Source organism: Canis lupus, chromosome 20, assembly GCF_048164855.1.
Source record: "Canis lupus baileyi chromosome 20, mCanLup2.hap1, whole genome shotgun sequence".
In the NCBI taxonomy this organism is placed as follows: domain Eukaryota; kingdom Metazoa; phylum Chordata; class Mammalia; order Carnivora; family Canidae; genus Canis; species Canis lupus.
In genome coordinates, this window is record NC_132857.1 from 40208381 (window position 1) to 40496738 (window position 288358).

At 37.9% G+C, this 288358-nt stretch overlaps 3 protein-coding genes and 4 long non-coding RNA genes across 20 annotated transcripts; 4 read left to right on the top strand and 3 right to left on the bottom strand.

Annotated features, from left to right (window-relative positions):
* Positions 1-2124: 2124 nt before the first annotated feature.
* LOC140611894 (uncharacterized) lies at positions 2125-9755 on the top strand. The gene is made up of 5 exons (XR_012013214.1): positions 2125-2711; positions 5562-5738; positions 7123-7201; positions 8979-9081; positions 9373-9755. It is a non-coding gene; the product is annotated as an uncharacterized lncRNA (long non-coding RNA).
* A 16924-nt stretch (positions 9756-26679) lies between these two features.
* On the bottom strand, positions 26680-84634 carry ACTR3 (actin related protein 3). Its single transcript, XM_072788973.1, has 12 exons — positions 84262-84634; positions 61988-62043; positions 58153-58277; positions 53380-53490; positions 49884-49979; positions 48105-48212; positions 44780-44923; positions 42679-42852; positions 32878-32970; positions 32555-32680; positions 29186-29269; positions 26680-27914 (listed from the first exon to the last, which is right to left on the bottom strand). The coding sequence occupies exons 1-12, from the start codon at positions 84303-84305 to the stop codon at positions 27819-27821; spliced, it is 1257 nt and encodes a 418-aa protein (XP_072645074.1). The 5' UTR covers positions 84306-84634; the 3' UTR covers positions 26680-27818.
* Positions 84635-84670: 36 nt separating this feature from the next.
* On the bottom strand, positions 84671-87266 carry LOC140611896 (uncharacterized). 2 transcript variants are annotated; one of them, XR_012013218.1, is made up of 3 exons: positions 86716-87266; positions 85444-86623; positions 84671-85080 (listed from the first exon to the last, which is right to left on the bottom strand). It is a non-coding gene; the product is annotated as an uncharacterized lncRNA (long non-coding RNA). The 2 variants fall into 2 exon arrangements; XR_012013217.1 differs by having other exon boundaries at positions 85444-86626.
* Positions 87267-98415: 11149 nt separating this feature from the next.
* LOC140611893 (uncharacterized) lies at positions 98416-194258 on the bottom strand. 6 transcript variants are annotated; one of them, XR_012013212.1, is made up of 8 exons: positions 194150-194226; positions 189203-189395; positions 177513-177658; positions 176026-176146; positions 153378-153506; positions 110947-110990; positions 102317-102398; positions 98416-98683 (listed from the first exon to the last, which is right to left on the bottom strand). It is a non-coding gene; the product is annotated as an uncharacterized lncRNA (long non-coding RNA). The 6 variants fall into 6 exon arrangements; XR_012013211.1 differs by lacking the exons at positions 177513-177658; positions 189203-189395 and adding an exon at positions 100333-100468 and having other exon boundaries at positions 194150-194258; XR_012013213.1 differs by lacking the exon at positions 189203-189395 and having other exon boundaries at positions 194150-194224.
* Positions 194259-194370: 112 nt separating this feature from the next.
* SLC35F5 (solute carrier family 35 member F5) lies at positions 194371-233147 on the top strand. 7 transcript variants are annotated; one of them, XM_072788970.1, is made up of 16 exons: positions 194371-194568; positions 195401-195491; positions 195848-195989; positions 199606-199749; positions 202491-202553; positions 204665-204746; positions 205523-205713; positions 210332-210413; positions 211048-211135; positions 213401-213465; positions 216078-216182; positions 219357-219516; positions 224260-224350; positions 229322-229476; positions 230011-230104; positions 232306-233147. In XM_072788970.1, exons 1-15 carry the CDS (start codon positions 194562-194564, stop codon positions 230084-230086), a joined length of 1542 nt encoding a protein of 513 aa, XP_072645071.1. In that variant the 5' UTR covers positions 194371-194561; the 3' UTR covers positions 230087-230104; positions 232306-233147. The 7 variants fall into 7 exon arrangements, 5 of the variants coding, with proteins under 5 accessions (XP_072645071.1, XP_072645070.1, XP_072645073.1 ...); XM_072788969.1 differs by having other exon boundaries at positions 194411-194683; XM_072788968.1 differs by lacking the exon at positions 194371-194568 and adding an exon at positions 195179-195276 and having other exon boundaries at positions 195378-195491.
* Positions 233148-235888: 2741 nt separating this feature from the next.
* Positions 235889-239249, top strand: LOC140611891 (large ribosomal subunit protein eL31). The gene has a single exon (XM_072788974.1). The coding sequence runs from the start codon at positions 238823-238825 to the stop codon at positions 239198-239200; it is 378 nt and encodes a 125-aa protein (XP_072645075.1). The 5' UTR covers positions 235889-238822; the 3' UTR covers positions 239201-239249.
* Positions 239250-264752: 25503 nt separating this feature from the next.
* LOC140612107 (uncharacterized) lies at positions 264753-273686 on the top strand. 2 transcript variants are annotated; one of them, XR_012013416.1, is made up of 3 exons: positions 264753-264856; positions 269859-269946; positions 273172-273686. It is a non-coding gene; the product is annotated as an uncharacterized lncRNA (long non-coding RNA). The 2 variants fall into 2 exon arrangements; XR_012013417.1 differs by having other exon boundaries at positions 269862-269946.
* Positions 273687-288358: the final 14672 nt, after the last annotated feature.

Consider the following 288358-nt stretch of genomic DNA (forward strand, 5'->3'; position numbering starts at 1 on the left):
GGCAACACATCTAACGTCAAACACCACATGATTCTGAAACACGGTATGGAAGGAAGACTTGGAATGCTTGGATTCTGGTGTTCCTCTTAGGATCTTTGTCTCCTCATCTATAAAATTCTTTTATGGTCCTATGGTCAATAATTCTAGCTAAAAAGTAGAATAGGTTTTTAAACAATTGGAGAGATAAGGTTGATTAAAAAAAAAGAAGTCTTTTTGTGAGGGAGGTCATTTGAATAGTCAGATGAGAAATAAGAGATAGCGATGCCTTCCTGAAGGCTTCTTGGTGATTTCAGAAAAAGCCATAACCAGCCCCTAGTTCTTCAAACAGCTTCAACTACCACAATCTGAAGCAGTTTTCACCTTGAATTCTGGATGAAAATTAATTGGTGTGATCTTCTCAGATATACATATTTTTTAGAATCATCAACATCCCAATATGTCATCTGGTCATCTCAGAGCACAAAGGGCTGCACAAAGGCAAATCACAATGCTGTGGAATAAAGAGGAAAGAGTTGTCAGGGATTCATATTAAAGAATTCACCTTTTGCTGCCTGACAACAGGAGAGCCAGCACAGAAGTGCCACAGGAGAAAATTACAGGCTTGCATGGTAATGATGGGTCTGGATCAAGATTCAGGCATTTAGTTCAAAAAATCCTGTTCATGCTTCACCATGGCATTAAAAACAGGTCCCAAGTGCATGAAAATATCCCATCTTACAAGCAGTAGTTCAAGTTTGGGTCATTAGCCATAATACAAATACTTACATGCTACCGTGATATTGTGAGTTTGGATGATAAATGATTGAAATTCACTTTGTGGGGACAAAGTGCTTCATAAATACTTAAACTCCAGAGAGACTTCAACTTAGAGTTACTCACTTCATCTGGACTTATCCAAATCACACAGGGTCCCTGTTCTGTCTGTAAAGATTTCATGTTCTGCATGAGCCTCTTCACAGTTCCCACTGTGGCTGATGGGTACTGGTTTGGATCTTGCCATTCCAGCAGACCAAGAGATCCAGGACAAGCTAGGAATGGTCTTTTGAGTAATTTCTGATTCATGAACAGCCCCGCTGACATATTACTTTTCAGTTTTTCCATACTCTGAAACAAAAATGGAACTATCTCTGGGACTCATCCCAGATGACACGGATGGATAGTTTTATGGGAAGATGCTTTCTTCAGAGAAAAGCTCATACTACCAATCCAATGCTTTAAGCCCACAAACTGTTCATTGGCCAAGTTACAGCCCGCACTTCTCAGGAGTTAAACAGGAGGATAAACAAAGGCTCGCATTCTCTGGGAACATATATGAAAAGGCAGTGCTGACATCATCTCCTCTATCTCCTTCCCTAAAGACACTCACTCAACATGGCTTTGGCCTATACTCTAGAGAGCCTTTAGGACCAGGATGGAACTGTACTGGCCAGAGAATTCATGGTTAGTGGCAAAACACATCAGCAATACTACTCCCTCTTCCTAGTCCTCAATCTTCTCATTTATAAAATGAAGGTTTGCACCTGTCTTATAAAGCTTTAACTTCCATGGTAGCCTGTTTGGTGGATAAGCCTGCTGGGTATTCAAAACTCATCTCTGGCACTTACAGTTTCTCCAGCCTGATCTCAATTTACTTGCTTATGTAATAAAATAATGCTACTTCACAGGTTAACTGTAAAAAACAAAATTAAGCATGTGAGCATTAAACCACAGTGAGCTGTTTTACCTTATGTAGCAAGACCTCTTATATTACCACCCAGTATAGTTCCCTACCCATGGAGGTGCTCACTAAATGCTAGACTTATTACTTGTTGGACTTAAGCTGAGAACAAAATTGAGCCCTTGGGGTAACCCAAACTCTGTTTGAATGAAGAGTTTATCTGAACCATCTCTGTTGAAGGTGGTAATCTCAGGCTAATCACACCTCCCAACTCCTGAAATCTGGTTAGAGCACCCAGGCATGCAACATGAGGGATCCATGTTAAGAGAAAAGGAAAAACAGGCACCTAGGAGTGCATAGTAAGTATATATATATATATATATATATATATATCTGTTCCATTATTTTCATGTCTTAACACCATTTTATTATATCTCATGATTTTGTGGGCCTGGAATTCAGGCCAAGTTTAGCTGGAGGACATTTCAGTTCCACATGGCATTAACTGCGTCATTTTAGATTTAGTGGTATTTAGATGGTGAGCTGGCTGGACTGAAGGGGTCAAGACAGTTTCACTCATATTTTAGGAGCCTTGGCAGGAATGGCTGGTCGTCTGGAAGGTTGGATGGCATTGAAAAACAATCCAATAGCTTGATTGTCAACTGGAGCACCTGAATGCAACTATGCCAACATAGTAGTCTCAGGGTAGCCAAACTTCTTACACAGTAGCTGGAGTCTTGAGGCAGTATTATAAGAGACCAAGACGGGAATTACAAGGCTTCTCCTGACCCAGCTTTGGAAGGCAGGCACTGTTGCTTCAGTCACATTCTATTGGTCTACTGGTTCTATTGAATGACTGAGGCTGATCCAGATTTTAGGGGACAAGTATCTTTAATTTACCTCAACTGCTGAGCCTCAGTTCTGCTGCATAGAACCAGCTATGGGTACCATCCATTTCATCTTCTCAACCTTCCCATTGTCACGACCAGTGTCTTCATCATGTAATGAGAATGCCAAGACTGAGATGTCACCAGGGCAACAGAAACCTCAGCAGGTAAGGACCGAAGGACCCTCTGGTTTGCCACAATCTTGAAATTTGGGCTGTGTCCAGCCAGCTTTCATTACCCAAGACCTTCCCACAATCTCTGGTTCACAGAGACAAATACTGTCAACAGGAGGTTCAATGGAGGCTGGCACTTCCTGGGTTGCTCCCTATCACCTACTGTTGATGTCAGGCATGCTGAAATGAGAAGGGAATCAATCTTCCTCAGAGAGGACAGTAAAATTGGGCAGTCAAAAGGCTGTGTCTGGGGATCCCTGGGTGGCTCAGTGGCTTGGTGCCTGCCTTCAGCCCAGGGCATGATCCTGGAGTCCCAGGATCAAGTACCGCATCGGACTCCCTACATAGAACTTGTTTCCCCTCTGCCTGTGTCTCTGCCTCTCTCTCTCTCTCATGAGTAAGTAAATAAAATATTAGAAAAAAAAAAAAAAAAAAGGCTGTGTCCTTCTGCAGTTGGTAGCCATCATGCAAGAGGGACCCAAGGCTGCTCAGAGTTGTCAGGGTGCCCATGCCCTCTTCATTCATATTAGCACTCAGGGTCTCACAACACAGAAGTTTAATTTTTCATATAATTCATTCGTAGTTAGTTGGCTATGGCTTTGTTCTGCATCATCTTTATTCCAGGACCAAGGCTGGGAAAACAGCTTCTATCCGGAACATTGTCAGTTGTCATAGCAGAGGGAAAGGTGAACACTGTGGTTCTTAATCCTTCTGTTCAGAAGTAGCTCCTGTCACTTCTGACACTCACATGTCATTAGAGTAAATCAAATGGTCACCTGAATACCAAAGGACCAGGATGTAGAGCCCTCCCACCACAGAAAGAGGCCCTGCAGAGAAGGGTGCCACAATATTTGGTGAATATTAACATAATCCACCACAGTCTGCACTCTGTACCCCAGACATGCAGTTCCCTTCCCTGTGCATGTAAGAGGACACTTACTCCCTGTAAGGGAGACAACCTCAAATTCCTCTCCAGGTACTGTTCTGAGCTCAAAGTCCAGGATCCATGAATAAGACATAAGCACCTCTATAGCAGGTTTAGATATGCCTCCTTTAAATGGTGACACTTCAAAAATTAAGTCACTTGCTCCCACAGACAAACTCAATATGCAATTAGGGACAAGGACACAATAAACACTCCCATTTGGAAGTGGAAGCATGGGAGTCTTTTACCAGTCACTGAACCACAGTGAGTCTACAGTCCCTCCAAATAGACATTACAAGCAGCCCCTTGTCCTAAAGGTGGGTCACATTCCTTGATGAGCTCCCATTGATTCTTTTCCACCCAGATAAATTCCCCAGTCCTTGTTTTCCATGGTCCTTGGCTCTACCCACTGAGAGTTCCTTCCTTTTTCACTATTCTCCTCTGCTATATCCAAAAAGGAATATGGTTTCTTTGGGGGTTAAGCAGAGCCCTCAGGCTGCTCTCTACCCCTAAAATGTCAGGGGAAGGGTCAGAGTTTGTTTTAAGTATCAAATGGGTGCAGTCTCTTTTACTCTGAGCTGGTGGCTTCTTTTTTGCCCATACCATTCTCTTAAAATGTTAGTTGGTTTCTTATATGTTTGATTCTATTCAACCCCAAGGATCTGGAAAGATAACAATAAAATTACTACTTTTGCCTTAAGTTCCTCAGTTTGGGGTTGGTTTGTTACATAGCTATAGATAAATGGAACAAAACTGCTAAAAAGTATAGATACTCAGGCCCAGGCAAGGCCAACTGAATCAGAATCCCTGGTGTAGAAGTCTGTACCTCACTGATTCATCTCTCCAGGTGATGCTGTTGATGCTGAGGGTTGAAACACTGCTGATCTTCTGTGGGATTACAGGGAAGAAAAACAAAGGGTTACACCAAAAGTCACCTTTGGCTTATCCATATAAGGAACTACCTTTTGTTGTTTTGTTTTGTTTTCCCATCACATTCACTTAAGAGTCAGATATAACCAAGTAGATAAAGAGTGGGAAGGTAAAGAGTTGGAAACTACATCATAGGAAGAAGTACTAGGGGCCTGGGAAGGTATTTAATGCAGAGAAGAAAAGTTGAAAGGGAGCGTTTAGTTGTCTCCATGTATTTAAATGGGTCAGGAAAGCTTTCTTTGCTTACAAGAAATCAATAGTAAGCCATTAGATAGAAATCGCAAGGATAAAGATTACACTTGATATAATTTATTGTAATAAGATGGAGAAAGTAGTATTTTCTTAGCAGCTGTCACCAGAATTTCTAACTAGGGTAAGGATTTGGGCTTTTCACAAATAGCCTGGTGCTCTCTCATTCTGAGCACATGGCAGAATCGCATTTCCTCACCCCTTTGAGGTTAGGAATGACCAAATGATTCATTTTGACCAAAAAAAAAAAAAAAAAATGTGATTGGAAATGCTCTACTTCCAGAAGAAAACTTCAGGCATCAGTGTGCAAATGGTCACATCCCCTTTCTTTCTGTGATGTTTAGATAGTAGAGGCACCATTAGCTTGGGTCCAGAATGGGGATGTGAAGTTGGGCCCCCAAATAGGGTTGTGGGGTAAATTATAGAATTTTCAGCTAAATTTGAAGTTCACAAAATTATAATAATTGTTAGTATGGATTTTGGGGGACATACTTATTCCCCAAAAAATTACTGATTATTTGACGGTGTCCCATATTTTTCCTTGCTATTTCCTGGCAACTCTACCCCCCAAATAATGCACACAGGCCACACAGCATTTAGAAGAGATAAACCTTTGTTATTTTAAGCTGTAGCGACTTGGGAATTGTTTGTCACAGCCAAATAACTTAGCCTAAACTGACTTAATGATTTCTCATGTTTAATACGAGAATATCTTTTTTTTTTAATTTTATTTATGATAGTCACAGAGAGAGAGAGAGAGAGGCAGAGACACAGGCAGAGGGAGAAGCAGGCTCCATGCACCGGGAGCCCGACGTGGGATTCGATCCCAGGTCTCCAGGATCGCGCCCTGGGACAAAGGCAGGCGCTAAACCGCTGTGCCACCCAGGGATCCCGATACGAGAATATCTTGATGAAGCGTAAGTGTGGCCCTAATATGTGAAAGTTGGTGGGAAGCTTCTCTGTATAATAAGGGAGAAAACTGAGAGCTCCAAGACATACTTTGAGAAGGGGAGATGGATATAAAAATGTTAAAACAGAGCCTCAACCATCAGAGAATTTCTTATCTACTTGAAAAATAAGAGGACATGATGGTAGAGAGTAGTCTTGAGGTTATAGAGGTCATCATGGGTTTGGAATAGGCACTGAAGGACTTCATGGAAAAAGTAGGCTTGCCTGCCCCCTGAGCCCTGACTTCAGGGCAGGGCTGGAGATAAAGCTCTAGGTGGCAACTTGGACTCAATCACAGATCTGCTGTGACGCTGAGAGACTGGCCGCATTCCATGATGCAGACACCAGCCCCCGCCCCCCCCCCCCCCCCCCCCGGGCCCCTGGCAGCCGGGGAGGATGGTGATGGGGAGCTGACATTGCAATGCCCAAACCCAAATATTTTTGCTAACTTTTGTTTGAAACATCAGTGTTACAGGAAAGCTTTTGAGAGCAAGGGCCTGGGTCTCTCATTTCTATGTGTCCTCACCCCACAGCCCCCCCCCCCCTTAGCACATGTGGGTGTGAAATAAACATACAAGTCATTGATGGGGGGTCCTAAGTAGATTTTGAGACCCTTTAGCCGCCACAGCAACTCCTTTTGGCCACCAGGGGGCAGCATAATGTCATGAACTATAAACTGCGGTGGGACCTTCAGAATCAGGGTGGACGTGATTCCCATAAATCATCGATTGGTACTGGGACGCCAGGCTCTGCCAACATTATCCTGGACCCACTGAAAAGGGAGATAGACAGTCATTTTTTCTTTCCCTATAAAGCTATATTCATCCCATTTAGAAGGACTACCCTTTATTCTGAGATTTTTTTCTTTCCCCATTTTTTTTTTACCATGAAAGCATCCTTTCTTTCATGTGATAGGGTTTTTATTAATTTTTTTTTACATTCTTATTTAACAATATAAGTAATGGCAACCTTCCAGTGTTTCAGATTGCTCTCAATAAATGATTTTTTTTGGTCTATGAAATCAACAGTCAGGAGATCTCTTAGTGTTGAATGTCAGAATCAGGCAGGGCCCGTAACAGGAAAAGGGGAATAGATGAACTTCAACCTTGGGTCCCCGGGGCCCTCGGTCCTGCCACCCATTGCTCCTTCCTTTGTGCTCACAACCCCGGCCCCTGCCCTAGCCAATGAGCCAGCACAGGAGCCTCCTGCTCTCTCCCTGCCCAACCTCCTCCTCTGACCTGAAATCTCTTCGGGAAAGAATCTGCTATCAGCAGCTCAGACCTCAGTGAGAATTTAAATCGCTCCTTTTCCCTCCCAGAAAATTTTCCTCCCATGTCTTATCTCTGATTCCAGAATGCAGGTGTGTGTGGCCAGTTCAAGGGACCTCAGGCTTCTGCAGAGGAAGATATGAAAGTGAAAGGCAGTCAGTGAGGTAATAAAAACCACGCCACCCAAGGGACTTGCAGATCCCACCCTGCTTTATTAGGGAAGCTACAAGAGCCCCCACCCCCACCCCAAAGCATGTGGACCATTTCCTCAGACAGAGTGGCCCCAAATGTTTATTCTTCCTTCACCTTTTTGGAAAATCCTAAGTCACATCTGTAAGTGCTTATAGTATTTCAGTCCTGATGACAGAGTCCATTGGAACAGGTGCGGCGCAGCCAAGAGGCAATGTCCCAACACATAAAGGGTCTGCTTCGGGCACAAACAAGACACGCTGTCCATAGTGCATTGTGGAGAACTGTAGCATTTTCAGTAATGATTATACCAAACAAATCAACAAGCCTGCGCTGAGACCTGCCATCATGGGGGCAGCCATGCTCGTGTTACGAGGGAGACAAAGAAGTGTGAGACACAGTGAGGGCTGCCATCAAAAATACTCCAAAACAATTGCCAGAGTTGAAAAGGAGATAACAGTATGTTTGGGAGACTTGGAAAGCTTTCCTTTGCTAGTAGGATTTTGATAGGAAACCGCGAAGGTCCAGCCTGATGTAAGGACTCCAGTAGGAAGGACAGGGTTGCGCTCAGAGCACAGGGCCCAGTCCCTTTGGCCATGATGTCAGGCATGTAGCAGGGAAAACTGGAAACGATAATGAAGGACAGGAGGGCTTGGCAAGCAGGCAGAGGAGCGCCTGAATCCCACTGCCACAGCAACCACTCAGTGGCCGTGGCCGACTCCCTGTTTGACACCCTAAGCCTCAGCTCCTTAAGCAGCAAATTTTAGCCCACAAACCCAAGCAGTAAGAAAAGTTTAATGGTCATCATTACTTTTCTTACTCATTTTCTGTCTTAGACCCCCTTCCTCTTGATGTCTGAAATGTCACTGCCCATAGTCCGAGCTCCCACTCTAGGTGTTCCGTGCCACGGTGGGCCCATCCAGTGCTCAGGCCTGCTCTGTGTGCTGGCATCTACAGAGACCTCTCCACCTCCCTGCTCGTCAAGTGTGACCATGCTAAGTGCCTCTCCATCATCCTTGTTCCTGTCAGGACAGCTGTCAAAACCAAGCCCTACAACCTGGGTGGCTTAAAATAAGAGACAATTATCTTCCCACAGGCATGGAGGCTGGGAGTCTGAAATCAAGGTGTCAGAAGGGCCAGGCTCCTTCCCAAGGCTCTGGGACAGAATCTTTCCTCATCTCTGTCACCCCTGGTGGTGGCTGGCAGTTCTGGACGTTCCTTGGTTCTGCCTCCATCTTCACAGGGCACCTTCCCTCTGCGTGTGCAGCTCTGTGTCCAAATTCCCTTTTCTTAAAGGGACACCTAAAGCATCGGATTAGAGGCCACCTTAAATCCAGTATGACCATATTTTAATAGATTATATCTGCAAAGACCCTGTTTCCAAATCCGGCCACATGGCAAAGCCCCAGGTAGACACGAGTCTGGAAGGGCACTGTGCTGCAGTACACTCTCTGAGAGGTGCCTGCAAGCCCACAGATCTCCCCTGCTGGCTCTCTGGCCCTCTGCTCTGGGGTGAGAATACAACCCTCTCCTCTCTGAGGTCTTCGCCCCCTTCCTGTGCTTTCATCAAGGGGGCTCAAGGCCCTCATCCTGAGAGCTCGCAAAACCATCCTTGCTGGGGGAGTTGCAGAAGGCAGGAAAGAGTAAATGTGTCTCCCTGCTCAGAGGCCCAATCTCTCATCACCCCAGCTACTCTCTCCTCTTTCCCCATCCTGAGAACATTGTATTTACCTACATCTTCTATCCGCTCAGGCCTGAACTTCTGAAACTCAAAAACCAAGAGAAGACTTCTTTTCCCCAGAACTTTGCCTTTCCTGACATGTGTCTCACTGGCTAAAGGGGACAAGGGAATCTGGTAAGAAAACAACAGCAACAAAATGATTCGTAATTTGAAAATATTATCGCACTGCCCCAAATCACCTAGCTCACGGTGTGTGTGTGTGTGTGTGTGTGTGTGTGTGTGTGAGAGAGAGAGAGAGAGAGAGAGAGAGAGAGAAGGGCTAGCTTTGTCCCTGGTGTGTACATTCCAGTCAGCCAGGATGACTGGGTGTGAAAGAAACGTGCAAGTCATTGATGGGAGGGGGTCCTTAGTATATTTTGAGACCCCTTCAGCTGCTACAGCAACTCCTTTGCATTTTACATTCAGAGCCAAGACCAGGAAAAGTTTTGAATAAACCAGGACCCAGGGGCCACCCAACAGTAAAGACCAGTGACCCTCCCATTCCAAGGACACTACGCAACCCGGGGAGACTGCTGCTTGGGCCTTTGAACCCAAACTGCTGAACAATGAGTGAGTCTCTCCAACAAAGACTTTCCTTTATGGGACAGCTGGTTACATTTCAGAGCACTCAGCAGTGCCGAGCAGACTCCAGAGGAATAGCACAAGGGTGGCACTGAGGGCTTTTATGACAGCCTCTTGGGAGCTAAACTCACAACAGTCCTTCCCTCCCTGGGAGACTTCTCTAGGACTCTATTCCACACGTAGCTCTCCCCATCACAAAAAAAAAAAAAAAAAAAAAAAAGGACACTTTGACTTCAGTCTCCTATTCTTGAAAATAAAAACACTGGAGCCGCCCTCACGCCACTCTGCAGCGCTCCCACCTGAGACTGGTTCTTACCAAGCTCCCTTTCCTTCCACAGTAGCCAGAGCAGGCATCTGATTCTGTAGCTGGTCTGTGGAGTGGAAAAAACAATGTGGATTTCCACAACTGAAACCTAATTTCTGGTAGGAAGGTACCATCTGGTGGATATTTGGGAAACTGCTCACGTCCTGCATGTGAAAATGAGCGTCTGAGGGCAGCTTGTGTAGCAGCATGCCAATGGAAATGTGACTTCAAGGCAGAAGGAGAGTTCTGCATTCGAGTATAAATACATGACCCCACCTACGGACAGACAGTTATCCTTAGAACCAATCAGAAGTATCCAGAAGAGTCTTCTCTGTTTTCTGGCTTCATCTGTCCAGTTTCCCATGAATTCGAGCAGCTATTCATGGTCTGTTCTCTTCCTCTCAAAGTATAGTTCTCGCTTCTCTTTATCAGAGAAATTTCCCTATGAGGGCTTTATGTTGAGAAGTCCAGTCACACCTCATTCTGTGAACACATTCACACAGTCAGTGACCCTTTGTGGGGTCCCCTCCCCAGCTTTCCATGGCCCCTTCTGCTGAGACTGTCCTGGCCTTTATGCCCTTTCATCAGCCAGTCACTGCATGGGTCACCTGGAAGGGGCCAGGACTTTGAATAAAGAGGTTCTTCTCCACAGCTGAAGGCTGTCCTCTGGCCACCAGGGGTAAGAGTGGAGTGGTGAGATGGGTCTTTCCCCAAGGCAGACCCCAGTCTGGGAAAACACACCGGGTTCTTCATGTACTTTACCCACTTGTTAAGGTCTCATTCCCACTAAGAGGTGGCATCTTTCTTTTTCTCCTTGTTTTGTTTGCTTGTTTTGGTTCTCTTCCTCCTTTACCTCAATGAGCAATGGACATTTTTACCTACAGTAGATTAAACCATCCCCAAGAGATCAGGACCTCTGTGAAGAATACTGCAAAGTCATCAATATCTGTCCCATTTCTACTCTTGTTCCTTTGCCTCGGAATTCCCTTTGCTGTACACTGTCCGTTCCTTCCTTCTACGGTCAGGCTTCTGTTCTCAAGAAGGATAAGCCAACAGGATAGGCTGATTCATACTACGGAGTGAATGACTGCTAACCAACCATACCTGTCCAATAAAATCTTCTCTATCCCTGCTGTGGTCCAAACATTCATCGCAACTGTATTTAGACATTCTACTACCCCTCTCCCTTCTCCATTTCTTCTCTCATCTACCCTAACAACTGAAGCCATACCCGTAACTTTAAATACTCACTTTTGTCATGTCACTCCCGCATTCAGTCACCTCACCTCACGACATCCCCAGTCCAAGGACAAGGAGCACTGGACCAGGAGTCTAAGGCCTAAGAGGCCATAAGGAACTGAGAAATTAGCACAAACTTTGGCGCTCCACTGCAGGGTGTTGAGTCTCAGTTCCACCACTTACTGGCTGGACTTTGAGCAAGGTACTTATACTCTTCTGCCTTAGTTTCCCCATGTGTGAAAATACCATTTCAGAGGTGAAAATAACATAACTTTCTATATTAGATAATATACTTGAAGCACTTAGGATAGTAGCTGACACATAGTAAGTGTTCTATAATCTTAGCTACTAATAGCACTGTTGGTACTATTATTAGTACTATTATTAGTTGTATCATTGATACTACTAGTAGTAGTACTATTAATCACTGAGTTCCAAACAACCGAGTGACTTTGACCTTGAACAAACCACTTACTCTTGTGGAGAAGGGTCTTCAGTTCCCTCATCTTTAAATTGAAGGGATTGTCCAGTGTCCCTTCTAGCCCCATAATTTTGTTTCTCCCACCCTCTACATACCATCAAGGACATAGCCATCAACATGCATTATCGTACTATTGTGTGGTGGCTATAATTTTCAGCTCATCCTTACATAGCCTTTGTTCAGACTTCTACCAGCCTAGAATTGTCCATGCACCTTTTTGTGTGCTGTTTTCCTAAACATAGGACAAAATGTTGGTCTCTCTGATCTTTGTGTGTGCCTGTGGAATCTGGAAAAGCTTCTTCTATCTAGGTGTTCAGGAAGTGTTTATTGATCAAATTGATGTCAAGCACCAAATGGTTCTGGCCACTTTCCAGCAATTTGTCTTCCCTGCCTCTCCCCCTCTGGAATCGCTTCTCTAACAGAGGTCCTGGAAATGCTCTGGCTTTTTCAATTGCCAGTTTAATTTGCCGCCATCTGTCATAGAGTGTGTGTTCCCAGAGGCCTGGAGCACATCTTCCAGGGCTTAGTGCTATGCCGCATCCAACTCCAGGCAGAAAGAGTTTACATGTAAAGAAGCCCAGGATGGTGGTGGAAGAGGAGAAGGAAGGTGGGAGCAGGAAGGAAACACACTGTTATGGCCTCCACTTTCTGAACTACTCTCACTTGTTTCACACTGATAGAATTTAGGAATTGATTTCTAAACCTTTAAAAAAATCAGTGCCCTTGAATACAGGAATCTTCCAGAGAGATAGCCCCCTACACACATTGTTTATTCTTTTGTATGTTGAGACCTATAGCACCACCTGTAAGTAGTTCGAGGTTAGGGCACTGTAAGAGAAGGAACTGACAAAAAGTCTTAAGAACCACAGTAAGAGAAGGGAGGTGGGAGGTGCCCTTTTTCCTAGAGGGATCAGCAATAAATCTGTGATGTCAGATAAAGAAGCCACCACAACATGAGTGCAGCAGCCTTGGAGCAGTGTCCTCCATCTAGAAGGTCCACAGATATATTTGCATATGTTTCATCCCTGTGTGTATTTGAGCTTTTACAGTAGCCATACTGAGAACACCTGCTAGGGGTTTCAAAAAATAGAACATCCTTTTTAAGAGGTAGCCAGGATTCTAGCAATGTCAACCCTCCAAACCAGGATACTGGCAATCAAGTAAAAATACACAGCATCATTGTCTTGCTCTGCCACCAACTGGTGTGCACTCAAGGAATATACAGAATCATCCTAGCCTGAGCAAACCATACACTCACAAGCATCATATTCATTGTGAAGCCCATCCAATCTTCTGGGAGCCCCGTTTGTGCTGATCTAATTCTGAAAATGAATGCAAATAAGCAGTGCTTCTGAATTCAAAGTCGAGTATGTCCCAGGTTCGCCTTGCCAGAGCCCCAGCCAATGCTAATCTCAACTCTTTATGCTTGGTTGTTCTGTCTCTGATTAATCTGATCAAAGGACATGTGGTTAGTGCCTCTTGCTAACACATCATAGTTGGGTTCCTAACCTAGGGCTTGCTGCCATCTGCCACAATACAATAGGCACTACAGATTGTGTCCTGGGAGAGTGAGCTCTACCATCTAGCTTTGAGCGGTTGGAGAAGACCTCCTCTAGATGCACTGCTTTGAAATCCAACCTCCTGAACCTTAAAGAGGCCATTTTATAAACTTCATGTATCCAGAGTAAATAGAACAGAAAATTTCTTAAGGAGCGTGTCATGCTGAGAACAAGTGACTGCAGCTGGAATGCTCCATCTTCACTTAGGAAGGTCTCACCCGTCTTCTCCTCTACTGCGTTAGAAGAATGACTCTTCTCTACAATTCACTCACCCCCTGGCACTTTCCTCCCCACTGTCTCTTACCTCTTATGGAAAACCGAGTCAGAAACTCTCTCTGCCTCCTTTGCCCAGGTCACGGGAATGCTCAACACTTTCCAAGGAAACAAATCTCGTAACTTGTCCTCCAACATTTTCTCTCATCCTCCTGCCACCCCTGTGCCCTTTTTCACTCCTCTAAGTGCACATTTCTTGAAAAAAGCTATTTAAAGTTATTGGCTCTGTCTCAGCACTCTTACTCCACAGCTTCTTGCAACCTGCTTCAACTCCTATTTCTCTTCTGTAGTTGATCCCTCAAAAACCAGCGGTGAGCTTCCAGGTGGAAAATTTAATGACCTGTCATTCCATCTTCATCTTGGTCAGCTCTGCAGCATTGGCATTTCTGCCAGCTACTTTCCTATCCTTTGCTCTCCTAGTTCCTTCCCAAGACACTCCATTTCCTGCTATTTTAATCCTAACACTGTCACCATGCTCCCTTCCCCCTTTGAGTCCTCTTCCTTGAGCCCTCTGTATGGCATTCTTCAAAGCTCTGTCCTTGCCTATTTTATCTCCTTTAACTTTCCTTTTTCAGGATTTCAACATTCACCTCGTGTATAACTCTTGACCTCACCCTCAGTTCTGAAGATGCTACTGAGCTGGAGATCTCTACTTTCACCTACCCCCTGGGCATCTCCAGTGTTACCTTCCATACTCCCCTCAAAATCAACAAGTACCAAACTAATTCATCATTTTCCATCCTAGACCATTCTTTCTGCTGTTGGCACCAATACTCATTCCAACTGCCAACCTGGTCATGTTGGTTACCACCCATGCTAAGCTACTCAGCCTTGTCCTTCCAGGCCTGATGAGGTACCAAACTCCATGGGTGCTGCCCCGGCACCAGCTTTCTCTGCCCTGTTTCCATGTTCCACTCTAACTCAGGCCCTCATTGCCTTTTTCCTGGGATGACTGTGTGGCAAGCTAATTTGTTGAGATATTAACTTGTGTGTTTTCATGTTGCCTTTCCCTCCTCCATCCCATGAAGATACTGAATACTTTCTGTACCCTTGCCTCTAGTAAAAGCCTTCCTGGCTTTAATTGAAGGAAACATACTTAATACCCTTGAGAGCAACAAGGCGAAGGAGAAGATGCTTTTAAGGAAAGACTTTAAGAAAAGAGGAAGAGAGACAGGAAAAGACTTAAAAAAGAAAAAAAAAAAGAAATGAAATACTATTCCACAACAATAAAAATGCTAGGCAACAAAAAAGGAATGAATATTGTCATACACAATAATATGGATGAGTCTCACAGATAAAATGTTGAGTCAAAGAAGCTTGAGTAGGATTCTACTTACACAAAATTCTAGAACAAGAGCACTAAGTGGGGATAGAACTCAGAAGAGTAGCTACCTCAGGGTAACAAGGGGTTGGAAGGGAGCATGAGGGAACTTTCTGGAGAGAAATGTCCTGTATCTTCAATGGGATGTGGTTATATAGGTGTTCCATTTATTCAAATGCACCCAACTCTACATAGGTGATCTATAAATTTCACTGAACTCAAAAGTTTAGAAAGAGGTCAGAGATTGGGGGATGGTGGTAGGAGCAATACTGATGGCACCACCCTGAAAAGGAAATCCCACTCAGAGGAGATTGTTGTCTGGTGTCTTTAGGGAACCTGGACCTTGGGCCTACAAGGGTCTGGGACTTAACAAAGCTTCACACATCTAAGCCATAAGAGGTCACCAGCCTTCACAGATATCAGTGTGACCATCAAGGAATTAAAGTCAAGGGTCCCTTCCAGGCCTACCAGGCATGTAGTTAATCTTTCCAGATTCCAGAGCATTCTTGGGAAGGCAGGAGTGTCAAAAGAGGGTTAATACTGAATTTCCTATCAGCCTAGCAGAATGAAACTGAAAACTCAACCTGAAGAAAATAAAGAAATGGGCATTTCTGGCATACTTGGTGGACTGAGTCAGGCCTCCTGCAAGTATAAAAACCTCTACTATGTCTCTCAATTCTTATGTACTCTGAAAGACTGTGCTCTTCCTAAATCACAGTCAGGGTCATGTCTTTCTCTGGTTAAAATTTTCAATGACCCTATATTCCTTGAGGGGAAAAAAAAAAGAAGTCTGTATCCCTTAGCCTTAAATTCAAGGGCCTCCTTAAATTTATCTTCCCAAACTCAGTAGCCAGCACTTCTTAGTAAGGAGAGAGCAAGAGAGACACTACAAACCACTAACATAAGTCAGAACTGTTTTAAATGCTGCTGTACTGTTGTGGGGAGCAGGAGTGTCACACTCAAGACTACAGTTGTTCCATATCACTTGGCTAATGTTCAGAGAATATGAACACATTTTAATACTTATTTAACCCAAATGTAAGTGCAAATCTATCAAAAATTAGGATTTGCTCCAGTTATGTTTTTTGTAAGAGCCACACATAGGAAATCCTTATACAAACATGAGTTTGGGGAATAAGTGAGACAAACCCAGGCTTTGGGATGAGACAGACTGGGTCTGAAACCCTGCTCTGCTCTGAATGTAGCAGACAGACATGGCTGGATGTGAATCCAACAACCCAACACGTGCACACACACACACCCCTTCCAAACAGCCAGACTTGTTTCAGCAAGTCACATTCCTCCACTCAGTCTCCCACTAATCAAGTCATTGAAATCCATCCTACTTAGGATAGACATACGTGGCAATTTTGATCACTGAGACATAAGGAAAACTCTTCTGAGAAGCTTGCAGGAAATTTTCCTCTCTTAAAAATGACTGCCCAGGAAGAGATCTCTCTTCTGCTGCTAGATTTATGTCTGGATATGAAGCCTGAAACAGCAATATTATCTTGTCAACAAAAAGAGGAGATACCCTGGGGACAGAGCCTCTCCAGTGAGAAGGGCACAGCAGAAAGATGGGGGAAAATGCTACGGTATTGGTATAGGTATCGGTAGATCAATGGCACAGACCCCTTTCCAGCCACTGAGCGGCAGATTTCCGTTTCTCCACCAATCCTCTACATAAACAGCGAGGCCCACAGTGAAGGCACTTTAGTAAATTGAGACTGCTCTTTCAATGTTGCTATTTTCAGATCTATTGTTTTCAGTGGTTTTACTAGGCTATTTTTAATTGATGGTTTAATTCGCTCTTCTTCAACTTAAGTGGTGGATGAACATAAGTAAATAGGCAAAGGCTTGAAAAACAACTCAGACTGAGGTGAGGAATTGTGCATTTACTTCTACACATTTTCAACTGCAAATGACATTGTTATTTTCTTAAGAGTGGAATCTGACAGCTTATCACCTCTTTGAGTTCCTGTGCATCTATTTTATCTCTAATGATACTGCTAACAGGGGGCTTATTTGCACTTACCGCACATTATGACAAACACATCTATCCATTGACATTTAGGTGACTGCAGACAAATGGAGCTATAAAAAGCTTCAATTGCTCAACGCCTCATTGCCTAAGGGCAATTTGTACTTTATAAGGTAGAGGTGGAATTGTGATGAAGAAGATACCACAATCTGCTGGTTTCAAAGTTAGGGCAAGTATCAAAGAAATAAATAGCTAAGACACAAAGCTTCCATGATTCAATGTTGAAAGTATTTATTGAACATCTACTGTATGCACAACACCAGCCAAGACACTGAAAAAAACTCCAATGGAATCTTAAGCAGCCAGACTCCACCCTCCAAGAAGAGATACTACTTTTGTGGAAGGAAAGTATCTACATACAAAACCACAAAAGATAAAAAATGGGACAGAGGAATATATGTAATGTACATATTACATAGATATATTACACATACACATGTTTAATGCTAGCTTGAGAATTGTCAAAATGGAAAAAAATTAAAAAATGGAATTGTCAAAAAGAAAGTTTACATGGTCTCGCATCTGTAATACCAAATAAACTGTTAAAAAGTGACACCTAATAAATCATTAATGCAACTGCCTTCTGGAAGTGTTCCTGAACACTCATTTATAATCCATTTCTGGATTCTATTGTGCTTTCTACTTTGAATGCCCTTCTGTCCTAGCCCAATCAGCCTAAGACCTCAGGAACAAATCAATAGTCTGACAAAGTCAAGTTTATTAACCCATTACTATGAAGGACACTGCACATGGAAGAAAAGTGGAAAGTAGAGGTTTGAGGTAGGACTTTTCAACAAAATTTAAATAAATTAGCATGGCAATAGGCTCAGAGCAAAGCAAGGCTATTATGTAAAGGGCTGGACATCAGGTCTGGACTGCAAAGTGGACCCAGGGCCCTGTATCCTTGGAAACTAAAGTTTAGATGTGGAATGCTGTGTCCCAAAACCCCTTATCTGAAGCTCTGCACCTTGTTTGGAAACTAAGTTCTCTGAGTCAAAGTAAATTATGTAAAAAGGGGGATGTTTCTTTCATACTGATGTCATTTCAAATAGCAAAATTTCTGATAGTCTGATTTCAGAGAATAAAGTTCCTTTGAGTGAGAAAGCAGTAGACACTGGAAGGCAGTTGTTATGACATGTTACAGCTGCAGCATGTCCTTGGGAAAAATATTTTTTCCTGTTAGTTACAGCTGGCTTTATCTGTGTCTGATGCAAGGAAAGGCAGATTTATACTTTTGTCTGAGCTAATTTTCACTTTCTCACCTCCAGGACAACTCAAAACACACACTGCCTTGCACTTTGGTTAGTAATGTTCAGAGTGGTCTCCAAGCTAGACTGTAAGTACAAAGTGCTGTATCCCCACCAAGATCTAGCAGCATGACCAATGTCCCATGTGCTCAAAACTATTTTCTAGATTTGATTATCAATTGCAATATTTCAACTACATCAATAAGGGCACAATCAGGCCCAAGCAAAACTAAGACCACGCAGGCCATTTTTCCTCAGCTGGTAGAAACACTTAACAGGATTTCAACAGGAATCCATTCAGGAAAGTTGCACCTGCCAAGGGAACTTGCCTAAGCAGCTGGGCACATGGGTTGGCCTTCTGCTACATAAACAATATACTTTCAAATCTGCATCATTCAGATTTTGCTCTTTTTATCAATGCTGACAGTATCAGCCTTTTCTATCTTATCCCATTCTAGGCATACATAATTGCTTAAAAAGGCACAGCCTGTCAAGTTTTTATTTGCTCAAGTAATGCCTGTTCAATCATCTCAATTCAAATACGTCATCATTAAACAATCACACCCATTATAGAGAATATAATGAGACCATTTGGAGTGGAAAACTGTTCTTAACCCCGAAGTACCCCTTAAGTAAAGGGCTTTTGTGTCATAGGAACACTTTCCACTTCCTCTCATCATGAAATGTTAACACACTTCAAGTTGTTTGTAATTGGCCTTGTGGGTGAAAACCAGAGAGCAACCAGTACAAAAAGCTGTTGTTCACAAGACCTAAAGAAATGACACTAGAATTTTTCTATGCACTTAATAATTATAGGGTAAACTTAAGAGGATTTGGTGAACCCAGAATTCCCATCTCAGAAAGCAGTTCTGTTTTGCACTAAACTGCAAGAGTTCATGTCAACATTGAAATTACTAAATGAAAACCATTCTTAAAGAACATTCCTTACCGAGCATTCTTCTCCGTCCTGATGATCAGCCACATCTGGGAGAACAGGCACTCATCTCAGGGCACATAAGACACACGTTCAGAGGCAGCAGTGATGACAAATGTCAGTAATGCCTCTTCCTAAAAAAGACTGCTGTTTTCATTCAATGTGTGGAGCCCCTTTGGAGATAAGGAGCAACATGACAATTACTACAGCTGTGTCTTTGGAGCCAGGGCTCTTCTAATCTGAAAGCTCCCTCACTGCAAAGTAACTCAAGGCCACCTCAAATACTTATGCACTGTCAAAACAATACATGGGACATTTATTCCATTTTCCAAAACATTTGTATCTAACTTCAAGGAGTTTTGATCTCAATCTGAACCATCATCCCCCAAACTCAAAATAGCCATGGGACAGGGGTGGGAGGAGATTCTTTAAGAGTAGCTTTGGTTTGTGCTGAGTCCATTTTGAGGTTTATGAGGATGCTCTAGGAGAACATACTGCACATAGAGAAGAGAAAAATGCTTGTTTGATAAAGTATGACTCTAGTTATTTCTTTTTGACTTAGGCCTAAATGCCCCACACATCCACTTACTTAATCACTTCCTTCTACTACTGTCATGTTGCTCATTTTTGAGACCATAATGGGCCCAAGCATAAAAGCTTCCTAGTAATGGGCCACTATCTAGCCAAGAACAAAGCAACCCAATTACTGGGTCTCAGAACATGATAAATTCTCAGTTTTTTGTTAATTGTTAAGACATTCATCAGTTAGAAAAAAAGAAGTTACTGAGATTTTCTATGGGAAATCACTAACCAATGCATTAGTAGTATATAGAACAGAGGAGAGAATATCCTGAGTTAATATATTCTGGAATTTAAAACCAAAACCAAAATCCTCTCCCATGCCACAGTTCAAGTATCTTAGGCCCAGGCTGCCTAAAGTTAGTTCTATGCTAAAATAGAAAGAGCAACTGGCTCAACCAATCCGTGCTATCACCAAAGGTACAGTTTGTTTGATAACATGTAAAACATACCGCTCATGGAGTTCTACATTACACGCTGCAAAATGTTAACTGTTTTTGAAGATTTTTTTTCCAGAAAAAAACCTCCATTTACACTACGTATATGAATAGGAAAATGTGGGACATTTAAGTTGATGGTTGCCTGAAATTTGCATGATGAATTAACGGCCATTATCATGTCCATGTACCTTAAGTAGGGGAAGGAAATCTGTCTCACATTACTTTGTTGACTCTGCAGTCAAACTTTGCGTCTTTTCAATGATCTGTATCACTAAAGAGAAATTGTACAAAGTCTAACCATAAACATGGAGAACACTAGGAGGTACTATTAAAAACTGAATTTTTAAGCATGAAAAAAAGCTTAAAATGTTACCCAACCCCTTACCTTCTCTGGCTTTCCTTCACACAAGAATATCAATGTTGGTGGTTCACATATTGAAATTTTAATATATTTTGCTATAGCTGGAACAGTCTCTTAAAGATCCAGGAGGCAAGAACATGTCTGTTTTGCTTTACTATTTTATCCCCACACACCTGGAACAGTGTTTAGCATATAAAAAGTTCCAAATTGATACTGCTGAGTAAATAAATTCCAGTTAATTACTGTCACAGCCTAAGGAACATCTTTGTTTCTACTGAAGTCATGGTATGTTGATGAAAATGGCATACTTTAAATGGGAACATGAAATGTGTTATTTGCATAACTCAGATCCAACTTGCCTTTGACAGCAGCAGATTTAACTGAAATATATTCATTTTCAGATAAGGGAGAAAAGAGAGACATCTAGTGGATGGATTGAAAGATTCAAAACTCAAAAGCCACATGTGCCTCTCCTTCCATACATATAACTCTTGCTTAATGTCTCTGAAAAAATCATTTGTCTCCTTTGTGAAAGATGTCAAAGACAAGTAGTTACTTCAATTTCAAGACTACTACTAGAATGCTAATGCATGAATGAAGTCTTCTACTTGGAAGTTTGAGAAGTCACTTCCTTCTCCTTGGGGGGAAAAAAGTTACTTAAAACCATTTCATTTATGCTTCAAGTGTCCTAAAGAATTATGACCATAAAGGTGCAACTTTCTGTTTTATGAAGATGAAGAAAAAGAAATAGGTAGAAAAATTTAGTACCGCTCAGATCAAATAACCCTACTTCTTTTGAGATATATTAGAGGCAAGTGAATCCATAGACATACAATTCAAATGTAATCTGAATGTGAGCTCACTAGCAGATCCTTGATCTTGAGTTTATTAAAACATACATTCATATAAGGGTTGAACCATTTTTTTCAATGGACCATCTTAAAAGGGATGAACTTTTTAAAAAACAGCTATAAATGAATATGGAAATAGAATTGTAATTTGTGACAAATTTTTTTAAGAGAGGGAGAGAGAATCCCAAGCTGTCTCCTCTGCCCAATGTGGAGCCCAATATGGGGCTTGACCCTACAACCCCAAGATCATAACCCAAGCCAAGGTCAAGAGTTGGACTCTCAACCAACTAAGCGATGAAGTTATCATCCTGCCTGTACCATAAATATTCATTAACAGATCAAAACAGTGATAGGATCAGAAACACCATTTTCATAAGTGTTTTTTAGTCCAGAACTTTATTTAACAAATACTTGAGCATTTTCCACATGCCAAGAATTATTTCATAACATTATCAAAAAGTTCACTTTTACTTATAGCCAAAAAATGTTTTCCTGGCCTTTAAAACTATTTTGGGTACTTCCTAATTCGTAAAAAAAAAACATCTGCTATTCAGTACAAATAAAACATAAAAAGAATCATTATCAACCAGTCCTATTCTACCACTATTTATGCAGCCTTTGCTAAGTCACTTACAGTATCACAGTGTGTTCTCTATCTGTAAATGTGATTTGGACTACATCAAACTGAAAATTTCATTATAACTGATGTCAGTTGTTCGCATGTATGATCTCAACCTTAACTGCATCCATTTTTAAATTTTTCAGCCCATGTATGAGCATAGCAGACATCCCCAATGCTATGCTATCCCCACTATTTCCAACATGCTTACAGTCACAACACACTCACCCTTGCCCACAATCACTAACTGGTACTCAGGCTGCTTCTTCCATACCTAAAATATCTTCCCTACCTACTCTCTCCATCTATCAAAATCTTACTGTTCAAGGTCTTAGTAAAGAGACATCAGTCTATTCTAACAAAATTGCCCTGTAAAGTACTTTGGTCACCTCAAAAAGGTACAAGACATCCCAACTAAGTATTATTGCACCAAAATAAGTCTCGTATTTTCTTATTGCACAACCCTCTGATCAGTGGATTCTTAATTTCTTTGCAAAAGATACTATGTACTTCCAATAAGAGAAAGGATATACTATCAATTCCAATATTAAATTTCTAATAAGCCTTCAAGAAAGAGAAATAACCTGATGTACCAATGATTCTTATTCATTAAAACTGGAGGAAATTTGAGGGCACTCAGGTGGCTCAGTTGCTTAAGCATCTGCCTTCAGTTCAGATCATGATCTCAGGGTCCTGGGATCATGCCCCGTATGGGGTCCTCTGCTCAGTGGGGATTCTGTTTGTCTCTCTTCCCTTGCCCCTTTCTCTGTTTCTCTCTCTCAAGAAACAAAGAAAAGAAATTGCAGAGAGTTTTAAGTCATCATTTCTAAATTATCTCAAAATGGGATCTGGATAAGAGAATCAAAACTGCGGGCTTCTGGTGCATGGAGCCTGCTTCTCCCTCTGCCTATGTCTCTGCCTCTCTCTCTGTGTGTGACTATCATAAATAAATAAATAAAATCTTAAAAAAAAAAAAAGGGGATCCCTGCGTGGCGCAGCGGTTTGGCGCCTGCCTTTGGCCCAGGGCACGATCCTGGAGACCCGGGATCGAATCCCACGTCGGGCTTCCGGTGCACGGAGCCTGCTTCTCCTTCTGCCTATGTCTCTGCCTCTCTCTCTCTGTGTGACTATCATAAATAAATAAATAAAATCTTAAAAAAAAAAAAAAAGAATCAAAACTGATCAACAAAAGCAAAGTTAGAAATTAGTAGGGTTTCTACTGTTGATGTTGAATGGTACCAAACATTTAAAAGCATTTCAGTTAGCATTGTACAATGCTCAGATTTAGAGTGCACAATCATTTATACTATGAAGATTTTCAAATTACCAAAACCTAAAGAACTACAGAAGACCCACTTCAGAAAATTTATGAACACTTAATAATCCTCCACTGCTGTATACAGAATATCACGGTTTTAAGATAAAAACTAGAGGAACAGAAAAACAGAGTAATTCAGTTTTACTTTTCTTGACAAATAGTTTTTTTTTTAAAAGGATGAAAAGTTGTATACACAAGTAATTGAGTTTCAATTTCAAAATGAAAGATGATTTTATTCACTCATCCATAAACACTACTATGCGCCAGGTAATATGTAAGGCACTACATATACCAAATAAATTGAGATGGATCCTACTGTGTAATTATTTTCTTCAACTATTGCTGGATGTAACATTTATCACTGTTTTAAATAAGAATGTCAGGAACATATAAAAGACCAATTTTAAACCACAGCCACATATTGTAACTTCTACTGTACTTAGATGAGTTTTTTTTCCCTCAAAACAACCATCACAACCATCACTGTTATGAAGAAAAATCCTAAGCCTATTAAGACATCTCTGAAATCTCACTCCTCTGTGTGTTTACCACTACACTATCCTCTGAGCTCAGGAGAGAAAGTTTTATTCATCATCAGAGTGCCTAAAACACAGTACGTAGTCAAGAAATGCCTCCAAGATTGGAGGCCCAAAACTTGATGTATGTAGTACATGGGTAGTATAAATGAGTTATAGTGTTTGAATAAATGTGAAACCATTTTGATTCAGCACCTTAGTTTTAAAATATTGTGTAAAAGTCACCAAAAGTGATGAAAATGCTAAAAAACAGTAAATATCGATCAGTTGTTAAATCAAAATAACAAAACAATGTATTTTTTAATTTTTTAATTTTTCTTTCATATATTTTTCAGTTGCCATTTTTGCTAAATCGTTCACTTCTATTTTTGTACCTTTTTTATTGCTGCTGCATTCACTGAAGCAAGATTAATACAATTCTGAAATCAAATAATATGATTTAATTCCACTCCCAAGTTCCAAATGCATCATTTAAACTGGATTAGGGCATAGAGAGTACCAGAGACCATCACACATTTTAATTTATTTTTGTTAAGATTCTATCAAGACCAAGTATATTATGATGAAAGTTCTGGTATGCTGAAAAACAAATTATGGAAGAAGAAAGAAAAGTATTGAGGAGACATCAACAAACAGTGGCAGAAATTCCTTTTCACTCATCTCCAGACCCTCCAGCAGACCTAAAAATTCTTAAGGTCAGCCTAGGTGTGATATGGACCTAATTATGAAAACAAAGTACTTAGTTTTAGGATTTGCTATGAAAGTTCTCCACAACTTCTTGCTGACAACTCTGTCCACAGGTGTATAAGCTATGTGCTTATAAATATGTTTAAATATGTTCTAAGGCACAGAGTAGAAGGTTTCACTCTGAGAGTCTGTACATACGTTGGTTTGTGTGTCCTTTAGGGTAATATATTTAGTGATATTAACCTAAGTTGGGATTCGAGGTGTTAACAGCTACAGAAACTGCAGAAGACTACTGGCTATCAAGTATGGTGATATAAACAAGATCAGGTAATAGAGGGTCACAGGAGTCAAAGCTAAGCTGGTAAGAAAAGTAGAAATACACTGGACTTTATTACTGACTGATTAGTCCAGTATTTAGCGGAACAGCAACATGCTTTAAAATAGCACAAATACCCTTTGACACGAGAAATAATTTTCATCACCAATATTACAAAGTATTCTGGTACCACCTTTATAGTTATCTGAATGAAGGAAGTTTCTACTTATGTAGATATATTCTCTAGGGCGTCTCTGTAGAAATTAAATAAAGAATAGCCTAATACCCCTAACCTTCATATTTTTATTTCTGAAGATATTTCTACAAATAACTGCAAAAGCAGTTACTTTGACTTGTTCAAGTAGCTTGAAAGCAAACCAAACATTATATTGGTGGACCTGAATAGATAACTGCTTTTATCTCTTATCATAAAGGCAGGCAGACCAGAAGAAGGTGATAAACTGCAGTGCATGCCATTTACTAGTAGGTAAAGATCAGTTGTGAAAACCAGCATACTGAAGAGTATGCAAGTTAGATAACCATCATCTACTTTATTTCTGTCCATTAATATTTCCCAATTGATCAAAGCCCTATTAAAAATGGAGACATCAAAGAACTTTATCACAAATGAATCAATTCTCACAAATCATAAAAACTGCAGTTAATCCAGATACTACCACCTTCTAAGTAAATTTAATTAAGATCCAAAAAGTTCAAAGACTTTGTCTACGATTATACAAATATATCTTTCACATTTTAACAGTAACAACAAAAAATTTAAGTTGAAGGAGTTGTATCATTTGTAGAACCAGAATAAAACTTTCAATCACTGGTCTCATTTTGTTGTTTTTCCAATGCACCATGCTTATGTAATCTGACATCGAATCAATGTTACAAATCTAAATTCATCCTGGCCAGCGTCTACACATATACAACCAAAGGTGCTGTAAGTTGAAAAATCATGTACAGTAATGGGAAAGACAAAGAAATAAGAGCACTGTTTCTATCATATTATATATAGCTCAGTCCTATAAAAGCAGAGCAAAAGGGCTAGCAAGAAACATACAGGAAAGGTTTGAGTCTTGTTTCCCTAAACACATGTCAGTTTAAAGGAAAATTTTTGACTTTCACATTTTTCTATCAAACAGTTAACATCTTTACGTAAGTATGCAGGAGACTGTAATCTATGGCTCTGTAAACATATCTTTGAGCTTATTCATTAATATTTATTTAAAAATACTAGGTGGAAATTTTAAGGCAATGCTAATATACTTTATTGGACCAGGAGGATGAAATCTTTAACGTTTATCGATTTAGTTCTGTATCAAAAGATCTTTGAAAAAGCACAATGAAGAACAGAGTATGTAGCAAATTCCAATTTGCGTTAAAATAAGGGAGCCATACTTCTTTCTATATACACAGAAAACTACAAGGACACAAAGACATTTCTAATTTTAATGAGAAAATAAGACAAGCTAGAGTGAAAAAGAAACCTATTTTCACTACCTACTCTTTGGTACTGTTTGAATAGTTTTATTGTTTTCTTTTTTACATGTTCATGAACTACTTTTTCAAGTGGGAAAAAAAAAATCTTTGATACCAGCACTACCAGAGGACATATACTTTGTTCTTTAGTTCCACACTCAAAGTTTCACAGAAATGATTAATATAATTTTAAGTATCCTGTTTCATTCTAAATAAAATCTAAAGTTTACTTCCCAATTCTATCTTTATATTAAATACAACAAAGACACTTTGTTCTTTAACATTTAGATAGAAGTATACTAATCCTATGTGTATTTTCATGGATAATGAAGTTTGAGTGTTCAATGGTATTAATGCTCAAGTTCTAAAAAGCCTATAAAACATCTTCTATTTTATTCTTCTATAAATAACTGGTAAAATTTCAAGTTCATAAGATATTTTCTACCATACACATTATAGAGATTTCAATGAATCCGACAGAAATAGAAATCATATAAAATACATAAACACAAAGTAGAATGACACTGCTTCTAAAAAGAAAAAAAAAAAAAAACATTAGGAAAGGTAATTCAGTTTTAATTTATTTTCATCACTTTTTCTTCATGATCCAGATATTTTAAAATGCAAAGAAAATTAACTTTCCATGATATGTCAGGGACTGGCACTAAAAAAATTTTCAGGCTGCAAATGAGTTATACAAATGAAAATATCAAATGGAGATCCAGTTATCAAAATGAAAGCAGTCAACATATTAAAAGTTCACAATTATTTGTTTAGAGCACATAAAAAAGTCAGCTTGCTAACCAACTGTTGTGATTTTAAAGAACTATTGCAGAGGTTTGAAGAAAATAGATTAGTTAACTTATAAAGAGATTGAAGAGCTTGAAACAAGTATTAAAAAGAAATTTGTGCCTTTATTAGAATGGTGTTAGGCTTTAAATATACCAATTTTGGTAATCAAATTATTTATTTTTAATAAGAAATGACACTACAGAACTGCAGTATTGGTCCAACAGTCTTGTCTTTACTTTTCCTTTAAAGCAAGAAACAGGATTCGAGTAATCAGAAGCACTAGCGGGCATCAGTTAATCCAGGATACTAGCTTCTTAGTTCCAAAAGCACTTGCAAAGAAAACCATTGGGGGTACAGGGGGGTGGAAGCCATTTGTAATAACTGGAATCCCATGAGTGTGTGTGTACGCCAAGCCTCATGAGGCTGTTTTTTTTTTTTTTTTAATTTATCCTTTACTTGGTCACTTGTTTTTCCTCAAATACTAGTTTTTCTTTGACTTTTTCCTCAAAGTATAAAAAGTATGAAATATAAACAAGCTCTTGCATTGCACACTTGGAAGTGTACAACTCAAGCATTATAGAGCTATCTACATACCGATAAATCCCATCAAATCTTGGATAATTCAATAATATACAAAATATTAGGGCACAGAAAGAACTAAAACCCACTTCTTTTTGTTACACATAAGTTTCAAATATTCAGTCTAAAGAAAAACACTTAAATCATTTTGGCTCTCCTCTACATTCACATGTTGATATACTTATTAAAATATTCCTGTATAATTATGTTTGGTCTTCTTATTTCAAGTCAGGTTTAAAACCTCAAAACCAGCCATCCAGACAAAACAGGTAATCAGAAAGATTATTTCTTCCCCACCTCCCTAACCCCAATAATTATGAAATCAATTTTACGACATGACTCCAAACACTGGATTGTGACGACAAATGCTAGGTCCAATTTCTTCATAATCCTTTTTGGTGTGGCACACTTGGTAGAACTCAGGCTGAAAATAAAAACATGTATTTTTATAAAGGTCAAAAACATGCCACCTCTTGATATGCTTTAAAAAATAGATTTGCTAAATCTAAAATGTATATTATTAGCCCACCTCAGTATTTGAACAAAGCTTAAAAATTCTAGCAACCACGACTTAAATCAGCTGTAAATCTTTATCAGAAATTAAAAATAGCATTTAACACATGTCCTAACACACATCACCCTACTTCAGCATGATTCTGAGGATTGAAAACTGATTCTCAGCACCTCAGACTATTCTGCTGAGGTTTTCCCAACCACACTGTATAATAAATCAATACTTCAAAAAAGTAGCAGTAATCTAAAATATAGATAAGGGGCACCTGAGTGGTGGAGTCACTTAAGTGTCCAATTCTTTAGGCTCAGGTCAATGATTTCAGGGTCATGGGATCAAGCCCATGTCAGACACTCTGCTGAGTGCTGAGAAGTCTGCTTCAGAGTCTCTCTCCTTTTACCTCTGCTCCCTCACTCCCTCCCCATGTGCACTCTCTAATAAATAAAATTCTTAAAATAAAATATAAACTCCTCTTAGTCATATACAAAAACTTCTAAATTAACTTGCCTTCCTCACTCAAGGTATAGACATAGGCTTGCTCTCTCTGTTAACTTCTCTCTCAAGAAGCAAATTTACAAACTCATTAGGTTATTTGGCACAAATGGAAGATGAAAACTAAGGAAGAAAATAGCTTTTACCTCCTATTTTTCAATGGTTTTAAAAATATAAGTTTGTACAATTTTCAACAATTCAGATAAAAGCTCCTTCATCTTATTTCCAGGATAAAGCACTGATATTTAATAGGTTTAATACTCTTTTTAAAGGGTTTTAAGATGTTCTGGTTTGGGGAGAGGGCTCTTAGAACAATTCACTTTACTAAACTTTGAACATCAAACTCCCTATGCAATGATCTTAATGTTTTTAAATATTTGCACAGAAAAAACTATGACTTTCTGATATCTGTATCATCACAAGATTGAAAGAATTTTCCCTACAGATAAATTTTAAAACTCTAAATGCTCACTCTAAACTGTCCAGCAATCAAAAAATAAATAAAATTGAAATAACTTCTACTTTTTAAAATACTATGCACATATATACGTATCCAATTTTAAAACTTTCTCATGGTAAATACAGATACAATTTAAAGAAATTTCCCTTGTTCTTCTAAATGGTAGAAGTACTGGTGAATTATTTTATCTGGGAAGAAAAAAATCAAATTTTAAATGTAAGCTTTATCTCACCGTGGAAGCCAGCATCGATCCTCCAAACCAAACTGCATATCGCTGCATGTGATGTGTAATGACTTGTACATCAATAGGTTTTGGCTAAAAATAACATAGTAAGAGCATTTCAACAGTAAATTCAAATAACAATTTCTGTATCATTTAACTTAAATGTATATACTTGAAAATGGAATGTTTCACATATTCAAAAAAAAAAGTAAATTAGAACTTTAAAAGAGGCAGGATGCACATAAAGAAAACAAGAGAAACAAATTAAGCTAATTTTATTTAAAAAAAAAAAAAAAAAGGAACCACCACACTGAGGTGGGAAAAAGGACTAACCCAAGTAACTTGTAAACACAGTACTTACTAGACTATACCCCCGGTCTTAAGATAAAAGCTAAGTAGGGGCATGTAGGTGGTGCAGTGGGTTAAGCCTCTGACTCTTGATTTCTGCTCAGGTCATGGTATCTAGCCACACCTCAGCCTCCGTGCTCATTGTAGAGTCCATTTAGGACTCTCTCTCGCTCTCCCCCTGCCCCACCCCAACTTCTCTATCTGCCTCTAAAATAAATAACTATTTTTTAATTTTTTTTAAAAGATAAAAATTAAGTAAATATTGAACTCCAGTTAGTATATTTCTCACAGTGGTATGGATTAACAATTCAGAAAGTACTATATACATATTCCAGTTCAAGAAAAACAGAAATATACTGTAGATAATGGAAGTCAAATTTCTGTCACAGAATAGCATTACAAATATGGAAAAGTGGAAGGCTACAATGAACTGGTATTCTGGAACCAGTAGTATCACTATTAAGAGTCTTTAATTTATGTATATACAAAACTAGATATAGAGGAGTGTGTCTATGCATGCATACAAAAACATCCTAGTTCTGACTCTCAAGAAGGCCTGAGGCGGTAAGCCTCAGTAATAATGAACATACCTAGTGCCCAAAATTTTGTTCCTTAATAGCATTTTCCACTAAAAGGAACAAGGGTGCCTCAGGGGGAAAAAAAATAGCTGATTCTAATATTGGAGAATGGAAAGTACAAGATGAATCTGAATTATTTTGCCATGTCAAAGAGTAGCAAAGAGCCTAAAGATTCCTAGGGCCACATCAAAAGGACAAAAAGTCACTTTTAATGGCTCTCAGGAGACAAATCTGAGAAATTCTAAGCATCAAAATTGAATATATTAATAGTATTAATGATTATGTTGACACAATATCACAAAGATATTAATGAATCTAAAGAATTAATGAGCCTAAAGAATAATATGAGAAATCAGGTTTTTACAGAGGTATTACTGAATGAATAAGAAAGGAAAACTCTTCCTTAAAGTAAAATAACACTAAAGAAATAGAAGGAATAAACAGCATTTGCAAAATACCAGTTGGCAACTATCACATAATGGTAACTATTTTAGGAAAAAAAAAGTGCCTGTTAAAAACAGTGGTTGAACCATTTGCTTCAACGTGGATGGAACTGGAGGGTATTATGCTGAGTGAAATAAGTCAATCGGAGAAGGACAAACATTATATGGTCTCATTCATTTGGGGAATATAAATAATAGTGAAAGGGAATAGAAGGGAAGGGAGAAGAAGTGGGTGGGAAATATCAGAAAGGGAGACAGAACATAAAGACTCCTAACTCTGGGATCAAACTGGGGGTGGTGGAAGGGGAGGAGGGCGGGGGGTGGGGGTGAGTGGGTGGCAGGCACTTAGGGGGGCACTTGACGGGATGAGCACTGGGTGTTGTTCTGTATGGGCAAATTGAACACCAATAAAAAATAAATTTATTATTAAAAGAACAGTGGTTGAAAGTTTGATAAGAAACAAGATAGATGCATAGTTTGAAAGTTATCTTCCCATAGAATTCTTATTACACATAAAGATCTTTTTCTCTTATCATTAATGTCAGTATGGTGCTGACATCACTGAGCAAAAAAAAAATTTTATTTCTTATTTTGAAATGTACAAGAATCCTAAAAATGTTAAATTTTTACTTTACTAAAATACTACATTCAAAAACAGTGTGTTTCATTTCATGTATCTATAAATGAGTCCACTACAAACTAAGCAACTACTTAAACATACTTTTTTACTGCACTCCAAGGGATAAGTTTAAGATAATCAAAATTTAGAAGCTGAAAACAGTCAGCTGTCATGCAATTTCTAAACAAGCAGCAAACTCTAGAGGATGTATTTTACTTTTAAGTAATTTTGAATGACTAACAGTCTCAGATGAAACCCTCATTCTTGATAATTTTCCAAGTTGAATAAAATGTGTTTTTATTTAGCAACGTATCCTCTAAATCAATGTTTTGCTTCAACATTCTGCATTGAATAAGGATGAAACATAACATTTACTTAAAATCTGTCTCATAAATATAGACAGCAGACATTTAAGAATTTAAAATTAATTTTTATTTTGACAGCATATCTGAATTCCAGGACATGTAAAAGAAAAGTTATTTCTGCTAAACCACCAATCTGATTTCACACTATGAGGCTGTTGTGGGGGAGGCTAGAGTGAGTCTATGCAAGCAGGCTTGACCCCACAAGATCAGCTTCTCTCTCAACTCGATTTTGTTGTACTACTATAGGAGTATTTAAAATTGTGTGGATGTCTAATACTATTCCTGAAGAAATATTAGGAATAATACAGATATATAATATATAATAATAATAATAGGAATTCTTCTCTATATATTGTATCTGTGAAAGAGGTATGAAAAACTGTCATTCACACAGACTAAGAATATTTTCCAGAAATACTGGTAAGATCCTAAAGGAATCAGATGACCAAGAATATCATAGATAGGGATCCCTGGGTGGCGCAGCGGTTTGGCGCCTGCCTTTGGCCCAGGGCGCGATCCTGGAGACCCAGGATCGAATCCCACGTTGGGCTCCTGGTGCATGGAGCCTGCTTCTCCCTCTGCCTGTGTCTCTGCCTCTCTCTCTCTGTGTGTGACTATCATAAATAAATAAAAATTTAAAAAAAAAAAAAAAGAATATCATAGATATTCTTAAATGATTACATATATGTAAGTCCTTTAAAACTATATGTGTTTGTGAATACATGCACAGTTAAAAAACATGAACCGGATGTACATTAAATTTATGACAGCAACTACCCTCAGGAGGAAAAAGAAAGGATGGAAACCAAACAGAGAAAGGAAATGGTCTGAGGAAGATAAGGTACTATTTTTGTAATATTTCATTTCTTAAAATAAGATCTTAATAATCAATTACTTTCCTTTAGAAAGCCTGATAGAAGTCCTCTTACTTTCCTAAATAAAAGAGCAAAAGTTGGCACACATTTCCCACCCCCATTACAATAATCAAAGCACCCTCAACCTTCCACCAATAACAGAAAACCAACCTTCAATCTGCCACCACTCAATTCCTCACTTAATTTCAGTCTGGCATCTACGGTTCTTTTCAAATCTCGTTGTAAGCGACGTCCAAAGTCCCTGAACATGGTTGAACCTCCAGAGAGGACAATATTCTACATTGGTGGAGAAAAATAAGTAAGTATGACTTTTATTTTTAAAGAAAGAGAAAATTTTCAAAGACATAAGAAACAGTACTAAAATCCTATCATAACCTTTTGAAGAGAGCATTTTTAAATTTAATACTCAACAATGGACAGAAAAAAGAAGTTTTTTAGAGATGACCTTCAACAATGTTGATGTAAATACTGACCTTGTAGAGAGGACGTCTGACATCAATAGGACAATTCTGAATTACTTCATCTACAACTTCTGAGATAGGTTGAGTAAAGTCTGGATTAGCAAACTGAAAGGTAAGTAAAGGTGGATATATGATAGAGATTAGGTCACTACTAACGTAATATCACAATAAAAAACTAAAAAAGTTTTCAATTTAAAAACAAAAACAAATTCTGGTCTCTAACTCAGAATTAAAGACTAAATTCAGAGATTTCAGAAGAAATCAAATTACAGTAATGATGATATATAACATTTCATAAACATCAGATAGCAAAGGTAAAACCACACATATACTATAAGATGGTAAAAATCTGTAGGCATGCACATAAGCAAAGCTCTGAAAATCTGAGTGGATCAACACATTCGTAGTTGAGGTCAAATAAGGAAATGTTCATTCTTCTCATTTCAGCTTTTATACTCTATTCTTCTCATGATCTGTTTAGTGCCACAGTTTCCATATTTTTGACGGTGACTCTGCTATTTAAATGGTCCTTAACCATAGTAGTCCCAAAGTGCTATTTATGATTCCTAAGCTTAAGGCTGTGATATAGGGCATGGAGAAAATATAGTTTTGGATAAGCTTCATTCAGGCATGAGTTACAGTGCTGCTATTGGCCTTGGGATCAATGCTAATGAATAAACAATATATATTAAATAGTGTATTTTTAGACAGAAACACAAAACGGTTCTTTGATAAGAAACTTTTGTATGTTGACAGAAGTGCTATAATGTAAGACTCACAGAACCTAACCTTGCATTTCCCCCTATCAACAATGGTTCAACATTCACTAATTCAGCATTCACAGCAACTTCATAGAACATCTACACTGTGAATATTGAGAATAAATTGTATATTTTCATGATGATATGTCATAAATTATTTCTAAATAGCTGACACTCAAAAGCAAAATTCATTTTTTAAAAAGGAACTTCAAAAAAACTTGAATGACCCCAAGTATGTAAATCCTTTAAAAATATGTTTTTGTGAATACATGCACAGTTAAAAACACGAGCTGGGTATACACTAAATTTATGACAGCAACTACCTTCAGAAGGGAAAAAAAACGGATGGAAACCAAGAGAAAGGAAAAGGTCTGAGGAAGGTTAAGGTACTCTTTTTGTAATATTTTATTCCTCAAAATAAGATTTCAATATGATAAATATTAAATTATTAGTATGTATTTGTCTGCAATGGAAGGTACATGTGATTACACAAAACTTTTCAGAATTTTTTACAGATTGGATAGGTAGGTTTGAGATGGAAAGCAGTTTAGCAATTTATTACGGAAAAAGAATGAGTTTAATAAATTTTTAGAAACTTAATTTTTATATACAACAGACAAAGGAGAAATATACAAGGAGATATAATATTGAGGAAGGTTTACTTTCTTCCCCATCATTTATTTTTATATGCATGCCCGTGGCCCCCCAAAATCATACTGTATATTTCCTGAGAGGAACTATAAAATACAAACAGTTTTTAAATACTAGATCTCATTAAACTTGTATTCTGAAACAAAGGTCTGATTTTCAAAAGTGGCCATGTATTACTCTTTAAAATTGGAAAGGAAATGGTAGGTGGTATTTTTCCTAGCTAAAAATAAAAGGTCAAAATTTAGCTCTAATTTGTCAAAATAAACAAGTCTAATTTTATTGAAATGTATAAAATTTAAAGTAACTGTCTAGAAAATGAGTTGCCAACCATGTCTCCTGGCCTCCCATATTCACCATTAGATTGTTTAATGGGAGAGACAACATTCCTTTCTTGGTTAAACTGATTCTATAACTTGACTGATAACTATTAGGCAAGTGTTAATTTTTTCCAGTTTTTAAAATTAGTTTGAAGTTATTTAGAGTCTGGGCGTACAATGAAAAGAGATTTAAAGTTACTTAAATGATGAAACATAATGACAGAATATTTTAATTCAGATAAGGTAAAATATCCATAACAAAGATTCTACTCACTTCTATGATCATAGTAAGAGAAAAAAAATGGCAGTCAACATCTATCTTTTTGAAACATGCTGATGAGTATACATACATAAGAAACCTTCACAGGGTTACAGAATCCCTAGGAACAATGAATACCTAAGAGTGAGTATAGAAATGTGGTTCATACTGAACCTTGAGAACCCAACCTATAGACTATTTGTTCTACCCATCAGAGATATTCCATATGTTGTATTTCTGTGGAAAAATGGGAGAGTATATCTCAATTTGGCTGGCTCTGTATGCCATTTATAGACAAACTTAGTTTACAGGCAGGGATAGCTCAGTCTACAATTAACTAAAATGAGCAACAGAATTGGAATACTGAAAATTTTGTGATCTGTAGAAACTCTCTAGGTTTTAGACTATGAAATTTCTTTTTTTTTTTTTAAAGACTTTTATTTATTTATTCACGAGAGACAGCAAGAGAGAGAGGCAGAGTCAGGCTGAGGGAGAAACAGGCTCCCTAAAGGAGCCTGTTGTGGGATCTGGGATCACGCCGTGGGACAAAGGCAGATGCTCAACAACCGCTGAGCCACCCAGGTGTCCCTCGACTATGAAATTTCTAAGGAAACTTAAGTTCTCAAAACTTGCTTCTATGATCCTATAATGATACTTCAACCTGAGACCCTGTCATGAGATCTAATCCCCAAAATACAGACGGAGAACACTAACAATTTGATAGAAAGTATGTTCTATAATATCTTAATATCTTACCAACTTATTAATACAGAACTTACAAATTCTCTACATTGTCCTTATAAACCTTCAGTATTTACCTGAACAATAAACACACAGACAGAGGAGTGGGTATGCTCAAGAGAGTAACCCTCCCGTAATTCTTTCTCTAAACTTTAAAAGCAGTTTATCACTATAACAAGAGCAAGTAAAAGGCAGGAATATGGTCATTCATTCAATCTTGTGCCATGCCCTTCTCACAGCAATTTTTAATCAAGAACATACAAAAGAAAGAATTTATACAACTTTAAATATTCACATCACATTATCTGGATCTACCCACAGATATACTAGTTTAGAAACAAACGAAGTCGCATTTGAATACATCTTTACAAAAAGCTCAGGGACTATTGTGCTATATAGAATCCCAGGTGAGATAAGTAAATAATATGTAGTGAAGAAGCAAATAATGGATATTTAGTAACAAACAAATGAAAGAAATGAGTAAAAATTGTTGTAGGTTATTTAATATTTGACTATGCTTAACTTAGGGTCCCACTAAAAATATTTTGGGGCCTTTTGTTTTCATTTTCAGCAAAAGGATTAATCCTGCCTCAACTGTTCTCTGATCATGTCTTAATACTACCACAAGTGGCTATCAAGGGAGGAGGATCTTTTCTCTTCCAAAAAATGTATAGAGACTACACTACACCTAAGTAAACAAAGCAGTTCAAATAGCTTTGTCAAAAAATTTTTAATTTCCTTAAAAAAAAAAATTTCAAAGTGCCAAGCTCATTCCTAAAAATTTCTTTCAAGCATTTGTGATAAATTTAGCAATTCAAAAAATAAATATCCTTGCTCTTTCATACAATTTATCTTCAGTGTCCAAGTTTAGATACCTACGCTTTCATCAAGCCAAAACAAAAGAATGCATCTTTTCAAATGACAGAGGAACTCTGACATAGAAATATCTAGAACTACAGAAAAGAGAATCTTAAGATTCACTTGGGAAGTGACACAGTTCATATGATACAAAAAAAAAAGCTATTCTGGAAAAACATAGTGAACTGAGCACACATAACTCATCTCGTTCTCTCTACTAAAAGCACCAATGAAGAGAATTTTTTAAAAAGGCATAATCCCAAATGTATGGAGAGAACAGAACAAGAAGAAACAGCACCAAAATTTGGCAAACCAGAATCTGAAAAGCAGATGGACAAGACCATGCACTCCCTCCAAAACACTTAGTAAGTCATCACTAGGGAAAGCCAAGAATAAGGCTATTTTCTATCACCAGCAAATCGTGCCCCCCACCCCCACCTCACAAAGAACTGGCTGTACCTATTAGCACTCAAAGTGAGGCAGAAGAAGGACAGGAAAGAACACTGGTTGAAAGACTGTGAAAAAAGCTCTCAGAGTCACAGATCCCAACTAAAGAAGTCTATAGCAGATGTAAGGGAAACCCATGAAAATTAGATACATTACCAGAAATGAATTCATTAGAAGGTTCAGAAGGTAAAACTGAAGAAATCACCTAGAGAGTAGAACCAAAGGACCAAGTGCAACTAGAAGAGAAAATAGCGTATCATAATGTTGAGGGAACAAAGGGACAATCTATCAATATCTGGAAAGAAAAAAAGTAGGTCCTATATAAAATTTAGAAATCAGAACAGTTTTTACTTCAAGTGATAGAGGGAAGCAACTGAGCTAAGGCTTCAAAATGCTGACAAAAAATTATTTACAATCTAGAATTCTATACCCAAATTATCAGACAAGTATGAAGATAAAATGAATACATTTTCAGGCATGCAAGATCTTGAAATTTTCATCCTTTATTGCCCTTTTTATAAGGAACCCCAATGGGAAATGATCTCCACCAAAATAAAGAAAGAGAAGATATGGGATAGAGGAAAGAGGGTGTTAAGTGAGAGACAATAGGAATCCTCACAATGATGGTGAAGGAATATGACAACTCTGTACCAAGTGCAGAAGGAAACAGGTTCAGATTGGGATGTAATACATGCTCTGGAAAAGTAAATTGATGATAAAGCCCTTTGCATCTGAATATCCTTGAGAAGGCAGTTCAAAACTGGTGGGTAGAGTTCAGAGGTGAATTAAGGATCATTATTTTAAAACTAAACAAACAAGTTATTGTTTTCCATGGAAAACAAAATATAGGATAGGAAAATATTTCACAGTAAACTGCATGACTTAGATCTGTTTAAAATTTGTGTTCACAAAAATTAAGAACTGAAATGTTTACCTAACTGAATTTATAATGTAACTATTGGGACAAAAAGGTATGGAAGGGTACTATTTGTCATGGCAAAAAAGGAAAAGAAGAAAAAGCAATCCTCTTCTTCTATTGCTGGAAATTGATAGAAAATGCCTAAAATTGAAAAAACTTGAAATTGTAATGCAACCAAAGCAATTTGTAGCTATGGAGGCAATCACCAAAAGAATAAACTTAAAAAAGGTTGAAGTGCTTACCTCTGGGGAAAAAAGAGAGAGAGAGAGAGAGAGAGAGAGGGAGGGAGGGAGGGAGGGAGGGAGGGAGAGGGGTATGCAGGACACTTCTAGTTTTTGTTAGAATTTCAATAACGAGGACTTTTACAATGTGCATATGCATAACTGATTTTAAAAAACAACTCTGAAGAAGAGAAAAACATGGATTTCTCACAGAAAAAATCATTTACAAAGAAAAGATGCTACAGAGAGTAAAAGACGTTCCAAAGTTTTAAAAAATGAAGAAAACTTGGTGTATCAAATAATAAAGATTACTTAAGAGAAAAAAATTGTATATGAAATATTAGCAACAAGGTAAACTGACATTCAGACAACTATCCCTTTCCTAAGCAACACGACACAACCAAAACACCCCAGTCTACGCATCTAATGTGTCAAGGTTTGAAGACTGTCACATCAGCTGAGGATTTCTGTAAAGAGTACTCCACTCAAATGCTCTCTTTAAAAATCAAGATTATCTCTTATCTCTCATGCTATTACCTATCTTGTAGTAATGATCCTATTCATCTAAGACTCTGGTTCTGGATCTTCTGCAATTCTCTAATTCCAATCTTCCACTTGGAGGTTTAATATCTCTCTCCAGTATTTTAACTTCAATTGATGTTCCTTAACCAGTGACCTTTAATTCATTCTACTTCAGCAGCTCACATAAACATGGCCCCAGAGGAAAATGTGACCTGACTTCCAGCTACCTGGTTACCTTTCTATCTTCTTAAATCACTACTGAAAAGACAAAGGAAAATTACAAGGAAGGATAAATGTCCAAGGATAAAAAGAGGAGATGAGTAAACAATGAATAAAATACTTCAATCTTGTTTAGAAAACAAACAAACAAACAAAAGGAATGTTACATCCTAAGTGTTTCCAGAGGGGTATATTAGTAAGAAGTCAATCTGTTCACCCTCTAGAACCTTCAAAAGTCCCAAATGTGAAAGTATAAGAAACCACCCAAGGAACAGTAAAACAAGGGTTTTTTAAAAATTGTTACATTTATCTATACAGAAATAGTGAGACTCCAAGATCCCTTCCAGATCTTGTAAAAAAAAAAAATAGACTGTTAATTACAACCTTAATGAATTACTAAAATAAATGAACATAGAGAAAATGACACAAATGAAGAAATAAGGCGGAAATTTAGGAAAAGCTCAATTTTAAAAGAAAAAATAATACTGCCTCAAAAACAAAAAATATTAACAGGTATAACATCATATACCTGTTATACACACATATACTGTAAAACTAATGATTAAGTTAATAGCTGTAACATAACACACAGGCTGAGGGAAGAGAGCCTAAGAAAAATATCAACTAAACTAAAAACAAGTTAGTAGATAAATTACTTACATTGATAGGTCAAGAAATAGGACAAATATTTGGAAATGTGGAGGTAATTACCAAGAGTGCTAAGTAAGAGCTAATGAATGCTCTGCAGAACACAAAAGGAGTGGGAAAGTAGGGGTGGGGGTTGAGGAGCTACTGTTTTGTTTTAAGCCTATTAGTGTTATCTGACTTTTAAAACTATGTGCCTATATCCTTTTTATTAATTTCTATTTTAAAAACTGCAAAGAATGTGCTGTCTAAAGTATTAAAACGCTCATATACCTGTTTGACCACAATGCCTTATCTTTCAGGTGCTCACTCCTTTGCTCCCAATTTACAACTAACTATATGCAATTCATTACGACCTCCAATCCCTGCCCCTATTCCTCACTATCCCCTAAGTAGATCATGCCTTTCAGATTCCGATTCTTCTCTATGCTCCAACACTAACCTCTGCCTGGTTAAAATGCTTTGCTCCTTTCCCACAACTGTCTGAGAGGAAACACAGTTAGAGGACTGAAAGTTCTGGGTCTCTAACTTCTATAGTGTCCACACATTAATACAGTCACCCTCTCAATTCTCCTCAGTACTGCTAATAGAAGTTACGGTTTTCTCCCAGCCCTCAAGTTTATATTCAACTCATTCTCCCAACACAGCAACTTAATTCTCCTTCATGAAAAATAAAATTATGCACTATGACAACAAACTCCTGAAATACCTGCTTGCTCCTCTACCCTTTCCCAACTCCACATCTTCCTGTACCCATACTTAACTCTTTACCACTGGAGTAACACCTCTTAAAGACAAAACTTCTGCCTTATTCTTGCAATTGACTTCTTAACAGTTCTGAGTAGCCATGCTGCTTTTCTTTCAGAGTCACCTCCCAGGATGTCCACACTGTCAATTCTCAAATGCAACAAACTGCCAATAATCTGGATGCTAAAAACCCATGAGTACTTCTAAGTTTCCCCTATTACCTCAATGTGGCAACTCCCACCATTTAACCTCCCTCCTTAAGCATTCACTTCTCTCAGTGTGAGCACGCTCCCTTGGCTTGGCTTCTCCCCTTCTGTATCCTTCAATCATCTTTGTGGGTTCCTCCTCCTCTATCCACAGTGTTGGTGTTCAACAGGACTCAATTCTTCCTCTTCTCATCCCACATCTTCTCCCTGGCCAATCTCTTCCTTTAGCCTATATATGGTGATGACTTCACATCTATGCTCACTCCAGTACGCACAATCCAATACAAAACCCTTAGAAGCTAAGTGTTCATTTTTGAACTTTTTAATTTTTATTTATTTCTTTTTTTAAGGTGGGGGGCAAGAAGAAGAGAGAGAATCTTAAACAAGTTCCAAACACAGTGTGGAGACCAATACAGTGCTCGATCTTACCACCTGAGATCATAACCTGAGCCGAACTCAAGAGGTGGGATGCTTAACTGACTGAGCCACCCAGGTGCTCCTATTTTTTGAACTTTTTAAAAGATGCATAATAAACTCATCTATTTCTATCTCCCTCATTCTTCCCCTTCAGAATTCCTAATTTCAGTGGACAGCACAACATCCAGTTGTTCAAGTTACACATATGGTAATCATCACAGATGCTTCATATTCTTTCTTTATCTCTCACATCTAACTAATCAGGAAGTCATGTTGATTCCACTGCTTTTCTCTTACCTCTTTCTCATTCTAATTGACCTGCTGACATTACTTATCCTTCATCTGGAAACTGCAATAAACTCACCTGTTTATTTTTTTTTTTAAGATTTTATTTATTTATTCATGAGAGAGAGAGAGAGAGGCAGAGACACAGGCAGAGGGAGAAGCAGGCTCCACACAGGGAGCGCAACGTGGGACTCAATCCCGAGACTCCAGGATCACGCCCTGGGCCGAAGGCAGGCACTAAACCACTGAGCCACCCAGGGATCCCCAACTCACCTGTTTCCAACATAATTCATACCTGTTTCAAACCATCCAAGCCAGTAAAGTGAGAGTGACCTTTTTAATACTGTACATAATTGTCATTTACAATAAAGATTTCTGCACAACTACAGAATCCAGTAAACTCCTTTCTCTAGCATAGTAGTCCCTCATGAATACCTATCTGACCCATTTCCCATCGCTCCCTTCCTTTACAATTTTATTACTTAGCTCTCTCCTATTCCAGATTTCTACCCAGCCTATCTGCTCTGCCAGAAATATACTCCCCTAACATACCTGACAAATACCTATTCACCCTTGAAGTCTCTGGTCAACTGTCACCTTCTCTAAGAAATATTCCTAGTTCTCCCAAGCAGATTTAGATGCTCTTTGTTCCTATGCCCTTCGCAAACCCATGCATTTATTAAAGCAACTATACTTGTTTAGAAACTCATCTCCCTTATTCTCTGAGCTCAGTAAGAGCAATATAAAATAGTTTTTCATCTTTAAATATTCCACGCTTAAACTCAGACCATGAAAATTGTATTCACTTACTATTTGCTAAATGATTTTTTTTTTTAATTCTTATTTATTTATGATAGTCACAGAGAGAGAGAGAGAGAGAGAGAGGCAGAGACATAGGCAGAGGGAGAAGCAGGCTCCATGCACTGGGAGCCCGACGTGGGATTCGATCCCGGGTCTCCAGGATCGCGCCCTGGGCCAAAGACAGGCGCTAAACCGCTGCGCCACCCAGGGATCCCTATTTGCTAAATGATTAAATAATACTGTAAAATAACTATTTTTAATGCCAAAGAATCAAATAGGCATTTAGTAATTCTATTAATAAATTTCTTATACTAAGTTATTGGAAGAATTTTTCATTATTAAAAGTACATATTTGTTATATAATAAAACCTGTATGTTACTAACATTTCAAAGAGACAGAAAACTATTTTACTAGTAAATATTTTGTTATGATAGTCAACTAATGGTTCTTGGTTTAATGGTCATTTTATATGGGGGCACTGGTAGTTCTAAAACTTTTCCCAAAATATTTTATTTTAATGGTCATAAGTTTTAAAGGTTCTCCTCTTTCCAAGACACACATAAGCCACAAATATTAAAAATACAAGTTTTAGTTTTCTAAATGTATTAAAAACAGTAACTTGTTTAGCCTATTTCAACATAGGCAAAATTTCCTCTTAAAAATGATAACTCACTACAGCATTTTAGTATACAAAAGAAAGGCCCTAAATTAACTCTTTACTAAATTTCTTCTAGATGACTGATAATTTCTGCTGAATATTTCAAAAGAATTCCATCTTTAAAAAAAAATATTTTACCTCTGGATGAAAAAAGATTTCGGGTCCCAAGAATCTCTCATAACCAACATCAATAGAAAATTCTTTCTTTGAGATAGCATTGATTCCAGTATATTGCTTAATCCACTTTGATCCATCTGTGTCATATTTGTTAAATTCTTTTACTAAATCTGGGCAGACATAACTATAGCGCTCCTAGGAAAACAAAGAAATGAGTTATTATTTCCTCATTTTATGAACAGTAAAAAAGAATGATACATTTTCTTTCAAAAGAATCAAAAGAACAAATATCTTTGTAAAGAAATTAAGTTCAAGAAAATTTTTTGTTAGGATATTAGCATATGGTTAGTACAACTCAACAACTCATCTCCTACACTTAATTCCTGGCTTCATATATAAATTAAGACTTGACCAACTAAAGAGACAATCTATATCTCAAGGTTATTTCATGAAAACATTCATTAACATCATTCAGCATTTTATACTGTTTAAGTAATGGAGTTTGCATTCTAGAGAGGAGAAAATATAACATACATACAGGATTGGAGAATAAATAATAGTCAATATAACCTACAAATTAATATAGATCTTTATTCCTTAAAACTTTTCTAGAACAAAACTGAATATGGTCTATGTAAATTAGAAAAAAAAAAAGACTGAAAATAAAAACTTGTTCTTTACTGTATCACCTACAATGCTAAATTGTTGCATATCTGGTTATAAGTCCTAAATAAAAGTTTTCATCAAAATTCAATTCAAAAATGTCACGGGTTATAACATTCTATTTGCAACTTATGAACTCCTGAATCCAAGTCTCATTTTTTTTAAAAGAAAAACACACATTTCACAGATTTTTGTATATCAAGAATTCTAATCCAAATAGATGCAAATATTACTTATAATCAAAAGACATAAAAGAAAAAAATGTGGAAAACAAAGGACAATTTGTATGTTATTGTAGGTCCTTTTTCTCCAAACCTTGGAAGTAGGAATTCATGGAAATAATTCTTAAAAGACATTCAGCCTGAGTATCAGTATTCTCTAAAACAGATTCGAAACCTTGGTGCTTTTGTTTTTTAAACTCCACAGGCTTCCCAAAGATGTTGAAACAGTAACGTTCATGTTAATTTTTTACAGATTTAATTTTGATGCCACCCCTTGGGTGGGTTTTGGCAGCCATTTTGTAATCCCTTTACTATTAGGAAGTTGTGAGTTCCTTTTCATTCCTAATCTTTAAGAGGGAAAGAAACTCTATAATCAGGCAAAGATAGACAAATAAATAAAGTTATTTTTGCTGGGGCAGTTTTGCTTTCACATACTGAAAACATATTGAGAAACCCACTGAAATTTTTTTAGGTATGTTGGTAAATGATAAATTTAAAAAGTAATGCTAAGTATTTTGACAGCTTACATGAAGCGCTGATCTAACAGAGACTTTTATACAAATTATTAAATTATCTTAAATAGCTTTCACATTTTTCTTCTATTTACCATATCACTTGAGCCAAACACAGCACTTCTATTCTACAGTGAAATGAAATAATTATATATATTAAGAAATTTTAACAGATTTTTTTTTTAAGATTTTATTTATTTATTCATGAGAGACACAGAGAGAGAGATAGGCAGAGACACAGGAGGAGGGAGAAACAGACTCCAGGCAGGGAGCCCAACGTGGGATTCAATCCTGGGTCTCCAGGATCATACCCTGGGCTGAAGGCGGCGCTGAACCGCTGAGCCACCCAGGCTGCCCAATTGTTACAGATTTAAAAACGTTAGGATTACTATAAAGAATCCAATGAAGAAATCGAGATACAAGGACTCTGAAGTGAACTAATTATTTGTACTATAGGGAAAAAAAATCACAAAAATATAAGTTAAACTCAGTTGGTATCATTTCTTGATTCAAATGTGAAATGTGGAGATAACAGACACAGGGTTGATAATCCTGGAAAACTTCCTTATAAGAAATACAGAGAAAACATATATATAACTAAGAGTAATAATCTATAACTGGCTAAACAAAGGGTTTAAGTACTATTGTTAACCTGAGAGTTTTTCATGTTAATGTTGTAAATTTGATTTTAATTTCTAACTGAGTTACTCTCTCATTACTTTTTACCTTTACAGCCTTAGCAGTTTCCAAGGATTGTTCTGGAGGGATTCCTACTTCTCGGTCTCTCAGCAACTGCTGAATAAAATATGTTATATCTCGTCCTGCAATCGGAATGTGCTTAATACAGCTGCCAATCACATACCCTTCAGCCTAGATAAAAAAAAAAAAGAAAATTGGTAAATTAACTTTCAAGGATTTCAAAATTAACCTAAATAGCTATTAATTTCTCATTAGTGTGTTTATGTTTCCAAGTATTGCTTTATCCCAGGAAAATTCTTCTAGTCTTTATTCCTCAAAATACTGTATTGTAGAATTTGTAATACTGTACAGATATTATGAACAAGAATGGCCAGCAACTTATTCTTTTACTGGTAAGAGTTTCTAAGTAAGCCTGAAATGACTGAACATGGAAATAATGAGTTTCAGAAGTTTTAAATGTTTTGACAGCAGACCAGATAGGAAATTATTTTAAAATCTTTTATTACTTCAGTAAACAATTTAGGTAGCATTGGAGGAAATTTGACCATTAATCCACCAACTCATTTTTCCTAATGAAGTAGGCAGCAATTTCACAAGAATGAAGCATTCTATGCAGTACCATAATGTCAAATAATTAAATTCTATACAATGAATTCATAAAAGTACTGACAGGAGTCAGAAGTACAAAATACAATGTAACAAAATTAAATTTCATTAACGAAGAATATTAAGAATGTCCTCATCCATCCATGACAGAGTATTAGGGATTGGATATATATCCTCTCACCTTAAATTTAAAAACAGGACAAAGTAAATGAAATAGTTTTCAGACTCTAAACAGGCAGACAGACTAGGGCAAAGTTCCCAATGAGAAGGGAAAACAAATAAGATGAGTGCTATAAACATCCCATCTCATTTGCCTAGGAAGAGTTCCCAGACAGTGATAACAGGAGAGTGAGCCCAAGAAGAGTCAAATAGTTTCATTAAGTTGAGGGTACAGAATTTAGATTTCAGGGAAGTCAAAATGGCTGAAAGAGCTGCAGTTGACACAGAGCTCTGAGATGTACAAAGTAACACCTTAGCTGACTAGTAATCATACATTCATGTTAGGAAACCATCAAGGCCAGAGGAAGAACCTCTGGAAAGGTAGGAACAAAAATAATCCCCAAGCTTACACACAGCTGGGAATAGTTTACGTTCTCATTTAGCCAGAGTTTAAAGACCTCAAACACATGGCACTGAGTAAAATCCCCAGAAGAGTATTTCCTCAAGAGTGGATACAAAGTAGAACCAAACAGAAGATTGTTCTGGATTTGTTCAATAACAGTTAAAAGGAGCCCCTGAAAGGATCAAATGGACTCCTAATAACTATGTCCCGGGGGGGGGCGGGGGGGACCCTCAGAAAAGATTTTTAAAAGTCCCCACATCTAGGACATAACAATGTGAACATATAGTACCCAATGAAAAATTATAAGCAAGCAAAGAAACTAGAAAATAACCCTTGACTGGGGGGAAAAATCAAGAGAAAGAAACAGAAATATCAAAGATAATAGCATTAGTAGACAAGGACATTAAAACAACTACTATATGTTCCACATGATGAAGATCAATGGAAATGTGAGCCAGAGAGAAAGGAAGACATAAAAAAGACCCAAAGAAAACTTCTCTAGAGAAAAATAAAATATCTGAAATAAAAAATACCGTAAATGTCATTATAGAATAAAGAAAAAAGTGAACTTGAAGACAAAGAACTATTCAAAATGATACAGAAAAAGAAAAGATCAGGAAAAAAATGAACAGAGCATTAGTAAAACTGTAAGACAACTTCATGCAGCTTAAGAGACATGTAACTGGAGTACCTAAGGATAAGGAGGAAAAGAAGGGAAAAAAATGTTTAGAAATAATACAGGAAAAACTTTTCAGGTATGATAAAAACTACAAAGCTATAAATTCAAGAAGCTCAACAAATCCAAGAAGAAATGGAAGGGGGAAGGAAAGAACACATTTAGGTACATCACAATCTTGAAAACAGCTAGACAAGAAATAGCACAAAGAAACAAGCATAGCACTGGCAACAGACTTATTTTCAGAAACAATGTAGGCCAAAAGACAGTAGAAGTCCATCTTTAAAATACTAACAGGAAAAAACTATCAACATATAAAATTCTACACCAAGTAAAAATACCTTTCAAAAATGAACGTAAAATACCTTTTCAAAGAATGAAAATAAGATCCAAGAGTTCACAATCAGTAGACCAGTACACTAATATATGCTAAAGGCCAGGGGCACCTGGGTGGCTCAGGATTTCAGCTCAGGTCATGGTCTCAGGGTTGCAGGACTGGTCCCATACGGATGGCTCCAGGCTCAGTGGGAGTCTGCTTGGCCATCTCTCTCCCTCCCCCTCAACCCCCACATGCTCTCTAAAATTAATTAATTAATTAATTAATTAATTGAATCCACCACTCCCCCCCCCTTTTTTAAGGCAGTGCTCAAGGCCATCATTCTGGCAGAAAGAAAATGATGCTAGATGGAAATCTGGACCTTCCAAAGGAAATAAGCACTGGAAATGTTAAGTGTATATATACAAAAAAATTTATCTTTTTCAAAATCTCTTTAAATGATGATGATTTGGTCTCAGTTGACAAGTCCTACCTCTCCCAAAATTCTTATGTTGAAGTGCTATCCCCCAATACTTCACAATGTGATTGTATTTGGAGACAGAAACTTTAAAGAGGTAAGTTAAAATGAGATGATTAGAGTGGGTCCTAATCTGATATGACTTATGTTCTTAAAAGAAAAGATTGGGACACAGACACACAAGACGACTATGTGCAGACAAATGGAAAAAATTAGACCATCTAGATAATCAACCCTGCCAACACCTTCATCTCAGATTTTATTGCCTCCATCTGTGAAAAAATTAATTTTCTATTGTTTGAGCCACTCAGTCTGCAGTATTTTGTTATACCAGCCCTAAGAGAACTAAAACCACTTAAAATGAAACAAATTAATAACATACTATAAAGTTTATAACATGTAGAAGTAAAATAGTGACAACTACAGTGCAGAAGTACGTTGTACAATTCCTATTCATAAAATAGAACATTATTTGTGATTAGATAAGTTAGAGATGTTTATTATATAGACCCTAAAGCAACCACCAAAAAATAAGCAAATGACAGTAACAAAGAAGTAGAACATAGCTAATAAGTCTACTAAAGTAGAATTGTAAAAAAATACTCCATTAATTTAAAAGAAAGTAGAGAAGGAAAAGAAAACAAAACATAGGAATATCCAATTCACCGATTTGTTATATGTTAGGATTGTGTGGTAATTTTAAAATATCCTTACCACAGGAATGACATGAGTGACACCATCTCCACTGTCTATTACTGTACCGGTCAATGTCCGTTCTCCTACTTGTCTTGAGGTCCAAGATGCAGCTAAGGCAAGAACAGCCTTAGACAAAAAGAAATATGACAGGCAAGAAAATAAAAACAAGCACAAAAAGTTAATAGAAAAAAATTTCAATGGAGTATTTAAATTTTAACACCAACAGGGTTAGGGGCACTGATCCCTCCAACACAAGCAATTAAAAATCCAAGTATAACTTCTAACTCCCCAAAACTGTAGTGTACTGTTGACCAGAAGCCATACCAATAAACAAATGACACAGATTTTTTTTTAGGTTGCATCATATACTGTATTCTTACAATAAAATAAGTTAGAGAAAAAAAAATGTTAAGAAAATGGTAAGGAAGATAAACACTTACAGTACTGTATTTATTTTCAAAACTCCACATATAAGAGGACCTAAGCAGTTCAAACCTGTGTTGTTCAAGGGTCAACTACAGTAATCTTTGGCAAGAGAATACACAATTATTTTACATTATGCAATAAAATTATTCACATCGTTTTAAGACAAACTTACAAGCTTGTATTTACTTTTAGGGGAATATTTGTATATTTTCCATGTTTTTACGAGGGCAAGAATGGGGAAGACTAATATGAAGTATGACAATACTAAGAATGCCAGGACTCTATGCTAATATGGGCTAGGCTGTATACAAACCACAAAATAAAGTGTAAGTAAGGTAAAGAAATACAAACACCCAATCACCAGTTACTCTATAGACAGATAGCTATAAACAAGTATCTCTATCATGAGATTAGTTCCAAATTTTCTCAATGCGACATGCATTCAGGAATATATAACAAGTTATTTAACCACCAAAAAAGCCATTATACACTTCTAAATATTACTATTTAGTTGGGAAACGAAGTTGGTGAAATTATATTTTTCTATGAAAAATATTGGCATGGGCAATAAAGTATAATTCTTTTAAATTTACAACTTAACACAGCTAGCCCATTTTTTAAAAACTGAATTTCATACAATCCAAGCATCAAACAAGATACATAGCCAATAATTAAAAACAGAGCTAAACTGGCTTTATTTTACCTACTTGCAATATAATAGCTGAAAGGGACCTAGAAAGTTATCTAGGCCATCCTCCTTTTTTTAACACAGAATCACACACCATAATCATTGTTACCTAAGAGAACTATACAATAGTTTACAAACATATTAAGCATTTGTGAGATGCTAGGCATCACATTCCCTACAGGTTGAAAAAATAAGAGCTGAGTTGTGATCCTGGGAAGTGGCAGAGAAGCCAGTCCATGAAGATACATTTACAAAGTAAATGTTCGAAAAACAGTACAGGGAATTATGATATACAGAATACAGAGAGGCACAAAGGAGAAGGTGGTCAAATATACCTAGTAGTAAGTCAATCAAAACAAACTATGAAATAAGGACACAACGAATGTTTCAAGGATAAATGAATATGTATATAAAATTCTTGACCTAGAAGAAACACTCGATAAATCTTACTTTCCTATTTCTGTCCCATGAGAAGCCTTGAATTATCTAAAGATCATTAATTTACTTCCTTCAACATTTCTCTTTTGCTGACTAACTCTATTTCTTATGATTTCTAAATTATTGATTCAGGAGAGAGCTATGATATGCCACAAGGTTATAAAAAATATATGTATTTTTAAGAGTGAATTAAACCAGATAAAAATTCAAGAGTCAAGCTTATCTTGACTTATGAACTTGCTTACCTGCACAGCAATGTACAAGCCTGGAACATTGAAGGACTCAAACATTATTTCAGCAGTATATTCCCTGTTTTCTGGAGTATTCAGTGGAGGTTCAGTCTATTAAATTGAATATAGACAAGACCAGATTATTTTGACAATTTTATAGGCAATTTTTAAATAAGATAATTTATGTCAAATATTTTATTTAAAAATCTTAAACTTAGAGGTACAAAAATAGACATATAGACCAAAGAGAAACTATATAAAGAATTCAAACAGATGTATTGCATATATGGAAACAATATAGTTATTCACACAAAAAAAGAAATGGAATCCCTATGTTACCCCATTAAACACTGATAAAAGGAATAAAAGACTTGGTCAAATCATCTTATAAAAGGGTAATGACAGATCCCCAGGGAGAAATACCAATGGTGTTTGCTAGTGGCAGAGTTCTCATCTATGAAAGGTTTTTTAGCAGGATGTACCTAGTCTGTTTACAACTAAAGTAAATAAGCTAAGATTCTACAAATTTATGCCATGGCTTTTTGGAAAATGTTATTTAAGTTATATAACTGTTAAGAGTATTAACATGGAGATATTTACACAGTTCTCTTCAGTTCACATACATCATTTAGAAACCTGCAGATTAAGTCTGGGCCAGAATACATTCTAATGAGGCAAGAGAACACTGAGCTGAAACAGTACTTACAATCCCACACTTCATGTTTCACCTATGCCTCATGATTAGTTAAACCATTTAAATTATTAAACCATGAAACAGGGCAAGACTTCTGATTCTTATGAATCAGATTTGACAATCTTTTTTGTTATCTCAAATATTTAAACTGAAAGGCAAACCTTTTAAACTTTAGAAAATATAAAAGAATAATGTTTTTGACCTTGAGGTAAGAATGATTCCTTAAATTTTAAGGGCACAAATTACAGAAAGAAACATGGATAACACTTGAATATATTGCCAATTAAAACATTTTTTGTTAATTTAAAAAATACTATAAAGTTTTAAAGACAATGGTCAACTTAGAGTAGACTCTGTATGTACGTAAAACCTTTTTAAAAAAAAAAGATTTTATTTATTCACTCATGAGAGACACAGAGAGAGAGGGGGAGAAGGAAAAGCAGGCTACACGCAGGGAGCCTGATGTGGGACTCAATCCCGGGACCGTGGGATCATGCCCTAAGCCAAAAGCAGATGCTCAACCGCTGAGCCACCTAGGCATCTCCATAAAACCTTTTAATAGCTAAACTACCTGATGTGTTTAAACTTATTTGAAAGAGTTTTGGAACTATGTTCAAAGCTTTGGAGATAACTTAGTGATAGGTACATATAAGATAAAAGCAAACTGAAAAAGCCAAGCCAGTTAAATTATAAACTCCAAGAAAAACAGAAGCTCTATATAAAATAAAATATAATCAGAAACCCTCCCAATAAAGAAAAAGAAACCCTCCCAATGAAAATATACAAAAAGCTAATAAGCACATGAAAAAGTGCTCAACATCATTAGTCATCAGGAAAATGCAAATTAAAACCAAAATGAAAAATCTTACACACCCACCAGAATGGCTAAAATTAAAAAGACTGACACACCAATGTTGGATAGAACATAGAGCAACCAGATTGCTAACACATTGTTGGTGGGTGTGCAAAAAGGTACAACCCCTTGGAAAAAGTTCTGAATGTTACCTATAAAACCAACCACACACCTATCCTATAATAGAGTAATTTGATATCCAGGTACTTATACAAGACAAATCAAAGTATGTCCACAAAAAGATTTAAGAATGTTTGTAGTAACCAAAATATTCTTAATAGTCAAAAACTGGAAACAGTCCAGGTAATCACCAACAAGAAAATGGATAGTGAGGCATATTCATACCATAGAATTTGACCCAGCAAATTACTGGTATATGAAACAATGTGGATGAGTCTCAAAGATTACGCTGAATGAAGTCTTACCAAAGAGCACATCTTGTATAATTTCATTTATATAAATTTCAAATATAAGCAAAACCAATCTACGCTGGAAAAAATCAGAACAGTGGTTGCCTCTAGCACATAGGAGCAGGAATTAATCAGGAAAGGACATCAGAAAACTTTCTAGGCTGATAGTAATGTTCTCTATCTTTTTTTTTTTTTTAGATATTTTTGTTTATTTTTTTAATTTATTTTTTATTGGTGTTACTGTTCTCTATCTTGACAAGAGTTTTGTTTACACAAATGTATGCATCTGTTAAAATCAGGAGATGGCAAACAACATCATGCATCCTGTAAGACAAATCCATCTCATCACTTGTTTTTGTAGATACAATTTTATTGGAACACACTGAAGTACTGTCTAAGGCAGCTTTTCCTGTTACAATAGCAGAGCTCAATAGCTGCAACAGAGACCATATGGCATTCAAAGCCAAAAATATTTGCTATCTGGTCCTTCAGAGAAAGTTTGCCAATGCCTGCTCAATACTCATAGAATGCTAGCGTTAAGATTTGTACATTTTATAGCATGTGAATTTGTGAACTTTATATACATAAAAGAACTATAAATAATGAACTCTAGTTGGTGATATGCATGCTAGTGTACTTAGGGGTGAAATTACCCCATCTGCAACTCATTCTGAAGTAATTAAAAATATAAAATGGAGTGATGGATGGATAACCTGCTAGACGTCATAAAGTAATTATAATAAAATTAATATTTGCATCTAGGTTATGTATATGTGGGTATCTACCATAAAGTTCTTTCAACTTTATGTTTATGGTCTATAAACAATATTCACGAATTACAGTAAAATAAAATCAATGGAATATTGATTCCATGTCTATTCTATAGGGAGGGGGGAAGATAGGGATTCTATGTTGAGAAGGAGGATAAAAGGAACAAAATATCCTCACCTTTCCTACTAGAAAGCATTAGTGTCTAATATTTAAATAAATAAGAAATAGAAAACATGTTTAAATTTATGAGATAATGATCATAAAAAGCTCTTTAAAAATTTAAAGTGTTAAAAAAAAAAAAAAAAAAAAAAAATTTAAAGTGTTTGTCTCTAGAGACTATGAATCAAAGGCTGGGAAAGGTGAGAAAGCAGAGTGCTATTTTTTTGTTTTAAATCTTACAGCATTGGATTTTTGTAAACTATATATTGTATTTCTGTTGCCAAGAATTACCAATAAAATAAATAATCAGATGAGTTATTTAAAAAAGCAAAGAGCCATATTCCCAAATATTTTTTGAACCTTACTGTTCCTATCATAAAGATTACATATTAATTATGAAAAGAACTTTCTAAGTGCCTAAACCTTGGTGCTTCAATGTATCGTAACTATTGGAACCCAGAAGTGGATGATCTTAAAGACAATACAGCATTATAATGAAGTCTTTTAGACACAGAACAATTTAATAAACAACAAAGTATGCCCTAGTGAGTATAAATGTGATGAAAACATTCTCATTATGTTTTTTTCAAAAACGTCCTTGGTGAAATTATAATTTGTACTTACCAAAAGAAAATAATGATCTTCTGGTTCTGCCCTTAAATATTTAAAGATCACTTGTTCCATAAACCTTTCCATCAAGTCCCAATCTTCAACTATACCATGGCGAATTGGCCACTATCAAAACAAAACACAAATGAGATCTTAATATCAAAAGTAAATAAAACTACCAAAAAAGGAGAATATTAAACCAGGACAGCATTTTTCATGTGTGATTTAATGATGTAGATTATCCTTAGGAGACGCATACTTTACTATTTAGAGATCAATTAAATTATTCCAACAACATTTTCAGATGATTCAATTAAAATACATAATGTAAATGTTAAGAGAATCATCAGAGCAATCCTGTGATAGACAATCAAGAAGGATGAAGATTATCATATATGCAATTGCATTTAACAAAGAGCTTAATCTGTATTAAAATAATCTGACTAAATAAAACGTTACTGGCGGGGGGGATTGAAGATTTTATTTATTTGATAAGAGAGGGACAGAGAGCACAGGGGTGAGCAGGGGGAGAGGGAGAGGGAGAAAAGAATCTCAAGCCAACTGAACCCAACCTCAGGACCCTGAAATCATGAGCTGATCAAAAATCAAAAGCAGATGCTTAACCCACTGAGCCATCCTGGTGCCCCAAGAAGTATGGTTTTAAAAGAAAGAGGAAAACAATAGCTAAGAGACTGAGGAAAAGATTAGGAATAAAGATTGAAAGAAGCTTTATTGTTCTGGTTTGTTTGCAGCATTTAAGTCTTCCAAAGACTTAAAAATGTGTTTAAAAGAACAGATTCACTGCAGAAAAACTCTGGCCTCTTAGCTTACTGACTTCATCATCTTTAAAGATGTCTTTTTCATTCTGGCCGCAGTTTATATCTTAGTATCACTATCACATCTCTAAATTCCTGAAATCCAAATATACCCCTCTTGGATCACAACCTCCTCTTCTAGCATATTCTAGCAGCCCACAATACTCTTGATCATAATTAAACTTGCAGTTCACTGGTTCTTGTAAAATTATTCCCTAGCCATCAAACCTGAAAACACAGACACACACACATGCACACGTACACAGTTTAGATTTTATGCTCCATCACTTCATCTATACATATTTCCTTTTCTCATTCCACCTATCAAAACCCAACCTAGCATGACCCTACGTTAAATTTGCCTATATCCAGAATGTGATTACACTGAAGTCACATACATTACATAACGAGGTGGATAAAACTAAATTGCTATTCTCAAGTGAACCTAACTTTGCCTGACAACCGTTTCCCTTACTCTGTTCATCTTCACTCTTTACAATGATAATTTTAAATGTTCTCCCTATTACTTGTATTTTACCTCCTAACCCGACAACCTGGGCAGCAGAGATTATGTCACCTGTATTTCACAGAGAAAGCAGAGGCCAAAAGTCAGGAATCTAACATCCCTTCACCAAATCTATAAAACTGATTCCATACTTAATGGTTTCACTTTTTTAAAATGTAAGAGACCCTCCATATATCAATTAAATCTTTTATGCTCTGGATCCCATCCCTCTAGCTTTCTTAGGACCTGGATTGGACTCCATCTTTTTCTTGTTACTTAAATCTAATGGCTCTTTCACATTAGCATTTAAACATCTCTTCCATCTTAACTGCACAACTTGTCTATTCAACAATCTTTGCTTCCCAATCACAGCCAAAAGCTTCACTGAATATTACTGTCATTTTTTCCTAGCCTAACATTTCCAACCTACCTCTACCCAGCCTCAATGGTTCTCACTCTTCTAAAATTATTATTAAGGTCACAAATGACATCCTTGTAACTAAAGACAGTAAATAATATATGGGCGCTAGCTTATTTGATAGCTTAGCACCATTCTACAGTTTACATTCCTTCTTGTTTAGCCCAGTCTCTCTAACCCCAGCTTCTCAGTCTCCTTTCTAGGTTTTTCCCTTCTATCCAATTCTATCCAAACCTAAATGGTATGTTGAACAGGCTCCATCCTGGGCCTCTTTCCAAATACATTTCCCTAAATAATCTCATCCTTTCTAGAGGTTAATTGACACCTTCCAAATATTTGTCTCCAGCTGTCTTGTTTCTGAGCTCCAAAGCCAAATATTGCCTAGCAATGTAAAAGACAACTCTCAGGTATCTCAAACATAACACATTCCAAACTAAACTTATCATAACTTTTCTCCCTAAACCACCCCAGTCAAAAGTGTTTCTTCTCAAATGTTCTCAATCCCAACAAATAAGAGGCAAGATGACTATCAAGGAGCTGGAAACTGTCCTCAAGTACTATTTACCACCAATATCTTGTTAGCCATTCCCTGTTACTCTTTAAATATCCATTTTTTCATTCGTGGCAAAAAGTAAGATTTAAAAAAAAAATTTTAAGCCATAACTCATATACATCTAATCAGTCTTCTAGATTTAATACCATTCTACAGCAAAGAAGTAAATATAGAAAGTAGAGGATCACGTTAAAGGACAAAAGAATGCAATCATCAGAATCCAGAAAATGGGACAATTAACAAGACAAATAATAATTTTTTCCATAAGTAACAGAAAAAAGAAACACACACACAGGGTAAAGAACCTTTAGAGAGACCTAAGTAAGCAACTTGTCAATCAAATCCAAGGAGTACACTTCAATGAAATCTTGATTCAAACAAATTAACCAATATAAGAAATAATCAGAGAAATGTATTGACTGAATTGCAGATATTAAGAAAGCACACACCGTATTTAAGTGTTGTATTTATATTTTTAAGTCTTTAGCTTTTTTTTTTAAGATTTTATTTATTATTTGACAGTGAGAGAGAGCACAAGCAGAGAGGGAATGGCAGAGGGAGAGGGAGAGACAAACTCCTCGCTGAGCTAAAGCCAGATGTGGGGCTCAATCCCAGGACCTTGGGATCATGACCTAAGCCAAAGGCAGACATTCAACCAGCTGAATGTTCAGACACCCAGATGCCCCTAAAGCTCTTTATCTTTAAGAGATAAAATATTTGTAGATGAAATATATGTTGGATTCACCTTAAAATATTCAGGGAAAGGGGGGCAGTTACAGATAAAAAACAAAGGTTCGCCACAGGTTGATAACTGCCAAAGCTATACAGTTGCTATATTACACTCCTTTCTGTACTTTTATATATACGAAGTTGTCCATGATAAAAGTTAAGTGTGTGTGTGTGAGATATACAAACACCTAATTTCTGTTTCTAAGTATCCTCACTGCCATCACTATTATCCAAGTCACTAATATTCTTTGCCTCAGCTATAATATGGTCTCCCTGGAATCATACTGTGTTCCCAAAAAATAAAAACAGCTAACACATATTGCTCATTCATTAGGAACAAAGCACCATTAACAACTGCTTTATATGCATTACTTTATTCAAACCTCCCAACAATCCTGAAATACTAGAAATATCTCCATTTTACAGATAAAGTAAATGAATGAAACTCAGAAAGGTCAAGTTGCTGAATAATATCACAAAGCTAGAAGGTAACACAGTCAGCTTTCCAGCCCAAGTACAGAGACTCTGACTTTGATATTTGTGCTTTTAGTCACTAACATTATTCCTCTAGTGAAAACCATTAATGTTGCCCATAGAGCAGAGTTCAAATCCTTTCACATGGCCTAACAGTACTTCCAACCACCTTGTCCTGCCCTACATACCCAACCTCCTCACTTCTTTCCACCTCATTCTCTACACTTCAAGCACGTCAGTTGTTTATTTCCAGTTTCCCTTACACTTTGAAGGCTTCTTGAATATTAGAGTCTCTGCCTAAAACAACCTTGCCTACAGAATTCATTCAGCTAACTCCTGTCTTATTCAAGCCTCAGCTTAAAAGATATTCCTCAAAGACTCACCTGAATTCACAAACTAAGTTAGCCACTCCTGATATATATTCCCAGAACATCCTACATTTTCCTTTCCCTAATCCCATAATTCCTGTAATTATTTCTTCGATGTTTTCCTTTCCACCTCATTATACTAGCCTTGAAGTCAGTGAAGCCATTTTTCTTATTTGCCACTGTATTCTCAGCACTTAGTGATGTTGTTCTACACACAGTAGTTGTTCATTAATTAATAAATTATGAGAAGGGAATAAAAGAGGTACAAAGGAGAAAACGTACAAATCAGGCAAACTCAATATCTAAAAATAAGATGATGAAGGTCACAATGGGGTTTGCCTTTTAGAGTGGCTAGGGGTGCTAATGCTGGGAGTAGGCATAAAGAGAACTTCAGGGTTACAAGATATGCTCTAGATGCCGAGCTTTTATGATTAAGATCACAAACATTTTTAAACTACAAAATGGAAGACTTATGTACTTTTACTATATAGCAATTATACCTCAATAAAAAGGGAAAGAGAGGAAAGGGTCAGGAACAAGAAAAGGGAAAAAAAAGAGAGGAAGAGAGGCATTTCCAGGTGACATAAGCTTCAAAAGAGAGAAACTGTATAAGCCTGAATAGAAATGGGAGAGACATGTCTCTAGATGTGGCAATGTGGAGATCAAAGAAAGCGACTCACATTGATGGCTCTGAGATCTAATGACTAAGGAAAAGTAAATAATGCTCGTTTGAATGGGTGAAAATTTTTCTCTAGAGGAAAAAAACAGAGTTAAAGCAAGGTTGGGAGAAACCATGGAGGGAAAAAATTTCTATTGTGAAGAGATTAAGGGTATTAGGCCTGTAACTGAGAAAAATTCCAGATGGCACAACCATTGAACAAGCTGATTTTTAAAAGAAAATATTTATACAAATCATAAAAACATACCTTTGTTGCATACGTAGGTTTTTCTATTGCTTCATCACCAATAAAGAAGTCTAGGTCATCAACACCTTTCATCACCCGCCTTTGAGCTTGATCACCCACTTTTGCGGACTCCTTAATAGCAATACCTTGAAAGTAAGTTATTTATACATATCAAAGTTTGCTTTTTTTAAATGAGATAAAAATTTTAACTTAGATTTCTTCCATTGAAAAGTACTATTAAAACATGATCTAACATACTTAAATTGTTAAAGTAAATCACAGAAGTAATTTACGAAATTGATGACAAAACTTGCTTTAACACAATGAAATCTCAACTTCCATTCAGAGACAAAGGCTTCAAGTGTAAAAAGCCAAAAAAAGAAATACTGCTGTGGGAATGTTTCAATTATATTTTTTAAAACTATGTAAGATCTATTTTGATTTGAGTAAAATTACAATCCACCAAGTCAATATATGCTTGATGGACGATCAGAAAGAAAAAACTGAAAACACTAACAAATGAAAATAGGAAAACTGGAAGAAGAATTTTTTTTTTTAAAAGCTTTCTTCCTATTTGCACTATTATGGACTGGCAATTTAAAAATAACACTGGCATACGGTTCTGTTAAACTTTAATCACACATACAAAGGCAAATTTCAAATCATTTAGATAAAACCCACAATAATCCCCTTAATTAATTTTAGAAACCCAACACAGTTTTTTTTTAATTGATTATTTATTCATTCATTCATTCATTCATTCATGAGAGAGACACACAGAGGGAGAAGCATGCTCCCTGCAGGGAGCCCAATGTGAGTCTCAATCCCAGGACCCTGAGCCCAATGTGAGTCTCAATCCCAGGACTCTGGGATCACGTCTTAAACCAAGGCAGACACTCAATCACTGAGCCACCCAGGCAACCCGAACCAGCACAGTTCTCAACCTAAAACTTGCTATATATTTTTTAAGTTATAAATTTCTGAATGTGTTGAGTTAAGCAGTCATTCATTCAAAATAATTACCTGCATGCACTTAAGTTGATCTAGCATTCAACTGTTACACTTTCACTTAATTATATCCTAAATAAGATGGTTAGAAAATACTGAAGGAATGACATTCTAAATCCAATCTACTCCTTCAAAATGTTAGAAAGCTTTTCTGGTAATTTATTTGTAATGTACATATACACCCAGATGGCTCACTATACCTTTCCTGAAAAATAAAGATGTATGCAAATAACCTTGAACCACATAAACAAGCTTTTCAAATCAAGTATCTGTGCTTATCAGTGGCAATCAACTGTATCTGCTGATTCTAAGCACCGGACTTGCAGCATTAAGATTGGTTGAAAAACTCCAAAATCAAAACTCTTCTTTCAGTAGACAAATGTATTTTTTAACACGATGCAACTTCTCCTAAGACAATGATAACTAAAATTGCATATTTTGGCAAAGAGATGAAAATAGAGACTAGATACAAGGGTGATGTGCTCCTAAGCTTCAAAAGATCAAGATTTTATGGGTCTCCAACAAAGACAACACAGCCACTTAAGAACATAAAACATCAGTAATCTCATGAAATACATGTTTAATCACAACATAACACTTTATAATAGATTATAAATCATGAAAGAACAAAAGCAGCATTTTATGGGTTGAATTTTCTCCCCCAAAGGTATGATGGAAGTCCTAACCCCAGTACCTCAGAATGTGACCTTATCTGGAAATAGGGTCTTTGAATTAAAATGAGATTATTAGGGTGGGCCCTCATCCATGATGACTGTTGTCCTTATAAAAAAACGAAATCTTGACTCAGCCACATAGAGAAGCCAATGTAAAGACAGAGAAAAGATAGCCACGTGACTGGGACGATGCATACACAAGTACAGTAACACCAAGCATTGTCGGCAAGCATCAGAAGCTAGGAGAGGAAGGAGGGTTTTTCCTCTAGAGCTGTGAGCAAGATCATGGCTCTGCTGACACCTGATTTTGAACTTCTAGCCACCAGAACTTTAAGTTTCTAATGTTTTAAGACACCTAGTTTTTGGCTTTTATTATGATGGCCTTAGGAAACTAACATATACATTAGGGTCTAACACTAAACTCAAATGTAACCAAAGTCAACTATAGGTCCACAAGAGTACTTCCATATTAGTCAGCAAAAAAGCCAGTATTTGTCACCAAATTCTTAAAATAAACATCAATATATTCATACATAAATGTGGGAGAAAAGTAAAACAAAACAAAACAGCAAACCTGTCCTTCAGAATGGAAAACAAAACATGCATAAATAAAACATAAGGAAAGGACAAAAGTACCATCAAACTAAGACCACTATCATCACGTGAATGAGCTATTTCATCAGTATCACCTAAAATCTATTCTATGAATTAGATTTAGGTAGTAGCTTAAATTCTTTTTTCCTCTTCTTTTTAAATTGAAGTATAATGGACATAAAATGTTATATTAGTTTCATATATATAATGTACTCATTCGACAATTCTACACATTATTCAACATTCACCATGGTAAGTGTAGTCACCTGATCTGTCACTGTACAATGCTTTCACAGGATTACTGACTATATTCCCTATGCTGTACTTTTCATCTCCATGACTTACTTATTTTATAACTGAAAGTTTGTACCACGTGGTAGTAGCCTAAGTTCTACATCAATTCATAATTAAGTATACCAAAAGCGTATCAGAAGTATAAAGTCCAACAGGCTACTAGAGAGTTAAATTTTTTAAAAAATACATACACATATGTGTATATGTGTGTGTATATAAACAAAAGTTCCCCTTTTAAATACAATTTTGACCGTGTATTTCTATTTCATGTTTAATTTTGTTCTTGCTGTATTGATACAAAATCACTGGCCTACTTATGTCCAACGAGTGTCCATTTGAGACTAAAGATCTGCAGTTTTGGACAAGCTTAATAATTTCTAACTGGTTCTCAACTTCACTGACTTGAAACCTAAGCTGTTCTCACTACTTTGCATGTTTATTTTTCCACTTTCTTATTTTCATTAAGAAGAATACAATACACAAAAATACTCAGTTGCATAACTACTGTGTAAAAATGGTGACACTAAGAATTAGCATCACTGAGCAATGGCTCCAAAAGTTTTTCATCCACTATGTTCAAGTCTTCACACAGCAGTAGGACAAGCAGATCAGAAGTTTTGCCATATAACATACAAAAGGTAAACCACTTGAAAGTTGAAAGTACAGAAGTATGTCCATCAAGAACCAGACGCATAATCCATGCTAACAAATGAGAACACTAACAAACCAAGTGTGAGAATATTTTTTAAAAACTACTAACTACTGAAAGTCAATGGTCAGCCTAAAGGGTAGTCAACCACAATAGGACAAAACAAAAACAGTGAAAGTCTAAGTTACAAGACATTAAAAAACAGCTGAAGTCAACCTCTCCAAAATGAGATGGCATCCTTATTTTGAAACATGGACTCTCATCAGGGTTGTCAATAAGCTCAGGCCTGGCAAATGGTAATCATGTCCACACATTAAAGAATAGTCTTAATAGGTGTGGGATGGAGAATGCACTACTTAATATTTATATCCGCACAGTGTTTGTTAACAGCAGTATCCTCAGCAGAAAACTGTTTAATTATCAGCTCATTTATTTTTGTCTTTAAAAAGAGACGATTGGTAAATTTGATAAAACAGCTAAAATGAATGTTGACAGGTGTGGAAATGAGGTCACACTCATCAAACTATGTTTTTAAAACATAAAGTCTCATACAGTGTCAGAAACAATTATCTTTTTACTTTATTACAAAAATGATATTTAAATCAACTTATTTGTGACTTAAAAAAAGAATACTTACAGGAAGGGATGATAAACTGTGGTTCTGTGTTTCCAGCATATCCTAGTTTTGTATATCTACAAAACAAAAAGGAAAATTTTAAGGATTTCCCTATAAAAAAAATAAAATAAAAAAAAAGGATTTCCCTAGTATCTTAGCAATTATGAATTTATTTCTCACATTTCCATTTGCTATGAAGATTCCTCTGTGAGTAAATATACAAAATCCCATAGCTTCAATGCATTTAAACTTCCCTACTTTCCAAAGTCATACCAAAAGTATACCCAAAGCTTTTTTTTTTTTTAAGATTTATTTATTTACTCATGAAAGACACACAGAGAGAGAAGCAGAGACACAGGCAGAAGGAGAAGTAGACCCCCTGCAAGGAGCCCAATGCAGGACTCCAGTCCCAAATCCTGGGATCACACCCTGAGCCAAAGGCATAGGCTCAAGTGCTGAGCCACCAAGCAGTCCCTACCCACAGCTTTTAATAAGAAATTCCACTTCTAGAAACTGATCCTGAGGGAAAATTCACTCATATGTGAAATAACATAACAAAACTATTTGCTACAATCTTACTTATAACAGCAAGAGACTTAAAGTAACTTAATAAAAATGAAATGAGAAACCAAATATGCTAAATTTATACTGTTGTATGATGTAGCTATTAAAAAGATTGAAAAAACTCTTTATGGACTAATGCAGAACTATCTCCAAAGTGTGTTAACTGAACAAAGTAAGGAACAGAACAATGTTTCAAGTATGCTATATTTGTACAAAAGTAAGGGAGAGGGATAAGGACATATAAAATATATTTGACTGTACAGAGCATCTCTGGAAGAATATAAAGCTATCAGTAATTCTGCTGGTCTCCAAGGAGGGAACTAGGTAGGTGACAGGAAGGGGTAACACGGAGTTTTTTTATTGCTTATTTTTTCATACCATTTGAATGAATTACTACTATTCAAATTAAGTAATTTTTAAAGGTTTTGCCACAGTGGATTCAGCCTATATTCTTACAATAACAAAATAATGGCAACAATGATGATCAGGAACTATAAAAGCTAATAAGCTTTTTAGTAAGTTCCATGTTGTGGGCTGTATAGAAGATAGGTGGACTTTTTCTATGGCTATGCATGAAAACCTATTAAATATGAGCAGGCTTTAAAGAGAAAGTAACAACATTTTATATTATTCCATATTCAAACTCACTGCTAAACAGCAGGCAGGTGAACTGCTGTGAAATTCTTAGATTCTAATAATATCTGCAAATTTTTTACTAATTAAAAAAAAAAAGCTCTCTTTAGGAGATATTTTAGTCCCAAAACTAAGTTCAAAAACTAAGAATGCCAAATATGCTAAATTGTTAAAAATAAGGAGAAAACATAAACGGATCCAAATGTGATATGCTCTGACTAAACCTCTTCCAAGATTCCCCACTGCCCACATTTAAAAAATAAACAAACAAAACTTTGCAAGGCATACAAAAGAGCTCCTTTAATATTTGGCTTCTGACCACCCTTCCCAGAAGCCTTGACACACTACAGGAGTCTCCCTAACCATAGAACTGCTCACAGTTTCTGGACAGACCAACTCATTTCATGCCAGGAGCCAATATTAACACTGTTAATATTACCACTGTTCCAACTACAGAAGATGTTCTCCTCCCAATGCTGAATGCATTACCCACCCTGAAAAATTCAAGTATCAATGTCTCTATATGAAAACCTTTTTTAACCTTCCAACAGTATACTTTGGAACTGACATATCTTATTACAACAAAGACTTAAAAAGCAAGACAATCTAAAACTGAGCCACATCACCCTAAAAGTCTACTCTAACACTTACTGGAAGGATGAATACCTAATTATTTCATCTAATCCCTCCACTTTTTTTTTGTTTGTTTACCATTAGTCACCATAGCAGTTCAAGTCATTATACACAATACCTAACAGAATGCCTTATTCTATGACCCCTACAAATAGAATAATCTCTCGAAAAATTACTGCCTAACTCAGAAATCTTGAAATGAAGCTGTACTGCCTACAAGATTAAGTACAAACTTGTTCCCGTTTCTATAAAATGATTCGTTGTAATTCCTAAAGTCCCTTTCAGATAAAAAAAAAAAAACATATATATATATATATATATTATTCTGATGCCTTCAGCTGAATATTAAGGTTACTTCACAATAAGCCCCAATTAAAGTTTTTAAGTGTCTTCCATCACTTGCTTCCATGAACTCAGCTCAAAGCACTTTTATTACTCACTTTCCTCTAAATGACTTGCATTTTCCCCATCACATGTTATCTGTGCTTACATTGCACCCTCTCAAAAAGCTCTCACCACAACTTAGAGGACTCCTCCATGAAGTCCTTCCTGATCTTTTTAACTATTTGCCATTCAATAAACTCTATTTCAATAACCACTCTATACAAGCCTGTGGTTATTTTCATGCACATACACACCATCTCCCAAATATGGCAGTCAGATATTTGAAGTAGAAACCGTATTACAGTAGAAATTCCCTCAATGAAACTTCCATTTATCAAGTTCACCAGATTAATCAATACTCCATTCCTGATCAAAATCAAATTTCATAGGTAGAGTATATTCAGCAAACACTTCCAGAACAAACACCAAAATTAGAATCTAATGAATACAGAACAGTCATATATCAAAACAAATGAAAAAAACAAAAAAACAAAAAACAAATGTGCTTTCCCCAAAACACAAAAATAACTACCTAGAGTATATTGATTACATGGATATACCACAACATTTCATCATTTCTACTATAAATATAGTAGAAATAGCCAAACAATTTTCTAATTTTGGGAGGGAAACAGCCAAATATATTTACCAATGTTCTACTGCCCTGGATTTAAAATTTAATTAAGATTTGGAGCATTTAGGTGGCTCAGTCAGTTGAGCAGCTGCCTTCAGGTCGGGTCATGATCCCAAGGTACTGGGATTAAGTCCCACATGGGTGTGGGGGGTGTCCCTGCTTCGCAGGGAGCCAGCTTATCCCAATATCTATCTATCTATCTATCTATCTATCTATATATATATATATCTGTCAAATACATAAAATCTTTAAAATTAAAAAGTTTTTTAAAAATAAAATTTAAATAAGATCTCAAAGAAACAAAATCATCTGGATACACTGGATACAAACTGCTAAACTGTAGTATTTGATGATTTTCCAATTTTAAGAACTATGAAGGGAAATGTCCCACTTTATTGACCCTTAAAAATGGTGGTTAGCCTCTAAAAATTAACTTGGCTCCTAGCTTGAACAGAAATGCTTGTGGTATAGAATACAATCTTAAAAAAAGAGAACGTCGTATCCTAAAATCTAGAAATGATTTCTTGAGTTGGATTGAACTAAAAAAAAGTCACATTTTCTCTAGTGGAGTGAGAACCAAATGATAATAAAGGATATGACTCTTCAAAATCATTCTCTTGGGGTGCCTGGGTGGCTCAGTCAGTTAAGGGCCCGACTCTTGGTTTCATCTCAGGTCATGATATTATGGTCAAGGGATCAAGTCCCACGCTGGGCTCTGTGTTCAGCAGGGAGTCTGCTTGAAGATTCTCTCTCCCTCTCTGCCCCCACCCTCACGTGTACATGCTCTCTCTCTAAAAATAAATAAATCTTTAAAACCACTCTCTTATACTATTAGCAAACTTTAAAAACTGTTTTTGAAAACTGAGCTTTGAAAATACTCAAAAAAATTAACAAAATCAAAGTTCAGAAAGTATATAGAAAAAAGTAACAAAAATTTTAGAAAATAAGGACTACAGAACTCTGAAACTTAAAAAAGATATTGTAATATTCATATAAAAAACATTTTAATGTTTCTATGTGAGTAGAGAAGTATTTAGATAGGGAAAGGAGAGATGAGAGATATAGAGTCTAGGAAGACCTAAAGAAACTATTGAGCTGAGTTATAGGAAGAGCTAAAACAGTACATTAAACGTACACAAAAAATGGTAATTCTGAAGAACATGTAAGAATAAACAGGGAAAGATTTGGGTATAGCTATAAGAAATTTGCTTTTATTAAACTTCACTTAAACTTTCTTTATATAAGAAAAACGACAAATGATTAAAGATACTAAGTACCAAATTTGTTTAAAACTTTCAAATTAAAGTTTTTCAAATATAAAGTAGCTTCCATTAACCTAATTCTGTCAGATTTTACACCTGAAATGGCTAATTTGATTAATACATTTTTATACTGCAGTCTCAAAATTCTTGATAGTTATCACAGAGAAGAAGCTGTACAAGTATATGAGAGAAGAGTTTCTCTCACTTTTTCTGACTTAACTCCTTTTTCTCAATTAGTTGGCATTTGATACCTTGAACTCTCTATAACTTAAGGATGTGTTCACTGTATTTAAACTAAAAGTTCTTTGTTTTCATTGACACACACAAATTCAGATTTTATAATAATGCAAATACATTTCAAATCAATCTAACTTTTTCATACTAAGACTTTCTTAAACTATACATACAAAACAAAACAAACAAACAAAAAAAAACATACATACAAGTTCCATTTCAGGAACTGAAATGAAAAAGTTCTTAAGATGGAGGTGACAGTTGTAATACAACGTGAATATAATTATGCCATTAAGCTGTATACCTAACAATGTTCTTATGTTGTGTATATTTTATCACAATTTTTTAAAAAACTAAACTGTAGCTACCTGGAAAAAATTCAACTGGGTATATATCATATATGGTAAAGTAATATAAATCTAAATGCATCAAAGATTAAAAAGGAAGAAATGTTAAACATAAACTTTAAAAGAAAATATAGGGTAATTTATTTATAACCCTGGAGTAGAAGAGGCTTTCTAATTATAATTTAAAATCCAGACATTAAACACTGAAGATATTTCAACTATGTAAAAATTAAAAACTTCTTCACAAAAGCATACCAAAGTAGCCAAAAGAAAAACAAACTGTCTTGTTCTCAAAGATAAAGAATTAGTCCCCCTATATATATATATATATATATATATATATATATATATATGATACTCAAATGGCGATGATAAGGAGAAGAGGGAAATAAAGAGGAAAAGGAAGGAAGAAAAGGAAAAGACAAAAGACAGTAGCCATTTGAAGAAAGAAATAAAAATGGCTATAAATGAAAAGGTGCTTAACTTCTTGGGGTTACAAAAAATACAGATTAAAAGTACATGGAGGTAATATTCATAACGTTCACAGTTGGAATGCAAAATGATAGTTATTTTGGAAAACGCTCAAACATTAACTTACCATATGACCCAGCAATTCTACTTCTAGGTACATATCCAAAAATAAAAAAAATAGAAACATATGTCTACATAAAGATGTGTGCACATTTGTTCAAAACAGCATTATTCATAATGGCCCAAAACTGTGAGCAAAACATGTTCATCAACAAGAAAATAGATAAACAAGGGTGATATATTCACATAAACCAAAATTATTCCACACATGAAAAAATTTAAAATGTAAACCATTCTCCAAGGAAAAGTATTCAATAGAAGACAAAATGACCCAAATATTATAATTATCATAGAATGGAAAGCAGCTCTATCACAATGAAATAAAGAAAAGTGCACTTGTAATGACTAATAACATAATAAACATCACCAGAAACTCTAAAACTATATAAAGAACAAATGGAATTCTAAAACCAAACAATGGGGATCCCTGGGTGGCGCAGTGGTTTGGCGCCTGCCTTTGGCCCAGGGCGCGATTCTGGAGACCCAGGATCGAATCCCACATCGGGCTCCCGGTGCATGGAGCCTGCTTCTCCCTCTGCCTGTGTCTCTGCCTCTCTCTCTCTCTCTCTGTGACTATCATAAATAAATAAATAATTAAAAATAAATAAATAAATAAAACCAAACAATGCAATATTAGATATAAAAAAAATAAATGGATGAACTAAACAACATTACACAGGTAACAGCAGAAATACTCAGTGAACCTGAAGACAGATCAGCAGAAATTATCTAATCTGAAAAAAGAGGGAAAACAAAACCAAGAGACATGAAGAAAAACTTTATGTCAATCGTAAACAAATTTACATTTATATGTAAAATAAAAATAAAAATTATACATCAAGAACAATTCTATTGCACAATGCTAGAACATGAATACATTTTTTTCTTCTGGAAAGTGACAAAAGAAACAATAAATTGTGACTGTCTCCAGATAGCAAAATGAAGAAAAGGGAAAATTTTGTTTTCTAAATTTACACTATTTTGTCTTAAATGATCTAACCATACATGTTACTTTAGGTAAAAGAATTTTTGAATAACATTTGCCCATTATTAAAATTTTAATAAATAACACGGAAAAAATACTAATATAAACTTCCCAGCATGCCTATATCCCCTAGCCACCTAGTTGCCATCCCAAGAGTAAATCACTTACATATACCAGAGATAATTCATGCATCAACATACATATGTATTAGTCTGATTTAAAACATGTCACTGAGTTATCTGAGTAGTCGAATTATGAATCTACTTAACTTTATACTTCCCTATATTTAAAAAGAAAGTATCATTTTCTAAATAGTTTTTAGAAAGCCATCATAAAATGAAAAAGGCAAAGCTATCCTACCTAAGGTTTATGAAACTCATAAGCACAATACAGTATTTTGGAAAACTAAAGCAAAATTTTCCTTTGTGACCCAAGGCACCACTATACAGTACTAAACAGGGAGGAAAACCTTCCCTGCACAATGCAGCAATGAAAAAACTCTCCAATGCTGATTTTGGCCAGCAAGGATAGAAAGGGAATCAGAAATGGCATAGAGAAGGGAATATAGAAGAGAATTCAAAAAGCACTTTTGAAGTTATCAAAGACTTGGTGACTAAGAAGAATAGTAGTGGAAATATAATAAAGTTACAAGACAGTAATCACCTGCACTGGGAGAAATGAATGGCAAAAAACAAATGAGATTTATGTAAGAAATGGTTGGTCTATCATGGTCCTAACTGCCTCTAGGGTAGGCGAAAGCAGATTTAGGAATAGTTATCAGTAACACACTCTCACTCTTAAAAAGTAATGAAACAAATATGATAAAATGTTAGCAGGCAATAATTCTGATAAATTAGGACTATCTATTCTATGATTCATTTTACTTTTCTAAAAGGAAAGAATTCTTTTAAGGAAAGAATGTTTTCAAGTAGTAAAACCAGTTACGCTAGTTAAAAACATTAGCATCCCTTATGTTGAATATTATTTTTAACTCTGCTGGGTATTTTTTTAATTCTGCGAATTCAAGTTTTACTTATTAAAAGCATGTAGTTGGGCAGCCCCGGTGGCTCAGTGGTTTAGCGCCACCTGCAGCCGAGGGCCTGGTCCTGGAGTCCTGGGATCGAGTCCCATGTCAGGCTCTCTGCATGGAGCCTGCTTCTCCCTCTGCCTGTGTCTCTGCCTCTCTCTCTCTCTCTGTCTATTATGAATAAATAAAATAAAATTTAAAAAAATAAAAAATAAATGCATGTAGTTGATGGAGTACTTTTACTTAATATAATGGTTCATATTTCTTTTTCTTTTGAGGAACATCTCATAGCAAAAAGTTACTTGAGTATTCCCATACATTGATACTGAAACACTAAATAGGAACAAAATCTTAAAAAAAAAAATACAGTTCATAATGAACTGGAATAAAAAGCTACAAAAAAATCATTCTAGAAAAGAACAAACATATATTGAAGTTATTACAGTAAATACGGTTAATAACCCTACAGCCTATGTAAGGGATAAACAGCACTAGAATTTTAACTTTCCATATTTCTACAATCTTAAACTATGGTTTAATGAACATATAAGACCCTCAAACTTTAGGATGGAAAGAACCTTAATAATCTAGTCCAATCCATTTTTGAAAATTTCTTGGCATTCACAACTGCTAAAGCTTAAAGAATTCTACCTCAATATGACCAACTTCCACCTTTACTGTATCATCAAAGTATAGATTAAGCCTAATTATCAAATTTTAAATGGAAATGGAATTTGTAAACTTCCACTAGTTTACAAATGAATCCCACTGTTTAATAACTTCTACAACACCCCAATTTTCAGCTTAGGTAGTACAGTTTTCTTTGTACTTCTAGTGTTAGAAACTTTTAGAATAATACCGTGGCGAATTCACAGAGAATATTGGCTATAAAGATAATTAGCAATTATTTGAAGAGCATTTCCAATGCTCTTCTCGTTAAAGTCAGTGTTTAAAGTGACACAAAAAAATACTAAAACTGTTGTGTGGAAGAAACTGGACTCCTTTGTGTCAATAGAAATGACATTCTACCAGTCCTTTTAGGTCTAAATCTTAAAAGCTAACTCCTTTTCACTAATGGGGAAGAAAGAATATGGACCTTTAGGATCAAAAAGTCATGAGTGAAATATTTGTTCCACCATTTACTAAAAATGATCAGAGACTTCATTCCTAATTCATAAGGAATAAAACTGACTTCACAAGACTGTTACGAGGATTAAGAAAAGATAACAGTAGATGACACTAAGTATTCAGTAAACCCCTTCACCTGCAGGCCATTTGCCTTTATCCAGGAGCCAGCCTCCTTTTACTCCTCTACCCATCCCTATAATTATTCTTTCAAAGACTCAGGTTTTCCCGACCTCTTTGCTAGTACAGAAGTCTTACTATCCATCACCTGAAGATGTAGATTTCCATTTATATGAAATGACCACAACAGCCAAATCCATAAAGACAGGAAGTCAATTAGTAGCTCTCAGGGCTGAAGGCAGGGAGAATGGAGCACTGTTAGTGGGTATGAGATTCTTTTGGGGTTGATGAAAATATTCTACAGTTGCATGAACTTGCAAATTATACACTTTAAAAACGAAATTTTACCGTATGTGAATCATCTCAATAGACAGAATAAAACACGAAACTCAGACTTATACTGCCTAAGTTTAATTTTTATGAATCTCCTACTTAACGATCTACACAACGTACTGCTAATCAAATCAATTCTAAATGAGTGTTTCCCATCTAAAATCCTTCCAAAATAACGCAAGATATAAATAAATAAAATTAACTACCTGCTGTCCCACAGCTCCAATAGGGTCAATTCCAAGTAGGGCAATCTCCTAACTGGTAGCCTTCCTCAAATATTTTGAAATTCCTGCCTGACTTCCCTTCACCAATAAAATATTTATTGAGCATTATTAAATACTATGCATAAGGCCATAACTTGGAGAGAGAGTGAACAAAAAAGACATCTTGCCATCATAAAGCTTCCAATTTAGCTTCCGTTAACAAAGTTTCCCTTCTCTGCCATCTATCATATCCTACTTATGCTTTTCCAAGAGTCTGAACAAGTTCAGCTCCTTCATAAATCATCCTCCAAATACAACAGCCTTTATTTATCTCCCAAATTAAATACTAATATGCCATCTTTAGTTACTTCACATAGTTTCATCTCTGGAACTAAATTGTGAGCCTAAACAATAAAATATGCCATAGCTTTCTGTATATGCCATAGGATTCAGCATAGAACTGAGAATTCAAACAGTGAACTAAGTAGTTAATTACTTGCAGTACCTTTTTATAGTCATTTTAACTATAGCTGCCATTGTTACTGTATGTCAATTATTTTGCTATGTGCTTTATATTATCCCTAATTAACAAAACCATGCAAAACAGATGTTTACATTTTAGAAAACAGCACCTCACAGAAGAAACCACTGCAAAGAAATACTGAAGCTAGATATAAACTCAAGTTAATCTATCAGCTTGCAAAGTCAAGGTCTTTTGTACTTTACCGTCTCCTTTAAAAATAAGTAGGGTTTTTTTGTTTGTTTCTGTTTTTTTTTTTTTTTTTTTTTTACAAAACAAGGTTTATTTAGAAGCAGGAGTGCTGTCCAGTATACAGTACAAACTCCGGGGATCAACAAGCCTGGGAACCGCGGTCCCCCCCAGGGAGGGTCTCCTTCGGGGTCAGAGCTGCCCTGGGAGAGCGGCGAGACCTGAGGTCGTCCCGGGGCGGCCCACCAGGGGGCAGACACGCTCCACCGCCTCGGAGGCCGGGGGCAGGGCCTGGGCAGGGGCAGGGCCTGGGCAGGGGCAGGGGCAGGGCCCGGGGCAGCCGGACATCAGACTCCAAGGGAATCCTGGTTTCTGGGAAGCTCTTTCTCTTCATGGTACTGGCTGGACTCGCCTACCATCCAGGTGCTCAGATCCAAGTCCAGCCCCGAGTCCAGTGGAATTTTCAACAAGGGATCCAAGTACCCGGGACCCGGCTGGCTTGTCCAGGAGCACCCCACCACCCCACCCCACCCCCGTTCCTTCCAGAATTCGGTCAAGGCCGCACAAGTCCATCCGTCTATACGTGTTCTCCAGGGCTCCGGGTGCGTGTCTGGGGGAAGCGGGCTGACCCTTTAACGGGAAACTACTACTTATTCCAAAACAAACCAGAGAAAAAACTAACAGTATAGTTTATCATGCTAGTTATGTGATCTGTGGCAAGTAATTTACACTGTGTCAGTTTCATTTATAAGAGACAATAACCTTACCCACCTCACACAATTTAGGTATCGAATGAACACATGTAAAGCAATTAGAACAGTGCCTGGCACACAGTATGCACTAGATAACTGTTGGTTATTATTTTTATCTCATAAATTACCATAATGAGGTCACCAAATATACTTCCTACTCTCAAAAACTTGGTTTATGATAGATTATGGCTTCATACTACCTACAACATAAATACCAAAGTAGTACAGAATTCAAGGACTTTCAGACCTCCATAATCCAGCTCCAACATATCTTTTTAATTCAACTCAAGAAGGATTTACTGAGCACCTATCATACATCAGACACTTTCACTACTTTTTTATACCATATCAAACATTTGACTACTTTTCTATACCATATTAAACATTACTATTTCCTTGTTCCATAAAAACCTAACATATCCAAATTTAACCTATACTTTTCCAACTCATTTTGTTTCCTCCCACTGTTCTCTGACCTGGTATACTAGTCTTATTTCTGCCTATTAATCCTTGAGTCATCCTTAAAGACCTAATTCAGTTATTATCTCTACCAGGAAGCCTTTTTTCATCATCCCAGGTGAAATTAAGTTTTCCTTCACCTATTGTTCCAAAAAGTTTCATTTATACCTGCCAGAGCATTTACCATATTGTTATTATTATGTACATGTGATCTTCCTAAAGGCAAGCAGCATTTCCTAATCACCCTTATGTTCCCCACAACAAAAGTATGCATTCCCACAGATACCTACTAGAGTTACTGAAAACCAATTTTTCCAACTACCAACAAAAGAGATGCAAAAGCTACTCCTTGCCTACTACCTTTTGGTTAATAACTAAATATAGACAGTCCATCACCTTCTGAAAAAGAGGGAAAAAATGAGTGCAGCTCAAATTCTGGTTTACTGTGAGAAAAAAAAAAGCTTAAAGAAATAGCCTATCGTATCACTGCATTTATCAAGTAGGTCCTACTTTCCAAATATTACATAATCCCAATATTACTAGACTGTTAATGCCTCTGTTCAAATGAAAAATCCCATACTATTCACACCATCATTAATTACTCCTTTAAAAAAATGTTCTTAATTCACACATTTAGATTGAACATTATGTGGAACTCACAGGGTTTTTGCACTTTTGGAAAAGAATGTGTTAATTCAAACAACTAGCTATTAAAGAAAGATCAAGCAGTTATCAAAACAAATTAAGGAATTAAAGGTGACATAAAGAAAAATGGGCAACATACTCGCCCACCTTCGTCCTTCTTCTGACAGTGGACATTCACTTTTTTTGCCAGATCAAATTCCCACTCCCACTCTGATGAAAATCTACCAAGGATTAAGTCTTTGCAGGACACAAAAACCTTACATCCCTTTATAGAAGGAGGGACCGGATACTGACACATTCTACTCCTGCCAACTCCTACATATGACATGATTTATATCTAACCAATCTGAGCTCAGGTCAGATTTTTGAATCCTGACTAACTACAAGACGAAGATATATTTTAGAACTCATATTGCTACCATCTAGTTGCAGCATCCTGCAGACTTCCTGCAACATGACTTTGAAAGCAGACTGTTGCTGCCTGGTCTCTCCTTTTCTCCGCTTTTCTGGTTTCTGGTTTCTCTGCTTTTTTCTGGAGCCTGGTTCTCCAGCCTTCCCATCAATTTTGTGATCACACCATATTCTTTTTTTTTTAAGATTTTATTTATTTATTCATGAGAGAGACAGAGAGAGAGAGGCAGAGACACAGGCAGAGGGAGAAGCAGGCTCCATGCAGGGAGCCTGACGTGGGACTCGATCCCAGGTCTCCAGGATCACACCCTGGGCTGCAGGCGGCGCTAAACCGCTGCACCACCCGGGCTGCCCCACACCATATTCTTTCAATGGTTCATATTAGTTATTTCTGTTGTTTGCATCCAAAATTTCTCACTTATATAACCACAAGATACATTTCTCTGGTTTCTACTTCTAATAGAATCTTCCTATCAATTTAAAATTGTTTCACTATGAAACAAAGTTTTGTTTTGCTTTTAAAATAACTTTCCTGACAAGGCAACCTGAAACAGGTAAAGCAGGCCCCTTTGAAATGCATTTTGGAAGCACTAAAATTCTCAACTAGTCTATTATCTGAATAACAATTTAATCAAGAAAAGAAAAAAAAAGGTCTCTTTGCTTTGCGACTTCCACCCTTTTTGATTAGTATGAAGCAAAATTTTAAATACTCTGAAACAGAAAACATGAGCTTCTAAAACTGTGTACTTTTTAGATAAAATGCATCAAAATTCATCCTATACTCTAGAGATAACAATCTGTTTAATACTATTTTAGAAAAAAAAAACTACTTTCTGGTAACCCATGTGTTTGGGTTCTCTTAACTATTTTCTGACTCAAATACCAAATATTAAGTACTCAGCCTTAATAAAAATTTTTTTATATTCCATTTTCTAAGTTCAAATATTTCATTTCTGTGTCTTATGCAGGCATTAATGACAAGTAACTTTCATAATGCATCAATTATTCATCTTTAAACTGGAGCTTCAGAAATATGTATTATCTTTATTCTGAAGCTATTTGTAATTAAACATCATGTCCTTAATTAAGCTATCTTGAATTAGCCAGCAACTGACAGCTTTATCACGTTTGCTATAATGCCTATCCTTGCAATATTCAGTTAATAAATATTCTATAAAATAAATAATTCTATGTCGATTAACTTGCTTATGTTTGGAGTTAATCAAATCAATGAGTTGCTCACTAAGACCTCCCTATATATCTCATATTTGTAATAAAACTTAACATTTCTAATAAGATTTTTTTTAATGTTTAAATTTGAATACACTTCAAAAATTCAGTTAACCATTTAACCACTGATAGAGAATATCTCAACTGAGGGCAGTGTCACAGTGGTCTCTGGGATCAAACTGCCTAAGGGCTCAGATGCTAGCTCTACTACTTAACTGTAGCCACTATACTTGAGCAAGTTACTTAAGTTCTCTATACCTCAATCTTCTCGCCTTTATTTTCTTTTTGTAATTTTTTAATTGGAGTTCGATCTGCCAACATATAGTGTAACACTCAGTGCTCATCCCATCTTTAAAACAGTTATTGTATCACAGTACCTACACTTCATAGGGTTTCTGAAAGGGTTATAATTAATCATCTCAAAAACATACCTCCTTAAAGGGCTTTGAAAGGCTGATTTGTACACATTCCACATAATGTCTTTAACTGAAATTTTTTAAAAAAAGTATTTTTCTAAGATTTAAGTGCCTGAAACAATAAAAAAGCATATTTCCTTTAAAAAAAAAAAAAGCATTCATTTTGGGGCATCTGAGTGGCTCAGTGGTTGAACATCTGCCTTTGGCTCAGGACATGATTTAGGGATCATGAGATCAAGTTCAGCATCAGGCTCCCTACAGGGAGCCTGTTTCTCCCTCTGCCTGTGTCTCCACTTCTCTCCCTGTCTCTCATATAGAAAATAAAATAAAAAGTATTCATTTTATGGAAATAGTTTCTGAACCTGTGTTAAAATGTTACGATGGGAAACAAAATTAGTTTTGCATCTGTGCCATCTAGCATACACTTTTATTACAACAAAAACTCTAAAAAAAAAAAACAAAAAAAAAAACACACTAAAGATTTCTGAAACATGTATTGCACCAGGCCTCAAACTACAAAAAATATGCTGTTATTTCAACTGGTAAGAAGAAACTTCAACTACTGTAAGTCATAAATGTGAACTCTTAAGAAAATGTAAGAGAATTCAACAATGCTATCAATTGATAACTAGGAACCTTGAAAAACATTTCTCAACTCTGGACCAGTCTCATTTATGAAGCATGAGTGAAGTTATTTCTCAAAGTGTTTTTCATCTCCATAAGTCTATGTGAGTTATTAGGCATTTCCCTTAATTCACTTAAGTTTCATATATATAGAGAGATATATAAATATACACACATATATATACACACACACACTTATGAATAGCATATATATATATATACACACACACACACATATATGCACTATTTTGGTGGTCTTGAAGTAACTAAACTTAAAAATGCTTAAAGAAAAACACACCATACTTAAATATACTAAGCTCTATGACTTTAAGTAAGCAAACAATTGAGTTTTATCATAGACCAATACTAAAAACATAGTTTATAATTTTATACAGTTTCAAAACCAACCCTAAACTATAAGGCATTTTGCACCCTAATTCCCTATTTGAGACTTTCATTGTCCTTGTAGCAACCCCTCATTCACACTAAGTACTGTAACTGAAAAAGTCTTAAAGATATCCTTCTCAAGGCAATTGCAGTTTCACAATGGGCAAGGCTTAAAGGAGAGAATATTTAAAGATGTAATGTTCAGCATCAGAACACAGATGAAGAAAATACTCTTGTGAGGTACGTTAGGGGTAGAAAAGAGTTAGGAAAATATGCCAGCCCACACAAATTCAAAGTTGTTCCTTTCCTGATTATAAGGAGTATGTAAGAGTGACTCGAGTTTAAAAGTCAATAGTTTGGAAAGGTTTTGAAAAAAATCTTGAAAGAAAAATTAGTAAAATTCCATGAAATGGTCCTTTGGAAAAAGGACATAATTTGTCTTTTTTTCTGGTATTAATCAATTATTGAGATATCTTTTATACATTGTATGATATAAAGGTCTACATAAAGATATAAAACCACCATCACACAAAGTAGTATTAGTCACTATCCTATTTTGGAGAACCAAATTTAAAACATCAATCCAATAACATCACCTTATCTTGTACTGTTACTTAATAATAAATGAATTTATAAGTGCCTGGTAAACTAAAAAGCATATTAATGTAGTGTTATTATTACTGAACTGCTTTGCTCTTGCCTCTTCTTTATGCCAGCGGCTATTATAGATGAGTCATGTCATTAAAGAGCCTACAAATGCCAACAGAATTACAGATAAATATCCAAATGCCTTTATTACAGGGGAATTTTGTTTCAGAAAACAAACTGCTAGAAGGTACATTTTAACCAATCCACAGTCCTGCTCCTACTCCCATTCAGCTGTTTCACTTGTTGAAGGTGGGGGAGCACAATGTATAAGGGAGACCACTGGAGGGAAATTTAGCCCTATGTTGAGCTGAAGTCTCCTCCTAAGGATTCTACCTCTTAAAAAGTGGGATGAAACAGAAGCCTGGCTGTCAGCACAGCTGATCATTCATCATTTCAAGCCTGCGCGCCCACTCATTCTTCTCATTATGATGCTCAAGAAGCTAGATTATATATTTAAGACTTGTAAAAGAAACATTAATATTCAATCTTTTTTTTCTTTTTATTTTATTAGTTTCAATTTGTAAACTGTAATGATGACTGCCACATCTCCACCTTCATTTCTGAAGTTCCTGTATCTTTAACTTCCTCTAGAATATTTCCAATTATGATCATCATCCAAATTCAATAACAAATTCAAATAATTATTTTACTTAGCTTCTTAAAACCAAACTCAAAATCTTAAAATCTTCACTGATGACTACAATCCACCCCAATCAATTGTCAAGCCCTAGCTATACCTCCATCTCTCAAATAAGCAAAAACATTTGGACTGTGCAAAGAACTGCATTAAGCCAAGCACTGAATAAGCATAAGACACCGTGTTCCTTTCCTTAAAAAATTTCAATTCAATAAAAGAGAGCTAACTGATAATGGTAATTATAACTATGATGTATCAAGTTCTTACTATGTGTCAACCACTGTGACTAACCATTTTCATGCATTATCTCAAAAACCAAACAAACAAACAAAAAAAATCCCACCCATAAGGTAGATACTATGATCCCAAATTACACATGGGAAAAATGTGACCTGCAGAGTTTGAAGTGTACAAAGTCATACAGCTAGAAAAGCCTGAACACAAAAACAGCTATAACCACAAATAAAACAATACTACTGCAGAAGTACAAACAAAAAAGAGGCAACCTTTCCCAAATATATCTCTTCTGCTCTATTCCTACTGCCAATATCCTACTTCAGAATTTCTGCAAAGCTGATGCTGAGACGGCTGTTTAAAAATCATCTAGGAAGACCATTTAAATGAATATTCCTAGGCCCAATCCTTCAGATTCTGAGTCACTGGGTATGGGGTGTTTCCCAGGCAGTTTTTTTAAGCCATACCCCTAACTCTTGTTCCATCTTCATTTGCCAGCTCATTCAACAAAGACGTGAGTTCATATCATGTGTCAAGCCCCATAACTTCATCCCAAATACCTTCTCTACATCTGATCCAACTGCATTCCATTCTGCAAATATTCTAAAAGCCCTGACAACATTTAACTCCTCTTGCAAAGGATTTTTATTTCTTATCAAGTAAAATATTTTGAATCAAAGCTCTGCCGACACACAATGAATACCTGATACAGAAAGTGCACAATAAATGTTAGTTCCCCTTCACATTACATAATCAAGATTTGCATTATGTTATTATGTGGTCCTCAATTCAAAGGGAAGGAAGTGGTGCAACATATGCTAATAGGGCTAAACACAAGAAACAGCTACTCTCCCCTTTCTGCTGTATATGCTTTCCTTCCCCTGTATATCCAAATCCTTAAAAGGAGAGCACATATCCTACCTTCACTACAACTTCCTTGACTCTTCCTGACCACATTAATCTTACTATCTACAGAACAACTATTACTACCACAAAAGTAAATATTTTGGGGTGCCTGAGTGGCTCAGTCAGGCATCTGCCTTAGGCTCCCTCAGCAGGTAAACTCCTTCTCCCTCTCCTGATCCCCCTGCTTGTGTGCTCTCTCCCTCTCAGTCAAATAAACAAATAAAATCTTAAAAAAAAAAAAGTATCTTAAGATTTAAGTGCAGAATCTTACCATCCTAATTTTTAAAAATAATTTTTAGCTCTTATCTCATTAAGAGATAAGATTCTCGAGAGCATATTGTATTACATATTTTCATTATAATTCTGAGCGCGTCTAACCTGCTAAGTATATAGTTAGCTTTAAGCTGACTTGGCAAGTAATCAGCAAGTAATACCTACTTTTCTACCTTTGCAAGTAATCGTTAAGTAATATTCACTAATACTGCATTCTCCCTTTACAACATAAATGAACTATCTCTCAAAAAAAAAAATCTAAATGATTCAAAACTGTCAAAGGCTCATCCTCTGTGTAAGGAGATTATTTTATAGAGGAGGGTCTCTAACACATTTATTTGCTACAATATCTTGGGCAAGTAGTTTAATTTCTCTAAACCCTAAACTTTTCTGTTCATAAAAGAGGTAATTCTCAGGCTGATGTGAAAAGTAAATGAGATAATATAAAGCATATAGCACTGGGCCTGAACGTAATTCTTAATAAATATTAGCTTTTAGCATTTCCTGATAAACAAAACATAGAGAGTAAATTTTTTCTAGAAGTTCAATTTAAGCAAATTGACAAGGAAATAAGCTAGGAATTCACATATCCACTAAATACACACACACACACACGCACGCACACACACGGACACATACATATATACTTGATATATATAGATACATATCACGTAAAAAAGATATGCACAGGAATCATTTCTCTAATTCATTAAATCAAATGCTTAAGACTAGGATTTATAATATTTTAAGAAGAGAATTAACTTTGCTAATAAAAAGCAACATGCATAGTTCTGATAAGGGGCTCAGGAGTTTCCACAGTGTATTATAAAGAACACAGGGCTTCGACACAGAAAAGCTTAAGTCCAAATAGCAACTCTTATCACCATTAAAAAAAGTGTTTCTCTAATCCTGTTTCCTCACTTGTAAAATAAGGTAAAAATGACTGTCACAAAACTAAGTAACATACATAAAATCCTGGTCAGCAGGCCCTCCACTAGTGGAGCTTTCCATTCTGTGCTTAAAAATAAATTTCTGAACTGTGTTTTACAATTAGGCTGAAAGTTCATTAGATACTATATATACACACACACACACACACACACAACCCAAAGTCAGTATTTCAACACAAGATGTGCATGCAGGGAAAGAGACCAGTGGGAGAGGAGAGGAGGAAGATTGTATTTAAGTAAGAAACTGACTTCTCAACAGAAGACTGTTATACTTACTTCACACAGCATGTAAAACATGACCCATGAAGGAATAAGAATTTCAGTGTTTTTTGGTAATAACAAGATACTGTGAATGTTTCTGCTCTTGAAGATGGCTTGGAGAAATAGTGTTATTATCAAATATCATGTACAGAATTCATATAGGAAATATGAACTTCCCACTTATTTCCCCCCCACACACACTCAGTTCTTCCTCATTGGTTCTCAGGGAAGATTGGTTCCCAAATTATCTGCACTAATTGCTAGAATGTGGCCACAGTATGAATTATATAAACTCCTCATCCACTGACTCCAACAAAATACTTATGCTTACATTTTAAAATTACGCTAAGAAACTTGAGTCAGTTACGGAAATTCACTCTAAATCTGAGTATATCTAGACACCAACACACAGCTCTACAATAAGGTCATATTAACTTCTGCTATCATAATGGAAATAATTTACCAAAGCAGAACGGATCAGGTAGAAAAGACATAAAGGGGAAAAGGAAATGTCACAATGTAAAGTTCTGTAATCAAGCTGAGGCATTAAAAAAAAAAAAAAAAAGTGTGTAAGGAGTTAGTTCCTTCATTTGAACGTTGAAGAAATGAGTGAAAATATGCGAAAAATAATTTAGGATCTTCTAAAACTTTCCAAGTGTTACAATGTTATAAGAATGCTTTAAAAAAAAAAAAAAAAGTTTCCCTCACCAAGGTAGCAGATTGGAGGTCTGTAATTTAGTTCTTAAGCAACCAGCTAGCTCTACAATGAGAATCTCTACCCAAATTTTTTTCTACAGTACTGTTCCAATGCAGACAAAAAGTGTGTAGATATGATATCAATGCGAAAAAAAAAAACAGTTATTTCTAAATTCTTATCAAAAGGAGTTATTTTCTTATACGATCTGAGCTTAGGTGATTATCTTATGTTGAGATAAAGGATCTTTGCTGCAGGATTTCTAACTTTAAGCCTGGGGATTAAGCTTCATGTTTCCTAAGGCTTACAGCTTTTCTTGTGGGAGAACACCAAGTTTCATAGCCGGCCACTTTTTCCTGTCATCTTTTTCCTAACTTATATAATGAAATGGAATGATCATCCAGATTCAGGTTATAACTCTTCATTTATATTAAGTGGGTAATTGTAATTACAGACCAAATAGATGAATGCATTCTCTAAAGCACAAAGGAACACACAAATTATAGGTGAACAATTTGCATCTGGGGACCACAGTACTCTGAAACATAAAACTCCCATGAAGGCCTTACTTAAATATGCTTATCGCAGGCCCAAGCTCAATGAGCCATCCTCTATGTGCTAATAAAGCTGCAGGTATAACTTTCCAGGAGTTGCATTAGATAGCCACCACAAAGGACCATGAAACCTTTAGAAGACCAAAATAAATGGAGCTCTGACAGATGGTAAAAAAGGTGGGAGACAATGGGGACTCCTAATCAGTTCCATTTAAACCATGAGTGCCCATTAAACCACCTCACCTTGTGAAGTAAAACTAATGCAATAAGGTAAAATATAGTAACGTAATAATTGAAATACTAAAACAAAAATAATCCTAAATGTAGACTGAAGCCCTTGGGGACCTCCCGGACACTCAGCCTGTCTTAAATTCAGGGTTGCCCTAGCAGGAGGAGGTCAGCTAAGGACAGTCAACCTCAATGATTAATACCCAAATACTAACTCAAAAATAACCAGAATTTATTTCAAAAGGGGAAAAATGGGGGAAAAGTAACATTCTAGTTACCATTAGCACTACAATTATCCACACTAATTTTATTAACCCAATAATTTCTAAAGCATAAAATATTAATTATATAACAGTATTTCTCACTTTAACAAAACACACTTGAGGGACACCTGGGTGGCTCAGTGGTTGAGCGCCTGCCTTCAGCGCAGGGCGTGATCCTGGGGTCCCAGATAGAGTCCCACGTCGGGCTCCCTGCATGGAGCATGCTTCTCCCTCTGCCTGTGTCTCTGCCTCTCTGTGTATCTCTTATGAATAAATAAATAAAATCTAAAAAAACAAAACAAAACACCCCACACTTGAAAATTCCTTCTCACTCAGGACAAATCTAATTTTAAAACTGACCCTAAGCATGAAACTACTCCTCAACTGGATCGGGGGGGGGGGGGGGGGGGGGGGGACCTGAGTCAAGAAAATTAGGATTAAAAAAAACAATAAAAAAAATATATATATACAAAAAATAAAAATAAAAAAACAATAACTTTAATAAGCTGTCCATCAAAACAATACATTTAGAAGTTCCAAGGCTAAAAGTAGGCTGGTATTTTCCAAAGGAGAATAGGAGAATGTTAATAAATCGGCTGTTTCCACATGCATGGCTGGGATTTTTGAAACTGTTACACTAACAAAGTCGTGAGTATGAAGATTAGAGCTTTAAAAAAAAAAAATAGAGCCGTTTTACGGGAAGTAAATGGAAAGAGGGGCATACACAATCCTTGATGCAACGAAGGTCTGCTGGATGATAGAAGGCAGGGAGCAAGGGCTGACACTCTACCTCTCATAACCGACTCCCCCTCGGTGTATTATTTTGCGAATTAGGAATGAAACAATGTATCAGCACAGGACGGACACACACACCCTCCCAGCGCTGCAAGGGAAACAAGTCGTTCCACGTTAAAGTACAGACTATTTCCTATGAAAACAACAGTGTGCCAAAATCCCAAAACGCCTATTCATACACTTCAACGCCGTTCTACACGTCTACACGCGGCCCTGCGCACTGGAACCCCCCGAAAAGCAAGCGCACCCCGCGGCCCCACAGCCTCCGAGGGCCCCCCACCCCCCCACCCCCCCCCCCGGCGAGCGCGCGGCCTCAAGGACTTTCCTGGGGCTTCCCTTCTCCCCCCCTTCCCGGAAAACACTCGCACGTCTGTGTTCAAGTCCCTACAAACTGATGTCGAGGGCCCGTAATTCAATCCATTTCAAATATGCTCAATCCTAAAAGTTCTAATACGAGGTGTTCAGGTTGGAAATGAAAAACTACCTTATAAGGGTATAAAGGGCTGAAAGCAGGAAGCGGCTTTGAGAAAACTAAGGAAGTTGCGGCGCGCTTGCTCACTAGGGGACTTTTTTTTTTTCCTTTTTTTTTTTTTTTTTTTTCTGTCCGAGGCAAGACGAGTTAACACATGACATCCTTCTCTCTCAAATTAAAATGTGCCCGTGGCTCACCGGTGCGAGCGCAGGAGGCGGGGAAGCCCGGGGGTCGGACGAGGGGCGCGCGGCCCGCCCGGTGGAAGCCGCGGCCCCGGCTCGCAGGTTCGGCGCCCGGGCGCCCCCTTCCCCGCCCTCGGCCCGAGCCGCGCGGGGTCCCCGCGACCCGGAGCACCCGCCCGGCGTCCCCCGCCCGTCCGCTCGGCCCCGGCGCGCCGGCAGCAGGAGGAGCCGAGGGGCCGGAGGCTGAGCGCCGGGCCCCGCAGCGCCCACCCGCCCGCGGCTCCGGGGGCACCTCCGGGGGGACCCCGCCGGGACCCCCGCCCCCGCCCCCGCCCCCGCGGGTGACGCCCGGCCGCACCGCGGCCCCGGCCCCGCGCCCCACCCCCGGCAGCCCGACGCCCGGCGGCCGCACCCCGCCGCGGCGCATCCCCGCGCCCGCACCCTCGCCGCCATCTTCCCAGCTCCGCCTCAGTTTCCCCACCCTCCTTACCCCGTGCCACAGTCCACCACACAGGCCGGCAGCCGTCCCGCCATCTTCCTCCTCGCCTGCCGCCGCCGCCGCCGCCGTCTGCTCCGTGCGGATTGGGGCCGGAGCTATCTGACCATCCACAGCCGGGCCGGCCTCTCCGTCCGGGGGGAGCCGGGAAGCCGAGGCAGCAGCGAGCAAGCAGCAGGCTCGGCCAGCGGCTACCACTTCCGCAACCCGGGCGGGCAGGCAGTCCCCGCCCTGCCCCGCCGCGGCCTCCTCCCCCTCTCTCTCCCCTCCTCCTCCCTCCGGCCCCCACCCTACAACTTCTTCCCCCCGCGCCGCCTGGCCCCGGGAAGCCAAGATGGCCGCCGGCGCCGCCGCCCCGGCCAGGCCAGGCCCAGGCCGCCCGCGCTCCCCCTTCCGGCTCCGAGCGGGAGGGGCGAGGGAGCATGCGCAGTGACGTGGCCCCGCCGGCCGCGGCGCCCGTCCCGACGTGAGCGGAGTCCGCTCCGGGCTTTCCCGGACGGGAGGGGCGGGGCGGGGCGGGGCGAGCGCCCGGGGCTCCTGGAGCTGCGGGAGCGCCGCGGCGTCCGTGCCTCCTGCGCTCGCCGCCCGGCACCTGCCCCCGCAGCCCCCCGCGTCTTCTCCGGGGCCCCGGGGAAGACTGGCCCAGTAGAAAACGTCCTGAGCGGCACGACACATTCTCGTCGCTTGGAGACGCTGCTTTTCTGGGTGGAGGAGCGCGCGGGCAGACGGAGGGCGAGCGGTCGGGAGGGTTGGGGCGAACAAAGGCTTGCAGCCGGCTGCTCCGCCTTCCTGCCGGTTTCTAGGCTTTTGCACCTGTGCGTGGGGACATTGTCTGGGTCGCAGACGCCCGGGGGCAGGCCTGTCCCCGCGAGGAACACACCCCCCCCGGGAGCACCTTCCACATCACGCACTCTGCGCGGATAGTCGGTTATTCGCCGCTTTCGAATGATGACAAAGATGCCCTCGGCAGTTTAAGATTCTGCTGTTTTACCGGCAGGATTATGCCGATGATCAAGGACCGAAAATAATGATAATAATAAGGGGGAAAAAGGTCACATACTGGACAGCCTAGAACAATGGTTTTCAAATTTAAGTGTGCATCAGAATTACCGAGAATGCTCGTTAAAACCTTGATTGCTAAAAACAAAACAAAACAAAACACACACACACAAAAACCTTGATTGCTGGGCCGCATCCGCAGAGTTTTTGTGTAGGAGAAGGGCCTGGTAACTTGCATTTCCAAGACGTTCTCAGGTGATGGTCTGGGACCCCACCTGGGGAACCTAGAAGTTTAACAGCTTTCCACCAGGCTTGTCTTCTGATAAATCTTCCATTTGCTTATATGGCTGAAATAAAAATATTTTCCCTAAGAAAGGATGTCTTATTCACAACGGTAAGTTGTTAGACTGGGCAGTGGGATGGAAAGTGGGTTTTTCATTCATTTGACATGTTAAGTATCGCTCACATACTCCATTATGGCAGGGATCCTGCTGCCTCTGAATAGTCTTTGGGCACAAAATACAGAAGGTCCCTGCTCTCAAGAGTTCACAGTTTAATGGGAACATATAAATTGTGTTAAAAGCATTAGAAGAGAGCAACAGGCTACAAGATACAGAGATGAGGGTGGGAGAATGTGAGGGAAGTAGAATATAGGGAAGGCTTCTCGACAAAGTGACATTTTAAAGGTGAAGTAGAAGATAGGGGAAAGGGTGAGGAGGAAGGGGAGCCGTCCAGAAGGGGGAACAGCAAGGGTCAAGGGCCTGAGGTGGCAAAGAGCTTGGCCTCTTTCACAAATTCAAAGACCTAAACGGTCCAAGTGAAGTGAGCTAAGGAAAATGCAATGGGAGGTGGAGGCCGGGAGTTAAGGAAGAATCACACCACAAGGATTTGCAGACTTCTCCACCAATCTTAAAGTTTAGCCTAAAAGCAGCCTGGAAGGCATCAAAGAGATTTAAGCAAGGAAACGTGGCTGCTTTGTAGGGAATGGACCCCACAAAGTAAAGAGTGAAGTGAAAGGTCTGATAATACATTGTGTGCTATAACTCAGGGATAGAATTATGTGAGCAGTAACACCCAGATGGGATCAGACATGTGCAGAAGAGACAACGTAGGGGAATCATCATGACCAACTAGTGCCCAGCAATCCACAGCTACTCCTAGAAAATAGATCAATAATCCTCCAGGGAAGCTTTTCTCAGCAATTGTCTTCCAAGGAGTCCAGCAGAAATGGTTCTCTGTTCAGATGCATAGTTGTCTTTTCTTCCCCCCATTTTAGAAGATCCTAAATGGGGATTCTTTGCTGCCTTTTCCAACATCAGATATTTAAGGTCATTTGGGAGAATAGATGCCTGAAGATCTGCTGTGACAGAACAGAGACATGTGGGTCAGTTGGGGTAAACAGTTTTTTTCAGCATTAACGGTAGTAAGTCAGGAGTGAAAGGTTCTTACCAAAGGGGTCCCAAGAACAGAGGTCGCTCAGGGAAACCCACACTGGTGGATCCTCAAGATGGGTGCTCACACACAGGCCTTGTGTGGGTTGTCACAGAAACAGTTACATCAAGGCTCGAAAACTGGAGCATTCACACGATCCAAGCAGGTGCCATTATGACTGAAGAGGACCATGACGAGGTGTGACAATAGGGAGACTCCACATCCACACCAAAGGCAGTAGAAAACTTACTATGCAGAGATGTAGACTCAGTATTGCCAGAGCGTCCCTTTGTTCCAGAAAAAATGGAAAATCTGGATTTTTATCTGTTGGTAACTAATTCTCTGCAGGCTCTTTCTGACCTGTGGGAAGCCAGTTTTCAACTTTTGATTTGGGAAGCTGGTTAACATTTATATGTATGTTGCATTCAAATATGCAGCTCATGTCAGCGCTAGATACTGTATCTCATCCACATGAGGAGACCTTCTACAGTGGTCTCTTTCAAGTAGTCAAGTCGGCCTTTTATAAAGGAGGTGACCCTTAGAAATCTTTGGAAGCTTCTAACTCTCGTTGGAAGCATTATTTGCACTGGTGCCTCATAATTTGTCCACCCAAACACTTTGCTTGCTTAACACCCCTCCTACTTCCTACTTGCTAGTGCCAAAATTGGTCAAACTCTAGCGCTGCTGCGGTTCAGCCTTCCTCAGCGGCACCCAGCCCTCAGATGCAAGTCCAGCCAGAGCATGTCTGACCACTTTGCATAGGCACCCTTCCTCCTCCAAATACAGAGAAGCAGAGGAGGTCAGAGCTCAAAGAGCTCACAGAAATGATCTTGTTAGACATGAAAAAGGAAAGCAGTGGTGCGTGGGTGGAGTTTTCCCCATACCCATTCTCACCTAATAGCACCCTGATTTCCTTTTAGTTCAGATCAACCGGTGCGAGTCACTTTCTAAGCCTGGTCCCCAACATTTCAAGCATTTGTGAGTCTTGTAATATCCTTCCATGAAAGCCCCTTTTTGGTTAAATTGGTGGTAATTAGCTTTCATTACTTACATCAAATTTAAGAATACTAAGTAATAAACAAGCCCAGAGAATGTAAGTGACTTTCCTAGTATCTTAGAGAAAATAGGAAACAGGACCCAGACCAAAGCCCAGCTCTTTTCTGGGCTCATTAGTTGTAACGCCACAGCATTGTTTAATTTTGACTGATATACTAGCTACCAGCTACTATGAGGTTTCCTAGAATATTTGTGCTTTAAGGCCAATGTAGCAAATGTCTCTAGACCTTAAATGTCCAAAAAATTCACATATCACTCAATCTCCAATATTTTAAAATGGGAAATGTTATTATTATTTTTAAATCAACATAAGTACTTGCTGCAATGACTATTTGCAAATTAGCGGACCAATCAAATCAAATCCACAGAGAGTATTAAGGACAAATAATAGATAAATAGTCAAGATATCCATGCAGCCCAGTGGTCAGAGGCCCTACTCCAGGCAGCAAGTTAACTAAGTTAGTTAACTTAGTCAACTAACTTAGTGTGTAGAGTGAGACCTGAACTTAGAATCAAGAGACTTGAGGGGGGGTGGGGAACACCTGGGTAGCTCAGTTGGTTAAACATCTGACTCTTGATTTTGGCTCAGGTCATGATCTCAGGGTCATGAGTTTAAGCCCCACATCAGGCTCAGCGCTCAACACTGCTTGAGATTCTCTCTCCCTCTCACTCTGCCCCTCTTGCTTATGCACTTGAGCGTGTACGCACTCTCTCTCTCTCAAATATATAAATAAAATCTTTTTTTAAAAAAGAGACTTGAGTGTGAATTCCTTAATCTATTTTAATCTAAATTTGCAGAAATAACTAACCTATGGGGTTGTTGTAAAGCTTGAATTTTAAGAAAACATATTATAAATTATAGAATGATCTTATGGACAGATCAAGATGACTGTGGTTTAATTATAAAGTAATGACTCTTTTACTTATTAAATAAACATACAGATTTAAATATCCAAAACTGTGTCCTCCTTATCACAGAAGTCTTGGGGCTTAATGCTACCACTGTGCAGAATATTTTTAGAAGATCTCCTATAGACTTGCCTTCAGAACCCATGGCACGTTCTTTTAAATATCTCCATTGGTAGCAAATCTTGGCCTTTTGTGAGTAGATTGATTTTTGGAATTGGTCAAAAGTCATTTTTTTCAGCACCAAGTCCAAAGAATAAGATGGCTGAACAACTAGAGCTATGGTTTTTAGTGAACAGCTTTGTGTGACTATAAAATAATAATACTGGTTTTCATAAGTGATTTATCAACTGCTGCTGCCCATGAACTTCTAAAAAGAAGTTCTGGAAAGATTTTACTCATTGGCCACATCCCTAGGATAAAAATAAATGTTATAGTTATTATATGTTTAATTTCAAATGAAAATATATTTCATATGGTAATAATATCTGTACAGTGTTTGAAATGAGGTGAGATTCTGTGGGATTTTTCACTATCCTGTCTCCCTCACTACTGCAAAAAGTGAATAATTTATTTAAAATATAAATTAATTTGAAAGAAGATGTGGGTTAGAATCCCTTGGCCACCCCCTACACACACATACCGTATTACACACAAACCAAGTTCCAAATGGACTATAAATCTTTAATATAGAGTAAAATCCATATTCCTCACTGGGGTTTGCTAAGCCCATTGTATTCTGGTGCCTGCCTCTCTTTCCAATTTCTCCTGTCCCTCATGAGTTAGCCACTTCAGCCTTCTTGGACTTCTTCATACACACCAAGGCCATTTCTACCTGCATCTTCTCCCTGGACTTCCCCTCTAATCATTAGTTATTTCAGAATCAATTTAAATCTCACTTGCTCAGGACAGCCTTTCCTGACCACCTATTCCAAGGGAGCCTGGCCCATTCCCCCATGTTACCATGTTTTAATTTCCTAGTGAAATGCCTTGTTTATATATTGGTTTATTTGCTTATTATCTATCTCTCCAATGGGAAAAACATGCCCACTAGAATTTGAAAAGGACTCAGCTCATAATAAGTGCACAACAAATATAAATGGAATTAATGAGTTGAATAACAAAAAAAAGACAGAATATATTAGAATAAAATTCAGGAAAATATTTGTATAATCTTAAAGTGGGGGAGAACTCCTTAAGTAGAGATCCATAACCATTAATTGAAATATTTGGTTACATAAACAATTGGATTTTCATTGGCTAAAGGTTTGTCTAGAAATTATAGATTAGAAGAAAATATTTACATTACATATAACAAAGGTTAATATTCTAAGAGTTAAAGACAATTTTAAAAAGTGCAAATAAAAAATTTTTTTAAAAAGTGCAAATAATCCAACAGAAACATTGGGAAAGGCTATTAACACAAGGTCCCTACAGAGGAGTAGGACAATTAAAATGGACACATGGCACAGAAAAAGAGGCTCTTCATTGCTGATAGTAAGGGAAATACAAATTAAACAATGATACCATTTTTAACCCATCATTCACAACATCTAAAATGAGAAGAAAGGGGCTCCTGGGTGGTTCAGTCAGTTAAGTAGCTGCCTTCAGCTCAGGTCATGATCTCAGAGTCTGGGAATCAAGGCAGGCTCCTTGCTTAGTGGAAGTCCGCTTCTCCCTCTGCCCCTCATCATACATGCACTCAGGCATGTGCATTCTCTCTCCCTCAAATAAATAAATAAATAAAATCTTCTTTAAAAATGAGAAAAGAATATCCAGTGCTGATAAATGTATAGAAAAACGTACATCCATTATACACTATTCCTGAGAATGTGAATTGCCACACCTCCTATGAAGTTAGCCATCAATATCACTTTATTTATTTCTATGTATTTGTACACATTAGTCTTAGGAATCGCATTTTGGTGAATCCTAAAAAAAAAAAAAAAATACTGTAAGAGGAGGGAGAGAAGATTATGATCATGAAGAATTCTTTTAAAAGACCTAGAAATACATTCTTCAAGTGCCTCTGTGATCAGGTATATCTGAGGTTTCTTTTATTTTTTTTTTAAGATTTTATTTATTTATTCATGAGAGACACAGAGAGAGAGGCAGAGGGAGAAGCAGGCTGTATGCAGGACTCGATCCCGGGTCTCCAGGATCATACCTTGGGCTGAAGGCGGTGCAAAAACCACTGAGCCGCCCAGGCTGCCCTCAGGTTTCTTTTAACTCAGTAGAAGGGGAACTTGGGTCTTGAGAGGAACTCACAATCTCTCCCATATGTCAGTAATAACCTACAGGGAAATGTACCTGAGATTGATATTTATGTTTTCTCCTTAGTAACAACACCCGGATTTTACTCAGGTGCCTATGTGCCTCCCTCCCCCAAAAAGACTACATTCTCAATCTCATTTGCAGCTGGTTGTGGCAGTGCTATTAAGTTATGCCAGTGAGATATAAGTAGAAGTAGTTAAGTGGAGTTTCTAGAAAATATCTTTAAAAAAGGCTTACTCAGAATACCAATCTTTTTCCCTCCACTTTTCTTCTGGGATAAAATACAACATGAATAAAGTACCTTAAGCTTTAGGAGCTCTTCAGCCACTATGAATGATTCACTGATGTTGATACTAGAAGCCATGTCCTAAGGAAAATGGAGCAGAAAAAAATGGAAGGAACTCAGGTCCCATATGACCCTGAAGTGCCATATTAGCCCTTGACCACCCACCTTCAGACTTATTTTTCATAAAAGAAAAATAAGCCCTTAGTGGTTAAGCCACCGTAATTTGGTATTTTTAGTTGTATCCAGCTGCATCTAATTCTGATTGATAATGCCATGTAATAATGTTAAATACAAAACGCAAGTTGCTACTAAGAAACTGGTAGTAATATCAGAAGGATATAAACTCAAATGCTTATGGGTGATTAGTGGGTGATACAGAAAAGCAGACTAGTGAAAGTATACATAATAGGGAATGGAGAGGACCATGTTAAATTGGAAAGTATCAGTAATATTTTTGCCACGTAGGCATGTAGAGCCAGATCTTTCAGTTTTTCATATTAAATTTTCCCCAATGTTCTGCAAACAAAATATTTTCTTTGCTGTATCTAGACTGTAGGCCACCAGTTTGTGACCTTTGATTTGTAGTGTGATCTAATATTTGGAAAAATACAAAAAAAAAAAAAAAGGAGCGAATAAGAGAGGAGGAAGGCCCTATGGTTAACACAAAATGAGCAAACCTTTTGGAATCTCTAAAAGTAAGAAAGAGAGCTTAATTCAAGCCCAAGTTAGGATAGCTGCCCAGGAAACACGATCTTCACAGGGAAGACAGTGCCTGGGAGAATGAACAATTTTTAACAGAGTTAAATACTTTTCACATCTTGTAAAAGCTCAACAGATTATAGATTCGCGTATAGGTAAGAATCACAAATTTTATCATAAAGGAATGCACCTAGTGGGAGCACTGATGGATATCTCAAGGACAAGATGGTTTTCTGTTAGGCTACTCATTCACAAAGCAGATATACAATGGATGCATGGTGGCCATAAATCAGGCTTTGGGTTTGAATGAAGTTTATGTATTATCACGCTGAGTTAGAAAGTTAAAATGGCTTCCCCTATATATTATTAGGACTCATCACTATATATTTCTTACTCCCCCCCTTTTCTGTGGTTTTGCTTTCTGTAGTTTCAGTTACCCAGGGACAGCCATAGTCTGCAAGCAGATGAAGCTCCTAAGGTAGTTTCAAAGGTCAGTGGTAGCCTAACACTACATCAGAACACCTGTGTCATTCACCCACTTCATCTCATCGTGTAGGCATTTTTATCACACCACATCATCACAAGACAATAAGATATCTTGAGAGAGAGACATTACATAACTTTTATTACAGTGTATTGTTATAATTGTTCTATTTTATTGTTAGTCATTGTTGACCTCTGACTGTGCCTAATTTATAAATTAACTTTATCATAGGCATGAATAGGACAAACATATAGAAGGATCAGTACTACCCACAGTTTTGGGAATCCACCAGGAGTCTTTGAATTTATCGCCCAAAGATGGGGGCGGGAAACCTGATCTCTATGGTATAAGCATAGAGATGTTACAGAAGATTGCACCTGAAACAATAGAAACCTAAGAGGGATGAGATTGAAGAGGAAGCTTATTAACTTTTTCCTTTAACTCTGTATTTTCTGTCTTGTTATAATGGATACATATTAATTTTGTAATTTAAAAAGTCTAATAAAAAAGAAGGAAAATTGCTGAAGTTAGACTGAAATTCCAATGCAAATGCCACAACATACTCCTAGAAAGCTTTCAGGATAATCCAGTCAGAGAAAGTTCAATTTGTCTTAGAAACAAGTAATTGATTTAAGTATATCTCAACTAGAAAACTAGAAAATACAGATTTGAGAGGGAAAACACACATGTTGTAGGTTACAGTGATTTTTGTTAGGTGTAGATGAACTGGACGTCACATATAAACATATACACTTGATAACTGGAGAAAAAAATGTTCCAGGAAATTATTTTCTTGATTATCTTGAATTATTTTGATTACTTTCTAAATGAAAGATAAAAAGAAGTACCTTCTTAGTTCTTTAAAATTACATCATGGCCCAATGTGTACATTGCATTTAGTTTAAGACATTATGCTATTTTATTAAAGCTAGTTCTAGTTTTTGAGCAATTCAAATTCCTAAATATTTGTTGCTTTTTTTTTCTGCTTGTCTATCAGGCATTACAATGCTCTTGAAAACACATATTTAAAAATGTTAGGGCTTCTTATTCAAATCTAAAACTTCATTTGGTTCCAGTTTGATGAGAAGAAACCAAATTGTGAATACATTTTTTTCAGACACATTTATTTTCATCCTTTGGTAAATCTGACAACCTGTGACAGTTCTCACATTTCTGGAACAAGTTTACCAATTACGGAAGAACCTAATAATGGCAATATGGTAAGTTATAAATCATTTAATTTGGGGGGGTTTATCCAAAATGAAGTTATCAAACTTTCTCCTTGAGTTTTCTTCCCCTGACCCCAAACCACCCTGACGTATACCATGTACCATTGCAGCATTTATGCCTAGGGAATTATGATTCTTAAATAGTAGTCAACTGCTCTAATGTCAAGTCAGTGTTTTATTCATAGAATAATAATTTTACCTGAGAGATTTGGTATACATCCCCAGTTTGGCAAATGAGGAAACTGGAGCACAGAATTAAGGGATTTACTTAAAATCTCACAACAAACTGGTACTGAGTACCTCCACTTAAATATATCTCTAGAGATTCATAGTGATGAAAGCTACACTGAAAATCCAAACAATTATAGTGTAATATAACAAATTCAATGATGCTATAAAATCTTGGTATACAGACTGTGGAAGGAGCCTAAGTGTCCATCGGAAGATGAATGGATAAAGAAGCTGTGGTCTATGGATACAATGGAATATTACTCAGCCATTAGAAACGACAAATACCCACCATTTGCTTCGACGTGGATGGAACTGGAGGGTATTACGCTGAGTGAAATAAGTCAATTGGAGAAGGACAAACATTATATGGTCTCATTCATTTAGGGAATATAAAAAATAGTGAAAGGGAATAAAGGGGAAAGGAGAAAAAAATGAGTGGGAAATATCAGAGAGGGAGACAGAACATGAGAAACTCCTAACTCTGGGAAACGAAAAAGGGGTGGTGGAAAGGGAGGTGGGCAGGGGGTGGGGGTGACTGGGTGATGGGCACTGAGGGGGGCACTTGATGGGATGAGCACTGGGTGTTATGCTATATGTTGACAAATACTCTAATAAAAAATATGCATATTAAAAAAAATCTTGGCATAATTTCCAGTGGGTCAAGACATTTATGGTGGTACAGAAGAGAAGCCAAACTCAAATCAGCTCAAAAATAAAAATGAATTTTTTCTTTAGAATGAGCATGTTTCAAATAAGTGTGAATACCAAGAGGTAAATGGATTCAGGTATAGCTGGATGCAAAGCTAAAAAATATCAGAATTAACCTCTTTTTTCTTTTGGCTTTACCTGCCACTGTGTTGGCTTCATTCTCAGGCAGCTTTAGCTACACGGTGGCAAAAAATGGCTTATGTTCTAATAGTTCATCAACAGCAGGGCAGAGAGTATGCCTTTCTCAATGGCCCCAACAAAGGAACTGGGAGTGATTCTCATTGGCTGGTTTGGATCAGGTGTCCTTCTTGGTCACTTCACTGTGACTAGTTGGCTAAGCCTGGGTCACATACTCTACCCTTTCCCTACCAATCCCACCAAAAGAAGCACGTAGATAGAAAGTGGAAGAGGCGTAGTCACACAGGGGAAAAAGTATTTATTACCCAAAGAGAAGTAATGAACATAAGGCAAGCAAAACCAAAGTCCATTAAATTTACATTGAATTGTAAACTGATAAATGAAGCACTAACTTCTTGCTTAGTGGTTGGGGGTTTGTGGCATTTCATTTAAAAAAATACTACCAACCATCTAGAATAAGAAACTATAAAACCAGAAAGAAAAAAAAAAAACAGAAATACTGAAAAATACTGTTGAGTTTGAAAAAAAAAAAAAGATGCATGGCATGTATATTGTCAGTCTGTAAATGAACACAAAGCCAATTGAAAACTTAAAATGTTGGACATCTTCTAAGCATTACATTAATTTAGATGCTTAATTATTCCCTCAATCCTGCACTGGGAAAGCAATCATTATGTTTTCACAGTAGCATTTGTTTATTTTGGTTTCCATTTCACCTCTAATGCTCATGAGCTTCTGCTAACTTCACTTAATAGTATTCCATTGGAAGGCATATAATTATTCAGTTTATAAAGAGTAATGGCCTCATACACAGCTAATTTTTATCATAGTGTAACTAGAACTCTGCTCACTCATTTATCCATTCGTTCATTTGCTCATGTGCCAGTTATGAACCAGGAACAAGGCTGGACACTAAGATTAAAGAGATGACTAATTTGCAGCCTCACCCCTTGATGAAGTCAAAGTGCAGTAAGGGAAACAGCTATATAAAAGCTAAAGTACACCATGAGAAAAGGATTTGCATAGGACTTTAGAGGAGGACCCACAACTAACACAGCTGAGAGATCAGGCAAGGCTTCAAAGAAGAAGACAGAGGGCATTCTTTCCAGAGTAAAGCAGAGGCAGGTGACAACAGTTTTGTACAGAATGACACATGCAGTGACACAAGAGCTTAAAAGAACTGTGGGAGTTTCCGAAATGGGATATAATTGTGGCTACGGTATAGGCTGTGTACAGAGTAAGAGTCAATGTGAATGGCTTTGTACATTAAGTTTGGACTTTATCTTGCAGTTCCAAAACCTTGGTACCCACACTACGATCCAGCTGACAGTAAAGAGCCATCTGGAGAGCTTGTTTAAAAAAAAAATACAGATTGCTCAGGCACTACTTCTGGAAATTTGGGTCCGGGAAGAATCTGTGTTTTAAAGAAAGTTTTCTGTATGATTCTGGAACACATCCAAGTTTGAAGACCACTGTGTATAGACAATGGGGATCCTTCAGGGGAAACTGGGGAGAATAACATGTTTTGGAAAGATAGCTCCTTGCCAGTGGAAAGTTGCAGTAAAGCAGGTCAAAACAAGAGATGGAGAGACCTGATAGGAGACCATTGTAACAGAACAAATTAAGAAATGGCTAGCACCCACACTGTAGCAGAGGCAGAGGGAGTGCAGAGGAGGTACAAGCTCAGAGATATTTCTGAGAAATGTAACCCACAGGACTAAATGATCTGTTTGATGTGGGAAGTGGTGTGCGTGGGGGTGGGTTGGGGGTGGAATCTAGTTTGTGAGGGGTGCCCTTGAGAACAGGGAGTTTAAGCAGGAGGCGTGGCTGTGTGTACAGCAGTGTGATGTTGGCTCGAGGTGGGAGACCAGGCTGGAGCTTGCTGTGGGCAGGAGGACAAGGCTTGGGACTGGGCCATCCAAGATCCAGAGGCTCAGATCAAAGTTTGAAAATTTGTTGACGATCTTCACCCAGGGATACCTCCCTTCTTTGTGTCATATGGTGTCTCTGCTAGTAGTTGTCCCTCACAGGCCCCATAGTAGCTACTTAGGCTTTCTCTCTGGTTTATAAACTCTCTGAAACCAGGGATTATGTGACTATATGTTCTCAGAGCCTAGCCCACTGCTCGCACATACTTGATGCTTATGTTTCTAGGTAAATGAATTTTATTATTTATTATTACATAATTACAGCTACTGCAGCCTCATTATATCAGTATAGGCTTAGGGTCTTGTGTGTGTGTGGGGGGGGGTATATAAACCTATATTTCTATAATTCTACATGCTTCCTTTATTGCTTTCCAAAATGCACATTTTTATGATGAATAAGAGTATGCCAAATACAGTGCTTTCTTCCAAGCATTAATTATTGCAAGATGCGTGTGTAATTACTGAACCAGGCATCTGCTGCAGATATTTAAATTCCACCAAAAAGAGCTTGATTAATAAAAAATTACTTTTTAAAAATTTGAAGCTAATTAATTAAAGACAAGGAGTAATTTTCAATTATCATGATAAGTGCATATGTATCTACAGAGATTATTTTTAAGTAGAATGGTCTGATCACTTTAAAGTATCAATCTTTTTTTCATATGGTGCTACAGAGAATAAATAAGAGAGACTCAAGCCCCAAAGAGTCACTGGCATGCAAAATAAATAATAGGATAGGAAATATAAGGCTAACTGGAAAGCATATGCTTTCATTCTGTTCATTGATTAAATCATTCCTTTTTTGTTTGTTCCCCATTATTTTTGCCTTCCTTATTGCGGATAAGTGCCTTCTGGGTACTGAAGAGGAACATCCTACTTACAGGGTTTCAAATTGACTGAAAACTCAAATAGTTACAACTTTTCTTTATAATCTGCTCTCATGAGAAAAAGCAATGACAAGTAAGCAAGTTAATATCAGCAATTCCCAAGCAGATGTGGGAATTAAAACTTCAGATAATCAAAAACTGTAAAATGGCAAAGATATCAGCGAAAATTGAGGGAAGTATTTTTCTAGATTCTAATGTCTACATTTCAAACTGGTTATTTGTACTAAATTTTTACATAGAGGTATGGAGTTGTACCTCTCTAAGCCTATTTAACCCTTTGTTACTTTCCAGTGTGTGTAAATGTTCTTGATATAGCCTAATAGTCATGAAAATCTGTAAGTTCCTATTTCCCCTGATCTCCAAGAAGATGTTTTGTGCTTTTCAACTTAGAACTTACCATATGGATGTGCTAGGTCCTTGCCCTTCTCTTGCTCTGTCTGCACTGAAGGAAGTTGGTTCCTACCAACTCCATTTGCTAGATTCAGTTGCCTATGCCCCCAAAGAAATTTGGACGATGAAAGGTAAAAAGACAAAGTAGGAGAACAGGCAGAGGAAGAGGAAAAACCAAGGTATTTTTCCTCCTTTGATTCAGGGAGTTTCTCCCACAGCAGCTGCGCTCTAAAATTCCCATTCCAGGCCCAGCCAGGATCAATAGCTCCAGGGCTCTGTTAACCCTAGGGATGGAAACGAGAGGCTTTCCTGCTATGACTGTTTGCTGGAGTGCCTATCCTTCCCCAAGTTGGCTTTCCAGTCCTTCCAATGCCTTTGTAACTAATTCCTGGTGTTAAATTCCCTCAACTGAACTACCTCCCTTGGACTCTGATTTCTAGTTGGGCCCCATCTCATACACTGAGGTCACAATACCTAGAAAGTGGTTGAGCAAAGAACAAAATGTTCATCATCACAGAAGAATTTATGTAGGTACCACAATGTTCACATCCCAAAATGTCCAGCAGAGATATAAAAAAAAAACTAATGAATGTGGTTGAAAATATATAATACAATGGAAAGTTATTTCATTTTTTTTTAAAGTCACTTTCATTTAGTTCTCTTCGTTCATTAGTAATCTCCCGTCAATAGTGAAACCGTAGGGAATGGAGCAGGGTGAACAAAAAGAATCATGCCCACGCCGAGCCCAAAATAATTCCAAGTAGATTTGCCTGCACAAAAGAAAGAAAGGGGTAATCAGCACCTAGGGTAGGTAACAAGAGGCATTTAGCACTGTTACTGCTAAATAACAATGAAGACCTCTCTGAAATCCCCAGCAGCTTTCTCCCCAGACACTCTTTTCTCTCTCTGCATTAATTTGACCTTCCCACGACACAAAAGCAGTCAAGCTTAATTGGATGGGAGATTCTAAGATAGTTGTCAGTGGCCTAAAAGGCCTGGGGGTTGAGCCACCCTTTGAAATAGGTTTTGAAATCAGATTTTGTGCTCTTTGCAAGGTTGAGGCTGTGGTTTCACCATCTTGGGCAGGATTCAGTTCATAATATCAAGCTTCCAAGCAAATCCGTTTCTGGTTTTGTTGAGATGAAGCCCAGCTGGAAGCCACATAAGGGACTAGTTTTATTCTCCAAGGAGCGATGGGCCATGTGTTATTTTCCTGGGACTGCTGTAGCCAAGTACACAAACCAGGGGGGAGGAAGGGAGCTTAAACAACAGAAATTTACTGTCTCACAGCTCTGGAGGCTGCAAGACCAAGACCAAGCTGTGGGCAGGGTGGCTCCCTTCTGAGGGCCACGGGGGAGAATGTGTTCTGTGCCTCTCTCCTCACTTTTGGTGGCTTGCTGGCGATCTTCTGTGTCCCTTGGTTTGCAGAAATATCATCCTTGTCCCTTCCTAGCATTCTCCTCGTGTGTGCAGGTCCATCTCTACCCAAATTTCCCTCTAATAGGGACATAAGTCACTTTGGATTAGTGCTTACTCTGATGATCTCATTTTAACTTGATTACCTCTGCACACGACCGTATCTGTAAATAAAGTCATATTCTAAGGTACTAGGTGTTAAGATGTCAGCAAATCTTGTTGAGAGGAATCCAATTCAACCCCTAACTCATCACGTACACAGATTAGATCATTGTCTCTTGCTGAACTTTTCTTCCCACACCCACCTACCCATTTCTTTCCACCACAGCCTTCTGGCAGAAGTTAGTGGTCAGGAGCCCATTTGGTAAACTCATTCACACTGAAGCATAATTCATTAGAATTGCTTTTATCTACTCATATAGTGTAACAGTCCAAAAGGATATGAAGCAGCAATAAGAAACCAATAAAGTTCAATATATTGTCCCTCCTGGAAATATGTACCTTTTATCAAATCACAAGGAATCATACCCATTTTTCACTGTAATGTGAATGGTAGCAACACTTGGGATTATAAGTAAAAACTTGGCTAAGCAGCTCTTGGTCTTCATTGGAATTAACATAAAAATGGCATTTTCTATTGATGGCAAAATAAGGTTATATACCATGTTGTGGATACAATGATATGGACTTGTAATTTCTTACTGAAGATTACTATAAACTTCTTCTTTAACACTAACAAAAAACATACACACTGCTGAAGGAACTGTAAACTTGGTAGATATTGCCACATTATTTACTTCATAAGTGGTACAAAATCTACAAAATTGGGAAGATATTTGAACCCCTGAAACCAGAATGGCTTTCTTTTAAGTCTGTGCGCTCCTATTATGCCTCTACCCATGCAAAAGCCACGTTTGCACTCAATGAAAGATTTGATTTTTTAAACCGAAAAATGTGGGATATGATGGCACAGCTATCACATTTAAGAAAAACTTAAACTGACACTAAGAACTAAAAGGTAAGGTAGGAAAACTTCATGTGTTGTGCTCTGAAAGAAGCTGATTCTTAATTTTCACATGCAGGATCGATCTTCTATAGTCTCTGCCAACATGGAATTAGCAAATATGGAGCCATCGTTCCTAAGGGAAACACAGGGTAAGGTACCTGTGAGGCTCAGGTCACATTTTTGTCAACCCAATACAAAACTTTGTTTTATATGTGTTTCTATCTAAAGGCACATTCCTTAATATACATTGTTGATTAGTGAATATCGAGCTCATGGCCAACAACACTATAACTCCTTCCTGAATGAAGCTTATCTGTTTTTTTCTCCTTCAGGGACATTACAGCCTTCTTGCACTTAGGAACAGTAAGCAGCATTTCAGCACTCTGCTTGGGGCCATTTTAAATGGCAAAGTTAACAACGAAAACACAAAAATGTGAAAAATTAGCACTAGATAAACCACAAAAGGGATATTTATTTTCAGTATCAGATCCAAAATAAGAAGGCAAAGTATCCCCATGCTGGACCTTAGCTGGGAACATGCACTATCAGCAACTCAAATATTTTGTCGCTCTGTTCATACCTAGGAATGACCATGAGAGTGTCTTGAGTATTGATTTTGGGGGTTATAAAAATTTTTTTTAGCGAGTAGGAGAATCCCCAAACATGGGAGTCATGGACAGTGAGGTCCTTTAATCTGGCTTGCATTACCCATAAATTAAAAAAAAAAAAAAAATGACTCTATTTATCTAATAAAATAGCTATTTAAATTTGAGGTTCATATTTGTAATGTGAGACTTTGTAATGTGGTGGATAAGTATAATTAATATTCAAGCCCTATTACTGATTCTCTAAGTGACCTTGGGCAAAAAGGCTGGATTTCTGTGGACCCTGTGGGCCTAGGCGTCTTATTCCTTAGCTGATAGGCTGCGACTAGAGTTAAAAACATGTGTATGTATACACATGCATACATTCATATGGAAATAAATACAGATACTTTTTAAAGCTGTCTTAAAATTCTAATACACACAGCAATGCTCATCTTTAAACGTGTTTACCATCAGGAAAACATATAAGAAATAGTACCCTGTATTAGTATAGATGGAGAACAGTAATGTGATGGGAGATGTTTCGCTGTATTTCTTATGGTGTTTGAACCGTGAAAACCTATTAACTATTTAAAAAATTAAACTGTATAAAGAAGAAAGAGAAGAAGAATTAGACTTTAAAAAGAAGGAAGGGAAAAAAGAAAAAGAAGAAGAGAAGGAGGAGGAGGAGAAAACGGAGGAGGAAATAGTGAAGTCGTTATTACGTTGAATTACACAAAATTGCTGATTTTTAAAGATTCTGACCTACCAAAATGTCTGTTGCTTACATTCAATCTAATATTAACATCCTCATTTTAATGATAAGGAACTCAAGGTTTCCAAAAGCCGAGTAACTGCCCAGTGGCGCACACAGCTTCAGGAGACTCTTGTCCTGAACAGAGACCTGTTCCCACTGAGCAGTGTGTACGAATTTCAGGCCATAAAAATAAATGTACAAGGACTGTTTAACTCTCTTTTTTCTATATGTGACCTTAAATGCCACCAAGTGATAGTGATATGATATCAGTTGAATCAGGATTTTCTCCTCTCACCACTTCCCACTCACTCCCTAGGATTGTGCTAGCACCAGACTCAGGGGCTCTGGTACTCTCCCAGTCATTCCTTCTGCTTTCTGCTCCTTATTGGCGGGGGAAGAGATCTCTGGGATCCCACTGCCTGTACGTTGGCCTGGGGGGCACATGGCCCCTCTGCTCTCAGGAAGTATACTCACAGACCACTCCTTCTGAAACCACCACTGGCTTTCTTACTGGCTCTGCTGGATCCAAACCCTTACTAGGCTTAAGAAACAGAAAAGTCTAGCTCTGACCCATTGTACACAACCCAAGCCCTGAGTCCTTCAAGTCATTGGCTTTGAAATTTCAAAAGCTTTATCTTACCTTCAACAGACTCTTCCCTTTTTTTTTTTCAGACTTCTCTTAAATTCTTTCTTACTTGTAGTTTCAAAGTCTATTTTTCTAACTAAAAACAAACAAAAAAAAAATCAAGAGTTTGTGTTTTCTTTCATTCTTTTCTCGAGGCAATAAAGGCAAAAGAATTAGGAGCCTAAAGGGTGAGTGTCAGGGAAGGGATAGGTAATAAGAAAGAATGAATGGGAAAAGAGGAAAACATAATTTTCAAAATACCATCCTGCCACATCTATGTGTTATTCTTCTTTCAACACAACTTCTCAGGTAGTTCTCAAACACGAAAAAGTGGCACCTGAGTGGCTTAGTTGGTTAAGCATTCGACTCTTTTTCAGTTCAGGTCATGATTTCAGGGTCATGAGATCAAGCCCCGCATAGAGCTCTGTGCTGGGTATGGAGCCTGCTTAAGATTCTCTCTGTCCCTTGCCCTCTGCCCCTACCCCTGCTCTCTAAATAAATAAGTCCAAGAATTGTCTAAGAAAGTTACACAGACCCTGCTTTATTTGAAGAATACTAGTCTGGACCCATGGAAATGAGTTAACCCATATTGTTACAGTAATTTTCATTTGTGACCATGTCCATATTAAAACAAGAACTTGCCAACTTTACTAAACAGAAGGGAATTTTTTAGGCAAATAAAACCCAAATTTACTTTCCAACCGAGGGTTGAATAGCAACCTGGCACTGATTAAATAGGAAAACCCATTGTGGCTGCAGCTCTGTGGCCCTTTTGCTTTGCCTGTGAAGTAGTTCTTTTAGACACAGATGGGGTGCTGGGCCATTATCTAAGCAAGAATTTGCATAAAATGAAATCCATCAACATGATACGACAAATCAGAGAGGAGAGTCAAGCAAATGCAATTTAGACGTTATGCTGCATCTAAATCACAGAAGAGAAGAATGAGGCAAACAGTGCAATCAGAGGCATTAAGCTCTCTTGTAGAAGGAACAGCAAAATATACTATATATTTCAAGTTGTAGTGGGAACTTGGAGTTTTAAAGAGATAAGGATAGGAAAAAAGGAAGAAAGAGAAGCGTAGAATAGAAGAAGGCACAATATGCACTCAGAATCACAGGAAAAGTATTTAACCAGACACTTCGAAGAAGCAAAGAAGGAACAGCAAAAAAAAAAAAAAAAAAAAAAAACCCACATTTCTCTGACAGTGAGAGATGTAAAGTTGGAGAGGAAAAGAATGAGAGGTAGCAGGGAGGATTTGACAGGGCACTAAGAAATTTAATGGAAGAAGAGTGAATATTTACAAGGGATAAAATAAAAATTGATTTTTTAAGTAAAAATATTTCACAGTACAAAGTCCCTAGGCATGCCATTAATGTTTAATTGAGATCATACAACTTTATCGCACTCACTATGTATTTTTCTAAAAATAGTTTAAAAGGCGCTACCCAATCTTGGCCACAGTTCAGAATACAGTTATGGAGTATCATATAGTCCCAGAGAGTTTCTTCTCCTGAAGGCTAATTCTGTTCTCTACCTGCCAAACTGAGAAAAGAAACACGCCAAGGAGCAACTGTTAAATCTGCTCTCGTTCCTAAAGGAGAGGCAAACATAACGTTTCAAGTTTCTCTTAGAAAGATTTCTCCTTGAGGCGTCTGGGTGGCTTAGTAGTTGAACATCTGCTTTCAGCTCCCTGGGTCCTGGGATCGAGTCCCACATCAGGCTCCTTGCATGGAGCCTGCTTCTCCCTCTGCCTGTGTCTCTGCCTCTCTATGCGTCTCTCATGAATAAATAAATAAAATCATAAAAAAAGAGAAAAGTTTCTCCTTGCACAAACTACCTCTAATAATTGTGGGGTGCTTTATGCTTTTAGAACACTTTCGGAGGACCTCATTTGAATTTCAGTGAATTCTATCATAAAAGGCATTTCCTATATCACGTGTTTTTACATACTGCTTTTCCACTATCAAAACCAATAAAACATTAGACCTGGTTAATTCATTAGTTTCTTATACTCTAAATACTCTCAACCTTTCACTGTTTTCACTCAATTTTTCCTTTTTCTTTCCTTCTGACTACAGTTATTTTTATGCCTCTGGTCAGTTCTGTTGATGCCTCAAATTTCTAGTCTTTCACTTAGCAAAGTAACACACAAAACCTACAAGGCTTTAGAAAAAGTTCACAAATATCATAGCCAACTGTTCGGCCATTTATTAGTGCTCTGAGAGCCACTGTGGCCTTTTGAGGTAGTGGAAGGGCATCAGGGACTATCTATTAAAGTTTTAAAGCCAGGCTAGACCTGACTTTGAACCCTGGATTTACGGCTCAATAGCTAAGTGACATCCTACATAAAGTGGTGATATCCCCTTGATATCATTTATAAGGTTTCTAAGTGCACCACAATTCCTGCCATATAGTAGACATTGAATGAATATTCCTTCCTCTCCCTTACCTCCTAGAAGGACTGTTGAATTGCTGAGTCACACACAGTTTACGTGACAATGGCTGGGGTTTGATCTTCCTGACAGAAGTAGAGGTGTGACTCAAACCTCAGTGTAACCGTGTGTGCTGCTGAACTCTGACCAGCCAGTTATTTTTGTGAAACCAGGGCATCTGCTGACACTCAAGGGGATGACATAATCTCCTTCGGGCAGGTCATGAGGCACCTGCATACCATAATTCTGAAATAGCCCAAATGCATCACATAATTCCAAAGAAAACCATGCTAATTAGCCCCATAACTACATAGCAAATGCAGATACCACCGGCCAAACAACATCACTCAGACCTTCTAACTTGTTAATATGGGCCAGATACTGTTTAAGTTTTGGGGTCTAGAAGACCTACCCCCTTTCTCCTTTCCTTTTTTTTTTTTTTTAAGATTTCATTTATTTATTCATAAGAGACACACAGAGAGAGAGTCAGAGACATAAGCAGAGGGAAAAGCAGGCTCCCGGCTGGGGAGCCCCATAAGGGAGTCCCCAGCCCAGGATAGTGGGATCACTCTTTGAGCCTAAGGCAGACGCTCAACCACTGAGCCGCCCAGGCGTTCCCCTTTCTCCTTCCCTAAATCTCATCTGTGAGGGGCTCCTACACCTCTGCCTCAGTCTGGACAGAATTCCCTTCTTTCCCACTACAGCACTTAATCTTAGGTCTCTCAGTCTTATTTTTTCTTAGCACATAAGAAAAATTAGTGTTCACCTTTGTGGAAAAAATTTGGCCTTTTTTCCCCTATAGAAGAAAGTAGAAGAAAGCCCCTGTGAACATAACACAACAGGTGTTGATTCTCTGCATAAACAGGAGAACAAAGCTGGGAGAACTGAACTAAAAGGTAGGAAGAAGTTGCTTTGACAGTGCAACTGACCTCTGAGACAGTGGCTCAGTTTCCCAGAGGATGCAGTGTGCATATATTGGCCAAATACTGCACAAGCTACCAGAAATAAGAAGATAAATAGAACACGGTCCTTGTCCTAAGGACTTCAAAGCTTAGTGGGGAAGGACAGATGAAGCACACAGTAACACATCATGATTGCGACAGAAACTAGAAAAGACTCAAAGTGAAAGTATTCTAGGGTCATAGACAGGGGTAGTCAACTGTGATGGGGGGGGGCACAGAGGGGAAGAGGGGACAAGAGATTTCATACAAAGGGTAATACTGATACTAATTAGGATCACCGTGTTGGTTCTAGCCAGCAGTTATTTTTGTGAAAATGAAAACATTACAGTTTATTGATATTTCTGGTCTGTCCTAATTCTTGTATTTTTTCTTAAGGAGTTTTTCACTTTATTCATAAATTTATATTTTAGAAATATATATATTTCTGTCTATGTGTTGTGTGTGCTTTATATATTGTATGGATATGCATATATGTGTTTGTACATACGTGTATTAAAAATATTGTGCTTTCTTTTATGACTCTTGCTTGCTCCAATTTCTCTAACATATGTTAAAAGTATTTACATATGCTCGAACCGATGCTTCTCCATTGTAAATATTAATGGTGATTTCTTCTAAATAAGTTGAAATTGGAGTCAGTATGCATATATATGTATGTGTACCCCTATTCACATTAATCCCCCCAAAACCTTCCTTCTTTTCTTTTTAAAACTTGCATCTTTGTTTTCTGTTCTGTATTTTCTTCACCATGTTTGTTGTCAGTATCATCCAGCCTGTAACTCAGCAACATGCCTCAGGATTCCTTACAAGAAACACCTGGAGAGGCTCAGTATTGTGATCTGAGCATGCAGCCTCTGTTCCTGCTTTCACACCTGCATGGATGCTGCAACTTCCAAATAGGTGTGCACTTTGCAAAGTGTCACTGTCTTTAGTGTGAGGAGATGCCCTACATCCCTCATTGTTCTCTTGATAGCTCTCAAGAGTTTTCCTGTTGATAGTATATTTGCTGGAGCTTTCAGTTTCGACCTGTCGAAAGCTGTTTCCCTTGATCTCTCTCTGAGTCACACTGACCTAAGGAGAAGGGATTTATCATGTTCACATTTTAATAGAGAGAGAGCTTGAAGTAGTATAACCTGATAAGTATTCCTTAAGTGGACCAAAGACTACTTTCTCTACAGCTGAGTAAGCCCTCCCTTGCTGCTGTTACTTCATTCCATACCCACCCCTGGGGAGTGGGGCAGCCTGAGTTGAAGCTTGCCTCACAGCTCCCTATTCTATAGGCCATAAAAGCACTTTGCAAACTCTAATACATTATGCAAACATACTCTATTATGGTGATTACATTAGAAACAGCAGCCCATTAAAGACTGTCTTTTATTGTAGATCACACCCACCCCTCATTTCTTTATCACCATTTACATGAACTGCTTTGGAACTAAGTTGTCTTATTTTTCCTTGGAGTCATTAAGAGGATACCCAGGTGACTGCAGAGGACCCAAAGAAGACTTCAACTTTTCAGGAATATTTCTTTATGAAAACATATGATGAACATTAATTCTGGATACATTATATTTTCATATCACCTGCATTTTTTCTGCATTTATACTTGTCTTCAAAATAAAAAAATTAAAGTACCCTTGACCAGAACTGCATATGTACTCAAACACACACAACTAATGTCCAAGATCAGGGACCCAATTCTGCTAAATCAACTGGCTTCTAACTCTGCCACATTTACCTTTCTCCTTCTAAAAATACTCATTTCCTAATTTTTCTTAGTATCCCCTCCCCTATTTATGGTGAGAATACCAGCTGTGCTTATAGGAGCATATTTAAAATAGGCAGCTGGAAATAAGGTGCTAGATGCAGACATTAAGAAGACTAAATTGGGGTTCCTAGCTGGCTTTAGTCATTGGAGCACGTGACTCTTGATCTTGGGGTTGTGAGCTCAAGCCCCACACTGGGCCTAGAGCCTACTTTAAAAAATAAAATAAAACAAAATAAAATAAATAATTAAATAAACAGATGTTAAAAAAAACCAAGAAGGGTAGATCTAATAACAAACTGTGTTAATGCAAACATGAGATTTTAATACTGGCATATCGAATTGTATATTATATTAGGATTAAAACCAGGTAAATACTGCATACATACTGTGTGTGTGTGTGCGTGTGTGTGTGTAGAGGAAGTTGGATAAAATTATGAAGGAATCTGAAGAATCAAAGCATTACTGTACAGTAATATGGGAGTATAGGTGGCTTAAAAAAATCCCTTGTAGGGATGCCTGGATGGCTTAGTTGGTTAAGGGTCTGACTCTTGATTTTGGCTCAGGTCATGATCTCAGAGTCCTAAAATGGAGCCCTACATGGAGCGTCCCCCTCCACCATAGAACCCCCCACCATGGAACCCTGCATTGAGCCTCTTGGGTGGGTTCTTTGCCAGCAGGCCGGAAGTCTGCTTAAGATTCTTTCTTCCTCTCCCTCTGCCCCTCCTCCCCTAAAATAAATAAATAAATCTTTTAAAAAATCCTTTTAACAATTTTAAATTTGTTTAGTAATAAAGAAACATGAATGTCCTTATATTTATACCTTTATGGCATTGAGTTTTCCTTTCTCTCCCCTTCTTTTAACTTTGTACCTTGTTCTGTGACAGTTGCTTCTGCTTTTCTGGCATGTGCTCAAGTGTTCAAATGCTAGATGGTATGCTTCTTCTGTTATACATTCTAGCTATAATGGATGATTTCTTCTGCAGAAGCTGAAAATGGGGTCAGTACACAGATCCCTGGCCCTTCCTTAAATTTCGTGTCTCTGAAGTGTGATCTGTACTGTTAAGCACCATAAAGATAAGTTTTGCCTCATGTTCCCTGGCACTCCCTTGCTACCTACTCAGTGTGTGCAGTGAGAAAACTCTGCTAGGAAATGTCCTCTCCAATGTCAGCTCTTCGTTTAATTCATGGATCGCCCAAACTTATGTCTGCATTGGTGCAAAATTAAAAATCAGTTTCCCAATTTTCTCCTTTGGTATATCCCATAACCCCTCTTAAGTCACCAAACTATTCCTTTTTACTCTTTTTACTCTTTTGTGGTATACTTTGTCCCTTGTGAGTCATGCTCTGGGAAATTTCTCCTTGCTTAGCAATAAAATATGACCAAAAATCTGAGAATTTAGAATTACTGGTGCTTCCCAATTCCCAGCAGTTTCCATGTTACTTTTGCAAATGTCCCTGTTAATATAAAATGTGTATATGTGTATACAATATATATGAATGCCAAAGTTTGTGTCAAAAATATAAAATCGTGTTAGAATGACAAACACTGAGTTAATGAGACAGATTTTGAAGCAATGATAAGCACTGAGGTAGAAGAGAAATAGGGGCAGTATTAGTATAGGGGCCCTCAATGAGTTGGTAATGTTTTCTCTTTTAAAAAAGGGGAAGAGGGCAGCCCCGGTGGCGCAGCGGTTTAGCGCCGCCTGCAGCCCAGGGGGTGATTCTGGAGACCCTGGATCGAGTCCCGCATTGGGCTCTCTGCATGGGGCCTGCTTCTCCCTCTGCCTGTGTCTCTGCTACTCTCTCTCTGCATCTCTATGAATGAATGAATAAATAAATAAAATCTTAAAAAAAGGGGGGGGGGGGAAGAAACTATGTTACAATGTTAAGATCTGATAAAGCTGAAAGGTGAATCTGTTTTCTCTGTATCTATGCTTGTGTTCCCAAATTAGTCTCTATTTTGCCTATGTGCATGAACTATTTCAGAATTTTAAGAATGTCATTAAAAATTTTTATTACATTGTGCTGGTCATTTAATCTTCTTTACTGACATGTTACAGAAAACATCAGTAAGAGAATTTTGGAAGGGGAGGGGACTCATACAAAATAAAGAGTTGAGAGATGTAGGTTATAGTTACTAGAACAGGAAACAAGGGTACGTATGTTGAGAAAGGTACAGAGAGGAAGTAAAGTAAGGGCATTACCTATAATTACACAAGAGGAATTAAAAATAGTGAGACATTCATATTGTGGGGGACGGTGTAAGTGAACTCTGCACTCATTTATCAGAAGGAAGTCCACAGATAGAGTCAGTCTGATAAATGAAGAAGTGGCAATTTAACTATATTACTGAGAGATAACAGAAGTAATCATGCAGAGGAATTAAGAATGCTCTTAAAAAGTTAAACTTGGTTGCTTCTCAAGTGTGGGTCCAGTGTCTGGGTGGAAAGCAAAGAGGGCGTAGGGCTGGGATGTAGCAGCAAAGTGTTCTGACCTTTTGCAATAAGCTCTTCAGCACCATTGACTTTTTTTTTTTTATAAATGTGCCCACGTACTGCTTTGCTTTAACAAATAGCACAATGTTAAGACCATAGAACCCAAGAAAATGTTCCTCACTTCAGTCATCTGATCGAGTTAGTATTTACTTAAGTTATGTTGCCTGCAAGCTAATGAATTATTTACATCTTCATCCTTCAATTGGTATCCTAGAATGATGCTTTGGTTTTTTTTTCTGTTTCTTTTCTTTCTTTTAATCTGTACTCTGCAAACGTTTTAGAAATGGTTTCTCTATACAAAAACTTAAAAACTATTTATCCATTTATAGAAAGCTTGTTTCTGATAGACTATTAAGTGAAACAAGGAAGCCTCCTCCAATTCAACTGGCTTAAAACATGCCTATGACAACAAGTGGTGATGGTTGCATGTCTTTGTGAATATACTAAAAGGACTGAATTGCACACTTTACAGGAGTTAATTTTATGGTATGTGAAATATAGCTCAAAAAATATGCCTATGAAAAAATACTACCAGGGAATAAACTGAAATGATAGCCATTGTGTTATATGTAGGGGGTGTTTTTGCTTTTACTTCCCTTAAGCTTTAGTAATGCAATATAACTTCCATCATTTCAGAAATATTTTAAAGTAGCATCATTAATATTAGTGTGTGGCATCATCTCTATGTGTAACTTTTCCTCTTAATTCCATAACACTTTTTATTTTCTTGTGCACTCTTAAGTGCATAATCATTTGCATTTTAGTCTATTTTCTTTATAGCTTGGGACTTGGTGTTACTCTCATTTTTGTTTGATTTTTTTCTTTTCGTCACCTTGATGCTGCCAAATCTTTACTTGTCATTTGCTTTTTCTGCTCTGTTTTCTTTACTCACTGTAACACTTTGCTGCTTTTCTTGAGAACTCTCCCTGAAATACATATAAATGCTTTAACCAAACTGTGACTTCATGAAAGAAGAACTGGACTTGCCTGCCTTGAATCTTTCTTCAGTCCAATCAAAGCTTGCAGGCAATCTGAAGGAGGGGGTAAGAAGAACAAGGAGAGTAAGAGGAGGAAAAACATATTTACTGAACCCCTTCCATGTACCAGGCTTGGAACATTCATTTCCTTGATACTCCCCCTCAAGCCGGGGCGGGGGAAGGGGGGCACTGTTTTTCTCTTCTTTTATTATTATTTTTTAAAGTTAAATTCAATTTGCTAACATATAGTATAACACACAGTGCTCATCTCATCATGTCCCCTCCTTAATGTCCAGGGCCCAATTACTCCATCCTCCCACCCACCTCCCCTTCCACAACCCTTTGTTTCTCAGAGTTGGGAGTCTCCCATGGTTTGTCTTCCTCTCTAATTTTTTCCCACTCAGTTTCTCTCCTTTCCCTTATGATCCCTTTCACTATTTCTTATATTCCACATATGAATCATACTGTCTTCTTTTAAGTTCAGACTCTGTGACTCTGATCACCTAAGCAACTTGCTCAAGGTCATACAGCCGGTAAATAGCAGAAGCAAGTGTCAGACCTGATTCTGGCCTAACTTCAAAACCAGCACTCCCTTGCCCTACACCTTCACGTTTAGTTAGGTCAATTCTGTCGAGACATATTGCCAAGATGGCCTCCAAAGGTTGTGCCAACTTAGACTAATGATTAGTGAATTTTCATGTTTATTGGCCACATATATAGTTGCCATTAGTAGATTTTCTGATGTATATCAGCCATTTATACAATTCCTTCTCTGAATTTCCTCCTTATTCCCTTTTCCTGTTCTCCTACCATGTTATACATTATTTATAATTCTTATTGATTTGTTGCACTTGATCTGTATCATGGCTAAGGATTTTTTATTTTCTGTATACCTGTGATTCCTAGATTGTCATTCACCTCCTGACTTTGTTTATAGCACTTTCAAATATAAATTATAAAATACATAATTGTTCACATCTTACCTTGTTCCCTGTATAATTATGTGTCTAATGTTACTCCCAAAATGATTTTACCACCCCTAGGTTATAAAAACATTTCTGTAAATTTTGGTTTTAGTAATTTTATAATTTTCTTTTCATTAAACAGTGTTCGGGTCCTTAATCTATCAGGAATTTAGCAGATGATATGAAAGGAAATGAACATTATTCTCTTTGTCTTAAACAACAATCAGATATCCCAAATCAATTCATTTCACTTTATATTCTGAATCTGTATGCCCCCTTTGTGATTTCTAAATATATACACACAGCATACATAGACTAAATTGAGATACACACAGACACACGCACACACACACACACGTCTGTCTTTAAATTTTCTAGTCCATTCTGTTGACTTACTGCCTATTCTTAAACCAGTAGCATGCTGTTAATTTTGAAATTCAGTAGAACAAATTCTATCTTCTTATAGTATCGATTTTATTTATTTACTCATGAGAGACAGAATCTTAATTATTATTTCAGCATTATATTAAAGAGTCTTGCACTTCATATTTCATAGCCTCTTTTTCTTGCATATAAAATTTTCAAACTTTACAGTTTCATTTCTCTTTTTTAATGCAAAATAGTATCTCTTCTATATCCAAGTTTAGTTTTTAAAAACCTCTTTAAAGAGAATTCATTGTTAAGGAGCTTAAGGCTTTGTGAGGAAAACAAGGTTTAGGGAAATCAGGTCATAATTCAACTAGAAAATATATATATATATAGTTTTCTTAAATGTTTATTAAAATAAAATAATACATCCATTCTGAATTAATTACTAAATTCATCTTTTTTTTTTTTTTTTTTTGCTTTAGGGGGACTTTCCAAGACTTCTCTTTTATGAAATTTCAGCAAGATGCATGACTATTTTATCACACATGATATTCATGAGTCTTTTCCTATTAGTTTTGATCACTACATTTCCAATTTTATCACTTGGAGTAGTGGACTCCCACTCGCTAGTCTAAAATGACCCTAAAGAAAGTCATTTGATAGGAGTTAAATATAACTATATATTTGGGATCTGAAGTTGTACAGGTCTAGAATCAGAATCAGCTTTGCCTCAGAATCTCTATGTGACTTTGGGCAAGTGAGGTAACCTCTCTACATTAGGTTTCTCCATCTATAAATGGGTGAGAAATAATAATAGTGCTTCATAGATTGTTGAGAAAAGTAAACTGGAATATGTAAAGTTAACAGCCAGTACTTTCCATGTGATATGTGTTAAATAAATGTTAGCAATATTTTTATTGAGATGGTTGTCAGTATCCTTACACTACAAAAAACAATGGTTCATTTGGGTGATAGAAGCAGGGATATTGTGAGGATATTCATGGAAACAGGGCTTTCAGAACCTCCCTGGAATTCAGAGAGAAGCTATGGGGTTAGGCAGGATTGTGGATATTGGCATTCATTCAGACACCAGAGGCATCCTAGGAAGAGTCACTGACCTGAGTCATTTTGGCGAGTTCAGGGATCCCATAACTGCCCTGACTCAGCAGCCCTCCATCTGCACTGCTTCATCTCTGTTCCTACTCACCAATTTCTCATCTCCCCTGTGAATACCTTTTGATTTCAGCTTACTGTAGTTTCTGCTTGTTCATAACTACTTGCTCACCTTTCCTAATAATGCAAAGCTTCAACTTATTCACAATTTGTCAGCCCCATGTCAGATTTCCAGGAGATAGAGTCTGCTTGACCTGATGATGCCCCTGTTTGGATACACTTTCTATGCCAAACCATTTCATAGGCCTCAGACACATCTAAAAATCGTTTGGGGGCTAACGCTGAGGTGGGAGAACTGGGGGTTAGGGATTAGGCAGGGGTAGGAGTGGTCATGTGGTATGGAAGATGCCCTACCCCCTCAGTAGGAGCACAGGCCTTGTGGTTCCCCCATGGGGCTATGTGGTGACCAGTTTGTTCATAGCAATACCTTGAATAAATTACATCTAATCTATTCAACATAGCCCAAAAGGAATCTATCACTCCCCTTCCTTCCATCCATAGGATTATTATTATTTAGGTTGGTTTCCAACTTGGTGTAAAATGGGGAAATTTTTGGCTCAGAGGATCTAGCAAGAATTAAAACGTAGATGCCCAACCTAGCCTTTCTTCCTGTATTACTTTGTTCTTGTTTTAAAATTATTCCCTGGGGAAAAAAATAAAATAATTCCCTAGGGGAAGCTGGGTGGCTCAGTCGGTTAAGCCTCTGAATCTTAATTTCAGCTCATGTCATGATCTCGGGGTCCTGGGATCGAGCCCCATATCAGGCTCTGTGCTAAGCTCAGAATCTGCTTGGGATTCTCTCTCTCCCTCTCTCTCTCTCTGTTCCCCCCTTTTGGTACTCAAACATAAATAAATAAATCTTTAAAAAAATAAATAAAATTAGTTCCTGTCTCTTTCCTTTCTGACCTCCATAAACTATAACTCTAAATTTGAGGGATCTAATACTACCAGAATGACCTGCTTCTGGTTTATATAACACTTGGCCCTTATGTGTATGGTTTATTTTTAGCTCTTCCAGGCTTCCTTTGAACTCCTTTTCCTTCCTTTGATTCTTAATTTTTTACTACCTTTAATCTCAGAGCTTGTGTTACTTCCCCTTCCTCTATTCTTCTGTCTTTTATAGCTTAGGCACCCTCCACAGTGCCTCTCATCTCCTTTGGGCTTCACCTCAATGGATTTCCCTGGGACCACTTTCTTCCCACTTCTTCCTGCCTCTTGTCATTGAGCTCATGAAGTTTTCTCCTCTATTGACTGAAAACAAAGGAATCTCTAGTGGTCTTGCTACTCTTCCTCAGCAAAGGTTCATCTTGGCAATCACTGTCCACTTTTTCTTATTCATTTAGTTTTATTTCCAGCATTTCCTGAAATTTATCTTCTTGTTTTTATCCAGCCCTCTTCTATTGCCCCTATATATCCTTTTTCTCTTATGAAATCAGTTAATTCCCCTGCATTCAAGGGCAAGTGAAACCAGACATTGCCTGTATTAATTTTCTAGGGCTGTTATAATAAAGTATTATGACCCACAGTTCTGGTGGTTGAAAGTCCAACAACAACATTGGTTTCTTCTGAGACATCTCCTTGGCTTGCTGTTGGCCTCCTCCCTGTGTCCTCACATGGTCTTCACTCTGTGTGTCTATGTCCTAATTTTCTTTTCTTATAGGGACAGCAGTTACATTGGATTATGGCCCATCTGAATGACCTCATTTAAAAATTACCTTTTTAAAGATCCTATCTTCAAATACTATGATATTCTGAGGTACAGGAGGGTGAGCACTTCAACATATGAATTTGGGGAACAGGGACATGATTCAGCCCTTGATATTGCCTATTCTTTAAAATACAGATCTACATTTTTCTCCTCCTCCATGTTTTCTGATCCCAAAAGTCCATAGTGACACTGTCCTTATAGAACTTGTGTGGAAGTCATTATCCCTACCATCCATCTGGTAATCAGTCGTGAGCTGTCTTGTACCATCTCTTGTTTTGCTATATTATTATGTACGATTTGTGTTGTTAATTTCTTATGTTTTATTTCCCCAAATGGGCTAAATGAAGCTGAACCATACCTCTCACTCTTTGAATCAACTGTGATATCAGGTCCAGTACTTTACATGTCATTTGTTTTCAGTAAGCAAGTGTGATAATTTTCGTCAATGTTCTCCTAAATTCAAACCACCTTAAAGCTTGTCATTAATTAATTGTTATCAGTCAACTCCAAAAAATATGTTGTCAGGATGCCTGGGTGGCTCAGCGGTTGAGCATCTGCCTTTGACTCAGGGCGTGATCCCGGAGTCCTGGGATGAAGTTCCACATTGGGCTTCTTGCATGGGGCCTGATTCTCACTCTGCCTATGTCTCTGCCTCTCTCTCTGGGTCTCTCATGTATAAAAATAAAAAAAAAAAAAAAGTTTTCTTTGAAAAAGGGCCCTGTTTGCCCAAATTAGTCAGAACTCAGTCAAGTAGGACCAGGGCAGTGATGAGACATGTTTGAGACTGATTTTATAAGGGTCAAAACCAACTGAGATTACTGGTAAGGTTTGGATAGGGTCAGTTTGGAGCAAGGTCCTTTTTTTTTTTTTTTTTTTTTTTGCAAGGTCCTTTTTAAAGAAAATATATTTTATTTTAAATTCAATTTGTCAATATATAGTATAACACCCAGTGCTCATCTCATTGCGGGCAATGTCCTTAATAAGACTGTGGTCAGGGAGGGCTGGGTGGCTCAGTGGTTGAGCATCTGCCTTTAGCTCTGGTCATGATCCCGAGGCCCTGGGATTGAGTCCCACATCATGCTCCCCACAGGGAGCCGGCTTCTCCCTTTTCCTATGTCTCTGCCTCTCTCTCTGTGTCTCTCATGAATAAATAAATAAAATCTTAAAAAAAAAAAAAGACTGTGGTCAGAGGGTGGGTGATGGGGTTCCATTTGATTGGCAAGGTGAGTATGGAACAAAGGACATGCCTAAGTTGCAAGTCAGGCTTTTATTGGTGAAGCAGGGAGAAATCATCACTAAGGGAACAGCACCCAAGGTGAGTTTGAGAGAGAAATTCTGTCTCAATGCTCAACTAGTCAAGAATTCCTTCACTAACAGGGTGCATGGTTGGAATAATGACCCATGTATAAGATTTCATCTCTCTAGATGGCCCAGTGAGTGTAGCCTTCCAGAGACCCTTAGCTTCTATCTTACTGGAGTCTTATTCTACTGGTGCCTCACTTTCCCTCCCACCAGGCCTTGACACATCATCTCTCTGATATTTCCAAATGGCCACCAAAGACCAGAGGGCTTGATGCCTTCTCCCATCTTGCCACATCTTCATCACAAATCCTCTCCAAGCAACATGTAACTTCTTTCTCAACAGAACCCTCCCCTCTAAGTAACCCTGGGCTTACTTTCTCAAATCTGGTCATCCAAAATCATTTCTAATGCTTTTAAGTTTATTAAGCATTTACTAAATGGTAAGCACTATGGTAAATACTTTAGAAGCATCTTTTCATTACAACCCTCTGAGATAGCATATTGGTTTTCTATTGCTGATATTCTACAACAAATCATCACAAACTTATGGCTTAAAACAGCACTAATTTATTTTCTCACATTTTCTGTGGGTCAGGAGTCTGGGTACAGGTTAACTGGATCCTCTGTTCAGGGTCTTAGAGGCTAAAACAATGTGTCTGCTGGGGCTGTGATCTCATCTGGGGATCTGGTCCTTTTCCAAATTTACTGATTTTTGGAGGAGTTCATTCCTTGCAGCATGATGACGAAGGTCCCGATTTTTCTGCTATCTTCCAGCAGGGGACTATTTTCAGCTCCAATTGGTCACCCTCAGATTCTTGCCATATAGCTTCTCTACTCATGGGTTGTTAGATTTCTTCTATGTCAGTAGGAGAGTCTGTCTGAGGCCTTATCTTCTTCTAAAAGCTTATCTGATTAGGTCAGGCTCACCCAGGATTATCTCTCTTTGATTAATTCCAAGGCAACAAATTAATAACCTACTCACAGGAGTGATATTTCATGAGATTCACTGGTGCCACCCAATATTCAAGGGGGATGGGCATGCACACCATGGGGCAGAAATCTTGAGGCCATATTTAGAATGCTGCTCATCACATGGAGGTACCACTGTGACGCCCCATATTACAGATGCAAAGAACAGTCACACAGCTTATAAGTGGCACAACTGTAGTGGAATTCCAGGCATTTGGATTCCCAAAACACTGTTCTAAATGAGTGTATAAGACCACTTTTATTAGCTCAACTTCTGCCTGCAACACTGTCCTTATCCCTATTTCTCCCTGTAAAATTACATTTGTTCTGTCAATGTTCAACTGAATTCTCATGTCCCTGATAAAGTCTTTTTGATTTACCAAGCTTGATGCTGACCACAGTTTACTATCACATCTCTCATATGTTTTCAAAATAATCTGCCAATTAAGTATTTACAGGGCACACTAAGTATCAAGAACTAATGCTCCGTGTTTATGCTAGAAACCTATTGACTGCTTTCTATAACTGACCGTGGTTATCAAACTTACCGTAAAGAACACTTTATCCCTAGGCATACTTAGAAATAAAAAAATAATAAAAGATTTATTTGTTTCCACCCCCTCAAAAATACAATAAATGTTATGCCCTTAGGCTAAGAGATAAACTATATTGGAAAGAGTAAAATGTCTTTTTGAGAATTGGACCAACATGTTGTAGTATCAATGCAACTAAAAATTCAATTCCAGCTAAGTGTGTCCAGGAAAGTGGGTCCAAGAGTTTTGTTTTTTTAATGCAGCAGTTCTCAAACTTGAGTATATCAGAATCACCTGAAAGCTCATTAAAATGTAGATTGCTGAGCCCCCTTCCCAGAAGTTTTGTTTAGCAGGTCAGTAGCAGGGCCTGAGGATTTGTGTTCCTAGCAAGTTACCAGTGGGGTCTGGGGACCACACTGAGAAACACTATTCTGGAGGGAAAAACAAATAGGCAAAAACTAGAGAATAGCTAATTTTAGCTAAAGATTTAGAAGAATCTTTTCTTTTAAGCGTTGTTACTCTCCCCCAAAGGGCACTCTTTAACAAAGAAGGGAATTTTCCTTGAGTAGAAATAGGCAGACATTGGATGATTGCTCAGAGGGGAAATTGTAAGACTGACTGCTGCAGTAAGAAACGGTGTCCTGGGTCCGATCCATGAGGCCAGGACTGATCTGGGGGCATTGGTAGGGCAGAGGGAGAGGGGTATGGGATTTTTGCCAGGACACAGCTAGCAGGAAGAGAAGCCTAGGGGCTGAATCAAATGACTTTGGCACTACCTGGAAGAGAGTTTTAATTCACCAACAAGAATGGGAAATTAAAACAATGTAACTAGGAAGCAAATATTAGACTGAGCAAGGAATATCAGACCCGCACCAATCTAGAAAGGATTATGTGGCTCATAACTGAAGGGTGGGTAGAAATGAAAAAGGTATTTCAGGATGGTAATCCACAAATGCTGGGCATCCCACACAGTGATCCTATTGCACAGGTCTGGTCAAATATTTTGAGATTGAGACAACAGGTGGAAGACTGGGAGGTGGAGAGCAATCACTGCACAGAGCAGAGTTGCTCTGGAGTTTCTCCTCAGACTCACCTGATCGTCAGTCACCAAGGGGAACTTTTAACAATGCCAGACCTCAGAGTCCCAGTGGGTGTAGGGTCGGCAATGGAGGGTCACATGTGGTGGGAGAGAGACAGGAACCTGCCATTCCCAGACATCTTCAGGTTTGTAATTCATTAGCCCTGATGATCTCTATCAACATTAGTGTTTGGTAGTCGTCCTGGAAGCTCTTTCACAACAGGAGACTTGGCTCTGTGAGTTATTAATCCTTAAGCAATTCCATCCAGTTCTCTTGCTAAGAACACACTTATTTTTACAAGCAGGACACTGAAGGAAATCATAGTGCTTCTAGTTTTACCTTTTTTTTTTTTTTTGCATTGAGCTGTGATGTGATAATTCTATTTTCATTAAAAAAAGGCTTCTGCTTTTAATAAAGTGAACGGTTTGGAAACAACTGGGTAATAGTGGAGGAGGGAATGTCAAACTTTGAAGACACACAGATCAGGTTTGAATCCCAGCATTGTCACCTTGAGGGAATTGCTTAATCTCTCGGAGTTTTGCTTTTCTTATCAGTACACGGAGAAAAATAGGCCAAGTCGGTGGTGGTTCCGAACTCTGAGGTCACTGTTGTATTTCTAGTTCTTGGCATGTACGAGTTGTTCACAAAAACATTTGCTGAATGAGCTAATAATAATTTATATGTAGGCAGTCTAGCACAGCACCTACTTACTAAAAGGGAGTTAGTGTTATTATTGCAAGCTACCCCAACGCCCCCTCCTTTTTTCAGACTCATGCTCAAATACTACAAGTGCTTACACTTCACATTTCAGAAAAATATCATTTAAGGAGGTGTTGAGATTTGGATGTGGTACAGTTGAGATGTGGCCAAAAGAGACTTTATTTTGACCCATAATTTTTGTAATTTTGGAAAAAATATATCCGTGTATTATTTGTTCAATTAGAGAAAACATGGAAACATTTCAAAAGTAAAACTAAGAATCTCCTTCACATTACTCCGTATATGGTCTGCCAGCCAGCTTAGGGGATCTTGGATATTTTTACTTACTGCCCACGTGTGCACGTGCACGTTCGCGCACACACACACACACACACACACAAATGTGCACACATGTGCACAAACACAACCACACACAACCTCAACTTTCCATCTAATCAACATATTTTCCTTTTCATTGAACAAATTGCTTTGAACGTGTCTTCTACTGGAGAGACTTGTATATCTCTTCCTATTCAATAGTTTCCTCACCCTCTGCCATCTGAAGTTCCTTATCATGCTCAGAACAATTCTGATCAATTTATTTAAGTCTTTTATCTTAAGAAGGACTCTAGTTAACTAGTCTCTCTCTCAGTGCTGTACGCTATTGTATGCAACCTGGGCTGAGAGTGGTCTCTTAATCCTTTGTTGTCTGCCCCCAAATTCTCCATTTGACAGCCATCGGTCCTGGCAGGGCCATCCAGGTTGGGTCTCACTTGACCTACTGGTCTCTTTCTGTCATGCATTGACTCCTCAACTTCTCCAGCAGATGATGAATTCCTTGGGAGAAGAGCCTAAGCCTGTAACCTGCTTATATCTCTTTTGCCCAACAGTGCTTTAGTCACGTAGGAAGTGCTCTGTTGGATGGCAACTGGGGTTTTGTTCTTGTATTTTTTTTTTTTTTAAATAATTGATTTAGTCACTACTTTTTTTTTTTTTTTTTTTTTTAGTCACTACTTTTAATCTACAATAAATAGAAGTTGTGCCCAAGGAGCAACTTTCCATTTTTATAACAAGTAACTTCTGTCCACTGTTTTTCAAGATCATTTCTGATCAAATTTTTAAAATGTGAACATTGTAACTTCTATTGGCCATGTACTTAAACCTGTCCTGGGTTTTATTTGAAGACTCTTTTTTGTTTTTCTCTCCCTCTATTAATTTGGTTAAAGACTATCCTTAACTTCTGATTTGTTCTTGCAGAATATGCTGATTTTGTAGCTTATTTTTCATGACAACTAAGTCATTGGATGACTTGGAAAAGTATGTATATTGGAGAAATTTCAACATCTTCTCATCCACAGTGTTTTTTGTTTGCTTGCTTGGTTTTTGGTTTTTCTTAGTAAAGAAAGAAAGAAGGGAGACTTCTTTAAGAAGAAAGACTTCTTCTTTCTAAAGAAAGAAAGACTTTGGGAAGTCCCGGGTTTGAATTCTAGGTCTGCCATTTAGTAGTTGTGTGGCTGTGGACTACTTATTTCACTTTTCTAAGTCTTAATTCCTTGTTTGTAATAGTAAAAGAAAAAAAAACACTGCCTATTTTTAATTATTGTGAGGATTAAATGAGAAAATGACATTAAAGACTTAGCTCAGTGGCCAGTCCACAGATAATGCTTAATAAATAGCACCTATGATTATTAACCAGTTGGATATTGTGGACTTTACTCACTCATTTATTCATCCATTAATCCATTATTATAGTGTACCTGTTATAACAAAGCCATTTCCCTAGGTATTCAGAGAAAGAATTTTTCTTTCTCAATCAAGACATTCTTCCTGGTATTACTAAATGAACATACATTTGTGTGTGTATATATGTAATGTCTTTTACTACGTCCACATATTTATGCAAACAATGGTGATATAAGTACTGGCAGTAAACATGCTTTTTTAAAAATTTAAGTATAATTAACATACAATGTTATATTAGTATTAGTTTCAGGTATATTCATGCAACAAGTCTCTATACTCAATACTCAATACTCTGAGGAACTCAGAGGTGCTACATATATAGCATTTCTTATAAGACATTTCTATGAGCCTGTAGAGATAAATATAACAAAGAAGGACTGCATATAATTAGGATATCAAGACACAAAATTGCAGATTAGTGGCTCTCAGCCTGCTCTTAGCCAGGACACATCCGAGGGATTGTGATTCACACTCTCCAGTTAATCATGGTTGTGCCAACATCTGCTCTGTCCCCTATTACTCTTGCTCAACAGGATTGAATGAGTAAGTGCAGTGCAGAGATACGCATAGTTCTGAACTAAATCTTTGGAGCTAACCGGTACAAATTATTTTGCTTAGGTTGAGAAACAGTCAGAAAAGGACCATAAACTGAAATGGCTGCAGTAAGTGGAATGAGCTGAATGTGAGAACCCACAGAAAGCTGTTGGGAAAACCATGGTGCATAGGATTACATGCCTTCTAAACAGGACTGTGCTCATGTGGCTCTATGAATCACAGGACTGATACAGACAGCAACTCTGGTGTCTCAAAAAACTCAGACATCTGGAATCCTAGGTGAAGTTTTTGGACCTGAATGTTGTTTGTTGTTTCAAACAATTTTAAAACACTGTGAGACAAATAAAATATGTCAGTTTGTGGCCAAATTTACAGACCAAATTCTATTGATTTTATACCCTCAGTAAAAAAAAAAAAAAAAAAGAATATGCAATTCAGAATGTAATTTATAAATTATTTACATGTACTCAAAAATCTACAAATTCAATGTGAATAATGCCTCCTTTCTTTTAGGAAAAAAGTAAATCTAAATAAATGTTCTCACATTTCCCTTTTGCACCAAGGTACTTGTATACCTTGGTAAGTGGTCCTGAGGAGACCACTGCCTGAACCCTGGCTGCTGGAGGAGTTTGAAGGTTGTGAGACATAGGGAAGTGAAAAGTAAGTCTCTCTTGCTCTCTCACGCCTGACACCCAAGTTCCCAATTTCCTTCCCCAAAGCAGCTACTATAAATAGTTGGGGTTTTTTTTTGTGTGTGTATTTTTCTTCATTTATTAATTTATTCAAAAGAGATGTATTAATAGCTGTCATGTACTAGATCCTTCTTTAGGAGCTTGGGGATAAGTGCAATAAATAAAACAGACAAATATAGCTTCTGTCATGGGATTGTAGTGTAGCGTTCCTCATGAGACACTTATTACATTCTGTTGGGGGAGACAGCTAATAAACAACTAAATATTAAGTATATAATTAAATGTCAAGTGGTGCTAAGTGCTATGAAGAAAAATAGAGGAGGGTGGGGTGATAGCTAATGATAGGTAGGTGGTGTGTAGGGAGGGAGGGTCCAGAGACAGGAACTAAGAAAGTTTCCTCTGGAGAGATGAGATTTGAGCACAGATCTGAGTGAGTAGCCAGCCTCATAGTATCTGGGAAAAGCACTCTAGGCAAAGTGGAAATGAGTTGCAAAGACCCTGAGGTGAGAATGAACTAGAACAAGAAAAGCATGAGGTCAGAACCAGATCACATGATGCTAGGAGCTCCGGTGAGGAGTCCAGTTTTATTTGGTGGATTGAAAAAATGCTTTAAGGATTTTGAATAGGGGGAGAGTATGATTTAATTTCTCTTTTAATTGGATTCCTTGGGCTGCTGTGTGGAGACTAGACCAAAGGATGGAAGCAGGGAGGCCAGTCAAACAATGAGAGGCTGCTAACCTAGTGTAGGTATTGGATGATGGCTTTCTGAAGGATAAGCACAATGCAGGGGAGAGATATGGCTGGAATTGGGGTTTATTTTGAAGGTAGACTCAACAGAGATTTTGATGAATTATTCTAGGCATATAAAAACATATTTATATTTGCCACACTCTCCATTTCTAAAACACAGATAATTCTTTAGTATACAAGCTTTCTCTACTGTTGATTGTGAAATACAGCAGGTCCTCTTCCCCTCACTTACCATTTCTTCCTTCCCAGAGGCAGCAGCTTCATATTCAACCCAAGCTTGGATTCTCTCAGTGACTTCCAGAGAAAAGGTATATGAGAAATAATTTTTTAAGATCTTGCATGCCCTTTAAGTCAGCTTGTGAGCCAGCACAGAGGCCTCTCCCTCAGAATACTGACATAACTCCAGCATATTCCAAGTCCATTGATTAAATAAAGCTCCAAAATATCAGGTTCTGGCTTAATTTCACAAACAAATAAAAGCATTCCTACTTAAGGGAACAAACTTTCCCACTATCAGCAAGGAGGAACTCTGTAGAGGAAGGACCAATGGGAAAGAGCAGATAAAACACAACAGCAAACTGTATGCAGCATATACCAGAATCACTCCCTAAAGATGTTGTTGTTGTTATTATTATTGCTGTTTTGCTGGGGGGGGGGGGGTTCCTTTTTTTTTTTTTTTTCTTTCTCATTCTTTCCCCCTTCCTTTTCTGGACCAAATGACTAGAAGGGGTAATTCATATCAAAAGAAAGAACCAGGGATCCCTGGGTGGCGCAGCAGTTTGACGCCTGCCTTTGACCCAGGGCGCGATCCTGGAGACCCTGGATCGAATCCCACGTCGGGCTCCCGGTGCATGGAGCCTGCTTCTCCCTCTGCCTGTGTCTCTGCCTCTCTCTCTCTGTGTCTATCATGAATAAATAAATAAAATCTTAAAAAAAAAAAAAAAAGAACCAGAGATAATACTCTCTGCCATAGATTTAATCAATATGGATATAAATAAAATGTCAGAAATGGAATTCAAAACAATGATTAGAAACATACTAGTGGGTGGAAAAGCATAAAAGACACTAGAGAATCCCTTAGTTCAGAAATAAAAGAATTAAGATCTAATCAGACCAAAATAAAAAAATGCTATTATTGAGATGCCATCAAAATTGGAGTTTTTGGGATCCCTGGGTGGCGCAGCGGTTTAGCGCCTGCCTTTGGCCCAGGGCGCGATCCTGGGGAACCAGGATCGAATCTCACGTCGGGCTTCCGGTGCAGGGAGCCTGCTTCTCCCTCTGCCTGTGTCTCTGCCTCTCTCTCTCTCTCTCTGTGTGACTATCATAAATAAATAATAAATAAATAAAAAAAGTTAAAAAAAAAAAAAGAAGTTTCTTTAAAAAAAAAAAAATTGGAGTCTTTAACTGCTAGGGTAAACGAGGCAGAAGAGAGAGTCCATGGGGCCCTGTCCAGTAAGATGGCGCTGCCCACATTGTTGCACCTGTTCTCCAAGCTCCTGTCTCCTACCATTCTCCCAGGTGGCTCTTCAGCGAGATCAAAGTTCTATGTTCAGGAGCTGCCACAGGACAGACTTGACTGGCTGAAAGTTGGACTGACCTTGGGCACCTCTGTATTCTTGTGGATCTACCTCATCAAACAACATAATGAAGATGTTTTAGAGTATAAAAGAAGAAATGGGTTGGAATAAACTATTGAAATACTAATACAAGATGATCCATGTTGTAATTATACCAGTTCCTTTGGATTCACCAACCTGTTGAGTTGTAAATGTGAGAGAAAAAGTTATATGTGAATATGTGAATGTATGTCAAATGAACATTTGTGTTTTGCATCTTTAAATGAAAAAATAAAAATACTTCTGTATTCTTCAAAAAGAGTGAGAGAATCCATGATGTAGAAGACAAAATGATAGAAAGTAAGGAAGCTGAGAAAAACAGAGAAAAACAACAACTGGATCATGAGGAGAGGCTTTGAAAAATCGGTGATACCATAATACTTGAATAACAGGTGTTCTGTAATATGAGAAAAGAGAGAGAGAGAGAGAGAGAGAGAGAGAGGCAGAAAATTTATTTGAACATATTATAACTGAGAACTTCCCTAATCTGGGGAAGGAAACAAGCATTTAAGTCCAGGAATCACAGAGAACCTCTGTAAAATCAATAAAATAGATCAACACTCCAACATATAATAGTGAAACTTGCCAATTTCAGAGATAAAGAGAATATCCTGAGGGCAGCTCAAGGGAAGAGGTCCATAACCCACAAGGGTAGAAATATAAGGCTGGCAGCAGGCCTGTCCACAGAGACCAGGTAGGCCAGAAAGGACTGGCATGATATATTCAAGGTGCTAAATTAGAAAAACATGCAACCAGGAACACTTTATCCAGGAAGGCTATCATTCAGGATGAAAGGAGAGATAAAGAGCTTCCAGAACAAATAGAAACCAAAATAATTTGTGATCACTAAACCAACACTGCAAGAACTATTAAAGGGGATCCTTTAAGCAAAGAGAGCCCAAAAGTAACACAGACCAGGAAGTAACAGAGACAATATACAGAAACAGGGACATTACAGGTAATACATGGCATTACATTCATATCTTTCAATAATTACTCTGAATGTAAATGGGCTAAATGCCCCAATCAAAAGACACAGGGAACAAAATTGGGTAAAAAGTAAGACCCATCCATATGCTGTCTACGAGATTCGTTTTAGACCCAAAGACACCTCCAGACTGAAAGTGACAGGGGTGGAGAACCATTTATCATGATAATGAACATCAAAAGAAAACTGGCATAGCAATCATTATTTCAGACAAATTCGATTTTAAACCAAAAACTGTAATAAGAAGGCCATCATGTCATACTTAAAGGGTCTATCTAACAAGAATATCTAACTATTGTAAATATTTATGCCCCTAACTTGAGAGCCACCAATTATATAAACCAATTAATAACAAAATTAAAGGAATACATTGATAATACAATAATAGTAGGGAATTTTAACACCCCACTCACAGCAATGGACAGATCATCTAGGCAGAGGATCAACAAGGAAATAAGGACATTGACACACTGGACCAAATGGACTTCACAGATATATTCAGAGCATTTCATCCTAAAGCAACAGAATACACATTCTCCATGAGTGAACATGGAACATTCTCCAAAATAGATCACATACTGGTCACAAAATTAAGTCTCAACCAGTACCAAAAGACTGGGGTTATTCCCCATGTATTCTCAGACCTCAATGCTTTGAAACTTGAACTCAATTCCAGGAGGAAATTTGGAAGAAACTCAAGTATTTGGAGGCTAAAGAGCATCCTACTAAAGAATTAATAGAACCACCAGGAAATTTAAAAAGAATTTAAATAATTAATGGAAGCAAATGAAAATAAAAGCACAACAGTTCAGAACCTTTGGGATATAGGAAAGGTGGTCCTAAGAGAGAAGTGTATAGCGATACAAGCCTTTCTCAAGAAACAAGAAAAATCTCAAATACACAAGCTAATCCTACACCTAAAGGAGCTGGAAAAAGAACAGCAAATAAAGCCTAAACCCAGCAGGAGAAGAGAATTAATAAAGATTAGAGCAGAAATCAATGGAATAGAAACTAAAAGAAGAGTAGAACAGATCAACAAAACTAGGAGCTGATTCTCTGAAAGACTTAATAAGATAAAAAAAATCCTAGCCAGATTTCTCACAAAGAAAAGAGAAAGGACCCGAATTAATAAAATCATGAATGAAAATGGAGAGATAAAAAAAAAAGAAAAGAAAAGAAAAAGGAGAGATCACAACCAACACTGAAGAAATGCAATTATAAGAACATATTATGACCAACTATAGGTTAACAAATTAGGCAATCTGCAAGAAATGGATGGATTTCTAGGAACATAAAAACTACCAAAACTGAAACAGGAAGAAATATAAAACTGAAATAGACCCATAACCAGAAAGGAAACTAAAGCAGTAATCAAAAACTTTCCAATAAGCAAGAATTCAGGGCCTGATGACTTCCCAGGGGAATTTTACCAAACATTTAGAGAAGAATTTAATACCTATTCTTCTGAAGCTGTTTTTAAAAAAAAGAAAAGAAAAGAAATGGAAGGAAAACTTCCAAACTCATTCTATGAGGCCAGCATTACCTTGATCCCAAAACTAAAGACCTCACCAAAAAAAGAGAATTATAGACCAATATCACTGATGAACATGGATGCCAAAATTCTCACCAATATACTGGCCAATAGGATCCAACATTACATTAAAAGGATTATTCAAAAAAAATAAAATAAAAGGATTATTCAAAAAAAAAAAAAAGGATTATTCACCATGACCAAGTGGGATTTATTCCTAGGCTATAGTTCAACATCTGCAAATCAATCAATGTGATACATCATATTAATAAAATAAAAGACAATGCCATTTGATCCTCTCAATTGATACAGAAAAGGCATTTGACAAAAAAAAAAAAAAAAAAAAAAAAAAAACCAGCATCTTTTCTTGATTAAAACTCTTCACAATATAGGGATAGAGGGAACATATCTCAATATCATAAAAGCCATCTATGAAAAGCCCACAGTGAGTATCATTTTCAATGGGGAAAAACTAAGACCTTTTCCCCTACGTAGAGGAACACAACAGGGATGTCCACTCTCACCACTGTCATTCAATATAGTACTAGAAGTTCTAGCCTCAGCCATAAGACAATAAAAAATAAAACGCATCAAAATCAGCAAAGAAGGAGTCAAACTCTCACTTTTTCTATATGCCATGATACTTTACACGGAAAACCCAAAAGATTCCATCAAAAAATTCTTAGATCTCATATAAGAATTCAGCAACACGGAAGGATATAAAATCAATGCACAGCAATCAGTTGCATTTCTATACACTGAGACAGAAGAAACAGAGATTAAGTAATTGATCCCATTTACAATTGCACCAAAAACCAAGATAACTAGGAATAAACCTAATCAAAGAGGTAAAGGATATGTATTCTGAAAATTATACATCATATTACAGAAATTGAGTAAGACACAATGAAATGGAAAAACATCTCATGCTCATAGATGGGAGGAACAAATATTGTTAAAATGTCTATGCTGGGGAACCCTGGGTGGCGCAGCGGTTTGGCGCCTGCCTTTGGCCCAGGGCGCGATCCTGGAGACCCAGGATCGAATCCCACATCGGGCTCCCGGTGCATGGAGCCTGCTTCTCCCTCTGCCTGTGTCTCTGCCTCTCTCTCTCTCTCTCTCTCTGTATGACTATCATAAATTAAAAAAAAAAATGTCTATGCTACCCACAGCAATCTACATATTCAATGCAAATCCCTATTCAAATACTATCAACGTTTTTCACACAGGAGGAACAAATAATCCTAAAATTTGTATGGAATCAGAAAAGGCCCTGAATTGCCAGAGGAATGTTGAAAAAGAAAAACAAAGCTGGTGGTATCACAATTCCATACTTCAAGCTATGTGACAAAGCTGTAATCATCAAGACAGTATGATAGTGGCACAAAAACACATAGATCAATGGAAGAGAAGAGATAGCCCAGAAATGGACCCTCAGCTCTATGGTCAAATAATCTTCGACAAAGCAGGAAAGAATAGCCAATGGAAAAAAGACAGTCTCTTCAACAAATGGTGTTGGATAGCCACTGCAGAAGAATGGAACTGGACCACTTTCTTATGCCATACACAAAATAAATTCAAAATGGATGAAAGACTTTACTATGAGAGAAGAAACCATCAAAATCTTGGAGAACAGTGACAGAAACTTCTTTGACCTCAGTCATACCAACTTCTTACTAGATACATCACCACAGGCAAAGGAAACAAAAGCAAAAATGAACTATTGAGACTTCATGAAGATAAACAGCTTTTGCACAGCAAAGAGAACAGTTGAAAGAATCAAAAAACAACTGACAGAATGGCAGAACATATTCGCAAATGACATATCAGATAAATGGCTAGTATCTAAGATCTATAAAGAACTTATCAAATTCAACACCCAAAGAACAAATAATCCAGTCAAGAAATGGGCAGAGGGCATGAACAGACATTTCTCCGAAGAAGACATACAAGGGGCCAACAAACACATAAAAAATGCTTGACATCACTTGGCATCAGGGAAATACAAGTCAAAACCACAATGAGATACTACTTCACAGGGGTCAGAATGGCTAAAATTAACAAGTCAGGAAACAACAAATGCTGGCGAGGATACAGAGAAAGGAAAACCCTCTTACACTGTTGTTGGGAATGCAAGCTGGTGCATTCTCTGGAAAACAGTATGAAGGTTCCTCAAGAAGTTAAAAATATAGCTACTCTATGACCTAGAAATTACACTACTCAGTATTTATTCCAAAGATTCAAATGCAGTAATCCAAAGGGTACCTGAACCCCAATGTTTATAGCAGCAATGTCCAGGATAGCCTAACTATGGAAAGAGCCCAGATTTCCCTTGACAGATAAATGGATAAGGAGGATGATATAGGGAATCCCTGGGTGGCTCAGTGGTTAAGCACCTGCCTTTGGCCCAGGGCACGAACCTGGGGTCCCGGGATCGAGTCCCACAAGAGGCTTCCTGAATGGAGGCTGCTTCCCCTTTGCCTGTGCCTTTGCCTCTCTCTCTGTGTGTTTCTCATGAATAAATAAATAAAATCTTTAAAAAAAAAGATGTGATACACACACACACAATGGAGTATTACTCAGCCATCAAGAAGTATGAAATCTTACCATTTACAACAATGTGGAAAGAACTGGAGGGTATTATGCTAAGTGAAATAAGTCAATTGATCAGAGAAGGACAATTATCATATTGTTTCCTTCTGATGTGGAATTTAAGAAACAAAACGGGATCATAGGGGAAGAGAGGGAAAAATAAAATATGAAATCAGAGAGGGAGACAAACAGTAAGAGACTCTTAAGTATAGGAAACAAACTGAGAGTTTGTTGGGGGGTGGGGGGGATAACTGGGTGATAGGAATTAAGTAGGGCAAGTGATATAATGAGCACTGGGTTTTATATGGAATGGATGAATAACTGAACTTTACATTGGAAACTAATGATACACTATTTGTTAACTAATTGAATTTAAATAAATAAGTTAAAAAAGATCTTGCATGCCCTTTTAAAAACTGTTGTATTTAAATGCTAGTTTGGTTGGGTGTGCCATTCTAGGTTGTTAATTATTTTCCTCAGAATTTTCAAAGCCATTCATCATTGCTTTATAGCTTTCTTTTATTTTTTCAAAGATTATTTATTTAAATATTTATTTTTTGAGAGGGAGAAAGAATCTGAAGCAGACTCTGCTGAGCTCCGAACCCAATGTGGGGCTTGATCCCATGACTGCAAGACAATGGCCTGAACTGAAATAAAGAGTTAACTGAGTCAATCAAGAGTCAATCAAGAGTCATCAACTGAGCCATCCTGTCTCCTTACTTTGGAGCTTTCAATGCTCCTTTTTTTTTATGATAGGCTCACAGTGAGAGAGAGAGAGGCAGAGACACAGGCAGAGACACAGGCAGAGGGAGAAGCAGGCTCCATGCACCGGGAGCCCGACGTGGGATTCGATCCCGGGTCTCCAGGATCGCGCCCTGGGCCAAAGGCAGGCACCAAACCGCTGCGCCACCCAGGGATCCCGTCAATGCTCCTGTTCAGGAGTTAAAATTCAATCTATGTCAAAGGTTGAAGAGACTCAATATCAGAAATAAAAGGAGAAAGCTGAAGTAATTGCTTGCTATAGTAAGGAAAAGCCATGCTGACCAGGCACATCTCTCCGAGCAGAGTAGACTGCCAAGCTTGTCTAGGTTTCGGGGGAAACATGGGGTTCAGAGACTGGTGGGCCTTGAAGGCTTCAGTTGCTATCATTTGTAGTGGTTGTCCTAGTTCTTTGGGTGTGCTTACTGGAGCGAATCAATCCCTGAGTGGTCAAAGGTAAAAAATGAAGGATTCATCTGATTTGTTGGCTGGGAAAGACATGTTCACTGGAAGGAGTGGACTTGGATCAATTAAATGAGGTTAAAATCAGTTTTAAGGGCCACTTGTTACCATGACTACAGAACAATAGCCTTTATTGTCTTTGCCTTTAGTATTTGACAACGTAGTTACACTAGATTGATTTATTTTTACTTGCTAAATGTTTCAGTCTGGAAACTCAGATCATTAACTATCTCCTCCTCTCTATTTTCTCTTTCTGGCCTTTTACTTTTAAATGCCACTATTCCCTGATCAATTTCCTAATTGTCTTAGTTTTTTTTTCTCGTATTTTCCATTTCCTGTTCTTTTTTTCTGGTAAAATTTCTCAGCTTTATGTTCCAATCTTTCTATTAAAAATTTTCATTTCAGGACGCCTGGGTGGCTCAGTAGTTGAGCATCTGCCTTTGGCTCAGGGCATGATCCCAGTTCGGGGATCGAGTCCCACAATGGGCTCCCTGTGAGGAGCCTGCTTCTCCCTTTACCTATGTCTCTGTCTCTCTTGTGTCTCTCATGAATAAATAAATAAAATCTTTAAAAGAATTTTCATTTTTATTCTTGTATTTAATTTTTAAGACCTTCTTTATGTTTTTGGAACATTCCATTTATTTACCTATTTATTTTTGGGTAGAATTCTGTTCTTTTTTTTCATAATTATGGTAGCTTCTCTTTGTGAGGTTTTTGACATTTGGTTTTTCTTCAAAACCCCTTTTTTTTTTCGGGGATCCCTAGGTGGCTCAGCAGTTTAGTGCCTGCCTTTGGCCCAGGGCGTGATCCTGGAGTCCCAGGATCGAGTCCCGCATTGGGCTCCCTGCATGGAGCCTGCTTCTCCCTCTGCCTCTCTCTGTGTGTCTCTCATGAATAAATAAATAAAATCTTAAAAACAACAACAACAACCTTTTTTTCTCTTTATTTTATTTTCTATCTTCTACTTTAAAGGTTTTCCTTGGATATCTCACAGTATTTGTACCTGATAATGTTTAAGACTGAGATACTAAAATAGTATCTGGAAACTCTGAGGATATGAAGAAGGGATTGGTCTGATGTGAGATTTACTGTAGGAGCATCAAGGTGGGCTTATTGAAAGAGAAACCTTCCAATGTCAGTATCTTTCCAATGTTTCTTCATGGGCTAGCCATATTTCCCAGAAAAGGCTCTTTCAGTGTCTTGCTGGAACAGTGAAAGTTTAGCTTCTGGTGTCTTAGAGCAGAGAAAGACAGATGTGGCATGTTCTGTCTCTGAAGTTTATCTGTATACATTCATTTAATCCCCTATTGTTAGTACAGTTGGTTCACCCTCCACCGTGCTGGTATTCTTCTACACAAGCCAACTACTTTACTTCATTCTGAAAATAAACCATCCTTCTTTGGCAGTTAGGGAGGGGCAGTTTCTGCGATGCTGCAAAGATTATTGATGTCTAGGGATCCAATTCATCCTAAAACACATTTTCTAACAATCCTCCTTATTAAGACCATACTTAGTCTACTATCCTCACTTCCACAAGGTCCTGCTGCCATTAGTGCCTAGGTCTTTGGATACTCTATCAATCATACTAGTTCTTAGTGTTCTCTGTTGCATGATTAGATTCAGTTTCTCAGTTCTGCTTATTCTATTACTATGTATTCATCTGCTTCCAGGCTACCAAAAATTAGCTCTTCTCCAGTTCTCTCCTTTCATGAAGTTTAAGCCTTAAAATATCCTGTCAATGGTTGTGTTAGTGGGGCTTTAGGAAGATGAGAGAGTAGAAGTGCGTATTAAATCTCCTATCTTCCTACAGAACTTGCTTTGCATTTTCTATTCATGTGAAGTATGTTAATGGCTTCATAATTGAATCTAGCTTATAATTTATTTGTGATAGACCAAAAACTGGTTTATGAAAGATAGCTCCAATTACAGTAAGCTTAAAGCAATGCTTTCCTCCTTAACAATACAGAAGAGAAAAAGTAATGCACTAACCCAGGGAGGGGAGACACAATTTTAAATCAAGATTAATATGCCTGGGAATATTCTTTCTACGCATTTGTATGCCCTTGCTAAAATGCATATTGCATAACCACCTTAATAAAAAAAAATCCCTAAGCCTGTACAAACTTGCAGGAGAGATGTAGTCATGCATAATCTCACACTAAAATCTGCCAAGGCAGTGTATACTATAGAATTTATAATTTCAGTTTTCATTCCACACAGTAGCTCAAAGCTGGAAACATATGTGCTCATGAATCTTTGTCAAGTTAATCACTTTCCCCTGCTGCACCAAAAGTTTAATACAGCCTTCCTCACAACCTGTCACTAGAGTAATCTGCTTGCTAATCATAGGATAAATCACACACAAGGTAAGTTAATGTTTTTCTCTAAGTAAATGTTGCTCTGTTAATTGCAGTCATTTTTTCCAGAACTCTGCTCTTCAGCAGCCTTTGGGGGATAACTGACTTCCTTACCCAGAGCCAAGCCAGAGAACAACACACTGTTAACACTGTACAACAAAAATAAACAAGAAGGTACGTGTAGGCAATTGTTCCTTCTCCCTCTGAAATAATAGTTCCTTATGCTCTGGCTGAGATCGTGATCCAGTCTCCCCACCTCAAGAAAATCTTCCCTGGTTGCTGCCACCTCCTGAAAGTTGCCTCTGACCTCCCAGATGTCCTTTTTTCCCTGTTTACTTCCATCTTCTTTCATCCCTAAGCAGTATTTTCCAAGAACACTTAGACCCTCTTTGTTAAAAGATAACTTCCAAAACAACTCAAACATAATTAGCCTCAGTAAGACATCTTGCTTTCCCACCTCAAATCCAAACCTTCCTTCCTTTAACCATATCCCAGGTGGTGGTAATAAAAGCTATTATTGAACAGTTTTTTTGTTATGGTGCTAATTACTTTATACCATCATAATAATACAATGAAATACAATCTAGTATTATTACATGCAATTTTATAAATATGGTAACTGAGTCCAGAGAGTTCTGTAATTTGCTGCAAGAAAAACACTGGTCAATGGCATGCATGTATGGACACACGAGTGTCCAAGCACGTGAATGGTACTTTCATTCATCCAGTTACCCAAGCCAGAAACCTAGGAATCGGTATCAATTTCTTTCTTTTCCTTACTGTCCACATTCTTACCACCTTAGGCCAGGTTGCCATCATTTCTCACCTGAACCAGCTTTCCAACTATTTCTATTCATGTTCCTTATGGACTATTGTCCATATAGCCAACATGTGAATTTGATAAATTCACAATCATAATAAGAGATTCTTAACAAATTTCTTTCAAAAATTGATTCCATGCAAAGTAGTCAGATGGATAAAGATGTATCTTTATTGTGTAGCTAATACAATTAACCAACCTAATGTGTTGAACATACTTGGCAATAACACTGTCGTACCCCATGCCTGCCTCAGGCATTAACTTTATGCTGGTTGGAATACTCTAGAACTTATATCCCTTGCCCTGGCTTCTCTCCTGAACTCCAGTCCCATGTTTATAGTTGTGTACAGGACATTTCTACCTTACATTTTGAGAATACCAAATTTAGCATGGCTAAAACTAAATTCATCATCTTGCCTCCCACCTTCTAGAATTTGCTGTTCTTAATCGTCTGCCTGACCCACTCACTTAAAACACCCATCCTTAAAAAGTCAGATAACTTTGGGGGCAGAGGCTGCATCTCTTTCATAGTAACGACTTTTTGGTCCATGCACAGAGCCTGATGCGTAATAGGTATGCAGTAAATATTTTCAGAATCATTGGAAGATTCTACCCTCTTACTAATTCCATATCCTTTTCTATTTTTTTGTAACTATAATTTCCTCTGAAATCCATTTTTTTTTAGATTTTAGTTATTTGAGAGAGAGAGAGTGAGAATGAACAGAGAGAGTGGCAGGAGAGGGAGAAGCAGGCTCCCTGCTGAGCAGGGAGCCTAACGTGGGGCTTGATCCCAGGACCCTGGCATCATGAGTCAGGGGCAGATGCTTAACCCGGGTGCCCCAAATCTGTTCTCTTTCTATTTTTATTGCGACTAGTCCTCTTGACCACTCACCTGCAGAGGCAGGAGGACAGGCTGAAACTCCAAGAGTTAAAATTATAAGGAATCCCAGAGTAGTGTTTAACAAAAGCCACATTAAAGGCAAAATGCTTCCTAGTCAGCAGGAAGAGTGAGACCTGGCTGCAAGGTTCTGAAAGCTGTTAACATAATTGGGAAAGAAGATGGTGATCAGAAGAGGAGCTGGTGTAAGGAAAATACTGCATAAGTTAATAATGCCAGCAGAGCCCTGTCAAGCTGTGTTCAGGATACTTCCCAGTCCCAAGGTCAGTGCTTCCTCTGGGGGCGGATATTGCCCAGTTGTTTGCAATTGTTGTTGTTGTTGTATTTAACTTTTCTAGAGCCAAATCTAACCAAGCTAAATTTCTGAAAATCCCACAACTATTCCATTACCCAAGCTCAGATTATAAAAATCATTGCTGACTCTTGTTCCCCTCTATTCTTCATATCGACGTGATTGATCCTTTTTGATTCTCTTTCCTTTCACTCTTTTTTTTTTTTATTCTTGCCTCCTTCTTACCAACCATAATTTATCAGGTGCTTGCTAAAACACAGCCAGATTAGCCCTTCATTTGTTCCTTTCCACTCATCCTGAGAATGCTGCCCATGGAGCCAGATTCCTCATCCTGGTATTACCTTTCATTATGTAATGACATAAGAGCCAGGAGCATACAAAGATACCCAGGGGCCTCTCCATCCTGGTATTTAAAGCAGGCACAACTTTCATCAGCAAACCCAGTGCTTGCTCTTTTGCTGGTATCACTAAAACTCATAGCAGTGGGTTTCAGTCAAGTGGAATTCTCTACCATTCCCTGAACAGATTATGCTCATACCTGCACACACACACACACACACACACACACACCACTTACCGCTCCTGCCAGGCATTGCACACTGGGTGGCAAGATGAGAGCCATTCTTCAAAGTCCCATTTCCTTTTTCAAACCTTTGTCGATATATCTGCCTTACCCTGATTCCTTCCTCCTCTGGTCTTCTTTTGGCCCAAGGGCATCTGGGTAAGGTTATTTACCTTGAAGTTCATTAAAGCTTACATTTGAGTGCCCTCTGCTTGGAATAGCTCCCTCCAAGACTGTGCACCTAATTTTTACTTATAATTTGTATTTTTCTCTTAAAAAAGATTCTTCAAGTTGCAAAAGCCTTGGGTCCCACGTAATCTGGATCTACCCCTGCATTTAGGCATTTAATTGTATTCTTTCCTTGAGATATTTTCTAATTGGCTAATGTATGACAAACTTGTTTTCTTAACTTGACCGAAGCTTCTTGCCCTGCAATGTTATATAGTGTATAGTGTGGCAGTTAAAAGGGTCATGGGTAGAAGCCCACAGATCTATATCCACAAATCACCTCTGCCACTTCCTAGGTGTGTGGCAAATTTTATTTCTTAACTTTATTGGCTTCATTTTGATTTGTTAAGTGGGAATGATTATGGTAAGGGCTGCTTTATGACTTCTAGAGACCTAACTGGAAGCACTTTGCCTGGTACAGATTTGGCATCCAATAAATATTAAGTATTATCGCTAGGGAAAGTGCTTAACTCAGTACGTGGCATGTAATAATTGTTCAAAATATGGTGGATAGTCAAAACTCCCCGCCAAAACCCAAACTATGGTAGGTATTGTTACTAACCATATTTTAAATTTCATTTTGCTTATTTTTTATACCTATAAAGTTTTCCTTGTTATTTGCCTGAAATTATTTGCAAGTATTTCTGTGTTTTAAAGAAAAGATAATCCCAAATTGAAGGGTAGTCTTCAAAATTCCTGGCTTAGACTCTTCAAAAGTGTTACTGTCTTGAAAACAAAGAAAGATTGAGACCTACTAATGCTAGTTTTGTTTTCTGATGTTGATAATCAAATATTCCTTAGTCTGAAATCATATTAAAATAATTAGTTACTAAATAAATATAGGTAATTTAGAAACACCGTGATCCATTTCTAATAGCATATAAATTGATATGACTTCCCTGAGGGATAATTAGGCAATCCCCTTCAAACACAGAAATGCATGTACCCTTTGATCCAGAAATTCTGCTTCTAAGTAATTATCCTACATAGATGGTTCCATATGTGTGAAATGATTCAAATAAAATGGTATATTCGTTGTAGGTATTCATTACAAGAGAAAGGTTTTTTTAACATTTTTTTAATTTTTAATTTTCATTTATTTATGATAATTTTTATTATTTATGATAGTAACAGAGAGAGAGAGAGGCAGAGACACAGGCAGAGGGAGAAGCAGGCTCCATGCACCGGGAGCCCGACGTGGGATTCGATCCCGGGTCTCGAGGATCACGCCCTGGGCCAAAGGCCCGCGCCAAACCACTGCGCCACCCAGGGATCCCAAGAGAAAGGTTTTAATAGAGCATATGTGCCTATCAGTAATGGAATGCTTAGGTAAACTGATATACTCATGCCGCAGAGTAAAATGAACATAATAGACTGTTCTATAGGTACTTTTTGGAAAGAAGCTCAAGAGAAGAAGGGGAGTTGAGAGAATAAAGTTTAGAAAATTGGGCAGACTATGCCCCCTGCATGTGGGGCAAATGTATGTGCGTATGTATGTGTATTGATTTTATATGCTTCTATTTGTATTTTGTGTGTATAGCACATATATTTTTATACTTCTATATGTTTACATACATATTTTAAAATATAATCATATATGCGTACATTTATAATGCATACATTTATATGCATTTATAAATGATAGAAAGGCTTTGCAATATGCTTAAGAAAGTTGAGAAAATTGTTGGCTCTAAAGAGAGGACTGCATTGCTTAGAGACAGAGAATGAGATAGACTTTCTAACATTGGTATGCCATTTTGTTTTTTTGTGTTTTGTGAAATATTCAGGCATTACCTATCAAAAAAAATCAAAGATAAAAGAAAATGTAGTGTTGGAGAGCTAATCTGAAATTGTTGAAAGGAGTGAACATTTGTTAATAACATGAGTACAAGCAGATGGAGAAGGATCTTGTACCGAACAATACTCCAAATATAGAAATAGTGTACTTTTTCCCCCCAAAGGCAGAGGAACAATGGGACAGGAAACCAAAGAAAATTGGACAAATATGGCATGTTCAAAAATCTGTTTCCAGCTTAAAGGTTATCTTTGTATGGGGTGAAGATTATCATAGAACGCATTTCTCTTTTTTGCAAAACTTAAAGTGATTAATTTTATTGGTATGTGAATTAAATCTCAATTAAAAAATAAGTTAACTTTCAAGAAGTTAATGGTAATGACACATCCATACCATGGAATACTACTCAGCAATTGAAAAAAGGAAGTATTGATGCATACAAGAACTGGATGAGTCATAAAGACATGGCCCTAATTGAAAGAAGCCAGTCTCAAGAGGTTACATGCTGTAAGATTCCATTTACATGACATTCTCAAAAATACCACTGTAGGGAGGAAGAACAGATCAGTGGTTTTCAAGGGCGAGGCATGAGTGACTCTACAGGGATAACAAGATAGAGTTATAGGGGATGATGGAATTGTTCTCTAATCGAATCATGGTGGTAGTTGTGAATATCTATCCATGTGTTAAAATTCATAGGAAAACAATTTAAAAATGTACTGTATAATCATTTTTTAAATAGAGTTTAAAATGTTGGAAAACAAAAACACTCTAAAGCGTGGGGGCTTTTGCAAGAGAATAGTCCCAAAGTAGAGTTTATAATTTTTGAATTTAAATTTTCCTTCTATACCAAAGGTCATCGAGGTTTTGATGGTGATTTGATTTTGTGGCCCTCATTATCCTGTCCCCTTCCCATGATAACCCTCTCCATGACTCTCAGAGGGAGTTAGGGAGTAATTCTAGCCCTATGTTTATAGAAGCGTAGCGGCTGCATACAGTTAATTGTCATCCCCTGTGAATGAGCCAGCCAAGTAGACACTGGTGGACGGTCACAACACATGCAGTAATATCCTTTTACAATTCACTGTCACAGCACATCATAGATGCTGATATGAGGATGGCACAAAAAATAATGACCCAGGGATTCTCAGAGTGTCAGATCTAGAAAAGCAATGCTAGTGCAAGTTCCTTTCCCCAGAGCAGCTTTGCAAGGAAAATCAAGTCAAACAAGCCTTCCTGAAGAGAAAGTGTGAATACCAGGGGCCATCTTTGTTCCTGGTGATGCTACTAAATAAGTACGTTTTGATAGGAACTATTATACAACCTCCCCACATCTCACCTAAGCAATCAAAAGTTATTATCTTCTTGGAGATGTAGATAGAGCAAAATACCGACCTATCATTTTTTTTTTATTTCCCCTGCTGGTATCTTTTTCATGTCCTACTTATTTCACACATTTACCTCAGACTTCATCCCAAATAACGCTAGAAGAAGCCACTTGTATAAAGCAAGATGGGCCGATGTTTGAATCATTCTTCCATGGGGGGGGGGGGGGGGGGAAGAAATCATCCTGAAGAGGAGGCTGTGGAAGGAACTTTTTGAGGTTGAAAGGGAGGGCTCTGGAGTTAGAAGTCTTGAATCCTAACTCTAAAATGTATCAGCTGTGTGACTTTAAGTTAGTAGCTGAACTTATGTGGCTTTAGTTTCCTTTCTGTTAGTTGTAGGTGCTAAGAATGACTCCTTGAACTGTCAGAAGATTAAAATGGAAAATATATGTAATGCACCTAGGGCCAGGTCTGAATCTTAATGTGTATTCAGGGAGTAGGAACCATTTTCATCATGCTAAGTCATTTTCGCGTGTGTGAACATGAAGGGGTGGGAAGTTCTAGGAAGGTGTTTAAATCCCTTTGGTGCTCTTTACTCTGCTTAGGGTGACCTACAACATTCTCTGGGCAACTCCACCTGCTTCCCTGCCTGGCTGGTATCCCATTCCCTTGTGGCCTTTGCTGATCTGTCAATCAATCTGGTAAATTAATCATTGCAGAGATACTAGTGACTTTGACTTTTTAGAAACTGATGATCTAAGAAGTATACTTCAGGCTAGGGGCAGCTGGATCCATTCAGCAGCTTTCAGGTAACACCTTTTCCCACACAGAGCCTGGGTTGTGGCCTCTGTGGGAGTTGGCCACCTTATACTAGTGGTTGTTTGGGTGTGTGGGTGAGGTCCTTCTTTTCATACTCCAGGTACCTTACGCACGTTCATGACACCCATATTTCTGTTTCCCTGCCTTTCCTCTCCCTTTTCTCCCAGATCAGAGTGGAATAAGGCTCATTAAGGATTTATGGGGTAGGGCCAATAAAGAACGTCAGGAGCTGGGCTTGGTCTGGAGAAGAACCATTAGTAAAGATCAACTGTATGCTCTGGGAGCCTTTGGACAGCCACTGCTTCCATTGGTGTTTCATATTTATTGCTTCCTCACCTTTCAGCTGTTCTGTTGTTGATTTTAGGAAGACTGGGGGAAAGTCTTATGAATATTTATTTTCTGCCGTACAATATATTTACTATTTGGCTTGAAAGTTTAAGTCTTGCATTTCCTACATAAATTATGAATAAAAAATAAAAATCATCACCATGGCTTTCAGGCCAAATATATATTATCATGGGATGATGTATTATGTACAAGGATATCACACAAATTGCGAAGGTGGGTCTTAGAAGAATTTGACACAACACAATGATAACAGTATTAACGTGTAGCTATGGATGAAAAAAAGAATCCTTACAGCCCCAGAACCCATGAATATATTAGACTACCTGGCAAAGGGGAATTAAGGCTGCAGACGGAAGTAAGGTTGTCGATGAGTTGACTTTAAGATATGATGATGGTCCTGAATTCTCTGGGTAAGCCAGAGAATGACAAAAAATTCCTTCAAGTGGAGGAGAGAGGCAGAAAAAGAGGTCAGGGAGAAATTTGAAGATACTGTACCCATGGGAACTACTGCTTTCCTATTCTCTCTCCTTTCATAGCTTAACTTCTTGAAAGGGTTTCTGAAACCCTTCTCGAAAGTTCTCTGACAGGACTTTCTTACTTCTCATTCATGACTTAGTCCATGATGCCTGACTTTCTCTCCATGGTCTACTGAAATTGTACCCCGCAGGTCACCAGTTACCTCTCAACAGCTAAGTCCAGTGACCGTTGTTTCAGCTTGTCTCTACAGACCCCTGAGAACCCCACTGTCCTGAGATACTTGCACCCATGTTTAGCTTCTCTGGTCCCACATTCCACTGCTTCTCCTCCCACCCCTCTAGCTCTTTCTTACCAGTTTTTTTGAGGCCAACAGTTTTTCTGGCGTTTTCCTAGATGATATTTGTTATGATGGATCCTCGTCTTCTTCTGCATACTCATTTAAAAATCATCTACATCCAAAAGCTCATTGAGAAAGCATATACTGATGATGCCCAACACACAACCTTTACTCCTGAGCACTAGACCTCTGGAAGCTGTACATGGTGGTTTCACAGTCACTTTTTTTTTTTTTAAGATTTTATTTATTTATTCATGAGAGATACACAGGGAGAGGCAGAGACATAGGCAGAGGGAGAGGGAGAAGCAGGCTCCATGCAGGGAGCCTGATGTGGGACTGGATTCCAGGACTCCAGGAACATGCTCTGGGCTAAAGGCAGGCGCTAAACCACTGAACCACCCAGATATCCCCACAGTCACTTTTATCTTAGGCTCTGGCACTCTGATTTGGGAGCATGCAGTTTATTTTGGAGGGAGGTGACCCCAGGAGGCATTCTAAGGGTGTGGGAAATAAGGCAGAGAATGGAGGAAAGCCAATAGGCAGTGTGTTAATGAGCAGGTTATCCCTGTTGGCCACTGGGGCTCAGTCTCCTTGGGGACCCTCTGAGACACTGGATGGAAGACACCTCAGAACTAATGTATAGAGGGATAGGAAAGCTGAAGTACTCATTCTTCAGTTCCCAACCCCTACTGTTGAAGGTCACTCCCTGGACATTAACTCCCTGGAATTGCATGCCTGACTGTATGTGTGCTATGGCCAAGCTTACTGTAGTGGCCAAAGAATGACCTCAGACAGAAAGATGAGGAGGCTGTCTTCATCTGTAGGAACTATGTGCAAACTTGCCTGCTAAAAAAACTATTCATCCACACTGTCCATGGAGATACAGGCCACACTTCCTAACACATTTTGCTAGACTGTCCATGACCTTGCATTTGTTTGCCACTTTTTGTTTCTCTCCCTTATCTGTGCAATTACTTTCTACTCAATCCTTTAAATATGTCATGTTCTCTCCAACCTCAGGGCCTTTGCTCATTCATCTTCTTCTGGTTAAGACCAAGTGCTACTGAGGTCACAATTACAAGCCGTTTCTTTCCGGAAGTCTTCCCTCATCTCCTCTGTTATAAGATTCCCATACTACCCTATGTGTTCTTGTTATGGTATTTCTCACACGAAACTATAGGCTATTTACCCATGTAGACCCATCTCCTGTCCCCAAGACTGAGAACTCTATTAGGCAAGGAGCTTACATCAGTCTTGATCATGGCTCTATCATTGGCACATAATACATATCTGTCAAAACAGGTCTTTCCTTCCTATGGCAAAAGCAATAAATATGTAAATTTGGCTAGCTGTTGACTCTTTTCCAAATACGCGAAATCTGAGAGCCCAAAGCAGTTTCTATATTTGAATACCACATAGCAAAGAAAGGCCTGTCTTTGAAGTCAGTGGGCCAGGAGAAAGTGTGAGATCAATAGACTTACCTCCCACCTGCTGCTGGAGGAATTTATCATAACTCTGAAGAGTATCCAAGAAGATATGTTTCCCAGAAAAATCAAACCAATGATCTTTCCAGAGCCACTACTTTTAGTAACCCAGTACAATCAGTCTATTCATCTTTCTGGTAATGATTTTTTTCTCCTCAAAGCACTCAATTCATTTTCCATTGCTGACATGTAATCCAGAAATAATAGAGGTCGGTTTAGTATAACTCATATCCAAAAGGGGAAAGTGCCAACACCCTGAAAGAAAAGCTCTGAATTAAGTATTCCCGAAAATAATTCTCAGCAATTCAAGGGATATAAAAAGGCCTATTCAGTTGTAGATGATATTTCTCTTTGTTATTTATTATAAATATGGTTCCCCCATAGAAAATTATGTTTGAAAATACCACTTTGGCACAATCTTTATAATTACATCCTAAGTTTCAAATGTGAATATTTTTTTCTGGTTCTGTTTATTAACAAAGTCCTACCCAGAGGTGCTAAAATTTGAACCAGTCTTTATAAACTGTATATATTCGGGTGCGTAGTCAAAGCCAATGACCAGAGCCCCAGTGAATGTATAACATGAACAAGAAATAAACCTTTGTTGTTTCAACCGCTAGGATGTGGGGCTTATTTGTGTCTATAGAAGAAGTGATAATTTCCTGTCCACTCTCTGAGTTCAAAAGCAGCTGAAAATGAACACAAGAATCAATTTGAGAACAAAATACCCAGTCTTCTGACTCCGAGGGACAGTTTGGAGAACAGACACAGATAACAGCCACAAATGGGTTCTTTAATAACTTTCTCTCAGAATTGACCCTACCCATCCCAAATTTCAGCCTGCCCATTACAAGGCCAGATCCTGATGTAGAAAGCTCACTTCATGGAGAAACTGAGTGAGAAATTCTCGACAAGAGGTAGAGAACCATAAAGCACAGGGGCTAAACTGAGCATGTTCAGTTCCTTCCTCTATTCACCACAGAGATAAGGCACATCTCCAAGGGAAGCGTTCCCACACTTCCCTGTCCTGAGGAGAGGAACTTCTTTCCCCAGGATGGAAAAACTCACAGTTGAAATAATGAGATGTTAATCCAATAAATCCCAAGAGCAAACGCTAAAAAGGGACTTAACAGAGTCTTCTTTTACCTCAAATTCATTTTAAAAATGACCAGCATTGTAGATACTAGATTTGTGCAATGTGGCATCTGTCCTGGGACAGAGAGAGTGCAAGACCATCTATCTTCAGGGAAAGCAGGATCCTATACTTCCGGGGATTGTGAGATGCTAAGTCAAATAAGACCATATCTGGGTGATAATAGGTTCACCTGAGCTCCAAGACCAGATCTGAAGGAAAAAAAGTCCTAAGGGACAACCTAGATAGAAGAATGTGGAAGACAGTCCTATTATTTTTACTTAATTTAGACAAAGGGCTCCAGGTCTGATTACAGGCATATCAGCCTCAAAAATTATAGTAGCTGATGATAGAAGCTCATTTTACTCCATTTGCCTTCCTCAGTGGCCTCCTTCCTCATTTACCAAATGAATGATGTTTAAAACTATTCATTTAAATCTGGGATTTTATTGTAGATTTCATTATAGGAGTAATATGGATTTTGCCTTAGTTTCTGGCAAAGAAGTGTCTTACTGAGGAAATGGGCAAGACTGAAACTGAGCAGTTTTAAGCTAGGGGAAAAGAAGCAATGATGTAGTGACACCTTGGAAAAAACAACCAACTAATCCTATGATTGTCATGTGGGATTTATCAATTGAGTAACAAACATGTGTTTGACTTCCAAAACAACAGAATGACGTTGGTATCTGCCAAGTTGTAAAGCACATTCAAACACACACACACACACACACACACACACACACACACACGCTTGTAGAAAGTCAAGATGGTAGATATAGATTAATAGATAAATAAATAGGAAGGAAGAGGAAAAAAGAAAGAAAAAAGGGGGAGTGTTTCTCCTCCTTTTAACAAATTTGTAAACCATTTAACAAATTGAGTCATTTTTGGTCAGATGCCTTTTTTATGTGTAACAACTAAGAAACCACGAGGTCATCATGTGAAAAGGAAAAGGAAGACTCTGGCATTACATCTTCAATTGTAATTATCTTCTTTGCATGAATAGTGGAGAAAAGTTTTTCTTATTAGTTTATTTTTGTAAAACAGTCTGCTTCAACTGATCCTAAGACATCACTTGGATGAACTACACTGAAGCTAAGAAACTGTCAGGGTAGGCCTACATCATTGCTATTGCTCTTGAAACTTACTCTTTCTTTTGTGTAAAACTTTTCTACTCTTTGTTCATTTCCTTTACAGTTTTCTTGTTTAGTACGTGGGGGTCTGAATAAAGTTCCCCAAAAAAGGTTGTTTTGTACCTATTTTCAGACCACTAGGTTTTTTCTTCTGAGGCTTCACAAACTCAAAACATTAATGTTTCTCATTGTAAAAGAAACTATATGTTTTATTAAGTGCTGGTTGCTGATTATGAATGGATGTTTATTTCCTGGAGAATATAAATAGATTAATTTTGATAGATAAAATGGCAATCATTTAATGTTATATTGCCTCATTCTGTAGGTCAGATTTGGGTTTAGGTAGCATTCATAAATTCTGTTAAAAGGATGCTTCACAGAGCTCTGATTAGCTTCTGGGAAATTTTTAGCCAGAAAACAGCAGCTTGGAAGTCTCCTTCATTAGAATACCTTCTATCAATAGTTTTGATTTCAGGTTAGAATTTGTGGTATATTTGGTTTCTGCTTGTTGGCAAGCATTCTATTTATACTACAAATTTCCCTGTGGATTTCTAGCATGGCTCTGATATGTGAGTGACACAGAATCCTACCAGTGGTTTCTGGTGCTTTTAAACCTGAACTATGATTTGCTGTCTTGGATCATTTCTGTGCTTTGGCCATTCTCTCAAGGTGGGTAAGGGCAGCAGTGAGCCCCAGGACTCCAGGGAAAAAGAAGGGAGTCCATTTTCTGTAGCAAAAGAGATTATAACATTTTCTTGCCCCTGTTTATTATAAGAATTAATACAGATAGCCGCTTTCCATGGGCCATTTGCTCTAGATGGTGGTCCTAATTTACCTGGCACTGACTAGGTTGACATGAGGATTTCAGTGTTAAAATCTATAAAAACCAGAACAAGCTGATCACTGTACGTAGTCCCAAATTCTGAAAGATTGCAATCCCTAATTTGGAGAATTTAGAGGTCTACCATAAGGGAAATGCTGTGGCTATGCAAATTCAGCTCATTGGCTCCAGGTTTGCCTTAAAAGGACACAGGGAGACCATATCTATTCATGGCTCAGAGAGGGTTGGGGTCTTCTCTCAAAGGTATTTTCATGTCCTAACTGCTGCCACAAAACTAAGAGGTTCATTCTTGATGTTAGGAGTCTGCCCCTACACACCATGCAGGTCGCCTTTTGCTCTTTAAGGTTTTCATGGGTTTCTGTGGTAAATAATAACATTCTCAGCAATCTAATATTTACATAAGCAGCTTTCTTTTTAATTTGTAAATGGCTTTCCTAAGACATAATTCATATACTGTACAATTTACTCATTTAAGAAATACAAATCAAGTTTCAATATATTCACACTTTTGCAACCATTATTACAATCTAAGATTAGAATATTTTCATCACCCCACCCCCACAAAAAAACTCTATACCTATGAACAGTCACTCCCCACTCCTCCCCCAACCCAGCCCCTGGCAACCAGTAATCTGTATTCTGTTTCTGTGGATTTGCCTGTTCTGGACATTTCATATAAATGGAATCATACAATATGAAGTCTTTTTGAGTCTGGCTTCTTCCAATTAGCATAAGTTTTCAAGTTTTATTCATTTATTAGTATTTCATTCCTTTTCATAGCTGAACTGTATTTCATTGTATGCATTGTTACATTTTGTCTATCTATTCACATCCATTGATAGATATTTCATTTGTTTTCACTTTTTGACTATTATGAATAATGGTGCTGTGAACATTCATGTAAAGGTTTTTGTGTGTATTCAATCCTTTTGAATACACACTTCTAAGTAGAATTTCTGGTCATATAATAATTCAATGTTTAAACTTTTGAGGAACTTCCAGACTTATTTTTCAAAGTGGCTGCATCATATTACATTATTATCAAGCAGTGTATAAGGGGTCTGATTTCTTCACTCTCAAAATAACTCTGGTTATTTTCTTATTTTTTATTTTAGGAATCCTAGAGTATAAAGTGGTACCTCATTATGGTTTTAATTTGCATTTCCCTGATAACTAATGGTTTTGAGCATCCCTTCACATGCTTTTGGCCATTTGTATATCTGTTTTAGAGAAATATCTATTCAAGCTGTCTTCTTCTGAGCAAATCTAATCAAAGAGAAATCAAAAAATATAACACATAAGGTGAGCTAAGTTTCTAGGTACAAGATGGATAGATTTAGGTCCCCTGATTATCTCCTTTTCTGTTACTTCTGAGATAAGTTAATCTTCTGACAATAGCACAAGTATCATGGATTTTACCTCTGGCAAAGGAGATATACAGTGAAATGATAAGCAAAAAAAAGTCCTTCACCCAGCAACTCCACCCCACTTCTAGGCAGGGTGACATTAAGAATTCTTGCAGAACTAGTAGGATTCAATTAACTTGGCCCTTGACCCCTCACTCATTGGTCAATCCAAACATGTAATGCAATCATTCCTCCAATGGCAAGTCATCAAGAAAGGATTGGGGATGTCAGCTATATGCTAGATATTAGAAAGCAGAAGATGCCTATTGTTCATCCTTACAACCTTAGTTGGTTGCATTTGGACCTGGTAGGAATAGAGAGGCAATATTGTTACTGGGAAGAGGCAATATACTAAACCATTCTTGTCCATCCATTCTTGTGATTTAGTTTTTCAGCTTGGTAGCAAGCGTTATGAATACTAAGCCAAAAATTTATAAGGTGCAGTGAGGGATTAAGAAAAGTCCTAGAATACCGACTGGTTGATGAACCCTACTGGGGAAAACTTTAGGTGCCTCAAGGTGGCTTAAAATTATTGGGACACATTTCAAGGGAGACAGAAGATGTAAGGTAATTGTAGCCATTGTTGATTTAGTCAGTGACCCAGAATGTAGACTAATAGAGGTCTTGTCAGATGTTCTCTTACCATTCTGTTCTTGCTCAGAAAAAGGCAGGAAGAAGCTGCTTCTAGAGGAAGGGGATGTCTGGGATTCATATATCAATAGTATACAAAGGCCTCTTTTGGGGCACATCAATCCTGGAGTCCTCAGTTTGTAGTAGCCTGGAGGTTAATAAGTAAGGGTCCTTCAAGAATTTCCCCCGAAGTTGAATTCTTCTGGACCAAGACAGCCTGAGCCTTGGGACAGCTCAGAAACCTCTTATAAGAGATGGATGGCTTTAATCAGTATTTGTTTCCTCCCTCTTATATAGAGAGTACAAGAGTACCATGAAAACAAAACTCTTTAACTATAACAACGATTAACAATTGGTTGAAATTTTATAACATTCCAAATATCCCTAGTTTTCCTAGAATTCTTCCCTAGTTTGCTTTCCATTTCTCTGTTGATATTTTGAAATCCTTAAGGAAAAGCCACCTGCACACGAGACAGTAGGATTTGGTTTCCATCTGTATAGGACTTTCAGATGGTGAACTAAAAACAAATAGAATACCGGGATCTATGACATAGGATCTCATTCCTTCTCTTTTTAAATGTCAATTTGCAGTGTTTCTCCCTGTTTTCTGCCCCAAACAAAATGTTTGTTATATATTCTGTGGTTTTTTTACTTACATAATATTAACTTTGTTAGCTATAATTCTATGGTTTAAAGCAGAAAAAGGTCATGGGCAATAAAAGTACCTGAGTTAATCTGAAACCTTAATCTATTATAATGATTCTTTTGGCATAACACTTCAACTTAATGACCTGTAGTAAAATTTTTAAATGAAGAGTACTTTTATTCCAACAATCTACCTTTATTCCATGAATCTATTTTATTCCAAGAATTTAGTAGATTCTTATTAATTTATTTTAAAAATTTTAAAAATTTACTGAACACCTAATATATGCCAGGTATTTTTCTAATTGTTGGAGATACAGCAGGAAAACAAACAAACAATGAACAAAATGGTCACCACATTAGCAAGCTAATGGACAAAAATCACATGGTTATATTAATAGATACAGAAAAAGCATTAGACAAAATCAACATTGATTCATTAGAAACAAAATTCTCAACAATCTAGAAATAGAGGGAAATTGCCTCAACTTGATTATGAACATTAACAAAAAACCTCAGCTAACATCATACTTGATAGTGAGAAACTTGAAACTTTCTCTCCAAGATCACGAACAAGGCAAGGATGTTCCCTTTGACCATTACTTTTCAATATCATATTGAAAGTCCTAGCTAACACAATAAGACAAGGGAAAACAAAGATATATAATTTGGGAAGGAAGAAATAAAGCTTTCTATGTCCACAAATGATATGATTATTTATGTAGAAAATTTGAAAGAATTGGCTAAAAAACTTCAAGAACTAATAAGCAATGATAGGAAGATCACAGGATTCAAGGTTAATATACCAAAGTCAATCACTTTCCTATATGCCAGCAATAAACAAATGGAAATTAAAATTAAAACATTTCAATTTACATTAACGTCCTCCAAAAGCAAATACTTAGGTATAAATTTAACTATATATATATATATATATATATATAACTATATATATATACACACACACACATATATATATATAACTATATATAACTATATAAATATATATATGGCTATATGAGGGAGATTAAAGATTCTGATGAATTAAATCAAAGAATTTAATTAATGGAAAAATATTCTATGTTCATGGATAGGAAGACAGTATTGTCAAGATGTCAGTTCATTCCACCTTGACCTATAGATTTGGTGCAATTGCAGCAAAATCCCAGCAAGATGTTTTAGGAGTATCAGAAAACTGATTCTAAGGTTTACATAGAAAGCAAAAGACCCAGCCAAAGTCCTGCACTTAGAGCCTAAGTGCAGGACTGACATTACCTATATTCAAGGTTTCCTATAGGCAGTATAGGTGAAAGAACAATTAGATGAATGAAATAGAATAGAGGGGCCAGAAGTAGATCCACAAAAAGTATAGTCCACTTTTCTCTGACAAAGGAACAGAGACAATATGATAGACAAAAGGCAATCTTTTCACAAGGGTGCTGGAACAACTGGACATCCACATGGAAAACAATGAATCAGACACAGAACTTATACCCTTTACAAAAATTAACTCAAAACAGATTACAGATCTAAATGTAAAATGTGAAACTATAAAACTCTACAAGATAATATAAGAGAAAATCTTGGTGATGAATTTTTAAATGTGACACCAAAAGATGATCCATGAAAGAAATAATTGATAAGCTGGACTTCATTAAAATTTAAAACCTCTGCTTTGTGACAGACACTGTTAAGGAAAAGAAAAGACAAGCCACAGACTGAGAGAAAATTTTGTAAAAGACACATCTGACATTTTGTCCAAAATACACAAAGAACTCGTCCAATTCAACAATAAGAAAACAAACAAGTTGATGAATAAATTAGCCTTAGGAGATACCTCAGTAAAGAATATTTACAGATGGCAAATAAGCATATGAAAAGATGCTTTTGGGACGCCTGGGTGGCTCCATGTTGAGAATCTGCCTTTGGCTCAGGGCGTGGTTCCCGATTCCCAGGATCAAGTCCCACTTCGGGCTCCCTGCTTGGAGCCTGCTTCTCTTCCCTCTGCTTGTGTCTCTGCCTCTCTTTATGTGTCTCTCATGAATAAATAAATAAAATCTTAAAAAAAAAAAAAAGATGCTTCACATTGTATGTCATCAGGGAAATACAAATTAAAATAAGAAGATATCACTGCATACCTATTAGAATGGCCAAAATTTGGAACACTGGCAACACCAAATGCAGGTGAGGATGTGGAGCAATATTTATTGCTGGTGGGAATGCAAAAATTGTAGTCACTTTGGAAGACAGTTTGGTGGTTTCTTATAAAATTAAATATACACTTACCATTTGATCCAGCAACCATGCTCCTTGGTATTTACTCAAAGGAATTGAAAATTTATGTCTACACAAAAACCTGCACGTTTTTTGGCAGCTTTATTCATAATTGTCAAAACTTAGAGCAACCAGGATCCTTCAGAAGGTTAATAGATAAATAAACTGTGGTACATCCAGACAATAGAATATTATTCAGCACTGCAAAGAAATGAACTTCCAAACCATGAAAAGGGAGAAACCTTAAATACATATTACTACTTGAAAGAAGATGATCTGAAAAGTCTATGTTCTATATGATTCTAACGATTTGACATTCTGGAAAAGGCAAAACTATGGAACAATAAAAAGTTCTCAAAAAAAAAAAAAAAAAAGTTCTCTTATTGCCAAGGGCTGAGAGGAGGAAGGGACAAATAGGCTCAGCATAGAGGATTTTTAGGGCAGTGAAACTACTCTATGCTACTACAGTGGTGAATACATGTCATTATAAACTTGTCCAAATGCATAGAATGAACAACACCAAGAGTGAACCCTAAGGGAAACTATGGGCTCCACTGGTGAGGAATATTGACAAAGGGGAAGGCTCACATGAGTGGAGGCTCAATTTTGCTATGAACCTAAAACTGCTCTGAAAAATAAGGTGTATTAAAAACAAAAAAGAGAAAAACGAAGGCTAAACCCTTGCCCTTGTGATACTGTTGGGAGCTCTGTTGAGCTGGGAGAGAAAGAAAGGTCAGTCTAGCTTTTTAAAGCAACAAGCCAAAAATCAGAGTTAAGTCTTTAAATCCCTTACTGTAATAGAGTAAGCAAGAACCTAAAGCTAGAGAAAATACAGACTCACTCCTGTTTCCTTTCCCTCACTAAATGGCATACCATTTAGGGTCTTTAGCAGGTTAATGGATTCTGGGATTGAGGTGAGAGCAGGGGGATGGGGAGAAGATGGTTAGGTAGGGGAAGGAGGAGTGAAACAATACTAGGTATTGAGTCAGAGAGGGGAAAAGTGTCTTCAAGTTTCACCCTCCCTTACCCCCCCCCCCCCATCAGGGGGACTCAGCAGAAACCCCTTGAAGCTCTGTGCCCATGTTCTTAATAAAGAGAAATTCAAGAATGAAGACCCCGGACTAGTAGTGCAGATCTGTGAAAGAGCATGTCTGGCCAGGGTCTCTGGGTCCCTGATGGCACCTCCCTTCAGAGACCCCCAATGCACTGGTTGTGAATCAAGTCTGCTGTAGATATAGCAACTTTTCCCAGTGAGCCTGCCAGGTTGGAGCCTTTGGCCAGGCCTGAAAAATCACCCGTGGTTTTGAAACAAGAGCTGGACTCTTCAATCACCTTCTCGTTAAGGGGATGAGCATGTACAATAGTTGCTATATTACATAGTGGTAAGTGCTAACTTACTAAATAAATAAAGCAGAGGGGCAGATAGGGAATAGATGAGAGTTTGGGGATGGGAATGAGATAGCAGTTTTAGACAAGGGAAGGCAAACAAGGTCTCATGAAATGGTGATTGTGTCAAAGACTTCAGAATGAGCCTTGCGGATACCAGGGAGAAGAGCAGGTCGTGCAGAGGAAGCAGCAGGTACCAACTGCCTGGGCTGGAAGACTGTGTGGTGGTATTGGAGGAGGCCATTTATCTCAGTGGAGGGAGCAAAGCAAGAGAAGCTGGAGATGGGGTTATGAGAGTGAGAGCTAAGGAGGAACCAGTCCCGTGGGGCCTTGTAGCTGGTCTGGGGGTTTGGGTTTTTTCTCTAAGTGAGAGGAGAAGCCACAGGGGATCTTGTTTTTTTTAAAGTAGTCTCTACACCCAACATGGGGCTCAAATTCACAACCCAGAGATTAAGAATTGTACCCGGAGACCACATGCTCCAGCAATTGAGCCAGCCAGGCTCCCTTCACTGGGGATCTTATACAGAGGAATGACATGTTTTGGCTCTATGTACCTGTTGAGAATGGCTTTAGGAGAGAGGAGGTGGAGATGTTAAGGGCAGAAGCAAGGGGACCTATTAGAAGGTTATACTATCATCATCTGAGAAAGAGATGATTGATGGCATGGACCAGAGTGGAGGACTAGAAGGAAGAAGTGGTTGGATATGGGATGTGTTTTTAATACAACGCTCCCTTTGCATCCATTCTAAACACACATTTTAACATACCTGAAATCAGAATGCATCTTTGATGGGGTAGCATCTCATGATTGCTATCAGCCAAGTGGCAGTCATGATGTAGTGGCTCAGTTAGATAAAACCTTCCAGTGACACGGTATGGTAATTGCCAGCATCAATCTGTAGGTATAGATATGTGGCAACAATTTCTGATTTTAGGTGACTAAATATCAAAGTTCAGTATCTTTGCTCAGAAACACATCATAAGTGTGGATTCTCCACTTTATTTATGGTCCTCATCCTTTTGTACCTGGACATTCACTTCCTCCAGTTTTCTCCAAGCTTCCAGTCTCTCACATCCAATAAGCATCATAGACTGGTGCTAGAGTTATCTTCCTAAAAATCAGGGCTGGTCATGTCTCTCAGTGCCCGTGTCTCTGAGGCTGTAAGGTGCTTACAGAATCCATTCCAAACTTTGTGTTCATGCAGGACCCTCACAATCTTCTACCTATTTCTCCAACTTTATTTCCTACCATTCTCTAACTTGTAGTGCCTCCATAAACTATGCTGGACTCTGTTTCCTGTGCAGCCAGAGCCTTGCCTAATTGTACTGCTTGCACCTGTTTTTCTAACCTTTCTCCCAACTGCTGCTCATCCTTCAAGCTCCAGCTCCAAGCAGACTTAATTATTCATCTTCTCCCACAACATGCCACATTGAAGTTCTAGTCATCTGTCCATCTATTTCCTCCAGGAGGTTGTGAGTTGGGGACCTCATTCATTTATTGCCGCACAAAATCCCCTAAACACAGCAATACACTTGGAAGAGAACAAGTATGCAATATTTGTAAGAGTCTGCTTGTATCTGACAATCCACAGTTTTCTCTTTTGTAAGATGAAGAAAACAGTAGAACCTAAGATGTTTTAGGACTTTTGAAGATTATATAAGATAATGCATACCCCAGGAACAAAGAACAGTGCTTGGTACATAGGTGCTCAATAAATATTTGCTCTTTTCAAAATGTGTATTGCATTGTGAATATTACTATTATGTTTTAATTATCATAATGCACTTTTTTTTTAATTTATGATAGTCACAGAGAGAGAAAGAGAGAGGCAGAGACATAGGCAGAGGGAGAAGCAGGCTCCATGCACCTGGAGCCCGATGTGGGACTCGATCCCGGGTCTCCAGGATCGCGCCCTGGGCCAAAGACAGGCGCCAAACCGCTGCGCCACCCAGGGATCCCCTCATAATGCACTTTTAACCTCATCTGAAAAGTCCATTTTTAAGCCTCATAGTGAGATTTGTCCCGTCACAGAAACTTCTGGTGTGTGCGATGAAAAAGAAAAAAAAAAAAAAAAAACAGTGAAAAGAGGAGGTAACCCCATTTTATTTCTCTCTTGGTGACAAAGTGCTAGAATCTATGATTATTTGAAGATTCTAAATATAGAGCACTGATGACCCAAAAGCTCTTCTCAAATTTCATTTTTTTTCTAATAGCTTCTGAAAAAACACTCCCAGGAGTGTCAACTCATCATAATGTCAATTTAGGTAGTTGATGTGATTTATAGCAGCGTATTGCATTTTATCGCATTGACTAGATCTCACAAGAGTCTATTCATGTCCAGTCTGCTTTGGTCATGATACATGCATCATCCAATTGCTCCTTTAGTCTGTTTGCTAACATGGAAATAAGCAATTTGATGCACTGGTAAAGTCACCAAGCAGACGTCATCGAGCCTCTGTTAACTCTAACTAATATGCAGGACTCTGATCAATACTTTAATGTGCACTTCCCTCTATGACTTAGGAATTTTCCTGATGGCTAAATTGACACTGATGAATTTCAATACATGATTATTAAATTCTTCTAAGACTTTTAAGTAAGAGTCTTCAGTAAATTCATCTTGATTGGTGCACAATTGTTCCTGATATTCATAATGGCTCCTGCTTTGCTCTTTTTTCATGTTTGAGATGTCGAGAAACTGTAGAGTTTATTGAGTGAGAGTCTACATGTGCATAAATTTCAAATTAGTGTGATCAACATGAGATGTAAAGAACACTTGGGGAATATGTTTTTAATCTCTTCTTCCCTTCCTGCTTATAGATGACCTTGATTCAGTGCTTCATGTGAAATAAAAGCAAACAGGTACTTTCTCCTCTTCCTCCCACTGCATCTCTGCAGCCTCTTGAATCAGGACCCACTCTCCACCTTTCATCTGCTACTATAGGAGGAATGTCCCTGCTCCTAGCTAAAATCAACCCTTTCCTTGAGTTCTGGATCTCATTCTCTTTCGCCTTCTCTAGGACTTTTCTCCTACAAATAGACCACTCTCTTCTGCATTATTGATTTCTTCCTCTTGGGGTTTCTGTCCATCAGACAACAAACCTACATTTGACCCCTTTTTCCTCTCTAGCTGCTGCCCCATTCTCCTGGTCCCTCATGGCAAAATTTCTCAAATGAAGGCTTCCCCATTATGTTACCTACTTTCTTTTCTCAATCTATTTCAGCTAGATCTTTGTCCTCCCCTCTAAGTCTGAAATTTCATCAGTGACCTCCATGTCACCAAATGTAATGGTCACTTTTTGCCTTCATCCTACTCAGCGTTTTAGCATTTCTTCCAAGCAGCTACAATCTTCTTGAAACTCTCTATTTTGGCTTTGATGATAGCCCACTCCCCTGATATTCTTCTTATTTTACTATTAATTATAGGCTGATAATTCCCAGTATATATATTCATATCTAACTTTTCTCAGGATCCCAACCTACATATATAGATACAATTTGGCATCTCCACTTGAGCGTTGATAAGCGTCTCATACCTGTTTATTATGATCACCTTTCCATGTAAATATATACACTTAGAATCCTTCTGCTGTTCACTTTTCCCAATATTCTCTACCCTCCTCTTTCCCTTTATTTCCAGCCCTTTCTCCTAAACCAGCCTCCAGTAGAATTGATCCCTTGGTGATTCCATAGTACTCAATAGTTCTCTTTTATAATAATTAGCACACTTACAGTCAATTACTCAAATGTATTGTTATCTGCTTAATGTGAATATTTCCCCTTTACTCTCTAAGATTCTTGAAACCAGAGATTTTCTGTGTTGTTTAGTATATTCTAAGGGCTCAACATAATGTCTTGAGTATATCAGGAGCTCAATAAATATATTTATTTTTTACCTTTGCATCTATGTTGTTTCCTATTTTTGACCATTATATACAATTCTACCGTCAAAATTCATATTCCTAAACATTTGGTATGTCTTTAATCACATTTTCAGAATAATCCCTAAAAATAGAATTACCGGTAACACTGATACACATTTTCTTTTTTGTTTTTTAATTTTTATTTATTTATGATAGTCACACACAGAGAGAGAGAGAGGCAGAGACATAGGCAGAGGGAGAAGCAGGCTCCATGCACCGGGAGCCCGACGTGGGATTCGATCCTGGGTCTCCAGGATCGCGCCCTGGGCCAAAGGCAGGCTCTAAACCGCGGCGCCACCCAGGGATCCCTGATACACATTTTCAAGTCTTTGTTATAGTGCAGTAGTCTGCAAAGTGGCCACCATTAACTTCCTCCCTCCCTTTATGAGCAAGTCACTCATTCATTAACAGGTGATGTCTCCTTATCTTATTCCTTGAATGACCTACTTTGACCTTCAGAATGTAATAAAAATAGGATCATCAGAAAAAAAAATAAAAGATGCCCAGTAAAATTAGAATGTCAACACACAGAAAAAAATGGGATATACTTATACTAAAAATGATTTGTTATGTATCTGACACTCAAATTTAACTCAGCATCCTGTTTTTTGTTTGTGAAATCTGGCAACACTAGGTAAGTATGATGATACTATGTTAGATTGGTATGATGATACTATTCCAGTTTCAGGCCTAGCCTTTAAGAAACCTGGAACTTTCTACTTTTCCCCTCTGGAAGTCAACTACCATACTATAAAGAACTTTGGGCTGGACTTCTAAATGAAGAGAAGTCACCCAGAAAACTCTAGGAGGATGAGATGTCATTTTGAATGTCCTAGCCTTAGTTGGACTCCCAGTCCTGGGAAAGGAAGATCTAACAGCATGAGTACAAGGTAGATTTCAGGACTACTACCTTCCTGTTGTTGAATGAGTGTATCTATTTTAGGTTTCCTGTTCCTTCCTCACTGTTGCATGCCTGGTAGAGGGGGAAAGAGTGAGAGGGAGTTGGGGAGGGGCAGAAAGCAGTTCACAGTTCTCCAGATCCAAAGTTACTGCACCCATATCTGGACATGATGCAGATCATGAAATATTGAACTTTGTGTATAAGGCTTTCATGGGATAAGATTTTGAGGGATCTTGGGAGGTAGTGAGTTGTTTCTCTTTTGTTTTTGCTTGTAGAAAGGATATAATTTGTGACCAGAGGGCAGACTATGATGGATTAAATATAACCACAGATTCTTTCCCACTTTTATGATCAAGAGATGGAGTCTATTTCCCTTCCATAGGGACCCTGGGATGGTCTTGTGATTTAACTGAAAAAACAGAATGGAGCAAGTATTAAGCTACATGACTTTCAGGAAATAGTGTTCTGGAAAATCAGCTTTGACACCTTTTTTTTTGTTTTTTTTTTTTTTTTAAGCCCTGCTTTATAGCATTTGCCAGTTTCTGTGGTGTAAATTCTGTCATCCTGACTGATTTCAAGCTACCAATGGAAGATCACTGAAGATGGGAGTTGGAAAGAGATATTGTATCATTGGCTCTTAGGAGCCTGTGCAAGTGGGCTCTTATGTCAGCTTCCCTTTTTGCTTTCCTGGCATCTGGCTGACATGAAGATCTGTGGGCTAGTGTCCTGAATGAGGGGAGCACATGGAGAAGAAGGGAAGCTTGGACCATTCCAGCTGAATGCAGCTACACGAGTAGCCCTGGACAGCATTACATAGTGATTGGGACCATGTAGCCAACTCAGAGAAATGTGAGGAAAAATACATTATTGTGGATTTAGGAAACTATATTTTGGAAAGATTTATTAGTCAGCAGCAGGTAACTGAACACAAATATTGCCAAGTTGGCATAAAAAAGTTATTTCAAGTTTTAGTGCCACTAGCAATGTATACGAGTGCCTTGCTCTGTACACATTCGTCCACTCTCCTCATGACTATTACTAGGCTTATAAGTTAGAAAAAGGTACATTGCTGTTCAATTTGCATTCTTTGAAAATGAGTTTGAACATCTTTCAAATGCTTATTGGCCATAAATTGATTCTGTCCATTTTTCTCTTAATTTTTAAGGGCTCTTTATATTTTAATAATAGTAAAGCAAATGGGGAATATTTTGCAGTATATTGTGGCTACACAGTTTGCTCAGAGGCTCTTTGAAGTAAAAGTTTAACCTATTTATATAAAAAATAGTGACTGGACAATTTTCTGAGTGTTTCTTGTAACAGGAGCATATCTAATTTTTGCCTTGCTTGCTTGTTTTTGGTATTCCTTAAATTATTCTAATATTTTCTCTGGATCTTCTACTAGTGATTTTCTTCAAATGAAAATTTCAGCTGAAACCCAGTACAACACATTCCCCCCTTCTTGTCGCCATTCCAGTATGAACAACACTGACTTAGGCTAGTGCAATAGGTCAAGTCTTCAGCCATCCTTGGGTTAAACCTTGTGAAAAGTCTTTGGATAAACTGAAGTTATATTTCATACCAATTTTAATCTTGCAAATTTGAAAGAGCATGATGCAAAAATGTTATTAGGTTTTTAAAAAAGATTTTATTTATTTATTTGAGGGAGAGAGGAAGGGAGCACGAGCAGAGGGTAGAGAGGCAGAAGGAGAAGGAGACTCCCTGGTGAGCAGGGAACCCCACTCTGGCCGATCCCAGGACTCTGGGATCATGATTAGAGCAGAAGACTGATGCTTAACTGGCTGAGCCACCCAGACATCCCAAAAGTGTTACTAGTGTGCACAAATTTCAAATACAGTTCGTTCTTGAACTGTATTTGTTGACTCCAATCCCTGCAGTTGAAAACTCCCCTTATAAATTGAGTCCTCTAAAACTTAATAATAGCCTACTGTTGACCAGAAGCTTTATTACTGGTAACATAAACGGTCAACTAACACAGATTTCACATGTAATATGTATTATATGCTGTATTACTACAATAAGTAAGCTAGAGAAATGTTAATAAGAAAATCGTAAGAGAAAATACATTTCCAATACCATATTGTATTTATTTTTAAAAATTTACATATAGGGGCACTTGGGTGGCTCTGTTGGTTGAGCTCTGACTCGATTTTGTCTCAGATTGTGATCTCAGGGTCCTGGAATCGAGCCCAATATCAGGCTCTGCCTGGGTGTGGTGGAGCCTGCTTGGGATTCCTCTTTCCCTCTCCCTCTGCACCCAGCCCCCCTTCCCTGCTCTCCCTTTCTCTCTCTCTTACTCTGTAAAAAAATAATAATAAAAAAGAAAAATCTGTGTATAAGTGGACCCATCCAGTTCAAACCTGTGTTGTTCAAGGGCCAGCTGTAATGTGAATCCTTCTAAAACTAAAAAGTACTTAAAATTGGATTGGATTTTGGAATAAAAAAAAGGAGCAATGGAAACTAATATTTAATGGAAAAACTGGTTGAAATATGAATAAAGTCTTGAGTTCAGTTAATAGTACTCATGCTCATTTCTAAGCTTAGGCAAATATAACATGGTAACATTTAACAATCAGGGAAATTGAGTGAAGTTAATACAGAAAGTCTATACATTATCCTTATAAACCTTTTTTGTACATTTTTTGAATTATTTTTTTAAGTGCCTAAAAATTCGCTCTAAGAAATACCGTATAATGTTATAAGCTTATGTTTTCTGAGAATGCCAATTCTTACATTATATTGATTTCTCTGGGCTAATAATCCTTCTAGAATGATGCAAAATTTGAATTTTGTGAAGTTTTTAGGATCTTATCCCATGAATATAATTCACTACCATGTGAATTATATATTTACATCCTATTTTGTAAGCTGAAATAGGAAAAACTGAAGATTTATTCCTGAATCATAAGCTGAAGGAAATCCCTCCTCCCAATAAAAAACCAGAAACCAAAACTAAAATTCTGTATCTTCCAGTTTTTCACATCAGAATTGTGGCAATAAAGTCTTACCACTTCATGTGACCTTTGGATAAGTATGGGATCAAAGACCTGGCTTTAAGTGTGGAATCTGGTAACCAGGTCCCAGATAGGGCTCCATCTGACTGCATCAGGTAGAAATGTGAATGTAGGAATCCAAATCTTGTAGGCACAATCGTAAATCTTTATGAGAAATTTATCTTTTGCCCATGTAGTTGGTAGGATCCACTCTCTTTCCCCACACTCACTTTGTGTTTTTCATCACAGCATGTTTTCATCACAGCATGTCTTTGGAGTGATGGTAGTTGTGGGGGGGGATGTTTGTCATCATTTCACATTCCTTTGTAGGTTTCTTTGCAGATAAAATGTGTCTTTTTATAGACTCACACTTGTAAAAGAAATTCCAAACATTTAAATTCAAGATGTTTCAGGGTTTACAGTTTCTACTTTTTGCCTCTCTATTTAGAGTCTTTATCTTGAAACCATGTAACACATTCCCTATGCCTCATTTCTTATAATAGCATCTCTCTGATTTTGAGTGGCCTTTGGAAAAACAGTGTAGTCAAATTTCACACTAATTTGAATTAACAAATTTGAAACAGCAATAAAATATTACTAAAGTCTTACTTTAGCATGTATGTTGAAATAATGAGTACCCCCACACTAATACTTGTTTATTATATATTAAAGAGTAACTTTGATGTAAGGAATGCATTACAATGGCCTAGGTTTATGTGTACTGGGGCTGTTATTTCTTTCTTTCTTTCTTTTTTTCTTTTTGGACACTGCATTTATTCTTAAGGGAGATATTTGGATGTCTTATGAATATTTTGAGTTATGTGAAGTTTTCAGGAGCTATTCCTAGAGTGGCTCTCCAGCGGCTTGGATGATCCAACTCCCTACTGTGAATCTGTTTTATTATAGTTGCTGATGAGATTGCTAATGATAAAAGTTATCGATTGCTTAATACTGTGCCACGTGTATTAATCCATTATCTATGAGACAGACGGTTTACTATAATTTACCATCATTTCTATTTTGTAAATGAAAAAAAATCTCATGTTTGGCAGATTTAAGGAACTAGTGTCCAAAGGAGTATCTTTGGATTTAGGGCTGGAATCAAGATTTCTTTTTCTGTCAGTTCCAAGATTTTTGTTAACCAATCTAGTATAAAATATTTACCACACTTGCCTCCGTTAGTTCAGTCCTATGGAAAGGTAGGTAGGTCTTTGTTATTATCTTACAACTTTAAGTTTGAACCTGCTTCTTTATTCTTAGGTCACTTATCTGCCTTTTTGGAAGGCAGCCCTATTCCACTGAGGTGGGGATGGGACAAATAGAGTACCACTTTACCTCTGGAATTGTTCAAGACTGAAGAAGCTGTTTCACCTATTTTGTTTACTTAACTTCTTTTTGCCTGGTTCTTTTCATGTGTAACCTTTTTTTTTCACATCAGTTAAAATCGCCCAAAGTTTTGTTCTTTTCTAACGGGTGATACCCCTTATTGCTTCTTTAAACAACAGTGTCTGGAATCACTGTTTTCCTGCTTCTTAGGAGTAGCTGATATTGTTGATTATAAAATGGTAGTAAATAGCATTTCCCCCCTAAAACCTTTTAGGTTTCTTTTAGGATTAAAAAACAAAACAAAACAAAAACGGGACACCTGGGTGGATCAGATCATGATCCCAGGGTCCTGGGATTGTGCTCTGCATCAGACTCCCTGCTCAGTCTGCTTCTCCCTCTCTCTCTGCCCTTCCTCTCTGTGTGCTCTCTCTCTCTCTCTCTCTAATATAAAATCTTAAGAAAAAAAAAGTAAATCTACTCATCTTGAACTGAGACAATTTGGCTCCAGTGCATCTGAGGCATTCCATGGCCTATGATATAATTTCCTCCCCTAAATCTTTCAATTCAGGAAGACAGAGTAACCCCAGGACAGGGAAGAAGCTACATTTTTTTCCCGTGCTAATTTTGGTGTATGGTTAAATATCTGGAGTAAAGGAATGTGAGTTGAGCTGGAATTGGGGCTTTCACACTCCCTGCAGTTTTATATTTTCTATTTAGAAAGGTGTAATCACTTTTGTAAATTCCTCTAACCAGAGAACTAAAGTGATACTCCATTAGTGTAATAATCTCTGCAGAATCCTCATTATCATTTCATTTTCTGTCACTTATATGTGAACTTCATGAAGGCAAGGACTTTGTCATAGAAGACTGCCTGACACATAGTAGGAGTTAAGTTCATTTTCAATGAATGAGTCATGGTTCAGTAACTGAGATCTCATTAGAGAACCTCATGAAACAAAGGAAATATGTAGAGAACAGCAAAATAGAAGGAGCTGGAAAAGGAGGCAGGTGGGCTGGGTTCCTCTTTCATCTTTGCTTTCAACTGATGAAATGTATAACCTTGGTTAAGTCCCTGAACCACTCTAAAAATCGAAAAATTAAACCCTTTGTATAATGAGCTATGCTTTGCTTTAGTTTACTTTCTGAGTATTAGTTCTGATTCAGGATTTTTACAGATATGGTTTTAAGATATGGTACACTTAAACAGTCTGTATTTGAATGGCATAGATTATACATTAGCATATTTCTTTCTTTTTCTAAAGATTTTATTTCTTTATTCATGAGAGACACAGAGAGAGGGAGTGAGGCAGAGACACAGGCAGAGGGAGAAGCAGACTCCATGCAGGGAGCCCAATGTGGGACTCCATCCCGGGTCTCCAGTATCACGCCCTGGGTGGAAGGTGGCGCTAAACCCCTGAGCCACGCAGGGATCCCCATTAGCATATTTCTTAACTAACATATTAAGGTCTGTGACTTATAGACTTAGTAAACAATGAGTTTAAAATTTTTAAAATTTATGTCATATTAAATAGCAGCTGTTAAATAGAATCTAATATCTTTTTTTTCCCAATATCTTTTTTAAAAAATACATTTTCCAGGGTCTTCTATATTTGTGAGTATAACTATGTACTTTAAAAGATTTCACATTGTTCCTTTGCTAATTTAAAGGCTGCTCATCTTTGTGGAGGTTCCTTGTTGTTGGAAGGCCATGCCCAGTGGGAAAGTGTTGGCTAGATTCACCTTACAGATAAAGAAGCCAAGCCTGTGATTCAGACAACCTATCTACACTTGTCAAGCAGCCAGAGGAGAGACAATGTCCCCATTGGAACACAGCATCTTCTTATCTTCACGGTCCAATCTCCTGAAAATGCCAAAGGCAAAGGGCAAGTTGAATCCTGCTGCTAGACAGACACAACAGTGTCTATTCTGCTCTAAACTTAGAAAAGGAGGTAACAGGGACTCTTGATATCTGGCACTCCAGCTACCTTTATCCAACAAGCACATTCCTAAGAAAGGCAGGTCATCTAAAGGAAAAAAGAAAGCAGTCTTTGATGGTTCTTTTTATTTATTTATTTATTTATTTATTTATTTATTTATTTATTTATTTTTCATTTATTACCTATTTTGAGGGAGACGCTGTATTTTCAAGTCAATGTTTTACAAATTTATTTGTACATTTATGAACTGTAGAATGTTAGAAATACACTTTCAATTTCAGCCTAGTACACCTGCATATATACCTGCATGCATACTTGCACACACATACACACATACACATGGACTTGAAAATGAAACTAAGTTTCTCCCAAACAATGTCTACCCTAACTACCTTTGAGCCATCTTATTTTTTAAAATATTATTTAGTGTCGTAAACTTTTACATTGGAAAAAACACTGTTCCATATGCTTTCAAGGGATTCAAAGAGAAATTATGGCCCTTGACCAACAGAGAATATATGGTTCACCAAACAATCAATGGAAAGCTAGACATAATGAATGCTAGCTATCCTGGGTGCTGGGATCAATGGATATCCACACACAAAAGAATCAAGTTGGATCATTACCTACACTTTATATAACTCAAAATGGGTCAAAGATATAAGAGGTGAAATTATTAAAGTTTTAGAAGAAAATGCAAATCTTTAAAACCCTCGACTGGGCAGTGGTTTTTCAGGAAAGGCACTTTAAAATACAAGAAACAACAAGAAAAATGGATAAATTAGTGTTCGGAGTACAAAAGTTTCTAAGTTTGATGAAGTCCAAGTTTTCTGTATCTTCTTCAGTTTTCCTGTGCTTCAGGTTCTCAAATCTAAGACCAGTGCTTAATTAAAGTTCATGAAGAGTTAAGCCTGTATTGTCTTTTAAGAGTTAAGTAGTTTTGCATCTTACATTTAGGTGTCAAATCATTTTGAGTTAAATTTTGTATGTGAGTTAAATTTTGTATGTGATGTTAAAATCTTCATTTTTTTTTTTGTATATGGATATGCAGTTGTTCAGATTTGTTGAAAGACTACTTTTCCCTCATCAAATTGTCTTGCCATCCTTGTCAAAAATCAATGGCCCATAGATATATGACTATAAATGTGAGGGCTTAATTTTGGACTTTCATTTCTATTCCATTGATTTATATGTCTATTTTTATGCTACTATTATACTGTCTTGATTATTGTGTCTTTGTAGTAAATTTTGAAATTGGGAATTACGAGTTCTCCAAACGTGTTATTTCTTTTTTTATTTTTTATTTATTTATTTTTTAAATTTTTATTTATGATAGTCACAGAGAGAGAGAGAGAGAGGAGAGACATAGGCAGAGGGAGAAGCAGGCCCCATGCACTGGGAGCCCGACGTGGGATTCGATCCCGGGTCTCCAGGATTGTGCCCTGGGCCAAAGGCAGGCGCCAAACCGCTGCACCACCCCGGGATCCCAACGTGTTCTTATTTCTTGAGATCATTTTGGCTACTGGGATCCCTTGAATTTCCATATGAATTTAGGATCAGCTTATCAATTTTTGCAAAAAAAAAAAAAAAAAAAAGCTATGGAGATTTTGATAAAGATTATGTGAAATCTATATATGAATTTGGGAAGTACTGCCCTCTTGACCATATCAGGTTTTCCGATACATGAACATGATATTATTTTTCATTTATTTAGGTCTTCTTTAATCTCTTTGAACAATGTTTCATAGAGTTCAGTATGTAAGTTGTGCACTTATTTTGTTGGAATTTATTTTTAAGAGCTTTATTATTTTTTTAAGATTTTATTTATTTATTCATGAGAGACACAGAGAAAGGGAGAGAAGCAGAGACACAGGCAGAGGGAGAAGCAGGCTCCACACAAGGAACCCGATGTGGGACTCCATCCCGGGTCTCCAGGATCACGCCCTGGGCCAAAGGCAAGCACTAAACCGCTGAGCCATCTGGGCTGCCCAAGAGCTTTATTATTTTTGATGCTATTGTAAATGAGATTATTTTATTCATTTCATTTTTAGATTGTTCATTTATGGTGTTTAGACACACAATTAATTTTTACATATTTATCCTATATCCCGAAAATTTGCTGAACTTGTTAGCTCTAATAGTTTTTCTGAGGCTTCCTTTGAATTTCCTATAAATCAGGTCATCTGCAAACAGATAATTTTACTTCTTTCTTTCATCCTAAACGCTTTTTTTTTTTTAAGATTTTATTTATTCATGAAAGACACAGAGAGAGAGGCAGAGACATAGGCAGAGGGAGAAGCAAACTCCTGGGGATCCTGATGTGGGACTCAATCCTGGGACCCTGGGATCATGACTTGAGCTGAAGGCAGATGCTCAACCACTAAGTGTCCCTCATTCTGAATGCTTTTTATTTCATTATCTTGCTTAGGGACAATATTGAAAAGCAATGGCCAGAGTGGACAACCTGGTTTCATTCTTGACTACAGGGAAAGCTTTTAGTCTTTCACCACTAATAACACATTAGCCATGATTTTTTCATAAACACCCTTTTTGAAGTTTAGTGTGTGCTCATTGCTAGTTTGTTGTGTTTTTATCATGAAAGGATGTTGATTTTGTCAAATAATTTCTCTGCATTGACTGAGATGATCATATAGTTTTTATCTTTTACTTACAAGGTGCGTTATATTCATTGATTCTCTTATGTTGAACCAACCTTGCATTGCTGGGATACATTGCACCTGGTCATGGTATACAATCCTTTTTATATGTTGCTGGATTCAGTTTGCTACTAATTTGCTGGATCAGTAGCAAATTAGTAGCAAACTACTACTGGAAGGATTTTTGTGTCTACATTCTTAAGGAATATTAGTCTGTAGTTTTGGGGGGTTTTTTCCTGGGGTTTTCCTTGTTTGGTTTTGGAATCAGGTAATACTAGCACCACAGAATGAATTGGTCAGTGGCTCTTTCTCTTTTTTCTTTGAAAGAGCTATTGAAAAATTGGCATGAAGTCTTCTTTAAATGTTTAGTACAATCCATCAGTGAAGTTGTCTGGGTGTGGGCTTTTCTTTGTTGGTTGACTTTTTAAAAAGATTTTACTTTTTTGAGAAAGCAGGAGAGAGAGAGAGAGAGAGAGAGAGAGCGAGCTCAATTTGGGGAAGAGCAGAGGGAGAGGGAGAGAGGGAGAATCTCAAGCATACTCCCGGCTGAGTGCAGAGCCCAGAGTGAGGGTCTTGATCATGACCCTGAGATCATAAACTGAGCCAAAATCAAGAGTTGGATGCTTTAGCCGAGTGAGCCATCCAAGAGCCTTTGTTGGTAGATTTTTGATTATTTACTCTATTTCTTTTTTACTTGTTATAGGTCTAATTCAATATTCTATTTCTTGAATTTGTTTCAGCTGTTTGTGTTTTTCTAGAAATTTTAGTAAGTTGTCTTCCATCTTTCTTGGTCTGTCTAGAAAAGGGTTAACCCAATTTCTTGATTTTTTTTTCCCAAATAACCAACTTTTGTTGTTGTTTTTGACTTTTTCTATTATTTCTCTATTTTTTATTTTTTTCTACTGTAATTTTATTATTTCCTAACATCTACTTGCTTTGGTTTTAGTTTGATTTTTTCATCCCCAGTTTCTTAAGGTGCAGGATTAAGTTTTATTTGAGATCTCTCTTTTAAGCATTTATATATACATTTTATTCTGAGCATTCCTTTTGCTACATGAATTTATTTTAGCATGTTCTGTTTTCATTGTCATTCATATCAAAGTATTCTCTAATTTCCCTCATCAGTTAGATTTGGGGTGGGGGGTCATTGGTTAATTGAATTTCTTATTGTGTATCTATGAATTTTCCAAATTTCCTTGTGTTGTCAATTTCTAACTTTACTCCATTCAGTTGGAGAATATATTTTATGTTGTTTCAATCCTTTAAAATTTCTGGAAACTTATTTAGTGGTATATACATATGGCCTATCCTGGAAAATGTTCTGTGTGCACTTAAGAAGAATATATATTTTGGTGTTGTTGTGTGAAGTGTTCTATAAATGCCTGTTAAATTTCTTTGGTTAGGTCTTGTGGTGTTCGTTTCTTTGTTGATCTGCTGTCGTTTTACCGATTATAGAAACTGAGATATTGAAATATGCAACTATTATTTCTCCTTTTGATTCTGTCGTTTTTGCTTCATATATGTTAGGTCTGTATTTCTAGGTTCATATATGATCATAATTGTTATAACTTCTTATTGATTGATCCTTTTTCATTATAAAATGTGCATTTTTCTGTAACAATTTTTATCTTAAAGTCTATTTTGTTTGCCATTAGTATAGACACTTCAGCTCACTTGTGGTTACTATTTACATGATATCTACTTCCGTGCTTTTCCTTACAACTTATTTGACTTCTTAAATCTAAAGTATGCCTCTCATAGGTAACATATAGTGAAATCATATGGGTTGGTTTTTATTCTGCCAAGTTTTGCATTTAAATTAGATGGTTTAGATCATTTATATGTAATGTAATTTCTGATAAGGTAGAATTTAGTCTGCTATTTTACAATTTGTTTTTTTACATCTTACGCAGTTTTTTTTCCTGTATTTCTCCATTGCTGCTTTCTTTCGTATTATTTTCTGGAGTACCATTTAATTCCCTCATTATTTTTTTTCTTTTTCTTCTTTTTTAAAGATTATTTATTTATTTATTTATTCATGACAGACACAGAGAGAGGTAGAAACATAGGTAGAGGGATAAGCAGACTCCCTGGAGGGAGCCCCAAGCGGGACTCAATCCCAGGACCCTGAGCCAAAGGCAGATGCTCAGCCACTGAGCCACCCAGTCATCCCCATCCCTCATTATTTTTTAATATGTATTTTTAGTCACTTTCTTAGTGGTTGCCCTGTTGATTACAATTAACATCTTAATTTAAAGCATCAAATTTAGATTAATACCAACTTAATTACAATGTTGTACAAAATATTGTCCTATAAAAATTCATTCCCTCCCACCTCTGCAGTTGTTATCTAAATTACATCTTTGCACCTTGTATACCCAGCAACACAGATTTATAGTTATTGTTCTATGCTCTTGCCTTTAAAATCAGATAGGAGAAAAAGGGAGTTATAAACAAAAAATACATTTATACTGTTTTTTATATTTACCTATATAGTTATCTTTATCTATGTCTTTATTTTCCAAGTGGCTTTGATCTACTTACTGTCTGGTATCCTTTTATCTCAGCCTGGAGGTCTCCCTTTATTATTTCTTATAGGACAGTTTTGCTGAAAACAGATTCTTTCACTTTCTGTTTCCCTGGGAATGTCTTAATTTCTTCTTCATTTTTGAAGGATAGTTTTCATGGAGATAGAATTCTTGGTTGATAGTCTTCTTTTTTCAGCACTTTGAATATATCATTCCACTAATTGTAGACTCTGTGGTTTATGATGAGAGATCAGTTTTTAATCTTATTTAAGATACCTTGTATGTAATGTATCACTTCTTTCTATTTTCAGTATTTTCTCTTTGTTTTTTCAGTTTGATCATGTGTCTTGGTATGTATCTCTTTTAATTCATCATACTTGGAGTCCATTGACCTTCGGGGATGTTTAAGAGTTTTATTTTACTAAATTTAGGATGTTTTTAGTCATTGTTTCCTCAAATATTCTTTCTGCCCCTTTCTCTTTCTCTTCTTCTGGACTCCTCATTATGCATATGTTGGAATGCTTGATGTTGTCCTACAGCTCTCCGAGGTTCTGTTCATTTTTCTTCATTCCTTCTATCTTCCTCAGATTGGATCATCTCAACTGATCTGTATTTAGCTGCTCTGAATCCTTGCTCTGCCTGCTTAAATCTGTTGTTGAGCTGATTCAACATGATGCTGTTCAATGTAATGATTTGATATTTGTGTATTTTATGAAGGGATCACCACAATAAGCCTAGTTAATATTCATCACTCTACATAGTTACAGAATTTTTTTCCTTGTGATGAAAAACTTTAAGATCTACCCTCAGCTATTTTCAAATATACAATACAGTATTAACTACTGTCATCATGATGTCCTTTACAGCCTGTTATTATAATTTGAATTTCATAGTTCCTACTTGATCTGCTTTCACAACTTTTATCTTTTTACTGATATTCTATATTTAGCAAGACATCATTTTTATACATTATTTCCTTATGCCTGGACTCCCTTAGTTCTTTGACTCTATGTAAAATAGCCGAGTTAAAATCTTTTGTCTAGTAAGTCTAACATTGGGGCTTTCCCAGGGACAGTTCCTATTGATTTCTTTTGCTCTGTGTATGGGCTATAATCTCTTGTTACATTTTTTTTCTTCTTGTTACTTTTTATAACCTGTAACTTTTTTTTAGCTTTTTTTAAAAATTGAAGTTCTATTTGCCAACATATAGTATAAAACCCAGTGCTCATTATATCCTGTAACTTTTGGACTGAAATTGGACATTTAACATGGAAACTCTGGAAATCAGAATTCCCCCAGATTTACCTCCCTCATCTCCCATGGGTTTACTGCTGTTACTGTTTGTTAGGGTTATTGTTTATTTGTTTAGTGACTTCTGAACTAATTCTGTAAAGTATGTCTTCTTTGTTGTTAGGGTCACTGAAGTCTCTGCTCAGTTAGCTTAAGTGACAGCTAACAGACATATTTCTTGATTACCTGGAAGAGTACATATTCTGATATTTGCTAAAGAGCTCTTCATGCATTAAGTAGCCTATAGTTGTTTTTGACAAATGATTTTTGCATTAGGCAAGCACAGAGTTAGGTCAGATACAAATAGCACTGCAGGTGGGGTCTTCTTGGGGACCACTAGACTGGCCAAATAATGACAATTCTTTGAGAGTAAATCTTTGAAGGAACTCTAACTTCCACTTGCTACTTGGCTGCTGGTTTTCACTTCAAGCACAAGCTGTTAATGTTTAAGACTACTTTAGAGATGAAAGCAGGGGTTGGGACTAGGGCAAGTTAAAACCTCACAAAACTTTATATTCTGACCAAGATTCACCCACTGTTCTTGTGTGATTATGGGATTTCTACAAGCCTTTATTAATTTTCAGAGTTCTGAACAAGTTGCTTCTGACAAGTTTTCCATTGCTTTAATGGAGGACAAAGTTTTAAAAAAATCAATACTCTTTTTAAAATAATGCCATCCATATTGCTTCCTTATTATTTGTGTAATACATTCTGAGCATTTTTTAGTGTTTGTGGTAGTATTAAATTTGTTTTTTAATATTGCTAAGGCAGTATCTTGGGCACTTATCTTAATTTCTTATGGAGATCTTTTCCATAAAACTTTTTCCAAATAGACTTCTCTGCAATGTTTCTTTAGAATATAATAGAGAACCCACAGAATGCAATATAAAATGTTTCACTGTCTATATTTGGTATTATTAATTGACACTCATGTGTTAATCTAACTTGACCACCTTGTTTTTTTGTTTTTGTTTTTTTTTTTAAAGATTTTATTTTTTTTTTAATTATGATAGTCACAGAGAGAGAGAGAGAGAGGTAGAGACACAGGCAGATGGAGAAGCAGGCTCCATGCACCGGGAGCCCGATGTGGGATTCGATCCCGGGTCTCCAGGATCGCGCCCTGGGCCAAAGTCAGGCGCCAAACCGCTGCGCCACCCAGGGATCCCGACCACCTTGTTTAAAATTGCAACTCTTTCTCTAAAATGCCTGAATTATCTTCCCTGATTTTTATTTTTCCACAGCACACACCACCATTTAACTATATATTTCACTTCTTTATTGTCTGTTTTCCCCCAATCCCATGTAAGCACCATAAAAGTAAGGAATTTGACCTGTTTTTCATTGTTTGTTTATTTTTCACTGCTTTAGTTTCAAGACCAAGAACTCTGACTGGTTTATAATTACTGGCACTCAGTAAATGAATAGCTGAGCTAATAATAATTCTATTTGGGGTGTATACTGAAGACTTTTTATTTCTCAAATGCTAACTATCCTTTAGACCCACAAATATTTACTGAAGACTTGTCTGCTAGATTCTGATATGCAAAGATGCAATTGCTAATCTCCATGTGGTAAACAAAGAATAGTAATACAATATGAGTAAGTTTATAAAATAGGTTTTTACAGAAGCAGAAGTAGCTGGAGAAAGGGAAGAGAAGTTGATGGTCAATTGTATCTGAGGGCTTATTAGAGAAGGAAGGAGTGAAATTTTCCCATTTGGGCTGAAGGTGGGGCTAGGAGAGCAAAATACCTAAAAGAATTAGTATTTGAAAAAAAAAAGAAAAAAAAAGAATTAGTATTTGTGTTTAGGACAGTGCAATTTGTTGGAAGTTACTGGGAGGGTGACTGTTTAGATGGGGTAAGAAATGAAGTTATAGGGTAAACCAAGTTAAAATGTTAAAGGACTTTGCCTATCATTTTAAGGAATATGACCTCTCTATCAAGGGCCAGGGATGCCATTTTATTTATTTGTTTTTAGGGGAGTGATGTTTTTATTCTTTTTATGAGGTGGTCAGTCAGGTATAGTCACAGAGGAGACAGTAGAGAGACTCAGGGAAAACCCCAAGGTTTATTTTACTCACAAGTCCTAGAGACAGGAGTATAGAATGCCACAGAGTCCACATGGGAAAGCCACCATGGTGATCAGGAGGTAGAAGTTAAGGATGAGGGGAAGGTTAGGTCATGGCTTTCATTAGGGATTCTATGGGAAAGGCAAGACAGGGCAGGGTAAACACTTAGGACTGGCTAATTTGAATTATTTTGGTGGTCTCTAAGCTATAGGTGTGAACCTGGCCCTGGGATGATTAAGGCAGAAAAGTAGCGCCTCCTGAGGTGTGCCTGCCAGCTAGAGGAGGTATGAATCTGCATTGGTTAGTTTGCCTATCAGGGACATAGTCCCAGCTGGGCCCTTTGCTATCTCTATGAATTGGCTAGCCTGGGGGAAGGCAGTGTCTCCCAATAGAAAGCTTTTTTAAGTTGTAAATACATCATAATATAGGGAAAATTAAAACCATATATAATATAGTTTTGTTTGGGTAATGTGGAGAATGGGCTGCTCCAGATAAAACCTTTGGGTATTGGTTAATGGTGATTATTTCTGTCTACCTTTCACTTCTGATAAAAAAAAAAAAAAATGATTGTTTTCTATCCCCAAAAGGAGTTTTGTGCTCCCAAGTTCTTGGAAACACTTATAAATAGCAGTTACATACATATAAAGCATAAGACACATAAAATGTAAGCTGATCTATTCTGGTTTTGTGGACTGAGGCAACCACAAATCACTTCAACTGTTCAAAGTATTTTGCAAGCATGTGTTACAAAATGAAACCTGTATTTATTGTGCCTTATGGTAAGAGCTTTGTTAAGAAAGGAGCACATAGAATTTTGGATAGGAAGAACCATCATTCTCATATAGAAAGCTGTATTGAATATTTGTATCATGTTAAATATTTGTATTGTTTCCTGTGTTTTAAAACGTGGCTGAAAATCTTCCGAAAAGGCAGGTAATTGATGAGTGTAGGTAGCACCTGCTACACCATGAAGATGATAGTGGCTGTTCTCATTAAGATCACTGTCATCAGAACCAGGCGACCGTGTACCTGTTGGTCAGATCACTGTCCTGAACACAGGATTTGCTGGGCTTAGGGATTATTCCTGAGCCACATTGCCATACCTCCTAATGTTGTTCCAGCCTTTTCATCTGTTCTTTCTGTACAGTACTACTTTATTCAAATCCCAAGAAGGGGGAAATAAAGAAAACTGACTTCAGAGTTAGCCACTTACTCATGATAATTTAAAAAGTAGCTAAGAATTATCAAGTGCCATGTGCAAACCTCCTTACAAACCTTATCCCATGCACTCCTTGAAACTTATGAGGTAGATGCTATTATAACACATTTTAGGAAACTGAAGCATAGACTCCATTCCTTTTGGTGAAATTTCAACCTCTTTTCTTTTATAAAATGGGGATTATATCTATGTTCACTAAATTTCCATAAATGAAGAAATGTGTGTAAAGTTTTTAGCATCTGATAGGTGCTTGGTGAATAGTAGTTGGATTGAGCACAAGCCTTTTGGGTGATTATGATATATACATGATAGAATTACTTCTCAGATGGATAAAAAATTCCCTCTCTAGGCTCCCAAGAATTTCTATATCTTCTCATTACTCGTTCATTATGTACCCTGAATGCATTCTGAAGTTGGTCCCTACGGTGGTGGTTTTTTTTTTTTTATTATTTCTTTTCATTGAAAGGGACAGTGTTATCAAACAAAACAAAACAACAAAAAACAATCCTCAGAGGACCTCTCCAGAATGAAATTACACCCAGAGACATGAGTTATTTGACTGTGAGGAAATAAAAGGAACCCACTGTCACCAGGATTCCCAAAGCCCCAGATCCTACTCTCTTCCCAGGGGGGTCATGTGGACTACATTTACATGTGAACTCTAGAATGATTGAATAAAGGTGATGGCCAAAGAATAAAAATCAGAGGAGAGTAGACAAGAACTTCAGTGATATCGAACCCTACCAAAAAGGGAAAGCCCAGAGGACAGCTCCCCAGGGTAAAAGGGCTCAGTGTCCTAGTCTTCAGTCCTAATCACACAGATGTGGGCTGAGGAACTCTATGGTTGGCTCAATGGCATGTTAACCGAGGCTCCTTCAATGACAATGTGAGTGGCTGTCCCACATGGGCCTCTGCTCATATCTGGTTTCACCAACCAGATATCCTGAATGATTCACTTTCCTGAAGTTTATCAAAAGGAAACTCTTTTTTTCTCAGGCTTCTTCTTGTCAGATCCTCCCGGTGAAGTTCAGTTATGGGAGTGTAAACAATATATTTGGATAGTTATCATGTTTCTCATTAATAAAGAGTTGGGAAGACAAGAGGAGAATAAAACTAGAAATAACCTTTATAAAGACAATATTAATAAATATAAAAGGAAAGATAAGGAGAGGAAGGAAAGGAGGGAGGGAGGAAGAGAAAAAGAAAAAAAAGGAAAAAAAACCCAGGCACAGATACAACTCTTTCTCAGAGTCCTTGTCTGGGAACTAGGTATTTTTTAGGTCAGAAAACCGAGGTTGCAGGAAGAAGAACCTTAAGTGAATTTTAAGATCAGTCTAGTATGGTAATTCATTAGCATAGAATCACCATATGTTGGAGGAGAAGAGGACCCTGGGATCCAATTCTTTCGCTGAGTAAGGGAAAAGACAAAACCTCAAGAGGTGCAGTAACTTTCTCAAGACAACATATTCAGTTTGGAAGAAGAAGCTAGAATTCAAAGGGTTCAAATCTTTAATGAGCCAGAACAATTTCAGAATTATTATAAAATAAGAGAAAATATAGAGAACAATAGGACAAAGAAGCAGAGCACAGGGGGATATTAAAAACACAAGATATACATTTGCCATGATGATGTTTGGTCTCTTGGACATAGGCATGGGTTTTGTAGTGTTGTGAAATAAGCATTAGGATGGGAATAGCACGTGTGGATGTGAGGCCAGAATCACTGCATGAGTACTATGGGGGTTAATAATTAGAGAAATATTAGAAATATTAGAAAATAGAGAAATAAGAGAAAATTTTAAAATCACCATACCCCACTATCTAGATATAAATACTAGTGATATTTTAGTATATTTCCTTTCAGTCCCTTTGGGAATTTTTTATTCTGATACACACATACACACACAAATACACATTTAAAAATAATTTAAAAAAATAAAAATAAAAAAACAAAAAAAATAAAAAAAAATAAAATAAATAAAAATAAAAATAAAAAATTGAGATCAAGCTATATATATTATATTGCCACTTGATGTTTTCATTTGTGTTATTAGCACTATTTTAATTATCTCAAATATTCATTGTCTAAAGTACCTCAATTTATTTAAATTATTCACGCTAGTGTGAATATTTTTGTTGCCTACAGTTTTTTGCTGATATAAAAAAGATGCAACTCTGAATGTCATTGGAGCTAAATTTTTGCACACATCAAGTGCTGATTGCTTACTCATGATAAATTCCTAGAAATAGGTCAAAGGTAATCACATAATTAAGCACAAATAATTAGCATTTAATTAAGGGCTTTGATAAATACTTTCAGATTGCATTCCAGAACAGTTGTGAAATTCTACAGTCCCATTAGCAATATAAAAAAAGAAAAATGTATATGTGTATTTGTGTATATTTGTTTGTGTATATAGGTGTGTGTGTTTCTTCTAGGAAGGCATAATACTAATATTTACTTAGGTGACTCTATTGAAGCAACTAGCTGTTATAATAAATAAAATCTAAAATTACAATGCTTAGTGTAACAGAAATTTCCCTTTTTCTCACGTGGCTGTCCAATGAGGAGTTTCTGGTCGGGATGGCTTTCCTCTATGGTTTGATTTAAGGACTCAGGCTCCACCATCTTGCGGCTAGGAATTACTTATTGCCTCATCATTGTTGTATCCATCTGGTGAGGATATAGGAAAAAGATAAAGCATGACTTCATAGTCCGTTAGCTAGAGCTTAGTCATGTGGTCAACCTAACTACAGGAGAATATGGGAAATGTGTCAGAGATTACTGTTGCGGGGGCCAACAAGGATGAACCTATGTAGAACAATACAGCAAGTACATGGAATAAAAAAACCCTAATGTTTACCATATTAACATGACAGGCCAATTACAAGTTATTAGCACTGACACGTCCATGTATACACTGAAGTTGAAATTTTTAAATTTTAATTAGAGCAATTCAAGTTCTCTAAAGGTTTTGTACCTGCATATTTATAAATATATGATAGGTTTTTTATATCAATTTTAAGTTCTTCCCATTCAATATTATACTGCTAGTTTTTCAATAATAATATATGATAATAAAAAGATGTTAAATGCCTAATCAAATAATTAATCGTGCACAGAGCATGACTTTTCATTTGACAACATTCAGTTCATTTATCTGCTTTAGAGCTTTGAATAACAGGCAGGTAAATTTGCAGGTTCACCGAGTGAGTGAACTGCCTTAGATTTCACTGATGTGTTTCCTCTTGTCCTCTTCTAGAAGACAACCCATGGCTTAACAATGATATATTTAAGGTCAAGTTGTAGACGTATGACTGGCTTTCTATTTTTTCTGCTTTCACATTCAGCAAAAGTTAAGCAGTCTGCCAAGATAATCATTAAATAATCTCAGAAATGTCCTTTTAGGAGATCCAGTAAAAATTTCATAAACTTACAACACCATCCGTCTCTCCCTAGATAGTAGCCTTAGTATATAGAATGGTATATAGGAAGGTAGCATAGGAAAATTTAGGGAGAATTAAATATAATTTCAAGAGACAAAATATTGATTCTTTGCCCATCAATTCTCTGGCTTCATTGATTATATACATTTTATCCATCTGAGTTGAACTGTGATAGAAAACCATTTGTGCCCTTTATCTCAGTCACCAAGGTTTTTGCTGTGAACCAGTAGCTAGCATATTTATTCCTGGAAAAAATCTAGGTGTATGATTAAAGTAGGAAAAGAACTATCAGAGTATGAAGTGGCAATAGAGTATGCAGAATAGAGACTTAAGTGAATGGTGAGGAAAATGAGATAGTAAACTCAAAGAGAAGAGCCCATTCATTTATTTAACAAATATTTATTGAATACATACATGTGCAAGTCATATGGTAGGCACTGTGGATGGAGAAGAGTATCATCCATTGAGACCTTATTAGTGGTCTGAATAATTAAGAAGAATCAACACCTTAAGGCAGATGACTTAATAATTTAATTAACAGTAGAATTTCAGACTGTGTACTAGTCCAATAGAGGAGGTATTTTTTGACATACTTGTTTTTCCTGTCATCTCAGATGATCCCACATGTTCACGCCTATACAACACCCATGCGTTATGCCACACTTGAAAAGTGAGTTGACCTCCTCCAAACTGTTCATCTCTTTCTGTATCCTCTCATATTCCTGGCCTTTAAGAGCTCCTAGCAGAACAAGGGAACAGTAACAGCAAGAGTTCTGAAAAGTTGAGGACAATGACTCCAACAGCATTAACTGTAGGCTAGCTGCTCTGGAGCAGGGAGCTTCTTCAGGAAAATTTGTCAGTAAGCATATGTCATGCATTCATTCCATTAGTTAACATTAATTTAGCTCCTTTCATATTTTAGACACTGATCTAGATACTGGGGATGCAGCAGTGAACAAGACAGAAAAAAAGTTCCTGCACTCATAGGGCTGATAATCTGGTGGAAAACAAAATAATAAATCATACTAAGTGCTGTGAAGAAAAGTATACAGTGAGTAGGATAATGAGAAGTGATGGAGGGGATCCCTGGGTGGCTCAGCGGTTTAGCGCCTGCTTTTGGCCTAGGGCGCTATCCTAGAGTCCCGGGATCGAGTCCCACGTCAGGCTCCTGGCATGGAGCCTGCTTCTCCCTCCTCCTGTGTCTCTGCCTCTCTCTCTCTCTCTCTCTCTCTCTCTCTCTCTCTCTCTGTGTCTATCATGAATAAATAAATAAATAAATCTTTTTAAAAAAAAGGAAAAGAAAAGTGATGGATATATATATGTGTGCGGTGATGGGAGGACAGTGGATTGGGAAAAAATGTTTCTGAGGAGATGACTTAGGACATTTCAGGAACAGTGTTCCAGGGGAAGGGAATGGCAGATACAAAGGCTCTAAGGCAGAAAGGGCTAAGAATGATGGAGGAACTGCAAGAAAGTGGTGTTGTGGATGAAATCTTGTGAGTGAGGGGATAAATGGCATGAGGGGGGACAGGGGCCCCTGTATTTAGGGCCTTGTAAGTTCCATCAGAATATTGGATTATTCAGTACAATGAGAACTATGAATGGTTTTGAGAACGGGAATGATATGATTTGATTTACATTTTTAGAAGATCGTTCTAAATACAGTTTGGAGAAAAGTATGTACAGGCAAATGTGGAGGCATGTCCACAGGAAGTACTTCCTGTAATCAGGGTGAGAGGTGATGGTGGTTTGGACTAGGGTGTGGGGTGGAGGTTGTGAAAAGTGCCTCAGATGTATTCTGAAGGTGGAGCTGGGAGAACATGTTGATGTACTTGGGTGTGAGAAAGAAGTGAATAAAGGGTAATACTCTCCAACCCCAGGGGGTGGATGATATGCCCATTTACTGAGATGGTGAAAGACTGGGAGATGAGGAGGTCTGGCACTTATTGAATATCTGTTGAATGATCCAGTGAATCAAACAATCAACAATGCTCCAAATTGGTGTGATGGGGATGATGACTAGTTTACTTTTTCACTATGGTGAGATGATAAATCTGTGTAATAGCTGGGAATCATTCTAGATCATCATAGAATTTCAGGCATTGGGGTATAGAAACTTTTGAAAAAACATATAGGGTACTTAGGACTGTCGTGGCAGAAAAAAAATTAAACAGTAGTCTACAAGGGCTACCACTAGACTAAAGCTCAGAACATTTTCAGGGCTTGAAGTAAGGGATAGAGGAAAAAGAATTAGGCATTTGCCCTTAAGGTCTCTGATTTTTAGCTTGACCATGTTCCTCCACTGACCTGCCACTTGAGAATTTCAAGGGGGAATGAGAAAGTAAATTTTTTCTTGACTGTGCAGGAACCAGCAATTGGAATAGGGAGCTAAAGAATCTCTCCACCCAAGTTTTACAGGCTTTCATCCAAATGTAGCTTTGGCATATGTTGCCTAATAAGAAAAGCACAACACTTCCTGAATCGGCTTAACTCCATCTCACACGTGAACCTTACTGTAGCCTCATAAGTAACTCATGCTTATAGCAGATGGTAAAGGTGTCATTTCCATCTAAGGAAACTGTCTTTCACTCTTCTTTGTTGTATGCTTTCAAGCAACTGCCAAGCATATGCTGATTTTCTTCCCAATATTATATACATATGAAATTTTTAAATTTTATATTTTGAAAACTTTAAACTTACAGGACATTGCCAAGAATTGTACAATGAATTCTTATATACTTGTCCTCTAGACTCTCTGTTGACATGCTGCTATATTTGCTTCATCACCATCTCTTTATATGTATATATTCATATAAATGCACACACATATATATTATTATTACTTTTTGTGCTGTGGAATCATTTAGGTGTAAATTATAGGTATCATAACCCTTTACCTTTTCCTGATACCCCCTTATATAATCACAGAACAATGACCAAATTCAGTAAACTTAAATTTGATACCCAGTTCTATCTAATGTACAGTCTATTGTACAAATTGTACTGGGTGTCCCAGGAATAGCCTTGATGGCATTTTTTTCTTCCGATTCATTGCACGGTATTCAGTTGTCACTTTATGACATATTTGATGTTCTCCTTCTTTTCCTATCTCTACAGTCCGTGCCTTTATATTGATATGGGTCTTTCCTTCCCTTATTTAAGTCACTATGCATCTGTTAAATGGTTAGCATTACATTAGGCCAGGGGAGGACAAAAAAGAAGTAGAGAAGAAATTTCTTATTATGTCATTTCTTGAGAAGACATTTCTATTCATGAAATGACAAGGCTATAGTTTCAAGGATATGCATAGTCATGTGTAAAATGAGGTATATGTAAGAGCTCTAGAAATTTAGAGAAGAAAGGAGGATAAAGAAGGGAAGAAAGGAGGAAATAGAAGGAAAGAAAGGAAGAAGGAAAGAGAAAGAAAGACAGTGTAGGGTCAAGGTTAGCTTCCACCTCCCTGAATTGGGCTGGGCATTTCTCTACTGGACGTGAAGTAGGAGTGTAATCTATCACCAAAGGTTTACAGACTCCACACGTAATTCTACCTTGGTCCTTAGGTTGAGCATCATTGTAACAGAACCTGAAAACATCACAGTAAGCAAAACAAATTGCTCGTCCTGTGCATTCTTCTTGTGTTGGCTGGACCTATTTCTGTTTGCAGGTCTGAGATGTCTACGTTAACTTCAAAACACTCCATTCTAAGTAAAGAGTCCCAGTAGGGGGAATCTTTTGGCGAAAATTGAGTTAACTAAAAAAAAAAAAAAAAAAAAAAAAAAGAAAATTGAGTTAACTCTTCAGTAAATCTGTGAGTAACATATTTCCATTCATTACAGCAAAGTATCTCAACCTCAGCACTATTGACATTTTGAGACAGGACTCTTGTTGGCACTACCAATGTTCTTTTTAAAGGGAGTATCCTAAGTATTAAAGGTTTTAGCAACACTATTTGCCCTCTACCCATAGATGTCAGCAGCACCTCCCCCATTGTGACAACCAAAAATATCTCCAGAGGTTAGCCAGATGTCCTTTGCAGGGATAAAATCAGCTCATTGAGAACCACCACATAAGACTGAACTCCTCAGGGATTAGGGGCCTTTTCTGACTAACTTATTATTGTGTGGCAAGCACTATATCTGGCACAGAATAAATATGTGATAAAGAACAAGCTAATGAATTAAAGCACTAGGTTTGTGTTCAGTTGCCCAGTATCCCTATCATGTTTGTACTCCATTGTCTCTACTACAGATTTTCTTAGGGATTGCAAAAGGAAGGGTTGGGTTTGGCTCCATGTAATCTTTATGATGAAAATACATTTTGATTAATGTTCAAAGCCCTATTTGACCCCTTATAAAATGCAGACAGGTAAATATAGTGCAGTATGCAATTACAGATCTCCTTGAACTTACAACAGAGTTATAGTCCGATGATAAGCCCATCATAAATTAAGACTGTAGTAAGTCAAAAATTCATTTAATACACCTAGCCTACCAAACATCGCATCTTAGCCTTGGCCACCTTAAACGTGCTCAGAACAATTACCTTTGCCCACAGGTAGACAATATTATCTAACACAATGCTTATTTTATAATGAAGTACTGACTATCTTATAGAATTGATTGCCTGAAAGTGAAAATCAGAATGGCTATATGGATACAGAGTGGTTTAAGTGTATTATTGGTTGTTTGCCCTTGTGATTGTATGGCTGGCTAGCAGCTGCAGCCCGTTGCCTGGCATCACAAGAGAGGATCCTACTGCACATCACTAGTCTGGAAAAAGATCCAAATTCAAAATTCAAAGTATAGTTTCAACTGAATGCATATCACTTTTGCATCAGCATAAGAAAAATTAGAAAATATGACGTACAAAATATCCAACCATTTTAGGTTGGGCACTATCTGTAGTTTCAGATTTATTCATTTCATTAAAAAAAAAAAAAAGACCACTGACAATTTAAGTCTGGTAGAGGAGGTGGTGGGATGAAGGCAGCTGACATCTTTCACTGAAAATTCCTGTGTGGGATATACAGAGGGGGAGGTTTTCATGCCTTGGGGGAGTGATCAACTTGGTCTGGCAGGAAAAATGAAGGATCAATCATCTAAACTATCAGAAACTCCCTTTTAGCTGCAACAGATGCACAATGTGAAAAGAACCTTTTGTTTATTTTTGTCAGACCAGAGAGGCATGGAAAAATGGCTTCTATGTAAAATCACCACATTTAATATACTATCTTAATCTGATGCAGGATGCTGGTGGAGGGTAGCGGAAGGGCATATATGGTAACTCTATACCTTCCACTCAGTTTTGCCGTGAACCTAAAACTGCTTTAGAAAAATTTAAAAAGTCTATTGGGGAAAAATAGATCTTAACATTTGCTAAGACATTATTGCTAAGTCTAGTGGACTCTGCATTTTTCTGATTTTCCTATTTTGTATGTCCTCATAATGACCTCAAAAATCATACTGTTTCAGTGATAACAGCTGTGCCAAGGAGACATTAATGATTCATACTCCTGGCAGGAGAAGCTGAAGTGAAGGTCATTCTAAGATGAGGATTTCCCGACAGCTTTGGCTGCCTGGTTGGCTCACCACCCACACCTTCCTGAATTTCCAAGCACTTATTTTATATCTTAATTGAACTGCAGTTCAAAACCCTTGAAAGCACAACACAGAAGAGTTTGGAAGGCGAAGCAGTACTCTAGGTATTGTAGATTTTGCAAGGTTCAGCTTTTAAAACCTAGCCTAACAATTACCACATACATGATAGCTCACTACTTAAAAAAACAAAACAAAATAAAAAATGAGAGCTAAGATATAAATGCATCTTTTAGGAGGCAAATTCAGGATATTTTCAACGGGATTTCTACTCCCTCACCTCCCGCAACAGTTTCCTGGTTGCTATACCCTATCATTAGTTGGTTCTTGACTCCTCCCATTTCCCAGCTTAGAGCAGCACTCTGCTTTGATTCTTTCTTTCTTTTCTTTCAAGATCTTAAAGCATTTTATTCTGAATGAATTTGCTTTTTAAACCTGGTTTGCAGGCCGAATTAGCCAAGTTGGCCAAGCAGGTTTCCTTTTTCATCTATTATTTGAATAGTATAATAATCAATTTTATAATTTTGATAAGAGTAGAAAATCATCTGCTATGTGATAGATTAGCACTTGCTTAACTATAGGGATTGAATTTTAACTTTAGTTATTTTGAGTGGTAAGAGGAAGGATAGGAGAATGAGCAGGATTTTTTTTTTTAATTTATTTATGATAGTCACAGAGAGAGAGAGAGAGAGAGAAAGAGAGAGAGGCAGAGACACAGGCAGAGGGAGAGGCAGGTTCCATGCACCGGGAGCCCGACGTGGGACTCGATCCCGGGTCTCCAGGATCGCACCCTGGGTCAAAGGCAGGTGCTAAACCGCTGCACCACCCAGGGATCCCCGAGCAGGATTTTGTTTGTTTGTTTGTTTGTTTGAGCAGGATTTTTATTACAAAATTGAATTGCAAGATATAAAAATGGCACATTTTCTTAATTGCTCTGTCATAAATTCACTGTAGTTTGAAATTTTAGGCTTTGATAAATTATATGGAGATCCAAAGAAGATCAAAGAAAATCACTTTGCAGATGGTTAAATGACATCTAGATGATAGGACTTCTGAGGAACTGTATGGTTGAAAACATAATTCGTCATTTGAAGTTTTGCACACTACTGAAATCAAACATATCAGTATGGGGAGGCAGAGTAACTTAAGCCATCAGGCATTTAAGTCTTCCTGTAAATGATTGATTCATTTGTTTTTGTTTGTTTTTAATTTTTATTTAAATTCAATTAATTAACACATAATGTACTATTAGTTTCAGAGGTAGAGGTGATTCATCAGTTTTAGATAACACCCAGTGCTCATTACATCATATGCCCTCCTTAATGTGGATCACCCAGTTACCTCATCTCCCCACCCACCTCCCCTCCAGCAACCCTCAGTTTGTTTTCTAAGATTAAGAGTCTCTGGGGATCCCTGGGTGGCTCAGCCGTTTAGCACCTGCCTTCGGCCCAGGGCGCAATCCTGAAGTCCTGGGATCGAGTCCCACATCGGGCTCCTGGCATGGAGCCTGCTTCTCCCTCCTCCTGTGTCTCTGCCTCTCTCTCTCTCTCTCTCTCTCTCTCTATCACAACTAAATAAATAAATCTTAAAAAAAAAAAGAGTCTCTTATGATTTGTCTCCCTCTCTGATTTTCATCTTTATTTTTTCCTCTCTTCCCCAAGGACCTGTTTTGTTTCTTAAACTCCACATATAAGTGAGATCATATGATAATTGTATTTCCCTGATTGACTTATTTTGGTTAGCACAATACTCTCTAGTTCCATCCATGTAGGTTGCAAATGGCAAGATTTCATTTTTGATGGCCAAGTAGTATTCCATTCTGTATATATAGCACATCTTCTTTATCCATTCATCTGCTGATGCACATCTGGGCTCCCAAAGACCCCACCAAAAAGGAGAATTATAGGCCGATGTCCCTGATGAACATGGATGCCAAAATTCTCACCAAGATACTGGCCAATAGGATCCAACAGTACATTTAAAGGATTATTCACCACAATCAAGTGGGATTTATTCCTAGGCTATAGTTCAACATCTGCAAATCAATGTGATACATCATATTAATAAAATAAAAGACAATGCCATTTGATCCTCTCAATTGATACAGAAAAGGCATTTGACAAAAAAAAAAAAAACAGCATCTTTTCTTGATTAAAACTCTTCACAATATAGGGATAGAGGGAACATATCTCAATATCACAAAAGCCATCTATGGAAAGCCCACAGTATCATTTTCAATGGGGAAAAACTGAGAGCTTTTTCCCTATGTAGAGGAACACAACAGGGATGTCCACTCTCACCACTGTCATTCAATATAGTACTAGAAGTCCTAGCCTCAGCCATAAGACAATAAAAAAGAAATAAAAGGCATCAAAATCAGCAAAGAAGTCAAGCTCTCACTTTTTCTATATGACATGATACTTTACATGGAAAACCCAAAAGATTCCACCAAAAAAATTGTTAGGTCTCATATAGGAATTCAGCAACATGGAAGGATATAAAATCAATGCACAGCAATCAGTTGCATTTCTATACACTAACAATGAGACAGAAGAAACAGATTAAGGAATTGATCCCATTTACAATTGCACCAAAAACCAAGATAACTAGGAATAAGCCTAATCAAAGAGGCAAAGGATCTGTACTCTGAAAATTATATACCATATGACAGAAATTGAGTAAGACACAACGAAATGGAAAAACATCCCATGCTCATAGATGGGAGGAACAAATATTGTTAAAATGTCTATGCTACCCACAGCAATCTACATATTCAATGCAAATCCCTATTCAAATACCATCAACTTTTTTTTCATACAGGTGAAACAAAGAATCCTAAAATTTGTATGGAATCAGAAAAGACCCTGAATTGCCAGAAGAATGTTGAAAAAGAAAAACAAAGCTGGTGGCATCACAATTCCATACTTCAAGCTATATGACAAAGCTGTAATCATCAAGACAGTATGATAGTGGCACAAAAACACATAGATTAATGGAAGAGATGAAAGAGCCCAGAAATGGACCCTCAACTTTATGGTCAACTAATCTTCGACAAAGCAAAAAAGAATAGCCAATGGAAAAAAGACAGTCTCTTCAACAAATGATGTTGGGAAAACTGGATAGCCACAAGCAGAAGAATGGAACTGGACCATTGTCTTATGCCATCCATACACAAAGATAAATTCAAAATGGATGCAGGATCTAAATGTAGTACAGGAATCCATCAAAATCCCAGAGAGGAACACAGGCAGTGATCTCTGTGACCTCGGCTGTGGCAACTTCTTCCTAGACATGTCTCCAAAGGCAAGGAAAACAAAGGCAAAAATGAACTATTGGAACTTAATCAAGTTAAAAAGCAAAGGAAACGGTAAAAAAACCCAAGACAACCAACAGAATGGGAGGCTATGCAAATGCCTTATCAGATAAAGAGCTAGTATTCAAAATCTATAAAGAACTTGTCAAATTCAACACCCAAAGAACAAATAATCCAGTCAAGAAATGGGCAGAAGACATGAACAGACATTCCCCCAAAGAAGACGTACAAGTGGCCAACAGACACATGAAAAAATGCTCAACATCACTTGGCATCAGGGAAATACAAATCAAAACCAGAATGAGATACCTCCTCACAGGGGTCAGAATGGCTAAAATGATCATATCAGGAAACAACACATGTTGGTTAGGATACGGAGAAAAGGGAATCGTCTTATACTGTTGGTGGGAATGCAAGCTGGTGTAGCCACTCTGGAAAACAGTAAGGAGGTTCCTCAAAAAGTTGAAAATAGAGCTACCCAATGACCCAGCAGTTACCTACAGGATATTTACCCCCAAAATAGAAATGTAGTGATCCAAAGGGGCACCTACACCCCCAACATTCATAGCAGCAATGTCCACAGTAGCCAAACTATGGAAAGAGTCCAGATGTCCATTGACAGATGAACAGATAATGAAGGTGTGGTGTGGTCTGTCTATCTATCTATCTATCTATCTATCTATCTATCTATCTATCTATCTATCTATCTAATCTATCTTTCTATCTTTCTATCTATCCAATGAAATGCCTCTTAGACTCGAGCTAGAGCTCCTGGTACATAGAGATAAAAAGATTCACAGTTACACCTTCAAAAATGGATACACAATTGTCTGAAATAACTTGATTATAGCAAAAACATGGGCTATTTATTCAGATATGTTTATTGATTGTGGTAGTTTTAAAATATGTTCACAAATTTGACACTTCCCTCTATAAAAGGTGGAGCCTAATTCCCACACCCCTTATTCTCTCCATCTCCCCTACCCCTCTGGTATATGAGCTGGACTTGGTCATTTGTTTCTAATGAGTAGAATATGGTGAAAGTGATGGTGTGGCTTCCAAGGCTAGGTCAGTCATAGAAGACATTGTGGTTTCTTCCTTGCTCTCCCTCCTACTGCTTGCTCTGGGGGAAGCCAGCAAGCCACATGTCAGGAAGACACATAAGTAGACTGTGGAGAGGCTCACCAAGGGAGAAACTGAGGCCTCCCGCCCTCTACTGTGTGAGTTAGATACCTTAGAAACAGAGACCCCAGACCCATTCCAGCCTTCAGAAGTGGCAGCCCAGCCACCATCCTCTGGATTGCAACCTCATGAAGAAACCTTGAGCCAGAACCACTGAGCTAAGCCACTCCCAAATTCCTTACCACAGAAACTGTAAAATAGTAATTTTAAAGCTGTTAAGTTTTCATTTGTTATGCAACAATGTATAATTAGTATGTTTATTGAATGAGCTGGACTTTGCTGGATGCAAACAAAAAATAACATTATTCTTTCTTGCTTTTTCCCTGTAGAAACTTGCTTTCTCTCTTATTCTTTGCAGATATATCCCTTTAAATGCCCAGGATGAAATAATAGGCATGTTGCTTAGCTTTTCTGGACACTTATAGATATTAAAAAGTCCTTTTTTGTCTAATAATCATATAATTTGAGCTAATATTCAATTTAAGTTTCATCCCTCTGCCAACTCAAAGATATGTTTCAGGCCTGCAAGCCTGTGGCTGGGAGGGAAGTGTGGTTGATTTATTTCCCATCTTGTTCTACTTCCTCTCCCCTCCTCCCTAGGCTGGCCTTAGGATGCCACTGCAGGTAGGCAGTGGGGTAGAGGAAGGAAGCCAGGTAAGGAGAAGGACTTACTTGACTGGTTTGGCTCTAATATGACATTGTGACTTCTGGGAATGCTACAGCAGTATGCTAGAGTTTGCCTATACCAGCTTGCAAGAACTAATTGTTCAATGATCAGGAATAGGCCTGATGATGGCTAGGTTCCTAAACCTAGCCATCATCAAAAATTAAGTTATATATAAACCTACAATTAAGTAAATGTTTTAAAATAAAAGATAATACTCATTGCCTCCTAATTATTTAACTACATTTTACTATAATCTATGTTCTTGTCTTGAGTTTACTTAGGTCCTTCACATCTGCATGGTAGAAGTACTTTATTTATTTATCTATCTACCTATCAATCTATTTATTTATTTACAGGATTCTATTTATTTATTCAGGAGAGACACAGAGAAAGGCAGAGACACAGGCAGAGGGAGAAGCAAACTCCATGCATGAAGCTCGATGTGGGACTTGATCCCGGGACCCCAGGATCACGTCCTGGGCCGAAGGCAGGCACTCAACCGCTGAGCCACCCAGGCATCCCTAGGAGTACTTTATAATGGTGTTCTACCGTGTGTCTTTTTCTGATGCCATGTAGATGCCATGTGCGTAGCCTGAAGTTGCCTGTGGTGGGAGACTGGAGTCATGAAATCATACTATGGAAGTCAGAAATGCTACAAATCTGGGCCTTTTTCTTGAAGATCTAGTTGTTAAACCCCTACCAGAACATCATTGTTATGGTATATTCTAAATGCACATCTTTATTCTCACAGTATGTCTCTGGTAATAAATGTGTTTCCTGCAGTTACCTTGGCATGGTCCTGTCTCATCCACTTTACTACTTACAATTTTCCCCTGAGGAGTTCTCTGTTAGAGATACCTCATCCAAAAAAAAAAAAAAAAAGAGAGATACCTCATCCCTCTAAGCAGCCCTAGTAGATAGAGTCATCCTTACAAATCCCAATTTGGTCCTTCCTATGGAGTTCCCTTCTGGCCTGAGAGAAACTCCCCTTCTTTTGCACCACCTCAAAATACAGGGTGTTCCCATGAGAATTCCCTTTCTTTTATCTTGCAGTCAGAGCAGCAAGCCTTCTGAAGGCTCCAGCTGCCTCCTGTCATTCTGACTTGGGCACCAGGCCTTGTGCCCCTTAACCTTGAGAGAACATGTGCCAGGACCTTTGAGTGCTCCCTTTAAATGCCTGCCATCCTTCCCTCCCTTGGTTGGCTTGAAGAGGAGAGAACCATACCTCTCAATTCCCCGTGGGGATGCTGATGGGGCTATTCAGAACAGGTGATGACTCTCTTCAAGCAATTATTTTCCCATCTTTTGAATCCTTTCATGGATTCTGAGTCTATATACAGCTTGGCTATGAGTGGTGTGCCAATGGTAAGATTGGAGTAGGTCACCCTCTTTATCAGTCCCCCATAGACTGAGACCCCACCTTAAAACATAACTGTCTTTTGCTACCTATTCTTTATTCTGTGTTTTGGGGCCTCTGCTCAAAGCAGGAGAAAACAAGAATAGTCACATCTGTTTCACATGTCTTACCCTCAGTCTGTTTTTACTTTCAAATCTTCTCAGTTGGGAGTTGAGGCAACCCAGGCTGTACATGGACCACATGAGCTAAGGAAGGGTTCCAGGGACTACGAGGCTCAGGCTGGGTTGCTTACTTAGTGTCTAGCAGTAGATGGGAGCTCAGGTGTTGATACAAATGATAAAAGAGGAAAGAGCCAAGGCCATCCTGGAGGAGTGGTATCAGATATCAGACAGGAACAGAGCACAAGCCAAAGATGGGAGAAAAGAGAACAAGTTAGAAGCTGAGAAGGTCAAGATTATATGGGGAGGTGGGTATGGATCCAGGGTCTGGTCAGCTGGTAGAAGGCACAGGGTGAGCATGGACAATGCCATTTTAAGTTCATTTTAAGGATTGGTTAGATGGCCTTTAGTTTCTTGTCTAGTACCTTGCCAATTATGCTGGGAAGATATGAAAGGAAGTAGTATTCAAGTACTTTTCATTTCTTTTTGTTTGTTTGTTTGTTTTTTTGTAAAACCCTTTTCAAAATGAACATCAGTTTGGTGGCCAGCACAGCACAGAGAGCTAATGGGATAATAGAGAAGTACATTTAGATTCAGTATCTTCCAGCCTAGGAAATACTTGCCTTAATTACATAATCAGTTTTGCCTATAACATGAATTCCTTAAAGGCAGGCTCCTTGTCTTAAGCTGTGTCTCCAGAGTACCACCAACACTGATAAATGTCTAATGGACAGTAATTTTTGATTTACTAGAAGTGTTTCTCTCTTATTTGAAATTCTTAGGTTCCACTATATACACAATAAAAGTCCAATCTCTCTGGCCTAGTTTCCAGAGCATGCTGCAACCCAGAACTCACCTGATCTGTTTCATTTCCCATTGCTTCTAAACATACATGCTGCACTCTACCCAATCAGTTTTGTAACGTGCCTCTGGACACACTTTTTCCAGTTGTTCATGTAGGGGACCAGACTATGCCATTCCAAAACATGCAACTTTGGCATTATTTTCAGGATTATTTTGCACAAATGAGAATTAATAGATGCAGAAAGAAGCCTCCCAGAAGTTTCCTTTATCTGACTAAACTCTGAAACTTATGAAAAATGAGGCCTGCCAGAAATCCTCTTGCCCAAGGAAGTTTGGTGACCATGAAGAATATCTTCAGATCAGTGCTAAGATGAACCTGCATGAACCTTCATTCCATTACTTTCCCTCATATGTTTATCTTCCAATGATTTAGTGCTTTTGAAAGTTCAAAACGTTTTCTGTTGTTATTTCTCCACAAATTATTGTTGTTTTGTCAAGATGCTATATTAGTGGTGCACCTGGGTGGCTCAGTGGTCGAGCGTCTGCCTTTGGCTTGGGTCATTATCCCAGGGTCCTGGGCTCAAGGCCTACATTGGGCTCCCTGCAGGGAGCCTACTTCTCTCTCTGCCTATTCCTCTTTCTCTCTGTCTCTCTCATGAATAAATAAATAAAATCTTTAAAAAAAATAAAGACACTATATTAGCCCAAGTTCTAACGACCACTTTGAGTCACTCTTCATGGAGGTTTCTCCTGAAGTATGTGTGCTGTACCTGTTAACAAATGGTTTTTCTTTTGTCCGTGTTGGTTGTGTTCAACAAATGCTCATACCTGAGATATCTCAGAACCTCCCAAGTTTATGACTTTCCCTGTAGCACATGATTTACCTCATAAAATGCAGGAAGAGACACATTCAAAAGCAGTCTTTCATATACAATATTTTTTTTAATTGCAAACCTCAATCCATTAAACTATGTCTTGGAAGCAAACAAAATCAAATATTTATTGAGCTATGTGCCCAGCATTCTGATAGGTACTGCAGAGAATAGGATACTTAGACTTTTGTCAGAGACTGAAAATAAAAAAGGACAATGACCAGAGCCCATATAAAAATAGAACTCTGACCCGCAACCTCTGCAGTAGTCAGTCTAGAAAGGCAATCACAATCTCTGTGGCAACTGGCCCCAAAAGGCCAGGACTTGGTCACTCACTGCCCGCTTCCTTAGTTGTTGGTCTTTCCAACCTAGGGCCACCTAGAGAGAGGCACTTACTCCTAAACAATCACATAGGATGTCTTGCTTCTGGTTAGTCTTCCTTGTGCCAATAATCTCTTATCAGGGTATACCCGAAGCCATTTACTACTGTAAAGCTTTACATTCCCTGCCTGCTTTTGGGTCTTGGCTAAATTCAAGTGATGGTGGCTGACTACTTGCTATAGCAAGCTCCGAATAAATAGCCTTTGCTTGTTCTCATTTAGGTATTCTTCATGTATTTCTATTCTTGGAATTTATAGGTGGTTTCAATTCTTAACTAGACACACGAAACATCCATGATATAATCATTTACAATTTTACTAGAGTTTGAAGTTGAATTGTGGTCTTTGAGGCTGGTGTACAGGAGAGTTAGCTAGTGACTGCTCTGTACACAGACAACTTTGCTTTCAAGCTCATATTGTGGCATATGTACTTTACAGGAGAAACTATATTCCTTGTATTTTGGGTGTGTTTTGAAGATGTCAGACTTAATACCAGATGAATCTTAGGGATCTACTACTGATAGATCGTGAGGAGTGATAGACTTTGAAGAGTGAAATGGAAATTGATAAAAATAAAAGATCAACCTTTTAAGCCTGTGACACTAGAATAAAGGTGGTATAGACAGTAATGCAGATTTGAGAAAGGAGTTAGGCATAAAGGTCAAGAGACAGCAGAAAGTTCAAATTCATTCAACAAATATTGACTGCCAACTCTGCTAGGTATTATTTTAGTTGGCAAGGATATAGTGGAGAATGATGTTGAAAAAAAAAAACCTTGCTTTGTGGAACTTTTGAAAATGCAGACAGCTGGTATTTAGTGCAAGACCTTGACGTTACTGAGGACTTATCCTTGAGCAAGATAGGCACTTGGGAATCCAAAGAAGGGAAGGCCTGAGATCAGGATGGTGTCACAGCACAGAAACCACACTAGAGTCTGTTGTCATACAGCAATATAGTGAAATTTCCTTCAGTGGATACTGGAAATATATATATATATATATATATATATATATATATATATATATATATATATATATATATATTTTAAGATTTTATTTATCCAGGAGAGACAGAGAGAGACACAGGCAGAGACAGAAGCAGGCTCCCTGTGGGAGAGCCTGATGTGGGACTCAATCCCAGGACCCTGGGATCACGATCTGAGCCCAAGACAGAGAAAATGTTAATGGAAGATTAACCTAGGTTGGAGATACTTGAAGACAGCTCGTTTAGAATTACCTTATCTTCATTATCACAAGAATATCACAGCATTTGTTCCTTAGCAGATGCTCTGGAAATAGGTGGTAATAATGGTAACTTGCATTTACCTGTATTTATAAAGTGCTATCATTTACATTATTTAATTAAGAAAAAGCAAACAGTATCCCTATATTTATAGATGGGAGAACTGAGGCAAAATTGAGAATAAAATAATCCTTAAGATTACATAACAAGGGGATCCCTGGGTGGCTCAGCCAAGCGCCTGCCTTTGGCCCAGGGCGCCATCCTGGAGTCCCGGGGTCGAGTCCCGCGTCGGGCTCCCTGCATGGAGCCTGCTTCTCCCTCTGCCTGTGTCTCTACCTCTCTCTCTCTCTCTCATGAATAAATAAATAAATCTTTAAAAATAATTACATAACAAATTGTGGTCAAGTTAAGGTTTAGAACATGGTTTTCCTGCTCCGAGGAGGTATTTATACTGCTGTTATTTTTTTCAGTCTATGTATCCTATTATGATCTTGACATTCTAAACGATGTTAAAGAAAGAAAAGAATAAAAAAGGTGCTGGTAAAGGTATGCAACCAAATTTCCCCTAAGTAGTAATTTCAAGTATAATTTAGTTGAAACAAGTAGTTTCAAGGGGTAATTTCAAGGTTAAGATTTTTCTAATTCTGAATGATAGTTTTCTGAATGATTCTCTAGAAGCATGATCATTTATTAGAAACTGATTGTAGGGCAGCCCAGGTGGCTCAGCGGTTTAGCACCGCCTTCAGCCCAGGGCCTGATCCTGGGATCCGAGATCGAGTCCCACGTCCAGCTCCCTGCATGGGGCCTACTTCTCCCTCTGCCTGTGTCTCTGCCTCTCTCTCTCTCTCTCTCTGTGTCTCCCATGAATAAATAAATTAAAATATTTTAAAAAGAAACTGGATCCATACAGAAAACGTCCATTGGTATGATTTCATTAGTCATTTGAATATGTATTTAACTTTAGTGAAACAAGATAGGATTTAAGAGAATTAAGAAACGCACTATATCGTCAGTATGAAAGTAAGGAAATTTAAATATTTTCTGTGTGTGTGCCATCCGAAAATGTTAAAAATGCCCTGGTGGTGGGTAACTTCGGCTAAATTACAGAACCTTTTAGTCTTGTATTTGTCTTCTGAATACAAATTAGGACTTAGGCCAGGCATTTTTTTTTTCTCATAGGATATTCAAAAGACGGTTAAAAGAAAAAAAAAAAAACCTATACAGCTCACTCTTTGTGTGGAGTTCTTACTATGTGCCATGAACTGCTCCAAGCCCTTCACACTTGGACACTGCTGTAACCCTGGCACGTACAGGTGTGTACACACGTATGGGCGTGTGTGGACAGACAGACAGACAGACCCAGGAGGCGGGTGCTATCATTTCTGCCCGAGGAAGCTGAGGGCCGCGGAGGGAAGCAGCTTTTTCCCCCAGACACAGCGTCTAACTCCGGGGGCTGAGAGGTCCCAGAGAGTAAAAGTTCCCCGGAGCCACTTTGCTTTCCGGTCTCCTCCTCGAGAAAAACTTACGGAGAGCTTCGCGGCCAACTTCTGCAGAGCCGGAGCTGCCCGCCGGCTTCCGAGGGCGGGGCCGCGCGGCTCCCCGGCCCCCGCCCCGCCCCGCGCCGCCCCGCCCCCGCCCCGCGCGCAGCCCCAGCCACTCACTCGCGCTCCGCTCCTCTTCCAGCGCGCCCCGGCCGGGCTCCTCCGGTCTCCGCTCCTCCCCGCCCCCCGCAGCACACCGAGCCGCGCCGCCCAGTCGCCCTGGAGACGCGCCCACGCGCGGCCCGCCGTCGCGCCGCCGTGACGTCACCCCGCGCCGCCGCCGTCGGGCCTGGGGGCTGGGGGCTGGGGGGTGCGGGTGCGGGGGCGGGGCCGCGGGGCGGGTGGGCGGGCTGGCCGGCCGGCTGGGGGCGGGGCCGGGGTCCAGCTCCGGGCCTCCGCGGCCATCGCTGCCTGCGCGGCCCTTTCCCCTCGCCCGCTCCCCGCCCTGCCGGGCCGAGTGGGGCCGGGTGCGTCCGCAGCCTCGCCCCGAGGGACACCGAGGCTTCAGGGGCCGGGCCTCCGGCGCAGCGCCATGTCAGGTACCGCGACGGCTCTGTGAGGCCGAGGCCGCGGCCGTGGCGCTGGGCGGCGGCGGGGCCGGGCCGAGGCCGCTCATGGTGCCGCCACGACGCCATCGCGGGGCAGGAGGGCCAGGTAGGCGGGCGCGGGGAGGGCCCGGAATCCCCCGCAGCCGCAGCGGCAGCCGGGGTCTCCCCGGGCGTGAGGGGCTGGCTGACGGGGCGTGGGAGCCGCTCGGGCGCCGGCTGCGCGCTAACTGCCGCTCGGGCGGGGGAGACCCGGGGCGGCCGCCCCCGAGCAGCTGGTGCCTCGCTCGCGGGAGGCGCCTCGGATCTGAGGGAGCCGGACGCGGTGACAGGCCGCGGGGGGGGCGGGGGCGCCGGTGTCCCCGGCACGTGGGCGGCCGCCAGCGCCGCGACCCCAGGTCACCCGCCTCCCGCCCGAGGGATCGGCCCCGGAGACACGCCAGCGAGGCGGCCCGACTGCAGGCGCCGCGGCTGAGGGGGGCTCCCCGGCCGGGAGAGGCCGATAGGGCCGCGGTGCTGGGGAGGCGCGGCGGAGCGCTCTGCCGGCGGCCAGCCTCCCTCCAACGTCGCCGGTCCTTGAAGATTTTTGTTGTGTTTTGTTGTGTTTTGTTTTCGCACCATGAACTTTTCTGAGTATGACTTGAAATACACGGTGAATAACGAGGCTGGAGAAGGAGGGTCAGCCCTACGCAACCTCTTTTGGTATCTTTCTTTGATCTGTTCACTTTGAATTTCAAGAGTTTTTTTTTTTATTTTAAAATATGCGATGGACCTTATTTTGAGGGGTTGATGTTTTTCATCAGCATCATTTCGCGGCCCTTCGTAGGTGCGCTGGGTTCTTCACCCCCTTTGGGACGGCGATCTGCCAAGGTTTCAGGCGCTGCCCTTGAAGATCTCAGAGAGGCCTTTAAAGTAAGGTAAGCGCCGCTTTTAATTTATTGTGTGGCTTTTCAAGCACAAACGTCAAATCTTTCTCGAAGAAACGTGTGGGAAATATCAGAAAGGGAGACAGAACATGAAGACTCCTAACTCTGGGAAATGAACAAGGTGTGGTGGACGGGGGGGTGGGGGTGACTGGGTGACGGGCACTGAGGGGGCACTTGACGGGATGAGCACTGGGTGTTATTCTGTATGTTGGTAAATTGAACACCAATAAAAAATTAATTAAAAAAAAAAACAAAAAAACCCGCAAATCTTTCTCGAGTAATTTTCTCGTTTTCTACGGTCATTTTTTCAAAGACCTTCTGTAATGTCTGTGTTTTCTGAAAAACAGACTGCAAATGGTGTGTGTATTTATCATGAACCGGATGAACTCCCAGAGCAGTGGTTTCACTCAGCGCAGGCGGATGGCTCTTGGGATCGTCATTCTCCTACTTGTTGATGTGATATGGGTCGCATCCTCAGAACTCACTTCGGTAGGTAATTCTTGTCGAGGAACGATGTTGCGTTACAGTGACCTTGGTGTTAATCTATGGCATCGCGCTAGTCATTTCTTTTGCAGTATTTTTAATGTTGAATTGTTTATATTTTCTTTGATGAGTGAATTCATGTCAATTCATGTTGACACAAAAAATACTTTTTCTATTTTTGTACAAATACAAAATTATTTTTTGTTTTGCGTTTTGTATTTATGACTTTTTGCAGTCCTTTAGGGAGAGTTGCTTTAAAAATGAGACTATATTGCCTATTTTCTTAATATTTAACTGTGCATTTGTTGTTTTCTTTGTTTTGTTTTCTTTGTTTATAAATATACTTTCTAGAGGAACAAGTGTCTAGGATACAAAGCCATTTGCCACCATTTAGTGGAAAGTAAGAATGCTTTTGAACAGATGCATGAAAGTGATCAGAGCTTTCGTGTACAACTCACTGTTGTGCATGTGCATCGGTGCATGCACATTTATTATACATCTGCTGATTCAAACATTGTGAGATATGTGGTATATGGTGATTGCATTCAGTTAGATTTTATTTTACCTTTATCAGTATCCTCTTGATAGTAATGTGTTATTTTGAGTGCACAAAATAGTTTTTCTTTCTAATTATATATGTAGTTACTTTATTCTGTTTGGCTAACAATCTATATAAAAAGATGGGCAATTTTATTTTCAGAAATTACTGCTTTTCAACTTACATGTTGTAGTCTTAAGGCCAATATACAGAAGGAAACTAGCATTTATAAAATGAACTTAAATGTCAAAAGGAGCAGTTTGCTACTGCTGGTCATCTCACATCATAGTTAAGTAAATAGTTGACACTGACGTTCTAGCCAATGAATAAATAAATTTTTAGCTGTTTTGGAAGTAGGCTCTGGAATACAACAGCCCGTTTATTATTTTTCACTCTTCTGTAACTTTTTTTTTTTGGATGAACATTCTGTAGTTCACAAAGAAATCTCTTTAATGTTGACAGGGAAATAAGCTTGTCTGTGAAACTTTATTTTTGTTTTAAATAAATGGTTTGGTTTTTATTTATCAGTTTATAAAACTTAGGATAGAAGAGGTCCTGATCAAATTATAATTTAGCAATCCATATTTGTTAGAGGATAATTTTGTTATCTAGAGCATATGTAATATGTCTAATTCTTCAGCCAAATATGAGCATTAAACTTTTAAGATATAGTGTATATTTCAACAAGAAAATCAGTCTTTATAGAAATTTTCTGACATATACAAAGTAGAAACGTTGGTATTATGGATCTTCATATGCCTAACAACTATTAAATTTCCAATATTCTCTTATCAACCCCTCCCCAGACATGTTTTCCTGGAGTATTAATTTTTTTATTTTTTAAAAGATTTTATTTATTTAGAGGATCCCTTGGTGGCCCAGCAGTTGGGCGTTTGCCTTTCGCTCAGGGCGTGAACCCAGGGTCCCGGGATCAAGTCTGGCATCGGGCTCCCTGCATGGAGCCTGCTTCTCCCTCTGCCTGTCTCTCTCTCTCTCTCACATGAATAGACAGAGAGACAGAGGCAAATGCCCAACTGCTGAGCCACCCAGGCATCCCTTCCTGGAGTATTTTAAACCATATTCTAGCCACTTGTCATTTCACCTGTAAATTCTTTCATACTCCTCTCAATCTGAAAAGGTCCTAATTTTTAAAAATCTAATCATGCCATTAACATATCTAATAAAAGTAATTATAATTTCTTAAAATTATCTGATACCTGGTCCATCTTCAAATTGCTTTTAAGTTACTTTCATTCCTTAATTGTATTCTGCCAAGCCCTGCCTTTTTTTTTTTTTTTTTTTTTAATCATGCTATTGAGTTGTTGGAAAAACTGAATCATTTTTCCTGTGGGATATATCATGCTGTCTTTGTCCACTCGGGGTGCCACAAGAAGACTGTGATTAGCCTGGGTGGCTCAGACAACAAACATTTATTTCTCACAGCTCTGGGGGAGAGATTTAGTATCTTTTGAGGACCCTATTCCTAGTTCTTAGGTAGCAGTCTTCTCACTGTGTCCTCAAAAGGCTGAAAGGTCAGGAAAGCTCTCTGTGATATCTTTATAAAGCACTAATTCCTTTCATGAGGGTTCTACACTTGACCTAATCACCTCCCAAAGGCGCCATCTCCTAATGCCATCACATTGGGAGTTAGAATTTTAAGATACTAATTTTGGGAGGACACACATGTTCACTCCATAACACATCCACTTCAAATATGGCTGGTTGTTTCCTTGGAGTGTCATTTAACTTGCTCCTCCTTTTCCCTTATTTCTTGTAAAATGGTAGTTAGCTGTAAAGTCCTGATTTGATTCAGGTTCAGTTTTAGGAAGAAAATACCTTGGTGGTACTGGGTACTTCATGTGACAACATATGAGGCACATAATGGCTGCAAGTCTTACTTTGGGTGATGCCAACTTTTGCACTATAAAATTTTTCATGAACTTTTAGGTAGTAGTCAAATATCTATATGATTATTGCCCAGATGGAGTATTTCATTAGGAATTGTGAAATGATGACTTTTTTTAAGAGTCATTCCTTGTGCATTTATTAATTGAATTCTTTAAGGAGAGGTTTTCACCACTACTGTTTAGTTATCCTGAAACATGGTTTTTGTAGGAAGGGTTGCATAAATCTTGATTCTTTGTTCGTTTTAGAGTAATGCTACTTAGCAACTTCCAGTAGTAACCATAGAGTATCATCATACATCCATGGATTTTTGTGTATTCGATGTGTTTCAGTCGATTGTAGTTACTCCTTTTTAATGCTTAAACTGTACTATCTTTGACCAGTGGGAGGCTCTTCAGATTGGCTCTACTGTCCTCTCAGTATGACCCTATTAATCTTTAATATCCTATTTGCTTTCTGGTGCAAGATGGCCCAGGCTGCATGTTTTGATTTGATCATTTAAGATTCTATGGTTCCTTTTATTACCAGATGATAGAGATCACCATCTGGATTCTATAGGTGCCCATTCCCCTTGGATTGTCATTTTTTCTGGGCCTTTCAATGTATATAGGATTAAATTTTATATAACTTACTAAGAACATAAAATTTCATGCAGTTTTATTCATACACCATTCTGCTTTACTGCCTTTCTTTATCCTGTTCCTCTGAACTATTATTCAGCCCTATACATACAGCTCCAGAATACCTTTACTTAGAAGACTTCCATAGTCCTTAAAATGATCTTTCTCCTTTGGTAATCCTATGGAACCTATATAACCCTGTTGTGTTACATAACATATTATACTGTGTACTTTTCATTCACGCACACACACACACACACACACGAAAAGAAAAACTGTCTTATTTTTCCTTAGCTCATAGCACAAATATTCTTGCACAGTAGGTTTTTAATGAATGTTAAACAAAACCTCTTTTGTAAGTTGTGTGCTGGTTTGCTTGGGAATATTATCCTTTGTATACAAGCAAATACAATGTTTAGAAATAAGTGTAAAATATTTTTGTAATCCCTTTTGATCTCCCTTCCACATGAACTTTTAGAGTTAAAAATAATGTGATAGCCTTATTTTGTTGGAGATAATTAAAGTCATTTCATAGTTTATATAAATTTTTCCTCTACAGTATGTTTTTACTCAGTACAACAAGCCATTCTTCAGCACCTTTGCAAAAACATCTATGTTTGTTCTATACCTTTTGGGCTTTATTATTTGGAAGCCATGGAGACAACAGTGTACAAGAGGATTTCGAGGAAAGCATGCTGCTTTTGTAAGTTTTGGACTTTAAATTTTTGTTGTTGAGGGAATTCATTTTTTCAAAGTTTAAAGTTATTACTTTCTTGAAGGATAGTCAGATTTTAAATTATTTAGTTAAGTGAGTGAGGATAGCATGATACAAGAAAGCTTTTGTCCAAAGTTTTAAATTTATTCTTCTAACCAACTTGGTATCAAAATATCTTATGAGAAATCAGAGGTACATAATCACTTTCTCTCCCTTACCTCATACTATCCTGTGAGTTGTTAAAAATATTGAACTAGCCCAAATCATTAATGTGGAGATGAAGATGAAAGTGAAGAATATCTGGAGTCTTTGGTCATTTGCGTACTTGATGAGTATCATTAATAGTTGTAAAGTTGCTTGTTAGAAATAAAGTAAATAAAGGTTTAATTTATTAAAATGAAAATAGCTTATTTCAGGCCATCTTTCAGATGTTTGGCTAACCAAATTATATTCTTTCCATGATGTAACGTAACATGCTGATTCATAGTGTTGAAAGAAATGGCAATTTATATAGTGATAGTATCTTCTACAAGTAGAAACTAAATTTTTGAGAATGAAGAATATAAAACTGCCTCTAACTTTTTCCACTTTCTTATTTATTTATTTTTAAAGATTTTATTTATGTATTCATGAGAGACCAACAGAGAGGCAGAGACATAGGCAGAGGGAGAAGTCGGCTCCTTGCAGGGAGCCCGATGTAGGACTCAATCCCCGGACCCGGGATCACGCTCTCAGCTGAAGGCACACGCTCAACCACTGAGCCACGCAGACGTCCCATCCTTTTCTCTTCTTTGAAAATTGTGATAGAATATACATAACATCAGATTTACCATTTCATCCTTTTTTTCCTTCACCTCCTTTTTTTATTGTAGTAAAGTATATATGACAAAATATAGAATTTTTACCATTTTTAAATGTATAGTGGCATATAGTGAACATTTTAAATGTTCAGTGGCATTAACTACATTCACTTTGGTATGCAGCCATCACCACTGTCCATCTCTAGCACTTTTTCATTATCCCAAACAGAAACTCTGTACCCATTAAATAATAACTAATTCTCATTCCCCATTCCTCCCAAATACTTTCTTTCTCTGTTAATTTTTTCTTTTATGTATACATTTTTTTGTACATCAAACTAGTATTATTTCTCATCTTTTCTAATGAACACTTTCTATTTTTTACTTTGTAAAAATAATACATTATAGAAATCCGTATATATTATAGTATTACATTTAGGGGCATATGTATATAATATGTGCATATTATTGACCATTTAGAAAATACAGAGGAACAGAAAGAAGAAAATAGTAAATTCCATCTTTCAAGGAATAACCCCAGAGTATTTTGACATGTATCCTGCCATTCTTTTCCATGTGTGTGTTTTTATTTTATTTTTTACAAAAGTGAAACTATACTATTATTTTCTGTTTTACAATTGGCTTTCTGTTCTTAGTGGTAGGTGATGAACAACTTTCTGTGTAATTTAGTATTCCTAGAACATTTTTTAATGCTAAGTTTTTTTAAATTGTAGTAGTGATGCATGTTCATTGTTGAACACAAATTATGGTAACATGAGAAATAAGACTGGTCTGTCCATATATATATATAGATTTGATACTTTCTATAGCTATGTGTTTATGTGCATATATTTAAAATTGTAGTGGAAGTAAGTTTAGTCTATATCATTGTCTAACCTGATTTTACTTTTCACTTAATATATCATGAATACTTCTCTAGGCTAATACATAAACATTTGTTACTGTCTTTTTTCTAATTAATTTTCTGATTTATTTCCCTGATATATTGTTTTCACCTTTTCTTTTGATAAAAGTAAATAGAAATATCTTTATACACACCTATAGTTATTTACTTGGGATAAATCTCCAAACCATAATTGTTGGGTAAAACAGTAGTGCCATTTTTCAGGTTTTTGCCTCCTCCTGTTAAATTATCGTCTAAAGTTCACATCTGTGTTAGCAGCGCTTAAGATAGAATCCTTACCACAACCCCCACGTTTACCACTTTGATAGGTGAACAATAATATTTTGTTTAATCTACATGCTTTTGGTATTTCTTTATATATTTGTTGCACAATAGAATTCTTTTTAGAGTTGTCTATAGTTTGTTAGGTTTTGTATATTGACTTTTACTGACTTACAGGAATTTTTTTTAGAGCCTGGATTTTGGTATTTGAATCTTGTTCTGTCATTTGCTGATTGAGTGACCTTGAACAAGTTATTTAACCTCTTCACACTTTAAGCAAGGATAATGATAGGGTAACTGGGTGAATAAAAACGTGCTTGTACAGCACTAGCCTAGGGTTCTCCAAGTATAATCCAGTCCATTGATCCATTTAGGGGGCTCTTGATGTCATCACTCTTATCACAATACACTAAGATGTTATTTGTCTTTTTCACTAACCCACATCCTTTTCCTTTTCATCTGAAATGTTATAATAGTATTTTGAAAAGGTCGTAAGTTTTATATTTAGACAGACTTGGGTTTTATCCCTGGCTCTGTTACTTAGATGAAATCTCAGCCTGTTTCTTTATCAGTAAATAGAGATGATAATACCTGCCTTGCATGGTTGAACACTCGGCATTAGCTGCTATTACGATCCTATAGGTCTATTCTGGATTTTTGGTTCTATTCCTTTGAGCTGTGACTGACAGCAGCCTTGCTTTGTAACATGAATTTAATTGAATTTTATGTCCTATTATCTGTAGTTTGCAGATGCTGAAGGTTACTTTGCTGCTTGCACAACAGATACGACTATGAATAGTTCTTTGGTAAGTGCTTTTTTTCTCATCAGGAGTGGAACGGGTAGAGTTGAGCCATGACAGGAAGGACTGAAATAGCTTTATAACACCACTATATTAGGATGTAGATAAATCCTAATATTGAGTGCCCTCTGTAAGAATTGTAATTTGGTACTTTCTTTCCTGGGACCTAGAAGTAAGCAGTTCAACCTTCTGGGGAGAGAGGGGAAGAGGACATTGGTTAAGGAGTGAAAATCCTAAGGTGTAGTCCTTTATTGTTTGTTTCTCACCAATTTAATCACTTTGTTTCATTATTATTATCACTTAGAAGCAAATATACTTGCTTGACACTAAGAATATAAAAGCAGATTGTTCATTCCACAGGTTTTTTCCACAAATTTTTAAGAGCACTTTTTAAAAATTTATTTATTTATTTATTTTAGAGAAAGAGAGTATGAGCAGGAGGAGCAGAGGGAGAGGGAAGGAGAATTCCTGCTGAGCAGAGAGCCCGATGCAGGACTCCATCTTATGTGCGACATGACCTGAGCCTAAACCAATAGTCAGATGCTCAACTGACTGCACCATTCAGGCATCCCTAAGAGCTCTTAATATGTGTTAAGCACTTGTTCTAGGCTCTGGAAATATATAGCTTATGTTCTAATATGTGAGAGATGTGTGGGGCAGAAGAGACAGATAATAAGTGAGCAAGTAAAGTAATTAACATATTCACTTATTTTCAGCATTTATAATCTAGTTGGAGAGAAAGTATGTAGAAATCTGTTTTGTTTGTTTGTTTGTTTGTTTGTTTTTTGAAGACCAAAACTAAAGCACCTCTTTAAAATGTATTGTTCCAAATGTGGCATTCTGAGAAAAATTTTAAAGTTACTCAAAAGTCTAACACCAGTTTATAAAGCATTAGCTTGGTGGCCTTATTGCCAATACAGTTTTTGGCTTGTTGGTATGTATGGCTTTTAGAACTATAGTTGGATGTGAGGTAGGTTACCAGATGCTGTGAAGGGTTTATGAAGCTTAGGGAGGATGTCATTCTGTTTCTCTGGGATCTTAAGAAAGCAAAATTCATATCAGTTGCTTCTGTCAGTATAGAAGGCAGAGTTGAGGTGACAGGCTATTCTTCTAATACTCTTCTGCTAACTTGCTATTACCAGTAAGATGGATATGTCAAATTGTTCTAGGCCAAATGCTTTAATGAGAAGTTCAGTGTAATGAAGAGACTGTGTCTGTTTTCAGATCCTATTGCCTCTTCATTTACTGAATAGTTTTCATTGGCAGAGTTCTATGCCAAAAGCTAAAAGAAAATTAAATAAAAAACACTTTTTGTTAATTTAAGAAACAGCCTAGTTGGAGAATTGTGCCTTATAGATTATTTAAAGAACATTTATAAAAACAGTAGAGGAATTCAGAACCACTTAAAAACAAAAACCTTGAGAGCTTGGTTAGATAAACCTGGCAATTCTGTTGTCTACTACTTGATTATATTTCTGTTCCTAGGGGAGTTTTATAAAATACCATTTTATGAGCTTATCATGAGGACTAAAGAGAAAGACATATTTAACTGCCCCGGAGTTGGTAACTGGTACATTGTAAGAACTGATAAGTGGTGGCCCTTTTTTTTTTACCTATTAATCCTGTAATGGTTTTCAGGAATCTTAATCTTTAGTTGAATCTAAAGTAGTAAGAAGAAACAATTTGACAAATACATACACATATTATCTTGATAGTCTCTTCATTGTCTGCCTTCACCTTTAAATTACACCATCATCAAGGGCAGAGACTTTGTCTTCTTTCAGTCTTATATCCCTTAGGATCTAGAACAGTTTCTGACATAGTAGAAGCTCAGCATGTATTTGTTAAAAGAATAAATGAAAAAAAAAATAAATGAAAAGGAATTGGAGATAATCTGTTCGCTTGAAAGAGGTCTGGTTTTATGACATTTAAATGTTTAATATATAATGTACCAATGCTGTTTGATACATTTTGGAAAAGTTCTGTGTAAACATGGTGGTGGACAGCTGTGTTTTGAGTGGTGTTTGCCATCAAAATGGCATCAATTTAAATTTTAGCCAGTATATCAGCTATTATACTTGCTGTTTATATTTGTTTGTGTTTTTGTTACATTCTAGAGTGAACCTCTGTATGTTCCTGTGAAATTTCATGATATTCCAAGTGAAAAACCTGAGAACACAAACATTGATGCTGAAAAAAGTAAGCAAAACTTAGAATTTTATAACTTAGAATTTAAGCCATCCTCAAACTTAGTGATTTTATGGGTTGACTGGGATAACCTGGCATTTTTTTCTTTTCTGTGTGGTATTGGCTTGGCTTGTCTTCCAGAAGTTTGACCAGAAGTTTTTATTAATTAAACCAGAAATAATTTCCAACTATCAGAAATCCCTATGGTTTCATCATAAAAATAAAATATTAACAATATTTTCTTCAACCGTGCCATTTGAGGCTCCTAATAGTTTTGTTGGTTCTGTGAATGGAGTAAAGAATGTCAGCTTCAGTGTAAGCACAGTATTTATCCATAATATTCTCTTGCAAAGAATGGACCTCTAGGGGAATGTTAAGCATTCTTGACCAGGAACATAATTCTCGTAAATTGAGTAGGAAGAAAAATCCACATAAAATTTTTACCATAAATGCTAAAACAATAATCATAGTATAATCCTGAGCTAGGCAGTTGTGTATGTACACAATTGCCAAACCCTTCTTTGAATATTGGTCTCATTTTAAAACCTTTAAAACATTTTTATGGATGAAAATGTTTTTTCTGTTAACTCTTTGAGCAGAGCTGCCCCAGGTAATAATAAAACTCTGGTTTAAAAAAAAAAAAAAAAACCCTCTGGTTTTTCTTTGCTGTCCAAGTCTGATCATATATGAATTAAAGAATATGCATTTATCAGTAAATTAAAACTTGTGACTTTTATTGGATGTGAGGGGAGACGTTAATGATTTTGTATTGTACTTTTCCTTTTAAGCTCCCAAAAAGTCTCGTGTAAGGTTCAGTAATATCATGGAGATTCGGCAGCTTCCATCAAGCCATGCATTGGAAGCTAAGTTGTCTCGCATGTCATATCCTACTGTGAAAGAACAAGAATCCTTACTCAAAACTGTGGGGAAACTTACTACAACTCAAGTAGCAAAAATTAGCTTTTTTTTTTGCTTTGTGGTAGGTCTTCTCTTTCTTATATGTTTAGAACTTGAATTTTAAGATGGTATATACATACCAGCAGTATGCTATTGAAGCATAGCACTTTTAGGTTGCTTAATCGTAACTTTAAAACTCAGCTATCTGGCCATAAGAATAATTAATAGTTATTTTACACTGATATATAAAGGCTAGAAAATATCGAGATAAGAGTTTACCGTATGCATTGATTTTGTCAAATAAGTGGTTTTGTAGTAGTATAGAAAATTTGTGTAAATGTGGTCAGATATTTTAGCAAGTACTCGAAACATTTCTACAGAATTTCTTGTATTGTTAATAGCTTTTCTATTATGTTAATGTAGAAACTAAAAATGTGCTAAAGATTTCACATAGAATAATCATACAGCAAATATTATTTTGCAATAAACTGGGATTAGACTTGTCTGAGTTAGTGGAAACTGAAGTTTAGAATTTGTTAATGAATTTCAGGGCTCTTTCCTATATATGCCATTGAAAGCAGCCTAATCCAAGGTTGTTTATATGAGCCTTTAAGATTTAAATTTAGGGCAGCCCCGGTGGCCCAGCGGTTTAGCGGGTGCCTTTTGCCCGGGGTGTGATCCTGGGGACCTGGGATCTAGTCCCCACATCAGGCTCCCTGCATGGAGCCTGCTTCTCCCTCCCTCCCTCTCTCTCTCTCTCTCTCTCTCATGAATAAATAAAATCTTTAAAAAAAAAAAGATTTAAATTTATACTGAGCTTTTTTAAACACCAGATAATACAGTGCTAATGTCAGTATCATTAGCTTGATGATAAGATTATTTTACTACAGTTTTGCCTGATTGCATAGCCCATTTTTTTCCATTCTCTTCCTGAATAACATCTAGTTGAGTGATACCTTGGTTAATATCAGAAAAAATTTTGGTGAGTTATGATAATTACATATATACTAAAATTAAAGGCTCATACATTTGGATTATGCTATTATTTTTGTTTGCTTGTTTTAAATGAATGTAAGGCATGACTAAGATTTATCATATGTTACCTAATTTTCAAATGAGACTTGAAGAATAATAAAAGCATCTACATAGTAAAAGTCAAAAACAAAGTAGAAAAGATAAGAAATTAAACGGGTAGTATGTGTGCGTGTTGGAAGGAAGCTGACTGTGGAATGGGATGACTATATCAGGAAGTCCAATTTAAAGGAAGAAAGCTACTTCAAATGAGCATGCAGTTCATCTCTAGGCAAATTGGTAAAAGGAAAACCTCAATTATGCAGCTTATGGCCTATTAAAAGTTAATATTTTCCTTCATTGGATAAAGCAAACTTTGTTGCAACTCACTACTCTGAGAGAATATATTACATAAATACATAGGTACTATTCCATATAATGTGCCGATTTACAAATAGATATGTGCATATTAAAAGCCCTTTAAAAAATTGTGGTAAAAATATACATGCTATAAAATTTGCCGTCTTAACCTTTTTTTTTTCATTTTAACTATTTTTAAGTGTACAGCTGAGTGGCATTAGGCACATTCACACTGTTGTGTGACCACCACCATCTGTCAACAGAACATTTTCACCCTGCAAAACTGAAATTGTATATTCATTCAATAATTCTCCTTTCCCCTAGCCTCTGACAACCAGCATTCTACTTTCTGTATCTGTGAACTTGACTGCTCTGTACCTTGTGTGTGTGGAATTATAGACTGTTTTTCCTTTTATGACTGGCTTATCTCAGCATAAAGTCTTCAGGCTTCATCCTTATAGCATGTGTCAGAACTTTTTCTTTATTTTTTTAGAACTTTTAAAGGATAAGTACCATTTCACTGTACAGATATATACTACAGTTTGTTTATTCATCGTTGATCTGCACTTGGGTGCTTCCACCTTCAGTAGTCTTAAAAAGAAAAAAAAAACTTCTAATAAGTTATAAGAGTAGAAAACTATTTTAGTCTTCAGTAAAGGCATTTCTTTAGAAAGAGTAATATAGTCCAGGTATATAGCTTTTTGGAAACCTAATTTAAGAATGATAAGCTCTGATGTGGTTTAGAGCAGTACTGTTCAATAGAAGTATAATATGAGCCTCAATGCAGGTGTCTTATGTATTTTTGAATTTTCTACAATTAGAAAAAAACTTCTAATTACATTTTTAAAATTTTTTAAAAAGTTGGGGGACAGGGCAGCTCCAGTGGCCAGCAGCTTGGCGCCACCTTCGGCCCTGGGTGTGATCCTGGAGACCCGGGATGGAGTCCCACGTCAGGCTCCCTGCATGGAGCCTGCTTCTCCCTCTGCCTGTGTCTCTGCCTGTGTGTGTATGTGTGTGTGTGTGTCTGTCATGAATGAATAAATAAAAATATTAGGGAAAAAAAGTTGGGGGACAGGCACTAAGGAGGGCACTTGATGGGATGAGCACTGGATGTTATAGGTTGGCAAATTTAATTTAAATTAAAAAAAGTTAAACACATTAATTTTAATACTATATTTTTATTTAACTCACTATATATGAAATATTTTGATATAAAATTTATTGATGAGATAGTTTATATTTTTTTAGTACTGAAATATTCTAAGCATTTCATTTCCTACTTTATTTCAGTTTCCATTTCATTTCAATTTCAGTTTTTATTTCAATTTTAGTTGCTAAACATTTCGATTTGGACTAGACACATTTCAGTTCTTTAGTAGCTACATGTGGTTAGTGGCTAATGTATTGTACAGTGTAGGAGTTCATGATTACTGCATTTGCCAGTCCTCCTTGAATATCTTTTGTCTTGTTAGGGCTTATGATGTTTTAATTTTTCTCTGTAGAATAGAATTTAGGTCATACAGTGTTTACCTAGAATATTTTTTATGATAATTTTCAAATAATCTACCACTCATGAAATAATAAAATATATAAATTATTTGTGATAGACTATTTACTATAAATGGTTGTCCTCAACTGTGGAATAATGAAAGGAAACACTGTAAGGTTAATTTTTGGAGAATAATTGAGATGGGTCTTCTTTTGTAATGAGAGTGCCGTGTATAATAGGGTGTAGAATAGGGTGGTCTTTCCAGAGTTTATAGGTAATGATGATTTCTTGTGATTTTTGAATGGCTGTTACCTGAATGATCTGTCTTTATTTTTTTATCGTGTATTAGCAGAGACCAGTAAGATTGTTTGGAAAATGAGCACAGTATTTATGTGTGAAAGTTGTAAGGACAGTGGGTCAAGAAAACTAATTATCACCCTATAAGTATTATTTGTTCTTGTAGATAAGTCTCCAAAAGATAATTAAGAGCAGAATCTTCTACCTTTTTTCTAGCACCTCATATATGTTTGGTATTGTTCATCTTAGATTGCTACCTCATTTTCTTGTTTAGAAAGTCCAGTGAAATTGCCTAGGAAGTCAGAGGTCTAGTGATGGTGTCAGAATCACTTTACCATACTTTTACCTTGGCTTTCATCTTGAGTACAGTATAGACTAAATAGAATTGACTAAACTCAGCTATCTGCTACCTTCTAGCAGTGCTCTATGTCTTTGTTGCTTAGCTGAAATGTAAATGCTAATAATTATAGTACTTAACTACAAGTTCTGAGACAGATCAAAAGATGTCCCTCTCTTAAGAGAGGATGGATTCCTCTGTGGAGTATGAATATGTTTAAATATCAGTGATGCCAAAAGCAGATAAGCAGTAAATTTACTTTGGTACTTTGGTTGACTCAGCAGTCTGCCTCTTAGTGTATATATTAGTGACACTCGAGCACATGTGCACCAGGAGGCATGCACCAGAATGTTCATAGTAGCATTGTTTGAAATAGTCAAGAAGTATCATCGACAGGAAAATGAGTGAGTTGTGGTAATATGTATTAGAATATCTAATATCAAAATAAATGAATTTTGCAACCCCTCCCACACACCTACACCAGGCATCATAAAAAAGAAGTCATCTTTCTTATTCCTTAAATCACATTAGGCACAATATTGAGAATATAAGAATATCTTTGCCTAGATGAGCAAAAGAAAAGAAAATAATCCATGTAACTAGAAAATTTCCTCTAATTACATCCAGTTATGAAAACTCTTTGTATTGTGTCTCCAAACTGAGAATCAGAGAAACAATCATAAATAGCTAGCAAATTAACATTTTTCATTGGACATTTTTAAATTTCCAAAGTGCTTATGTCCTTCTATGTATCAGTCTACCTAGCTAGCTATTTTGATTCATCCCCATAGGTGTCATCTTGCTCAATAGATTTCTCATCGTGCTGTATTCATCTGTACATATTTTAATATTTGAGAATTTCCTCAAATTTAAATTTGGTTTAGATAAACTTTAATAGAATGCTAGAAATGCTTGGATACAGCAAATTTTAAAATTGATTTGATATTGTTTTATCCTCATTTTTAAAAAAACCTGAATGCTAATTTTAACCAACTATTGTTCATTTCTTAAGGGAAATTGAATAGCAAAGATCTTAGATCTAATTATAAATGCTCTCTTTTTAAGCCTGTGATTTTTCAATAGAAAGCAACTTTTTAAAAGCTCTTATGTTAAAGTATTTAGGGAGGAAAAAGAGGAGGGGCCTATAAATTAGGACAGATATAAGCATGTCATTCATTAGGTTTCCCTTTGTTTTCTTTTTTTTAGTGGTTTCTGGCAAATTTGTCGTATCAAGAAGCACTTTCAGACACACAGGTTGCTATAGTTAATATTTTATCCTCAACTTCTGGTAAGAAATTTGTCTTCAAATCTACATTATAAATTGAGAACTATTTTTGTTTTTATATATATATATGTATATGTATATATGTACATATAAACATAAACACGTACATTTTTATCTTATTACAAATTATTACATTCATTCTAGTGTACATTAGTGCATTGGAACTATATGATATTTGTAGTTTTATGCTGTGGCCTTGTGCTATTTATATTCCTTTGCTTATTTTATGGTATTTTTTATATAACAGTATTTAAAGTTTTTATAGACTGGTTCGTTGTATTGTAGTTGTCATTCCTTTCACATATTCTTTCTGAAGCTCTTTTTCTAGACCCTTTGGCTAGATGTAATTGCTTATTTCAGAACCATAATTTACCCTGTGAAAGATGTTTTATTTTAAAAATCGAATCACCTTACTAATCTGGGAGAGGAAAAGTATTTTTGAAGCTATAAAAATAACTTGAGCACACATGCTTGATTATGATGAAGTCATAATGCTACTCTGAGTGCTGAATTTAACTGTCTTACTAGTTTACAGTAAATAGGGATATATTCTATCTGTATTGTTGAAATAAACATGATTTAGTTTAAAGGCTGTATTTTGACAGTATTTAAACTGATGAATCTTTTTTCTTTCTAGGACTTTTTACCTTAATTCTTGCTGCAGTGTTTCCAAGTAATAGTGGAGATAGATTTACTCTTTCTAAACTATTAGCTGTAATTTTAAGGTAAGAACATAGCATAATAGCTAGTTATTTCTGCTTAAAAATATGATGTTTAAAATTTTTTCTGGTAGTGACATAGGATAATATATATTATAGTATACTAAATAGGCAGAGAAAGATGATAAAAGTAGGTTTAAATGGACATCATGCTACTCAGCCTGTGTCACATCCTTAACTAGTTTTCTCAATGGTCTTGGGGGAGAGTAACTGGAGGGAAGGAACCCCAAGGCAGCTTTGGCTCCCATTCATAGGAGGACAGACAGTATAATACTATATATTGTACTGATTCTTATGTTTGATATAATGTGGCAACTTAACCCTCATTACCTTCCAAGTTCCTATTTCCTTTTCCTAAAACAAATTCCCTTTTTTGTTTCAGTTTTGGGTTTTACTTCTGTTTCTGGAAGTCAAACATGCAGTCTTCTCTGATTGACTCAGCCTCAAGTGATACTTCAGTTATTTTCTGTATAAATCAGTTGGCAACTTTGCATTACCGTATAACATCAGTATTGTCAATAACTGTATTTAAGTCTTTTATTTTTATGTAACTTTGTGTGTGTTTGTCTTGTCTTTTTCACAGTTTATAAACCTTTAAAGGCCAGAGCCTTTTTTTGATAGTTATTTGTGCCACCAACATTCTAGCCTAGGGCTTTGCTTACCAGCAGTACTCAAAAAAGATGTGTCAGTTTGATAAAGCTGTTGTTTTTACTGAAAAGAAAGCAGAATCAGAGAAGGTAATAGAATGATTTAATAGAGTAATGTTTAACTGTCAGATCTGGGTTTAAATCAGGGCTTTTGTTCTTTGTTTCTGTCAGGTCCCTTAAACTCTCTGAGAGTTTCTTAATGAGAAAATGATTATAATATCTACTTTCCAGCCTCGTTTTAACATTTGGTGGAAATGTATATAAAAAATGATTATCATGGGGACTGAGGTGTACTTGGCAAAAAGCTAAAAAGTCTCACTTCATCAATCGAGAGACAAAAAAAAGTGTAGCCTCCATGTAAACTACCTGGAATTTAATCCTGCTTCCATATTACTAGTTTTGCGATTTGGAGCAAGTTTCTTGTCAGTGTCACAGTTTCCTCACCTGTAAGTTGGGAATACTAGTAAGATTTGTCTCAAAGGATTCTTATGAGGATTAAATGAGTTAAAACTTCTAAACCGCTTGTAACAGTGTCTGGTGTATATTAAGTGCTCAATATATTTAGTCGTTGTGATTATTATTATCTAAATGGAATTAAAACTTCTAATTTCTAGTATGCTATGGGTGCTCAATAATTAACAAAAAATTATAATATTTGAGACATTTGAATACTTAACATAAGGACTAAATTTGAATGATGCTGTAATTCCATTAAGGGAAAAAAATTTTTTTTTTTTTTTTAAGGGAAAAAAATTTTTTTTAAATATTCCTCTCCCATGCCACTTAGGTCTTTGGATCATTAGATGAAAGAATTAGACTGGCTTAAAAAAAAATTAGCACTATTTTATCTGCTTTAAAAGTATGTACAATTACAAGATGCATGGAAATAGAAAGATGATATAAGCTCTGTGAGAACAGGAACCAAATCTGTTTTGTTTGCTGCTGTAACATGGTACTTAGCTCAACAAATACAAATTAAAAACTTTTTTTTTCAATAAATAACAGTTGAATGAATGATCTCTGATTTCTCTACACTTTTAATTCAGTCTTTTTTCATCCATTAATTTAATTAATTTAATCATTTTAAATATTTAAGGAGAGTTTTTTGCTATTTTAGATTTTACCGGTAGGCAAGAGTTAGTGCTACTGCTAGTGTGGATATACTATATGTATATCTTCAAAAAAAAAAAAAAGTTTGGAAGAGGACTGACAAGTTGGTTACTTCCTTAACTGAAAGGCAGTAGGTAGCATAGGAGGTAAGAATACTTACCTAGAAGCAGACTGGCTGAGTTCCAGTCCCAGCTAAGTGATTTTGGTCAAGTTACTTTGTATGTTTGTACATTAGTATAAAATGGTAATTTTATAAAATAGTAGTTTTATACTAAACAGTACCTTTTTATGAGGTAATTTGTACATTTTGAATTAAATGAATACAAGTATAGCACTTACACTGTCCTGTTAATATTGTTAGATATTATTAATTAAATCACTAAATTCTTTGACAGATATAGTTTTACCCTACTTTGAGAGTAGTCTACATCGCTTATAAATAATTTTTATCTTTATTATTAGCTCCTTTAAGGAATTTATTATTTGCTCATCAGTATTACTGTTATTCTCATAGCATTGGAGGTGTTGTGCTGGTAAACTTGTCAGGGTCTGAAAAATCTGCTGGAAGAGATACAATAGGTAAGTACTGTGACTCCACATTCTTTCTCTTAAGAGTATACAAGAAGATTTTGTACATGTCATTATTTGTGTCCTTGTGTGCATGTGTGTGCACACACACACGGTAGGCACTAAATGGGGCCTTTTTGAAACTTTTCCTTTGGAAATAATGTAAAAAATTTCAAAAATAGTTCACAGAATTCCCATGTAGCCTTCACTCAGATTCTCTGCTAGGTACATAACTGCAGTACAGTTATAAAAACCAGGAATTAACATTGATTATAATATATATATATATATATATATTTTTTTTTTTTTTAGAGGAGAGGGAGGGAGCCTGAGGAGGGACAAGAGGGAGAGGGAAGGAGAGAATCTGAAGCAGGCTTCATGCCCAGTGCCAACCCTGATGTGGGCTCAGTCTTACAACTCTGACATCATGACCTGAGCCAAAATCAAGTGATCGTTTAACCAACTGAACCACCCTGTCGCCCCAACGTTGATGATAATTAAGTTATTTAGTCTGTATATCCTTTTCAAATCTCACCTTTTTTTCCTCTAATGTTCTTTTTCTACCCCAGTATCACTTGTTGCAGTTAGTTTTCATGTCTCTTTAGTTTCCTTTAATCTGGAACTGTCCCTCAGTCGTCTTCTTTTTTTTTTTTTTTTTTTTTAAGATTTTTATTTATTTATTCATGATAGACATAGAGAGAGGCAGAGATACAGGCAGAGGGAGAAGCAGGCTCCATGCAAGGAGCCCGACATGGGACTCGATCCTGGGACTCCAGGATCGTGCCCTGCACCAAAGGCAGGCGCCAAACCGCCAAGCCACCCAGGGATCCCCCCTCAGTCTTCTTTTGTTTTTGTTTTTCTTTTTGGGTTTTTATATCCTTAACACTTTTAAGGGATACCGTTCCAGTTGTTTTGTGGAATGTTCCTCACTTTTGGTTTGTCTGGTACTTCCTTAACCATAAGGAACCATAAGTATGTTGTGTACTTTTGGTAAGAATGCCATGGAAGTGTATCAGAAGCACATTAGCACATTGTATTAGCACATTGTATCAGAAGGCACATGATGTTGTTCCGTTACAAGTGACTAGTTAATTTTAAGATGGTGTCTGCCAGGTTGCTCCAGTGTAAAGTTACTAATTTTTTTGTTTGTAAGTAGTAAGCATCTTGTAGGGAGATACTTTGAGACTATGCAGATACCCTGTTTCTGTTAAACTTGCACCCACAAATTTTGTGATTCACTCATGCTTCTTGCCTGCAACATTTACTGCTATGGTGCATACACAGTTTTGATCTGTTGTTTAGATTAAACCAAAACAAAAATAATCAGAACCCAGTTTAATGACTTCCTTATGGATATTTTGTTTAAATATTTAAAGTTTGTTGAATGGAAAAGGTGCTTTCTAAACTATCCCTGGTCACTGCCCAGTGAGCCAGCCATGCCTTGAACTATATCACTATATCATCTTCTCCTCTTTCTAAGAACAGCTTTGTATATGTAAAACAATACATGTATTTGTTGTGTATGTGTGAGATTTTTTTTGATAGGCTTTCTTTTTGCTTTTTAAAAAATGTTTTAAAATTAAAAGATAAGATTTCATAAAACACTGGACTTTTGGATAATTAAAGTATTAAGTGTGGTCACTTGGCAGACAGCACATTAATTTAACTGTTTTTAAAGGCTTACTTAAATGTTTTTGAGAGTGAGTTAACACATTAAGAGAATCAGTATTTATTATGCCTGTACTATAAAGCCTGTATTATATTAGATATTTTAGAACATTAAAAAGTATAAGTAATGTGTTTGCAGTTTTCAAGGGAGTTCTTGATTTTAATTATTATACGAGCTTTATAAAATGAAACCACTAGAGAATAAATAATACTGTGTTTAGGGACACCTGGGTGGTTCAGTGGTTGAGCGTCTGCCTTTGGCTCAGGTTGTGATCCCAGGGTCTGGAGATCAAGTCCTGCATTGGGCTCCCTGCATGGAGCCTGCTTTTCCCTCTGCCTGTGTGTCTGCCTCTGTGTGTGTGTATCTCATGAATAAATAAAATCTTAAAAAAAAAATAATACTGCTGTGTTTAACCACGTAAGTATTAAATCAGTCTAAAATAGAAGACGAGGATGAAAATTTAGTGGAGGAGGTGGAGGATGCTTTGTGGCAGAGGGGGATGCTTTAACTGGGCCTTGAAGATGGTAGAAGAATATATATTAAAGATGATACGTGGCAGGGGAGACCTGGCTTAGAGATGGAAAGAAACCAGTGTCAGGTGTCAAATTGTTTATGTAGAGAAAAATAGGAAGTAGACTTCAAAATTAAAAAACAATGTGCTACTTATAGGAGTTTTAATATTATAACATGCATGTTTGGCTAGATCATTGGCTGTTTTTGCATGTGTTTATTAACTCTTTAAACTTCTTCATAAAAAAAATAAATAAAAAATAAACTTCTTCGTAAAAAAAAATAAAAAATAAACTTCGTACTGGAGGAGAAGTAGGCTATACTTTATCTTTCCATATTTCTGAACTTCTTGAAATAGCATCTGACACATTGTTAGATTTTAAGTAAGTGTCTGTTAAATGAGTTAATGAACAAATACTTTAATTCATTATGTTGATTTTTACAGGTTCCATTTGGTCTCTCGTTGGAGCCATGCTCTATGCTGTCTATATTGTTATGATTAAGAGAAAAGTAGACAGGGAAGATAAGTTGGATATTCCAATGTTCTTTGGTAAGAATATGTTTACCTGTGAGGCTACTTTCTTTGAATGATTAACTTAGGGTTTTGTTTTTGGAAGGAATAAAGAAGCCTTTCTCTTCTCCATATGATTCTTTAAAACACATCATATTTTAACGATTATGAAGTCCAAAATCAGTGTTTTTCTCATATCTTGCCCTGCAAAATTGTGCGCCTGTGATGGGATGCTGGTTTCCTCGGTGTGAGGTAAAGAAAGAAATTCTTTCTAAAGCCTTTTTCACATTTATGTTTTCAGCTTGTGAATTCAGATATTTTCTTCATTGATATCACAGAATTATGCTGTTATAAGAATGTGAGAGTATACCTGTTGTATTACATATTTTGCTATTTTTGAATTGTTAGAAGCATAGGATTAGAGAAACTGCCCCCAAATGATAGCTTATAATACTATTTCTAGTGTATCTACTGTTCATTAAAACTCATGGGCCACTTAAAGGCTTTCCTTTTGCACTTTAAGATATAGACTCTTAGAATATTTTCAAATTACCCAGTTATAGTTTCTGGCATCAATTCTTAATTTTGATAAACAAAATGCCTAATATGATTTATAAGTTCTGTTTGCTAATATCAGCTCAGTAGCTCAGTAAAAACCTTGTACTCTGTCGGATATCTGTAGATGCCTTCCAAAAGATACTTGAGTATCAATAGATAAAAAAGCCTGGTGATGAAAGTTCAAATTACAGCTTATAGGGAATCAGGAGACCAGGAATATGGCGGTTATAATTTCATTTATTTCATACTCATCTGCAAAATGAGGAAATTGGACTAGATGAGTATAGCTTTCAAACTGATATGCAGAGGATCCTGGGAAGGGGAGGAGTAGGTGAAGTTGCATGCATGGTTCTGGTTCTTGGAGTCCTTTGCTACTTCAGCTGGCACAGCTCTGTTTTTTGGCCTTTTGCATTGTAATTGAATTTGTAAAAAGATTTTTCTGCTAAAAAAAAGTTGAATATCTTCACCTAAAGATTGACAGAAATAAAGCATTTGGAAAGCCTCAGACCAACTGATCACTTGAGTTTAAGTATGGAATTCAATAAGTATACTTTAAATATGAAGTTAATTTTAGTGATGTTTTATTTTAGCATAGAAAATTCCACTTGGAATGAAATGAAATGCCAATATTTTTTGAGTGTGTGTGTGTGTGTGTGTGTGTATGTGTTTAAGATTGGCAATTTTCAGGAAAATTTGTTCAATTTGCTCTTATTACAGTATACATAGACATGTAACTTGATTGGTTTTCCTCATATGTGATGTGATATGTAGCACATTATTATTTTGACCTGGGCTTTGCAATAGGCAGGACTAGAAAAGAAGTTAAGATTGGGTTGTGGAGGGTTCTTTAGGCATAGGGGTGTGAGCAGAGGGTAACAGGGAACAGTGTCGATCTGTGTGATTGTGGTGGAGGTTCATTTTAGAACATAACAGGAGGATATATAGGCCAGATTCTGGGGGATCTAGAGAATAGATAGAAGCAATTGAGACCTTTGTCTTTAGGTCCAAAGGTTGTTAATTTATGTGGGATTCCATAGGCTTGATAGTTCAGGGACCCCAAACTAGATTGGATTTTTGGTAATGCCAAATTTTGGTGTTATAATTACAATAATTTTTTAATATTGTGTAGACTTTTCAGGTCATGAGTCTTTTCTGTATGTCATTTTATTTGTTTTTATTTTTATCACTAGATGTCTTAAATTGGGTATCCTAGAAGAAGCAGGATATGAGACCAGGATTTCTTATGGGTGCTTTATTGAGGGGGTGCTCTCTAGGAAAAACTGACAAGAGAGTAAGAAAAGAGGATAGGGAAGGGGAAAGAACCATGTGGTCTCACGTATAGTGAGGTTTGGCCCAGTTTGTGGCATGGCAGGGGGCAGGAGGTAGAGGCGGGGGAGAAGAAGTGGTTTATTTCTAGGTATTTCTCAGAGACCTTCTGGCCCTGAGCCATTAGGATTTCAGCCATGTGCATCCTTCATGGGTTAGTTGAGGGCTGCAGAGGATGTGGGCTGATCAGGTTGTGAACTTCATAGAAAGGGCAAGCTTGTTTACTCTCCAAGACAGCTCTTCTTCAGAAATGGTGGATGGCTGTGAGTCTTTAGCAGCAGATAGAGAGTGGGTGTTCCAGTCCTGTTAAGATTTAAGTAGGCATCCCAAATACTAGCTTATTATTTAGCAACAAATATAAAATATATTTTTACTGTAATGTAACTTTCTTTTAAGCAAGCTCTATAGTTAGCTAATGGATTTGTGATGTTCAACTGTATAGGAAGTGCACTAAAAATGACTATAAAATTGTAAATATTTTCCTTTATGGTGTTTGTATTCACACGTAGTAATATGTAAACTTACATTTCTATAATGATAGCAGCTTACCTTTACTAACTTTTTATCAGGTACTGTGCTATATTTAAAATGTTTCATCTAATTTTCCTAATAACCTAATTAAATATGATTTTATATTTATGGCTTAGGAGTGGCTTTTGCATCTTGCATAAGGTTTATACTTCTAGTGAATGGTGAAACTGGGATTGGAACCCAGGGCAATCAGATTGCAGAGCACACGTTTTGAACTACTAAATGTTACAGCGTACTTTACAGGTAGTCAGTCTGCACTTAGTTAATATGCTGAGTCATTTGTGTGTGTATGTTACCTCACCAACTAGTTTATGAGTGCCTGGAAGGCAAGAACCAAGAATGTATCTGGTTTGGAAACTTCGTCCATTATTTCCAGCAATATCACAGATGCTTTAAACATAAATATAAGTTGAATCAGAGAGCAGACTACTTCCTCATAATTAATTTAGATTACATATCCATACACAGACATATTTCTTTTAAGTTTGAAGATACTGAATTATTAGTAGCTAAACCTAACAACCTTTCTTTTTGAATTAAGTAATTTATTCCTTAGTAGTTGCTCCATGCAGTATAAATAGTGGAACCTTGAAGACTCAGTGATTGCAAGTTGTCAGTATAGTTTTTTTCTGATGTTGAGCTGTCCATAGGTCTGACCAAAAGAAACAGAAGTTTCAGTTAAGGAAATCTTTTGGAGCCCTTTGTGTAAAATCTGTGTTTTCTAATTGTAGAGTTATAAGATTGAAGAATTTAAATAAATTTCAATTACTAACTGTTGTCTCTTTTATGCATATCTAGGTTTTGTAGGTCTGTTTAATCTGCTGCTCTTATGGCCAGGTTTCTTTTTACTTCATTATACTGGATTTGAGGACTTTGAGTTTCCCAATAAAGTAGTATTAATGTGCATTATCATTAATGGCCTTATTGGAACAGTTCTCTCAGAGTTCCTGTGGTTGTGGTATGTACTATTTATTATGCTATGATTTATTAGATATCAGTTTTTGGACTTTTGGATAGGTTAAGCATTTTTATTTCTTCTGTCTTCAGATGGCTCCTCCTGTGCACCTTTCCACCCCACACACTTCACACTTTTAATAAAGTAACTCCACTAGAGCAGGAACTTTGTGTTGTAACTTCTGTGCACTGATTGTATAGAATAATACCTTACATATAGAAGGAGCTCAATAAATATTTATTGAATAAATAATTTTAATGAATGGATGCGTATAAATTATCTAAATTTGTACAAGGGTTTTAAAAGAATGTTATATAAATGAAAGGTGTCCTCTATTGGAGGTTTATATTCTAAATATGAACAACGTGAGTTCTTAGTGAGAATCTAGGGAATTTTGCTAATTTAAGAGACTGGAATATTTGATTGTTCATAGAGTGTTTTTGTTTTGTTTATTCTTAAGACTTTTCATATAAGTGAGCTAGATATGTTACCCTAAACCCTGATTAATTTGAGATGTTACCATGCTTGAAAGGTTATATCAAATATGTTGATCCATAGATCAACAGATAGATAATGATCCGAAAATAGTTAGACGACAGTATCCTGTATGGAATTTAAGAAATCTTTCAAATACAGATTTTTTTTTTTAAGATTTTATTTATTTATGATACACAGAGAGAGAGAGGCAGAGACACAGTCAAAGGGAGAAGCAGGCTCCATGCAGGGAGCCTGATGTGGGACTCGATCCCGGGTCTCCAGGATCACGCCCTGGGCTGAAGGCAGGTGCTAAACCGCTGAGCCACCCAGGGATCCCCTCAAATACAGATCTTAATACTTAGTCCTATTTCCATCTAATAGGAACTGAAAAACAACCTACAAATTGTACTTAAACTCCTAAATGGATTTTATGATATGCCAATTAGAACTGCTAACTAGTTTTCCTTTGCAAAACACTGTGACAAAAGTAGCCTTTCCATGAACATTTCCTTAATGCTCTGCCTGTACTTTTTCCCCTCCTTAATTAAGGAAATTTCTGTTTTCTTGATATTCTTCCACACTTACTCCCTTTCATGTGGTAAAGATTTACTTTATTTTGTAGTAATTTTTACTTAAATTCCTTTGCCTGATCTAACATTCTGATATTAGAATCTCTACATTTACTCATTCATTCTTCCATCTTTCATTACATGGATTTTAGGTATTCAGTTTTTTTAAGCAAAGAGTTACATACTTTATTTTCTATATTAATTATATCATATACTCTCATCCTATTGCTTCCTTACTAGTCTGGTATTTCTTTTTTTCTCTCATTTCTCTACTCTTGGTTCTGGACAGATAGAACTACTTACTGATTGTTTTTTGATTGAACTCAGTTGAATCATGAGGAATTGTTCATATTCAACCATTTTTGACTACAATTTAAATAATTACATACTCCTTGTATTTTAAAGATTTTTTTTTTTAATTTTTATTTACTTAGGCACACAGTGAGAGAGAGAGAGGCAGAGACACAGGCAGAGGGAGAAGCAGACTCCATGCACCAGGAGCCCGACGTGGGATTCGATCCTGGTCTCCAGGATCATGCCCTGGGCCAAAGGCAGGCGCTAAACCGCTACGCCACCCAGGGATCCCTACTCCTTGTATTTTAATGAAGGCTCATGTTTTCTAGTCTTCTGACTTTAAGTTAGACAATTTCAAAGCAAATTAATATATTTGAAAGCAATAATTAAATTTTTCTTTGGGAAAGATTTGGTATAATGCTTATTACATTATTACATTAAGACTCAGAGTAAACATGGACTGTGTCACTTTATTGAGAGCTTTAGGTTTATTTATTTATTTATTTATTTATTTATTTATTTATTTAGATTTTCTTTATTTATTCATGAGAGACGCAGAGACACAGAGAGAGAGGCAGAGACACAGACAGAGGGAGAAGCAGGCTCCATGCAGGGAGCCTGATGCAGAACTCAATCCCCAGACTCCAGGATCATGCCCTGGGCCGAAGGCAGGCGCTAAACCAGTGAGCCACCCAGGGATCCCCGAGAGCTTTAGTTTTAATAAACATATACAGTAGAGAGTTTTCTTATGTTTTGCAGAATATAATGTAGGCTTTAGGGAATGATCAAGTAGGAGTTGTGACATGTAATCTATGTGAGCTTTTTTAGTTTGCTTCCTTGGAATACTTTACATTTAAATAAATAATAATATATTTTGCAACTTTTTATTTAACTTTTTTAGAATGAAAAAAATAATAATACATACATTTTTTTTTAGAAAAAAAAATAATAATACATACAAAAGTCTACAATATGGAAGGGTGTACAGTGAAAAGGAAATCTTATCCCTCTTTCACTCTAAATCTCCCTTCATTTTTCCCAGAGATAACTACTATTAGCTTCTAAACCTTCTACAAAATTTTCTGTACAGGCAGAAGTATTAATCTCCTAATAACCCCCCTCTTTTTTCTTATTTTTAACACGCAAATGGAACATGCTATGGATATTGTTTTTTTTACATTGCCTTTTTTTTTTTTTTTTTTTTTACTGATTGTCTTGTAAATCTCTATATATCAGCACTTAGGTTCAATTCATTTTGTAAAGCCTGTGTAGCATTCCAATACATTATGTTTCTCAATCTATTATGTAACTAACATACTAGATAGAATATAATATGTTTTGCCTGTTCCTTATTGAGAGACACTTTAAGTTTCCAGTCTTTTGCTTTGTAAATAAAATAGCATTGAATATCCTCCTGTATCTCTTTGCATGTATATGTAAGCATTCTATAAGATGAATGCCTGTAAGTAGAAAAGACTGAGTCAGTCATATGGACTTCAGATTTTGGTAGAGAATTGCAGTATCATTTTCCACAGAGGGAGCACAATTTATATTCCCAACTGTGTATATGAGTATGTATTGTTGAATAGTTAAATTGGACACTCAGGGTACTATATTATGATAAAACTATGTTTATCCTTACCTAAGATGGTTTTTTCAGGACCTCAAGAAGGTTTATTTTTCAGATATACTTCAGTATTCAAGTGTTTAAGAGTACTAATGGTAATAGCTCAGTAGCAGTAAATCAGTCAGTAATGAAACAAACATATCCCTTAAATTCTGGGAGTTCTTGACAACAAAACAAGCATAAGAAGCATATCTCTGTATATTTCATATCTTTTTAAATCGTAAGAAAATGCATCATTTTATATCAGAAGTCATAATCAGCATGTATGATGGATGATTCCCTTTTTTGGGGTGGAGGAGCTGAGTTATTGTGTGTTTAGCTATAAATGGAACAGTAAACTTCAGCATACGTAATCAAGTGCTGAGTAGTAATAAACTACAGATTTTAAAGTGTGATTGTGAACTTTTTTTAAAGATGTGTACTTGACACTCATTGTTTATTACTAAAAAATGAGGTGCACTGTTAAGCCCATATACTGTACCATTTGTATAGATGTTGAATGATAGCATCTAGTTCTCTGTCTCAGCATTTCCTAAAGTGTGTCCCTGAAATGATAATAGATGACAAAAGGATTCAACCATCAGCTAAATTGGGAAAAGCTGGTGTAAGTCAAATAGTTTTCTTTTTAATACTTCATCTCAGACTCTTTATTATTGTACTTTATATTATATAAATCTCTAAGAATATATGCCGCATTAAAAAAAATTTGACCTCCTGAACCGTCTTTTCACAGAGCAGACCTTATGTAGTAGGAACCACTAATGCTTGAGTTCCCCTTATTGCATTAATAAGAACTAATGGTACAGCCTCTGTTGAATATGTTGAGTGACACTTTATCAAGAGATAGGCTCTTTAATTGCAGGACAGCATTATTAATTCTAACATAGAATTTACTAGCCTAGAATTTCCATGAGTCTGTAATCCTAATTATATACAATATGGTTTTATCTTTTTTTTTTTTTTCAATCTGCAATGTGGACTCAATATCATGACCCTGAGAACAAGGGTGTCATGCTCCACTACTGACAACCAGCCAGCCGCCCCTGTTTTCTTTTTATGCACCCAAATTAATTCTGTATAAATGGTTCATCTACTTGGTATAATGCTTCCCTTCATTTTTTTCCTTCAACTAAATAAAAGCATGCCTGGAGTGATATTTCAAAATTTGATACAAACATTGGTAGTTCAAGGTGAAAATAAAATGAAGAACTTAGGTTGTGGTTAGGACAATTGCTAGAAAAAAAGGAAAGCAACAAGGAAGTATCCTTAAAAAATACTCAGTTATTTTCAGTGCTAAGCCAAACCAAAAGAGCAACACAAATCTTAAAACTATTTTAGTTTTCATGAGGGTGAGATATTTTTGCTTTAGTGGCAGACTCACAGGTTGGCTTATCACTTTCTTAAAAGCCTTTGTTGTGAAATATCATCCTACAGTTTAATAAAGCTATTTCCTTTGTTAGCTAAGGATCATCACAAAACTATAAGAACTCTTTTGAGTTTTATAAAAAACGTTAATGAAATAGAAGCTATATATCTGAAGTTGAATAATATCTGTAAGCAAATCTTGAAAATAGCATAGAGCACTTAGAAAGTTTTATTTTTATATGTTTGGATTTTTAATACTTGAGGGTAAACTTTAGGAATTCTCCTTAATTGCTTTATTGTGTCTCAGTCTGTCTTAAGCTTTTGTCCTTGTGCCTAATCTCTCATGCCTATATTTTCTTTGGTTGTTTTACTTTTTTAATACGAAAATGTATATTTTCTTTTTTTCCTTTTTAGGGGCTGCTTTCTTACCTCATCGTTGATAGGCACACTTGCACTAAGCCTTACAATACCTCTATCCATAATAGCTGACATGTGTATGCAAAAGGTAAGGCAAACTCTTAAGACATTTTAGATGAATTTTTTTTTTTTTCAGAGAGCATGATTTAGGGGAGAGGGGCCAACAGAGAGGGAGAAAGAATCTCAAGTAGACTTGCCGCTGAGTGTGCAGCCCCACACGGGACTCAATCTCTAGGCCCTGAGATCATAACCTAAGCCAAAATCAAAAGTCAGATGTTTAACCCACTGAGTCAGGTTCTCATATTTTAAGATTGATTGATTTAAAAGATTTCATTTATTTATTCGTGAGAGACACAGAGAGAGATGCAAAGACACAGGCAGAGGGAGAAGCATGGAGCTCCCTGCATGGAGCCTGACGTGGGACTCAATCCCGGGACTCCAGGATCATGCCCTAGGCTGAAGGCAGCACCAAACCACTGAGCTACCGGGGCTGCCCTAGATGAATTTTTTAAATGGAGATAATGAAAGTTAGGGCATGTAATTAAATTACAAGCATTGCAACCATGAATAATTTGATGCCTGCTCTGCCTCTCTAATTTGCTTTACTATTTAGAGATATAAAAAGTACCAAAGAAATGGATAGTCTTACATTTTTAGCTTTTTTTCCCCTTAATTTCTAAGTTAAGGACAGTATCTTTATATGTATGTAGTTCTCCAGTATTGGAGCTGATTATTCCACATGTTCATTGGTAAGTCAGTGGTATAGAATAGGGGATAGGATATATTTTATTATGTAAGTAGTGGTGTTTTAATTTTGTAAGATAATTCCAAAGAGTCCTTAATACCACAATACTGTTATAGATAGGAGCAGCACAGGAATAAGGTTTCTCAGCAAAAGCCCATTTCTGTCTGAACTTTGTAGGGAAGGTTTTCTGTCCCTCTTCTATGATGTCCTTGTCTGGATGCGGGATTTTTATGATAAATAGTGGCAGTGGTAATATAGCAGAACAGAGAACCCTTCTCCACATCTGAAGGATGGAGTTTCTTTAGTGCTTCTGTGTGTAACTGAAAGAGGCAAGCCATATGTACACTACTAAAGAGGCAAGCCATATGTACACTACTAAAAGATGTTGGGTAGTCATTTATCACTCAGCTCAAAGTTTACAAACTTTTTTTTTTTTTTTTTTTTTAGTTTTTTTGGCGTTCTTGTTTTTTGTTTTGAGAGGGAAAGAACAAGAACAGGGTAGGGCAGAGGGAGAGAGAATCTTAAACAGGCTCCACACCCAGTTGGAGCCTGACACAGGTCTTGATCTTGACATGGGACTACGGGGCTCAGTGACAGCCCTGAGATTATGACCTAAGCCAAAACCAAGAGTCTTAATTGACTGAGACAGCCAGGCTCCCCTCAACTCCCAAGTATTAAGTAACAGATTTGGGGGTGGGGTGTGGTTTGGTTGAATAAAATATGAAGAGGAAATGCTTGAAAGCCCAAAGGCTTATAATGTAGAGAAGTTATAATCCGATTTTTAAAGCTGTTTTTCTTTAGATCTTTGTGCAGTTCTTAGGATAAAGGCAAAGTACTCTCAGTGATATGTAATCTCTTTATTTAAAAAACCATTCTATGCTGATATTTACTTTGTTTCATGGCTCAGTAAATTCTTATTTATTTGTCATGGTTAAAAACAGAGAACTCCTTAATTGAGAATTATCTTATGTACCATACATTATTAAAGAGTATGAATATTATAAATGTACATAACACTAAAGTTATACATCATTAGATTCTTTAAAGATTTAAGTAATATCTAGGTCCTTCTACATCTCAGATCTTGAATATCAACCAAACTTGATCTTGTGAAACTGGGAAGTGCTGTTATTAGAGAATTTTGGTAGATTGCTTTGTAAATGAACTTTTCTGTACTGATATTTTGAAAACATCAGCTTTTACAGATTTGAAAAATAAAGATTTAAGGATTTATTTTAGGATTTTTTTTTAAAAACTGCCACAGGTCATCTAATTTTATTAAATAATTATGTAACTTCTTTATTTATTTATTTATTTTTATTTATTTATTTATGATAGTCATACAGAGAGAGAGAGAGAGGCAGAGACACAGGCAGAAGGAGAAGCAGGCTCCATGCACTGGGAGCCCGACGTGGGACTCGATCCCGGGTCTCCAGGATCGCGCCCTGGGCCAAAGGCAGGCGCCAAACCGCTGCGCCACCCAGGGATCCCTGTAACTTCTTTAATCAAATATTTTAAGATAGGGTGAAACACAAGAAAAGGGAAAATGAAAATAAATGATTCATTGATTAAAAAACATAACTAGGGATCCCTGGGTGGCTCAGCGGTTTAGCCCCTGCCTTCGGTCTAGGGTGTGATCCTGGAGTCCCAGGATCGAGTCCCACATAGGGCTCCCTGCATGGAGCCTGCTTCTCCCTCTGCCTGTGTCTCTGCCTCTCTCTCACACATCTCTGTGTTTCTCATGAATAAATAAATAAAATCTTAAAAAAAAATTAAAAAACATAACTAGTCTTTTCTTGAATGTCTTCACATCTAGAATTAGACAACCAGTTAAGTAGTTTGGGCCTTTGGTGGGTAGGAATCAAGGGTAGGAAGATACCTTCTGGGAAGAGTGGCAGGATGTGTTCCAGATGTGTAATAGAAACAGGAGAGGGACGCCTGGTTGGCTCAGTAGGTTAAGCAGCTACCTTCGGCTCAAGTCATGATTCCATTGTCCTGGGATCCAGCCCCCAACATGAATCGCTTCTCAGCAGGGAGTCTGCTTCTCCCTCTCCCTCTGCTCCTCATCCCCCAGCCCTTTTTGTGCGTACTTGTGCACATGCTCTCTCTCTCAAATAAATAGTAAAAGCTTAAAACAGAGGAGAAATCTACTTTCATGGTTTTTTTTTTAATTCTAATATAACTTCTGAAATTTTAGCATGTATCAGCATCTTTTATTGTGCTTAAAATAAATTAACCTATTTATAATTGATATATAATAAGAACCTCTGATTATATTCAGATTTATATTCAGATATATTCAGGTTTTAGGTATTCTTTGTAATATAGACAATATTTAATTCATTTTAAAAATTGTCTTCATACCTTGTTGGAAATCAAATTAGAAGTTTTTTATTATATAGCAACACATAAATAACTGCATTGTTAAAGGTGAACTTTGCTTTTAAAAGTCAGCTAGGAAAAAAAATAAAAAAATAAAAGTCAGCTAGGGTTTTACCTACCTTTACAAAGTTTGCTTTTACTCAGCTATAAAATAGGGTTTTAGTTAATATTCATGAAACTATCCTTGTCAATCGTATCAACATTTTTTAAAAAAGATTTTATTAATTTATCATGAGAGACATAGAGAGAGAGGCGGAGACATAGGCAGAGAGAGCCTGATGTGGAACTCCATCCCGGGACACCGGGATCACAACCTGAGCCGAAGGCAGACGATCAACCACTAAGCCACCCAGGTGTCCCTATTTCTACATTTTTAAATCATTAGTCATAAGTTTTCATACTTTTTTCTGGTCTTGGGTCATTTAAATGCATCATGGCTTTCCTAGATTATAAATATTCTGGCAAATATTCCAAGAGTATGGTATACCAGTAATCTGATAACAGTGTGAAGGCTTTTTAGTTTCTTTTACTGACTGCTCTGTGTGTATATCATACAAGCAGGACCTGCATGTTAAAAGTTGTCAGTGATTATTCTTGTGTTATGCATTGTAAGTCCCTCATAAAAAATATTTTCATAAAACCCCTTTACTCTGACTAATGGTGATATGAAATGGAGTAGTATATGTTTCCCACCAGAGGGAGTCTTGCCTGTGATTATAAACCTCACTTTTTTTTTAAACACTTAAAAGGGCAAGCATAGTTTTTCTTTCCTATTTTAAAGATAGGAGTTACTTTCATCACTATTCGAAAGCACATCACACCAGTGGGTTGCAGTAAGTCAATCAGTGCAGCCTTCTTTGACAATTATTTTTTTGATCCTTTGTTGAATCTTAATGGTAAAGGTAAACTCATGAAAAGAAAGAATTTTTTTTTTTTTTTTTACTTTATGGCATCTCATGATTTTTAATTTTCTTGACAACCCTGATAAATGATGGATTGATGATGTCTGAGGGGCTCTTTACCACTGAGGCTCTCTGCTTGCTACTTGTCTTCTCTGGTTCACATTTCTTAGTAAAAGTATTTCTATTTGTCATCTTTATTTTATTTAGCCATGATTTGCTTTTGAAATTTTTCATTTGTTACTACAGAAACAAACTAGTTTTAAACTACTACAGAATTATAATTTGTTGCAAATTATTAATAAAAGGTTTGTAAAAGTTGCACTTAGAGTTTATCTGTTTTTGATGCAGTCTTCAAGAAGGAACTGTAACATAGCACAACATATCACAGCATATTCTAAAATAACTTTTAAAATGTGAGTTTTTAAAAACTTGAAAGGAGGATTTACTTGAATCAGCAGTAATCACTAAAGAAAAAATGGACAAAATGATGTGGAAGACAAAATGTTTTATAATTCTGCTCCTGGATGTACTATGCCTAATAAATGAAGAGCATGCCTCCTGGCTTTCCTTTAGGCCCTTTTCTTTTTTTTAACAGATTGATTGATTGATTGATTATTTATTTATTTATGAGAGAGAGAGAGAGAGAGAGAGAGAGCATGCTCAAGGGGCAGAGGGAGAAGAAGAAGCCGACTTGCTGCTGAGCAGAGAGCCCAATGCAGGACCTTGATCCTAGGACCCTGAGGCCATAACCTGAGCAGAAGGCAGAGGCTTAATCGACCGAGCCCCTCAGGCACCTGGGCCCTTTTCCAAGTCATATTTTTGTTGGGAATTTAAGAAAGTGGAGTCATATGTTGTAGTTCTGAATCCTCATATTTGATAATAATGCACTTAATATACTGCCAGTGCTTAATATTATCTTCTTGGTGTTTTTAACTTAACCTATGTTTTCATAAATGGAAAACTTACATTAAAGGAGAAAATTGTCTCAATAATTGTGGGCTGTTTTTGTTTTTCTATCTTTTATTTTTAGGTGCAGTTTTCTTGGTTATTTTTTGCAGGCGCTATCCCTGTATTTTTTTCATTTTTTATTGCAACTCTCTTATGCCATTATAATAATTGGGATCCTGTGATGGTAGGAATCAGAAGAATATTTGCCTTTATATGCAGGAAACATCGAATTCAGAGGTAGGCTTGGTTCTAATATAAGTTTTAAAAAGTATATTCCTTGCAAAATAAACTGGAAATCATATGCTGGCCTAATTTTCATATGTGAGGAATTATTGAAATACTATAATTTATATATGTACTATAAAATTATGTATCTATGTACTGTAAAATTAAACTAAGTTGTTCAGACCCTTTGGGTGGTAAGACAGTTTCTTCACAACTACTTTAAAAAAATGTTTTGATGCACAGGTTAAACCAAAGTGCTTACTATTTTGTGATAATGAATTTAAATGTAGAAAACTTTCACTGGTATGAATAAAATTTATAATAAAATAATGATAACACTGCCTCAGATTCTTTCAGTTTCTTTCTTAAGAGGGAAAGATTTTTATGTTTACATCCTACTGAAAAAGAACTTGGGGCAAGTTTTTGGGAAGTCTTAATCTTAGTTCTGACCTCACAGATTCAGCCAATGAAATAGATAATTTTTAAGGATTCCTTTCAGTTCTAAAGCTGTCTTTAACTATTGTCTTAAAAAAAATTTTTTTTAAGGGTTCCAGAAGACAGTGAACAGTGTGAGAGTCTCATTCCTATGCACGGTGTTTCTCAGGAGGATGGAGCTAGTTAGCTGTTGTCTGTAGTCCAGGTTTGTATGTCAGCTAGTATTATTATTGAATAAGGCTCTTTATTCCTGTAATGCTCAAATACAGAATTGATTTTCCATAATTAGCTTTTTCAGAGGCAATATAGTCTAGAGGTATGGAACAAGCTCTGGAGTCAAACTGCCTGAGTTCCAACTCTAGCTTCTCCATGTACTAGCTGTGTGACTTTATGCAGCGTTCTTAACCTGTGTGTGCGTCAGTTTTCCTATCTGCGAAATGGGGTTACAGTAGTCTCTCTCTCTTAAGATTATTGTAAGTATTAAATACTTGGTAAATTTATATTGTGCAATTGAAGTGATCCCAAGTTTAACTCGTCATGCTGAGAATCATTTTACGTAATGATATACTTTAGAAAATTTTTTTCCTCTAGCATAGAAGTAAAAAATAAATGTATATTTTAAGATTTTTATTTATTTATTCATGAGAGACACAGAGAGAGAGGCAGAGACATAGGCAGAGGGAGAAGCAGGCTGCCTGAGGGGAGCCTGTGACTATGCTTTTCAACTTAATGTTTCAGGAATATTCCCCATTCTTGAAAAATTTTAAGAAATACTTTATATTTCTGACATGACAAATGAGTATATGATATTTTATCTTTCACTAAATGAATGTTTAAAATACATCTGACATATATATTTGGCATGTATTAAAGTGGTTATGTATTAGAATCAGAGGTTACAGTAAATTACTGAAATTTGAGAGATTCAGGTCCCTTTCTTCTGAGATAACTTTAGGTGGTTTATATTGAAATATTTCCTGATTGCAACTGGGCTTCCCTTCCTCACCTAGAACATTGAACAACTCCTCTCAACTCCTCACACTCAAATTAGTCTTTGAGGCTTAAATGTCATTGTCTTCATGGCAAACTCACCTCTAACCTAGGGCTAATTGTCTTCGTTTCATGTGTTTCTTTGGTAATTTTTTATTCTAGCTTTCATTGTTGTGATGATTTTACATGCACATAGTTGAGAGAGAATTCTACAAGATTTCTTGTTGTACAAAGCAGCTGTCACTGCCTGTCCTACTTTCGTTCTTGTCCTACTCTAAGGAATCATTTTAAATTCGTAGTCAGTTGTTACTGATCTGTGTTCCCCACCCCCATGCCACACATAGTCTCTATAAGTACCCTGCTTCTACTTCTGTATCTTGATTTCTGAGTTTGAGGCATCATCGGTCAGTTTTTCCACTCTCATTGATAAGGATAGATTACTTTCAAGTTTCCCTCTTCTCTGTCCCCACCTCACTTGCCTGCCTTCCCACCTCCTCCTAATTCCAGTGTAGTTATTGCATAATTCTGGATAGATCTATAAGTAGTGCTAACGGTGTTATGACTATATAAATGTTACTTTTATCTAAATCCTGTTGGATGGTGCCTGGCATTTCCCCAGTCCAGAGACCCTCTATTTATCCTTCTTAGAGAATACACTTCACATCTTCTGGGATGGAGAAGAGACACTTGACCAGCTGGGAAAAGTAAAGCATCTGAACGTCTAACTGCTTTTTCTATAACCCATTCTAATTTTCCTGTTTTTAGTTGTTTCTTCACCCGTCCTTTGAGAGATATCTGGTTGGCTGTTGTATTCTTATGTGTCGTTTTTCTTTTTGTGTGATTTATTCCTTTAGAAAAATCCCTTTATTGTCCATTTACTGTGTTTTGGGGACAGAGTAGAACTAAATATGTTTACTTGCCATCTTCAAATTAAAAATACATATAGTTATTCTTTAAAGCTTTTTAGTACTGTAATTTATGCATGCTGTCCCCAGCATGCCATGCCTTATTCTCATATTCACACTCATACCATACCATCCCCACTTAGGCAAGGACTCTATGCTTTTGGAAGTGAGAGCTGGATAAAGGGGAAAAGTGAAGATGGACTGCAATAGCATGTAAAGGGTGTGGCAAGAGTCTTTGTCTCCATGGGGTAATGGTGGGGTATGCCATGAATGAAACTGTTACTGTGCAGTCTTTAAGCAGTGTTGTCTTTCAGCCTTTGACATTAGTATGAAACTCACTTCCATGGGTTCTTAGTACTTCTAGTTCCAGTATCCAGTTGTTAAGAATATAAACTGTATTTGATACATATTTCAATGTCGAGATTATTTGCTTTTGCAATACAAACTATAGATAATTAAAGCTATGATAGTTGTAAACTAATGCTGATTTTGTGTTTGTTTTTATTTTTAGCTTGATAATGGAACATTATGCAGCGAAGAGACAATCTCTGGCGTTTTTGTAGAAAATATTTCAGTGCCTAGTCTGAAAAATAATGGTTTCAGTTCTTTGGAACTCTAAAATATATTTTCTTCATATCTGTTTTCTTCATTTCATAATGAAGTACTTTGCTACGTAGCCGTGTACATATCACTACAGTTATAGGAAGTTCCAATCCACAGTCCCTGTAATGACCAACCTGCCTTACACATCTCAAGGAATTCAGCTGATGAAATAATTTGAACTAATCAAGGAATAAAATTCTAATGTTCTGCAGACTATTTTCACATATTATTTGTTAAATGCTGGACTATATTATGAAAATGTTTTCAAGAAATCATTTAAATGTATAGATCAGTGTTTCTTAACAGATTAAATGATAAAATAAGCTACCTATAATAGGTACAGATTATATTTTTGAGTTTTGTAGAGTATTGCAAATTAATAATACAGAACAAGTGTTTAATTTTATGTAGGTGTGTCCATGTAAATTTAGTGGGACTTTAAAAAGAATATTTGAAAAGCATCTGTTTCACTTACACTACATAAATTGTATTATCCTTTCATAGCATTAGGTGCCTTGTATTTTAAATCTGTGACACACTATGACAAATTTTTAAAGGGGAAGTATTATGTAAAATGAAGAATTATGTATTTCTAAAGACTGTATTGCTGTAAATTTAATTGATAAAGCTCTGCTTAATTTAGAGTTTGAAGAACTATTCTCTCTTCAATTAAGACATTTTCATAATGGAATGATTTAAATTGAAGTGATAAAGAGTATTATTAAAATAAAATGTTTATATATATATGTATTTGTGTATGACACATCTATTAATTGGTTTCCATTTTTTTTTCATACATAAATGTGCCAAATTACTCTAGAACTGGATGCCTCTAGTTTTCCTAAATAAATGTTTAATGGCTAAAATACCAAAGAAAGCAAAAAAATTCTACTTTAAGATTTTCATTTAAATTTTTTCTCTACCTAGCTTAAATTAAATATAAAATACTTTTTTTTTTTAAGATTTTATTTATTTATTCATGAGAGAGACAGAGAGAGAGGCAGAGACACAGGCAGAGGAAGAAGCAGGCTCCATGCAGGGAACCCAACGTGAGCCTCGATCCCGGGGCTCCAGGATCATGCCCTGGACTGAGGGCAGGAGCTATAAACCACTGAGTAACCCAGGCTGCCCAATATAAAATACTCTTAATAACAACTCTTAAACTTTTATATGTACTTATTACACAATTCCTCTATTTACTGCAGGCATCAATGGATGAATATATCTCAGGATGCATATAGAGTTTTGATGAATTACCCATTTCCTTTTCAAGTTACGTGAGCACAGTTCATTTCTCTTCAAAATTTTCTGACAGATTTGACTTTTTAAATTCTCTTTGCAGTATTTAGCTTCAGTTTGTCTTACTCACATTCTTAAAGTTGCTTTGGTGTGACCATGAGTCTAAAATGGAGTTTAGCCATCTTTTTGCTTGTCCTGAGAACTTCTATATTAATTTAAAAGTCTGTTTTTTTATGATAATAAGTTTAAAAAACAAACAGCCATTCTTCTATTTGGTGCCACCAGTAATTCTTGTTAAGCTAAAAGTAATAATGATTTTGTTACCTTGACTCCTGGGAAAGGCATGCAAAGAATGTGGACTTCTAAGGAATTTTTTCTTAAAAAGAACTTAAGTAACATTTCAATTGCTCAGAGACAAATTTCAGTTGTGGTTTATTATCTGGATACCTTTCTGTTTTTGCTGTTGACAGCTCATCAAAACCTTCTGCAAGTTCCATGGTAAAGTAGCTGTAACAGTGAAAGTAGAATTCAACCTTTAAATTATTGTGTAAAAATGGTAGGAGACGAGGTTGAACTCAGGGTTTTTTGGTTGTTCATATTCTCTGTGTTCATACAGATCATGTGTTGTCACTCAGGACTCAACCATAGTTACCGCATAGATCGTGCAGAGGACTTCTTCCACTAGGCTGCTGGTTTCTATCTAAGAACAACCACTGTGGAGGAAAGGATCATTGAATTAACTGGAATTATGAATTATTGCTGCTTTGCTCACCTCCCTGTTAATTTCAGGTTTTATTTGAATGATTTTTGTTTGTTTGAATGTTGCAGCCATGAAGTAAGTGTAAGCAATTGACTTCTTTTCTGCACCTTTGTAGTTAAGGGTTCATCTTCTCAAGAAATAAAGTTGTGGATTACTCCCATTCTGTGATTTCCCAGAAATGTAGGTATCAAGGCTCTCGGATCACAGCAACCACAATGCCAGCCTTTGGAAATGTTGGGAGGGTTACATTCCCCTAACTACTCATGTCCTTCCTCTGTTAGAACAGTGTTGGCCCACAGTCCTATATTTCTGAATCTTAAGACCAAATAGTGATTTCTGATAGCTGCTTTCTCTCTTCTACTTTTCTTCCCAAATGTAATTTAAATCCCACTATTGAATAATACTTCAAATTATGACCGTAATTGAAGGAAGATGGTTGATTTGTCAGACTTTATGTTTGATGAATCAGACTCTACTAAAACAAAACTAAAAATGAAGCAGCCCTACAAGTGCTTAGATGAATGCTTTTTGGAACTCAGAAAAACTATAGGTGTATGCAGTGCATCTATACTTACTCGTTTAAGTAAATTTTGAGTTTTTAAGGAATTGATATATTGGTTTCTCTCAGCCTAGCTTAATTAATTCCTTACATTAAACTGATTCTCCCCTGGTAGCTGGTGAGTAAAGTTTATTGTTTCTATAGAAGTGAGCTCACAAGGTTAAATGTGAATGTTCCCAAAGGTATACAGCCTTGTTTCAGGAAGAATGCTAATAACCCCATTACAATCAATCATGCAGAGCCAATTTGACGTTGCAAGGTATGACTTCTCTGGAAGCCAAGGGTTTTCATAAGTCAGTATAGTAAGGTATGTAGCACTAATCCTTAGTGTGCTGGTTGAAGAGACAAAATATCTTTAAAGAAGGATAAAGTAGGAATTAATTAGAAAATGTTTTTTTCCAGAATCATACTAGCAAATAAACGTTATTTTTATTTTTTTATTTTTTTAATTTTTTTAATTTTTATTTATTTATGATAGAGAGGGAGAAGCAGAGACACAGGCAGAGGGAGAAGCAGGCTCCCTGCACCGGGAGCCCGATGTGGGATTCGATCCTGGGTCTCCAGGATCGCGCCCTGGGCCAAAGGCAGGCGCCAAACCACCGCGCCACCCAGGGATCCCCATTATTTTTATTTTAAGCAAGTTTAGTTGTTATAATCCTGCTCCATTTCTCCCTCCATTCCTTTTGAAATATTCTTTATTACTAAATAATATTTTAGGAAGAATTCACAGAAATACATAAATAGTATTTATGATATCTGCAGATGTAATTTATATACCTAACGTGTTTTTTTTTTTTTAATGGTGACATGGCTAATATAAGACTTTCAGTTTACAGAATTAGAAATTAGGGTTCTGTTTTATTAGTATGTCTGTAGTGTACCAAAAATTTCATTTAGATAAATTGAGGTATATTTTTTTACATAGACTTGGAAATTTTGACTGCTCCCCCATTTCCTTTTTTAAATTGTATCAGCCTCATCTGCCTCTACAAAAGTTTTGTTTTGTTGTTCATATATGGTATGTACACAGGAAATGTCCCTTTAAATCTTAAGAGCTTTAAAGAAACTGGGGGCAGAAGAGCAGTTCATTATAAATTAGAAGCAAATAATGACTGTTGTGAAATTTACTGTTAACACGAAGCTTTTCTGTTTTGCCATCAGGCATTAAGATTGAAATGTTTACTTTAACCCTTAGTAGATGATCTTTTCATTCTGATTTTTGGTTATATAGAAAAATTGTGATTTATTTTAATGTCATTATATTTAATTTTTTAAAAAGATTTATTTATTCATTTGAGAGACAGAGTGCAAGTAGGGAAGTGGGGGGAGAGGAGGAAAGGGCAGAGGAGGATGGAGGATCTCAAGCAGGCTCCATGTTGAGCATGGAGCCCAAGGCAGGGCTTGATCTCGGGACGCTGAAAGCACAACCCCAGCTGAAACTAAGTCAGTTTCTTAACTGACTGCACCACCCAGGCATCCCATGTCATTGCATTTAAAACAAAGCTTTCCCATAAAATTTCTCATGTGCAATATACATTAACTATTGGAGTGTCAAACAATGAAATCATTGACATATTCTTTTTTTTTTATTGACATATTCTTAATTTTTTTTTATTTTATTTATTTATGATAGGCACACAGTGAGAGAGAGAGGCAGAGACACAGGCAGAGGGAGAAGCAGGCTCCATGCACCGGGAGCCTGACGTGGGATTCGATCCCGGGTCTCCAGGATCACGCCCTGGGCCACAAAGGCAGGCGCCAAACCGCTGCGCCACCCAGGGATCTCTCATTGACATATTCTTAAGGAAAAATTACTTATGGAAAGTAATTAGTATTCTCTGGTTAGGCATATTTGCTGAAATGCTAAAAATACCTAATGAAAACATTTTGAGTTTTTGGTAAGATGGCTATGATTTTTTTTTTTTTTTTTAATTTGGGAGTTTTCAATGGAGAAGTATGCAGATGAAGACATTTCCTGCCTGATATTTCAAAGTTGGAAAAGAAAAATTTCCAAATTGGAACTTTGGTAAGTACCTTTGACAAGGTATTCTATGAAATTTTTAGTTTTAAATTTTATAATGGTTTCATTTTTCAGTTACTTTTATTAACATTAACTTAGATTCTTATATACTAAGCCGTCAGTATTTCTCTGCTTGGTTTTTCTATATATAGTTTTAATTATAGCAAGTAATAATAAAGTCAGGCAGGTGAGAGTATTTATTAGTTTCAGTGGGTCCTTGAAAGGCAGATTTTCTGTTTCAAGAATCTTATTTTTGATACAAAGTGAAAACAGTTCTTGAGAATCTTACTACCAGTATTTGCTTATTTGGAACAGCTTTCACCTTTTTTTCCTTAGGAAAATATCCAGTGTCAGCTAAACCATGTAATATTAAAACAAATTTTAAGGCTATCCTTGTCTTAATTATTCTGGTATAAACGATAATAATATGTTTGTAATCGCTTGGTATAAGATTATTCTTTATATTCTTCAAATTAAACTTAGCCACTGCTAAAGAGCAGTGACTCTCACTGTGCATGTGTCAGATCACCTGTAGGGCTTGCTGCCGTCCCCAATGCATAGGTCTGGAGGGAGGCCTGGACTTGCATTTCAAATAAGTTTCCTAAGAATACATCTGGGACTGGTCCCAAAGCCACCCTTTGTGAATACTTATCCTGAGAAAAGAGCACTAACTTTGAATTTGGATTCTCCCCTTTACCCATTATCAAAATCGGGGAGGAATTACATAATCTGAAATAAGATAGTGAAGTCAGAAGTGCCCAGTCGTGTGTACCTGGGTGCTTTATAAATGCTGACTTCCTTGATTAGTACCCAAACACTCTTCTCAAGTGGAAAGTGAGGAGTTACATTAGTGCCTTCTAAATTCTTCCCAGCTCTCAAGTCCTGTGATTCTAGAAGTTCTCTAGTTCAAAAGAGAATGCCAAACACCTATATATATGTGGTACTTGATAGAGTAGTAATATCAGTAATACTCTGTAGACCATAGTTTGGTTTTGCTTTTGTAAGGGCTAAGCAGCTGGACTCCAAGAAGCTTTCAGTTAGATTTATAAAACAGCATTACAGAAGTTAAATTCTAGCACAGTCTGCATCCATGACCATTTTACAGAGCCTGAGTATATCAGATAAATGTGCTAACTTTTCTGAGTGACTGGCCTTATTAGAGTCTCACTACATTGCCTCCTATAATGCATGTTCAAAATATGTAGTTTTCATTACCTGCTTGATTTTTAGACAGCATTAAATAGGCTGCGAAACAAATCCAAGCTGAAATTGTAAGCATATGATTTTTATAGCACATAATTATTGAGTGTTTTATTTAAAAGTAGTCACTAGTGTATTCACTATTGTGAATTTATAATCTTAAAAGCTGGGATGCTTAATACTGAGCTAAAGTACTATTAGGTTTTCTCATCTTTTATTTCCATCTTGTTAAGGAAAATAATCACAACTAGGATCCTTCTTCCTCCACTATCTTAATCTGCTATACCATAAATATGGAGAAGAGCTTGTGTAACTAATTGGTTGGGGTTTGGAGACATAGGTAGAACTTGAATAAAGCATTTGCATCCATCCAGCATGGTCTCCCTAGATTATGGACTGCTGAGTGTCTGCAAAATGAGCCCAAGGGGCATGGGTTGGGAGGGCTTTCTCCACACAGTGGGTACTGGAACTGCATTTGAAACCCCTATTTTTGAAAACCCAAGCTAAAGAGGCTAGAAAGAATGCAGACAGGACATTGAAAATGTTAATTGCTTTTATTAGTATAACATGAAGTATGTGATAATGGCTTTCAAAAAACCATCAAGACAATACCCCGCGCCCTTCCTTTCCAGCTAGGGCCCGGCAGAATGGCTCCCGCAAAGAAGGGTGGCGAGAAGAAGAAGGGCCGTTCTGCCATCAACGAGGTAGTGACCAGAGAATACACCATCAACATTCACAAACGTATCCATGGAGTGGGTTTCAAGAAGCGTGCCCCTCGGGCACTCAAAGAGATCCGGAAATTTGCCATGAAGGAGATGGGAACTCCAGATGTGCGCATTGACACCAGGCTCAACAAAGCTGTCTGGGCCAAAGGAATAAGGAATGTTCCATACCGTATCCGTGTGCGGTTGTCCAGAAAACGTAACGAGGATGAAGATTCACCAAACAAGCTCTACACGCTGGTCACCTACGTACCTGTCACCACTTTCAAAAATCTACAGACTGTTAATGTGGATGAGAACTAATCGCTGATTGTCAAATAAAGGTATAAAACTGCAAAAAAAAAAAAAAAAACCATCAAGATATAGGGTAGGGTAAAGTTCAACTAGATACTCTAAAGTGGGTCTTAATCAGATATTTATGTGGGGGCAGGTATGTATATTTAGTTTTCATTTCTTCATAGTCATTCTGGTAAATTCTTGTGCAAGTTGGTTGACATCTGTGATATTTCCTATACTAAAATTTTATAGTATCTTCTTAATCCCTCTAGGCTAGTAAATTAAAGCTGAAGTTATTGAGTGTCAGCATATTGTGATTTGTATTTTTATGTAAGGCGAGAGTGCATCATTCTGATCAAGTTGCAACATTTAATTTTATATGATAGGTCTGTATTGAGCAATCAGGAGCTATGTGGAAATACTCCCAGGGAAGTAGTAGTTGGAATAGGAGTGATTTTCTATAAAAGATTCACTTACCAGACCCAGAAGGCCAGATAGAATGAAAGAGTACTTTAGAAAGATGAAATGTTTTTGATAAATTAAGAATACACTTTCTTAGTTATATTTTTCTTGGTGTGGATAATTTAATGTAGATTTTTACCTGAAATTTGTTATTTTAAACTTAGTAATTCTATTCCTCCATCTCTTTAATTAAATGAACATTTTAAGATCATGGAATATTTGAAATTAAATAATTATAGAATAATTATAAAATTAATTCTAATTACTGCTTATGTAACTAATTCTGATACAATATGGGGCCCAAATTATCCTGGTTTTGAAGACCATTTGAAACATTGCTTATTTTTATACTATATTTTTTGGGAGAGATGATAGATGACGAATTAGCCTAATGTAAAATAGGTGTGATTTCTTTTAATGCATTTTTTGTGTTAAAATTATTTGCATACTCACAGTGTGTGCCCTCTATTTCAGTAAAAATACATAGAATGTTTGAATCTTTTCTTGTGTAGACAGGTATTTGATTTCTAAAGCTTCCTTTTATTAAAACATTTCTACTCATTCTGTCATAACCTAAATCTCTAAATGTATCTCAGGTGTTTGATAAAATAGATCCTGCTGTGGAACAACATGGTTCAGCTTGGAGAGACCACACATTAAGTAGAGTGAGTTGCATCTTATGCACAGTCAGGTCTAAAGCCAACATAAAAGGTGAAATTTTAGAATAATCGGATTACTCTGGGGAAGGTTCCAGGCAGGAGACCTACATTCTGTCTCACCATAAAGCCCTTCCAGTGAGTTTTTCCTCCACATTTAGAACAACTCACTATTTTATTGAGTATAATAGCAGTCAGGGTTCCACCAATAAAATAAAAGCTATCCTTGAGTATTTTAAACAATTTAGGACAGAATTGATAGTTTAGGTATTAAAACAGTTGAGAGGACAAAGGACTGAGGCAACTCGTAAATTAGCAAGAGCAGGATGCCAGTGTGGTCCCTAGGCTGATGGGGCGAAGGGAGGAAGTGGGGCAAAGCCCAAGGCCAGGGTCACCCAGAGGAAGCCAAATCACAGCCAAGAGGAGGAAGCTTAGAGGTGATGCAGCTAGAGGCAAAGACGGCAAATACCCTGGTTTTTTGTCTTTCTGCCATTCATTCCCATTGTCAGGACTTGAAGCCAGCAACCAAAGGAGCTGGAAAACAGCTTTCAGGTGTCACCTCCTCAGAGTTGGAGAGGAGCGCATTGGTAAAAAGCACTGAGTGGCTAGCTTGCATTTGGTGGCCAAATTTTATGGAAAACATGCTTAAATAATGGAGTAACAGCAGGTGAAGATGGCATAGCACAGTACAGGAAATACCCAGGAGCTGCTGTTGGTTTTGTCCATCTCAAAGTGCACTCCACAAAGAGAAATGGAGGGAAGATGCCTGCCCTAGACTTCTATTTCTCATTCCCATTCCTCTTCCTCCACTTCTCACCTCCCATTTTCCTTTTCTTCTTCCCCTCAGACTGGGCTAACGGCAAAGATGAGCAACAGGGTTGCTTTTTAAAAACCAAATATGAAAATAGGACATGAAAAATATTTTTTAGAATTTGAGAGGAAGAGCTAAAGCACTCAGGATAGCATCTTCATGGAAGTGTTGGGAAAGAATAAGAGCAGTAATTTAATAGAAAACTCATGAAAGAGAGATAGGGACATCGTGTTCTAAACCTTGCTCTTAGTATATAAAACTTCTGTCTTCATCAGCCTAATAATTTTGAAATGTCACTTAATCATTTGTTGACCCTAACCTTTAGATATAAAAATTTAAAACAATGAGATCACTGTTTTGCAACTGGTAGGGTCTCTAGAGAATATTTAGGGGCAGAATTTGAATGACCATGTGTCTCATTTTGCTAAGGACAGTTCCAGTTTACAACCGCTGTCCTGGTATAGTCACTGACTGACGGTGTCTCCTATCACTTAGGAGTCACAGTTTAGATAATTATGCGACCACCCTAATACACATGTTTCCTGACAACTAGGCTGCTGACAAATTTCACATTTTGTGACTCCAAATTTATATTAGACCTGTGTGCTTGTATAAATGGGAATCAGTATTGGTCAACAATTAATCTTGGGTCTTTTGATCAGGATGTTGAGTCCTACCTTGAATGCATTTTCCTCCTGGAATGGGTTGCTAGGGTACTTCATGGATGTAAATGAAGAACCAGATTATCCAGTTTACTGAACTGGCTTGAGTTTTCTTTCCTAAGGAAGGCCACACACCAGTTGTTATTTTCAGGAAATAAAAGTTAACAAATTATTTTTTTGTTTTTCAGGTATAATTGGCAAAGTAAGTGTTAATATATTTAAAATGTAGAACACGAGGGCAGCTCGGGTGGCTCAGCGGTTTGGCACCACCTTCAGCCTGGGGCATGATCCTGGAGCCCTGGGATCGAGTCCCACGTCAGGCTCCCTGCATGGAGCCTGCTTCTCCCTCTGCCTGTCTCTCTGCCTCTCTCTGCGTGTGTCTCTCATGAATAGATAAATAGGATCTTTAAAAATAAATAGTAAAATGTAGAACATGATAACTTGAAATATGTGTACATGATAAAAGGGTTTCCACCATCAGGTGAATTAACACACCCAACACCTCACATAGTTCTTTTTGTGTGCGTGAGAGAATGCTTAAGCTCTATCCTCTCAGAAAATTTTAGTTACACATAAACTTATTAACTATAGTCACAATGCTATATGTTATTAGATCATTAGAGCTTATTCATCTTATAACAAAGTTTGTATCCTTTTAACAACCTCTCTCCATTTTCCTGGTCCCTCAGCCCTTGGCAATTACCATTTTACTCTGTTTCTATGAGCTTGACTTTTTTTTTTTTTTAAGATTCCACATATAAATGATACCATGCAGTATTTGTCTTCTGTCTTATTTCATTTAGCCTAATGCCCTACAAATGGCAGGATTTCCTTTTGTAAAAAGTCTGAATAATATTCCATTGTATAAATATACCACATCTTCTTTGTCCATTCACATATCAACAGACATTTATAATGTTCCCACACCTTGTCTATTGTAAATAAAGCTGCAGTGGACATGGATAAGAGTACAAATACTTCTTTGAGACAGTGATTTCTTTCCTTAGGACATACACCTGGAAGTGAGATTGCTGGATCATATGGTAGTTCTATTTTTAATTTCTTGAGGAACCTCCTTACTGTTTTCCATGGTGACTGTCCGAGTTTACATTCCAACCAACAGTGTACAAGGGTTCTCTTTTCAATACATACCAGCTTTTGTTATCTTTTGTCTTTTTGGGAATAGCTATTCTAACCGGTATGATTGCTCTCCTGATTGTAAGCAGCTGTGCCACGGGTGGGGTTTATGGCAGGAGTGTGTCTCAGCATTTGTTCATTACAATGTGGGGATTTTCTGTGTCACCAAGTGTGTGTGGGCCACCAAATTAGTTTCTGGACCTCATTTGGAGGGAATTGATTCTTTGTGTAGCTTATATTTGGTGCATGATGGGAGGAGGGAACACTGAGAGTCTCCTATCTAGCCACCTTGGTGGTGTCCTCTATATCGCATCCTTAAGGGGAAATATCTCTTAATTTGGGTCGTGCAGTCTTTCCCCTTGTCTGAGCACCTCTGTGTGAATCTTGTTGGACACCAAAAATATTTAGTGTCAAATTAACATTAAGGAGAAACAACTAGAATCAAATCTAATCTCATAGACCCAAATGACCCCAAGAGCTAAGAGAATCCAAATGGTACAACACATAACTGCTTCCATAAAGGTTAAGGAAAAAGTCCTAACGGATACCTCAACACTGTACCTTCAAACAGAAAATAGCAGGTAGCCATGATTTTGTCAAATGACTCAACTACAGCACCATCTCAGAAATGTCTTGCATTAGTCTAAAATGACCTGAGATCTAATCAAAATGACAAGTCCTAAAACAAAACAAAAAATATGACTTTGGTAGATGCATTTGAAAAATCACTTTAATGTGGGAGCCCTATTCACTTCTTGGTCCAGAAAACATTCCTGGTGTATACCCCCAAATAAGCGAGTAGGTGGGCCTGTGTAGGGAATGATAAATTATGTGAGCATAGGCAAAAAGCCTGACAAGGAAGGTACTCAGTGAACAGTGTGGAGAATGGAGAATGCTTTAATGAACATCGATTATGAATGTTCTATAAAGGTGAGGGAGAGAAAATGAAGGCTGGTCTTGACCAACAGCATCCACCTATGCTGCACTAAACCTAGTCTGAAGATATCCCAGAAGTTCAACTGAACGTACACTGAAGCACTTCAGCAACCAAAGTAAGGCTTTAACTATGCGACCTTTTCTTTTGGACATGCTTGATTCAGAACTGTTAACCCAATTTTTGTGGATAGTGTTGAGAACCAATCCATCTTGGATGTCCTTGTGTGATTCTGAATTTTCAATTCTGATCATTTTTTTTTCTTGACATTTATTTTAAATGGATTATTTGAGCATACCTGCATGAAACTATTCCAAATCCTGCTGAATATTAGTGTCTCACAAGATTAACTTAGGAGCGGTTTCCCCTCAAAAATTTGTAAAGGCCGATTCCATGCCTTCCTAAAAAATTAGGAAACATGTTGCTATGTTCCTGCTTCACTGCAGGACCATGCGAACTATTCAATATCCTATAGGAACTATGACCCCCTAGAGAGGATGAGGTCCAACTTGCAGGGTTTTTTTCCAATTTATCCAATCACTGATTCCCCCCACTGATTTTTAGTTAAATCCTTATCCCTATATGTGGAGACCCTTACATTCCACAGAATATGGTTTGGAAAATGCTAATATTGAAGACAGAAAATGGCTGACAAAAAGTCAGGAATCCTTAGGTATTTTTGCTGGCTTTGAGTTTTTGCTGCAAGAAATGTTTCCCCTCCTGAGATAATGAAGAAGCTGAATGGATGACATGTTTTCCCAACACAGACAGCCCATTTGAGGATTTGAGGTGCTCTGGCAAGCAACTTTGTGTCCCTAATAAATACAAAGTATTTTTACCTTCAGCTTGTATTAAAACATCACACAGCATGAGATTGATAAGCAGTTAAAAAATAATGTATCCTATCTTTTTAAAATTAGATTCAGAAAAATCTAAAGAAGCTTTGCAATTACTGCTAAAATGTTTCAGAGGGTCTTAGGTTAGCTGTAGCTGGATGGGAGTGGAGACAGAGTCAGGTGCTTGTCATCAAGAATAAGGACCCATTTGCTATGAGGATTTGCAGCGGCAGCACTTTGTCACTGAGGTTTGGTAAGTGTATTTGTTTTGAAATTGGAATTCCATTTTGTTGAATTTTAATCAGAGGCAGGCAAGTGCATTTTTCTTAGTATAAGAATATACATTAGCTAATTTGGCCCAAAATTGTAAAAATCGCCCTTAGTACATGGAACGCAACAGGAAAAATAATAACTTTGTGATACATTGTTTTCCTTTGGGAAAAGAATTTTGCTTCAAGACTTGTTGGGCTTAGCAAGGGATAGAAAAGGATGAAGATCAAGACCTGGTTAATTTCCAGATGACTACAAGATATACACACAGGTTTACTGAACTTTGAGTTTATTTTATCCAGCAGGAACCTTTGCTATTGGAAATAATTCCACTTGCATCTTGATTTTGCTTCCTCAAGGGATATGTTAAGTGTTTTGTAAAGTCTACCTTTAAAAACATCATAAAAATATTAAACAACCATTCTCTAATTGAGAGTGCTAATTTAATTCAACAGCTACTTGTGTGGATAGCTAACTGTAAAGCTTCAGTGAATACACTAATCAATAAAATAGTCTTTCAAGGAGTTTATGATCTTTAAGGGGGAGATAAGAAAAGTAGAAAGAAAAAATGAAAATCAGCAGGTTACAATGGTTGCCATTATGGAGATCTGACAAGAAATATGACTTCTAGACCATCAAAGAATGAGGAAAGGCTTCACACTAGAAGTGGCATTTGAGATCTTCTTTGAAGGTTAAGGGGTATGGCAAGTTTCTGGACCAGAGCAAAACAACCAGAGTGGTTTTTATAGTATATGTGTGTGTGTGTGTGTGTGTGTGTGTGTGTGTGTGTGTGTGCGCGCACGCGCGCGCGTACATAAGAATTCTGGCTCTCTAGGGTATTTGTCATAAATGTAAGTTCCAGGATTCCAGAAAGTGATTCAGCAGGGCCCAGGAATCCACATTTTAGGTAAGCAGCCAGGTGAATAATGTGTAGATGTTCCGCAGACCTCAGTTTAAAGAAATTCTGCAATAAAGAATGAATGGGAAGCGAGCAAGGGGGGTCAGGGAGGGAGGGAGTGGCGGGTTGTGTGTGGATGCCAGTCCAGGTGCAATGTGGGCAACACAGATAAGTGGCCAATGAAAAAGCCAACAGGCAGACCAGAAGAGGAGAACAAGCAGAACCAGAATTGCAGAAGAAAGAGGGAAGGAAGACAGGCCCAGGCAGCCAGGAAACCGCAGTGAAAGCAGCCAATCTCTAGGAGGCGAAGTATGGAGGGTCTTTGATCTTCACTGAGAAGTAGGAGGCAAGCTTATCTGATAGAAGAAAGAGTTGAAAACTCGAGCAAAGAAGAGAAATAATCAGGTAACTCTATATTTAATGTTTTGAAGACCTGCCTAACTGGCAGGAAGTGCAATGCATTTAAAGTGGCTTTTTGGGGAGGGGGGAAAGAGTCGACAAAAACCTAGCACAGAAATTCGTTTTGCATTGGGTCAGCAGGGGGCGCTATGGCAGCACACAAGCTGATAATTGGCGATGCCAGCGCTGCTTGAAAAGGCTTATTAACCTGACCCACAGTGCAGCATTGGGGGAGCTTCATTTATTACATTTATAGCTGTGAACCTTCATAGAAGGAACTCTGAAGGTTTCTCTTTAATTATTAAGGCATCTCGTGCTTTTTTTTTTGAACTGCCAATTCCTATAGTCAAAATGAAATTAATTCCAAAGTTTAAGGGAATTATTACCCATTATTACCCATTTTTTGACTTCACTTGAGGGGCACAGAGCCTAAGAGATTAGGAGAGCAGAAAAGACTGAGGAACAAATGGAATGTAGCATGAGTCCCAGAAGGGGGACCGCTGGGTCACAGGATATGGGCAGCGCATGTTGTGTTAGATGCTGTCCCATTGTCTTCCAGAAAGACTGTACCAGTTTCCTTTTGCACCAATGATGCACAAGGGTCTTATTTCTTAACACCTTGTAAGCTTTTTAATATCTGTCACTCTGACAGGAAATACGGAATTTGGGGATACTTTTACCTTGCATTTTTCTCTTATGAGAGGATGGGCCCTTTCTCACATTTAAATCTTATTTTTACATTTCCCCCCCCCCCCCCCACCGTGAACTGTATTGTCATGTTCTTTTCCCAGTAGGTCACTGGTCTTTTATTTACTGATTTTTGTAGGAGCTCTTTTTATGAGGTCAATAAAAAGATTACATTAACAAAATAAATAAAATGTGTTTTCCACAGATGAGCAATGAATGGCCTTCCAAGTGTTCTGCTGCCCACCTCCTCCTTGACCCACTAATCACATGACTTGTTGGCACCTGTCTAAAACTGTTTTAAATCACCTTTGGGTAGTCTGCTCTGTGGAATAGTTTGCTCCAAGAATGACAAATTTTGGAATCCCTGGGTGGCGCAGCAGTTTGGCTCCTGCCTTTGGCCCAGGGCGTGATCCTGGAGACCCGGGATCGAGTCCCACATCAGGCTCCCGGTGCATGGAGCCTGCTTCTCCCTCTGCCTGTGTCTCTGCCTCCCTCTCTCTGTGACTATCATAAATAAATAAAAATAAAAAAAGAATGACAAATTTCTTTCATGTTATAGTTTACTTCAATCTGGGGAAAGGCCAAGAGTTAAATGGTGATGAACTGGGTGAATGTGGTCTAAAATCATCAAATGGCAGGTGGTGCTTGCAGATCCCCAGTGGTTCAAATGGAGCATTTTCAGAGAATGTACTGAACATGCTAGACTGTGATAAATGTCAAGAGTGATCTGGCCCTCAAGCGAGGGTAATCATGAGCCTGACCATTGATATACCCGTTGCTACTGGGCATTCATTCCTTAGTAGTTAGATTACCTTTGTTTTGTGAATTCATATACCACACAGTTCACCTATTTAGAGTATACACTTCAACAGTTTGTAGTGCATTCACAGAGTCGAGCAACAGTCACCTCAGCCAGTTTGACGACTTTGTCGTCATTCCCAGTCTTCATCCCCTCCCTTTGCTGTTACCTCCATGCCCCCAACCTACTCAGCCCTCAACAACCACTAATCTACTTCCTGTCTCTATATTTGCCTATTCAAAACACTTCATATAAATGGGATCATTTGTGGCAGGTTGTGGCTGTTTCCCTTCACTTAACATGATGTTTTCAAAGTTCTTCCATGTTATAGCGTGTATCTGTGCTTCTTTCCTTTCTATGACCAAGTAATATTTCATGGTATAGATATGACACATTTTGTTTATCTATTTATCAGTTGATGGACATTTGGGTTGGTTCCATCAGTTGTCTGGTATAAACTATGGTGCTATGAATATTTGTGTATAAGTTTTGGTGTGGACATATATTTTCATTTCTGTTAAGAGATGAGTCAAATGGTAACTTGAGTCAAATGGTAACTCTTGAGTCAAATGGTAACTCTATGTTTAATATTTTGAGAACTGCCCAAATGTTTCCTACAGTGCTACACCACTTCACAATTTGACCATGACCATGAATGTACAAGTGTTCCAATTGTTCAACATCCTTACCAACACTTGCTTTATTCTTTTTTTTTTTTTTTTCTGTTATAGCTATCCTAACAGGTTGAAGTGGTTTCTCATTGTGGCTTTTTGTTTTTGTTTTTGTTAGTGTCTATGCTTTAATATTTTTAATGCAGTAAAATATTCATAACAAAAAAATTACCATTGTAACCATTCTAAGTGGATAGTTCACTGTCATTAAGTACATTCACATTGTTGTGCATTGTTATGGCTTTGATTTGCATTTCCCTGATGACTAATGACATTAAGCATCTTTTCTTTTGCTTGTTGGCCATTTGCATATCTTTTTTGGAGAAATGTCTTTACAATCCTTTATTCAAGTTTTAATTGGATTATTTGTCTTTTTGTTGCTGAATTGTAACAGTTCTGTAAATATGTTCTGGATATTACTTGCTTGTGTTTGGTATCATATCTAAAAATTCAGTGCCAATTTTGAGATTATGAGGATTTACCCAAATGTTCTAAAGGATTCATAGTTTCAACCCTACATTTAGGTCTTTCTTTCATTTCTAGTAAATTTTTTAAAAAGAAATTTGGGGTTTTTTTGGTTCTTCAAATTGACTGATTAATTAATTGTGGATATATGTGTGTAGGTATGTAATCTCTATACCCAACATGAGGCATGACCCCCAAGATCAAGAGTTGCATGCTGTACCACCTGAGCCAGCCAGCTTCCCCTTAAATTATTTTTTTATGTGTTATGAGGTCAAGGTACATTGTTTTTAAAAATTACATGTTATATGTTGGGTCACCTGGGTGGCTCAGTTGGTTAAGCATCAGACTCTTAAATTAGGCTCAGGTCATGGTTTCAGGGTTGTAAGATGGAGCCCTGCCTCAGGTTCTGCCCTCAGCACAGAGTCTGCTTGAGATTCTCTCGCTCTTCTCCCTTTTCTCCTTCCCCCCAACTTGTGTGAATGCTCTCTCTCTTAAATAAATTAATTAATTAGTTAAATAAAATTGCACAATATATGTTAAGGAAGTAAGTAACTCCTATGAGAGGTAATTTCGTGACCTCTATTACAAATGTATATCCCTCCCAATTCCATTTCTAGGATTGTATCCTACAGAAACAGGTGAAGGCTGTTTCTGGCTATTCATTACACATTGTTTTCAATGCAAAGCATTTCAAATAACCCAAATGTCTACCAATATAGGCTGTTAAATAAATTGTGGGACAAATGAAATACAATGAGGCCATGAAAAAGAATGAAACACTCTATGTATTCATTTGGAAGTCTCCCCCCAAATCATTGTTCAATGGAAAAAAAAAAGATTAGAACCTAGTCTTCTTTTGTATGTGTAAAAAAATGGGACAATAAGTATCTATGTGCAAGCCTTGAAGTTTTGCTTGGATTCCTATGAAATCAAGAATTATAGATTATTACAGGGAGGTTTGATCTTGGATATATAAGATGAGTGAGGTAGAGTTGCTCCTTCTACATTTGACTTACTGTTCTTAAAAGAGGGAAATGTATTTTTTTTAAAGATTTTATTTATTTATTCATGAGAGAGGCAGAGACAGAGACATAGGCAGAAGGAGAAGCAGGCTCCCTCCGGGGAGCCAGATGCAGGACTCAATCCCAGGACCCCAGGATCACACCCTGAGCCAAGGGCAGATGCTCAACCATTGAATCACCCAGGTTCACCATGTATTTTCTTCTTTTTTTTTTTTTTAAGAGAGAGTGATTAGCACATGTGCATGTAGGGGAGGTGGAAATCAAGAGTCTTGACACTCAACCTACTGAGCCACCCAGATGTCCCAGAAGATGGAATGTATTAAGAAATGATTGCAGAAATAGATATTAAAATTTTAAAAGGACCTTTTGAAGAGGAAAAGTAGAGGCTGGGTTAAGAAAGTCACATTCTCCTGGGTATTGCATGTATTTTTTTTCCCCAATTAAACACAAACATTTCCATGTAAGGAAATGTTTCTTGTGATTACTCACATACAAAACACAGTCACACTCTTGCTGACTGAGGTTAGAGCTGTGGTCTGTGGACACCGAGCAGGGCAGAAAACTGGTCCCCACGATGCTGAACTAATGGCCGTGACCTCATTTACAGGGTAATAAGCCAACATCACATGGGAAGGTTTACACATCAAGAAGTCTAAAGGAAAGCCTGTTCTAGAACCTCTCTCACTGAAAGAATACAAACCTGTACAAATACGTAGTTTCATTCTTTTACCGGTAAGGATCTTGTCACTGAATTATGGGCTGTAGGTGTCCTTGGAAATGTCTGTCCTTTAGCCTGGAGAAATCAGACACAGGTGATGTCCACCCAGGTTGACTCTAATAGCAATTTTGTAGAGATTGCTCTTTTCTTTAAATGTTGCAAAAGTGTCTCTTGGCAGTTTTTTCGTAGCCCTTTGAAAAACAGTTGTGGCTATAGTTTGTTTTTGCTGAAAGAATGTTCTTCTCTTCCACATAAAATTCTCCAATGAAAATATATTTCCCCTTTCTGACTCCTGTGGTTAGCTGGTCAACAGGAGCAAAAGTGGTCTCAGATATGTGAACTTGAGACAGGAAATCTAAAAAAAACACAGTGGTCACCATGTGCCTTGAACCTTTTCAGGGCATGCTACACCAGCAGATCCGTGTTCATATGCAGTTCTGACGGATACTACAAACAGGACTGGCATTCTGGGAACAAATGTCTTATGTTCAAAAACTGGAGGCTCACAGTGTGAGGAAGGAGGTGAGTCAAATACCTCCTGTTTTGATCTTCCTTTGAGTATGGACCGAAAATATCAACTCCTTAAATAGGAAACCATGAAGAAGCACAGGCCTCAGAAAAGTGGAGAAGGAGGTGAGATGGGAGAAGAAATGATCAGTATAATAAAATCAAACTTGAGAAAGAAAGAGAACTGCAGCAGAAAGAAAAAAAAAACTTAGAAATATAATAAAAATAAATAAATTAAAAATATCAAATGCCACAGAGTCCCCCCCCCCCCTTTTTTTCAAAAAAACTCTGGACAAAGACACATCTTCAAACAAAACAAAACTCCAGAATGAAACAGAGTCACCAGAAAAACTCTCAACGAAATAATGGATTCTTATCGCTTCTCGACCTTTTGGCTAAGATCAAGTGCAAAATAATGGATTCTTTAAAAGACCCAGGATGCATCTGTCCAATTGTAACTAGAAGTTGAAAGGAGAGCCATCTGGCTCAGCCTGAAGATGCTGACCTTGGCATTGCAGAAGCACTGGACGCCCTCCACTCCCCCCATCGCGGCAGTGAGGACCCAGAAACTAATAGATGTTGAAGTCTTGCTTTGCTGCTGCTAGGAATCCCTTTTCTCCTCAAAAAAATGCAGGAGCTGTGAAGGAATAGAGCTGCTGTGAGCCAGGTGACAGTGAGAAGCTCCATTTTGAAAACTGGGAGGGAGCATTGGATGCAGCGAGGCACGCAACCTTCCTGTGTTGCTCCTGTCTTGTGGTGGGAGCAAGACATCACATGCACTGTTTCTACTTCAACTGGAAGTAGAATTGGATTTTCTACTTTATTTTTTGAAAAAGCCCAACCATTAAACTTTCACACTAGAGACCATTTTACCAACGGTATGCCATCCTCTGGGTTTGAGAACTTGGAGGCAACTTAGAAACATTTCTTCACCCCTGTATCTCCAAAAGCCACTAAAGTGGAGCTAGTTCTCTCTCAGCAGAGTTAAGCTTTCCTTCTCAGTTTTGCAGAGGCTTAAAAGCGAGATTAAAGGGATTCTGGTTTAACCTTCTACTCCTTGCTGGCTCCCTCTTATCTACCTTTCTTTCTTTTCTTTCTTTCTTTCTTTTTCTTTCTTTTTCTTTCTTTTCTTTTCTTTTCTTTTCTTTTCTTTTCTTTTCTTTTCTTTTCTTTTCTTTCTTTCGATTTTATTTATTTATTTATGAGAGACACACAGAGAGAGGCAGAGACATAGGCACAGGGAGAAGCAGGCTCCCTGCAGGGAGCCCGATTGGGGATTCAATCCCAGGATCCCAGGGTCATGAACTGAGCCAAAGGCAGATGCTCAGCCACTGAACCACTCAGGTGTCCCTCTCTCTTTAATAAAGAAATTGTCAGCCTCTTTTTAAAAGAGGCTCACCTCTGCCAAAGAGAAGTTCAGTTCATTGTTAGGTAGCTCTTTGGTGTAATGAGCTTCCTTGCAGTTTGCTAATATTTGCTTCCTTAATAACTTCGTGTTGCCCCACTGAACGAGACTGATTCCTCTTTCTCATGAGAGCCTTGTGATAGAGAAGATGGTTCTCATCATCTGTCCACCCTGTGAGGTATTTACAGCCTGGGCATGTCGTGCCTCTCCCTATGATTGGGGTCCCATCTGCCACACTGGTTTTCAAGTTGCCAATCTCACCTGCAATCAGTCTTGTCCAAAAAACAGCATCATCTTTGTTAATCACTTGTCAAAAAAATCCCACAGGGTCCCTGTTTAATTAAAACAAATTTCAAGCCAAGGTTTTGTTTTGTTTTGTTTTGCTTTGGTGGTGGTGGTGGGGCGGGGGGGGGGGGGTGTTGTCATTGTTTTGTTTTGTTTTTTTGCAACTAACCCTAATTGGTCTATGAAATCCTGTGCCTCTATTTCCCAGTAAAGCCACTTTGCTCTGGTGAGGCCAGCATTTGCAATGGTTCCCCCCACTTATTTTGCCCATCTGTATTTTTAACCTTAAGCTTTCCCGGTGGCTCTTCACCTGGCAAACTGTAAGTTGGCTTCTCCAAAATCATCAAGTTTGTGTAGGCTTAGAGATTTGCCTTCTCCATAAGGGCTACCCTAGACAACATTGGCTTACAAAGATGCAGCATGTATTTTGAGTTCTTTCTCATAAGTAAATGTAACGTCTTAGGTCAGATCCTCTGAGAAACAAACTTTGAAATGGAGCTTTTCATACAGGAGGCTTATGGGGGACGATTATCAGATATAATACTTGGGAGGGGATTACGGAAACAAGACTGGACAGGGGAAACATTTGAACTGTGTGCAGGTTCAACAAAGGCTTCAGCCAAATCATGGGGTGCCCTGGAACTGGATTGAGCCTTTAGCATGGTCCCCACTGATGCAGGAGCCAGCCTTTGTATCCTTGTATGGACCAGTCATTGGATGTAGGCTGCCCCAGGAAGGAGCCTAGCCCTGAAAAGGTAGCTTCATTCTGCAGACAATAATTCCTAGGGCCTCTCTTTCTTGAGTCCTCATCAGGCAACACTTCCTGCACCTAAGGAAAGGAGTACTTAAGCACTGGACTGACTCTAGGTGGCAATCCATAGCATCTCTTCAATGTCCAACTAATAACAACCTACCTAGCTTGCACTTGCATAGGTGATTCTGGTAAAATCCCTGGTAAGAACCATTGTTCTAGTCCTTTGGGAGTCATTGTAGGGGCCAAGGATTGGGATATTCTTCATTATTACCATTGCAATGCATATTGAGAGGAGACAGATGGATATGGGTCAAAATAGTTGAAGAGGGTTAAAAATGGAAATGCTACTAATATAGTATGCAGTTTGGATGTCATTTTGCCTTAAACATTAGGAAACTCCTATAATTTGATTGTGAGAAAACAATGTCTGAATATAATCCACTTGATTCTAGGCTTTATTGTAGATCAGTTTAGTTTCATTAGTAGTATTACTGCATGTAGTATTTTTACATACTGACGTACAAATACAGAAAAATGCACATGTCTAAGGGCACAGCTTGATAAACATTCACTCAGTGAATACATGCATATATCCAGCACACAGATCAAGAAAGAGAACTTTGCCATACCCCAAAAGTCCCCAGGTACCCATGGCAGTCCCTATCCCCTGAGAAGGGTAGCATCTATCCTGACTTTGCTTGCTCTGGATGTTTCCTTTTTGTAAATGGATAATCTATCATCTATCATGAATAATGAGGCTATCTATGCTCATTCTTGTCCCTTTGTTTTAGTGAACACAAATATGTACTTCTGTTGGCTGTCTAGCTAGGATTAGAACTACTGACCTCTATGCATACATATGATTAGTTTTAATAGATAGTGCCAAATAGTTTTCCGAAGTGGTTGTACCAATTTACAGCCAACAAGCAATATATGAGGGTTCTGCTGGCTTCATATCCTTGCCACGACATGCTTTTATCTGTCTCATTCATTTTAGCTATTCTGGTGGGCAGTCATGGTTTTATTTTATTTTATTTTATTTTATTTTATTTTATTTATTTTTTTGCAGTCATGGTTTTAATATGAATTTTCCTGACATGAGTAATGAAGCTGACCATTCTTTTTATTTATTTGTTTGTTTGTTTGTTTGTTTTATTTAGAAAGAGAGAGAGAGAGTGGTGCCTGGGTGGCTCAGCGGTTGAGTGTCTGCCTTTAGCCCAAGTTGTGATTGTGGGGTGCTGGGATGGAGCCCTGCTCACAGGGAGCCTGGTTCTCCCTCTACCTCTCTCTTTCTCTGTGTCTCTCATGAATAAATAAATAAAATCTTTAAAAGAGAGAGAGAGAGAGAGCAAGTAGAGGAAAGGACAGAGGGAGAGGAGAGAGAATCTCAAGCAGACTATGCACTCTCTGTGCCAAGCATGGAGCCCAGTGTGGGGCTGAATCTCAGGACCTGAGCTGAAATCAAGAGTGGGACACTTAACCAGCTGAACCACCGAGGCACTCCACTGAGCATTCTTTTAATATTTGCTGGGCATTGTCCTCAAAAGGTTGCTAAGGTTGTTGGCCTATTTTTCTATTGGGTTATTGAACAAAGATCTCTCCGTAGGATGACATCATGAATTTATATTTATTAACATGTAAAGATGACCTTGATCAAGTAAGAGGAAAATAAAGATCGTAATGGCTATAAAGCAGCTTCTTTGGTATAATCATATTTTTATTTATGATTATATAAACTTGAAGGCTAATGGACTAAAATATGAACCCTAGCCTTCCCCGGTTGGGAAGGTTATAGAAAATTTTAGCTTTCAACTTTATAATTGTTTTTGTCTAAAGTTGCCTTAATAACAAGCATAGATTCCTTTTATATTCCAGAAAAACAATGAAGCTGTTTTCATCTGAAAACAAATAATCAAAGCACAAATGAAACAAAAGCTTCCCAGCATGTGCTAGTTGGGCTCAGCTATCGGCCTTTTCCCATCTGAGCTACTGAGAGTCACTGAGGAAAAGTGTCCTCTCTGGGCATGCTTTGAAAGTTTGAGTTAGAAGATGAGAGTGTAAAAATGAAGGATAGCTTTTATTGCATAACAGCCTGTGCTCCCTTGCACCCTGCAGAGGCTGGGAGATGATCCTGCCATAAAGACTGGCTAATTACTTAAATTGCCTTTCTTTGTGGGAGCCAACCTTCCCAGCGCCATTGACTAGGCTTATTTGGTCTGATTACTGGAGTCCTGCTGTTAGCTGGGATGAGGAAAGCACATTATTACCCTGTGCAAGTGTAATGCCTTTGTTTACACTTTCAAGGCAAACAGGGTTGCTTCCAGTCTTACATAATCCCGACTTCTGCAAAAACCAGGGCTGGAGGACATGTACCTCCCTCCCTTTTTCCATTCCACTCTGTTGGGTTTACTAATCCACAGTCCAAAAACATAGCATCAAACCAACCTACGCACTCACACAGTCTTTTAAATATTTTGAAAGAATTTCAAATGTATAGAAAAGTTGCAAATATAGTACAAGAACGTTTTCCCCCAAAACCATTGAGAGTAAATTGCCCCCATGATTCTCTATCACTGCAAATATTTTAGCAGTTCCTACAGAGCAGGGAATCCTCCTGTCTAACCACCATATTACCACTGAAATTGGAACACTAACACTGACACGTTGCCGCCATCCAAATTCAGGTGTCTTCAATTATCCCAATAATGCTCTTTATAGCATTGAGATCCAGTTAGAAGTAGGCATTACATTTAGTAACTGAGTTTCTGGTGACTGTGTTGAAAACTAGCACTTCTTGGGTACCTGAGTGGCTCAACGGTTGAGCGTCTGCCTTTGGCAGGTCATGATCTTGGGGTCCTGGGATCAAGATCCCGCATCAGGCTCTCTGGGGGGAGACTGCTTCTCCGTCTGCCTAGGTTTCTGCTTCTCTCTGTCCTCATGAATAAATAAATACAATTTGAAAACTAGCACCTCTTTAAAACCTGAGCTGCTGTTGCTCTGGCCCCAGGGAGCGAGGCCACAGGCAGAGATGGGGGTACCCACTCTTGAGGGAACAGATGCAGGAAGAGGATCAATGTCGCTGTCCCAGCAAATAAGGTCAGGCTCTGCATGGGGAAAGAGGGTAGAGAATCCTCCAAGGATGGGACCCAGGGAATGTCAACTAAGCCTCACCTAAAATTCCCCATCTCCACCATTTTGTTTTCTCCATGTCCTTCTTCTATCCCTGTCTCCCCTTCCCTGTCCCCTGGACTTCTTCCTTCAATTTCTTTTTATTTTCACCCCCTTTTCCATAAGTTTACTCAATTCCTGTGTTTCTTCAAAATTTCTTCCCTAAGAAAAGGAGGGAACTATTGCAAGTTGTTATCTACTGGGAGGTGGGGAGGTGCTCTGGCTTTTATACATTGTCTTTATTTTAAAAACCACATTAATTAATGTATTACCTACTTAGAGAGACAATGCATACTAACAACAAAACCAAACTAAAACCAGAATGTTTCTTCAAAATAAATCTATTTTATGAGGTTAGGGAAAAGGGCAAAAGCTATCACATTTTCGATCTTTATTATCTAGAAAATACTACAGCGTTGGCATGTGTATTGCCTAACGCCCGCCTGTGTCTCTGTGCGAGTCTGCCCTCATGAAGTGAGTCTCATGAAGGCACAGATTTTTTTTCCCTTTTAAATTCCATAGCTAAGTCTGTTCTAACTTCCTCCTCAGGCTCCTTAGGTGTGGGTGTTCTGCAAGGTTCTATCCTGTCCTGCTTGTTCTCAATATTTTGCCTCACACCCTCATTCACCTCCATGATTTCAACTCTGTGGATGATTTCCAAATCTGCATCCTTAAAACTGACATCTCCCTGAGTTCCAGGATTGCATTTGCAATTGCCTATCAAATTCAACCAAAATTAGTAGTAATATTTTACATCTTAGAGCAGCTTAGGCGGCCAACTGTGGTGTGAACACCGGTTGTACCTTGAATTCCTTCTTTTCCTTCGCCCTCCTGTTCCAAACTTTAGCAAAGTGTCAATTATTTCTTTAAAATATTTTTTTTCTTTCTGTGTTCATTCCCACATTGCTTGTTTCTGCAGTTCTTAGTAAACATATATTAATATTCCTATTCCTATTCTAGTACTTTTTTCCTTTTAAATTAATTAAAGGCTTTGTTCAGATATAATTTATAAGCAAAAAAAGTAAGTGGGTTTATTTTTGCAAATGTGCAGAGTTGAGTTGTGGAACTATCTAATTTTATGACATTCCATCAACTCAAAAAGTTCCCTTCTATCCATTTGTTGTTATTTTTTGCTCTCACCCTCAGATTCAGGCAACCACTGAACTGCTTTTTATTTTTATAGGTTTCCATTTTCTAGCAATTTCATATAAATGGAACCAGGCAATATATCGTCTTTTGTGCCTGGCTTTTTTCATTTCGCATAATGGTTTTGAGGTTTATTCATATTATGTCAGTAGATTGTTTCTTTTTAGTGCTAAATATCATTTTGTTGTATAGATACAGATACATAGATATATCACATTTAATTTATCTATTCACCAGTGGATGGACATTTGGATTAATTCCAGTTGCACAGTAAATAAATGTTACTTAAAAGGTTCATAAGTCTTTGTGTACACATACGCCTTCATTTCTTTTTAGTAGATACTTAGGAATAGAACTGCTACATCACTTGTTAAGTGTATGTTCTACTTTTTTTTAAAATGATTTATTGATTTATTTGAGAGAGAGAGAGAGAGAGAAATTGAGTGCTTCAGCAGGGGGAGGAGCAGAAGGAGAGGGAGAGGAGAAGTAGACTCCTGCTAAGCATGGAATCAGCCCAGCTGGATCACAGGACCCCAAGATGATGATCCAAGCTGAAACCAAGAGTCAAACACTCAGCCGACTGAACTACCCAGGTGACCCTTTTTAAGAAACTTCCAAACTGTTTTCCTAAGTGGCGGTACCATTTTAGAATCTCACCACGACTTGGCACTATGAGTCTCTCAGTTATAGGCATTTGTAGTATATGGGCAGTGAATGGTATCTTGTGATTTTAATTTGCATTTCCATAATGATTAATGATGTTGAACCATTCATATATTTCCTTGGTGATATGGCTACTAAAATCTTTTGCATATTCTAAATTGCCTTCTAACTACTGAGCTATTAGAATTCTTTGCCTATTCTAGATATAAATCCTTCATCAAATACATGATTTGCAAATATTTTCTCCAAGTACAGGATTTATCTTTTACTCTTCTTGATAGCGTCTTTTGAAGAGCAAAAGTTAAATTTTAGTGAAGTGCAATTTATCAATGCTTTCTTTCATGGATCATGTTTTTGGTGTCAAATCTAAGAATATTTGTCTAACCCAAGGCCACAAAGACTTTATCCTGTTTTCTCTTATAAGTTTTATAGCTTTGGCTCCACTTTGAAGCCTATGGTCCATTTTAGGTTAATCTGTGTATGGTGTGACATAAGTGTCTAAATTCATTTATTCACATATGCATATTCAATTGTATTAGCACTGTTTGTTGAAAAAATGATCTTTTCTACAGTGGATTGTTTTGGCATCTTGCCAAAAATAAACTTCATTAATGTAGGGGTATAGTTCTATACTCTTTGCCCTGTTCTATTGATTAATACGTCTATCCTTATAATAAAACACTTTTTTGATTACTGTGTTATATAATAAATTTTAAAATGAGGTAATGTGATTTTTTCTTTTTATTCTTTTTTCTTTTTAAGATTTATTTATTTATTTGAGAGAGAAAAAGAACATAACAGGGGGAAGGGGAGAAGCAGATTCCCTGCTGAACAGAGAGCTCAATATGGGACTTGATCCCAGGGTCCTGAAGGCAGACACTTAACCAACTGAGCCACCTATGTGATCCTCAATTTCCATTTTCTTTTTCAAACTTATATGGGCTAGTCTAGATCCTTTTGCATTTTCATACACATTTTAGGATCAACTTGCTAATTTCTACAAAAACAAGTTTGCTGGAAGTTTGAGTAGGATTGCATTTGAATCAGCAGATCTTAATAATTTGAGTTTTCCAATCTATGAATATGGTATGCTTCTCCATTTATTTAGATCTTTTAAAAGCATTGTTTTAAAGTTTTCAGTGTATGTGTTTTACACCTATTTTGTTAACATTTCTTTAAGTGTATTATTTTTTTTCTCACAATCGCAAGTAGAATTTTTTTCTTAATTTCATTTTTAGATTGTCACTAAAATACAGAACTAGGTTTTTTTTTTTTGTTTTTTTTTTTTTTTATTGGTCTTGTACCCTACAAACATGTTAAACTTACTCATTATTTCTAGGAGATTTTTGTAGATTCCATCAGATTTTCTATTCACAATATCTGAATAAGAACAGTTTTACTTCTTTCTTACCAGTCTGGATGCCTTTACTTCTTGTTCTAGAATATTCCTAGGTAAAAGCTTCAGCAACGTTTTGAATAGAAGTGGTAAGACTGGGCATCCTTGTCTTGTTCCTGATCTTAGGAGAAAACTTTCAGTCTTTCACCATTAAGTTTAACACTAAGCTATAGGTTTTTTAGAAGCTTTTTATCAGTTTGAGGAAATTTGGTTTTTGCCTACTTTGTGGAGAGTGTTGATATTTTTTTCTTTCTATCATGAATGAGTATTGGATTTTGTCAAATGTTTGTCCTATGTCTGTTGAGATGATCATGTGATTTTTAAAAAAAATATTTTGTTTATTTGAGAGAGAGAGCACATGCAAGCATGAGTGACAGGGAGGGGCAGAGGAAAAGGGAGAAGCAGGCTCCCCACTGAACAGGGAGCCCAATGTAGGGCTCAATCCCAGGACTCTGGGATCATGACCTAAGCTGAAGGCAGATGACTAACTGACTGAGCTACCCAGGTGCCCCAATGTTCATGTGATTTTTACCCTTTATTCTATTTAGCATATAATATTAATTTATTTTCAGATGTTAAATCAACCTTAACTTTCCTGAGGTAATTTCCAGTTGATCACAGTGTATAAATAAAAATATAAACATATTTATATATTCAGTTTGCTAATACTATTTTTTGAAGAATTTTTCTATCAATTTTCATTAGGAATATTGGTCTGTAGTTTTCTCTACTTCTTATACCTTTGCCTTGCTTTGTTATCTGGATGAGAATATGGCCTTCATAGAATGACTTGGGAAGTGTTTGCTCCTCACCTATTCTCATGAATTAACTTGTGCCCCTCCCCCAAACTCATTTGTGACCTTACTAACTCGTATCATTTTCATTCAGCCTAAAAGTCTTCCCTTAGTATTTTTCATGGGACAGTTCTGATTGCTATACATGTTCTCAGTTGTATTTATCTTTGAATGGCTTTATTTTGCCTTTACTGTTGAAAGATAGTTATGCTAAATCTACTGGCTAACACTCTTTCAGCTCTTTTATTTTTTCAAAGATTTTATTTATTTATTTATTTGTTTGTTTGTTTGTTTATTTATTTATTTATTTATTTGACACAGAGAGAGAGAGAGAGTCAGAGACATAGGCAGAGAGAGAAGCAGGCTCCATGCAAGGAGCCCGAAGTGGGACTCCATCTCAGGACTCTAGGATCATGTCCTGGGCCAAAGACAGGCGCTCAACTGCTGAGCCACCCAAGCATCCCTCTTTTAGGTCTTTGAGTATATAATTCTATTGCCTTTTAGCCCCTGTTTTTTTCTGATAGAAAGTCAGCTGATATATATATATCATATATATATTGTCTTCTGTCCATGACAGTCATTTTTATTTTACCCAATTTGAGATTTTATCATTGTCTTTGGCTTTCAGCAATTCCAACTGATGTGTGACTCTCTTTATGTTTATTCTACTTCAGTTTGTTGGGTTTCTTGAACCTGCCTATGAATGTTTTCAGCACATTTGGGAAGTTTTCAGGAATTATTATTTCAATTGTTTTTCTGTTCCTTTTTCTCTTCTCTTTCAGGATTCCTGATACATGTATGATGGTATTCTTCATGTTGTCCCAGGGGTGTCTGTGGGTCTGCTTATTTTCCTTCAATCTTTTTTCTCTGTGTTCCTCAGAGAGGATAATTTCTATTAATCTATCTTTAAATTTATGGATCTTTCTCTTCTGTCATCTCACATATTTTCTTAAGCTCATTTTTCATTTTATTTGTTATATTTTCAACTCTACATTTTCTTTGGTTTTTTTTTTATAGCTTATATTTTTATATTCAGAATCCCTATTTCAGTTGTTATAGTTTCCTTTAATTCTTTTGGCATATGTTTCTTTGATTCTTATCCATACTTCTTATAATAGCTGCTCTGATAACTTTGTCTGCTACTTCCAACATCTGGACACAGTCAGAATTAATGTCTATTGACTGATTTTATTCTTGAATATGGTCACACTTTTCTATTACTTTGTATGTTTCATAATTTTTGTTTAACACTGACATTTTATTTATTTATTTATTTATATATTTATCACTGACATTTTAGATAGTATTTTGATAATGTTGAAACTCTAGGTCCTGATTTTCTACTCCGAGTTTCTCTTTTCTTTCTTTTTGTAATTTTCTTGTACTTAATTGTAGAATTTATCTCCTTTTTATTTTATTTTTATTTTTTTTTAATTTTTTTTATTTATTTATGATAGTCACAGAGAGAGAGAGAGAGAGGCAGAGACACAGGCAGAGGGAGAAGCAGGCTCCATGCACTGGGAGCCCGATGTGGGACTCGATCCCGGGTCTCCAGGATCGCGCCCTGGGCCAAAGGCAGGCGCCAAACCGCTGCGCCACCCAGGGATCCCTTTATCTCCTTTTTAGTACGTGGCCACTAATATCTTTGCTCAGTATTTTACACACTTTAACAAAAATTTTTTAGCTTAACTTCCTATGTTTACATAGCTTAGTTATCAACCAATGATTTATGCAGAAGTTGTGCTCAAATATCTTGAGTTTATAAAAGTTCAACTCTGCCAATGAATCTGTTCCTGGGTTGGAGAGTTCATTCAAAGTTCAGCCAGTTCTCATGTATACCTTGGCTTTCCTTTTATACCAGGTTCTCTCCAAGGATGTGGAGAGAGTTAATGTAGCCCTTCGATAGCTTTCTCATTTCTAGGATCTCCCCATAAATTTCTGGCTGGCCTGCCCCTTGCCCTAAATGGGACCACCACCTCAGGCTAGTAGAGCTTTAAGTTTTCCCCATTCTTTTTGTAACAGCTATTTTATTTTTTTATTTTATTTTATTTTATTTTATTTTATTTTTATTTTTATTTTATTTTTAAAGATTTATTTATTTATTTGAGAGAGAGAGAGGTAAGCAGGGGAAGTAGCAGAAGGAGAAGGGGAGAATCTTTAAGCAGATTCCCTGCTGAGTAGGTAGCCTGATGTGGGGCTTGATCCCAGGACTCTGAGATCATGACCGGAGCTGAAATCAAGAGTCTGATGGTGAACCTGCTGAACCACTCAGGCATCCTCCAGCTTTGCTATTTTAATTAACAACACTGCCAGCGAGAGTTTTTGCTCTCTGCTCCAAATTAAATCTGGGAGCAAGGCTGCTGATGTTCTGAGCTAGACCTGCTCTAGTAGTAAAACCTAACTAATATTGCCAAATGAACTAGGATGGGGGTTAGAGCCCCCCTGGCAAGAAGCCTCAGACCTCTGTCTGCCATCATTATAAAAAGTTTGAATAGGTTTTCACACATAAAAACCTTTCAGTTACTTGTCTTTTGGGGAGAGGATCTTTCAACCTTTTCAGGCCGCCATAGCTAGAAGTATCATCTCTAATATATTTGTAGTTTTTTAAAAAATATTTAAGTCTGTAATCCTCCTGGAATTTTAATTTTATGTATAGTTCGAGGTAGGACTTTAACTTTATTTTTTCCCCAAATGAATGGACAATTTTCCAAACAACTTTTGGCTGATTGACCTGTCTCATTTGGTTTGAATATAATTTTTAAGTGAGACTAATGTTTGAATATGTGTATGTCTGTGTATTTTTTTTTTTATGTCTGTGTATGTTGGTGCAGCTGTGGAAGGAAATGGCATGTAGGTCCTCAAACTTAATCACCTCAATATGTCATGATAAGATATGAGAATCTGCATATGATAGATGAAACCAGCTTGCAGAAAACTTCCCAGAAATTACTAATGTTTAGACTATATTAGGCACTGTATCATATCTGAATTTGACCCATTTATGACCTTTGTACTTGGATTTTATATCCTGTCTACATCTTTTCCTGTATCTAACCTCAGCCCCACATTTTGATTTTCACTTTTCTATTATTTTGATATACTTTTGATCACAATGCAGCAGTCTTATTATGAATCCAATATCTCTTTCCCAGCTAATTGAGCTATGGTTATTTTTTCCAGTAGGAGGAATGAGATAGAAGCTAGTCTTGACACTCAGATTGCATTGGGCCTTCTCTATTTTTTGATCAGCATGTTGAATATCTCCATACATACATCAAGTGTTTCCATGGATCCAGAGCCAGTTCTTGGAAATATTTTTTTCTCTAGAGGGCATAGGAGGATGGATTTATATTGGCACTTTCACTCTTCCTTATTTTGCCATCTTTTAGAACCAATGGCTTCTAATTGAAGTGCCACAGTTCATTCCTATTGTCATGATCTTGCTTTACAGAACCATCGAAAAGAGGCTAAAGGCTGCGAAAGAGTGGGTGACTTTTGACTTACTTTGCAAAAAGTTCCTATCTCTACTTTTTGGAATGAGGTTGATTTTGGTTGCTGATATAGATAAAAAAAAGATGTTGCTGCACTACATAGTAAGAAGTGATACGGCTCTCTTGGCCTAACACACTGTTTTTTCCCAAAATACCAGTACAAAAAATTGTCAAAATCAAGGTGCCATACCTAACTGCTTAACTCTTCCCAGTAGTATCACATATTGTGATCGAATTTGTAAATAACTTATTACATGATGACACAGACAAGATTTCTCAAAATCTTACCAGATTGTTGCCTTAGGCATCATAGCATAAGTGTGTGGCATCACTATTAAGGAGTACCAAAGGGGAAAAAAATAGCCGCTCTAGATTTGAGTACCGATTATCATATTACTAGCTCTGATTTTAGACAAAGCTGTGAAACACTTATAAAGAAAAATAAACTTTTGGAAATTATCTTTCACTAGGGAATATTCACTAAATCACTGCAGAATGAGGTAAGACCCTTACCTCCTCCATAACAGTTCTTTGTTCACTTTCTTTAGGATACTCTTAAACACCACAATTCAACATGAGGCTGTGTCTTAAATGGAAAATGGGTTTTGTCTCCTAGGTAAGAAGATCTATCTCCATAATAATTAAAGGTAATGACTGCAAAACACACCATACATAACATATATTCAATAAGCAATGGTTATCAGTATTATCATAATTCTTATATGATTATTATTTTGTGTTATGGCTAATGCAAATTTATTTTTAAGGACACAAGCTACCCTTGATAGAAATGGCAGGGTTAGGTTTTTGACGCTGACAAGCTAGCGGCCAGACAGACCCAATGCAAAGTTGCCTCATGTGGCATCACTGTACTAAATAAAGCTCAGCTCCACCTGGAAGCCCCAGCTGACTTTTACTAGTTGCAGTGTCTTTGGAAGCAGCTATCTAATGCTGTGAGTGGGATGTTCTGTGGGAAAGATAGGCCTGCTTGAGGGGCCCATATCTGATACGGTGTGTTTAAGTTGGAAGAACATCTCTGGCTGTCTATAGGGACAGCATTATAAGGGGAAGTACACAGGCTTTGAGATTTGAATCCAGCCCCATCATTTCTTAGCTATGTGAGTTTAGCAAGTTGCTTCATCTCTTAGAGAACCAAGTGTCTTATCTGTGAAACAGGAATGATGATACCTTGCAGGATTTTTGTGAAAATCAGAGATAATATATAGGAAGTGTTCAGTACACCATAAGTGCTACATATGGTATTATTTAAATGCTTTAGCAGCATCTATCTATGATCCTTATTTTGGAGGTTTTATGTAAGGATTAAAAGAAAAAATATGCATGTAAAGTACCTGATACATAATAGATCCTTAACAATCAGCAAACTCTTATGTAAATTTCAAAGAATACAGTTATTTAATGGGCTCCTTTAAGTATAACTCTCAATTTGGAGTTAAGAGGCTTATTTTAGTCTAGGCTCTAGTGGTAATACATTCTGTGCTCCTGAGCAAAACACTCTGGGCCTCAGTCTCCTCGCTTGAAAGTTAGATATTTGGATAAATAGGAAAGCAAAATGTCCCTTTTTCTACCGAAAATGATACTTTCTTATGCCTTTTAAGGAAGAAGCATTATGATATTGGGGAACATTCCAGAAGCCCAACTAACACTAACAAGTTAGGGTCATTAACTTTGTGAAATGAATAAATTCATTGAAAATGAAAGTGAAAGCAAATGGTTTATGCACAGCCAAGTTCATTCATTGAGATGTATTTGCTGTGCATCTGAGTCCTAGAGAAAATTGCACTGGGTTCTGAGCTCCTTCAAAAGAGACGTTTGAAGGAGTCGTAAATGTTTTCTCATATCAGAATAGTTAGCTTTACTTTAAATTTAGAAGGAGCCTTTTCTCTGGGTGTTAAAGAAGCAATAAACACGTCACCTGAACCTTCTTTCTAGCAATATTAGCTATTAGCAATATTATTCTGAACCCCACCTATTTTCATTTAAAAAGATTTTTAAGAATAACACCTTTTTGACAAAGATCAAGATTACCTTTAAAGAACCTTTCCTCTTAATTAAAAGTCTATTGATAACATACTCTTCAAAGCGTTTCTTTGAATTAAATATTGTGGGGGTAGGGTGGTGGTGAATGAGAAAACTTCTCTGCTTCAGGGAATTTTTTTTTTTTTTTTTTTTTTTTTTGCTTCAGGGATTTTGAAACAAATGTTACTATTGGGTTACACAGAGGCTTTAGCAAGCAGATACAATCTTCAGTCTTCATTTATTTGTTTTTGTATGCTCAGTGCCAGGCACATAGTAGCCACTAAAATGTTTGTTAAACAAATGGAATGAATAAAAACAATATCTTTTCACAGTCTCCAACAAGAACAGTATAAACTGTCTTGAATGGGGTAATGGTAGGTCCTGTTTTTAATAGAAATTAACTGAGCAGGGCACCTGGGCTTTGGGAGTAGTTAGGAAAGGGGAGAGACCGGATGGTTTGGCACCTGTTGGGACCTCTTCCTTCAGACAGAGGATGGGATGGAGTAGTGTGGAGAAGAGGCAAAATATTCATTGTTGTGGGTTTTTGCATTCATTCTCCAGCCCAAAGAAGGCCTAGTGGCCTCCTCCATCAGTGGTTTGGTGTTGGGTGTGCATGTGTTGTGGGAATTGGGAAGGAATGGCTGAGCCTTGCTGGAGCTATTGGGAAGATGTAAAGGTTGCAAAAGGAAACTGTCTGAGACTGAAAAAGCTTTTATATATGAGATAGAGCATGTGAATGATTCTTGAACTCTCCTTTGGGACTTGATGCTGCCCTCTGTGCTGGTTTACATATTGACGATGACCCTTCCTTTCTAGAGGATTGAGAACTTCACTTGATCCCTAGCAGTGTTTGTTGCTTATGGCAGCAGAGGAGGACCAGACAAGGTCCAGGTGGTATGAAACAGAAGGTAGAACCAGACAAGGTCTAGGTGGTATGAAGTAGAAGGAAGAGTATTGTACTAGAAGTCAATGGCCCAACTGGTAGGCTGTGTGGCTTTAGGTAAACTATTTAACCTCCTTGGGTCTCTGTGACAGCATCTTTAAGGTCAAGAGATTGGACCAGGTGCCATGTGCTCTGTGCTAGGTGCCAGGCAGTGGCACCTAGAGTTGAGTCACACATAGGCTTGGTTCTCAGTCTTGCTGATAAGGGCTGTAAACAGAAGTTAATGGAAACTTCCAACAGGTAAAGAGAAGGAAATGACTAATTCTGTTTGGTAAGGCTTAGGAGCTGACATCGAAGAGTAGGAATTTACTAGAAATTTATTAATTCTGTCATCGTGGGACACCTGGGTGGCTCAGCGATTGAGTGTCTGCCTTTGGCTCAGGGCGTAATCCCGGGGTCCCAGGATCGAGTTCCACATCGGGCTTCCGGCATGGAGCCTGTTTCTGCTTCTGTCTGTGTCTCTGCCTCTCTCTCTCTGTGTGTCTCTCATGAATAAATAAATAAAATCTTAAAAAAAAAAATACTGTCATCATTCACTAAATCCACAAATCTTGGCTGGTGCCTACTGTATACAAGGAATGGAGAAATGTCTATGAAAAAACAGCCAAGATCTTTACCTTCATTCAGTGGAATCTAAGCTGGGGTGGTAGGGGAAGTTGGGAAGGAGGGCTATTTCTATATAACATTGGTGAACATGTAGTCTTGTCCAGTACACCCACAGCCTAGATAGATTATATCCCCATTGTACATTGAGAAAGCTGAAACCTAACAGAATAAAACCATTTGCTGAGCTCACATAATAAGATGTCATAAGTACTCCAACCCTCCTTGTTTTCAGAGCTCAAGCATTTATTTTTTAAAAAGATTTTATGTATTTATTCATGAGAGAGAGAGAGAGAGGCAGAGACACAGGCAGAGGGAGAAGCAGGCTCCGCACAGGGATCCCGACGTGGGACTCGATCCCGGGTCTCCAGAATCAGGCCCTGGGCTGAAGGCGGCCCTAAACCGCTGAGCCACCCGGGCTGCCCCAAGCAATTAACCATGTTGCAGTTCCACAGCTCACTGGGTAGGCACTGGCTGTGCCTGTCTAGCAGTCCTTCTCTGGGGGACAGCTTATCTATTTCCCTTTGGAGATCTAACCCCTCCCACTCAAAGTGCAGTTCTCATCCCCCACCCCCACTCCCCAGGCATCAGAGGCGAGGGCCTCACTCAGGCCTGGCCTGTCAGATCACGCATCCTTCTGGGCACAGTGATGGCCCAGCAGCAGGCACATGACAAGCCGCACCAGCTGGAGTCAGCGCCTAGGCTCTTGCTGAAAATATTGACAAGGAGTCTTGTTCTTTGGCCTAGGATTTTTAAACTGTGAACTGTAAGCCCAGAGCAGCTGACAGTCTTTGCTTCCACAAGGGGAGAGGGTGCCTGCCCAAGAACAAAGCTGACAGAGAGGAAATAGGCTCAGAGCAACAATTTCTAGACAACCAAATCTGAGCTCTTGGATCTAATTTTGCCTGAAATGGGCACTACTCCTGTACTTCTCAGTTCCATGAGCTAATCGGTTTCTTTTGTCCACATAACATAGTCTGGGTTATTGTCACTTGCAACCCACGAGTCCTAAAGAATACAACCTCCAATGGTGTGTGGTAAAAATTTTTTTTTCTTTCTCCCTAGTAGATTCTTCACAACCCCTGCAAAAAGCCTCCATCAGGCTCACCTTAACTTTGTTCTGGGAGGTTAACAGGATGTGGCCTTTGCATGAGTCTTTTGCACTCTGCTATCTCAGAACTCTGTCCCCAGTGTTGTCACTAAGTAAGCCAGACTCCACAAATGAAGGGATGGATTGGGCAGCCCCGTTTTTGAACGTTAACCAGTATCTCTTCCTTAGTCCACTTCAGGGCCTCCACCACCCAGCTATGGATCCTTTCTTCTCCACACGGGGACCCCAGACACCTGTCCCTCTCATTTTGGGAATGTCATATTGAGGTTATGTGTGATGTCAGACCAGGAGCAGCATGCATGGAGGTTAAGGATGACCAGAGGGGACAGCTTCTTCCCTGGTCCTAGTTTCTAATGTCTTTTTCAGGCTTTGAATCCTAGAACCCACCCCTGGATAGTTTGCCTAATGCAGCTCTTGTCCTTGCTGCCTGAAGGCCAAAGCAGGAGTGCTTCTTGCTTGACCAGCACAGTTCAGACAGGGACCTCAGCTGTTAAAGAGAAATTATTCTGACACTGGTTGAACTGGTAATATTCAAGGTTATTGCAACAGGGGTCTTAGGTTGCAATAAGGGTCTCTCCCCTGAACACAACAAGGACAAGTCAGGATTTGTAAACAACAAGCACAGTGAAGGGGTCAATAGCTGGAAAATCTCCAAGAGGAGGTATCAAGTGTAGGAGGATTCTAGCTAAAGACAGGAGGAGGACAGCCCTCAAAAATGGGTGATGAAGAACTTGGTCAGATATTAAGGGCAATCAGATATCAAGGATAGGGAATGGGTTTCACATGATTCTTCTCTGAGACTGGGTTAGTCTTGGGCCCAAGGATGAGGCATAGCCATAAAGAAGGACCAAGGGAGCCCGACTAAAGCTTGGTCAAGGAGAGAGTCTTTGTCCTAGCTGTGACCTTGGATGGTTTGACATTTTCCTCTGGGCATCTAAGGGCTCTCTTTCAGCAGGGTCTAGAGTTGAAGACTACAGCAAGCGCGTTAGCATGGGACACTCGGAACCACGTGTTGGAGGCACCTGTGTCCAGCGCTCTCTGTAAGTTACCAGTCTCATTACTTAAGCAGAGACTTTTAAGTCTACCCCTGGGTAGTGTTGAACATCTGAGTTGAACAACCCTGTGACTCTCACCATTCAACAAATGCCTCTGGAGACCTCAGACATTCATCCTCATCAACAAAAGTGTGGTTCACTTGAGGCCATAAATGAACTCACACGCTGGGCCTCTAAGGCACCCTTTCCATCAGCTGTCCCTTTCTCCCTTGGTCCCTACTTCCCTTGTAGCATCTAGTGTGCTCCTCCAGCCGTGGATGAAACGTACTCTCTCTGCTGTTACAGGAGCACCCCTGAGACCAGTCTCACCTTTTTGTAAGAAGGAGCTTCCCAGGGCACCTGGGTGAATTAGTGGTTGAGCATCTGCCCTTGGCTGAGGTCATGATCCCACAGGGTCCTGGGGTAGAGTCCCACAACAGGCTCCCTGCAGGGAGCCTGCTTCTCCCTCCACCTCTCTCTGCCTCTCTCTCTGTGTCTCTCATGAATAAAGAAATAAAATCTTAAAAAAAGAGAGAGCCTCCCTTTGCTCCAATGCCTGCCTGAGGATATGGGGCTGAGCTCTGGAGGTGTTTCATGGTAACATTTGCGCTGGACCAAGACCTCCAAATAAAGTCACTCTAGAAGCTTGGCGTCCCTTTGTAGGAATGAAGCCATCCTTTTCAGGAGTGTTGTGTAGAGGTCAGCTTGCAGATCAACCTCCATAATGCCTGGGAGGGATGTCTGATGGAATCCAAGATTTAGGGAGACTGAGTGAGTCCTGGGTAAAACGAATCCAGCATGGGAAGCCATATTTTTTTTTATAATAATAGTAAAGGAGTAGGATTCCCCAAGGATAGCCTGATATGCACCCTGAAACTAGCTATGGGGAGAAAGCTGTCTGTGGCCTTGTAGTTCCATCATGCTGAATCCCAGGATCCCACAAATATGGGTGCTATGCATCTTCCTTAAGTGAGTTAGGAAAGATACAATTGTTAGAGTGAGGCTTCCTTCCCAACAGACCTGTTGAACTCTTCTGAGACTAGTGACAGGTCTGCACTCTCCACTGGGTCAGAGGTCAAGGCCACTGTGGGTGATAGCCTCCCTGTGGAAAGGGACAGAGCTGTCAAGTGATGCCTCCTCAGGGACACAGGCTCGCTCACATGTAAGACATACTGTGGGGGATTTTCAGGAGTGTGTGGAGTGAGGGAGAAGACCACTACAAGAATTGAAGTTCTTGACCATGCCAGGGGCTGCTTACAGCCAGAGAGATGAGGATGTTAATGTTGTAGTCACATCTGGCTGGCAGGGGTGGGGAGGAAGGAGCCCAGGCACACTGCGGATGGAGAGGGGGTCATGAGGAATCTGTTGAATCTCAGCCCAGTGTGGATTTGCACCAAATCTAGGATGCCAACCTTCTCTCCCTGCCTTCTCTGTTGCTTCCTTCTCAGTTCCCCCATTACTCCAAGGATGGAGCAGGAATAGCAAGAGGTTGCACTGAGCTTCATAGCTCTTAGGAGGGTCCCATGCAGTTAGGATAGGAGAGCTTCATTGGGACTTTTTTTTTTTTTTTAGATTTTTAAAAAACTTACTTATTCACGAGAGACACAGAGAGAGGCAGTCACAGGCAGAGGGAGAAACAGGCCCCATGGAGGGAGCCTGATGTGGGACTTGATCCCAGAACTACAGGATCATGGCCTAAACCAAAGGCAGAAGCTCAACTACTGAGCCACCCAGGTGTCCCTTCACTGGGACTTTTAAGAGCAATGGGTCCTGCATGCTAGATGTACCTACAGGGGTGTGACACACAAAATTCTGGGGGGAGGTGCCTGGAGCTACAGGAGACAATTGAGTTCTGCAAGGGTTTGGGAGTAGGACATTAACAGGACCAGAGGAGGAACAGGACCCTGTAGTAAATGTCAGGGTGCTCTAATTTATCTTCCTCACTGGTCTCTCAGGAAACCCCCATTATTAACTTCTCTACCAAGGCCTAAAAGACCTCTATTAAAATGCAAATGAGATTTGTGGAGGACATCCCAATGAGCCCTTACCAACAATTAACACCTTAGCTGACCCTCCTTTCTTAGGAGGGAATTAGCCCTAGCAGAAGGGGACCTAGGGCAACTAAATTTAGATGAGAAGGGTGAGAAAAGGATCTCAGTGTGGGTGGAGCTGGGAAGGTGGCACACCAGAAAAGCCAGCAGCAGCATGACAGCATGGAGGGAATGACTTTCCAGGGGACACAGAAGAGAGGTGAGCAGAAAAGGACTCAAATCAATGGCTTCGGCTTTCAGTTTCACGTGGGGTTGAAATTGTCCATATGACTTAGCACCAGCCTTTCCTGATACGAGACTGACCCCTCAGTAATCACGGTCAAGAGCATCAGAAGTCCAAGTAACACATGCCTTCTGCCCCCCCCCCATTCCTCCCCCATCCCCAGCAGCGGTCCCCTTGCCCTTTCAGATAGACAATCTGTGCTCCCTGGTCTGCCCCAGCCAGCACTCCCCCCCCACCAACATGACTTAGCTTTAAACAAAAGGGCTTCTAGAAGCCCCTTGCAGAGAGACAATCTCTAGCCTGCTCACCAACCACAGCAGGTAACAGACCGTAGACATACAACAGCACTTTATAAACAATATGAGAACTGTTGGTCTTTTAGCCTAGAATTATTTTCAGACTCAAACCAGGCTGATTATTCATTTAGACTCACTCCCCTTTTGAGTTTTCTGAGCCTCGTGAATGGCCCATGTCACCTGGGGGTGAGCAGTGGAACTGCAGGGTGTGTTTTTCAAAGCACTTGCTCAGCTGTTGGCCTGATTAATGGGTCTCAGTTTGGTACCCGATGGTTTATGGAAGAAAAGAAAGGTATGTTTCAGTCATTCCAAATTGACTTCTCCCCTCATCTCAGGACATCTAAATTGATCCTCTAACTGATTCTTAATTCTACAAATCAGACCAAATGTTTAATGCTTAACGCTGGCATATTCATTTTATATCGGATTTACAATAGATTTTATGGTCGATGTAACATTTTATAGAATGTTGGGGCCCTTTAGATAATCAATATATTAGGTTCATTTATGACTGTTTTTATAAGGATAGAACTATAATTTTGCTTTTTTAATATTATAGACATTTATAGTTACTTCATTGTATATTGCTGGTCCTATCTGTAATTTACTTGATGTCGGTTTCTTGGCCAGAGTTCCTACCCTCCCTCCTCTTCTCCTCCAGATCAGTGTCTCCTACATCTAGCCAAATTCTGCTTTCTCGTGTTACAGTGAAATCAAGGACTTCCTAGATTATCTACCCAAATTGGAATTTCTTGAAATATATGAATATTGTTTAAAAAAAACCCACAAAATTCAACTGAATGAATTTTAAGGATCTCATTGGCTGTATTTGATGATTCATGAACTGGATGGCGTCCAATCCAGCACACAGAAAGGAACTCAGAGGAACAAACAAAATAAAAGACTTTTATAGGCAGAAGGGAGCAAGAACAAGGAATTATGCTGGGCAAAAAAGCGAACTGGTTATTGCAAGGTCACTTTCACATGGGGCAGATTACCCAAGTAGTGCTGATCAAGTGATTCCCGATTGGCTGGTTGAAGATTCCATTTCTGGGAGAGCCAACACCGTAATCAAGTTAAGTCTCAGTTTGGTGATGTGGGGTTTAGCATTAATGGACTCCATTTGGGGCCTATTGTCTTGTTTTTAACAGTATTAATAAATTCTGAGCAATGGAAGCCAAGAAGCTAATGTTTGTGAGACATTCTTAATATCACAGAGTGTGAGTGAATTCTTAAAATGCATCTCAGCCCTCAGCCTTTGCAATCACTCCTCTGTGCCCAGAGTCTGGGGCAGGTAGAAGGCTGTGGCCAACTCTGGGTGGGAGCACATGCCTCTGCGTCTGCCCACCTGCTGTCCCCCTGCTTCTCTTGTTTTGTTTGGTTTGGCTTCTGCTATGCTTTTACAAAACAGCTGATAGGTGTATGTTCACAAGCAGTAGCAAACAAGCAGGCTTAGTGGAAACCTGAAAATTAAAAAATGAACCCATCCCCTAATGCGGGCTGTTTTCTGTGTGGTCACCTCTGAGCTTTGCTTCTGTTTTATTTTCCCATCGTATTACCTCAGTGGAGATCCATTTCCATAAGACGGGGTTGTCAGAATCCTTTGTTTATCTTTGAATCAGGACAGACCTTGAAGTTCCCTGGGGATGTGGATACCATCACTTAACTTCTTAGCTCAGGGATTTCATGGCAACTGGTGACAAATATGAAATGGTGGAAGCCCTCTGGAGACTAAATTTGGAATTAGTATTTAGCAGTGCAAAAAAAAAAAAAAATGCCAAAATAGGTTCTTCTTTTCCCTTAGAGATTAGTTTGATGTGAGATTTTCATGGTTCCAGAAAGCCACACGCTAGGCTGTAATTGAGCATAATTATTGCCCTGCGTGCTGCCAAGTGTTGGACTTGAGGCATCCTACAGATTCACATTAATTTCTTGATTGGGCTCTAAAAATCAGTGCTGCCACCGACAGGGCCAGAAGCTGTGTGTGATCTACATGGTCTGTAAATGGAGGAGCCGATGGCTTTCTGGCTGGCCTGTGTTGTTCCTCCTGACTCTGGGGCCTGCATCCGTGATCCTAGGCTCCATTACCAACATACTTTCTTGGAATTCTGTAGTGGTATCCTCTTAGCCTCGGAGGAGCTCCACACTGGAAAACAGAAGTGGACAGTGGGAAAATTCATATAAATGATTCAAACACACACCCCAAATACTCCCAGAGTACAAGATAAATCTTTTGTAATTATCTGGTTATTTCATGTGAGAGGTTTGGAACAAGCCTCAATTATCTGGGTAATTACTTTTTCCTTTTTGTTCAACGTGTTTAATGGGCCAAATTTCGGAAATGCCACCCAGCAGGCTCTCATGAAGCCAAGGTTCTGCTTCTCCCCCTGGCATCATGTGGGAGACTCCCTGGGAGTGTTCCTATTCACTCCTAAATATCACCCTCCAGAGGTTAGGTGTATTTCCCCAAGACGACTTAATCACACTCAATTGTTCCAATTGTCAGTGTTAAAAAAATACCTTTCCAAAATGTTTGTGTCTGATGTCCTGTCTTCATAAATACAATCCATCCGTGGAGCAGAAGTTAATTTTTGCTGATTAAATCTGTCCAGATTTCTGGGATAATTGTTGCGAGCATTAAAACTTGTGGTTCGGGCTGGAACTAGGAAAGAAAACTGGGCAGAGTGTGTGCCGTCCCCAGGCTTTTTCTTCGAAGAAGCATGTTTTAAACAAGCCTAGATTCTAGATATTTTTTCTGTATTAGATTTATCCCTTTCTCTGAGTAGAAACAATGCCAAATTTCTGGCTGAGAGTCCTTATCATGTACATTCCAGTGAATTTAAATATTACTGAATTTTAGGTGGCCCATTAAAGTCCAATAGCTGCAAAGCTCCCATGTCATCTTCTACTGCAGGGAATTTGTCCCTGTCACTTTAGCAGAAAGTTCCACCTCTCGCCACCTCTGGTAGGGGCAGCGGGGGGATTTCCCTTATGCCCCACTTGCAGGTGGAATGTCTGCAACACTATAGATTTAATAGGGTACTAAATCATTCTATCTATGGGAAAGCACATCTGGAGTTCCAGTTCTGCATGTGAGATCCTGGGAGCCCATCTCTGACCCAGCTTCTCAGTCAGGATGGCAAGAAAAGATTCCTATATACCCGGCATCATCCATGCCCCACCCTACCCTTCATCATGCCTACCACTGGGCGTGGTGGCTTCCCACATCATGACAGGGACCACAGGTCTCTAGTCACAGCCGAGTCCACGCCCTCTGTGGTTAAGTCACATGTGCTGGAAATATTTTCCTCTAGCATGGCACTGCCATTTAACGCTATTCATGGTGACTTTTATCATATAGAAGTTTGCAAATATTATGAAATCTAACTATTCAAAATTCCCTTTTATGGATTCCGGGTTCCATGTCTTCTTTAAAGAATTGCAGTCCAAACTAAGATAATAGAAAGTGTAGGAGGAATCAAAATAACTTATTTCTGTAGGTGTTAGTTTTCTGTTGCTGTGTAACAAATTACCACTAATGTAGCAGATATAAAGAACATGGATTTATTATTCGATTTCCCTGAATCACGTGTCCAGCCACGGCTTAGCTAGGTCCTCTCTTCAGGGTCTCATGGGGCTGAAGTTCAGGTAGCAGCTGGGGCCAGGGGCTCATCTGAGGCTCAGTGCCCTCTTCCAGATTCCCTTGGAAGAATTTACTTGCTTGCATCTGTGGAGCACATGGTGGCTTGCTTCTTCAAGGCCACCAGGAGAATCTGTGGTGTCAAGTCTGACATCTTCCAGAGGCTCACCTGATTAGGGCAGGCCCACTCAAGGTCGTTTCCCTTTTGATTACCTCAGAGTTACTGACTGATGTTCTTAATCATATCTGCAAACATTTCTTTGCCTTTGTCACTTGAAATAGGAGTGACGTCAGTTCACCATATTGGCAAGTCCCGTTCGCACTCAAGGGGAAGAGATTACACAGGGTTTGTTATACCAGGATCGAGGAATCTTGGGTATCATCTCAGAATTCTGTCTACCACACTGTATTTTTATAACTTTTAAAAGAATGCTTGGAATTTAAATCATGTGTGTATGATAGCAAACACAAGAATTTCTGTTATAACACAATAAAATTTTCCTGAAAACTCTCATATTCTGCAAAATCATACACTAAAAAAGAACAGGGCTCATGGAAAAATATAAAGTCAAGGGAAGAAAACTCAAAACCTAAGCTACTTTGCAACCAGAGCACTAAAAAGACAATAAGAAGCCTAATAAAGCTACCAGCATAGTTTAAAAGACAGTTTAATTGCCCAATAAATAATGATATATTATAGCAAATATAGAACTCTACCTAACAAATCAAAACGAGCACGATCTGAACATCAGGGGAGTGAGAAAAGATGGGGACTGCTAAGTACAGCAATAATGGACAGTGTGCAGAGGTTGGGGGCACCTCATAATGAGCCTGTTATCAAACAAAACCAAGAGAAAAGTGTAGTGAAAACAGGCACCGTGTACAGAATGGCCTTCCTTTGAAGATTGTGCATGGATGGGGTTTTATTTTATTTTATTTTTTTAAAGGTTTTATTTATTTATTCATGAGAGACACAGGCAGAGGGAGAAGCAGGCCCCATGCTGGGAGCCCCATGCGGGACTCGATCCCGGGACCATGGACGGGTTTTAGCATACGCTGTGGTCAGCGGCTAGCCCCTGATTGCAAACACTTAAGCCTGCTGGGGAACACCGACTCTGAAAATGACTTCCACATTACTGACTTGATTTCTTCACTTACCACGAATGTTTGAGCTAACCTGTGTGATAGAAACTCCTGTTACAGCAGAAGGGCCTGTCAATAATTTAAATCTCTCTTGAATTGTTACAACACCCTTTATTGGTGGAATAGGCTATTATTTCTCCTCTAGTATTTTTTTAAAAATTGAGGGTTTTATTTTATCAAAGTATACATAGTGCATATAGTCAAACCGTTCTTATTTCAAGACATCATCTTGTGTATCCACCGCCATTCCCTGCTCTTCAGGGCAAGCACTTCAACTGTTTTAATTGATTCCTTTGGCATCTAGTTCTATATTTCTAAATACTGTGTTTACGTTGCTGTTATTTAAAAACTTTCTCCCTAGTTTTAGCCATTATCTATCGACTTCCTATGAGGGAAGATAAAGATTTAGCTCATGTTCACTCTTCTGACTTACCTCCATCACACGAAACCCACCCCCCCCCTTCTTTCTTTGTCCCCATGTGATTCTGTTATAATTTTTGTTTGAGCTGGATACAGGATTTACATCACTCTGACTAGGGAAATGCTGGTCACACCCAATCCATGTAGTAGCTTGGGATTATTTTTCTTTTTTTGCCTAACATCTTGTATTGTCTAGGGTTAATAATTAACTTAAAAATTGGTTCAGTTTTCATGTACATATTAATACAACCCTCACAAAAAAAATAATAATACAACCCTCACCTTTCCCTTGGGTATATACATCTCTTTCAGTACATTAGATAGTCTATTAATTTATTTTTCTTTTTTTTTTTTTTTCTTTTTCGTTAAGAATCTTCATTGGCTCCCTCTGACTTGCTTTATTCTGGATTGTCTACCTTTAGCCTTGGCTATTCTTTCTCAAACTGTCACCTTGAAACTTTCCTTCATCATCATCTGGGCTGTGTACATCTGGGCTCTGTTTTATTTTACATGGACACTTGATTGAGAATTTGACCGGGTATAGACAGTTAGCTTTGAAAGCTTTGAGCCATTATTGTCTTGTTTTTAGCAATGCTATCAAGAAACCTGACACCATTCTGAATCTTGTATCCAAATGTATGAAACTAGGTTTTGAAATTTTCTTTCTGGAAGCTTATAAGATCTTCTCTTTGTCTCCAGTGTTCCAGAATTTTATGGTGCTGCTACCTTGCTGTGGTACCATTTCAGTCTTTATGCTGGGCATTTGCCAAGTCCCTTCAATATAGAAACATGACCTTTCAGTTCTTAGAAATCTTCTGGAATTATATCTTGGATGATTTCCTTCTCTTCATTTTCTTTTCTCATTCTAGGAACTCCTGTTATTCAAATGACAGACCTACTAGACTGGTCTTTTCTTTGTCTCTTTGTTCCCTTCTGGGATACTTTTCTCTCTGAGCTTCTATTTCTTGCTCTGTAATTGGTAATATAGTAAGTGCTGGGCTTTTCTCTACATTCATACCGCTTCCCCCATTTGTGTAGCAGCACTGACTGACTCCTATGGTAGTTATTGGTGCTATATCCAAATATTCTGATTCTCTCTCCTTCTGGGCACTAGGTTCCCTTGTAGTTGAGTGGGGCAATATGCTTAGTCCTGGATGATATATTGTGAATGAGTTGATGTGTGTTACTTCTTTTTTTTTTTTTTTAAAGATTTTATTTATTCATGACAGAGAGAGAGAGAGAGAGGCAGAGACACAAGCAGAGGGAGAAGCAAGCTCCATGCAAGGAGCCTGATGCGGGACTTGATCCCGGGACTCCACAATCACGCCCTGGGCCAAAGGCAGGCGCTGAACCACTGAGCCACCCAGGGATCCCTGATGTGTTACTTCTATCTAGGCTGGAGAATTGAATCTCCAGTGTTAGACCTTCCAGAACTCTCTTTTCCCCTATGTAGTGATCAGCAGTGCCCTAGAAGTGACTTCTCCTTCAGTCTGGGTCCCACAGTGTGAATGATATTAAGCAGGGTCCCCAGTGGACCGTAAGGGAAATGAAACCTGAAGACATCAGAATTATTTCTTACCAGAGCAAACCTAACCTGTCCTCAAACAACCTCAGTTCCAGAAGAAGGGCCTGGAATTTCCACCTCTCTTGCTAGTGATTTGTTCAGAAATATGGGCCTAACACAAGGAGCATTTCTCTGATCCTCTATTTTCTAAAATTGTCTTCTTCAGCCTGAAGGAACAGTTTGATGATTGATTGAAGGAGAATCTTCTCCCTGTCTCTCTGTCTCTGTGTCTCCCCAACCCAGTTTATTTACTGAAAACATACATAAATGCTAGTATGGGGAGAAATCATCCTTAAAATTCAAAATTCAATCAATAGTACAGATTGGTGGACCTACACCACCCCCGCAGCTGGAGGGAGAGCTAATTAAGATAAGATGCACACAGCCAACACTCAATAAATTAGTTGATTTCTTTAACCTAGGCTTCCTGTTTAAAGTTAAACTTATCCACTAAAGTCATTAAAGGTGAGAAGTGGTAGATTAAAGTTAGTAAAGGATGTCACTCGCGGTGTTGCTTTGTATCATTTGCATATATTCATTTAATTACACTCACCCTGTTTCAAAAGGGCTTCGAAGCCGCTTGCTATTTGATTAATCACAGCCTTGGATTTGGGAAGGATTTCCCTAAAGGAAAACCATGAGGAAGCCACTGGAGTAGTAACTGTAGTATTAAGATTCCCAGGGTGCTGGGAAGTTAACTTAAGGCTTCTCTCCCATTTCCCAGTTTCCCATTTTGTGCTTGCTTGTCAACCCATGCCACAGATGCACCTATGTCGCAGAGAGACGTGCCCGCCCAAGGTCACGAGCTAAGTGGAAGCAGAGTCACGATGATTAAGAGCGGGGATCAGTGAGCTGGAGCCCGTGGGCCAAATCCAGCTGGGGACCCAGTTTGATACGGTCGGAGAATAAAGCCCACCCGTGTTTAAAGACTTGCAAAGACGCAAAACCAATCATCTCCAACCCTTTACAGGAACAGCACCCTTAACGCCTTGGTAAGAGCCGAGCTTTTAGTACCAGACAGGCCTGGCTTGGAATCCTAGTGAGATCTGTCAAGCTACTTAATGACCTCGAGCCTCAGTTTCCTCATTTGTAAGATGAGGATAGTGCTTCCAACTGTTCAGGCTGGTTGTGAGGATGGAATGAAATCGGGATGGCCGAGCCTCCTTGCAGAGGCCGGACAAGTGTTCCACCTCAAAGCCTAGTTATTTTTATGATTTTTTATGTGAGCCCGTCCTCCTGGCTCCTCGTAGAGCACGCTGCTCGGCCGTGCGCACGGCCTGCTGTGTGCTCAGGGCCCGGGGCGCCTCGCTGCTCCCCAGCAGTCAGGCAGTCATCGCCTTTGCCCTGGCGCCTGAGCAGACAAGTCTGCCGTTTCACACTCAGACACTGTGCGCCTTTCAGACTATTTTGTGAAACCCATATATTTTCATTAAGAGTTGATAATAAACTCTAGCACTGGAAGTTTTTCCCAAGTTCATGATTGATGACAGTGCGACCGGATGCTGAGTGGCTCTTGTCGCCAGCTCCAGGGAGAACCTGCCTGGGCAATTGCAGAGCCTCCCCAGCAGCCCCTTCCAACCCTACCAGCTTCCCACCCAGAGCCGCCTGCAGACAGCCCCCTCCTCCAGGGACAATTGTGCAGTAAACAGCCTGGGCTTGGGTATCTTTGTGTCTCCCTCTTTTTTCAATACCACTCAGAAGGCAGGGTTTTCAGGCAGAAAGCAGGTTGTGATCATATCCAGGAGGTCTAGAAATTGGATCACCTTTATTTTTATGCAGCTCAGTGATAGCAAAGAACAGAAAAACAATCTGTGGGTTCATTCTTCCTTCCTTTAAAAATCTTTTTCCTTTTTAAAAAATTTGGCTCATACTGTGAGTCAGAGTGTGTTGCATCCTTAAAGACAGGGTGGAGAGGGTCCCTGTAGAGGTATTTTTCAGGAGCTGGGAACTAGAAGCCAGAGGACCAGGATCCCACCAGCAGTCAAGGAAGTCTTGTGGGGAAGGGTAGCTGGTGCCTGAAGCCTTAGTGAGGGCAGGACATGGCCACACCAATGAACTCCAGCCCAGCCTTTCTTTGGAGGCAACACCTTACACTAGTTCCCTTCTGCCAAGGCACCAAAAGACGTGGGAATACTTTAGGGAGCTGCCCATTCCCTAGTGGGAGACAGCCATTTTGATGGGAAGTTGGAGGCAAAAAAGAGTTATGGCACAGAGAAGGTCATGGCCACCCTCGTTTGGGGAGGGAACCCAGCATCAAGACTGTAAAGGTGGAAATTGCCAATTTCTGCTCATATGTACATAATTGAAAGCTCAGAGAAGTTTTGAGAGGTAAAGACTTTGGTGACCTCTGAGCAGAGGAGATGACAGTCTGTGAGCATGGGTGCTCTTCAGCTCTGATTTAGAAAGAGAAGGAGTGCATGTTCCCTTCCCATGACACCCCCTTGGTGGGTCTCATGGCAGGAGCCTCACCCTCCTCCATAAATGGGACTTTTTGCCACTCTTTACCTGCATCCAAAGGTGAGACCCTTGATGGGACCAGTCTGCTCAGCCCAGCTGAGGGAATGAATATCTGGCACTGACTGACCTTGGCTGATTGATGCAAACTCTGTTCACAGGCAGCCCTGGGGCATTCAGATGGGTGGTATAGAGTGAGGGGAAGTGATTGGAATTTGGGGGTCAACTAGATATGCCCTTTTTATCCTTAAACTTGGGCCATTTTTCAGAAAGGCATTTCAAATGCATTGTTTTCATTCTTCCTATTAGATTTTTACTTATTCATGTGCTGAGTCACTCATCCATGGGGAGGGGGGGGAGATAGCAAACTGCCAAAACAGGTTACCTCTGTTCCTCACACATTAGGAGAAAAGAGAGATTTACTTTTCAATCTCCATAGCAAAACCTTGGCATCGCACCTAGGAAGGCAGTGAATAGAATGAGAATGGGAGAGCCTTGGGGTGCTCCATCCAGAAAGATCATCAAGGACAACAGACACAGGATGAGATTCTGAGAGATGACTGGAAAGCCGGAAAGCCAGGGTTGCCTTGCCAGAGCTACTATTTTGCTTTGGGGTATCCTGGTTTGGTTTCCTTGCCTCAGAGATCCTAAAGCCCTAAGCTGGACCTCACCTTTGTTTTTAGCTTGTGCATCTTTAGGATCCCATAGGTGACCATTCCCTTCCAAAGTCTCTTCTGCTGAGGGGTTGGGGGTTGATGCTGAATGAAAGGGAAGAAGTTAAGAAAGGAAATTTCTTCAGCTTCAAAACTGTACAATCCCTCTCTGCTTTCATAGCCTTTCTTCCCCTCTTCTGTTCCAATTCTGCTTCTTCCACAGCTTACTGGAAGAATTCTGTGCTTATGTGCTTCGGAGACTTCTTAATGTTCCTGCTGTCAGGGGAAGGGAGTGTTTCCTCTAAAATATAAAGGACTGATAGTTCTTCTTTAAAAGACTTGAACAGAAAGAAAGACATTCAGAAGTGTCCTCCCTGGTGGTCAAAATTCCTGGTGGTCAAAAACAGCTATTCCAGTTTTATACAACGATGATACTGGAATTAAATGAGAGAGTTGCAAAGAGGAACAATTGCAGGACTCTTTTGCTCCCACCTCGTCCTAATAATTCCTCCTGTAACAGGTAATCATATGTTTGTCTGATGCAGAATCAGACCAGGTTAAAACATAGGACATCACAAACCAAAGATGTGTTTATGGAAGGAAGCACAAAAACATTTTCTTGTTGTTCTCAAATGCATTCAAATGGACATCAAATCATCTGCAGGGGTTGCTTTAACAGAGATTGCTAGGGCTTGAGGATTTGCATCTCTAGCAGATTTCTAGATCTTGCTCATGCTGTGACCCAGGGATTGCTCTTTGAGAACCAAAGTTTTAAAAGGATTGAGTATTTTCCATTTCATTTTTTTTCCCCTCAACACAGCCCATCAAGTGCTTTCTTCACTTAAGTGTTTCTAAAAATATTTCCAGAGGGCATACCTTTTCCTTTCATTAATGTAGAACATAATGCAAATACTGAATTAAACATCTGTATTGTCAACTTTGTGGTTGCTTGCCAAGGTAAGACTGCCCTGAACCTGCCTGGTTTGAGGACACGGCTGGCAAATAGGCCCTGCTAGCAGGATGGCTTCTAGAAAGTTAAAGAAAGAATGGTGTGCTCGTTTGCTTCTCAGCCATCGCTGGGATGTTCCAGGAATTCTGAAAGTATCAGACTTTCTCCTTGCCATGCCCAAAGCAACCCTCCTCGCCTGGCCCCAGTTCCAGGGAGGGTGGACCAGCAGGAGGGGAAGGAAGGTGTTCTGTGCTGAAGCCTCTGGAGTAGAATCTTCCTATCATAACAGTTTACTTTCAAGTCCTTCTTGCTTCTCATATTCCCCAGTATTCTTTCACTGGCAAGTAAGAACATACACAGCTCAAACTATCTTAACCAAAAGAAGAAAACACATCAGCTCAGATAACTAGAAAGGCCAGAGGAAGGCTTTCAAGCTGTTCTCCAATGAGATCTCCACCATCTCCCAGCTCTACTCTGTCCATATTGGCACTGTCACCACCTGTCACCTGTGTACCCACAATGAGCAAAGAATTGCTCTTGTGGGCACTGGGAAGAGGGGTCCCATTTATATTCAAAAAGAAAGCAGAGAGAAAAAGGCAAGATAATGATTTGCCATTTTTTTTTTGATTTGCCATTTTTATATTTATTCCTTCATCATAAATGTCTTTGTCTCCTAATTTGTAACTATCCAAAGCCCGTAAATCTTTCATTGCCCACATCCCATGAAACCTTCCCTGACTCCCCTAACATGAAGTCAGGTCTCTTTTTCTGAATGCCACCAAGTCTACTTATGGAAGGCAGAGTGATTATGTTAGATATCTGGGCTCTGCTGAGCGCTGCCTGGACCCTTGCTGGCAATCTGTCTTTTGAGCAAGTTACTTTAGCTCCCTGTGCCTTCGTTTTCTTTTCTCAACATAAAATGAGCATGATAAGTGTCCTCCTGCAGGTGTGAGGTGAGAAAAGCTAACCATATTCAAAGTCTAAGATGGTGTCTGGCACAGAGAAAGCCCTCAACATGTATTTCCTCTCATTATTTCATTTTTCTTCTGTGCTATTACCCACCTTCAACTTTGTATTATTAATTCTGGTAAGAGATCCTCACCCCCTCCCTTTTTATAGTCTGGGCCCCCTTGGCTACAGAAACTATCCTAACCTATGCATTGTAGATTTTGTTGATGTCATGGTGTCTGGTGACATCTCATGACTGCTAGTCATACCCTGACTGAAATGTGGTTAGAGAAGAGATTATGGATGAGTCCTTTTAATTTGTGTCTCATCTCCTCCAACCAACCTCCTTTGCCACCTCCATTTCCTCCCATAACTGCACCTTACCATGATGAATAACTAGACTTTTTTAAAAAAGACACATCTCAGGTTGGTCTTTTCAGGGTTCGTCTTTCCATCCCAAGACTTCTTTTCTTTTAAGATTTTTAAAAATGTATTCATCTAAGAGGTAGAGAGAGAGAGAGAGAGCACAAGTGAGGAGGGAAGAGCAGAAGGAGAGGGAGAAGCAGACTAGCCACTGAACAGGGAGCCGATTCTGGGTCTAATCCCAGGACCCTGAAACCATGACCTGAGCAGAAGACAAATGCTTAACTGACTGAGTCACCCAGGCACCACCCCCCCCAGAATTCTTAATATATCTTTATATTTACTGCCAACAAATAAGATTTTAAAATCCTTGAGAGTCTAAGCATTCTAGTCATGGGGCTGGTGGATTCTTTAAGTGCTTCCAACTTCTCATCTCTACATGTGAAAATATGTGTTTTTATATTACAATTCACATTTGATAACAGAAAAAAACAAATGCCTCCCCAAGAATTCATCTTCATGTGGAGAAACTGGAACCATTGTGCACTGTTGGTGGGAATGTAAAATGGTATTGCTACTATGGAAAACAATATGGTGATTCCTCAATTTAGTCATAGATTCACCATATTGATTGAGTAATTCCACTTCTGGGTATATACCCAAAAGAATTGAAGCAGGCTAAGAGATTTGTACCTCCATGTTCTTAGCAGCATTATTCCCAGCAGTCAAAACCCAAGTATCCTTTGACAAATGAATGGTTGAAAACATGTGGCATATCCATGTAATAGAATATTATTCAGCCTTAAAAAGGAAGGAAAAATCCTAATTCATCCCATAATGTGGATTAACCTTGAGGACATTAGGCTAAGTTAGATAAACGAGTAATAAAAGGACAAATACTGTATGATTCTACTTATATGATGTAACTAGAGTAGTCGGATTCACAGAAACAGAAAGTAGAGTGGTGGTTGCCAGGGGCTGGAGGGAGGGGGCAAGGGGGAGTTGCTTAATAAGTATAATTTCGGAAGTGCCAGGGTAGTTCAGTCAGTTAAGTCTGCCTTCAGCTCAGGTCATGATTCTGGGGTCCCAGGATCAAGCTTCCCATAGAACTCCCTGCTCAGCAGGGAGCCTGCCTTTCCCTCTCCTTCTGTCCCTCCCCCTCCTGCTCACATTCTCTCTCTCTCAAGTAAATAAAATCTTTGAAAAATAGGTATGGAGTTTCAATTTCAAAAGATAAAGAGTTCCGGAGATTGGTTGCACAACAATATAAATATACTTAATTCTACTGTACACATAAAAATGGTTAAGGTAGTAAACTTTATGTTGTTTGTATCTTACTACGCTTTCAAGAAAAAGAAAAATCATACCTTATACCCTGGTTTAAGAAATACTATCTTAAAAAAAGAACCTCTAACTCTAGAAGTTTTGTGTCCATCGACAGATGAATGGATAAAGAAGATGTGGTTTATGTATACAATGGAATATTCCTCAGCCATTAGAAATGACAAATACCCACCATTTGCTTCAACGTGGATGGAACTGGAGGGTATTATGCTGAGTGAAATAAGTCAATCGGAGGACAAACATTATATGGTCTCATTCATTTGGGGAATATAAAAATTAGTGAAAGGGAATAAAGGGAAAGGAGAGGAAATGAGTGAAAATATCAGTGAGGGAGACAAAACATGAGAGACTCCTAACTCTGGGAAACGAACAAGGGCTAGTGGAAGGGGAGGAGGGCGGAGGGTGGAGGTGACTGGGAGACGAGCACTGAGGGGGGCACTTGGCGGGGTGAGCACTGGGTGTTATGCTATATGTTGGCAAATTGAACACCAATAAAAAAATTTAAAAAAATAACTCGAGAAGTTTTTCACTTTCCAGGCTGATTATTGCTGTTTAGAGAAGTTTTTTTTTTTGTTTTGTTTTTTTGTTTTTTTAAGATTTTATTTATTTATTCATAGAGATGCAGAGAGAGAGAGAGAGAGAGAGAGGCAGAGACAGAGGCAGAGGGAGAAGCAGGCTCCATGCAGGGAGCCCGACGTGGGACTCGATCCAGGGTCTCCAGGATCACACCCCCGGCTGCAGGCGGCGCTAAACCCCTAAGCCACCGGGGCTGCCCTAGAGAAGTTTTCTTACTATAACTGGCCAAGGAGATTTTTTTTTAAAGATTATCACTGAAACAAAAACAGAAAGTAGTTCTCTATCAAGACGGGCTATGCACACTGTCACAAAGGGAAAATGCAGATGGCAGGGGAGAGAGCTCCAAATTTTTTGCTCAGGGAAAACAAAGGACACCAAGGCAGGCAATTATGGTGTGAAAAGAGCAGCTAGGGGCTGTTAGCATTGGAGACAATACTGAGCTTGACCTGGAAGTCTCTTTTTAGAATATAGAAAAGGGCAAAAGGGCAGAAGAGAGAGCCTGCTCCCATCGCCTGTGTACTCCCACTGTGTGTGGTGTTGGGTTTCCATAGGGTGGATTTTAAGCCTCTGTGACATGTTCGTTTGTTATTTATATACATTTCCTCTCTTCCCAACTAGACAATATACTAGATCTAGATCTGATTTAAACAGAACAAGCCCCTTCCTTTTATTCTGGATATATTGAGAGCTGGATCTAGATCTGATTTAAACAGAACAAGCCCCTTCCTTTTATTCTGTTTAGGTGAGAAGTGATTGTGATTTAACTTTTTAACTTTTTTAATTAAAAAAATTTCTAAGTAAACTCTACCACCAACATGGGGCTCAAACTCATGAGCTTGAGATTGAGTTGTGAGTTCTACCAAAATGAGCCAGCCAGATGCCCGGTGATTGTGATTTGAAAGTTATGTCAATATTGCATATAGTTGAAGGTTCTGTTCAGAATATATGTTCCAGGTAGAACCTGAGGAGCAAAGACAGGAAAGGAAAGATATGTCTGAAGCAAGTGGCAGAGGGATTGAAGTTAGCGCAGAGGCAGCTTTGAAAGACCAGATCTAAGAATGAGGAAGAATGTATTTATTTGGGAAAGTAAGTAGTATCAACACTCTAGAGGCGGTTCAGAGTATTTTTTCCTCTAAGTTAGCTAAAAGATTGGACTTTCCTTAAAGTACATTCACAAGGAGGATTGCCAACATGAGATCTGTTATTTCCTCTCTTCTTGGTCAGTAGGATTCAATATTCGTCAAGGCACCTGGGTGTGTCAGGAACGGGGATGCCCGTGATGCAGTCTGGCTTCTGCACCTGGTTTGGGGTACCTCCAAACTGCTCTCACTAAGGTCCCAGTAAGCAGCCAGTGGCAAAATCCTATGGATATTTGTGATGCTTTGGCAATCTTCTCCTGGAAAGGGCCAGATAGTACATATTCTAGGCTTGTGGGCTACATGGTTTCTGTTGCAACCACTCAGCTCTGCCATTATAGCTTGAAAGCAGCCATAGATGAACGAATGGATGTGGCTGTGTTCCAATAAAACTTTATTTATAGGCACTGAAATTTGAATTTCATATAATTTCACATGGTATAAAATATTTTTCTTTTAATTTTAGTGAAAACATTTAAAAATGTAGAAACCATTCTTAGCTTGTGGGCCATAGAAAAACAGGTGGTGGGCTGGATTTGGCATGCAGGCCACAGTTTGCTAGCCCCTGTTCAAAGCTCCCTAGCTCATTCTAACAAGCAGCCAATGTTGAGAACTCCTAGCCTGTACTTTGAATCTCTTGAACCATAGAACTAGTTTA

Bases quoted from the DNA above. Each gene is read 5' to 3' on its own strand.
- ACTR3 (XM_072788973.1), bottom strand. From the start codon at position 84,305: ATGGCGGGACGGCTGCCGGCCTGTGTGGTGGACTGTGGCACGGG. The intron at 48,213-49,883 runs GTAAGCAAGTTC...TTTTTGTCTAAG, and splicing joins GCTTGTACATTGCTGTGCAG to GCTGTTCTTGCCTTAGCTGC. The intron at 44,924-48,104 runs GTAAGGATATTT...TTTTTTATCTAG, and splicing joins TCACTCATGTCATTCCTGTG to GCTGAAGGGTATGTGATTGG.
- SLC35F5 (XM_072788968.1), top strand. From the start codon at position 195,194: ATGAACTTTTCTGAGTATGACTTGAAATACACGGTGAATAACGAGGCT. The intron at 195,990-199,605 runs GTAGGTAATTCT...TTTCCTCTACAG, and splicing joins CATCCTCAGAACTCACTTCG to TATGTTTTTACTCAGTACAA. The intron at 210,414-211,047 runs GTAAGAAATTTG...TTTTCTTTCTAG, and splicing joins TATTTTATCCTCAACTTCTG to GACTTTTTACCTTAATTCTT.
- LOC140611891 (XM_072788974.1), top strand. From the start codon at position 238,823: ATGGCTCCCGCAAAGAAGGGTGGCGAGAAGAAGAAGGGCCGTTCTGCC.